The 288,358-nt window shown below is 36.8% G+C and overlaps 2 protein-coding genes and 1 long non-coding RNA gene across 5 annotated transcripts; 1 reads left to right on the top strand and 2 right to left on the bottom strand.

Moving 5' to 3' along the window:
* The first annotated feature begins 42,992 nt into the window (after positions 1-42,992).
* Positions 42,993-167,848, top strand: IL1RAP (interleukin 1 receptor accessory protein). 3 transcript variants are annotated; one of them, XM_004278753.4, is made up of 11 exons: positions 42,993-43,148; positions 87,002-87,066; positions 120,310-120,595; positions 124,391-124,577; positions 135,711-135,876; positions 138,252-138,323; positions 140,302-140,428; positions 142,827-142,975; positions 155,101-155,244; positions 156,559-156,702; positions 166,543-167,848. In XM_004278753.4, the coding sequence occupies exons 2-11, from the start codon at positions 87,003-87,005 to the stop codon at positions 167,259-167,261; spliced, it is 2,058 nt and encodes a 685-aa protein (XP_004278801.1). In that variant the 5' UTR covers positions 42,993-43,148; position 87,002; the 3' UTR covers positions 167,262-167,848. The 3 variants fall into 3 exon arrangements, with proteins under 3 accessions (XP_004278801.1, XP_033259602.1, XP_033259600.1); XM_033403709.2 differs by lacking the exon at positions 166,543-167,848 and adding an exon at positions 159,229-162,512 and having other exon boundaries at positions 42,998-43,148; XM_033403711.2 differs by lacking the exons at positions 155,101-155,244; positions 156,559-156,702; positions 166,543-167,848 and adding an exon at positions 145,910-145,999 and having other exon boundaries at positions 42,996-43,148.
* LOC125964426 (uncharacterized) lies at positions 129,846-132,824 on the bottom strand. Its single transcript, XR_007477405.1, has 3 exons — positions 132,327-132,824; positions 131,818-132,019; positions 129,846-130,229 (listed from the first exon to the last, which is right to left on the bottom strand). It is a non-coding gene; the product is annotated as an uncharacterized LOC125964426 (long non-coding RNA).
* Positions 167,849-265,789: 97,941 nt separating the features above from the next.
* Positions 265,790-268,910, bottom strand: LOC101283686 (probable E3 ubiquitin-protein ligase HECTD2). Its single transcript, XM_033403712.2, is given in 1 exon segment — positions 265,790-268,910. A coding segment is annotated over 1 exon segment (1,098 nt). The 5' UTR covers positions 268,209-268,910; the 3' UTR covers positions 265,790-267,110.
* Positions 268,911-288,358: the final 19,448 nt, after the last annotated feature.

The raw sequence follows: 288,358 nt of genomic DNA on the forward strand, positions 1-288,358 counted from the left end.
TCAAAACAAACTAGAGCCTATTTGGTCTATAACAATACTAGACAGTTGTGTGGACTATTTTGGTTAGGTAAACTAGAATTAGAAAACAAAAGGCAAGATTTAAAAATGTAACATTGGGGCTTCCCTGGTGGCGCAGTGGTTGGGAGTCCGCCTGCCGATACAAGGAACGCGGGTTCGTGCCCCGGGCCGGGAGGATCCCACGTGCCATGGAGCGGCTGGGTGCGTGGGCCCGTGGGCCCGTGGGCCGTGGCCGCTGAACCTGCGCTTCCGGAGCCTGTGCTACGCGGCGGGAGAGGCCACAGCAGTGAGAGGCCCGCGTACCACAATAAATAAATAAATAAATAAATAACATTAACAAGATTCTTTTCTACCAAAATAGAGAATTTTATTAGGTTTGCATAAAAGTGAGAGATTTCCTTGAACTCATCTTTCAGCATTTCTTTTGAATTGTTTACCTGAGTAACTATTCTAAATTCCAAGAACTATTCCTTGTATTCACTTTTACTTTTTCCATGGCATTCTATTTTTGCTTTATTTATGAAATATTTTCTATAATCTCTCTGAAGCCTGATTGGAGTGTTGTTTTTGTTGGAAGATGGAGGGAATGAAAGTTGCCCACCAAACACATAAGACATCTTTTTTTTAAAAAAATAAATTTATTTATTTTGGCTGCGTTGGGTCTTTGTTGCTGTGCGCGGGCTTTTCTCTAGTTGTGGAGAGCAGGGGCTCCTCTTTGTTACGGCGCGCGGGCTTCTCATTGAGGTGGCTTCCCTTGTTGCGGAGCACGGGCTCTAGGCGCACGGGCTTCAGTGGTTGCAGCACGTGGGCTCAGTAGTTTTGGCTCACGGGCTCTAGAGCGCAGGTTCAGTAGTTGTGGCACACGGGCTTAGTTGCTCCGCGGCATGTGGGATCTTCCTGGACCAGGGCCCGAACCCGTGTCCCCTGTGTTGGCAGGCGGATTCTTAACCACTGTGCCACCAGGAAGCCCCAGAGAAGACATCTTGAGACCGAAAAACGAGGTGGACAGCTCCATATAATCAATGGATCAGTTTATAATTAATGGATCAGTTTATTACTGGGTAACTTACTCAAAGGGTGAGATCATGATTGGGCAGACAACAGTCTGGAAGCATTTGCAGCCACACTTCTCGCCACCAAGGGGTCACTGGGACAATTTTACAGTTAACCTAGGGTCTGAGGGTAGAGGCTTGGAAATGGAACCTGCATTCCTAAGTCAAAATTCATTAATGGGTAAATGGTCTCCTGGGCACCTGGAATAAGTCAGGGAAGGTTTTCATCATTGTCTGGGGACTAACAGCATAGACTCCACCTGATCCTAATGATTATTAAACAATATGTATTAACTACAAAGCCCTTGATGACAAAGAAGTGATTCGCTGCACAGTACAGTCCTGGGTAGGGTCAGCAAAAGGACAGCAGAACCTGTAAAGGTCCAAAATGGAGTCAGTTATGCTAACTGTTATACATTTTTATATGCAGCTTAGTTTTTTTGAATTATCTGTATTAGCCCCAGTGGTATGTTTTCTCTGCTTATTTATTTTGTTCTACTCTTTCATTTTGAAAGATTTATTTTAGGTCTGATCACTATTTGTGTATTCATATTAAGATTGTGACACTAGAATTCTGTAAGATTCCTTTGTATAAAATTATATATAAAAATAAATATTTCCTATATTCAAACAAGTTCCATGTGAATACAAGTTTAAAACTATCCAACAACTCAAAGAAGACGTGAAAGAGTGACAAAGAATGTCAGTTTTTCAAGGGAACTATTATAAAAAATTGTATCTATATAAATTACAATAATATAGAAATTAATTAATAATATGAATGGAATTTTGGTTTTATAATTATATTAACTGTTTCTAATATTCACATGGAAAACTAGACAAGCAAAATACCCAGGATAATTTTTTTTTTTTTTTGCGGTATGCAGGCCTCTCGCTGTTGTGGCCTCTCCCATTGTGGAGCACAGGCTCCGGACGCACAGGCTCAGCAGCCATGGCTCACGGGTCTAGCCGCTCTGCAGCATGTGGGATCTTCCCGGACCGGGGCACGAACCCGTGTCCCCTGCATCGGCAGGTGGACACCCACCACTGCACCACCAGGGAAACCCCCCAGGATATTTTTGAAAGAGTAGAGGAATGAGAGGTAACACTACCATACATGAAGTGTATTATGACAATATAATCATTCAAAATGTATTAAAATGTAAAAATAAAGGTGACATCCTACCTCACCTTCTACACTAAAATAAATGACATAAATGTAATTCATGGGGTAAAATGTGAAAATTAAGCCATAAAAGAACCAAGAATAGATTCTGAGAGTTAAACACACATGTACAAAAACACACCCATAAATGACATGAAGCTGGCCTTTCTTAGTATGAAAGAAAATTCAAAAGCCATGAAAAAAATAAAAGATTATTGAATTAATTTTAAAGTAGGTTTTAATCTGCATGGCAAAGTAGTGTAAACATAGTGAAAAGAAGAGGGAAGTTATTTGGAACATATATGATGGATAATTGATCCAATTTCCTTAATACAGGGCTCCCATAAATCAGTAAGCAAAAATCGAACAGTGCAACTGAAAAGGAGCAACAATTATAAAGAGAAGTGCAAGTACATATGCATTAGTCAAGGTTCCCCAGAGAAACAGAATCAGTTGGAGATAGATGATAGGTAGACGATAGATAGATAGATAGATAAGTGATAAAGATTAGAGGAGACTTATAGGAAATGGCTCACATAGTTTTGGGGGCCAAAAAGGCCCACCGTTGGCTGTCTGCAAACAGGGGACCAAGAAAGCTGATGGTGTAATTCAGTCTGAGTGCGAAGCCCTGAGAATCATTGGGCCAGTGGTGTAAGTTCTGGCCTGAATTTGAAAGCCTGAGAATCAGGAACACTGTTATCTGAGGGCAGAAGATGAATGTGTCAGCTTAAGCAGAGAGTGAATTCACCCTTCCTCCTCCTTTTGTCCTATTCAGGCCCTCTGTGGATTGGATGGTGATCTCTGCTGACTCAAATGGTAATCACTTCAAGAGATACTCTCACAGACACACCCAAGAATAATGTTTTACCAACTATCTGGGCATCCCTCAGCCCAGTCAATTCGACACATAAAGTTAACTATCACTACATACGACTCAAACACCTGAAAATACGCTTAACTACCATCAGAAGAGGAGCAATAGAAATACGTTGAAATACAATCTTCACCTATCAGAATGGCAATTATTTCCTTGAAAAAGATTGAGAGTATTCAGCATGGGTAAGAATATAGGGGAATAGATAATCTGATGCATTTTCGGTTAGAGACTATTGGTTCAACTGTATAGATAGATATTTGGCAATATCTATCAACATAACAATTCACATACATTTTACTCGCAATTATAATTCTAGGAATTTATCCTTTAGTAATCTTCCACATCTCTCAAAGAGAGATGTTATAATGCAATGATTAAGAGCACAGATGCTGGAGCCACACTGTTTGGGTTTGAATCCTGATTTTGCATTTACTAATTGTGTGGCCTTGGGCAAATTATTTAATACCTCTTATGTCAGAGTTTTCTGATTTGTAGAATGGGGATAATAATAGCAAGTACCTCATAGTGTTGCCATGATTGTTAAACATGGTAATATATGTAAAATGCTCAGCACATAATAGGTGCAGTATAAGTGGAGTGATCATGCCTCTCAGTTTGCCTGGCATATAGTCCTGGTTTACACCTGTCCTGTCCTAGTATACACAGAAATACCCCTGCCCTTTTAGTCTCAAAGATGTCCTGATTTGGATGATATATAGGCACCTTATAGTTAAGTGTGAAAGTAATTATACATGAGGATATTAACTGTGGGTCTGTTTATAATAACAAAGATTGGAAATAATGTCCATCAATTGATTACTTGTTAAATATGTATGTATACATAATATTATATATTAAATATCTAGTCCATCTTTTCAGAGGAATACTCTGCATCTATAAAAAAGAAAATTAAACCCAGTAATTATTAAGAACAGTGGTTTTCAGACTTTATGGTCTCAGGGTTCTGTAAACAATTAAGATTCATTGAAGATCTCAACCTTTATTTTTTAATTTTTCTGGGTTATATCTAGTGATATTTACCATATTAGAATTTAGAATGGGAAAAATTTTAAATATGCATTTAAGGCTCATTTAAAAATAACAATGATAAACATATTCCATGTTATTCCATTTTTCATAAAAAAACTACACTAAAATTAACATGAAAGTACATTGCTTTACATTTTAGCTAATGTAAAACACTCCTATTTGCTTCAGCATCCAATGTGCTGTACTATCACATTACGGCTTCTGGAAACATCATTGCACACTCGAAAGAATACGAGAGAAAAAAAGCAAGTAAACTTTTAGTTTTATTATGAAAATAGTTTTGACCTCATGGCCTCCTTGAAAGGATCTCTAGTATTCCCAGAGGTTTATACTTTGAGAACCACTGGTTTAGAACTTGGACCAAAAATAATTTTTTCAAGGAGGATTATTTTATTATTGACATTTCTTAGAAGTGTCTGCATATGATGATAATAAAAATAAGACTGACTTTTTGTCGGTTTTATTATGGTTTATAAATTCTCTATCAACAATGCACCCTCTTATTGCCTATGCCTGGGGTAGACCCCTCTCACCACCCCATCATTTGTATACCACCGTGTGACTGAGACCAAATTAGAGCCAAATCCATCTGATGGACAAAAGCTGACATGTCACAGCATGTTAAAGAATTATGTTGGTACTAAGGTCTAAAACTTGATATACTCACTCATGGTTATTTAAATTGGAGAAAAACCAAAAAACAAAAAACTTGTTACACAAAGGAAATTCCCATCATAGACTATGAGACCAAGTGGGGAATGAGGTCAAAAATCCTAGGAAAAAAAGTAAACAACGGTTTTCAATCATTCTATGGAATCTAAACAGAAGATCCAAACACACTCATACTAAAACAGACACAGTTACAGCAAAGTAGAAGGCATTTAAATCTCCAAAAACTTGAAGATAGTTAATTATCATTCTGAGACAACTACTGCTGTAAATTCAGTCATTCAGCCTCTGTTTTTACAACCTGGCATTTTCCACCAAGAATAATCTGCCCTCCTCAAGAATTTTATTTTCTGGATCTTTCAAGGGTTCTGCCTGCTCAGCCCTGACTCACCAGCTGAGGCTCCCTAAGGAGGGGCAGGAGGGGAGAGAATTCCCAGCGCATGTGCTCCAACAAACTTCCTGGAAGTCCCTGCACATTTTGTTGTGACAGTTAGTCTGTGTACCCACACAAAATAGTCTCGTTATCTTAATTAAGTTAGTTTGAAGGAAACTAAACTAAAAAGGATCTGAGGTATGGAGCATTTCTTCCAATGTAGCTTGAAATGAGAGAGAAGAGGGACCACGTGAAAGACTCGTTATAAACCTAAGGAAGGTGGAGAGCAAGTAGCATTTGACTAATGAAAATGCAATGAATTTGGAAGCATAAATTATATCTTTAGTGATGAGGAAGAAGAAATGGCGCAAAAAAAAAATAATAAACCCACAATTTAATGGCTGAAGAAATAAAAGGAATGATGGGGAATGTGAGTGGTATTGGTAATGACACACGAAGTGCCTTAGATTATTGGATGTCAGAACTGGAAGGTATTTTACAGACCATCCAGACCACTCAAACCAATGACTTTATTTTTTATATGGAGGAAATAATGCCCAGAGTAGATAAAATAAAAGGACTTGATGTTTATAATGTTATTAATTTATTTATCATCAAACTAGAAGATACATAATACCTCTCAGAATCTCCACTTTTTTTAAAGGAGGACATATTATAGTTATTGTTTTGTTATACTTTCTTTTTCACATAACAATGTTTAAATATTTTAACATTTTATAAATGGATAGAACAATAGTAAGTGAATGCACCACCACCCTAAGTCAAAACAAAAGCCTAACATAATGATTCGAACTTATAATTTTGCATTAGCCACATAATTAAATAAAATTCAAAAACACTGTTTTGACGTTTAATGCTTACAGGTACTATTCTTCACTCTGCAGAGAAACCATAAATTAATTCAACAAGGTTCCTGACCTCCAGTGGTTTACAGTTATCCAAATGAGATTAATTACAGGCAAAAAATACAAAATTTATAGGCCAAAAAATTTTTTTAAAGGAGTTTTGAGAGAATAGGTCATGGAGAGTTTAATTCTATTTAGAATTTGGGAAGCCTTTGTGAAATTAAATTGAGAACAAACCTTGAAGGAATAATAAGACTTCAGTGGACATAGATTGAGAAAGGAGGTCATTTCAGATCAAAAGGAATATACCCACAAAAGCAGAGAGGTAAGAATGTCTACTGTGCTTTTTAGCAAAGACAAGTATACTGGCTGTGTGTATTTAGGGTAGGGGAAAGAGAGTACAGTTGGCTTACTGACTGCAATGCTTGCCCATACACAGCCTGTTCTTTGAGGCCACCCGTGTATCCAAACATCACTCAGGACTTTCTCTTAGGTGGCCATGAACTTTACCATGTGACCTTGTCTCCAAATGCCCCTCATTGGATTAGAGATAAGCTAGTCCATCCACAGGCTCATCAAAAATATATATGTTGACCTGACCAAAAAGATGAATGAGGCCAAGCATGTGCCATATTTGATTATTTGAATTTAAAAACACAAAGTTTCAATGGAAGATAAAGATATAGAAGATATTCTGGATATCTTCTGGAAGAAAAGACACAGAGAGAAAAACTGTAAGATACAATCAGGGCTATGACGAATTGTAATTGTGAGGGGTTAGAAGCTCCGTGAAGAGAACCCATGGGGTTCTTGAGAGTCAGAAAGCAGTTTGTCCCCAGAGTTCCCTCTTTTTGATAAGTCCTTCTTATAAACCCAAACCGGAAGGAGTCTGTTTCTCAAACCAAAAGAACCTGGCTAATCCAGAGACAAAGAAAACCAGTGAGGAACTGGGCCACATTTCAGAGTACTTCTTATGGGAAGCTGAGTATTTTAGACTGTACTTTGTATATTAATAGCTGCTGGTTGAAGAATTACCAAAAAGTTTCATTAGAAAGATACACAAGTTCTGACTCACTAGATTGAGGATGATACTAGGAATCTACCTTTTTTCCTAAATTCCCCTGGGGATTCTGAATCAGTGTTTATGGACCATACCTTGAAAAGCTCTGATGTAGATTTTTTTTTAAAGTAGGGAGCTCCCGTAATAATTTATATTTTATTTTGTGGGACACAGGCCAAGGAGTGAGACCAGGAAGTAAGCTACTGAATATTCTAGATGGGAGATAAGCAGTTGTGGAAAAAAGTGGCTGTTGATACAATAAATAATCTTTCATAAGTTTTCTCTATACTATCTCAGTCTCTCATACGCTCCTTTTATCTCACTCCATTATTTTCTATCTGTGACTTATCTATTCCAGGGGTATTGAGCAGAATCCTATAGATGGATGTGAGGATTAGTACATCTGATTCTCAGGATCTAGTGATCTAACCAAAACTAGCTCAGCCTCATAGTATAAAAGGCTAAATCTTAATGCTGAGAAAACATTTATACAATTAAGGGATTCAAGTCTTTTAAGGTAGGGAATGGAAAAAAAGAGGTGAAAATCTATGTGGTAAAAAAATATTTTTTAAAGTAGGAAACATAAAATCTAGGCACAGGTAATTGCATAGTACAGATTTACTTAGAGTAGAGAGAGATTCTTTCAGTTTTATGTAACAGTAAACTGAAGCATGATTTTGGTGATTGACCGATAAGAGGGAGTTGAAAATGGTCATCCACAAAATGCAAAGCTCAGACTCCAGTATTTATGCTATATCCCTACTTATTAAATGGACTTTCAAATTGGGGTCTTTAATACAAGAAATTGATTTTACTGATGAGTCACTGACAGAAAGTGATCTTTGAATTATCATTATGATTTACTTTGGGGATTTAATTTTTAAGAACTTGAGTAGTTCTTCTGTATCTCTGAATGTGCCCAAAGTCACGTAAACTACCAGGTTGTGAATCATTTCTAATCCAAAAGGGCAGAAAGGGAACTAGAGAAGTAGGAAGACCTGATAAATTTGAAAAGACTTTTAGTTCTGCAATTAGGACTTTAATGATAAAATAGTTGACAATGATAAAGTAGAAGACACAGAGGAATCCCCCAAAGCATTTTTGGCTCAAATTAGCAATATAATTTCCTGAGTTCCCCACTCTTCTTTACATCCTTCTACATTATCTGTGTTGCATATAAGAAGCTGAGTAACTAGGCTCAGATGTGCTTTTGAAAGTTCCATGTAATAGCCAATCTACACAGACTTCTAATTGCCTTAACTTAAAAAGGAAGTATACTTTTTTTTAAACATCTTTATTGGAGTGTAATTGCTTTACAATGGTGTGTGAGTTTCTGCTGTATAACAAAGTGAATCAGCTCTATGTATACATATATCTCCATATCTCCTCCCTCTTGTGTCTCCCTCCCACCCTCCCTATCCCACCCCTCTAGGTGGTCACAAAGCACTGAGCTGATCTCCCTGTGCTATGTTGCTGCTTCCCACTAGCTAGCTATTTTATATTCGGTAGTGTATATATGTCCATGCCACTCTTTCATTTTGTCCCAGTTTACTCTTCCCCCTCCCTGTGTCCTCAAGTCCATTCTCTACGTCTGCATCTTTATTCCCATCTTGCCCCTAGGTTCATCAGAACCACTTTTTTTTTTAGATTTCATATATATGTGTTAGCATACGGTATTTTTTTTTCTCTTTTAAAAAGACAGTATACATTTTTAAAGAACATAACTCCCTGCAAAACCAAATTGACAGCAATGCAGAATAATTACAGCTTCTTCTGGTTGCTATAACACCTCTTATACCTACGTCATCCTTTATCACAAGTGTTTTTGAGTGTTAGTAGAAGAGAGGATAGTGACATAAGATTAAAGGAATAAGAGAAAAAAGATCTACTCACTAAAGGTGACATTAAGAAATAATTTAATGTCAGTATTCTATCTAATGGAAACCTAATTATCTTCATAGCAAATAATAGCACATATGTCTTATGATGCGATGACTTTAAGAGCTGGTACTTGAGGGACTGATCATGAAAGAGTTTAAAAGTTTCTCACAAATGTAAAAAGTAAAATACAATAAATCTATCTATAATAAAACTGGGGAATGTTTGAGCTTTTCTTTATCCCCTAAGTGGTCTGGAACAACCTAATGATCATATAAAACAGCCGTGTTTTAGGAGAAAGACTCAATAGCAGAGTTCTTAGCAATGAAGATTTTTATCCTCTGGCAAACACCTTTGTGTGGTTGTGTGGCTTCACCCATTTGGTGGGAAAAGGCAGGATGACTATTGCGTAGGGAAAGAGAAAGGAAGAGATCCGGAAGAGGAAGGCAATAGACTGAATGAATTGTAATGAGTTCAGAGGAGCCCCTTAATCGTTTTTCTACCATGGGCTTCTATCTGGATAGGATCAAAAGGGCTTCATTTAATGAGAAGATTTATCTTTCGTGTCTATGAAGCGAGAGTTGATCTGACATTGTTTAAACAGACAACATCAGAATGGAAGGGTTTAAAGCTAGTGTATTACTAAAATGTTCAAATAGTCTTATAACAAATACATTCAAAATACACAATCTAAATCCTTTTCAAAGGGCAACTCACATTAATCCCTCAGCTGGGGTTCCTCATTTTTATAGCATCATTTATCACTTTAATGTAACATTAGTTTAGTGACTAAAAGCCATGGCAGAAAACCTGCACTGAATGTTGGAACATTAATGACTTAAGCAAAAAGGAAACACTTGAAAGACCAGCCAGTGCTCTAGTTCTTTCCCCTAAGGTTATAATCACAGATGCAGGAAGCAATTGCTGCTATATAAATAATACTGCAGTGTGGTTCATGTTGGCAAGACCAGACTTATTTGTGACGCTGAAGGGTAAATAACAAAAGGTTTGACAAACTGACTCAAGGGAGAAATGTGTGTTTATGTGTGTAGGGGAGGAGTGGTAAGGGGGAGAGGAATGAGCTCAAACAGTTCTTTGCTTCTGGTACAGATTTTCCTAAAGAAGAAATATAGGGTGGAGATGAGACCTAGGGGCGGGGCATGGAAATACCAGGGCATCCTAGCAGCGCAGATGGCATGGGGAATCACTGCCTCCTGCTACTCCTGAGGCTACGGGTGCTGCAGAAAAGCAGGTATGGATGTGGCTGGGGAGAGGGTTGGGAAGGCATTGCAAACTCCATTTAGGAGGGAAAATCCCACTCTTTGTGAAATTAAATTCCCCTCATTGCTTCAGCAACTTCCTTTCTTGCTTTCCCAAAACATGTATCTGACATATATCTGATTCTTTCCCTAACTTTTCCTAACATGATCTTAAGAAAGACAGTTACCTTTTCTTGAATTATTTTGTGCACATTTATGAAATGAATCTGAGATGGGGATGGTAAAGATGGGGCTGTCTAGATGAACTCTTTAAGCCCTTCTTGAACTTATCTTTTATAAATGTCCTTTGTTATTCAACACTATTAACATAGCTGGTAATTTTTTAAATGATTGCCTTAGTGCTGTGATTGCATCATATCAAAAGCCTGAATCCATGGGCATAGTTTTCAGCCTCCAGAATTTCCTAAAGGTGAAGCAACCTGGGAAATTCCAAGCACCTTCAATGTCACACTTCGTCACTGAGTGACAAAGACTTTCTTCTCTGTGCTTCTTCTGGACTAGACCTTACCCTTGGCCTATAAAGACTGAACAGAACACTGACTTTATTTCTAACAGCTTAAGGCTGCATCCCTAGGATGACTCTGAAAACACCTGCCTGAGAAAACTCAGGGCCGCCAAAAGAATTTTTTGTTTGTTCCAGTCCACACCTAAGGATAGGGCCCCTGTCTCCCAGCCTCTGTGGGAGACCAGGAGCCTGACTTTGATAAGTGCCAGTTAACAAACACAGATGGGACCCCCCTTTCCTGCTTTTTGTAATTTTTCACTTCCCTGACTCTACTGAGCCCTCGTTCTCTCCCTTCCTATTTCCCCATTCTCCCTTTAAATGCCCAGTCACCTCTGTACAAATCTAAATTGAATTCAGTTCATGCTGGACTCTTTTCCCTATTGCGATAATATACTACTGATTAAAATATGTCCTGACCACTTTAACTAGTGTCCAGTTTTATCTTTGACATTAGACAGCTGCCCTCCATACTTCCCTAACATCCTTTAGGTTCAAAAGAGTAAAATACAAGCAAGTTTCTCATCCTGTGTTTTATATAGCCCGTGGTGGGCATTTTCCAACTGCCCCACCTCTTCTGCTGTCTTTGGGGCCCATCTGGCTTTTGTTTTAATCTCAAACACAGCAGATGACATTCTCTGCCAATGAGTCCTATTTTCAGCTCCCTTGAGCAAGCTACGGAAGCTGAGCCATGCTCCCAATTTACTGCCAGTTTTAAAACAATAAAAATCTAGTACTGGGCTTCCCTGGTGGCGCAGTGGTTGAGAGTCCGCCTGGCGATTCAGGGGACGCGGGTTCGTGCCCCGGTCCGGGAAGATCCCACATGCCGCAGAGCGGCTGGGCCCGTGAGCCATGGCCGCTGAGCCTGCGCGTCCGGAGCCTGTGTTCTGCCACGGGAGAGGCCACAGCAGTGAGAGGCCCGCGTACCACAAACAAACAAAATCTAGTACTTATTGTTTCCCACTGACTGAAGGCAGAGCCTAAAAGCACTGACTCTGATTCTTCTGCAAAGATTTGAAAGCCCATTTTTTAAAAGTATTTATATATCATTTGATTACTTCACATGGCCCTCTATGGCTCGTGGGTCTTGGAGGAGTTCTTACTTGCTGAATTGAGAGTCTTCTCATCCCACCTGTCATCAGCCAGTGCCTGGGGAGGTAGGTCAAGCTTAGCTTGTATTGAGCTCTTTCAAGCTCTTTCACTCTCTCATTCTACACTGTAAATGTTGAGTGGTCCCCACCTGCTAGTTCAGACTTGTTGTCTTCAGGATGGCTCCTTACCTAAGGTAGCTCTGTGGCCCCTGGCAGCTAATTTGTCCTGACTCGTTGCTTTGCTGTAGAGCTTTGCTACTCAGGAGAGGACCACCAGCATCCACACACTTGAGAGCTTGTTAGAGATGTAGAATCTAAGGTCCTACCCCAGACCTACTCAATCAGAATCTGCATTTTTGAGAAGACCCCCAGGTGATTCAAATGCACCTGAAAGTTTGAGAAGCATTGCCATTTATAATGCTCTGGCTCTGGCTTTCTCCTGGAAGCCTCATTATAATTCCAGAATCCTGTCTTCCTAACAGGCCTAGGAGGCTGTGGCTGTAGACTTTTCCTTATCCTTTGCACACTCTTCCTACATAGACTGTAGTTCCGCTCCTTAACCTGGAACCCACCACAGAGTTACCTCTCTGCCTGCCTGCTGGCACTCAAGCATCTCATGTATGTTCCATTTTCCCCTCCTAAAATACAGGGTTTACACCTGCAGGCTGGTCACTCCTTAGCTTCGCTACCCTGCTCACCACCTGCTTCATCTTGGTTAACATACCTGGCTCTAGGTCAGCCTGTTCTCATCAGCCCCATACTGTAAAGTATACCCTTTTGTGCCCATAGGGTCCAGAGCACCAAGACCAAGGGAACTGCAGTGATAGTTGGGGGATATTGTACATAGCAGCGACCTGAGGGCACAAAACATGGGATTTAGCTTCATGTAGTAGAAAATATAATTTCATCTATCTCAGAGATTGTTGTAAGGTTTGAATAATGGTATGTACAGAAGCACTTGTTAAAGTCAAGCACTAAAATGCTATTTGACTGAGCAGTAATTATGGGACCAAATTACTTATCCACACTGCATCCCTCTTACAGATATATTTTAGAAAATATTCAGGGACTACGATAAATGATGGATAAGAATTTCAGGGGAAAATGGGGGAAAAAGAAGCCATTCTCATTGAATGGCATTATGGTTGAATATTTTCTCTCCAAAAAAAGAATAAGGAGGGGAAAAAAGTTTAATGGATACCCCTTAGTATGGCATTCATTCAAGAACTTCTATGATGGGACACAACATACCCACATTTCCACATCTCTCACTTTATTCCTCCCTTCACCATCACCTTAACCCACCCCACATAATTATTCCTTCTCCTATTTATTTCCCCTGAACACACTTGAGTTGCCTTTTCTCTCAACTTAGATGCCCCCTTCTAATTACACCTATCCTTGTGAAAAGATAAATTTTTGTTCATATGCCAAAAACCTCCCATTTATTTATTATCCTAAATCAAATATATCTGGATTTGCCTCTACGCAGAAGGATTGGCAGGAAATTTATCACAGTCATTATTTTTCGAAGGGTGGAAGGGTTTCTTCCCTCCCTCAGAATCATGTACGAATCCGGAAGACTTATGGAGTCCAGAAAACGTGGAAAATAGTTTTTGGACCTTAGGCATTCATGGCTGTTTCTACCAGGGATAAATATACAGAAAATCCCATTTTTATGCGAATTTTCTTGATTTTTAAAAGTTGACAGATAATTTTACATGTCTAAAAATCCCTCACGGACCAGTCAAAATGTATCTGCGGCCAAATTCAGCCCGCAGGCTACAAGTTGGTGACCTTTGTCTTAGACTGTAGAATACAAATTCTTAGCCATCTACTTAGAACAGTGAAAACAGAGGAATTTTAAATTGGGTTTTCATCTTTATACATTTCTTACAACTCTGAGCGTAACACAGAATTTGAAGTTGAATAGATTACTTTGTTACACATACTGAAACCCCATGAAGTCTTCTAAACTTAGGTCAGATACCTTCCATGACTTTCCTGAAGACAGCACGGACTACTTTATGCAATGAAATTGATTGGTATCTCCTCTATACCCTACAGAGTTTTGCATCCTCCATCCCTCCCATCTCCTCCCTTCCCTGCCTTCTCCTTTCTTCCTTCCTGCTTTCCTCTGACTAGTTTGATATCTATGATTCAAACTCAGAGGGCAGTATAATCCAATGACTGAGCTTTTAAACACTATGCCATGGAACTTACAATACAGTGAAGACACTAATAAATTATGCAAGCCAATAGTCTTCAAAAAAAGAAAACTGCTATGAACTTAAACAGGGCTGCTTTTTATTAGATTAGTTTATAGACACATACTTTGCTATACTATAATTCTTTTGAATGGAAGATCTATATCTGATTAATTTATTGCTCTCCTATAGCACCTGGCACACTGCCTGTCCCATAGTAAGCATCAAAAAATATGTATTGAACTGACTATCCATATCTGAACATTACCACTCCATACAGTCTGATTTAAATGCATTCAACTATTGCCTCACCCTCTCCCCACCCCGCCTTCACCATACTCTACCCTCTTTACAAAGACACTCAGAAACACACTCTACATCACCAGAGAGAATCTAATATCCTTTACAAACTTTGTGTGACGGAAAACATAACAGACAAGGAAGCAGGAGGCAAAGGTTTGAGTTCTGATTCTGTGAGTCCATACTGTGTACATTTTTCAGGCCTCTTTCTCTTATAAAACAGAGTGTGCACTAAATGATCTCCAGGCTCCTTTCATCTCTGGCAGTGCAAAAAACTGGCTTTGGAGTCATCACAGCAGGATTCAAATCTGACATCTCTAATTTTCCAGCATGAATTTATCAAGTTACTTAATATCTAACACAAATAAAGTGCTTACCACGGTACCCGGAAGATAGGATGCTCTCAATAATTATTAGATATTTTTATTATTATAGTATTGTTGGTTATTATAAATCCTTTAGGATGACTTTATCTAAGATATATATATATATGGCAGCTCATTTTTGGTTATGGGCTGATATTGTCTGCTTATAGCTACCATAAATCCACCTCACATTATCAGTGGTTATGTATACTGCATAAGATCCTCATAGGGACGTGGAAACTGAAAAACTGAGTCATGTAAGGAGCTGTTTTGCAGCTGACATCTCCTTGATTTATTTCTCACTCATTTGCCTCTCTTTTCTCTTCAACCTGAATTGACCAGATTTATGGTTTTGTGTAGGCATGGCCCGTGTCTTACCCTTAGCCACTGTTAAGAAGAAACAAGATCAAATAAGTGACTTCTTTATATTTATGAATCTTTCTGAAAATTCATCAGGGCTTCCACTTTTACCAAGAGAAATCAGCAGAGACAGGCAATGCACATAATTTCTGATTGAGGAAATAGTAAACTTTCTCTCCTTTGGGGAGAGCTGTAAAATTTTAGGAACTGCCTTAAAATATAAATCTACTGAAGACTCAGCTTTGTTAAATTATAGAGTGTTTAGCCTCAACTCTCTATGGATCTTTGTGGTTCTTTATCCTATACCTATATATTTGTTATTCCTCCTAGCATCTGTTATTTGAAAGTTTAATGAATCTCCCTACTTTGTTTATATCCAGTAGCAGAAGCATTGGAAGCAGAAGCATTAGACACAAGATGGATTCCTGTGTCACTCCATTAGAATGTTTCCTCCAAGTTGGGACGGATACCCTACAAGCTCCTGAAGGATAGAACTGTCCAGACAAAAACCTCCTACGTATTGTGAGAGGTCAATTTCACTCCCAATTATACTGCTGTTTCCTGCTGTTCAAAATGGTTTCACAATATTAAGAATAGGGGAGGAAAGGATAGATATTTGGAACCAAAATTGAATATGTAATTTTTTCAATGACCCAAATTTCTCCTCAGTCCTCCCTTAGGGTTGGTTGCTAGACCTCTCTTTGACAATCCTTCCTCCCTCCTTGCTCCATTAAGTCAATCAAGATGAACCTGAGATCAATGTCTGTTGAAAGTTATTTCTCCAAAATACAATATCCTCTAAAATGTTATTCTTTTTAATGATTGAGAGCTTCACCTTCCCTCTAATAAATATAATACTCTGTTGAAATATGTCACAAATTTAACTCTATTGATGTATCAGTCTGGGCCCAGTTAAAAGATAAATAGAAAACACTTAGATTAAACTGGGGAAGTTAAATATAAAGAACTATTAGTCATGATGAAAGAATAACTGTGAGATATAAGGAAACTCTATATGGTATCCTAGAGCTGATGGAGTGACCAAGAAAGCACAAACTTGGAAGTGGTTCAGACGTCACTGGAGAAGGTGTGGTTCAGCCACACTATAGCAGAGATGGCTGGAGCTGGTCTGGAGTTGCAGGACAAACAGTAGGTAGCCCTCTGATTGCAGATGAGCTGCAGGGGGTCAGCAAACTGTGGTGTAGGAGTGCAGTGGGAGACCTGGCATTGACAAGGCAGAAGGGTTTCTGCCCTTCTGGGGGTTGGGGGTGGAAGATGGGTGTTGGAGAGTCTTGCATATGAAGCCAACTGCAGATGTATGACCCTTTGAGCCACAGGGGGTTTGGGCTCACCCAAAAAGTCTAGGTGACTGCGGGAAGATTATCACCTGACAAGAGGCTGAAAGATCCTAGAGAGACTGCGTTCTGAGCCCATGGCTGAGGCAGGCTCCACCAGATGTTCTCACACCCACATTGTTGACACCTAGTCTTCAGAGGAAGCCTCTTCCTTCTGCAATGTCCCTCTAGTGCCCTCTCATGAGAAAGCTTGGTGCTTACTTTTAAGGAAAAATGATTGTAGGAATTCCATTGTTGATCACCGAGTATGTATTGAAGGATGCATTTGGAGCAGAAAGACAATATGTTGTTAATTTACTTGTGTAATTTTACCATAGCTTGGCTCTGATATATTGGGAAATTCTCTATACTTAAGAATCAGACAATCAGGATTAAAATATTAATGTTATTTACTAATATTACTTAGTTGCCTGTATGTGATTTGGGGCTATATATTTTGCTTTCCTGAGCTTTAGTTTTCTTGTCCGTAAAATATTCATATGACCTTCCTCAGAAGATTTTTGGGAGAATTAAATGAGATATATAAATGAGAATTCTTGGTACTGAAAATCTAAGTGTATTTTATTTAGTCTATGTCTCTTGAAATCATTACATTGTTTATAAATTGCATGCTAACAGTTGCATCTGGAAGCTAGATTGTTGACAAAAATAAGACAATCCCATCACTTACTTTTAGGTCTAAAAGAGCCTTTGGAGGTCACTGAATCACCTTCTTTGACAGTTGAGAAAATTGAGACTTGTATATACTAGCTGACAGTTTGGAGTTAAAAATCAAAACCAAAACTCCAAACTAACAAACAAAACCCAGTTTTTAATTTGGTTTTCACTTTATTTCCATGGTCAGTGAGTGTGGTAATAAGAGCAATGAATCCAGCTAAACAGGAGGGGTAGGGAAGATTTGTGGAGTCTATTGTGTGAGTCTATTCTGGTGTACGTGAAGAACCTTCTGTAATCTGACCAGAGAGTTCTCCCTAATTTAGGAGATGTGAAGGTTTCCTACGAAAAGGGGTCCTTTCATCATTAGCATGTCACATTCATGTTCTTTCTGGAGCAATTGTTTGGAGCCTTTTCTCAAAAGCATTTCTCACTGATTATTTAATATACTTACCAGTTCCTAATCCCCTCACTGTTTTAGCCCTAGCATCACTCTGCCTTCCTTGGAGGAGAGAGCTCAATACAAATCGTTGGTTGCTAAGCAGTGCCTATTTTTACTCCACTTGAACAGAATAGAGGCCCACTCAATGAGATCCTATCACTGAGACTAGCTACCAAGCTGCTTTTGTAGGTTAAGCATTTAGTGCTATTTTTCTATGAAACTATGAACTCCATAATTTGGCATCCAGGATAAGAGTGTAAAACTGAGGCCAAGGACCTGCTCCAGGATTGTATTAATAAAATAATTGGAAACCCCTCAAAATATCTCAATACTTCAAGAATTTATGGAGCTTCTAATACAGTTTATGGTTCTGGGGAAAAATTATGGAATTAAATAGATTTGGCCCCTGATTAGAGTTTATAGATTAAATGGAAAGAGAGGTAGACAAACAAAAGCACCAAATGACAAATTGTGATAAGAAATAAACATGCTGCTGAGACAGAATAACAAGGAGAAGGGGAGTTTGTTTAAACAGAGAACAAAGAAGAGGGCTTTCTGAGGCTGTGATGCAAAGATCAAGAAGGCACCAGTCATGTGAAATGTATTCCAGGCAGAAGGAACAGCTTGTGCAAATGTCCTGGGAGAGGCAGTGTCAGGGTGGGAGGTGGGATAAGAAGTGGAGAGTGGGGTAGGCAAGGAAAGAGCTAGCCATGAGGAACTGAGAAAAGACCAGGGCAACTAGACGTTAGTAAGTAAGGCAATGAGGTTGATATTACAGACAGGGATTTGGATTTTAACTTCACCAAGTGAATGGAAATCATTGGGAGGACTTTATGCAGTGAATGCTTTGATCCATTTACATTTTTACAGGATTATATTTATTTTCTGGAGAGGAACTGGTAGTAGGAGGAAGGGAATGAAACAGTCCATTTAGGAGGCTATGGCAGAGGTCCAGGAGAAAGAATGATAGATGATTGGTGAGAGGCAGTGGAGATAGCAAAAAGGCAAATCTGAAATACATTTGGGAAGTAGAAGAAAAGAAACTTAGTGATAAGCTTCTGGACTTCTACCATAAACCTGCTCCATTTACAATCTTCCCAAATTTAGTTGATGGCCACTCCATCCTTTTTGCTGCTCTTTGAAATTTATTCCTCACATCCTTCATGCAAATACTGAGCAATCTGTTGGCTCTACATTAAAAATGTATCCAGAATCAACTACCCGCACCAATTCTACCTCTAAATGTCTATCCAAAGCGACCATCATCTCTCACTTAGATTATTGCAATAACCTTGCCTGCTTTTCTGCCTTTCCTCCTGCAGTCTATGGTCCTACAACATTCAGAAATTCCATTAAAAATTAGATCAGATCATGTTAATCCTCTGCTCAAAATCTACCACAGCTTCACATCTCACTTTGAATAAGAGATAAATACCTTGAAATGGTTAAAAGGTCCTACATGATCTGGCCAAACATTATATCTCTTACTTTACCTTTCACTCCATTACAGCCACACTGGTATCTTTGCTATTCCTCAAACATGTCAAGTTTGCTCCCACCTCAGGGCCTTTGCACTTGCTATTCCATCTTCTTGGAATCTCTTCCTCCAGTTAGCTATGTGATTCACTATCTTACCTTTTAAGTCTTTGTTCAAATGCCACCTTCTCAAGTAAACCTTCTCTAACCACTCCAGATAAAATTATATTATAAACAACATTCTCTTTTTTTGTTTTATTGTTTTTCATAGGATTTATTTCATCTGACATACTATGCATTTTACAATTTATTTTACATAAATGATTAAGCTCCATTAAGTGGTGAAATTTTTAAAATAGACTTTAATTTTTAGAACAGCTTTATATTTTTAGAAAAAATTAAGAAGATAGTAGAGAGAGTTCCTGTATACCTGGTACCCAGTTTCTCTTGTTATCAACATCTTACTTTAGTATGGTACATTTGTCACAATTAATGAACTGATATTGAAACATTATTAACTAAAGTCCATAGTTTATTCAGATTTTCTTAGTTTTTCTTTAATGTCCTTTTTCTAATCCAGAATCCCATCCTGTATACTGTATTACAGTATTAAGTTGTCAAGTCTCCTTAGCCTCTTCTTGGCTAGGACAGGTATTCAGACTTTCCTTGTTTTTGATGTTTTTGACAGTTTTGAAGAGTAATGGTCTGATATACTGTAGGATGTCCCTATAGTGGAAAATTTCTGATGTTTTTCTCATGATTAGACTGAGGTTATGGGTTTTGGAAAGGAAGATCATAGAGGTAAACTGCCATTTTCATCACATCATATCAAGAGTGCATAATATCAACATGACTTATGACTGATGGCGTTGACCTTGATCACCTGGCTGACGTAGAGTTTGTCAGGTTTCTCTACCATACTGTGACTCTCCTTCACCCAATTTCCATATTGTAATCTTTGGAAGGAAGTCACTGGGCACAGTCCACACTTAGTGAGTCCACACAGTCCAACTCCTTGAGGGCAGAGCATCTATGTAAATTATTGGAATTTTTCTGGGTGGGAGATTTGTGTCTTCTCACCCATTTATTTATTTATTTATATTTATTTTTCTTGCGGTACGCGGGCCCCTCACTGTTGTGGCCTCTCCCGTTGCGGAGCACAGGCTCCGGACGCGCAGGCTCAGTGGCCATGGCTCACGGGCCCAGCAGCTCCGCGGCATGTGGGATCTTCCCGGACCGGGGCACGAACCCGTATCCCCTGCATCGGCAGGCGGACTCTCAACCACTGTGCCACCAGGGAAGCCCTCACCCATTTATTAATTTATTCCATCGTTTAGCTTTATTGGTGTAAACGTACACTGATTTTATTTTATGTTTTGCTTTACAGTCCAATACTACTTTATTTTGTCGCTCAAGTTGTTCCATCTCTGTCCATTCGGAGTGCTTTCTGTTGCTCCTGTACCCATTTGACATATTGCCATCAATCGTTTTCAGCACTTTCTTCATTTCTGGCATTACAAGATGGTCCAGGATTACCCCGTGTATTTTCCGTTCCTGTCTTAGAATTAGCCATTCTTCGAAGGAACCAAGGTGAACCTTTGTCAGTTCAGTTATTTCCATGTCCCCAGCACCCAGAACAGTACCTAGCACAGAGGAGTTGCTCCATATTTGTTGAGTGAATGAATTGAAAGCAGGATTAAGGGATAGGGCAGTTACGGTCAGAATCCCCTCCTCACATCAGACTCTTATCTCATCAAGGCCAGTGGGATCCAGCATTTTGGCATAAAACCTTCTACTGGCAGAATTGCAGAATCTAGATTTGCTCTCTTCTCAAACATTATTATTTTTTAAGGAAACAGTCATCCTAAGAAAAGTGTCTGGAAATGTACAATTCATTTACTTTAAATTATTAAACATTGCTTCCTTCAGTCAGAATTAAGTACTCTCCCCTCAGTACTCCCCACCTTCTCATGCCCTGATTAGAGAACTGATTTTATTCTTCCTCAGTTGTTTTGTCTCTCTTGCAGTCCCTCACTAGGCTGTGAACAGCTCGACGAAGGGGACTGTGTCTTATTCTGTGCAGTGTACATAGAACCAAGGCAGCTGACACGAAGGAACCTCTCAGCAAGTGGTTAGAATGGATGGGCTACACAAAGAGAGAATATGAGAATAAGATTAACTGTCATTGCTGGCGTCAATAATAATTCAAATTACAAAGCAAGCATAATCAAAGCTCTAAGTTTTTAGCTGTGGGACAATTGTCTGAAAAAGGATGCACTTCAGTTTTGAACACTTACGGGACAGAGGAAGTTCAAAAAAATGTAGCCATTCTTCAGTAGGCTAAATAACTGTCTTTTTCCCTTTCTACCTGTCATTTCCCATAAATTCCAATAAGCAAGAGTCTTTTTGCGCATGCAGAATCACAAAATTCTTAGTATAACCCTCAGATATGGTATAACTTCCTCACTTTAAAGCTGGAGAAACTAAGGTCCAGAGAACGGAGAAATGATTTTTCCATGGTCACATAGGCTTGACATATGCATCTCGGTCTCCAAAATGCCATGCCAGCCTTATGACTGCTCTACCAGGAGGTCTCCACCAAAACTGACATCATTGCGATATAAGCATATATTTTAGATACTTATTACACTGGAAAACACACATCTGCTGAATAAAACAACGGATAGTGTAACTGAACTAATTCAAAGGTCTAATATTTTTAAGCATTTAATAATCTTGAAAGAGGGAGAGAGAGTGCACATTTAAAATCCACAGAAGACAAAGTTATTATTTCCAAATATTAAACAGCTAAAATTTGGTCAGAATAGAAAAGGGGAAAGAAAGCAACATATACTGAGTACTTACCATGTACTAGTTGCCTGTACAGATTATGTGGCTTGATGTTTCAAACAACAAGGTAAGTACCGTTATGAGATGTTAAACAAATCACCCCCAGTCACACAGCTATTAATAACAGAGCTGAAATTCACACCTGGGTTCTGTGACTTCTACATCTGGATGTGCCCTTTGTCTATATCATAGTACTTAAAACGCCAGGACTTGAACTATTCTGATTATAGATTTAAACCAAGTCTCATTATGCCTATGTTATACATCATATCAAAGTTGTATTGATTTAGTTGATTATTTATAATATTCACCATTCAATCCGATTTAGTTCAAACAATATTTACTAAGTGCCTCCTGTGTTTTGGGCACTCTATACCATGTTCAGGGCAAATAAATAAAAGTACATGCTCACACTTAACTGGAATTGAAGGGAATATATGGAAACTTCTTAAACAGATGGACAAAGTGCTAAATAAAGTGTTGCACATGTGTGTTTTTGTGTACACGTACATATATAGCAAGGGTACTTCCTGCTGTGTGTGGGATGTGTGTGTGTGTGCACTCGCGTATATATGCATATGAAAAATCAATTCCGTAAATTTATACTTGCCCTATATACATATTGTATATGTGTAAGTAGATGCATATGAACGCTACTGTTTTGTTTCAGTAGGTTTTTTATTTTACCCCCCGGGGCTTAAAGCTTAAAGTGCAGCTTAAGGTGTTTATTTGCTAGTTTATACATAACACAGAAAAAATTTACACCCGCCTTTTATGAGTTTTTTTTCATGGTGATGATCTGATCGTGGCTCAAGATTTTGGAAACACAAAATTTTGGAAACACAAAATTCCTGGATAAAAGCAGGAATAATAACATAAAAGAAAAAAAATAGAAAAAAGCCTGACTGGCACAAAGTGTTAAGAAAAAGAACTTCTTCACAAGGACTTGGGATTTTCTAATAAGTTCATTTTTTTTATTTCAGACTTGGCACATTGTATAAGCATGCCTTATTTGTCAAATTCCAAATTTATAACTCTCCTTTTCTATTCTCCAGTCTCAAATTAATTTTCTGTCATAACTCAAAGAAATTCAGAAAAAAAATGTTCTTGTGATGCTCCATTTGTCCTGACATACATAAATGGTGAGTTTATAATAGTCATTATCCAGCTAATCTCTTCAGAACATTTGTTCTTTAGTCATTGTGAAATTCACATATAAGAGCAGGTCACTTGCAGTCTGACCTTTAAAACTCTCAGTAATGGGCTGCACGTTTTGCTTGTCAGATGTTGTCTCTTCTCCATTGTCATTTTCAAGAGATAGTCCTAAGTAAGAAGTCATGAGCTGGAATCCAGACAATTGGGCAAATCCCTTTTTCCTCTCCTTTGAAATTTTAACTCTATGAATGCCAAGACTTCCGTTAGCAGAAAATAAAACATAATATTTAAAACCAATTAATGAGCAGAACTAACCTTAAAGCCAGGAGTGGGAATAGGATAGGCAAAAAGAGATCTTTAAATTTTTAATGGTGGTTAATTCACGAAGAACCAACATAGGATATAAAGTAAGAGTGTGAGATGTTAGGTTGTAACAGAATTGTTTAAAACAAAGGAATATACACAAAGGAGACAATTTGCCAGATGGAAACAATTGGAGGGATTTATCTTTAATTTCTCTGAACTCCTTTGTACTTTATAACTGTCTATAACTCTCATCTCATCTTCCTGGTGTGATATCTATTTGTGTATCCTTACCTCCTCTGAGATGCCAAGGTTTTGTTGAGTGGAGAGAATGGATGTGATTCAGAACATCCTTCTCCAAAATGCCTTGCACAGTATTTTGTACATAGTAGGTGCACGGTAAACAATGATTGATCGGCTGCAGGCGTGAGAAGGAATGCAAGGATGATATTAAGGGCATGTGGATTACAGTGTGTGGTTTCTGTATCCCTGCATTGTGTCATCAATCAGTTCTACAGAATCACTTTTGCTCCCTACACCTTAGAGTAAAAGATGTCAGTGGGATGAGAAAGACAGCCACGTGATTTAACATTGGCTAATACATCAGGGCTTCTTAGATGGCAAGACATTGTCTTGTTATATCAGCCAGGCTGACTTGATGAAGCCAAACCACATGGCATTTGTGTTCATGGCAGGCAGCTGCCGTCAAACGCCTGGGAAAGATGCTGGCGATCTCCCTCTTGAGATGCCTATTTCATTTAAATAGTTTGCAGACTGTGCAATTTCACCTGGTCGTTTTACACTGAGGTTCTTTTCAAAACCTCAGCTCTGAGTTATGGGTTTTCAAAGGTAAAGAACTCCAAAGAGTGATGATTATTGTATGTGAATGGAGTAGGAAAAGCATTAAGTAGTCCATATGAAATAATAATGATGGTTACAATAATTTTAATAAAATTGTCTTCTTGTGTCTTTCTCATGGGGAAGTCAACTGTCTCATGAAACCACAATGCAATACTAGGTGGAGCCTCAGAATTCTAGTGATGAAGAGACTGACTCGCCCTGTGTTCCGTGGGCATAGGCAACTAATAAAGCCAGGACTGCAGGCTGAGTGGGGGCTTGTGACTGAACAAGACTACACCAAGCAGCATCATAAAGAGAACACGGTGGCAGACCTGGATTCAGGACCCTTTGCTGATATTTACTACGTATTTACAATCACATCAACCAATTTGAGCCTCATGTTAAAATGGGAGTAACAATTCCTGCTTCTTAGTTTTCTTACATAATTGTTTTGTGGATCACGTTATAGATGATAATGACTTGTAAGGTACATAAAGTACATAAACATAAAGAATTATAATTATTACAACAATTCCAGGGAAGGACCTCTCCCTCTTCTTAAATTATGTAGGAGCTGACTCTCCAGCTACTCCCCATTTGGTACCTCTGCTTCTCACAACAAATCAGGAAAGAATTTTAAAAACATAAAACATCCTTGCTGCAGTGTCAATCGAGAAAAAGTGTTTATTGAATGCTTCTATCAATCAATAAACGTGTATCAAATATCTATCACCCGTAAGGAATTGTGTTAGACTTTGGGGAGAATAAGAATTAGTATCAGCTATGGTTCCCTTAGGGTACCTGTGGTTTCTAGGTAACAGGAGACAAATTATTAATTCACTTTAAGTCAAGCCCTGGGGCAGGAACTTCCATTTTCTGTACACACATAATGCACTGGCCACTGTGGTAGGCACTTTAAAAGCATTACCCCATTTAATCCTTGTAGTAATTTACCTTTGGAGATAGAGGGATTTTTAATCCTCATTTTTCATGTGTAAACACTGAGGCTTTCTGACTTTATGTCAGACAACTTATTCAAGAACATGCCACCAATCAGTCAGAAAGTTGGAAATTCAACCCAAACTGGGACCGTGGCAAATAATAGGAAATCCTGGCCAAGTATGGTGGGGCCTGATGGGAGTGTCCTTACCTCTCTTGTTTTCTATCTCTCTCTTTCTCTCCAGGATTCGGCTTCACAATGAACTCTTCATTTAAGTGTTCATTGTTTCATATATGATGGTATCATATGATTTCACTTATCTCCACAAAATCCTTGATTATCACAAAGGAGATGAGGGCTTTACCTCATTTTTACAGGTAGAAATTGTGACATGTTAAATAACATCTGACATGTTTCGTGAATATATGATTTAAATATCAGTTATCACAAATTATTTAGTGAAGAAAAACAAATGTGCATTTATTGAACAAATAGACACATAAAGCTAGCATTGTTACCTCTAAAAATTATTTATTACAAAGAATATGTATCAAATCATACTTTTCTGTTGATGTCCATTATAAAATTGGAGACATATTCCAATAGAGAATTGTTTTTTGCAGCATTAGGTATGAACAAATACGAAAGAATATTACTAAACTCTTAAAACCATATGTCTAAAACAAAAAAACTTTTCAGTAAAACAATAAGAATATTAAAAATGAATCACAAATTAGATATGCTAAAACATAAAATATTAAATAATATTCTCAGTTTATTTGTATCTTTGGAATTTTCTATAGTTCATGATTTAAATTTCAGATTTCTTTCCTTGTTTTTGTTTTTTGGGTTTTTTTGTTTCTTTCTAAATTTTTTTTTTTTTTTTTTTAAATTTTTGGCTGCGTTGGGTCTTCTTTGCTGGGTGTGGGCTGTTTCTAGTTGTGGCAAGCGGGGGCTACTCTTTGTTGCGGTGCGCAGGCTTCTCACTGTGGTGGCTTCTCTTGTAGTGGAGCATGGGCTCTAGGGGCGTGGGCTTCAGTAGTTGCAGCACGTGGGCTCAGTAGTTGTGGCATGCAGGCTCTAGGACACACAGACTTCAGTAGTTGTGGTGCAGGGGCTCAGTAGTTGTGGCTCATGGGCTCTAGAGGGCAGGCTCAGTAGTTGTGGCACACGGGCTTAGTTGCTCAGCAGCATGTGGTTTCTTCAGGGATCAAACCCATATCCCCTACATTGGCAGGCAGATTCTTAACCACTGCACCACCAAGAAAGTTCCCCCACATTTTTTTTTTTTTTTTTTGCTTTTATCCCAAACTAAATATTTTGCTTTGATTTTTCTTTCAAAAGGGGTCTCTCTGTGTCCAAATTACTTATTTGTTCACTTCTCCATGGGGAGAAAGAACATTTATTTTTAGTTATTTGCCATAGAGGAAAATATATTGACACCCCCTTTTAGAGGAGTAGTACCAATTTTATTTCTTTCACAAATAACACTGTTGTAGAATAATTTAAATAAACCAACATGAAGTTTAAATACAGTCCTATCATCTTAACACTTCAATTGTTTTCATTTTCATATTAGGCTGCAAGCCTATAAATATGTTTTGAATTCTGTGTTTTAAAATTTAAATATCATAAAAAATTTATACTGTGTATAATTATAATGACTAAAGCTATATAATACTCTATCACATGACATTTCAAAATTGACAAAATCATTTTCCAATTTTTTTAACAAAACTAGGTTATCATTTTTTAAATTGTGGTAAAAATACATATAGCATAAAATTTATCATCTTAAGCATTTTTAACTTTACAGTTTGGAAATGTTAATTATACCTATTTTTTTTTTTTTTTTTTTGCGGTATGCGGGCCTCTCACTGTTGTGGCCTCTCCCGTTGCGCAGCACAGGCTCCGGACGCGCAGGCTCAGCGGCCATGGCTCACGGGCCCAGCCGCTCCGCGACATGTGGGATCCTCCTGGATCGGGGCACGAACCCATGTCCCCCGCATCGGCAGGCAGACTCTCAACCACTGCACCACCAGGGAAGCCCTATATTTGTATTCTTATGCAACCAATATCCAGAACTGTTCTACCTCTTGTAAAACTGAAATCCTGTACCCACTAAACAACAACTACTCTTTCCCACATGCCCCCAGCCCCTGGTAACCACCTTTCTACTTTCTGCCTCTATGAATTTGACTACCCTAAGTATGACACGTAAATGGAATTACAGTATTTAGCTTTTTGTGACTAGCTTATTTCACTTAGCATTCTGTCTGGAAGGTTCATCCACGTTGTAGCATGTTCCATAATGTGCTTAATGTTTAAGGCCGGAAACATTCCACTGTATGTCTATACCACATTTTGTTTATCCATTTGTCAGTCAATGAACACTTGGGTTGCTTCTACCTTTTGACTGCTGTGAATAATGCTGCTATGAATATGGTGTACAAATATCCGTTCAAGATCCTGCTTTCAATTCTTTTGGGTATATACCCCAAAGTGGAATTGATGCATCATATGGAATTCTACTTTCAATATTTTTGAGGAATCATCATACCACTTTCCACGGAGGCGGCACCATTTTACATTCTACCAGCAGTGCACAAGCATTCCAAATTCTCCATATCCTCGCCAACACCTGTTAATTTCTGGGGCTTGGGGGAGCTTTTTGTTTTGTTTGTTTTTAGAGTAGCCGTCCTAATGGATATGGGTGGTATATCATAACGGGTTTTTTTTTTTTTTTTAAGATAGGAAACATATTTATTGGAATAGAAGTTGGTACAGCTACATTTTTTTAATCTGTTGATCCTCAAACATTTACATTATACTTTTAGCCCTCCTTTGAAGGATTCTCAATGAACTGTTAGTACTCAGCCCTTTACCCACAGCATCCCAGGACTTGAATATATTTTGAGTCTTATCCAATAAAACCCTTCAATTATGCTATTTAAAAGGGAGGGTTAACATCAACTGTTTTGCAAAACACTAGACCTAATAATTGTCAGATTAGCCAGAGCATTTCACATCGTTTTATTTAAAATCTCCTGGTAAAAGCAAAATGTCTGTATTGTATCTGCTCCATCATCTTTTATTTATTTATTTATTTATTAACATCTTTATTGGAGTATAATTGCTTTACAATGGTGTGTTAGTTTCTGCTTTATAACAAAGTGAATCAGTTATACATATACATATGTTCCCATATCTCTTCCCTCTTGCGTCTCCCTCCCTCCCATCCTCCCTATCCCACCCCTCTAGGTGGTCACAAAGCACCGAGCTGATCTCCCTGTGCTATCTGGCTGCTTCCCTATCATAGTGGTTTTGATTGGCATTTCTCTGATGATTAGTGATGCTTACCATCTTTTCACGTGCTTATTGGCCATTTGTATACCTTCTTTGGACAAATGACTATTCAAGGTTTTTGCCTGTTTCCTAGTTGGGATATTTGCTTTTGTTCCTGATTCATAGGAGTTCTTTATATATTTCTGGATATTAACCTCAGGTTACCATTCAATCTTGCAACGAATACTTATGTGGATATATTTTTCTCTTTGCTTGAATTATTTCTTTAGGTAAATTTTCAGGATTGAAATTTTGTCTTGAAGAATATAACATTTTTAAGGTCTTGACTTTAATTGCCAAATTGCTTCTTGTAAGAGTTGTGCTTATTAAGCTTAGAATCATGGAAATTCAGCACTGTACAAGTAATGCCAAAATTTCACTAGCAAAATTAGGTTTAAGTTTTTTTCCAATAGTAAGCATAAAAATGTTCCTCATTTTCTACATCTGCATTTCTTTGATTACTAGTAAAGTTGAATACTGTTCCATATTTTACCATTCCCTTTTTTATTAATAGTTAGATCACGTATTTGCTTATTTGACTATTGTAATTTAGGTGTTTGTCTCATGACTTTCCAAATATTTTGCAATATTGTCCCTATACATATTTTTTATTTTAGTCATGCTTTAGTTTTCATTGTAAAAAAGTTATGTGCGTGTATGCATAATAGTTAACTAAATCTTTCTGACCTTTGAAATGTGATACTAGATTCTACTTCCTGCTATGTTTTTTATTGTATATTTTCTATGATTCTTTCTTTAAAGCAAGGTCAACCTGTAAAAATTTTTTCAAGGTACCTCACAGCTGATTTGCCGGAGCTGTGGAATTTACACAATCTGCTGGCTTTCCTGAGTGGTGACCAAAATGTCAGCCTATGCTATTATGTGGACAGCTGAACATATTTGTGGAAGGAAACGCATCTTTTGGAAACATAGCACCAATAAATAAAAGGGCCTTCAGGGCCAAAGAAAGTGTCTTGGTGTCAGTAGCAGCAATCAAAGCCATATTGGAAGCACTGTGGCCAAGAAAAGAAAGTAAAGAGTCCTGGTTTTGGGGGGAAAAGGCTGAGACATGCTGTCCCATGAATTTTACAGGAACAATAGAATTTAGGTCTCTGACCACAGAGGGTCTTTACAAGGATGTAGGATAAGTAGTGATATTAAATCTTGAGACCTTGGCTGAATTCCAACTTGGATAATTGCATTCGGTCAATTTTAAGTTCCCTCCACAGTTTCTAATGCAATGCCCTTCTGTGCTTCCTGATGCCAACCCACTGCATGTTGCTGCTCTGCATCAATATGTAACTGGTGACCTCTACCCTGGAGAAGGCCTTGAAGCCACCAGGGGAACAGTCATTATACATGTCATTGTGGTCTTTCACTTCTGAAGAATCTCACTTCCAAACGTTTAGGCTGTTATAGAAAATTCTGGCGGTCTTGAAGTGTAGTGTATTTGGCATGGTTATTTTCCCATGACCCTACCGACCCCATTTCAGTAGATTGGGGTCAGTCAAAAAGATCTTTAGACTTCAGATCTGGTAGTCTGAATTCCAGTCTAAGGCCTCTGACTCTTATTACATGTGTGACCTTAGGCAACTCACTCCCTTACCCTTCAACTTTCCCAAGGTTGCAGAAAACAATGCCTTAATTTGGCCAGGCCTGCCATGACTAGTCTCTCTAACTAACCTTTCCTACCTTATTCCTACATCCTCCTAAGGATAGAGATTATAGACAGGAAAACTGAACCATTTCTTTTCTTCTTGCTGTGCACGTTCAGACCACTATGCCTCTGTCCCTGCTGTTACCTAAATTTCTCTTGCCTGAATGCCTCCTGCCTCCCGCTCTTTTTGACAAATCCTATCCATCTTTCAAGATGAATCTCAAAAACCATCTCCATAAAACCTTGCCTGATTTCTCAGCCAGAAGTCATCTTGTTTTTCCATAGTATGAATGTGAGTGTACATAGCTGTACACTCATAGCTTTCATACTAGAAATTTATCTTCTTAAGTACATAGCTTTCATACTAGAAATTTATCTTCTTAAGTTTATTGTGTACTTCCTGTGGAACATAATACTGGATTTTACATTTACTAATTGTTTAAAATCTCTGTTTTAATCTTCATTTTCATGTGATAACTTTCTAAATAACAAAGCAGATCTCAAATAAGCAAATTATATTATAGTTCATTCGAGGTTAATAAGTATACACAACCAAATAATCTCTTCCTTCTTGTGGACTTTATGTGATTTCGATCACTAGCAATGTGTAAATTTTACCAAATGTATTTTAAATGTAATTACCTCATGATAAAAACTGTGTGGTCATACTCTCAGATGAATACAGTTTAAATATATAGTTTTTTAATACAGTTTCTTTTGGAGTCTGGTTAAGTGACCATTTAGGAACTTTTCCAAATTTATATTGGAACTAATATATAATCTTAGAAATTTAGCCCTAGAAGATAACCGAGAAATCAGCAAATCTAGTTGTTGTCTATATCAAATTTCAGTTTTTAGAATCACTTCTGGAGTGAGGTGATTCATCTCACACAAAGCCCATACCCCACAGGTTAGTAAAAGAACTGGGCATCTCTAATTATTTGCAAAATCATTCAGAAAATAATAAAACAAAATTTAAAAGCCATGGGTGATTTACCTGCTTAGTTATAAGGGCTAATGATGACTGTTACAGTATAATATTGCCAAGTCCATAACCATCTTAAAGGAAAGGAGCCAGAAGCTCAGAAAACAGAAGTGACTGTGTCCAGATCACACAGAAAAGGAGAAGCCAAACCTAGACTGGAGCTCAGGTCACCTGGCATCTGTCAAGTGCATTATTTTGCCTCTTTACTCTCCAACATCTTCACTCTTCCTTATCTTTTGCAAGATTTTTCTGTATCCAGGATAACTCTCTGACAATGTTAAATTTTACAGGTTACAACTGTAGAAATACAACATACCAGCATGTTAATCATTGATCATTTTCAAAATTAGATGCAGAAGTCTCACCATCGCTTCTCTTTCTGCTGCTTGGGATTCAGAGCCATCCAGGTCTATCCCAGGTGCGATAATGGCTCTGGTGCTATTGTTTAATGGAGATAACCTCTGATGTAACGGAACAAACATGCTGCCTAAAGGGAGCTATCATGTACCAACTAATTCATTCTTCAGGTAGGTTATAACTCTGTAGTGCTTCAGTTCTCATGAAGAGTGTGTGTGTGAATAAAACTACAAAGGGAGTATTTTACCCCAACAGAAATGAAGATGTTGACACCATAGTAAGTCAAACTCTGTCACCTGTGATAATGTGTTTTCCTTGGTTGTGTTTACTTTGTGAAAATTGATCATGCTCTACACATATGATTAGTGCAATTTTATGTATTCATGTTATGCTTCCATAAAATGTTTATTGTAAATAATAACAATACTAACAAAACAACACTGCCCTAGCCTTGCATTTAGAGCAAGGCAGAGAATGAGAAAAAACTACAAGTTCTAGAGTAAAACTTTAAAATGTAGCTTTATATCTTCCTAGCTCTGTGATGTTGGGCAACTCTTTACCTCCCTGAGCCTCGGAATTTTTCATATCTCTTAAATAAGAAAAATAAATATGTACCGACAATCCTGCAGCCTGTGGAATGAAATCCACATTCACAGAAAGATAGAAAAAATGAAAAGGCAGAGGACTATGTACCAGATGAAGCAACAAGATAAAACCCCAGAAAAACAACTAAATGGGTGGAGATAGGCAACCTTCCAGAAAAAAAAATTCAGAATAATGATAGTGAAGATGATCCAGGACCTCAGAAAAAGAATGGAGGGAAAAATCAAGAAGATGCAAGAAATGTTTAACAAAGACCTAGAAGAATTAAAGAACAAACAAGCAGAGATGAACAATACAATAACTGAAATGATAACTACACTAGAAGGAATCAATAGCAGAATAACTGAGGCAGAAGAACAGATAAGTGACCTGGAAGACAGAATGGTGGAATTCACTGCTGTGAAACAGAATGAAAAGAAATTAAAACAGCATAAGAGACCTCTGGGACAACATGAAACACAACAACATTCACATTATAGGGGTCCCAGAAGGAGAAGAGAGAGAGAGAGAACCCTAGAAAATATTTGAAGAGATTATAGTCGAAAATTTCCCTAACATGGGAAAGGAAATAGCCACCCAAGGCCAGGAAGCACAGAGAGTCCCATACAGCATAAACCCAAGGAGAAACACGCCAAGACACATAGTAATCAAATTGGCAAAAAATAAAGGCAAAGAAGAATTATTGAAAGCAGCAAGGGAAAAATGACAAATAACATACAAGGGAACTCCCATAAGGTCAACAGCTGATTTCTCAGCAGAAACTCTACAAGCCAGAAGGGAGTGGCATGACATACTTAAAGTGATGAAAGGGAAGAACCTACAACCAAGATTTCTCTACCTGGCAAGGATCGCATTCAGATTCAATGGAGAAATCAAAAGCTTTACAGACAAGCAAAAGCTAAGAGAATTCAGCAGCACCAAACCAGCTCTACCACAAATGCTAAAGGAACGTCTCTAAGTGGGAGACACAAAAGAAGAAAAGGACCTACAAAAACAAACCAAAAACAATTAAGAAAGTGGTAAAAGGACATACATATCGATAATTACCTTAAACGTGAATGGATTAAATGCTCCAACAAAAAGACACAGGCCTGCTGAATGGATATAAAAACAAGACCTATATATATGCTGTCTACAAGAGACCCACTTCAGACCTAGGGACACATACAGACTGAAAGTGAGGGGATGGAAAAAGATATTCCATGCTAATGGAAATCAAAAGAAAGCTGGAGTAGCAATACTCGTATCAGATAAAGTAGACTTTAAAATAAAGAATGTTACAAGAGACAGTGAAGGACACTACATAATGATCAAGGGATCAATCCAAGAAGAAGATATAACAATTATAAACATATATGCACCCAACATAGGAGTACCTCAATAAATAAGGCAACTGCTAGCAGCTATAAAAGAGGAAATCAACAGGAACACAATAGTGGGGGACTTTAACACCTCACTTACACCAATGGATAGATCATCCAGACAGAAAATTAATAAGGAAACACAAGCTTTAAATGACACAATAGACCAGATAGATTTAATTGATATTTATAGGACATTCCATCCAAAAACAGCAGATTACACTTTCTTGTTAAGTGCACATGGAACATTCTCCAGGATAGATCACATCTTGGGTCACAAATCACAAATCAAGCCTTGGTAAATTTAAGAAAATTGTAATCATATCAAGCATCTTTTCTGACCACAATGCTATGAGATTAGAAATCAATGACAGGGGAAAAATGTAAAAACCACAAACACACGGAGGCTAAACAATACACTACTAAAGAACCAAGAGATCACTGAAGAAATCAAAAAGGAAATAAAAAAATACCTAGAGACAAATTACAATGAAAACATGATGATCCGAAACCTATGGAATGCAGTAAAAGCAGGTTTTTTTGTGGCGTTTTTTGTAATTTTTTTCTGTTTCCCTATTTTTATTTTTTTTCACACACACACACACACACTGTATTTTATTTTTATAAGAGATAAATAAACTGACACCAAGCATTGTAAATGGATGACCACAAGAAAAGTAACAATGATTGCAATTACCATACATGAAACACACTCATACGATGTCATAATATTGACATTCAGTCCAGTAATCCTCCACTGTAACAACCCCTTTACTTTGCAGTGAAAATTATTTTGTATATTTTTGCCTCTGAGTCCTTGTGGACAGTTTTACTTCTTCTTTTCCAATTTGTATTCCTTTTATTTCTTTTTCTTCTCTGATTGCCGTGGCTAGAATTTGCAAAACTATGTTGATTAATAGTGGTGAGAGTGGACATCCTTGTCTCATTCCTGATCTTAGAGGAAATGATTTCAGTTTTTCACCATTGAGAATGATGTTTGCTGTGGGTTTGTCATATATGGCCTTTATTATGTTAAGGTAGGTTCCCTCTATGCCCACTTTCTGGAGAGTTTTTAATCATAAATGGGTGTTGAATTTTGTCAAAAGCTTTTCCCCCATATATTGAGAAGATCATATGGTTTTTATTCTTCAATTTGTTAATATGATGTATCATATTGATTGATTTACATATATTGAAGAATCATTGCATCCCTGAGATAAATCCCACTTGATCATGGTGTATGATACTCTTAATGTGTTGTTGGATTCTGTTTGCTAGTATTTTGTTGAGGATTTTTGCATCTATATTCATCAGAGATATTGGTCTGTAATTTTCTTTTTTTGTAGTATCTTTGCCTGGTTTTGGTATCAGGGTGATGGTGGCCTCATAGAATGAGTTTGGGAGTGTTCCTTCCTCTGCAATTTTTTGGAAGAGTTTGAGAAGGATGGGTGTTAGGTCTTCTCTAAATGTTTGATAGAATTCACCTGTGAAGCCATCTGGTCCTGGACTTTTGTTTTTTGGAAGATTTTTAATCACAGTTTCAATTTCATTACTTGTGATTGGTCTGTTTATATTTTCTGTTTCTTCCTGGTTCAATCTTGGAAGGTTATACCTTTCTAAGAATTGGTCCATTTCTTCCAGGTTGTCCATTTTATTGGCATAGATTTGCTTGTAGTAGTCTCTTAGGATGCTTTGTATTTCTGCGCTGTCTGTTGTAACTTCTCCTTTTTCATTTCTAATTTTATTGATTTGAGTCCTCTCCCTCATTTTCTTGATGAGTCTGGCTAATGGTTTATCAATTTTGTTTATCTTCTCAAAGAACCAGGTTTTAGTTTTATTGATCTTTGCTATTGTTTTCTTTGCTTCTATTTCATTTATTTCTGCTCTGATTTTTATGATTTCTTTCCTTCTGCTAACTTTGAGTTTTGTTCATTCTTCTTTCTCTAGTTCCTTTAAGTGTAAGGTTAGATTGTTTACTTGAGATTTTTCTTGTTTCTTGAGGTAGGCTTGTATAGCTATAAACTTCCCTCTTAGAACTGCTTTTGCTGCATCCAATAGGTCTTGGATCATCGTGTTAATAAAAGCAGTTTTAGATGACTGCTTCACAGGTGAATCCCATCAAACATTTAGAGAAGAGCCAACACCCATCCTTCTCAAACTCTTCCAAAAAATTTCAGAGGAAGGAACACTCCCAAATTCATTCTACGAGGCCACCATCACCCTGATACCAAAACCAGACAGAGATACTACAAAAAAAGAAAATTACAGACCAATATCTCTGATGAATATAGATGCAATATCCTCAACAAAATACTAGCAAACAGAATCCGACAGCACATTAAAATGATCATACACCATGATCAAGTGGGATTTATCACAGGGATCCAAGGATTCTTCAATATATGCAAATCAATCAATATGATACACCATATTAACAAATTGAAGAATAAAAACCATATGATCATCTCAATATATGGGGGAAAAGCTTTTGACAAAATTCAACACCCACTTATGATAAAAAAACTCTCCAGAAAGTGGGCATAGAGGGAACCTACCTCAACATAATAAAGGCCATATATGACAAACCCACAGCAAGCATCATTCTTAATGGCGAAAAACTGAAAACATTTCCTCTAAGATCAGGAACGAGACAAGGATGTCCACTCTTGCCACTATTATTCAACATAGTTTTGGAAGTCCTAGTCATGGCAATCAGAGATGAACGATAAATAAAAGGAATACAGATTGGAAAAGAAAAATTAAAATTGTCACTGTTTGAAGATGAGATGATATTGTACGTAGATAATCCTAGAGATGCCACCAGAAAACTACTAGAGCTAATCAATGAATTTGGTAAAGTTGCAGGAGACAAAATTAATGCACAGAAATCTCTTGCATTCTTTTACACTAACAACGAAAAGTCAGAAAGAGAAATTAAGGAAACTATCCCATTCACCATTGCAACAAAAAGAATAAAATACCTAGGAAAAACCTACCTTAGGAGGTAAAAGACCTGTACTTAGAAAACTATAAGACACTGATGAAGGAAATCAAAGATGACACAAACAGATGGAGAGATATACCATGTTCTTGGATTGGAAGAATCAATATTGTGAATATGAGTATACTACCAAAGCAATCTACAGATTCAATGCAATCCCTATCAAATGACCAATGACATCTTTTACAGAACTAGAACAAAAATTAAAATTTGTATGGAGACAGAAAAGGCATCAAATAGCCAAAGCAATCTTTAGGGGAAAAACGGAGCTGGAGGAATCAGACTCACTGACTTCAGACTATATTACAAAGCTACAGTAATCAAGACAATATGGTACTGGCACAGAAACAGAGGTATAGATCAACGGAACAAGATAGAAAGCCCAAAGATAAACCCAAGCCCGTATGGTCAACTGATCTATGACATAGGAGGCAAGGATATACAATGGAGAAAAGACAGTCTCTTCAATAAGTGGTGCTGGGGAAACTAGACAGCTACATATAAAATAATGACATTAGAGCACTCCATAACACCATACACAAAAATAAGCTCAAAATGGATTAAAGACCTAAATGTAAGACCAGACACTATAAAACTCTTAGAGGAAAACATAGGAAGAACACTCTTTGACATAAATCACAGCAAGATCTTTTTTGACCCACCTCTGAGAGTAATGGAAATAAAAAACAAAAATAAACAAATGGGACCTAATGAAACTTCAAAGCTTTTGCACAGCAAAGGAAACTATAAACAAGATGAAAAGACAACCTTCAGAATGGGAGAAAATATTTGCAAATGAATCAATGGAAAAAAGATTAATTTCCAAAATATATAAACAGCCCATGCTGCTCAATATTAAAAAAATGAACACCCAATCAAAAAAATGGGCAGACTTAAATAGACATTTCTCCAAAGAAGACATACAGATGGCCAAAAGGCAAATGAAAAGCTGGTCAACATCGTTAATTATTAGAGAAATGCAAATCAAAACTACAATGAGGCATCTCACACTGGTTAGAATAGGCATCATCAGAAAGTCTACAAACAACAAATGCTGGAGAGGGTGTGGAGAAAAGGGCACCCTCTTGCACTGTTGGTGGGAATGTAAATTGATACAGCCACTATGGAGAACAGTATGGAGGTTCCTTAAAAATCTAAAAATAGTATTACCATATGACTCAGCAATCTCACTACTGGGCATATATACCCTATGAAAACCATAATTCAAAAAGACACATGCACCTCAATGTTCATTGTAGCACTATTTACAATAGCCAGGTCATGGAAGCAACCTAAATGCCCATTGACAGACAAATGGATAAAGAAGATGTGGTACATATATACAGTGGAATATTACTCAGCCATAAAATGAATGAAATTGGGTGATTTGTAGAGACGTGGATGGACTTAGAGACTGTCATACAGAGTGAAGTAATTCAGAAAGAGAAAAACAAATATCGTATATTAACGCATATATGTGGAATCTAGAAAAATGGTACAGGTGAACTGGTTTGCAAGGCAGAAATAGAGACACAGATGTAGAGAACAAACACATGGACACCATGGCGGGAAAGAGGGTGGGATGAATTGGGAGACTAGGATTGACATGTATACACTAATATGTATAAAATAGATAACTAATAAGAACCTGCTGTATAAATAAATAAAATTAAATTAAAAAAATAAATACCTACCTCATGGAGATGCTGTGATGATAATATAATATTTGTAAGAAGCACCAGGCTTAGAGAGCACCTGGCCCTCAACAGATGTCAGTAACTGATTCATTTGTTCACTTTTTGTGTCAAGCACCATTCTGTGATATAAAAGCCAATAAGTCACAGTTCTTGCTCTGTAATGAGCAATTTCAATAATATTTTCCCCATTTTTATTCCAATATCCAATTAAAGTACATTTTTTCCACTTTTTTTTTCCCATTACCTCCCACGTGTTTTCTAGCTAGCGTCAGGGGAGTCTGACTCTTCCTCTTTCCCACCTCTTGGGACCACGTGCAAACACCTTCCTCTGGGTTCACACGGAGGACTGCACTCTGTTTCCAAAAGCACTTACCACGTCACGTTGAAGTTATTTTATCTATACATCAAGCAATAGTTGGGTGGACGAATGAATGCTTTTCCTTTGTCCTGTAGTGTCTTACTGCTTCCTCCTTTGTCACCATACATCTTTATTTCACCTCTCCTTCCAGTCCCTGCTATGACACCTTCTCTGTTTCTTTCCTTGATCCCCTCCAAACAGAAGAAATTTTTGTTCCTCAATACTCCAAGAATACTTTATTTGAACTTTTTGGGGGACCTCAGGGTAGTATGGGAAAATGCGACCTTGAGAATTTGTTAAACCTGGGGTTTGCTATTGGGTTCAACCTTAACTAGCTGTGTGTTCTTAGGTAAGTAAGCTTCTCTCACTCTCTTATCTCACCAGTAAAAGAAGGGAAAACTATGTCTATTTCTGAAGGCTATTGTAAAGTTTATAAATAATGCATGTTCAAAGGACATGCCACATAATAGTTGTTCTTTGGGGGGAGATATTATTTCAACCTTGTTTTGTATAATCTATGTAGACATTGTGTCTTTTTCTATTATGAAAGATCCACGACGACCCTATTTCAGCATTGCTCACAGTGCTCATGTAGAGCAAATATTCAACACATGTTTGAATAAATGAATGAAAAAAAGGTAAAACAAATTACCCAATGCTGGTGGCAGAGAAAGAATCCTATACACAGTCCCTGAATCTCAGATGACTAGTTGAAAATCCCTCTCTGGAGATGAGTAATATAACAAGTGCCTGCCTGTTAGGGGATCCTTCAAGTTTCCTATTGCTGCACAGAAAAAAAAAATAGGGCTGAATAGCACAGCCCTCTCATATTGCTGTAAGAACAAGCAAATATTAGCATGATTTTAACTGAAATGGACTGGTTGTTATTCACCAGATGGTGACCACTTTAGATTGAGTCTGCCCAAAAGAATATTGCAGGGTTTGGCTTATGGGGTAATACACGTTATGGTACCTATGTGAAGAGTATGCCTTCCATTTTGATTAGAGTTTTGGAGGCTGGAAGCTGGTAAATGTGTTGTTAACTACTTACAAGGCTCAGTTAGAAACAAAGATAAGTTTCTCCTGTTTACATGCAAAGTTCTTGTCTTGAAATTTCCTGCTGTAGTGAAGTGTCAACATTGCATAATAACCATCCTCCAAGACTTTATTAAAATCCTGACCTTTGCTTCAAAGCTTCTGTTTGGAAGGAGAAAAGTAAGGAGAGAAAATTAAGTCTTTTCTAACAGTCTCCAGGAGCTTTGGGCCATAGGCCAAGAAGACTCAGGCTGTCGTTTGGAAAACATGTCTTTGTCCCTCACCCTGTCACTCATCTAGATCCGGTCCCCTGGAGGGGCTGGAGGAGCATCATTGTGAAGACAAGCATTCTAAGGGAGGGGAAGCCAGTCTTAAAGGAGAAGCAACTGGGAGGTTGGGGTGCTTTATGTAAACATAAAGAGTTTGTTTTGAACAAGTGAAATTTGAAGTGTGTATGAAACATCTAAGAAGAGATAGTAAGGAGACAATAGTAGTGGTTTCCTACTGTAGATTTAAGTTTGCAAGTTTTTATCACATAGATGTTTGAGATGACATCCCCTAGGGAGGGACTAAGTACACCAAGGATTGAGCTCTGGGACATTCTAACTCTCAGAGGTCACCAAGAGGTAAAGGATCCAATGAAAGGAGAGCAGCAGAAAAAATTGATAGAAAACAAGGAGTCAAATAAAAAGGAGTTTGAAGGAGAAACTGAATAACTGTGTGTTGTTAAATAGGTCAAGTAAGATGAAGACCACAAATTGACCACTGAATTTGGCAAAGTGAAAGTCATTAGATACCTTAACTATGGAGTATTAGGGACAAAAGTCTGACTGGACTGGGTTCAAGGGAAAAGCAAAATTCTGAGGCCCCCTTACAACTACTGCAAAATGATTAGAGATAACCTGAAAAAAGAAGTAGAGGTTAGTAGCCGAGGCAAGAAGAGAGTAATGATGCTTTTCCAAATAGTCAATTTCAAAATATTTTTCTGAGCATTTCTTACGCACCCAATACTGTTAGGCACTGACACCAATGAGCTTGCAGCCTCATTCATTCATTCACTTAGGCCACAATTGTTCATTGAATGCCTAGTATGTGAGTTTTCAAACATTTATTAACTGTTACAATAAAATTTTGCCGTTAAGCAAATTTAAAAAAGAAAAATACTCCCATAATTCTGACACATTAACACTTTCCACATTTCTTTCAATTACTGTCCATGTTTTCATACCTTTTATACAACCTGACTAACTATATTGTAAGCCTTTTCCTTTGTAGACACAGTTTCATAATCTGTTAATTATGACAGCAAATACTTTATTGTGTGAATATACAGCATTGGTTATCTAACCATTTTCATTCCCAGTCACTTATGTTGTCTTAAAATTACAATATTTAATACTGTGATGATTTGTCTATATGACGTCATCCTCATTAAACTATGAGTAACTCCTCAAAGTGAAGGACTATATCTGGTTCAATTCTGAATCACCAACGTGTGCCTGGCACAGAGTAAGGACTTCTAGAAAGCACATGAGACTGTCTAGTTGGGTAGTTAAGAGCAAGGAGACTGCCTCAGTTCTCATTTTGCATTCTCTTCTTGTAGGCTTGTGCCCTTGGACAAGATACAACTTCTCTATATCTCATCTATAAATTGGAGATAATAACAGTACCTTATAAATTATCGTGAGAATTAGCTGATACATGCAAAGTGCCTGCTACTTTGTAAGCACATGTTATAAGAGTGTTCAATGAGTGTATTATATAAGAAAAAAAAAATGGATGCCCTGAAATATATTTAATGAGTGAATAATACAACAAAGAGCAGTTTTTGGTTTTTTTTTTTTTTTTGCGTTATGCAGGCCTCTCACTGTTGTGGCCTCTCCCATTATGGAGCACAGGCTCCGGATGCGCAGGCTCAGTGGCCATGGCTCACAGGCCCAGCCGCTCCGCGGCATGTGGGATCTTCCCGGACCGGGGCATGAACCCGTGTCCCCTGCATCGGCAGGCGGACTCTCAACCACTGTGCCACCAGGGAAGCCCTAAAGAGCAGTTTTACTTCTGCTTCATACAATAACCTTTTAAAATTTTATATTGTTTCCTTTTTGGCTTAATAACAATGTTGTGAGCATGTACTGTGTGCCAGATAACCAGAGACAAATAATTTCTCAGGATTAATTTCCATAAGCGATATCAATAAACGAAACAACATGAACATTGCTACAGCTTCAATTATACTGCGATTTTCCCTTGGGGAGTTAAACCCTTTGAGGGCAGGGGCAGTGTGTGAGTTTCGCACTGCTGTCCATCTTTAGCTGGTACCTAGAGACTGGCACCTCCTACTTCCACCTACTAGTTCATGAGGACCTTTTCTTCTTTCCTGTCTTTTTCCCCCGTCTCTTTAATTGCTTTCTTTGGATCTCAATTTCTTGGATAAATAAATAAATACGATTCAATTAGGTAACTCTAAGAGCAGAAGAAAAGTCATGGAGGTGGTGGAGTAAAGCATGTGTGAAGAGACAAGTCAACTTGGTAGATAGCTATTGTTAGGGAGTCCCAGAAATGGGGAGAAGTGATGAAGGGCCTTGCCAGTCAGGAAGAAATCGTGATGGACTAGCGATAGAGAACAAGAGAAGATTCTTGAGCAAAGGAGTTGACAGTCATTGTAAAGCTTCTCAGGATGACTATACAGACTACCATCTAGAGTGTTAGAGGGTGGCTGAGGGCTCTCTCAGAAATCTGGAGAAACGGGAGTGCATGAAAGGGAGTAATTCTTTTGAGATTGTTTGCTTCTATAATGATTATTTCATTCATTTACTCATTCAGTGCACATGTACTGAGTGCCTACTTTGTGCCAGGCACCTTCCTAGGCACATTGGGTATACACCAGTGGAAAATACAGGTTCCGTTTGGCTGTCCTGAGCAGTAGTTTGTTCCCATGACTGTCACTTTTGTAGCGGAGCGGAGCGCCAGACCACCGAGACTGAGTCTGTTTCTTCCCGTCGCGCTCTGGGCTTGGCACACGATGGGGGCTCAAATCCTGCGGCCTGAATTGATTTATGGCCTTGGTGCAGCACGAGAGCTAAATACACAGAGCAGGAAAGAAAAGGCGATCTCGATTGTGAGACCAGGATGTTGCAATGAGCGCAAGTGTGAGTCTATGTGTATAGCCGGGGACGCATCTCCCCAGAGCGCCTGGCATGGTGCCAAGCTGCAGGACCCACGCTGTCCCTTCCTGCGCGCTCCAGCCGGCACAGGCGGTGGCCGAAGGGCCTAGCGCAGCCTCTTGCCGTCCGCGGGCCTGGCGCCGCTCCTCCTCGCCGCGGGCGGGGCCGCTCTCGGTGCCGCCCCGCGGCCTCCGCTCTGGGAAGCGCTGGTGGCTGGCGAGGCGCCGGGTGGAGCGGGAGCCGCGCAGCGCCGGCCAATCGCGCAGCGGCAGGGGAGGTGCCCCAAAGGGGGAAAAAAGAAAGTGAGGCGGAAAGTAAGAGGCTCGTTGCTGGAAGACTGGCCGGATCCGGGTACCCGGGACTCTGCTTTGGCCAAGCGCACCGAAAGGCGCGGTGCTGGGCGATCCTGCACCCATCCCCGCCGCCTTCGCTGCTCCCGCTCTGCCTCCCAGGAAAGGTGAGTCTCGCGCGGTGATGAGAGCTCGGGGGATCACCGATCTAGAGAATCTCAAGGTGGAAGGATTCTTACGCATCGTCTCCTTCAACCCTATTTTACAGAAGGGCAAACTGAGGCACAGAGCAAGGCAGCGGCTGGGATAGATCACAGCTAAGTTAGTGCCGTGGGCAGGACTCGAACCCACTGTCCAGAGTCCCGTCTTCGCTTTGTAGGCATTTAAGTAACGCAGTTGTGTGAGTGCTGCGCGTCACTGCAGCCCTCTCCCAGCTCTTTAAGGGATGTACCCCGGTATACCCCCGGCCTTGGTCTCTCTGGAGTGCTGCTGTGAACGGTGAGGATAGAAGGGGGCAGTGTGTCCCAGCGTTGCCACTGGGTATCACGTTGTTTCCAGCTTGGACCTGTGACAGCCTGGGTAAAGACTGCTTGCAGCCTCTCTTTCTCTTCCGCTGACCTGTTTTCTCAGAAAGATGCCCCGCCGAGGGTGTCCGTCAGACTCCTGGTAGAGTCCGTGGAGAGGTGAGGGACGTCCGGGCGTCAGTCACCTCGTTTGGTACAGTGCTCTCTCCAGCCCCAGGCGAAGCAGGGCGGTCGTCCTGTGGGAAATAGGATGCTTCTCTTACAGGAATAGTTGACCTCACGGAGCCATAGCCCCTGTCACTTCTAAGTCCTGGGAGGGAACAAGGAAGCTGAGTTAAAGAGAAAAATCACAAACACAAAATCAAACTTCTGCCGTTCCCTTTAAGAACCAGTTCCCAGTCTGTCTTGCCTCCGCCCGCTGGTTGTGAAATTGTGAAACACCGCTAAGGTTAGCTACCAGCTGAGAAGAAGGATTTACCTGGCCTTTACTCCAGCTCTGCCACCTATTAGCCGTGTGAACTTGGGCAAGTTATCCATCTTTCTGATACTGTTTTGTTTTGGTTTTTGTTTTTTTTCCAGCCATAAAATGGAGATTTTCACGGTCACAATGAGCCCTTTGGGCACTTGGGAGGATGAAACGGGATAATTCAAATAACATGGTTAGCACAGTGCCTGGCTTGGCACCTGTTCAGTTTGACATTGATGGCAACAATTATAAATGTGACTGCATAGTAACCTTGGAGACAGTGGGTTTTTAGGAAGCTGAATTTTCAGATAGAGTGACTTTTTTTTTTTTAATCTAGATGTTGTGTTTTTTTCTTCTTTGGAGTTTGAACAGCTCTTTTATAGTGTTTTCTGAACGCCCTCTACATGTGACTTTGATCGTAGATGCTTGACTTGGTGTATAAAAGGTTTCCCAGTGATGCCAATGCCCTGCTAGTTTTCAGGCCAAGCCTCAGGTCTGTGAAACTTTGATCTGAGGCATCCTTTACCGGCAAAGAGGGTCTTGAATTTGATGAGAGGTAGAAAGACAAGAGGAGAAGTTGCAAGTTTCATCTATGTCACAGACTGTTCTAAGCCTTTTATTCCCCCTGTGTCAGGTCAGACAAGCAGCTTTATATTTCTCAGCTAATATAGGCAAACAACAAGATCCCCGTGTGTTTCTTTTGGATTATACAGTGATGCTGCTAAATTCAGTCCCTTTTGGACACAAACTTACCTCATATAAACACAAACATCCACATGTGCCCTCACCAGGCTTCCTTTATTATTGGCATTATTGGTATTTTAAAGTGAAATAGTGTCCTTTACATACCCCCCACCTGGCTCATAACAATTGATTTTATTCTGATTGACTTCATACAGTTTTTACTATCATCTGGCTATGCCATAAGTCCCTGAACTGAGCATCCAGTATTTATAGTTGGCTACCTGCTCCACAGTCCATCACATATGCCTGTGTTACTGATGTATGCAGAGCAGGGAGGTGATACACCTTGAGGAAAGGAAAGAGTTTGGTGGTACCCTCTTAGGTAGCTCCCGCACCAGATTTGCAGAGGATTGGATCGCTTGCTTCCGTCAGCCTGTTCCGTGTGCATGCATTGTGATGAGCTGGCCAGGATACATCTGAACGCGTGCCTGAGAGACTGGGGACTTGTAGGGAAAAGGAGAATGTTCAAAATAAGGTCAGAACAAGGGGATGGGAGATTGAAAGCTAATTCCTTTTAGTTCTGGTTTTTTAAAGAAAGGATACTCAGTTATACCCTTTCTCCTTATAGAGATTATTTGTTACCAAATATATATATATATATAAAACTTTAAAATTTCCACAGTGTATTCCATATATATTATCTTCCTTGTTACTTGCAGTAGCCTTGAGAGAAGGACATGGCAGACATATTAATAGTGGAAGGATAATATAATGATATGATAAAGTATGAAAAAAGCTAGTTTTGTCATCAAATTCAGATTTCAGCTCTAATTCCTATGTAGCTGGGTAATACTAAGCAATTTATTTCACCATTTAGAGTTTCTGTTTTATCCAATTCTAAAGTAAAAAAAAAAATGCTTACCCCAAGGATGCGTGTGAGGATTAAATTAAGTAGAATAATGTAACGTACATGTAGTGAGTAAGTGCTCATTAAATGATATTGCTTCTTAGTTGATCTCAGTTTATTGAGAAAATAATTGAATAAGAGTCAGAGAAATGAGAAGTTGCCCAGGGTCACATGGTTCATAAGTTTCAGCCTTGGGAATACAGATCACAGCTTTTGACTTCTAGTTAAGGGCTTTTCCATCACACCCTGTCGTCTCTCCAATGAGATCTTTAACAATTTACTTCAGTTGTTGGGTTGACCTTATTTGTTTGGTGATTTCAGGGTATCCTTTTTGTCCCAAAGAGGATATTTCCTTGCTAAGAGAACTATAGCGGGACCAGCTCTCAGGAGAGGAAGTTTCAGGGTGATGCTCTCTAAGGCAGCCTGCCTACTCACATGTGTTTGAAGTAATGTACCTTCAATTTCTAGGAGTAAGCGTACTATGAAGACATAAAGCTTAGAATTGTGTCATGTTTTTCTTCCTGTTCTGAGTGGTTTCTTGTTTCTGCCATCCTCGTGCTAATACACAGGCTGTTAAGATTGAGGAATGAATACCATGAGTGACCATACCATTTTTCTCTTCTTTTGCCAATTCCGAAGTCGGAAAGGATGGAATATAGTGAACAGTGTACAGAGGCAGCATTCGCAGGAAAGGCCACTGCTGGCTGGTGATGCTGATCATTGGTCTGGAGTTTCAATCCTCCCTGTGGAAACTGACGGCTGCAGGCTTATGTAGGAAAATGAACAGATCTGTTTCCGGCCCAGGCAATGGGGCCATTTATCAGTTGAGACTTCCCACAGGCCTTTAGGTTTCTTTGCTTTGCAGCAAGCAGACAGGCTTGCAAAGGCAGTTTGGGGAGAAACGCTGTGCTCCTTGAGTTTGGCCTTTGGAAGCATATGTTTGCTTTTGCCAAAAGGTAGGCAGTCAGCGGCATCTTACCTGGCACAGTTAGAAAAGCAGAATGTAGCTGGAGAAAATCAGAGGAAGAAGCAGAAGAAAAAAGTAAAGGTTATCTCCAATATACACACAGTTTCATTTGTTGCTCAACTTGGTCAGGCTTTTGCTGGTGACACAGATGTAGGATCTGTTGAGTCACTATTGTCTTGTCCGTGAAATATTAAAGAGAGCCACCTACTGTGCTCTTTGCTCATTTTGGAAATTGATCTGTGGGAGAAATAAAAACCCCAAAGAACAGGAAGGTTACAGAACATTTGGTATCTTATATTTTGGGGATTAAACCAGGTTAGCTACTGATTTGCTCTTTTTTTTTTTTTTCTCCTTTTTGAAGGTGAGAATGCATGGTTTGCACTGACGAGGTTGTTAGGAGACCTCCTTCTAGCCTGACCACGTTCTGCCTAGCTCTAGCAGCTGTGGCAGTGTGGAGTCTTAGCGTCTGGAGGGTACCTCAGGCAAGTTATTATGTTGAGATGTGCCTCGGTCTCCTCAGCTGGGAAACAGGAACACTGATGCCTACCTAGAAGCTTGAGTCTCTTTCTCAGTGCCTTTCCCATAGGAGGCGTTTAATGAACATGAATTCTTTCTTCTGCCATGAGTTCTTTCAGTTTATTAGTCTGTTCAGTTGTGAAAATCAAAATTTAATAGCTGCCCTTTAGTGAACTCCATCATGGCTTGTACTGAGTGTTTTACGTCTGTCATCTCATTCAGTCCCGGCAGTAATCCTGTGTATTTTTTGAGGCACCTGAGACTCAGAGAGGTTAAGTAGCAGGACCTTATCGCATAGCACAAAGCAAGCTCCAATGCTGAGACTCATCTCTGCATTTCATTTCAGAGCTAGGAAAGACCTGAAATTGTGCAGCCCCTGGACTAGAACTGAGGACCTGAATTAGGACCCATGACCCACCCCTCCCCATCCTGTCTTTCTGATCCTGGTATTATCTTGCCTGTGCCTGGGAAGTCGCTTTACCTTTGGGCCTAAAGTATGAGACAGCTGGTCTAGTTCATCTCTAAGGCTCTTCGGCTGCAATACGTTGTTATATTTTTTTTAAGATTCCTTTCAACTCTGAAATTCCATTGCCACATCTCTTTGTAAAAGTCAAGGCTAAAGATTGAAAGGGGAATAAAGAGAAAATACCCTGCTTGTATTATGCCAAGAAATCTATTTTCTGGTTAAACAGAGGAGGGCGAGGGAAATCAGTATTCATTGGTGCATGTATTTCTGTCATTTCATTTAAGCATAAAAATAACTCTCAGGTCCATATTATTGTCTACCTTTTACAGATGAAAGAACTGAGGTTCTGAGAGACTTAGAGAATTGCCCACAGTTATCCAATTAGTGAGAATTAGAATGTGCGTGCCTGAGCACAAAGCTCTTCGGTCTACTATCCCATGTTTACTAGACAGCACAGCATAAGAGCTGAGGACTCGTATAACTAGATCCATAAATGTCCCCTCCCTGTGTGCTCACGCCGCCTCAGGTGCCATCTCCTTTCCCCTGCTTTCCTTCCCAAACCTACTACTCCAACCCCATCTTGATTCTTCCCAGTTTTGGAGAACCCTTTATATGCTTGTAACATATTCTTTCTCTCTCTATTATAGTTTAAAAAAAATTTTTTTAAGTTTCTTTTTTAACTGTGGGCCAGTAATTTGTCCCTTTGTCTTCTTGTCCAAGTCCCTGATTAGCACCCAAGCAGCTGAGGGCATGGTTTATCCTGCCCCATGCCTAGCACAGTGCCCTGTACCCAAAAGGTTGAGTTAAATAGATGATGGATTCATGCTGTGTCAGGTACGCCCAGCATTGGCTTTCTAGTTTTCTCATACTTTATCATATCATTAATTATTTCAAAGGCCGTCTCTACAGACTAATAAGGTGACTTTATTTTATTTTTTTGTAATTTTGTGGTCACAAAATCAGACAAATTATAAGGAGTCACAGACTCTAATAAGATTGAACATCACTGGCTCAATCATGGAAAAAGACATTTTTATCCCAATAGTACAAGACATTTTGCAGCAAGCACAATGAAGGATGACACTGAAGTTCATGCTTGCATATACTGACAGCAAGGCCAGTGTCAAGTGTCCTAAATAAATTACCTGAAAGAAAGTAGGAAGTTTCCAGGGAAGTGGGCAGCTGCAGTGAGCTTTGATCTCACTTTCTAAAAGCAGTGAAGAATTCATACCAGTCCAGCTATTATTTGATATAATTGGACATGAGGGCAGGTGACCTTTTATGTCTAGTTTATATGTAGGAGATGCCTGTAGTTTCTTCCTGTCTGACACGTAAGTCCTTATGATGACACTGGCTTCCTCTTTTCCCAATCAGTGCTAAAGGCAACAGAAAAGAGAACCCGTCATTTCTGAAAATGTTCTTTTCATAGATAACATAGTTCCTTACGCCAGTTATGGTTAGATGCTATGGTGACCTAAAATTGTGGTTGTGTAACATCATGGGCTTTAGCATCAGACCACCTTCCCTGGATTTGACCTTAGACAAGTTATTTCGTCTATCCCTACTTTATTCTCATCATCTGTAAAAAGGGGATAATAGAACTCATTTCATCCAGCTTTTGGTAGGTGTCAGTCAGGTGCCAAAACATTTGTTAAGAGCCTGGTACGTGGGGATTTTAACCTTCATTATGATTAACAACTACAGAGATATTCAACTGCATGCCCAAATCAATATTGGATTAGAAAGTAGAAGACCTAGATTCAAATTAACAGTTTTTTTTTAATAGAATTTTAAGCCCTGAAAATGCTTGTTATTATATACGCACATGCACACAAGTATTTTTTTCTTACAATAATCTGAGGTAATCAAAGTAATTGTTCTCAACACCATTCTACATCCCGAGTCTGAGAGGCTAAATATTTTCTAAGGTCACACAGCCAGCAAATAGTGGAGTTGGGACTTGCACCCTAGATTTCTAACTCCAAGGTTATGCTTTTTCCCCCTCAAGCATTCAGTGCAACAGCCCTGATACTGGTTAGTGGCTTTTCCTTCTCTAAGAGTCCTTTTTCTAACCTCCAGAGTGAGGAACTTGGACAAGGTCCTCTCTAAGGCATGTTGTTCTATGAATCTGTGCCTGGAAGGTAATGACTTAGGAGACACTATGAAAAGCTAAGAGTAGATCCGTACTCTTAGTTCCACAGAGGCATCCACATGTCAGGCATGTGGAGCATCATCAGATCCAGATACCCGGCAGCCTCCTTGGCCTCAATGAGAATCACAAGTGACCACTGCGTTAGGAGTCACATCCATAAAGACACTTTCTATGTCCTTAAGGATGTGATTCTGCTACATTCCCACAACCTGCAAACTGTTTTCTCCCTCTGGATCCAGGTTTGGGTGTGGGAGGAGTACACAGACACCTGGGTTAGGCACAGTGACATTTTTTGTTTGGGAAATAAAAAGAGAGCTTTTTAAAAAAAATATAAAGCAAGCTCTCTATCACCATTAATTACCATAATCTTCTACAAAGCAGTAAAGGGATAAAATATTTAGCTTTAATTTGGACTGTAACATTATGAGTGCATATTTTCTACTTTCTTCTTTTGAGCTAATTTAGTGCCCATGGAAGAAGCTAGACTCTCATTGAAATAGATATAGGTGGTTTTTCCACTTAAAGAAATGATGGACACTTGAGAACGATAATACACACTCAATAGCTCTTTTCTGGAAGATTAGACTTCAGTTTTCCAATTACAGTGTGAGACAGTAGCAGGGTTTGGGGGTTGAATGGATAAAGTGGGTGGTGAAAAGTTGGCTGGCTTTGAAGTCAGAGTTGGGTTTGAATCCTAGGTACTGCTTGCTTAGCCTGTCCAGACTTAGTTTCCTTTTCTGTAAAATGGTAATAAGCCTGCTCTTGCTATCTCCTGGTTAGATAGACCTCAGTATCTATATCTATTCCCATCTCCACTCCTGCCATTCCTGATCTCACTTACCCTGCTCAACTTTTTCTCTTGTCCATAGCGGTTGTCACCTTATCAGCTTCCACGTACTACTTAATTAATTTGTTTAGCCTGTCCACTGTTTAGTTTAGCCCCACTAGAGTGTCAAATCTACAAGGGCAGGGACCTTTGTTTTCCTCACTGCTGTATCCTGGGTGCCTAAAATAGTGTCTTAGCAAATAGTATCTGCCTAAATGATGCAAATAGCATCATGAGTAAATGATGAATAAATAAAAGTATAGATGTTAGTATTATTTATCCTCAATGAGTAGAAAAAAATAGATAAGGAAATGAATTATATAGATATATAATAATGAAATAAAAAATTTGTTATATATACACACACATATATATATATATATACACTTATACACATATACATATATATGTGGGCATATATATTTAGAATATTGACCATATATTTAGAATATTGAAGTATAAATTTATGTGTATGCATATGTATGTGTGTAGATGTAAGTGTGTACATACATTTAGAAGTTATCCAAAATTGCCTTGGGAGGCAGAGGTGTTAAGGTAATTCCTTACTGTTAGCATTACTAAGAATAGTTTGGGAGAGATACAAAAAAAAAAAAAAAAAATATATATATATATATATATATATATATGTGAACGGACAACAAACAAATAAACAGAAGACATACAAGTGATTTCAGGGTAAGAAATAAGGGGCTGAGATTAAAACAGTGACAACAGCAACAGTGTTGGAGGGCTGTGGAGGAGAGGCAATTTTAAATAGGGTAGTCAGGGATGACACCTCTGAGAAAGTGATGTCTGAGCTAAGAAAAAAAAAAGCCTGAGAAGGAGCCAGGGTCGATCTGTTCATGGTTGAGGTGGCAGGGCCTGGTAAGAGGGAGAGAAGGGCTGGAACTGAGGTTCTAAGATAAGCAGGGGCTAGATCAGGCTGACCTTACAAGCCAAGGTAAGGAGTTTGGATTTTATGCAAAATGCAGCAGGAAGTCACTGAAAGGACTAAAGTAGAATGATGACCAGGTCTGACATATTTGGAACCTCAAACAGAGAGTGAAGGAGAATGGAAGAATTCATTTCTAAGATGAAGAGGTAAACTGTGCTGACCTCATGTAGGTTCCTAAGGACAAATGAGAAGACAGTTCAGTCTCATTGATCTGTCATTCATGGCCTTTCTTTCCCATTAGAATGTCCAACAAAACAACAGAAAAAAGCAGGCTAAATAGGCAAAATCAGATTCCTTTTCCTTTTCTCAAATGGTATCATGATTTTTTCCGAATGCACTAAGTAATAGATGGATATGTTAAGTGCTGTTGATCAATTCAATTCAGCTGGAAATTTTACAGTTCTTGTGTAGGTGTTTTATGTAATCAGTCCCTCAAAACACTGGACCTAGAGCTATTTCTTTATGAGATTTTAGGTACCAGTTTCTGAAATCCGCCATCCTGAAGAGTGAGTGTGTGAAAGGCAAGTTTAATTCCATGTTAGATCAATTTCTTCTTTCTGGCTCTAAAAGTCTAAAAGGCGCCTAAGTCTTCTCTCAAGAGGTAGGACTCCTCCATGAAGTCTTTACTGACACACATGCATATGCAGGCTCGTACATGCCTTGTAATAATATAAGCTTTACAAATATTAGCTTATCAAAATCTCAGAATAAGTTTAAGAGAGGCAGGTACTATTATAATCACCATTTTACAGGAGAGAAAACTGAGCCCAAGCTCACAGACTTAGTTGACAGTAGAGTCAGTATTTGAACTTGGGCAAGCTTAACCACTATACCATACTGCCCTGTGATTGTAAGAAGTGACCCTGAATATTTTATTTACCTCTACTAGTCCCACTTCACGGTGCCTCCTGTGAAGGAATAGCTCAATAAATGTATTGAATCAGTGAATGAATGCGTGACCTTTTAAATTGCATTATTTCATTAGCATATAGTAGTAAACGTGTGGGTTTTAGACTGAGAAAACCTGGGCAGGGTAATGCTACTTACTACCCCTGGGCTATAGTAAAATTACTTCACATCTCTAAACCTGTTTCCTCATTTGTGTTATTGGCATAAGGATATAGAACTGTTTTAGGATTAAATATGTTTATAGAGTACTTAGCAGAGTGCCTGCAATTTAATTAGTGCTCAGTCCACTTAAGCTATTTTTATTTTTTGAACTAAAACAACCTCCCCAAACATGCTTACACTTACATACTCCTTAGTTTTTCAGTTGTGCTAGTTTTATTCACTTCCTTTAAAAATCAAAGCCAAAAATCCAATCATATAATCAGTGATGTTAATTTTGTTCCAGGATCCATCCTGGTACCTTGCCCTCAGCATGGCACTCCTGGGGAACTGCATGGGGGCAAAGGTGCTGTAGGACCGCCCTGTTCCTCTACTCCAAACATCCCTGCAGGCAGCACTGCCCATCCTTCTCCCCAGCCAAAGCTGGCTTGCTGAAAAATTATTTTATATTCTGGTGGTGGCCCCAGAGCATTCTGGGTGACAAAGAAAAAACAGCCGAAGACTCAAATTTTGTCCCAGATAACACCTAAGGCTAATTTACACAGCTTGCCAGACGTTTAGGACCCCTTCTAATCATAATCACTGATATTGATCCAGTGCTTCTTGTGTGCTAGGAGCTGTGCTGAGTGCTTTATTTTCATTATCTCATTCAATCCTATTTCCAACCTATGTGAATTAAACCAGGGGGAAAATTTAGAAAGTGCCACAGTTGCCTCCTTGTGTGTATTGGGGGCTGTGATGATGAAAGCAAGTATTTCTTATGTGTGTTTTTCTCCAGATTTTTCTTCCAAAGCAAACTGTACAGGGTTGTAACACCTGTAGAGTCTCCAGGGACCTTCCCTGCCGGCAGAGAAATGAGGCAAAGACTGTGTGGGGAAGGCAAGCAGCTTCATTCTAGTTGACAGTTTATTTTGCCCTGGAAGAAGCTGGCAACTATGAACTCAGTCCTATTTTGTTGGCTGCATTTACTTGCTTTTTTGTAAGAAACCAATGTGGTGCTGATTTACAATGACTGCTATTTATTTATTTAGTTTTTTGCTTTATGAGATATTCAAAAGGTGTAATTTTTATTGTCCCACTTCTCCCAAGTTTGATGATTTCCTTGGAGGAAAAGTACACACACACACACACACACACACACACACACACACACACACACGAGAACAGTGCCTTAATCATAGTTGACTCTCACTATTTGTTGAATAAATGCATAATAAAAAATAAAAATCCTCTTTTTTTCTGAGAATGGGAGCTACTATGGGATTTTTTAATGGTGACATTTCAATATGTAACTTTCTTTTAAATGTTTTGTTTAAAAAATTAGTTTCAGAGGGAGATTATTCTCAAATATGTAGCATTACTAAATGTTGGTGACTCAGGACAGTTTATTGGAATGGGCTGTAATTCCTTTAGAATTTATTAAGATGAGATCATTTACCTATATACTAAATGGCCCCAAACTGGTATACTTTAAATTTGTGTAATCGGATTTTCATAAATTTTCTGTCTGCTTTCTCTTTCATTGTCTGCTATTACATCTTGCTTTCAGCATGTCTTGCTCTAGCAGTTATCTATTCTCCATACAATTAGCTGTTTCTGCTCTATTGTGGACTATGGGGCCAGCTAACGAGTTTTATTAGAACCGCATGGATAATTCATTTACTCTTTTGGACACTAAGCATTTTTTGAGATCCTTCTGTAGTTAAGACACTGGTGAGATTTGGAGATTAAAATGCAATCACACTAACACAACTCCAGAAGAATAAGAATTTATAGATCATTGTGAAAGATAAGATGCACCAGAGGTTGTAATACAACTTATATAATATTTGGATTAGTCTAAGAGTATGTGACAGAACTTTTAAAAGATATGTGGTAAAATATTTTGACGTTTCAAAGGAAGAGGCAACTGTGTCACTCAGGAAGTGGTTTATGAGGAAGTGGTATTTGAAGTAAATCTTGAAATGATGGACAGGCAGGTTTTGGACATAGATTGGTGGGGAGGAGTGACGTATGAGCTAGGGTCCGACCAGGGAAGCAGAAATGATATGGATGAATGAAATGGAATGTGGAATTTATCATAGGGATTAGTCTTACAATTGTGGGAGAAGGTGGGCAAAGAAAACCCCAAAAGGGGCAGTTGGGAGTCACTAAGGACCCTGAGAAGGAGCCAGTGAGGAAGTCTGTTGCCCCTGCCTGTGTTAGGCGGGCAGTCAGGAAGAAATGCTGGAAGTGGTGGGGCTTCCCTGGTGGCGCAGTGGCTGAGAGTCCTCCTGTCAATGCAGGGGACACGGGTTCGTGCCCCGGTCTGGGAAGATCCCACATGCCGTGGAGCGGCTGGGCCCATGAGCCATGGCTGCTGAGCCTGTGCGTCCGGAGCCTGTGCTCCGCAACGGGAGAGGCCGCAACAGTGAGAGGCCCACCTACCGCAAAAAAAAAAAAAAAAAAGAAATGCTGGAAGTGAAATGCAAGAGATCAACCTGGGGCCAAACTGCAGCCCTTAACTATCTCTGTCTGGATCTAACCATACTGTATTGGTGGCCTGAAGAAGGAGCCGGTGCTCTTAGCCATGGAGCTTCATACTTACCTGGCTTTGGGCATGAAGAAGTTGAAGCAGGGGATCTAGCAGGAGCTGAAGGAGCCGTGGGCCTGGCTGCTGCCCCCACCTAGGAGGTGAGCCATCAGATCAGCAATAAGGTACATGAGCTGCAATAGCACCCAGGTGCCTAGACAGACCCTCCCAAAGCAATTGCTACTGCTTCACTTCTTCCCTCCAGATCTCATGCACATTTCCCTGTGGTCAACCCTAACTTAGAACAATGCAGAGAAGGGGGTTCTGGAAAACATAATTCCAGCTGAACTAAATTGACACAGTTAAAAACCACAAGTGATACGACAGATAAAGGGAACAGGGTGAAAACATAAAGGGAAGGAGGGAATCGGGTGTCTTGCTGGGGCAGCCCAGTTTGACCAGGAGCTGGTATATGAGCACTGGGGTCATTGAAGAAGAGACTTTAAAAAGGTGAGTAGAGGCTGTATTTTAAGGACTTTACATACTCTGTTGAGCAATTTGTGTTTAGTCGTGTAAGACAGGGAGAAGCACTGAATATTCTTGAGCAAGGGAAGGGTGTAATCAGACCTGTGTTTTAGACAGGTCTGGCAATGCAAAGCATTGGAGCTTCGAAAGGGAATAGGTGGGGCAATTAATGAGCATTAGAATAATCCAAGGAAGAAAATTTGCATTCCCAGAGCTCTTTTCTATTCTCACGAGGGAGGTGACTCAGAGTCATCATAAGAGGTTGTTCAGGACCATCCTGGGAATAAAAAATATTTGTGTACATTGCAAGCCAAGCTGATTTGACCTAGGGCTAATATTGTCAGCTATAATATCCTCATGGCATACCTAGATCACTGTTCTTTAAAATCCCCTGATGCTTCTGCCTGTGGTATGTGAAGAGGAAGAGAAAGTGTATATGAAATGAAATTGGCTTATGAACCACGTCAGTATCATTTTGAGAGGAAGAGCCTATAAAATAAATATTACTTAGTAAATTTCACTTAGTAATAAATAAATTTCACTTAGTAAAATAATGCTTTTTGGTTTTACTGAGTGGTAATAGGAGTGTCCCCATATGTCGGTCCAGTGCCTAACAATCTGCAAATTACTCGCATGTCCGTTATTGCATTTGATTTGACAACAACTCTGCAAGGTCAGTTTGGTCTGAATTCGTATAAGTGAGAAAACTGAAGTTAAGATGTGATAGCCATCAAGCGACCACTTAGCCCCTGATGACTCAAGAGCGCTTACTGCAGTTCCATAGATTCATTCAGTGGACACCTTTCTATCACTCATCCCTTCATTTCACTCAATGCACCATTGCCTGATAATTTTCTTGGGACACATCTCTGGTTCTGCTGTGTCCCTATTCTAAATCTGTCCTTAGTTTTTGGACTTCATTACCTTTAAGGTCTGTTCCCACCCAGAGAGCAGGCCCCTTGTAACCCAGGTGTTACAGTTCCAGCTGTCTGATTCCTCACCCTCCTGCAGGATTTTTCCTGCCTTCCCTCAAAGTGCAGAACACCAAACACAGGGCAAAGAGGAAAGCCTTCTTTACAAGAGCATACCTGAGCAGGTACATTAGCATCCCCAGGAGATCCACACGATCTTTGAATTAGACCATTCCATAAGTCTTCCCTGACAGTGCTTCCAAGCACATACTCCTGAATGTTTGAAAATCATACCTCCTGGCTTTCTACTTGTCAAAAGGCAAGTAGCTCAAAAAGCAAGCAGCTCACTCACTTGTCTTACCTATTCAAAACACACTTATACCCAGTGCTGTATCGCTGAGATTTCAACAGTGAACAGCAAGTGAATAAGAAAGCTATAACCTCCAGTCAATGCACCCCTGCAGTGTTTTGTCCACTTAGGGGGTCCCTATGGCTTAGCAAGTTAGGGTGACAGCTTCAGGTGCTATACTTTGGGACATCTAGAACTGTTGCTGTTATTAATGTAGAGACACGGCTCAGGAGAGCAGGAAGGGGCATACAGGAATCAAGCTTTCTAGTTGCCATTAAAAGGAGTACTTTTTCTTTTCTTTTAACATCTTTATTGGAGTATAATTGCTTTACAGTGGTGTGTTAGTTTCTGCTGTATAACAAAGTGAATCAGCTACATGTATACATATATCCCCATATCCCCTCCTTCTTGCGTCTCCCTCCCACCCTCCCTATTCCACCACTCTAGGTGGTCACAAAGCACCGAGCTGTTCTCCCTGTGCTATGCGGCTGCTTCCCACTAGCTATCTGTTTTACATTTGGTAGTGTATATATGTCCATGCCACTCCTCTCTCACTTCGTCCCAACTTACCCTTCCCCCTCCCCATATCCTCAAGTCCATTCTCTAGTAGGTCTGTATTCATTGCAGCTCTATTTACAATAGAGCTGCTCAAATACAGCTCTATTTACAATAGCCAGGAGATGGAAGCAACCTAAGTGTCCATCATCGGATGAGTGGATAAAGAAGATGTGGCACATATATACAATGGAATATTACTCAGCCATAAAAAGAAACGAAATTGAGTTATTTGTAGTGAGGTGGATGGACCTAGAGTCTGTCCTACAGAGTGAAGTAAGTCAGAAAGAGAAAAACAAATATCGTATGCTAACACATATATATGGAAACTAAGGTAAAAAAAAAAAAAAGGTCATAAAGAACCTAGGGGTAAGATGGAAAAAAGGAGTACTTTTAATGGTTCTCTGAGAATACTGAATCGTAGGGTTGAAAAGACTAAATTGCTGGCTTTGCAAATAGGCTAGAAGAGGATGTCCCTGGTTTAGTCAGTCAAACCTGTCTATACCTGGCCTTCCAAGTTCTAGTACAGTGTACTTTCTACTATAATATGCTGCTTCTCCTGCTTTGGTTCTCCCCCATGAGAACTGCCCTCATTTCTCTCTGCCAAACAGGTGGGTTTTCTGTTTCCTGAATTTGCTACAGTGTGTAGGGGAAAGTTGAGGAGAATTGAAGGCTAGACTTCTAGTAATAAAAAATAATAATATCCAAGAAACTGGAGTGCTTTCTATGTGCCAGGTGCCTTATAAAGTTATCTCACATGATCCTCATACCTCTGATTCCGTAAGATGTCTTACTGACCCCATCCATGAATAAGGAAACTGAGACTCAGCATGGTGAAGAAGCTTGCACAGCTATAGAGGATTTGAGGCTAGGTCTGTGTGACTCCAAAGCATATGCTGAAGCCATGTGTTTTGATTCACTGTGTTGCGGTGTCCCCTCTATGTCAGGGACCCATCCCATAGCTTACACGCACATGAGAATCTTGTAAACAATCTTTAGTTACTACACTGATCTGTCCGACAGTTCCCCAGAAACCCAGCTTGGGTGAGCTAGCCCATGGTCATTGGAGTTTCTGGCCTCTTATTGCTTTCCATTCTCCTTTTTCAATTTCCTCTTAAGCCTAGCTAGCATAGGAGCTGCAGTAACCAACAGATGCCAGTTCTTCCCATTTTAATGGCATTTTCATTTTCTTAGTATGCTTTTCTCACTATGAGGTTTGGAGAGACAAGTAGAGAGCTCTGTGGAGACATGGAAATGATGTCTCAAATATCGGAACCACTGGGTTCAATGTCCAAAGGTGTCCATAGAAGAGAGAGGCACGTTCCTGACATGGTTCCAGAGACCTCAACCAGGACAAGTAGGTAGAAATTCCAGGGGGTCAGAGTCCTGCTCAACATAACGAGATACTTACACAGTTCGGGTCATATAAAAGTAAACTGGTAATGATTTCACCATCGCTAGAGATATTTAAAGAGGCCCCGTACATCCACTTGGCAAGGATCTTACAGGGAGAATTGAATATCGCAAAAAGAAGTTTGAATCAAAGTGACACTTGAGGGCCTTTCCGGCCTTGAGATTCTGTCTTGAATTCACTTAGAAACTTTATCTTAGGAATAAAGGTTTGCCCTTGTTACAATTAACACCAACTAGTGATATCGCCTCCTCCCTCCCCACTGTGCTTCCCCCGTCTGAACAACCACTCGATTTAGGACGGGGACTCAGGATGAGGAAGGATGTGGCTTCTTCCCGCTTGGCAGCAACTCCGTGTCAGAATGGAAGACTTGTGTCTGCGCCTGGCACGGATCCGTCGGGCCCTCTTACCAGCCCAGTCGTGTCTGTGACCAGAGCACGTGGGAGGTGCACATCCGTGTAGAAAAATCTCCCACTGGCTGCCAGCTCTGGATTTTTGTTTTGTAATTACTAATGAATGCAGTCTTGCCCAGGGCAGACCTCTTGGAGGAATGAAGACACACCCTGAAACAAGTCCGAGTCAGACCAGTTAAGCATCCCCCGCAAAATAATCCCTCTGCAGTTGGCAGCCTATGAGAAAGTGCCTTTGAGACCAGTTTCTTCTTGCCATTTCAAAGGAGAGCCGCTTACGGGCCAGGATGTCAGCAGTGCAAAGCTCCTGTTTTTTTTTTTTTTTTCCTATTTTCTTTTTTTTTTTTTAATTTTGAATTGGCTTACTACTAATCTGAAAGCTGTGCTGTTCAAAAATGATAATCCTTTGACTTAATGTCAGAAGTGAGACAATACTTCTGTTCTTGAAGGAAGGCGTGTTAGAATGATAGAAAGTGTCCAGGAGTTGATTAACATCCTGGATTTGAAAGAATAAAAAGTTACCCAAACTGGCAGTGGTCATTCAGACCAGTACTGCGTGTCAGAATGGACAGTGCTTTTCAATTAAACGTGGTTCTCTTTCCCTTCAGGACTTATAAAGACTTAACCAATCTCCAAGCCAGTTCAACTTTTTTTTTTTTTTTTTTAAATGAAATGCTATAGCTAAGTATACTTTGCTCAAATCTGTCACGTTTGGATATCTCAAACTGTGAAGTCCCTTACAGGGATGCTTCAGGAACTCACAGCTATCTGGTCAGGTCAACCCCACTGTCCTTAGGAAATAAACACGTGAGAAACTTCATAGGTGCAGGAGTTTCTTTAGGGATCTGGTTCCACACTGCCTGAAGGTAGTTTGACCAAGATTTCATGCATACACCATACATCTTCACAATATCTTGGGAAGAGAACAACAGCTTCAGCTCCTCTGGCAGCTGGCTCATTGTTCCTGGGCCCAAGTAGCCGTCCTCCTGTGACACAGGACCATTGCCTGTTTAGACATGACTCTTTCCTGGGATATAAATGGTGTGTTATTTTTATGGGACAGTTATATTTCTTAGTAGTTTTTCAGAGTTGGGAGGCAGCATGGCTTCACGAGAGAAAAGCTTGAATTGGGAATCAAAAGCCATCTTTTCACATTTCACAAGCAAGCTATTGACCTCATGAAAGTCACCTCTCCTTCCTGGGCTTCTGCTTTGTGAATAGTGTCCCAAATAACATTGTTTGACTTCTGAGGCCCTTTCTGATTTTCTAGAGGTCATCTTGATAAGAAGATAGATAAAGGGGGCGGGGAGACAATTAAAAAAACAACTAATTGTAGGATAAGGCTTAGGAAAATATGTTCTCTATTTTAAATAGAGGAAGCCTTTGTTGCAGCAAGCTTATATTGCAAATATATGAAACTTCATCTGTATTGTATAATACAGGGTGTTTGGATTTCCCCTGTCATTTCTATTTGCTAAGACCTGACTAGAGATATGAATCATAGCCATGAGGAATCTTAGAAATCATCATGTTTAATTCACTCATTTTACACATAAATAAACCCAAGGCCCTTACCCAGAGTTACACAGAGCCTTGAACTCATCGCCTGCCTTCTTGGGCAGTTCTCTTTCTAATGCATCGCCTGTTCAGTTTATTTAACAGTAATGAGCCTTTAGAGAAAGAATCAGGCCAGATTCTCAAAGTTGATGGCTTCTAAACCATATTTTAGTGACTATAAGAACATGCTAGCAAGAAGATTTGATTTATGTATGTGACTTATTTTCCCCATGGTAAATGTTTTGGACATAAGTTCCCTTTTGTGCAGCTCTCTTTCTGGCCAACATATAACACCTTTCTTTCTCTTAGGTTTAGGAGGTCTCTTCTCCATGGAAAACTTATAACTCATTCTCAGTTCCCTACCAATTGTCACTCTGACAATTCTGATTACAGTATTTCTTACGGTAAAACCTCAGCTCTCTGAAATGACTCAGTTCTTTCTGGGATATAGAGCATTATGAAAAGTTAAGATTTCAGTTCCTAATTACCAATTTTGTAATCATGGGGTAGCCACAAACACGGGATAAGATTCAACCTATCCTGGATTATAGGTCTGATTATTTCTAACAACCAGCTGACCTTGGATCAGTCATGTCATCTTTGTACTTTTGTTTTTCTCTCTGTTTAGTGAGGTAGTTGACCCAAGGCCTTCCACAGGTCTTCTAGGATCAAGGATCTTGTTGTAACTGTTTTAATAGTATGTCTTTCTAAAGTGTATTCCATACCACACAGCTGTCTTATAGTGAGTATCCTGAGAAATTATACCTTTAATTAATAATTCAAGGCCATTAGTTTGAGCATCAGTTACTTTTTACTGTGCATAATGATGTCCCCAGGACCTAGTGAAATATGTAAGACTCCAACACTATGGGGCCCCAGACCTGCATCTCGCTGTTTTTTTATTTTTCTTCTTGCTTTTTAGTTTTCTTGTTTGGCTTTTTTTTTTTTTTTAAATCCTTTGGTAATTTAATGGTAACACTTTGAGGGGAAACTTTTTTATTGATTGATTTTTTTGGCCACGCCATGTGGATTGCAGGATCTTAGTAACCTGATCAGGGATTGAACCCACGTGCCCTTAGCAGTGAAAGCACCGAGTCTTAACCACTGGACTGCCAGGGAATTCCTCTTGTTTGCTTTTAATAGCTCAACTTTCCCAGTGCCATCAACATGCCTACTTATAAAAGATTTGCCTTCCGTCCAAATTTGCTACTCTTCTGTGCTTTGGCATAAAAACTCAGAAAACCAAGTTGTTAGAATGGAGGTATGAGGAATGCAGTGTAAGCAAAGTTGATTAATGTTTTTAGGTTGATGTAGAACTCATTCTGGCTGCTGTTAAGAGCACTGTTATTGGCTACTGAGTATTGATTTGGTGATTGACACTATCTAGTAATTGAGTTACCAACTGTTGAGGTATAACCATATGCCTTTGATTCTGTGTGTTTTGCTTTCCTCCTCTTTTATTGATAGATGTTATGCTTCTTAGCCACTAGGATCACTTCAGGGTTTTACTGTGGTTTTCTGGGTAGATGCTAGGGACCTTACGGACTTTTTAATTAATACTAAATTCATAATTTCCTCCTCAACATTGTTTTATGAAACTGTAAAGGCATAGAGTACCGTTGGAAATGTGTTACAGTAAACACCCATATAACCACCGCCTAGATTCTACCATTAATATCATATGATACCTGCTTTATTACTTATGTATCCATTTATGTATTTATGGGTGATATTTATGTTTTTCAGTATTTTCAGACTTATTTAAGGAATTGACCTGGAGCCACTTGCTAAATGAGATTCATAGCCTATCCCAAAGAACCATAATGCCATATTCACAGATTTCACTGATTTGGACAGACCCAGAAACAAATACTGACAGAGGCTTTTTAGACATCCTTACCTTAGATACCTTTTATCTTCTTTTTCACTAGTAACGATGTTGGCAGAGGAGTCAAGGAACTTGTCCATTAGGGCTGGCAACTTGCTTGAATTTCCTAGGCATCCTGTGAGTTCCCTTGACCTCTGCTACCATGCATTGACTCTGTGCCGTGCCTTTTCTTGCAGGCAGCTGTGCAAACCCTACAAGCCTCATTAGCTTCCTTTTCCAGTATATTACATTATGAAATGTTTCTGGAAATTATCAGTTTTGGAGAAACAAATACAAATTATTAGTGATTCCACTGAACCGCTGCTTGATTTTAGGGTTCTGAATGCCTGAACTGTAAGAAGCCTGGGACAGACCATATTTTGTTTTGGTCCTACGCAAACTCATTTGAAGAAAGGGTATTCAGCTGAGGATGGGCTATGATTTGCAGAAGGCTGTTACATTAAAGAACAATAATGATTTAGGTACTTAGTTATAAATATAAAATTGGGGAATATGGGGCTTCCCTGGTGGCGCAGTGGTTGGAAGTCCGCCTGCTGATGCAGGGGACGCGGGTTCGTGCCCCGGTACGGGAGGATCCCACATGCTGTGGAGCCGCTGGGCCCGTGAGCCATGCCCGCTGAGCCTGCGCGTCCGGAGCCTGTGCTCCGCAACGGGAGAGGCCACAGCAGTGAGAGGCCCGCGTACCGCAAAAAAAAAAAAAAAAAAAAAAAAAAAAAAAATTGTGGAATATGAATAACTTTAGATCAGACCTAATTTCTAGAATGTATCATTCTGAATAATTTATTTTAACAGGTAGAATTTGCCTATCTTGTTGGGGATCAAATGTACACCCCAAACCCCCCCCCAAAAGGGATCAAATCCATATATCTCCATCATTTTTCCCTGGCTTGTCGTTCTAGGCCCATTTCCCATAATCCCTTGTCTGCTCCTTGCAGACTACACTCTAGTCTTACCAGATATCTTGCATTGGTCTAAATAGCTCATGCACTTTTTTGCTTTCAGAACTTGGCTCAACTTATTTTCCCCTTTTGCAGTTCCTCCTCCTCGTTCCTTCTCCCCCTTCCTTTTCACTCCCCCATTCTCCTCTGTGCGATCTCTCTGAAACCCACCACCTACACAGACATACACATCTATTACCTCTGCATCTCCACCTGTTTCAGTACAGGGTCTTCTCTAGGAAACCTCTCTAAACCTATGGGCTAGAAGCAATCACATCTAACTTTACATTCCCATAGTCCTTTATTTACAAATACACTTTATCCCTTAGGCTGTTGTTTGTCAATCTATGGTCTGTGAAACAGAAGCAAAAGCAGCCTCTGGGGGTGGACTAGAAAGATAGAATCTTGAGTCCTAACCTAAACTTGCTGACTAAGAATCTCCATTTTACCAAAATCTTTACATCGTCTTTATACACATTTGCGAAATAGCATCTTAGAACAGATATCCAGCTTTGCCTTTCACTTGATTGCTTTCGTGTAATGGATTCTGATAGACCGTGTCTTGTGATCAGGGACTGTGTCTTCTTCCTCTTTTACCTGCAGGGCCCCGAGAATGGCTTTGCATGCAGTACTGGCCCTTTAGTGTGTGTTGCTGAATGAAAGCCTGTGCTTTCAATGAGGAGGGTATGTGAGGGAAATATATATGTGAATGCAGGGTATTTTCATGATTCTTTCAGTGAGATATCTTTTAAACTGCCTCATTCTTGTCATTGCCATGGTTGGGTTTTACAGCTCCTGGTCAAAGGGGCTTACCCCATTATCAAATCTGTTTCCTCCACTCACTTCTTTGAGAAGTGCTACAATTGACATGGGGTATTGGAGCTTTCAGAAGCTCATCTGAATTCACTGTTCAAGGAATTACATTTAAGGCACAGAGAAACACTTTGTATCTGTATTTTATTAATAGAGTTGTATCTGTACAACTGACATAATTGTGTATTTGTTTCAAAAATTCGAAGCCTGATCACAAGTCAGAGTACGGTTCAGAATCAGATTTTGGTGCGTCTGATCTCAGGAAAATAATGTTAGCTGGTTAGATTTGCTTTTTGAAAATTCAAAAAGGGAGAAGCTTCATAACTTCAAAAGGGCTTTTTTCTATCTCCTGTTATAGATTATCTTCAGATTCTTTCTCCCATCATCTCCATCCTTCCCACTTTGCCTGGAGTTATTATTTTTCTTGTCTGTCCCTTCTGTCTTCTCTTCTAGTCACAATGTATTTGTTGTGTAGTTTTCTTATTCATTCTACTCATTAGTCCCATACTCAGAACTTCTGAATTGTATAACTCTGATGATGTCTCTGATCCTTCACAAAAATGCTGAGTGTAAAATTACAATAAATATAAATAAATAAATTAACATATACAACAAAATAAGTAAGTCAAATAAAAATAATAAATCTCTAATAGCGGGGCTTCCCTGGTGGCTCAGTGGTTGAGAATCCACCTGCTAATGCAGGGGACACGGGTTCGAGCCCTGGTCTGGGAAGATCCCACATGCCGCGGAGCAACCAGGCCCGTGAGCCACAACTACTGAGCCTGTGCGTCTGGAGCTTGTGCTCTGCAACAAGAGAGGCCACGATAGTGAGAGGCCCGCGCACCGCAATGAGGAGTGGCCCCCGCTTGCCACAACTAGAGAAAGCCCTCGCACAGAAACAAAGACCCAACACAGCCCAAAATAAATAAATTAAATAAATAAATTTAAAAATAAATAAATAAATACTCCTGTTCTCTGTTTAAAAAATATATGTAATAGCAATAAGTAAAATAAGTATAATAAAATAGATACAAATAATGTAGTTATAAATAAAATAAATATAAATAATATGACTGTAAATTAAATAAAATAAAGTAAAAATAAAATAAAAAACCAAACAGTAGACTTTTTGACTTAAGTAAGTACAAGCCCAGTGGAGACTTGCTTATTTTTCCTGTTATTAAAAACTCATCTTGACTATGTCATGCCTGTTAAATCCATTTCTTTTAGATTATTAAGGTGAAATTGTTTGAATACTTCTTTCTACTTATAGTCATTAATTTATTTAGGGGATATTTTCTAGGTCTGTGCTCTCCATGTGGCATTGTAATGAATGAAAAAATGAATTATAAAAGACAAAACAAAATTTGCTTTTCCTTCAAGTCTTTAAAGTGCTCACGATAAATAGAAGAGATGAGAAATGTTGAGGAATAACCATAATACAATGTACAATAGGATAGATACTAACAAATGTTTAACAAAATTGTCATAGAAGTTTTATTTAGAGAAATACAGGAGGTATTCAGTTTGCAGAAATGACAGGAAATTTTTTAGACTAATGAGGGACTAGTTTCTATGAATTATGATTACTGTTATTCACAGTAACATTCTCATTCTCCTTCTCTCTCTCTCTCTCGTTCTCTCTCTCTCTCTTTCTCTCTTTTCTATCTCCCTTTCTCCTTCCAACACTCCATTTCTTCCTCCTTCTCAAGGTCTCTTTTTACCTTTCTTCCTTTCTGTTCTTACAATTTTTTGTCTTTGGTGGACCAGTGTTTGCATGATGTCTGAAAGCCTCCGAAGTCACAGAATTCTCTTTTTAGAAGTCATTCTACAGCCCCTTTTCATGAGCCTGTCCTCAGGCTGTCTTGGCTGTACAATTAACCATTGATTTGTTTTCATAGATACCAATACTCGCTTGTCATTTTAAAATTTGTTTTGCCTTTTCTTCCAGAAGTTAATTTGGCCCTTTCTTCTGGTTTTCCTGCCAGTTTGTAATAATAAAAATTAGCCTTTCTCTTGTGCATCTGTGTTTTAGGGGTTTTTCCTTCTTATTTTGGTGAAAATTGTATGTTACTGGTTTAGGAGATGTTGGGGAAATATAATTAAAAACAAAACCTCTCAACTCAGAAATCCTCTTCACAAAGGTAAGAGAGAAATAAAACACTTATATTATTGAATAAGCATTAAAATAGAATGTGATGCCAATCACAGGCTGTCCACTAAGAAACTGTAAAAACAGAAAGAAATCTCAAACCTTTATATAACCAAGCGGCCCACTGCATACATGTTTTCAAGATAAACAATAACTTGTTCTCAAGTAAGAGGACTTCATAGTATCATTTGTCATACATAGTTTATCCTGACATTATTTGGTAATGGAGGTGACCATCTGTGTTAGTTAATTGGCTTTATCCAAAGGAAAAACTTCTCATATCTTTAATTTTTTTAATTATAATTTATTGTGGTAAGAAGACTTAAAACAAGATCTACACTCTCAGCAAAATTTTAAGTCTACAGTACACTGTCCGTTCACTATAAGTACAATATTGTACGGCAGACCTCTAGAGCTGATGCATCTCTCTTAACTAAAAGTCTAGGCCATTGATTACAAACTCCCATTTTCCCATCCCCCAAGGCCATGGCAACCACCATTCCACATTCCACATAAGTGCAATCATGCAGTATTTGTCACTTGGCATAATGTCCTCAAAGTTCATCCAAGTTGTCGCCTTGCAGAATTCTCTTCTTTTTTAAGAAAGAATAGGATTACATTGTTTATGTTTATACAACAATTTTCTTTATCCATTCATCTGTAGATGGACATTTAGTTTTTTTCCACATCTTGGCTATTGTGAATAGTGCTGCAGTGAATATGGGAGTGAAGATATCCTGATTTCAATTTTTTTGGATCAAAACCCAGAAGTGGAATTGCTGGGTCTGACAGGGAGTGGTTTTGCAACCACAATGCAAGCGACAAAGGATTAATCTCTAAAATCTACGAACAGCTCACGCAGCTCAATATCAGAAAAACAAATAACCCAATCAAAAAATGGGCAGCAGACCTAAATAGACATTTCTCCAAAGAAGACATACAGATGGCCAAGAGGCACATGAAAAATGCTCAACATCGCTAATTATTAGAGAAATGCAAATCAAAACTACGAGATATCATCTTACGGGAGTCAGAATGGCCATCATCAAAAACTCTACATACAAGAAATGCTGGAGAGGGTGTGGAGAAAAGGGAACCCTCCTACATTGTCGGTGGGAATGTAAATTGATACAGCCACTATGGAGAACAGTATGGAGGTTCCTTGAAAAACAAAAAGTAGAGCTACCATATGATCCAACAATCCCATTACTGGGCATATATCCTGAGAAAACCATGGTTTGAAAGGTCACATGCACCTTAATGTTCATTATGGCACTGTTTACAATAGCCAAGACATGGAAGCAACCTAAATGTCCATCAACATATAAATGGATAAAGAAGACGTGGGAGTTTGGGGGAGGAGAATGGGTACATGTATATGTATGCCTGAGTCTCTTTGCTGTGCACCTGAAATTATCACAACATTGTTAATCAACTATACCCTGATAGAAAATAAAAATTAAAAAAAGAAAGGAAGGAAATCTCTTCCCTTATTTTCAACAAGGAGAATAAAGCCTCTTATTTTTAACTTATATTTGGTCTTACAGAGGCTAGTACATATTTTAATATGTTTAGCTAATTCAGTTTAGAATTAAAGTCTTATTTTCTTCGGAGTTTGTGATCAACTAGAGATTCAGCTGAAGTTTGTCTTTAACCTTGTGTAACAAATTATATCCCTTCCTAATGGAATTTGATTTGAAAATTCATTCGCATTTTTAAAATTTTTATATTGTGGTAAAATACACATAAAATTTACCATTTTAACCATTTTGAAAGTGTACAGTTCTGTAGTATTAAGTACATTCATATTGTTGTGCAGCTGTCACCATTATTCATCTCCAGAACTTTTTCATCTTCCTCAACAGAGATCGTACCCTTTAAACACTGACCCCCTATTCCCTCCTCCTCCAGCCCCTGGCAACCATCATCATTAGCATTTTAACCTACCTATTAAAAACTGCCCATGAAATTTCAATATCCTGCCTATGGGCAATAAGTGGAGCTCTGTTTGCCCAGGATTTGAAACACAAAGATGTTTCCTTGGGAAACTGACTGGCAGAAACAAGTTTAAAACCTTTGAATGTGATGCCCTCATTTATACAAGTGATGCTACACTAATTACAAATAATCTGAGTCTGTGCAGTTCCCAGAAACGTCTCATTTGTGCCACTCCATTACTTTCAAAGTAATAAAAATCATTTTCCCAGTGAGAATATTTTTTGCTTATAATTCAAGGATTTTACTAATGTAGATTGGCATTTTTCACAACCTTTGCTTCAGTGAATCTTTATCTTTTTAAATTGATCTTTTGGGTTATTTTGTGAAGCACACCAAACTAAATATTGAACAGTTCCTTCATGTGTTTTGTTTATAGCCTGCCATGGGCATTGGGTGGAGGATAATGTAAAAGAATCGGGAGAGACGCTCTGCTGTAATCAGAGGATCTTATTTAAAACCAAACTCTGCTCTTTGATTGCTGTGGTATCTTGAGTAAGACACTTCACTTTTTTTTTTTCTTTTTTTTTTGTGGTACGCGGGCCTCTCACTGTTGTGGCCTCTCCCGTTGCGGAGCACAGGCTTCGGACGCGCAGGCTCAGCGGCCATGGCTCACGGGCCCAGCCGCTCTGCGGCATGTGGGATCTTCCCGGACCGGGGCAGGAACCCGTGTCCCCTGCATCGGCAGGCGGACTCTCAACCACTACGCCACCAGGGGAGCCCGACACTTCACTTTTTTGCACCTAATTTGTTCATCTGTAAAACAGAAAAATTATATTCCTTTCTCAATAGAGCTTGTGAATGTCAAATAAAGTAAGACATGGAAAGAAGCACTGTGTATACTGTCAAAGCATGAATTATTTCAGTGGAATAAGGTACCTACATATAGAGGGATTTGGAAAATATTTCTTGAATGAATGAAAACTTACTGTTCTCAAAGTCAAATTTCCTAGGGCTCCCTTATCTCCACATGTACTCCTGGCTCGGCTTATAACCTCTCTACTCCCTGCTTTCCTCTGGTTTCTGATCACACCCCTCTCTCCTGACCAAAATCATGCTTCAAGGTTTAAAAATTCCAGAGTGCAGGATTTGGGGAGCGATAGGAAGAGGTCAAGGAAAGTCTGTTACATCCTCGCATCAGCTCTTCCTTTCTAAGTCTAGATGCTGCCTCAAAGCTTTTGAGGTGTTAGAAATGGCAGGTAGAAACACGGTCATCTGCTGGAACTATACAGTTAGGAAGAAGGGGATTTTCTTCTTTCTCAGCACCAGCACGATCAGGGGATTTCACCCAGGCCAAAAAATAATAAGCTGCAGTAATGTTCAATCAGATACTGTGAATCTAAATTAAACAATATTCCAAGGTTAGTCCCAGGAGTTCCCTCTGCAGACAGGTGGGCAGGAGCTCACTCTGGGTCTCTCTTTCTCAGTGTAATCATGCCCAGAATAAATGCAAATATATGTATTAAAAGGCAGAACCAGGTCTTATACTGATGAGACAGATGACAGTCCCAGGGTATTCTTGTAAACTGTCGGACAGATTTTAGTGAGGAAACACCTCCCTAAAGATGATCTGGAGAAAGAAATGACTGTTGAGAGGCCAGAGGTGTGAAAAACAAATGAAAGAGTTACAGCAGATTCCTGGACTGAGAAACAGCTTGTAGAATCACTGTGTGTAGAAGACCATAATCATTCAGTCCACAGTGTGGGGCACTTTCATGTGCCAGGCTTCCTGCGAGGCCCCGCAAGACAGATATTCAGAGGTAGACCCTGTTCTCAAGGGTCTCGAGAGAGAAGACATACACACCTAACTGTAGTACAAGGCAAAGGATTTCATTACTGCAACTAGACGGGAAAGTTGTAGGGGAGAAGGAATAAATGACATCTGGCTAAAGGAAGCAGGGGGGTTTCATGAGGAAATGTTTTTGGAAATAGATCTTGAAGGATGGGCAGTGTTTGTACATGTGAAGAGGGGAATGCAGGACATTCCAGGCAGAAGGAATGATTAAAAGGGAAGGGAGGAGCGGGGGTGACTTATAACCCCATCTGTGTGTGTACCTGTGGCCAAAGGCTGGGGTATATGAAGAGTGATGTGGAAAAACATTGTCTAGAGGAGTTTGCCGCCAGATCTTGGAGGAACCAGAATGTCCTATGAAGGACATCAGGGAAACAGAATTAAGATGTGCTGTGTGGGAAAATTGGTTTGGTCCTTGTCATTAGTCAGCCTTTACAGGTGTCCTCATGGCACCCAAAACTTAACTAAGGCTTTTACAGTCTTCTTGTTTGTGATGTGGTAAACATCTCTTCTTTTGACTTTGGAGAACAAGATTTCAGTCTGTTTTCCAAGCATCAGTGGATAAAAAGAATATTTACATGCAAAAAGCCACTGGTTTTTAGGTCAGCCTAATGAATACACATTTTCACATCTTTCTCTTTTTCAGAGTAAGGCAGACCAATTAAAAATAATAGCACTTTTAATGTATCTAGCATGTATTCAGGTCACAGAGGTTATTTTCCGGGTCTCCTCATGTATGCTGACTCCTTTTATAATTGGAGAAATAAGAGCTCTCCTCTGTTTTCTGACTCTTTCTCTATGGTGTCTTATGTTCTGATTTGTCAACAGCCTCAAAAATGCTAGAAGAAGTGAGATCATAATCAATGCCAATTAGCAGTACTGGTCGAGCATAGCACTATCATGCTTCCCTCCCCCACCCCCCGGCATGTCCTATGTCTCACGTTAGCTATAGTCATTATGCTTCTGTTTCTCCATCAGCTTTTGCCACAGGGATGGCTTCACAGATTAGAAAATTGATTTGAATTTCCAACTTTTTTCTCCAGTTAAGAATTCATGACCCTTACCTCACTTAAGAGTTTTCTCTAACACACCTCCTGAGAGAATTGCCAGGAATTTCTCAAAGCTTAGTCTATTGCTGGGATGCCTTATACAGATGAACCCCCTTTTTTTTTTTCCTGAAATAACTTCAGTCAGCATTTCTAAACTGTGCCGAGAATCCTAATGTTTAGAGATATTTTAAACAAGGATTCCTAAAGTCAATTGAGTTGGAGGGGCACTGTTAATGATTCCTAAGTAATTTAGTTTCACAGTATGCATTCTAAAGACCCTGAGAAGTCATGTAGAAAAAGATAACTTTTTAACCTGATACTTCACCTAATACTAACAACTTAACGTTTCTCCAAAATGAGGGCACAATACCCTCAAGAAAGTGTAATTTCTTGAAATCACTTTGTAGAAGGCTAAGCTGGACAACATGGATCAATATGTGGTCTTTGGAGGGTCTAAGTTAATCCAAGAATAAAAGGTATCAAGAACCTTGAGTTTAGTAGGTGTATTAGAACTATGTGTCGAATTCATCCTGTCTACCCACCAGGATTTATGTGAGGGGTTTTCTTTTTATAACTTGGTGATCCTTTAAAACCCTGTCTGTGTCAACAGAGCTGCTGCATCTATTATTATTTTCCTGAATCCAAGGAAACACCAAAGGGGACTAAAATAATAAGGCATTAATTTCGGCTGCAGAATGCCAGTGTTGCTGACCCTGCAGGGTTATTGCAGGGCAAGATTAATTATGCAGATGTACCATCCTAGGCTTTGGAGTTGAAGTGCCCTGTTGTAATTCACTGCAGGATCAGTCATGTAGCCAGCATATTGATATGATTATTATTCCACCAAGGTTTTATCCACTCCTAGACAATTACAGAACCACTTACCAGCATCTCTCATTGACTTCGTATTTAAAATTCCCAGGGCCACAGCAGGTATTCAGGTCCTTTTGTCGGAGACAGCTACAGATCGATGGCATGAGCAACATGGGATTTTCTTTAGGACACGATGAATGCTGTGATAGTTTGCTAAGCAGAAGGTAGACATTCAGACTCCAATAAAAAATCATGTTTCTGTGGCCCCATGTCTCTAACACAAACTTTTAAAGTAATGACAAGAGCAGAGAGGGAGCATGTAGTGGAAAGACCATGAGATTTGGTATCATGGTATCTCAGTTTAAAGACTGGCTTCACCATTTATTATCTGTGGAACTTTGGAGAAATCACTACTCCTTCTGTAAAATGGGATTGATATTAAATACCAAACTCTAGGTAGTCTTCAGAGGTTTAAATGAATATATATATGTGTGAACAAAACTTTGTGAATGGAAAACTGTTTTAAAAATATTTTCTGTGCTGATGAGAAAGACTTCCATTCTTGAACTGGCAGTGTCGGTGTAATCGGACATGCTTTTTGTGGCCCCAGTGCTTGGGTAATGTCCAACTAACTCCTATAATCATTAGTATTGCTACCTAGGGCAGAATGTGGTAACCACGTGTTGATATGATTAGTGGCTCCAAGGAGTGTATGCCGTTGAAATGATGTGCAGAATAAAATTCTTATTCTGAATCACTGTTCCTAGTACGTGGTTTCAGGGACTTCATAACTGCAAGATAATATTCATCTAATTAGAATCTTTCAACAAGTTTTCCTTCCTGTTCTATGCTCAGTGGTAAAATGTAAGGCTTGTTTTATTTTAATTTTGCCCTAAATGCCTTTCTCTGTATGCATGGCTGCATTTCAGAGTGTTACCTGTCTTCAGCATCCAGCTGTAAGACTGTCCAGTCCAGCCGCCGACCCCCCTGCCTCCACTCAACCCATCCCCCCACCCCCATTAAAGCACAAGTAATTCCTTCCGTAGAGCGTGTTCCTTGGACTTACATGATTCATAATAGTATGAGTATACACAGCTAAACTTCTGTATAGTTAAAGAAATAATTGATACTGTTATTCTCCCCACTTTACTGTTGAGAAAACTAAGTCACAGATAGATTAAATAACTTGACCAATATTCCACAGGTACTAAGTGGCAGAGCCAAGGATTGGAACATTTAACTAAAATAATAGGCTTTTAACTACAAGGTTACATTAGCAAAGTGCATGCTGGAGGTCCCTGCTTGGTTGTGAGGTCCTAGATGCCTGCGGCATGTTAAAATCTGTTTCATCCTTTAGCATTTAACACAGAGGGTCCACATAGTGGGTACTCAGTTACTATTTATTAGCTTTGTATTGGAAAAGAATGCCCCTAAAAAGTGTAAGGTGTGGCCACAAAATGCCCCCCCTTGTACTCTGTCCATATTGCTTTTAGTATATGTTCTGCCGTCCTGCTCCATTTTCTTGTCAAAGCATTTTAAAGCCTCATATTAAGCACTGCTTGAGCACCTCTCTGTGAGGGCACAGGCTTTTTGGTTTTTTTTCCTAAGTTGCTGTATAGTGAAGATAAGGCATACTTGTTGAAATTAGGGTCATTGAGTTTTTAGTGGCTTATGGGTCAGTAGATAACAGCACTATAAAATTCCAGCTTATTCTCATTCTGATTAAAGGGGGATTTCGTGGTCTTACTTCACTTGCCACAAAGTCACCGAATGTCAGATGCATATATAAAGAATTGCTGCCAGAACCCCCGCCTCTTCCCTCCATCCAGAGTGATCTGGTTGACTGAGGTCACATCCCAGACTATGGGACTGGTGGGTACACATTGCCATCTGTCAGGATGATCCCGGTGCCCAAAAATCAGTGAAAGAGGCCATAGAATTTTCTCAACAGGGACACAGACTCACACAGACCTCCTCAGTGTTAGTTCATAAGGGGATTTTCTTTAACACTTTAGAGACAGAGAGATAATATTTTCCTTAACGCTCTCTAGTTTTGGCTTACGTGGGTTCCCAGGAAGACTTGGGATGTTATCTTTGTGTTTCAGGGACAAGGTTGGGGATGGGAAGGAAGTCCTACTGTGTTCTCCAGTAGACTGAATGCCTCAAGGTAGAGGCTGTCCTGAAGCCCCTGTGCTTTCTCACGATCGGCACAGTGTCGGTCTGGTACATGGGAAGTCTTTTGTGAAAGTTCTGCTTTAACTTGTGATTTGAACTCTTCTTAACAAAGCCAGTTGTGGGAACTGTGGCACCAGGACAGTAAAGTGCATAGGCAAAGTCACACAACTAATTCATGCAAGAAGCAGGACTAGGACCTGGGACTCATCCCTCCTGTTTCTCTGTGTAAGTGAGAATGAGGAGCCCCTGAGTGCTGCAGGGTCTGGTTTTTGTTTTTGGTTTTGTTTTGTTTTTTTTGCGGTACGCGGGCCTCTCACTGTTGTGGCCTCTCCCGTTGCGGAGCACAGGCTCCCGGACGCGCAGGCTCAGCGGCCATGGCTCACGGGCCCAGCCGCTCCACAGCATGTGTGATCCTCCCGGACCGGGGCACGAACCCGTGTCCCCTGCATTGGCAGAAGGACTCTCAATCACTGCGCCACCAGGGAAGCCCCTGCAGGGTCTGTTTGAATAGCTGAAGCTACTGAAACTTCCAGGTCCCTAAATAGGGGAGCAGGTGAAGTTCCATTCTGATAGATGATCTCTAGCAAACCAATCTCTTTCTCTCTGATGGAAGCAGGGGGATGGCATAGGAAAATGCTCTTGTGAAAGGACAACTGACTTGGTGTTGTGAGACCGACCGAGGATGACTTAGACCCATTCAAGTCTAATTTCTGAAAACAGGTCCACTTTTTAGGCAGTGGATTTTGATGGGAGGCATAGAACTCACAGTGACATCTGTTTAGACCCACTCCTGGAGGAGACTGCATCCTCTGCATGGCCTTCAGCTTTGCTAAAGAATCTAGGGTTCATGTGAATACGTGTGCAAAATAAAAACATCAGTGCTTCATATTTGCATCATACTTCACCATTTATAAAGTTTTTTCATAAATATCATCTAATTGGATCCTTATAACAGCCTATGAAGTAAGTATTTGTTAGTCTATTTTATTGATGAGGATACCAGGCTCCACGGAATTCAGTAAATTATCCAAGGGAGCAAAGTTACAAAGTGACCAACACCAAATTAGAACAGAGGTTGACTGTATCCTGGGGAGATGTTCTTTCTACCACCCAGTAGTTGCCCTATAATTATATATGTTTATTATGTAACGGCATTGGACTATATAACGTGGGCACAAACTTGGAGTCCTAGCCCAAAAAGGGAGGTAAAAAGAGAAAAACCTAAATAAAACAGATTAGGACAAAAATTTCTCAGGGCTCTAAGGGAGTTACAGATAACTGAACTGAGTTTTCAGAGAAAGCATAGTATATTTCCAGCCAGTGGCCAGACAACAGAGAACCAGGAAAGGCTGCAGAGGGGAGGTGAAGCTGTGGGAAAGCTAGGACTCATTTCTTTCCCTGGTTTAGTCTCAAGTGGACTTGGATGATTTTGAAAAGCATCAGCATCTTATGGACTGAAGATTGATCTGGGAATTAGGGCTGGGGCTCTTTCTTCCCTAATTAGGGCTTTCACTGTTTACTTCAGTATTTCCAATGGAACCCTAAGAGCCTTAATGCATCAAAAAGGGGTTCATGGCCAGATAACCTGGTTTAATGCTGGGTTAAAACAAGTCAACCACAATATTTGCTTGGTAGATGACCTGAGCCTTTAAAATACTAATGTACATTGTGAATCTCCAAGAAAGAGCTATGTGACATATTACTTTTCAGAATCATTTGGTCACATGGTCCTTTGGCAGAATGCTCACCATGGGAGGTGATAGTTTTCATCATGCATTTTGGTGTGATTGTATTGTCCTCGACCATTTACTTGTTCTTTTCTCTCTACTTTCTTTCTGTCTGTTTATTTCGTGTTTATGTCTGACTTTGCTCCCAAACTATGAGATCCATGATTAGAAGAGCTGTGTGTTTATTTCTGTATACCGCACAGTTTCTATTAAAGTGTATGAAATAGGAGTTCAATAAATACTTCTTGATTTGAACAAAACTCGATTCTGTATACTCAAAAGCTAGAGCATACAGTCTTTATGGAGAAATCTATGAAAACTTGGCTGCAGTTTTGTTCCTGTGGCCTCTCTAACTGTGTAGATGGTGTCTCTCTCTAGACAGCCTCCCAGACAGGATCGTGATCTTCAGACTATCCATTTGAATTAAAGAGGTTATTGGTGGCAATGTCGTTGTATTAAATTTAAGGGGAGAAAACCTCAGATGGTTAGGAAGCTTTCCTATGCTGAGAAAAGTAATGAATTTCCTAACCTGGAGGTGACTAGATCTTAGTCTTTCAGGTGACAGGACTGTTTTGTGTCCGTGGTGGTTTACATTTCTCCTAATTCTCTACTTTAACTTCAAATAACATCACATTTCCCCAGCGAGCCACTCCCTCCTCTATACTCACATGTTGTGAAATGCTTCTGCTGCAGCCCCGTTCTTTAGACTCTAGACGTTTATACGCCTCAGGACTGCAAGCTCTCCATGAAAACGGGGGAAGTTTCCACCTTTCTTCCTCCTTCAGACTGCGTCCACAGCTTAATAAATATTTGCTGAATGAATTAGAAGGAATGTGAGGTTCATCCTAAAAATTCCCCCCACAGCTATGAAGAGCTCTGAGATATCTCTCTCACTCTGTGTTGGATTTTAAGCTGCTTTCTTGATTTAAAAAACTATACTGTTATCCTATACCTTTCTCTAACCTCTCCTTGTTGTTTTAAACCACCTTTTAACTTCAATCAAGCAAAAGTTTTTCCATATTTTTTACAGAAGCATAGAATATTAACACTAAAGTACATAAATATTGCAAGTAAAAATTGCTGAATTTTTACAAATGCATCATCATGTAACCATCACCTGACTAAGGAAGAGAACATTACCAGACCTTAGAAGCCTCATTCTTGCTTCTCCCTGGCAATGTCACCAAAGGTAATCCATGTTGTGAGCTGAATTAAGCAATTTGTAACATTATTTTCTTTTTGACTTTAAGATCTCCACTTCTTCAAATTCTTTAAAATCTAAACAAAACAAAACAGCCCATCTCATTTCGTAATAAAAACCAGTGTCATGACACTTTATGTCAGTGTAACACTTTATAATTAAATTCTTCCATGTGTCACGTCACTTGATCCTCTGCAGCTGCCCTATGCGATATCAGGGCAGAGGTTTTCACTTCATTTTGTAAATGAGGGATTTGAGGACTAGAGAAGTGAGACCATCTGGACCATGATTTTTCCAAGTTCAAGTTTTTTGTAGAGTGTATCATAACCATCTTGGCTTTTCTGTAAGGTACAGAGGCCCGACTTAAAACCACGACTGTCTTTTCTGAAATATTTTGGGAACAGAGTACTGAACTTGGACCTAGTACCTGCAAAGTGTAGGACATGGCACATTTTGCCCAATGGTCAATGGTCAATGGTCAACTTGAACCAAGTAACTTAGTCTATTCTTTGTACATGATATTAATGGTAGCTCATATCTGCCTACAGCTCCACAGTTTCTGAAGTGTTTCTCATATATGACCTCATTTAATAAGAGTTAATTACAACCAGAATTTGCTGGGAGCTATTTATGTTCCTGGACAGTGCTAAGTACTCTACAGGAATTATCAAGTACACTCCTCCTAACAAACTGATAAGGTAGGTATTAGTTTCTTTCACCCCATGCAAACTCCAGCCTCAGTATCCATAAGTACAGAGCATTTAGTCATCAAATTGTCCACCTACTAGGGAGAAGGTACATTGGAACACTCTTCCTGCCCTAACTAAGAAGTGTCCACAAATGCTTAGCACATCAGTTTTAAATTAGTCATCAAGACAGTAACCAGGTTATAACTGTAAGTGGTTGCTGTGAATAGTTCTCTCCTCTTCTGCCAGGCTGTCCAAGATCATACAGTGAAACTTAGAACTCCAAGTTCATTGCACTTTCCACTGAAAACCTAGTTCTAGTTCCCTCTTGTGAAGGGTGAGACTTAATGATGACATTTCTTCCCTCACCCCACTGAGCATGTTGCTATTCAAAATATTAAAGGACAAAAGGAAATCAACCTGCTCACATTCTATTCCAAGCTTCTAAAGGTGGCAGGTGGTATATTATGTTACATATGTCCTCTCAGAGTTCCAAACACTTTGAAGCTATTTAATAAGAAAGGGGAAGGCAGTATCTAAGAGGAGTGTGCTCATGTTTTCTAAACTTTGAGTCCTCTGTTGTATCGAGGTTAGCAACACTGGCTTGATGTGCTGAAAGTTAGAACAGTTTCATTGATCTCTCCATGTTCCTCTACTGCTAGACTTTTTTGGAACATTTCGTACTTAACAATAGGACTGTGTTATTTTCAAAGTGACCTTTGAAAATAGAAGCCAAATTTGGGTTAAAACAGCTTTCATTTATTTAAACTGTCTAAAGGGGTTCACAAATCATTTGTGGAGTTTTTAAAAAGAAAAATCATGACACTTAAACATATTTTTTTAATTAACATGAAATAAAATTGACTTTTCTGGAAGTACGATTCTATGAATTTTAACTTATGGATAGACTCATTTATTTAATCACTGCCCCAATCAGGACAGAGAACTGTTCTGTCTCCCAAACGATGCCCTTGTGCTGTCCCTTTGCAGTCACCCTTGTACTACCTCTAGCCCCTGATCTGTTCTTTGTCACTTTAGCTTTGTCTTTTTGGAAATGTCATTTAAATGGACCTGGATGGTGGTAACCTACTGAAACTGACTTTTTTTTCACTCAGCATAGTATCTTTGAGGTTCATCCCAGTTGGTGTCAGCAGCTCATCGCTATGTACTGCTGGCAAGCATCTATTTTTTGGATGTACCAGGGTTTGTTTATCCGTTTCCCTCTTGAAGGCCATTTGAGTTGTTTCTAGTTTTTGACAATTAATAATGGAGCTACTATAAACATTCACGTACAGGTTTTTGTGTGAACATAAGTTTCCCTTTCTCTTGAGTAAATAGCTAGGAATGGGATTGCTAGATCCTATGGTATGTGTGTGCTTAACTTAATAAGAAACTGACAAATTGTTTTCCAGAGAGGCTGTACCATTTTGTAGTCTCAGCAGTAGGAGAGTTCCAGTTGTTCTGTATTCCCTTCAGCACTTGGTATTGTCAATATTTCTTACTTTAGTTATGCTGAAAGGCGTTTAGTGGTATCTCACTTTGTGGCTTTAATTTTCACTGCCCTATGGTTAATAATGTTGAACATCCTTTCTTGTATTAATTTGCCTTCTAAATATCCTTTTTTGGTAAAGTGTCTCTTTAAGACTTGTGACATTTTAAAATTGGGTTGTTTGTAGTATGATTCCTACAACTTTATTCTTTCTCTTTGTCAAAATGGTTTTCAATATTTAAGGCATTTCTCTTTCCATACAAATTTTAGAATCAACTTGTCTGTATCTATAAACAGATCTTGCTAGGATTTTTGACTGGAATTTCATTAAGTCTGTCAAGTAATTTGGGGGAGAGTTGACATGTTTTCTATGTGGAGTCTTACAATCCATGAGGCTGGTATGTCTCTTGTATTATTTTCTATTACCAATGTAATAAATACCAGACACTTAGTAGCTTAAAGCAACATCCATTTATTACATCAGAGTTTCTGTGAATCACATGTCCAGGTACAGTGTAGTTTAGCTGGTTCTCTGCTTAGGGCCTTACAAGGCTAAAGTCAAAGTGATCAAATTGTCAGCAAGGTTGTGTTCCTTTCTGGAGGCTCTGGGGAAGAACACACTTCCAAAGCTGTTGACAGAATTTATGCCCTGTGGCTATAGGCCTGAGGTTCCTGTTTCCTTACTGGTTGTTCGTTGGAGAATTCTCTCAGTTCTCTAAGGCCACCGGCATTCCATGATATGTTGTACATTTATCTTTTAACATCAAAATATGTTGCTACATTTATCTTTTAACATCAAAAGCCTATAGCTTCCCATTTCTTCTGCTGCATCTCTCTGACTTTAGCCAGAGAAAGTTCTCTGCCCATGTGAATAATCCAGTATAATCTCCCTATTTTAAGGTCCATAACCTTAATTAAAGTTATTTTGCCAAGTAAGGTAACATAACAGGTTCCAGGGATTAGGACATGGTTAGCATTGGGAGCCATCCTGCCAACCACGTATTTCCATTTATTTAGGTTCTTTCATTTCTTTATCAACGTTTTGTAAATTTCAACCGATTTTGCACATGTTTGGTTAGGCTTTTTAGCTAAGCATTTTATATTTTCTTTGAGTTATTGTAACCAGTATTTTTTTTTTTTTTTTTTTTTTTTTTTTTTTTTTTTTTGCTGTACGCGGGCCTCTCACTGCTGCAGCCTCTCCCATTGCGGAGCACAGGCTCCGGACGCGCAGGCTCAGCAGCCATGGCTCACGGGCCTAGCCGCTCCGCGGCATGTGGGATCCTGCCGGACCGGGGCACGAACCCGTGTCCCCTGCATCGGCAGGCGGACTCTCAACCACTGGACCACCAGGGAAGCCCTGTAACCAGTATTTTTAAAAGAAGATTCTTTCCAATTGCTCATTGCTAGTCTATAGTAATATGTTTAATTTTTGTGTGTTGACTACACATGATGTGATTTTGCTAAACATACTTATTTAGTTCCATTTTTTAATAGATTTCTTAGGATTTTCTATGTTGAAAATCATGTCATCTGTGAATAGCCTTATTGCACTGGGTAAGACTTCTAGAATCATGTTGAATAGTCCTGAGAATGGACTTCCTTGCCTTGCTCCTCATGTTAGTGGAACAACATTCAGTCTTTCAATATTAGATGTAATGTTAGCTGTAGGTTTTTTTTTTGTTTTTTTTTTTGTTTTTGCGGTACGCGGGCCTCTCACTGTCGTGGCCTCTCCCGTTGCCGCAGGCTCCGGACGCGCAGGCTCAGCGGCCATGGCTCATGGGCCCAGCTGCTTCGCGGCATGTGGGATCCTTCCAGACCGGGGCACGAACCCATGTCCCCTGCATCGGCAGGCGGACTCTCAACCACTGCGCCACCAGGGAAGACCAGCTGTAGGTTTTTTGTAGATGTTTTTTATCTATTTGAGGAAGTTCCCTTCTATTCTTAGTTTTCTGAGAGTTTTTATCGTGAATGGATATTGAATTTTGTCAGATATTGTTTCTGCATCAATTGATACGATCATGGGGTTTTTCTTCTTCAGACTTTAAAAATACTGAAACCAACCTTGAATTCCTGGGAGAAACTCTGCTTGGTTGTGGGATATCTGTCAATTTGTTTTCTTGTGCTGTCTGTGGTAGGTTTTGTAATCAGAGCAATATTGATCTCATTACGTAAATTGAGAACCGTTATGTCCTCTTTTATTTTCTGGAAGAAATTATGTAGAAGTGACATTATTAATCCTTAAAATGTTTGGTAGAATTCACCAGTGAAACCATCTGGAGCTTAGATATTTACTTTTTAGAAGGTTTCTACCTGCAAATACAATTTCTTCTAATAATATAGGGCCATTTAGATTGTCCATTTAATTTTGGGTGAATTTTGGTAATTTGTGGTTTTTAAGATGTTGGTCCATTTCATCTAAATTGTGGAATTTATGTGCCTAGAATTTTTAGTATTGCCTTATGACAGTTATAATGCCTGTGTAGTGAGGTACCCTCTTTCATTACTGATATTAGTGATATGTGTTATTCTTTCCTTGTTCGTTCTCCTGGTTAAAGGTTTAGCAATTTTATTGTTCTTTTCAAAGAACCAACTTTTGGTTTTATTATTTTTTTCTATGCTTATGTTATTTCTGATTTTAAAATCTTTGATCTCTACTCTTCATTATTTCCCTCATTTTGCTTGCTTGATTTAATTTTCTCTTCCTTTTGTAGGTTCTTAAGGTGAAAGATTAGATGATTTTCTTGAGATCTTTCTTCTTTTTATTGTGAGCTTTTAATACAGCAAATTTTTCTCTAAGCACTGCTTTAATTGCATCCCATGCATTTTGGTATGTTGGATTTTCAATTTTGTTCAATACAAAATGTTATCTAATCTCCCTTGAGATTATGTCTTTGTCTCATGGATTATTTAGAAGTATATCCCTTAATTTCTAAGTGTTTGGAGAATTTTCCTGTTATTTATGTATATTTATAGTTTAATTCTATGTTCAGAGAATGTACTTTGAATTCTTTAACATTTGTTAAGGTTTTATTTATGGTGCATAATATTGTGGTGAATGCTTATGTATACTTGAAAAGAATGTGCTAATTTTTCCTTTTTAGAATCCTCAAAAAGTTGCTCCATGCACTCTGTCCAGGTTTATAGTTACATTCATTAAGAAAGACAATGTGCCGTACGCTTACTTCATCTTACCCAGATTCAGAGCATTCTGTGTCACTTTGCTGAAACTTTGGTTTATTAATAAATATTAGATTCGGAAATATTCTGCACAAGAATTCTTTTTTGGTTCAAAAGCTATAAATTAGTTAAAAGATTGATGAAGAAAATAACTCCGATTTATTCTCTTTTTCTGTAAAATGGAGTAATTAATAACTTCTCCTGTGTCCTTCAAAAGCTTGTTTGTCATATCTTAGGTCGACATAGAAGCGAGACCCACTCAAACTTTATCAGAAAGTTAGAGAAAGGTAAAGGAAAGACCTAGATGGAATTAGGACGCAAGGAAGTGATTTGGCTGCAGGGCCAATTTGGGGATGACCATTTAGGGTTTGTGCCTTGATGTTTATGTCCAGGTATTCAGTGAGCAGGTAAAAGCAAAGGGTATCTGTCAACCAGGAATGAAGCAGATAAAGCTTCATGGTTGTAGGAGGTTAATCCAGCTTGGAGTAGGACCTTATAGGGAAAAAAATGCAGGCTCTTGGAACAGCGTACTGATAAGCACCAGGTTGAAGGGCCAAGCTCCAACCAGGTTGCTGGGATTCAAAGAGTGCCTATGATCTGATTGTGGAGCTGCATGTGGAATTAGGAAACTGATGGATGAATCCAGTCTTGTGGCCTTGTGAATGCGGTTGTACAGAAGGAAGGCTGAGCAAATGGTGATCCAGAGGTAATACTAGCCTTGGGGTAGCAAACCTAGTTTCAGCCTGTTATCTCCTGGCTCAGTGAGAAAATCTAGTGGTCAGGGCTGACCCAGGGGTAAGGAAATCTTGAAGCTTAATAACCCTAGAGAATGCAGACACTAGAAATATTGATTTGCTAGGATAGATGTTAAAGTATATGATAACAATCATTATTAACATCATGGGTTTTTTTTTAAAGGTTTTTTTCATGTGGACCATTTTTAAAGTCTTTATTGAATTTATTAAATGATTGCTTCTCTTTTATGTTTTTTGGCTGCAAGGCATGTGGGATCTTAGATCCCTGACCAGGGATCGAACCCGCACCCCCTGCGTTGGAAGGCAAAGTCTTAACCACTGGACCGCCTGGGAAGTCCCAACATTATGTTGATTGCATAGAACTAATTATGTATTTGAAACTTCTTGCTAGATGGTACAGACATTATACTAGGAAACAATGGCATTAAATATGAGAGAAGTACTAATATCTAAGGGGAAGTGCAAAAATGATCATATCGTAAATAAAATGGATAATGCAGGGAAGGCTGACTTGGGAATTTATTATATGTAGGTTCCAATCATCTGAAGCAAGGGCAGGGGCTGTTAAACCCCATCACAATAATCTAAAACTAGGTAGTACTTCAGAACATGAGAAACCATGCATTATTAGACAGATTCCCTTGCTTTTCTGACAGTTTCTTCATGTCTGAAAATACCCAGTGCCCCCTCCCCACAAGAAATAAGAATCAAAAGTGTATTACCGGACTTCCCTGGTGGTCCAGTGGTTAAGATTCCGTGCTTCCACTGCAGGGAATACGATGGGTTCTATCCCTGGTCGGGGAAGTTCTGTGTGCTTTGCCGTGCAGCCAAAAAAGAAAAAAAAAAGGTTAAATGAATCAGTCTTCCCAGAGAGGTTTCAGACCAGACACTAACATTGATACCTTCAGTCTGTCAAAACCAGCCTGCACAATCACATTTTCTTTTCAGTCTGCTTTATTCTAATTCATCACAGGGCAGGACTGACCCTGGATTTGTGTTTGCACACAAGTTAGATCAGCTTTATCTTGGTGACCTGACTCCTTGCTTCCTCAAGTATAATCCAGTTACTCATGGAATTATCAATTAAGACTCTCAATCACATTAATTAGAATGTCTTCTAAGTGTTGCCGTAGGAGCTCAGAAGCTTATAAACAGGCAAATTGGGAAAATCTAGAGGTGTGAGTCTTTTTTTTTTAATAGCCAAAAGCAATTTGGAAGGCTGGAGTGCCTTAGCATAGCTGAGTACTGGAACTGAGATTACCCTGCCCTGAATCGGCAGTTAAATGTCCGGTTGCTCTCTGTTGACAAGGATTATACAGAATGATTAATTACTTTTATTAATGACTTGGATGAGGACATAGGTAGAATGTCGATCAAGTTCTTAGATGACACAGAACTATGAGGATAACAATTATTGTGATGACTCAGGAGCCACAGTGATTATAAGACAGAATTTAGTGGCGATCCATCCAATATGTGCCTGGAAGAATGCTCTCCATATGGCATAATTTGATGATCATATCATTCCTCTAATCAGAAAATTTCAGTGATTCCCTATTTTCTGTTTAAATGAAATCGTAAGTTCTTAGCCTACTGTTCAAGACCTTGCAATATTCTGATCCTAAAACCCCCTGCTTTCCAACAAAATCTTCTATAGTTCTTTTTCTAATACCCTGTGCTTGAGTCAAGCTGAATTATTTATAGACTATTTCCTATTTATGTTCCATGCTTTCCTCTTTGAGCATTGTTCTCCACTGAGTTTCTTTTCCCCACATTTTTCTTCTGCCTCAATTCTAAATTTCCCAACCAGTTCTTGCTCAGTTCAAAGCTACCTCTTGGGTTTAGTCTTCTTTGACTGCCTTAGCTGGAGTAATCTCTTTCTTTGGCTAATCTTCAATAGCGGTTATTGGCCCCTCTCTGACTATTTTTACCACATTACTTTGTGTTGCAGTTATTTCTTGTACACATTTTAAGTCCCTGCTAGAGTCTGCTTAGCGCTAGAACTTCCGATAAATCTTTGAATATCCTAGAGTGCCTCTGCATGTATATTATTCAAAGTTGCTTTTGCTGCAGTGGTTTGCATGTGGTTTATCTCCTCTACTGGGGGTAACAGCCCTGCATCTTGCTTGCCAGTGACCCCTGTGATTATATCATAGCAACTTGTGAACAGAAAGTGTTCAATACATGTTTTATTGAATTAATGAATGACTAATGGAGAGAACTCCCTAAGTTAATGGTATAAGAACTGGAAGGGAATGGTAGCGTTAAGAAAGAGACATTTAATTTCTGAGATAAAATAGTTGTTTAAGATATAATATACTCTCCTGTGATTTGTGTGCAATCATGCTAAAGAAGAAGAACAGTAGAGATTTTGGTGATGTGTGGTCAAGAGAGGTGACCGATGTTGGAAACTTGCATTGTCCTTTAAAGTGACCACACACTCTGGATTGCTTGGACAGTACCGTTTTGGACTGTACCTTTTGGTACTGTCCAAAAGGTACCTTTTGTTTCAGTGTAGTGCTCTTCAAAATGTCCCATTTCAAATGCTGTTAATATTACCCTGCTTATTAAATATCCCTTTGACCTTTTTAGACTACTGGGTTCCTGTGGTTGTGAAACTTGTGACATAGGCTAACGTTTAGGATAACAGACTTGTAGTTTTCCAGGTGTGGATATAAATCTCATCTCTGTCACCTACTAGAAATATGGCCTGGACAAGTTACCAAGACCAATGTAAGCACCCAGTATGGCTGTTGTGTTCAAAACAGAGAGTGGAAGTCTTAAGTATGGAATTTATCAGTAATATTCAGGTTTCAGTATTTATAACCCCACAGCAGTTTTATCGGGGGCCAGATATGTCTAGAGTAGTAGGGAAAGAAATATTTCACAGAGTTGTTAAATCTCCAGCCCTTCTGCATTAAAGATCACACAACCAAATATAAGGGCATCGTTCTTTCTAGTTGGCTGTTTCAGCTGGTTATCAACAGAAAGGCTAAAGATCACAGAAATTGGAATTCAGCCTCATCATTCGTCTCTTCGAATGAGAAGATAAGAGCAGGCACAGCAGGGCATGAGGATTATACATTTCCCCTTACTATAAATTCAGAGTATGGTCGACTGCAAACCAAGTCTGAATCCAGTCTTTGTAGACTTTCTATTCATCACTAAGAAGGAAAACTGTCTGGATTATAAAATATTTCCAATTGGGAATAAACAAGAGAATATGATGAAGGGTAATAAGAACAAACTCATCTACCAGAAATTCAACTCTGATGAAAAAAATCCAAAAAAATATTTTTTTAGTAGGCAGTTAGAGTTCAGTGATTAAGAGGCCGTTCTAGAGCCAGGCTACTGGAATTTGATCATTACTCTACCACTTTCTAGCCACAGGTTCTTGGGTATGTTATTTACACGTGTCTCAGTTTTCTTATCTGCAATATGGGGATGAAAAAAGCCTATCTTACTGGTTGGTTCTGACAATTAAGTGTGTTAATATTGTAAAATTCTTAGAACAGTTCCTAGTCAATAGTCAGCATGCATATGTACGAATATTATTTAAGCACTTGAGAGTAATAAGTACTCTCCTTACCTCTGTATTTATATTGACAGGATGGGACTTCTGTGGTGTGTAATGAGTCTCTACTTCTATGGGATCCTGCAAAGTGATGCCTCAGGTAAGTGAATGTCTTTTGACAATCTATTAAAATGCAACTCACACATAGGGTAATGTCTCAAGTCTTTCTGAAAATGAGTTAAGAGAACATAACGTTGTTTATTTCCACTGACTTCTTTGGTAACATGGAATCTTATATTTGACAGAATTATAGAATTTTGGTGCCGGGAGGAACTACTGATATCTTTCGTCTTCATGGAACAAAGTGCACTGGGGGGAGTGCACTTTCTAATTATAGGAATTTTCCATCACCTTCACATCCAAGCCAACTAGAATCCTATTTCTTCCCCTTACCTCAGGTCCTATGGGAAAAGAAATGACAGTGATGGTAGTATGACCCTGTTTTCCAAACTTGAGCCAGTGGTGGAGAAAGCCTCAGTGGTACCAGTCCACTGATACCTTATAGAAACAAGTAGATAAAGATGGGGTTTTGTCTACTGCTTCCATATAGGAAAGAAAGAACCGGTCATTAGGCTCATTCTTTCTTTGGATGTTGCTTCATAAGCATAAGAAGAGTCAGCCAAAATCTTTACTGAGTTTAAATAACCAAACTCAGTTATCATGGACTTGGATCATATGACCTCAGAGTTACAGGGGACTTGAAAGTCTGTCCTTGCAGGTCTCGTCTCATCTTCAGAGGTACTGCTCAGAACCATTCTATGGTACCTCTAACTAGTGATCATCGAATTTTAGCCCATTATGTCTTTGGACTGATCAAATTCTTAGAAATTTTTTAGTACATATAACTGAAATTTGTCTCATCATATCCATATATTTCTTTGGTTCAACTACTGGATTTAAATAGAAAATACCTAATCCCATGATTCTCTAATTTTAATTCAGGGAACTAAGGTATCTTCATTTAAAAAAAAGCTTGCCATGTATAATTTCCCTGAAGACCATGGACCATACTTTGAATATCATTGCTTTATTTCCTCTTCTATGTGACAGGCTGTCAGAGATGTTAAAACAGTGGTCATAAAACCATGACCATGTTGTCCAATACATGCCTTCAACTGTTCTTCACATGGCATGGATTTGAGCCCTCCTACCATCCTGAAGATCTTTTCTGGGTGTGTTTCAGTTTTGCTACACCACTTAAGGCATTTTATTGGAAACCAATGATAGCACTAAAGGAGGGGTATAATTAGGACAGAGTACAGCTCAAAGCCAAGAGAAGGAGCGATAACTTCTAACCTTGTTGGCCCTTGGAGGCTTCACAGAGGAAAAGATATATTATAAGCAGAGCTGATATTCAGCTGGGATGCACTAGTGTACAACTCTACTGGCTGTTTAGACCAGCATCTGTCCTGCTTGAGTGAGTGTCCCATTTGACTGGCCGGTGTCCTGATGTCCTGGTTTTTAAATATGCTGAATATAACGCCTGATTGTTGTTTGTTCTTATTTGATTTAGTTCTATCCTTGACTGATATCTTCTTACAGAGGCCTTCCTTAACCATCTTAACTAAAATAGCCCTGTCAATCACTCTCTATTCCTCTATCCTGCTTTAGTTTTCTTCATAACACTCATTATTTCTTGACACTATATTAACTCTTTCTTTTTTCTCCTCCTCCTTTTCTTCTCCTTCCCTTCCACCTTCTTCCTTTTCTTTTTCCTCCCCAACCCCCATCCTCCTCTCCTTTCTTTCCTTCTCTTTCCCTCCTTTTCATCCATCCCTCCCTATTTCTCTGTTTTTAAGCTCCCTAAGGACAGGGACTTGTCCATTTTGTTTGTTACCCAAACACTTGGAGTAAAGATTGACATATAGACAGAATAGGAACTCAACTTTTATATTTATACATATATATGCATATATCTACAAATACATATATGTAAAATGGATGAAAAAGTGTTTCACATCCTTTTTTGCCCAGATTGGTTAATTTTATAATGGAACTTGTTTGGATTCATGCCGGCAATTCATCAATGTGGTTTTATGTTCCCACCTTGAAGGAAAAGGGGGAGATGACCTTGTTCCTCTTGTTAGAGATCAATGAAGTTTCAGAAGTTAGTGGTTGGTTAGTGCTGGTGCCTCCCTACTGGTCCTGGCCGCGTTGTTTTCTGAATGACTTTTACTGTAATCCATCCAACGGGCCCCCACCCCACCCCCTCAAATGTTGTTGGAAAATGAGATTTCTACCCAGGAACTGACTCATAATTCTGCTAGGGAAGCTGATTTCTTGAATAAGATTAGTTCTCATACCAGCCCCATTGAGTCACCATGGGAGCAGGAAACATGTTGTAATGCCCTCAGCCCATCTGGCCCATGTTTATTTGCCTTCCTTATGAAAAGGTATATTGTGTCTGTGTCAGTGATGTACTTCCTAGTTGGAGGGAGAGGAACAAAAAGGAAGTGTTGTTGACAAAAATAAAAGGGGCAACTGGCTCTGGGCTATGAGAGGAAAAAGGGATCAATGCACATACTGGGGGATCAACCAACCTCTCGTGCATATGCCTCTTACAACGAGGTAGATGACAGTAGACTGGTTGGTCTTTCATGAGGCTCTTTTTGTGCTTTAGGTACCCATGTTAATGGAACCACAAGATTGATGTGAGGAACAAAGGAGAAATAGCTTTAAAACCCTAAAGCTCTGTACACACATATGATATTAGTAAGAGTTTTGTCTTGTTGCTCTGGACCCCTCCATGTGGACCCTTCTCTTAAGGAAAGCCCACAATTTTAAAAAAGAATCATAACAACATAAGAGCTTTATTTCTATGGGGTGCATTCCAGTGCAGTGAACTGGTCTTCAAGGCACACAATTCTGACTAGAGAACATAGTCTTTCTATAGCAGTACAGTGGTGTCCATCTTCACTCAGGAACCTGGCAGCAACATTTCATCTCCAGTGGTGATAAAAGCAAATAATCAAAAAACAACATTTACTTTCTTTTAAGGAATTAAAGCTTGGATAATTATAATAGTGATAATATAATTAATGTGGTATAGTGGTGATAATAAAGCTTCCTTTGCTGAAATAAAATTCTCTTTGAATTTTACATGTTCTGTGTCATTTAGTTCTCACACCCAAAACAGAGCAGTCAGGGTATTTCTTATTTGGATAAGAAAATTAGGATCAAAGTGGCTAAGTGAGCTGCCCAAAGTTAAACAGCTAATACTTAACACATCTGTGACTTCAACTAGTTCCTCAGTTCCCAAGATGCATGTTACTTTTACTAAATGCATTCCCTTTGCACTCTACTGGCAGATAAATAATTCAGAAAAAAATATTAAGATCCAAGGGGTCACGGGTTTCGCTAACTGTTAAAGAACCACTCAGTAATATATTTCTGTGTTTTCTAGATAAGAAGTATCTTTACTCCCCCTGCCCCCTCACTTAAGGTGCACCCCCCGCACCACCATTGCAGTGATTTTCCCCCAGGAAGCAAATCACTGTAGTGTAAGCTCAAAAGTCAATATTCCTGTTTTTGCTTATTATAGAATTAAACATTTCTAATACTAAACTCAAAGAAGTGCTCCTCTGCAAGAATCCCAAAAGCAAACTTTGACTTGTCACACATTTCTCTTTTGGTGTGTTTCATTGGCAACATGTTAAAAAGTTGAATTGTTTAAGCTGCCTTTAGAGTAGAAATAAACATTTGGAACTTGTGATTCCAAGTTGGGGAGGTAGTTAGAATGGCACCATGTATAATATGGTGAATTTAAAAACTACTGCCATACCAAAATTATTTGCTACACAGTCCACATAAAAAATGATAGCAATGAATTTTCTTTCCCAAAGGCATGCGCGCGCGCGCGCGCGCGCACACACACACACACACACAGAGCTCTTTGAATACAGCTTTTTATTTCAAAGTCAACAAACAGTTGACTGTGTGCCAGGTGCAGGGCTAGATTTCACTCACATTATCATTAACTTCACAGAAAACACTGTGATGCGGATGGGGTGTAGGTATTCTTATCCCCGTCTTATAGTTTAGGAAATGTAAAGCCAGGGAGTGGTCTCAGTTAACAGTACTCATGATAAGGTTTCGAAGGCTGCCTTCCCTCCAAAAGCAGAGCTCTTTCTTTTATACAGCATTACCTACCCTTAGGGCTTTCTTCTACTAACGGAGGTAAGATCCCCTTATTTCTTTATCATTATTTTTAAGAAATTTGCAGAGGGTGGAAATAATCGCGTGGCTTATTGAGAGTGAATTACGCTATGTAAAATAAATAAAAACATTGTGGCTTACCAGGAATCAAGAGACACTGGTTCAAGTTCTGACTGTTTCACTTCGTGAGCTGGTTAATGACATTAAAGTCATTTAATCATTCTGTTTCACTGTGTCCCTGCATATAAACCAAAACAACCAACCAACTAACAACAGCAAAATAACCATCCAACCAGCTAAAGCAACAACAGCAAAACCTCAACCAATTCTTCCTTCTTGCTTTTTTATTAAAGAGCATTATGGGTTGTCTTGTACACCATGGACATACTCAGGGTACACTCTTCCTATTATTTAATTATTTCTAATGACAAGTGTTTATCTTACAATGATTTCAGTTTATTCTAAAGGTCATGTGTTTGACCATTTCATACTGTAGAAACCAGGGTGAATAAAGGAAGATTCTTATTGTAAGTATCTTACAGTAAAATTTGAAAGAAAGAAGAGAAAATAAATACCAAACAAAATTGCATAAGACGGCAGAGAAAGTTATTAGTCCTGTAGGGTGGTACTGAGGACAACTTCTTAATCAAACAACGACTGCTCTTTTCTAGGAGAAAATATATCTCTTATTTGGGAACAGAATAGTTCAGTTCAGCTGAATTCAGGGTTAGTGTGAAGGTGTTTAGAAGCCAAGCTGGAAAGGTAAGTTAGGAACAGATTGTGGAGGACAGGAATCCTTGCAGGTGAAGGGAATATTTGTGTTTAATGTATTTTAGACATAGTTGGCTAGCTCTTTTTTTTTTTTTTTTTTTGGTCTTTCTTCTACAAGGATCTATAATATTTTAATGCTGTGAAATGGTTCTTTCAGCTTTTGCTAAAGATTCAATTTGTTGCCAGCACCAGTGGCCTCATGTTATTTGAATATGCTCTTTGAAAAACTCCATACTTGGATCTACTTGTGACATTCAGTCCTGTCTCTGTTGCTCATGGCTGGTCATCCTGAACACACTTCCTTTCTATGCAATTTAGTCCAAACATTTGAAGAATGTGTGAAGAATATAGTTTCATTTTATTCTTAGACCTAAAGGTCATTGGAATTATAACATTCACCCTGATGTCCTATAAATGTTTCTATGTTTCTTCTTCGGAGCAGGTATCTTCACTTTTTTTTTTTTTTTTTTTTTTGAGCTGCATTGAAAGACACTGATGTTTATTTTTGAGTTACTTGTACTTCCCAAGGGTGGGTATTGAAAAGAGATTTGAGTACCACAATTTATTGGCCTGATGCTAGCTTTGCAGTTATAAATTCTCTAGAAAGGCTTCTTGTATCACAGCGATAATTCTATGTTTAGAAAAATGACCTGATTCTTCCATAACATGTGTGAGTTAAGAGAAGCCGCTATCTTTGCAGGGAATACATGGGTGTATATGGTTATAAGTGACAATATCTGGCTTATAAGACAGTCTTCTGCACTTTGAATCGCCTTTGTTTCTGTGTTCCCCCCTCCCCAATATTTGTTTCTGCCATATTGAGATGAGCTTTATAGAACCAGATGACCATCTGATTATCAGTGACTCACTCCTGGGCTAGTTCTCACTCCTTTTATTTCACTACTTTAAAAATTCCTTTTCTATTTAGTTGATGAACTTCTTTAAAAAATAAAATATATATCTACCCTTGAGATAACAACACAATAATGACTTTATTCTAAAATCCACTAGGTGCTGCAATCACTCATTTATTTTTGAGGGACAGAGAGAAAATGGATACATTTTATAAATAATATGAGAACCTCAGTCAATAACTTCAAGTACCTGCCATCCAAACCTATAAAAGCAATATACAGAATTGCCTTCCTTTGTCTTTCTCAGTTTTAGAGGCAGTAGGAATAATGAAAATACAAGGTGGCTGAGAAAATAAGAGAAAAGAGACACAGTAATCACACACTTGGTAATCTAGACTTGACTGAGTTCTGTTGTTTTCATGAATTTCATTTCTCCTTCTGCCACCAGAATCAAAACTCTTGGTAAAGCTGTACATTATTGGGAAATAAATACCACTTTCCTACGGTGTTTGTCAGTAGTGTCTGGAATAATAGTTTAAGGCTCTTTGCCCATCATCTCATTGTTTTGTTTTACTTCCGAGATACTTTCACATTTTTTGAAGTACTCCTTGAGGTATGCAGAAGTGTCCATTTTGGTATATAAACCAAGGTACTGATGTTTGCATTTTTCCCATAACTTATATAACAGAACATTGTGGTCCTTTTAAAGTCTGGGCTTTCCATGCCAGCGAGAAGGACCAACCGAAGAGTATTTGCCAACTATGCTTCCTCCGTGGAACCTGTGTAGATATTCAAGGGGAAGGAAACGGAGAGGCCATCCATCAGTTACTCGTAGCTTTTCTATATAAACGTAACTCTTTATTAATATAATACCGTGGATTTTATTTGATTCTTAATTGCTTGCATACAACTATAGTTGAAATATAGGACTCTATTATTGTTAAAGCAAACACAGATATACAAATTGTTTTTCCCAAGCAGATCTCAACCATTATCAGCCATTATTTAGCATAGCTTTGTTTGCTCTTTTTTACTTTGGGAAGAAACCTTTAATCCTTCACCATGGACTTGTTTGCTGTTTAAACACATTACACCTAATAGCTTAAATTGATGCACCTGAGTTAATTCTGTCCTTCCCTAGATCCTCTGGGACTTCAGACTGCCCCAAAGGTCTCTTAATGAACTAATTTTTGCTTTTCAGATAGAAAGCATTACTTTTATCTTCATAGTTTTCTAATTTGCTTTGGACTCTTTGATCTATTTGGTCCCCTGAGGAGAACAGAATTTCTCTTATGCAAGAATTTTTCACATCCATGGCTTGCTTCTAAATGTCTTTTCAGCACTTTTAAATTGTCCACTCAAGGTAAAGGAAAATAAAGAGAAGGAGTGGGGGTGAGGAGAGAAGAAGAAAGAAAAAGGAGAGAGGAAGAAAGAGAAGAGATAGTGATAGAGATAGAGACAGGGTGAGAGAGAGGGAGATACAAAGAGAAAGATAGAGGAGATACAGAGTCTTTCCACAGAGGGACTTTGCTGCATTTGATGCAAACCCAGGAATATACTTTTTCAGATCATTAAAAAAAAAACTTTTTTAAGTACCACCGTTAAATACTCTCTTTTTTTAACTGAACTTTGCATTGGATGGTATCCTTTTAGAACAGTTCGGTTTTGTTTTGTTTACCTTCCAACTCTTTCCTTTCTTCCTAGTATGTTAAAATGATGAGCTGAAATAGAAGCCTTAAGTATTATAGAAGTTTCCTTGTATCTAGTGTACCTCTAGCCAAGAGAGCCATCAGCATCTTCAGGATACTTGTATTATGAAGGAAGTATACAGCAGAGATGGTGGAGGCGTAGAGCTGTGCATGGCCTTCATGATTCTGAAGGGAGAGGAGATGGCAGGCAAGAGTGCGCCCTTATGCACTCTGCATACGTAAGATGTAGGGCAGAAGCAATCTGCTGGTTGCAACTGACACTGAGCTGTAAACTGTCTTTCCTTTTAGCAATGTATTGCTGGAGGCTCAGTAGAAACCCAGCTTGTATTTAGGTCTAAGAGGAGGGTGTAGCTTTGTTTGGAGGATAATTGAAATAATGGAAAGTGTGAATATAGCAATTAATAAATGGAAGTGTTGGAGGAGTCCCTCCCACTACATACAATATTCTTCATGAGATGCTAAGCAGGATTTCAGGAAGAAAGTGAAGACAGGGTCTTTGTTCCTGGGTTGCTTTATTAAAGCAAGCTCTTAGTTATCTCACCTTTATTACTCTAAATATCCTGTTATTAAAAAATGTTCTTCCTCTTATCTACAATGCAGTGATAGTTGATGACTGCAAAATAGCCATGAAGCATTATACAATACTGAATTTTTTTAATGACTAAAGGAAGATCATGTTAAGCTAAGCATGACTTTAAATATCTTTTATTCTAATTCTCTTTAAATTGGTAATAACTATATAGTGGAATGTGCATGTGTGTGTGTGTATAATAAAAAAAGAAGGAGGTGAATGAAATAACATTAATTGAATCAGGGAGTAGTGTTTGTGTGCGTGTGTGTGTCTGTGTGTGTGTATTAATATAAAATATTGCATAAATTTCTGAAGAGCCTCATAAGATAGAAATAGATGTTTTCATCTGTCTTTACCAGTGAGGAACTCCACATTCAGAAAGGTGAATTAAAAAGCTAAATTAACAGCTTACTATAGCTATTATAAGTAGTAAAACTTGTCTACCTGATTGACTTTAAAATACATGCTATTCGCTCAATACCACACTGCCACTGAATTCTTTATGATTAAAACTCTTCTCTTTCTAAATATGCCAACCAAAGCTATCAATAATTGATGATACAGAGCACACACATTTGAAAGGAAACATTCAACCAATTAAAAAAACAGAGAACATAGGATGTAATTTTTCATGTTGCGAATACTATTTCAAATTGACTTGTTCCAAGCTTCCTGAAACATATACAGTGTACTACAATTGTGTACATTAGATAACATACATTTTTCCAAGGTTATAAAAAATTTCTTAAGGGAAAGCAGTTCTTAACAAGATTGCAGATGGATGAAGGAACAGTGGTTCAGTGCAGATGCAGCGGGTTTGAGTGGAATGGGAAGCTGTTGACTTCAGTATGTGGCAAGGTTGCTTTGGCGTTATTCATTTGGCTTCCCCTGTGGCTAACTCAGAGATATTGACTGTAACTCCCTGTCTTCTCCTTCTTCTCCAACTACAGAGGTTCCGTCCCTCTTGCTAGGTGTCTAGGGACTTTGTAAATGATGTTTACCTGTGGCTCAGAATTTTTTTGGTTCCCAACAGTGTATAGCTTTAGAAAATAATTTTCAGTCAAAAAATGCCAGGTTTTTGGGTTTTTTTGCTAGCCTTTGGCGGTGACTGGGTGTGAATTTTGAAATTTGATGGTGGATTTACTGCACGTTCCATTTTATTTCTGGTGGGGCTGGAATGTTTCATCTTTTTCAGAAACTATCGTGTGTGCGTGTGTGTGTGTGTGTGTGTGTGTGTGTGTGTGTGTGTGTGTGTGTTGGAGGACAGAGGGAACAAACATACCCACTGAACTGAGAAGGCATCTTGAGGCTGAAAAATGGGGCAGGCAGCTCCATATAATCAGTGGATCCGTTTCTTATAAGTAACTTACAAGGTGGGATCAGGTTTGGGTGGACAAGTATTCAGAAGCATTCACAGCTGCTCTCTGCACCACCGAGGGGTTATAGTTAACCTAGGGTATGGAGTTAGGTCATTGGAAACAGGACATGCATTCCTAAGTCAAAATTCATGAATGGGTAACTAGTCTTGTGGGTTCCATGAATACGTCAGCAAAGGTTTTCATCATTGTGTGGGGACTAACAGAGCATAGAGGCCACCTGGTCCTAATAATTATGAAGCAATATCTATTAACTACAAAGCCTTTGACTACAGAGAAGTGACTCACTGTACAGTACAGTCCTGGGTAGGGTCAGCGAAGGACAGGAGAACCTGTAAGGGCCAGAATGGCGTCAGTTATGCCAACAGCCAAACACTGTGGCAATAAAACTGCTAGAATAACTGTTATCTGGATTCAGCAAGTGCGCAAAAGTTTGGACAGGGGGCATTATCCCCGATCCATACCCAGTGCAAACTCTCCAGAATCACAAACCTGAAAAAGTGTTCAGGTTTAATGCACAAGTCCTCTTTAATCCCAGGGAAATCTGTGTTTTCATAGGCTAGTTATCCATTTTAAAGCATGCAATACTTTTATCACAGAAGGATAAGTATTTCCCTCCTGTTTTGAAAATGTACCTTTGTGACGTAATAGAAACAGGTCAAACATCTACATGACGTCCATATCTAGGGTAGGTGGTCCTTCATGACTAGATGTGGAACCCAGCTCAGCAGATGTTTCCTGGGCATCTGTACCACAGGGGATGTAAAGAAGATTAAGACACTTTGCATTCATTCATAGTCTATCAGTATGTGATATACACTGTGCTTGCCTGTATTTATTGGTAAACAAGACAGAAATGGTGTCTGCCATCATGGAGCTTAGTCTTGGGGAGGCTGTAGGACAGAAGAAAATAAATAAATAAACACATTTTTAAAAAGTGAAGATTATCTATAGGGCATTATACTGATGGAAAATAATAGGACAATACTCCCATTGTTGGGTGGTTGAGAAAATCTATTTGAGAAGATGACATATTCTATTGAGAAGTGAAGGAAAGAAGGACCACCATGCAAAGCAGAGAGAAGGCAGTGGATGGCATGTGTGAAGGTCCTGAGCCATAAGGATCATGACACCAGTATCGCTGGAGCTTCAAGGACTGGGGGAAGCTTTCAAATATACAATTCAGTGTTGTTAATTATAGTCCCCATGCTATACATTATATCCCCATGACTTACTTATTTTGTAACTGGAAGTTTGTACCTTTTGACTCCCTTCCCCATTTCACCCACCCCTCCATCTCCCACCTCTGGCAACCACCAATCTGTTCTCTGTATCTATAGACTCAGGTTTTTGTTTATTTTATTTTTCCACATATAAGTGAGATCGTGTGATGTTTTTCTTTGTCTGACTTATTTCACTTAGCATAATGCCCTCAAGGTCCATCCATGTTGTCACAAATGGCAAGACTTCATTCTTTTTTCATGGGTGAATAATGCAATAATAATATTATATCTTTTTTATCCATTCATCCATTGAAATTGCTAAGTGAGTAAATTTTTTTTTAACATCTTTATTGGAGTATAATTGCTTTACAATGGTGTGTTAGTTTCTGCTTTATTTTTATCTTTTATTATTTTTTTAACATCTTTATTGGCGTATAATTGCTTTACAATGATGTGTTAGTTTCTGCTGTATAACAAAATGAATCAGCTATACATATACATATATCCCCATATCCCCTCCCTCTTGCGTCTCCCTCCCATCCTCCCTATCCCACCCCTCTAGGTGATCACAAAGCACCGAGCTGATCTCCCTGTGCTATGCGGCTCCTTCCCACTAGCTATCTGTTTTACATTTGGTAGTGCATATATGTCCATGTATAAATCTTAAAAGTCCTCATCATAAGAAAAAAAATTGTAACTATGTATGGTGACAGATGTTAACTAGACTTACAGTGGCAATCATTTCACAGTATACACAAATATCAAATCATTATGCTGTATGCCTGAAACTAACATAATGTTATATGTCAATTATACCTTGATAAAAATATTTTTAAAATTCGCACACACACAAAAAAAAAAGAAAAAAGAAAACTCTGGGGGAAGGGGCCTGAGATGAGGAGGAAGAGGTAGTCAGAGTCCAGGGCCTATTACGGTTGTTATTTCATTTACCTTCATGCCACAAAAGGTCACTGAAAGGACTTGAGCAGGTCCCTGACACTATCTAGTTATTGAATGTTCATGCTACCCACCATGTCGGAAATAGCTTGGAGAAGATTTCAGTTTCTCTCAGTATGGTGGACAAGGTCCCCTAAACAACCCTTTTCCTGTAAAGCAGCTAGAAATGCTACATTTAAAAATAAATGTCTTGCTGAGTTGGTAAGAAATTCTCGGAGGACAAAATTGAAGTGAAAACAGGAATCCAGAAAGAAAGGAAGCCAGCTCTGCAGCTGGCGGTTACCCAAGGTAGCATCCAGAGTCAGTGGAAAAAGATGTATTTAAATGCTAGGACATTTGCATAATTTCTATAAAGATAAAGTTAAATTCTTACCTTATTCCTTACCCCCAAACAAATCTCACTTGAATTAAATATTTAAATGTAAAAAATAAATTAAAGCCTAAAAGTACTTGAAGAAAATATATGCAAGTGTTTTTATAATGTGGAGGTAGAGAAAGCCTTTCTAGATATATCATCAAGGGTAGGGGCCATTAAAGAAAATTAGATATATTTGACTACATAAAGATTGACAGAATTAGTGGAGCATCAAAATATTATAATTTAAAGGATGAATGAAAACTTGGGAAGATACAGGTATATGGCAAATGGTTAAGTCAGTACAACACAAGGAGCTCTTGCACACAAAAGAAATCCTTCCAATGTAAAGTATACTCTTTGAAAAAAATGAGAAAAGATTTTTAACTAGAAGTTCAGGCAGTTCAAGAAGAGAAAAACAAATGGATCATACTAAAAAGAAGTCAAGTTCATGAGTAAGAAGATAGATGCAAATTAAACCAACAATGAGATGTCATTTTTCACCCATTATATTAGCAACAGTTAAGGAGAACAGTCCTACCTAGCATTAGACAGGATGTGGTGATCTAATGACCAAGTGTGGTGTTCTCATACCATGTGGGTAAGAGTGTCCCTTCAATAGGCTTGGGCACTTTGACTGTTCATTTCAAAGACACCAAAGTGCCTCCCATTGACCTTGTAATGAACGTTGCACACATATATCCTAAAGAAATAATCAGAGAAGTGCGTCAAGCTGTATTCACAACTTTATTTGTCATACAGTTGTTCAAATAGGTAACATTGGACAAAGCAACGTAAATATCCATTGATAGAGGATACCAAAAAAAAAAAGGAGAATATTATTGAGTCTTAAAAAATATATATTTATATTTGTTGATAAAGAAATGAGTTTATGATAGATATTTCTGTTTAAAAACAGGTACCATACAGCAGTTTTTAAAGTCTGAAACCTTTAAAAACAGTGACAGTTGTTTGCTGAAGCTAGATTGCAGTGGTTTATGAGAGCCATTTGTTCAATTTTCAGGAATTATGTGAACCAGCTATTAAATCATTGCTAGTTTGAAACTGGCCTTGGTGAGAGTATTTACCCTATGGAAATTAATAAACAGATGCTGCAAATCAACCCCCGCCCTGCCCCAACCCTGGTTTACCACACACCACCGTGTGCATGTGTGTGTAATTACATACGTGCGCACATATAGAAAACCTTCCGTAGAATACACCCAAATCTTAACAGTGATTATCTTTAGAAAGTGGAATTATGTTTGAGTTTATTTCCGCCATTTAAAAATAATTTTGTATCATCTGAATATATTACGATCTAATTATATGTATAACTAGAAATATAGAGTAACAATTTTTGGAAGTAAGAAGGAATGAAGACCTGAACCTTTGGAGTGCTTGGGATGGTAAGCAAGGGGCAATTGTGAGATACTCTTGTTTAAACATTGGTTCTTTGTTTCTATATTTAAAATGATATGTTAATAACTTGCATAGAACAGAGATAACTTCAATATTCAGGAAATGCCCTTGGTAAACTATCAAGTTAGGTGATCTGAGAGGGAAAAGTGATATTACTCTTGAATTTCCTGCATTATAAGTGTGGCTACTATTTGTGTATTAGTTAGATATGTAATGTCAAGCAGAGGAAAATTAGCCACCCCAATTTTTGGAAGTTGAAATCAGTGAGTTCTCGCTTCTCCACTTCAAAGTTTTCCAATACTGGATACTCAGCCCAAAAAGTAGTTATGTACCCTAATTCTTGCCTGTTGTATCTGCTCATTTAAACATTTCAATTGATTATAGGCAGTTTTCTTTTCCTTCTTTTTTTTTGTTTTAAAGACAATCAGTGCTACAAAGTATATTCAGCCAATTGCCAATATTTCAGTATCTGTAGACATGGTTATACATATGTTAAACAAATGAGTACTTCTTCCTTCACCTGTCAGCATTCCTTCATTTCTCTAGGCAATAAACACACATACTATTGGGCTTATAGTATGTGCCAAATATAGTTCATATTATCATTATATCAACTAATCATTATAGTGATGAACAACATCATATAGTGTTTTATAGTTTAAAAATGCTTGCATTCTATGATCATCGGAAAAACGATAAATCATATCATTATTCTTGTTTTGCAGATAAGGAAACAGAGACTTGGAGAGACTAGGCGACTTAGCCATAGCCATAAAACAGTAAACAGAAGAACCAGAGAACCAGGACACAAACCCTTGTCTTGCACTCCCAACCTATTATTCTTTTTCCTGGTATACGCAGGGGATTCCAACCCTTTCACTACTAAGGACATTATTTATTTTATATTTTTTCTAAAGATTCCATGTGTTGAAAACAGTAGCAACCAGTCATGTTAGCAGTCATCACTACATCTGTGTTAAGAACATATTCATCACTCAAAATAGAAACTTTGTATCCATTAGCTGCCATTCCACATGACTTCTTTCCCCCTTCCCTCAATCCTAAACAACCACTAATCTACTTTCTTTCTCCATAGATTTGTCTATTCTGGACATTTCCTAGAAATGGAATCATATGTAGCTTTTTGTGACTGGCTTAGAATAATGTTTTCACTTAATGTTTTAAAGGCGCCTCCGTGTGTAGCATGTATCAGTACTTCACTGTCTTCTAGTGATGAATAATTCTGTTGTTTATCCATTCATCACTGATGGGCATTTGGATTGTTTTTACTTTTTATCTATCAAGAATAATGCTACTGTGAACATTTGTGTACAAGTTTTGTGTGGACATATGTTTTCATTTCTCTTGGGCATATACCTAGAAGTGGAATTGCTGGGTCACATGGGAACTCTTTGTGTAACATTTTGAAGGACTACCAAAGTATTTTCCAAAGTGACTGTGCCATTGTAAATGTCTTTTGAAGTAAGAAATAGCAGATGAGTCTCAGGCTGTGTATGATAGATACCACAGCCGCATTCCAGGATGGTTCCTTAAGGTTAACTACATTGCATCAAAAAAGAAGAGATCATGGTGAATTCAGAGGTCTTCCCAGGACTCACCCCCCTAATCTGGGATCTATGAGGGGAACATTTGAGCAGTTCCTTTATTGTTAGTGTAGCAAATTTAAATCTCAGTGCTATGGGAGCTCAGAAAATGCCCTGGATAATTCACAATATGTAATGTAGAGAAAAAGAAATCCTGGACTAGAGTCAAATTTGGCTCCATGTGACTCTCTGTCTTTATAAAATGAAGATGATACTATAGGCCGTACCTACCTCGCAGAGTTGTTCTGGAGAATCAGTGAGATGTACACTTCAAAGTTTCCCTGTAACCAGCAAAAGCAAGTAGGTAATCAGGTACTCAGTTGAATAAACTTGAAAACTGACACCATGTACTGGCACATGGGTAAGCACCAACTGGTTTCCTTTATTGAGATTAAGATTGAGATTTTTGTACTTGAAGGTGGGTGTTTGCCCATAAGAATCTACATTTCCAAACACAATTAATCTCTTGTCAAAGTCCCTAGCCAATCACTGATCTGTTTTCTGTTTCTATAATTCTGCCTTTTCCAGAATTTTATACAGACGGAATCATATGAGACTGGGCTTCTTTCACTTAGTATGATGCATTTGAGATATATCCACATTGTTGAGCATATCAGAAATTCATTCTTTATTGCTGAGTAGTATTCCATTGTAAAGATAATACCACAGTTTGTTTATTCATCAGCAAGTTGAAGTTCATTTGGGTGCTTCAAGGTTCTGGTGATAATGATTAAGTCTGCTATAAACATCTGTGTATAGGCTTTTGTTTGAACATGAGTTTTCATTTATCTTTGGTAAATACCTATAACTAATATTGCTAGGTTGCATTGTAAGTATATATTTAGCTTAATAGGAAAATATCAAACTGTTTTCTAAAGCGACTGTACTTCATTTTGCATTTCCATCAGCAACAAATGAGAGTTCCAGCTGTTGCATATCCTTGTGAACACTTGGTATTTTCCACTTTAAAAATTTTAGCCATTCTAGTGGGTGTGTAGTAGTATCCTCTGTGATTTTTAGTTGGCATTTATCTAATGACTAATGATTTGGGGCATCTTTTCATATGCTTATTCACTCTTTGTATATCTTCTTTAATAAAATGTCTGTTCAAATCTTTTATCCCTTTTTAAATTATTTGTTTTCATATTGAATTTTGAGAGTTCTTTATATATCCTGGATATGTCCTTTATCAGATGTGTAATTTTTTTTAAAGAGGCAGCTTTATTTTATTTTATTTATTATTTTTATTAGCTTCTTTTTCTTTCTTTCTTTCTTTCTTTTTTTTTTTTTTGGCCGTATTGGGTCTTCATTGCTGCACTCAGGCTTTCTCTAGTTGTGGCGAGTGGGGGCTACTCTTCGCTGCGGGGCACAGGCTTCTCACTGCAGTGCCTTCTCTTGTTGCAGAGCATGGGCTCTAGGCATGCGGGCTTCAGTAGTTGCAGCACGTGGGCTGTAGAGTACTAGGGCTTCAGTAGTTCAGTACTAGAGCTTCAGTAATTAGTTGCTCTGTTGCATGTGGGATCTTCCCAGACCAGGGGTGGAACCCATGTCCCCTGCATTGGCAGGCAGATTCTCAACCACTGCGCCACCAGGGAAGTCCCATCAGATGTGTAAATTTTTAATTTTTTTTCTCATCTGTGGCTTGTATTTTGCTAAACTTTAATTTTTCCAGTTATTTTCAAGTCCTATTCTTCGGCCTGTCACTGGATCTACCACTATTCTCTTTTTCACTCTGCATGTTTACAGAGATTCTTGGCTTTTGCAGGCACGGCGGGGGTGGGGTGGGGGTGGAGTGGGATATGAAGATGAAAAGGACAATTGTCCTATTAACGAGGAAACTTTGGGTAGTTGGAAAGAGAGTCCAGATATCTAATCGTCTATAACTCACGGGCTGATGTTCTGAGTACCATAAGGGATGTATAGACAGTGTGCTATACTACAGAGCATTGCCATTCACTGAGGTTTCTGGTTATTAAAATATTTTGAGCACAGACTCCACAAGAGAGAAGCAATGAAAGTTCTGGATAATTAAATTCCAGAAACTGACATAAAGTGGCTGCCCCCCCTACAACCCCATGTATGATCAGTGACGATAGGGGGGCTGGGGGATGGAAAAGGAACAGGCGCTAGGCAATGTCTTTCTCATCTTGGTCAATCACAGTCGTCTAATCCAACAGTTGTGGAGCTAGAGGACCACCTCAGAAGTGATTAGCTTCACTGCCTCCACAATCCTGGAGCCCAGGTTACTGTAATTGTCTCTTTTGTCATCATTTGTGGTTTGTATAAGTAAAAGCAGAGAGAACAAGTGGATAAAGAAATTTCATTCTTGACACTTGTGGAGGTGCATGTGTGTGTGAACCATCAGACAGCCTCAGGGAGCACAAACGTATTTCCCAATCCAGTCTTCATCTGTGCCATAATTATCATTAATATGTGTCACTCATAAGTCAGAGTGTCTTACCCTGTATAATCCTAGTCTCCCACTTTCATGCTTAACTAAACCATCCCACACTCTGTAATCCGACCCCAGGTGATTTACAGACCAGTTATGGCTCCCTTGCCCTCCCTGCCTTTACTTACAATGTTCCATCAGCCTGGATTCCTCCCTCTGTATCTGTCAGCACACATTTTATTCGTTTTTCAGGCTTAAATCAGATGCTATCTCTTCTGTGAAGGCTTCATTGAACTCCCCACCCTCCCCTGCAGTCAGAATTAAGAGCTCCTTCTGCCTTCTTATGTCACATTGTATCTTTTTCTTTTTCGCATTTACTTTATTTTGCTTTGCATTGAGATGAATTATTTGGCTGTCTACCCTCTCTAGATAGTGAGACCTTTGAGGGAAACCATGTCTTCCCTGTGTCTTTAGCCCCCCATTGGAGCTGATTATAAACTGTTGCATGTAGTAGGTTCTCACTGAGGGTTTATTGGTTGAAAGACATGGCATAACCCACAGTTCCCCCTTGCTTTGTGAACCAGACAGAAGAGGTGTCTGAGTGGCTGATAGCTGTAACTGGAGGTGACAGGGTGATCTGATGTGTCCTAAGCAAGTGCAGTCTTGTTTCCCTCGTGGCTGTGATTATGCTCTCCTGTCTAGAATAAGAAAAGGGTGATTTGATTTTGAGTAATACGCAACCCAGTTCTAACTGTGTACCGTAAGTGCCTTCCATTGTTCTGCTTAAGGTGATTTTCTACCAGCATGAAATGTTCTCCTTCCCAGACAGTTGATAGACGAGCTGAGTCATGCCTGACCACATTTAATAAGACAGAGGCAGCTAATACCTGAGGGAGCTGCCTTTGAGGACAAGCTGACTTTTCTGACTCCTCTGCTTTTTAAAAGTGGGTGTTGTGAGAGAAACTTGAGCATGAAGATAGCTTCAGAGTCTCCACTGGAAACAAGACTACATGATGACACTCTTTAATTCAGACAGATGTGATCTGCCCCACTGCCTCTTGGCTGTGACATGTGTCTTCTGATGCTGGAAACTGCTAATCATGGATTTTATGCTCCTTATTAAAGAGACTCACTCAGTTTGTTCCACTTTCTATTAACAAGTGCCCACCCACTCCCACTCTTGTCCTTGAAAAACTGGCTTGATTTTATATTTTTAAGTTTCAGGCTAGAAAACCCTGTTGAAGTTAGCACTGATTATAAACCCATCATATTATAGAGATGGAAAGGGTTAGAGATCATCTGGTTTTACGTCCTTGTATTATACATGAAAAAATAAAATCCAAGAAAAGGGAAGTTACTTGGCCACATTCATGGTTAAATTTTAGATCCTGGAATGAGGCTGATCTGTGTTAGAATCCTTCTCTCTCACTTACTTGCTGTTGTTAAACGATAAACTGGGGCATATTAAAATTTTTAAATTTTAAGAGGGTATTTGAGCAAAAATCGATGCAAATTGGGCAGCATCAAACTGGACATAGTTAGGAGCACTCCACAGAGGGGAGCCAGGGCCAAGACTTCTATGGAGAAGAGGTGGAAGCAAGACAAGGAAGGTATTTGATTGGCTACAGCTTAAGTGGTTGCATTAGTTGAGAAAGTCCAGTTGGCTGTTTGTGAGTGATTGTCCTTAGGTTTCAATTTTCTTGACCTTGAAGCATTCCAGCTTAGGTTTTGCCTTGCTTAAGTAGGCTTCCAGGACATTACAGCCACCTCAGTCTAATAGCCTCTTTGTTTAGTTAATTTAACACTGTGTAATCCTGCAGATACTCTTTCACTTATCTAAGGCCCCTGTTCCTCACTTGTTAAATGCGGACAATAATAAAACCATCTGAAAGAGTTGTTATGAGAATTAAAAGAGACAATAAATGTAAAGCACTTGATACCTGCATATGGAAAGTATTCAGTATTAGGCGGTAATTATTATAATAATGGTGGTCTCACTGGCAGAGTTAGTGCAAGACATCAGGTCTCCTGATCCTATGTTGTTATTCTCCATAAAGAATACTACTAGATGTACCTTAGGAACTCTGTTTAATGGCAAGGAAGTTTAAAGATATGTCTGACGATGAATTTTATGGTCAAAGAAAAGTCTCAGCAGTTAGCTGTAAGACAGAAAGAACATGGCTTAAGAGGCTCAAGAATCAATGTGGGGCTTCCCTGGTGGCGCAGTGGTTGAGAGTCCGCCTGCCGGTGCAGGGGACACCGGTTCGTGCCCCGGTCCGGGAAGATCCTACGTGCCGCGGAGCAGCTGGGCCTGTGAGCCATGGCCGCTGAGCCTGCGCGTCCGGAGCCTGTGCTCCGCAACGGGAGAGGCTGCAGCGGTGAGAGGCCCACGTACCACAAAAAAAAAAAAAAAAAAAAAATCAATGTGAATGGAGTATTTGAGGGAAGATTGTATATAGTCTCCAAACAAGAAGCCAAAGGACTGAGTATGATACCAGAGTCTTAGAGGATCAGTAGAGAGAGGACTGGTTCTGGAATCAGAAACTTCTACTGCCCAATAGCACTGTGGGCTTCCCATGTCATTCTCTGAGCCTCTCCAAACCCCCAAACGAGGCAACAACCCCTACCTCTGTGATCTAAGAACACAGTGTGTCTGAAACTGCAGTGTCAAGTATAAATTACTGTGTACTCTGTTAACAATTACAGATTTATAATCTTTGGCGGGATGTGGTGAGGGCGGGGAAGTAGGCACTGATTCCTGAGTAATAAGTTTGGGACATTTTACTGACTTAAAGAGTACGAAAATAAAAAGCCATTTCTAATCAACCACCTCCATTATCACTTTCTCCACGAGGCAGGGAGCCACAGCATTGGGAGGCTAAAAGTACCCAGAGAAGAGTGTCCTGACTTGACAGTTTTGCCTTGGGATGTATACCTTGGGTAGACACATACACACACAAAACAGAGATATATACACGGACAGTTAAAGTTATATGTTGAAGCTCCTAAAAGCCTTCTTGGTATGACTGCAGACCCTTTTCCTGATCTAGTACCTATTTCTCTTATTTTCATGTTTTCTACTTTATGGTAATTATTTGCTGTTTTTCAGCGTCAGAACACTGGCATGTATCCCCTCGTGAGTGTCAGTGGAGAATGTGTGTATCACATGAAAGAGGGCTGATAATAGTAGGGTTATTAGCTAAAATCTTCTACGTTTGGTTTCTTTGGAGTGTTTGCTTTTGCTTCCTATATTGAAAATTTATTCTCCCATTTTGCTTCCTACATTTCAAGAGCTCTGGAGTTCAGGAAAGTTGGTTTGTGTTTTCTGCTTTCTCTTCAGCAATAAATATGTAAGAGGCAAATGTTCTCAATCCTATAGTGACTCAAGAAGCTGACCGTAAATATAAGCATCAAAATTCAACCTTTGATATGCCAGGAGAAAAGAAAAACAGAAACTGATGTAAGTGTGGTATAAACTCTCTTCTGTAATTGGTTTTATAGGCAGAAGTCATGTGTGATATGGGAAAAGTAACCAGGAATCTGGAAGGTTTCATCCTGCCTCTGGTACTAACCCAGCGTTTCACTCAGGCATTCCTTCACCGCTCTGGTCTCAAAGCCTAATCAGTATAATGTGTCCTGGAACTGGATGATTTGTAAGGCCCCCTTCCAGCTCCAACCCATAGTGGTTTATTTCAGATGCATGGTGGATTACAGGTGGCTTAAACATTCAGAAACTTGGACCGTGATTTAATCTTGGCATTTATCTTCCCAAGACCTTGCTTCTCCCCTTGGGAGCTGACGCTGTTCTCTTCCTGAGGGACCACTGAAAGCCCAGCCACTTGGAACCCCTACCTTGTGAATTCTTCCTACTGCCCCACTGTCATTCACAGCCGGATGTTTCCCAGACCCCGTTTCGAACGCTCAGCTTTTGTGGCTTGCTTCATCTGATTTTCTCTCAGAATCTTTTGTTTTCTGCTTGTCACTACCAGCCTTCAAGAAAAATCTACATGCTTGACACATTATTAAAATTGAATGAGACTGCACTGGCATTTCACAGGTGATGCCTCTCTTAAATGCAGTGGCAGGATTGTAGCCCCTGTCTCTTCCCCTGGCAGGTGATGAAGATCTCAAACGCCCTTTTACTCCAGGCAATTTCCTGAGAATTTCTGAGGAGGTTGCTGGCAAGGCTCACAAAATGCTCTTTTTTTTGACTTTGTAGTTGCTTATAGAATATGATTGCAAATCTTGAGGCATGGGAATCATGTAGCTTTTAATTGAAAGTTGAAGGCCCCTGATGTACTTTCACTGAACAAGCCCCCTTCACCCTCCATCTGGGACGTGAGATGTGGGGATGGAGGGTTATAGAGACATTTTGAGTATGTGGAGGGCTTTAAATTTTCATCATGGAGAAAAGTGATGGCTTGGCTGTCTTTACTAATTAAGAAGTTGGTTTATGCTTAGCCTGCTTTCTACATTTTAGGACTCAAATTTAATTTTGGATTTTCTGTCCTGGATCTGGTAAAGTGCAATAAAAACTCAAAAACAAATGCACATAATAATTTTTCCTGCTATCTTTCCAGGTCTTAATTCCCTCATCTGTGAAAATCAAAATAATAATTGTAGCTAAAATTTATTAAGTTCTTATTATGCACCCAAGCATATAATACCACATATACGATCTTCTTCACCCCTATCAACAGGTCTGCTAGGTAGGTACTTACATTAGCTTCATATTTTGCTTCATGTATTATTACACGTGAGGAAGCTGGGGTATGGGATCCTTCTTTCCAAGTGCCATACTTATGGGCAGCATTGCCACCTACTTTACTTGAGTATCAGCCTCAAGGATAAGACCCATATCCCATATATCAGCTTCTTCACCTGTAAAAAGAAAAGGAGGAGAATTGGGTGGCTTGATTATGTAGAACGCATGTAGAGTTACCTCCTATGCTCCAGTATTACTGTTACCGGTTTCAATCTTCCTGGATTTGCTTTTTTTTTGCCTATTTCAACCTCTGTTTTGAAGGAGAATATACTATTATGCTATTTACATTCCCAATACCAACTGGGAATGTTTGTGTAGATATGCATTTTGCTGGAATGTTAGAGTAGACAGAACGTGACATTTGGACCGAAAAGAAGTGATTCTATGCTTGCCATTCATGAGCTCTATGCCATTCATCAAGTTAGCTCTCTGAGCTGAGTTACCCCATTTGTAAAATGAGAAGATTGTTCTAAATATTTTAAAAACTCCCCTCTAGTCTAACACCCTCAAACACTGTGTTAGAGGTGAGTCCTCATAAGGTTAAATGATAACATTTGTTGGGCCACATTTAGTTTGAAATTGTCCTTTCTCAGTTTGGAATCAAGAAAGAGAAGAATATAATATTAAGAATAGTGAGGATTACTGAATAGCTCTCTGTTAAACACATTAAAGAACATTGTCTCTTAAGTCTTCAAACCAGCTTTCTTTGACAGAGGAATATTTACTATACTTGCCCATACTCACATGGTTAGCAAGTAGCAGAATGATTTGAACTGGGGTTGTCAGACTCCAGAGACTCCATAGAGAAAGTAGTTTCAGGAGAGGAGTTTCAGGTTTGGTCACTCCCCACCTCTATCATATATTGTTAGCCCATCTCTCAGACCTGTCTTTTATCCTCTCTTGGCTTCATTCACCTCATCTGTAAAATGGGGGTATTACCAGCTATCGTACTGGAACAGAAGGCTACCACCAGATCTAAGACCCTTGTGTTCTGGGATTCTATGATGCTGCCCTGGGATTCTATGATGCTGCTCTGGGATTCTATGATGCTGCCATGAGCCACAACTACCGTGGAAAAAAAGATGACTAAAACTTAGATTTTTTTTTATTCAGAGGAGAGCTATTTTACCTAAATAGCTAAATTTAGGTAAAGAGCTAAAGGTATTTTACCTTTACTAAATTTTTTTTTTACCTTATTTATTTTTTTACCTTTACTTATTTTACCTTTACTAAAGAGCTAAAGGTATTTTACCTTTACTTCCAATGCTGAGGATCTGTTCCTTGCGTGGAAATTTGAAGGCAGAGACCTTGTTTTTTGCTACATTTTGTTTATAGCCCTAGCACTCATAGGACCCTGAGTAAATATTGTGTAATAATGAAAATGAAGAGAGTGAAAGTTGCTTGATTATTATATGAGAATAGTAATTGGATATTTACATCTTAATCATGGATTAGAAAAAAATTGCTTGGGGAAAATAACATAAAAACCAGCTAACGACTGCTTAGAGTTTCCCTAGCGCACTGTGCCACACTTGACATAAGCCCGTTTACTTACTGTCACAACAGCTCTGCAAAGAAAATCATTCACTTCAGCCATATGAGGATGCTCATTACAGTGATTTTTTTAAGGAAAGGAGGCAGCCTACCCATAATCCATTCTTTAGCCTGCTAACCCCTACTGCCACTTTGGTGAGAGAAGCGAAGCCTTTTCTAGGTAGCTATTAGATGATTCTCTTCCACGTTCCTCCTTATTATGCACAGCAACAGGAAGGGTGGTTGTTGGACCTTTCTTGGACCTTAACTCATGATGATGAAGGGTCTCTTTGTTGGTGCTGCAGGAAGCAGTTGGGAAATGACTTGATGGAGATGAAGAGTGAGCGTGAAGACCTTCAGCAGCTCCTGTAGACCTGAGAACTGTAAACATTTCTAGAGCACACCTGGTTTTTTCTCAAGTCCTCTGCCACAGGGAAAACTTTGTAGAAAGTGGCACTCATGTTCACAGACTAAGAAAGGAACAGCTACATGGCAGGACTGAATGAAAACCAAACTGTTCATAGACCCTAGAGTGCTGGTCCTGTAACAATAATTAGACTTTGAAAGATCTCAACTCTACATCATCCTTCAGATGATTTGATTTTGTAACTTTAAATATCACCTACTTTGGTATATGTTTTGGATTTAAACTTCATAAGTTTGGTTGTTTTCATCTATGAGGTTTCATTGTCCCTTTTCACCTCTTCTCGTCTTTATTTTCATGTTTGCCTGGGAATGACTTTCTCTACCTTTTTTTTTTTTTTCCATTGTGGGGACTACCACTTCTAATTGATATAAAATAATGGTCTTTAGGTCAGTGTAAAGATAAGTGCCCAGTGTCACAGGGGGGCTTTGTACACTATCTGGAGTAAAACTTGTTGTAGCAACAAGACCCTGACAACCTCTGCAAAGTTGACGCTGTAACTTGTGGGTCTTCACCCTCCCCCAACCCACTTTCTGAGTTTGGCATTCTTTCCTTATCTGGCAAATCTTATCATCTGCTCAGAGCTAGTTCTTATTTTTTTTCAAATTACCCAATCAAGAAAACTCCCTTCTTTGGTGGGAGTAAGGTATGTCTAATTATCTGCTCCAGGAAAGCCATCTGCCAGTTATTAGCTCAGTATTGTTGAACAGTACAAGCAGCCTGAGGATGTCTGATGGGTGCTCATAGCCACTCCAGCTTTCCTCCCCCACCAGGAACTTCTCTCTCTCCTCTTGATGGCTTAGTTGACAACTATTAAATTTCAGCAACATTTTCTAGACCTTTGAGTAGCTCTCCTCTGAATAAAAAAATATCTAAGTTTTAGTCATCTTTTTTTCCACGGAAATCATACTCTAGGAAATGTAGTTCGTAGATTTTTTCTTTTGTTTTTAAAAACTGGTGATTAGGGCTTCCCTGGTGGCGCAGCGGTTGAGAATCTGCCTGCTAATGCAGGGGATACGGGTTCGAGCCCTGGTCTGGGAGGATCCCACATGCCACGGAACAACTAGGCCCGTGAGCCACAACTACTGAGCCTGTGCGTCTGGAGCCTGTGCTCTGCAACAAGAGAGGCCGCGATAGTGAGAGGCCTGCACACCGCGATGAAGAGTGGCCCCCACTTGCCACAGCTAGAGGAAGCCCTTGCACAGAAACGAAGACCCAACACAGCAAAAATAAATAAAATTAATTAATATATATTTTTTTCAAAAAACAAAAAAAACTGGTGATTAATTAATAGGACATTGCTAGGAAAATATCTGGATAGTTTTAGTATTTTTTCCACTGAGGAACAAAAAGGAATATATTTTTCAATGTAAACATTAATCAAAAACCTGGAATCATGGGGTGGATAAAACCTCACAAATAGTTCAACAACCCACTTGTTATAAGAGATGAAATAAGACATTTTTATCAATTAGAATGATGATCAGCTTTGAATAAGGAGAAGACAATACATTAATACTTCCCCAATGTTGATGTGCATAGGAATCACCTGGGGATCTTGTTAAACTGTAGATTCTGATTTGGTAGGTCTGGGTGGGGCCTGGAAGTCTGCAGTTCTGACAAGCTCCCAAGGGATGCTGCTGATGGTACGTTCAGTAGCCAGGATATTAAAAAAAAATACATATTTCCTATGTAAAATCTAGAGGTAGAAAATTCAGGGCTGATAAGCCAGCTCCATACTTATTCAAGGTCCCTTCTCCATTCACTTTCACGTTCCTCCATCTTTAGGGTGTGGCCTTCATTCTTATAGTGCATAAGGTAGCTCCAGCTGTCACATCCATGTTCCCAGCAGCAAGATGGAAGAAGTGGGATGGTAGCAAGAGCACAGGAGACATAGGATATGTCAGTGTTTCTCAAGGAAAGTTTCTGGAACCTACCACATGACAATTTCAAACATATCCCATTGCCCAGAACTGTCACCTGACTATATCCAGGTGAGAGGAAAGCTGCAGAATTATAGCCTTTATTCTGAATGGCTGTGTGCCCAACTGAAAATTCCCATACACTAGAAAAAGAAGGGTTTGGGGACATGGTATATGGGACATGTTTAACAGTCTTTGCCATAGACCTGGAGAGATGAAATCACCCTCAGACTTAGTCTCTGCCCTTCCATTAGACTTAGTCTCTGCCCTCAGCCTTAGATAGAATGTGCTGATGGGTGTTAAGATGACGTCATCCACATGGGGTTCCAAGATGGGATATTAAAAGGGCCTGGTTCTCATCTCAACCCAATCTCAGGACTACCCTCTCTACCCACACCTGTATATACTATACTATACTATACTATACTATACTATACTATCTATACTACACTAATGTATTGACTATAATCCTGCCTAGAATCCTGTTTTAACACTTGATTCATTCATTCTACAGCTATTTTCATTTAGTTAATTTTGCATCTATGTCTTTGTTTTTCCAAGATTGTTAACCTCTTGATGGACAGGGACCCATGCAGATCCAGCTAATACGTACTGAGCTCCTTTCATATGTCTGGCCCTTTGCTTTCGAAACATACAGCCCTGTAAGATAGGCATATGACACATGGAGAATTTGAGTCTGAGAAGGGAAGCATTTTCTCCAAAGTCATAGGGCAAGTAAGTGGCACAGGGAAAATAATAACATACAGAAATTAATTCCACCTAGGTCTTCCAATATTTAAAAATTTCCTCTTCTTTTTTTTTTTCCTATACCTGAGCTTCTTGAGTTCTTATATCTGCATGTCTCTACCATAGCATACAACACAGCAGGTTTTCAGTAGATATTTAATAAATACAAAAATATGAGTAGCTTTCCTGTGGGAAATATCTTGCTTTGAATGTGTGAACATAGATTTGGGACAAGCCTCCCAGATCTACGTTCAGGCAGCTTTTATTTGTGCTACCACTCAGGCAAGAGTAAGTCAATTAATCTCTCTGTCTTCATTTCCTGGCATGTAATGTGGGAATGGGCATGAAAGCCCAAGAGGGTGCTGTGAGATTAATTAGTTAAAATGTATACCCTGCTATATAAATGCTAATTGCTGTCAGGAGCGTGGGTTGGATTTTCCAGTGACTTGGCTTTGCGACGGCTTTGCACATTTCCATTAGTCCTCTGTGGCACTAAGCCCTGGCCTTAAGAAATCCTTTGGCTGAGGGAAATGATGACTTTGTAGTTCTCCCGTGATGAGGGGCCAATTTAGAGAGGAGTTCCACTATGGAGTAAACTGGTTAAGAAGGGACATTTTAAACAAAAAAGTAATTCATTGTGCCAGTAATTCACTAAATTCCCTTTGCTGTTATTAGAGACAAATCTATTTGCATAACAGCCTTTTCCCCAGTCTTTTCTTCGGCTAGTGCCTGCAGTGAATCATATAATTAATTTGGTATTACGTGACACTCCAGCCCGTTGCCATAGATTTTATTTTTATTTGTTCATTGAATAATTTGAAAAGCTCTGACAAAATGCCCTCAGGTGGCTGGCTAGAGAAAGTTAAAAAACCCACAGAACTAATTTCAAATGGGCAAAGAAAAAACTCAATAAAAATCATAACGTTTTTGTTAATGTTCATGAATACTAATATGTGTGGTTTTGGTCCCTATTATAGAGGAGTCTGATTCACTTTATAGATATATGCATTTGGCCCATGAAACATTCTGTAAAGGAGATACGTAGCGGGTATAATGATGTATTTTCCCTTGACCCTGTATTGCATTTAATTTGGTTGAAAAAATATTAAGTCTATGGAGTTAGCCAAAAATATTGATTGACCTGTATTTAAATTTTAGTGTGTAAGGGCCTTTAACATATGCTATTTTAAAAATAACTCTTGTCTGCTCTTGATTTATTGTGATGCTATGAAAGGAAAATTCTGGCTTCCTTTATGAGTCAATACTAGTCGCTATAACAGATTATATCCACCAAATCTCAATGGCTTAAACGATAGAGACTTGACTTAACACAGTCACAGCTCTTTGAAAGTGAGACGGCTTTCCTGAGAAGCTCTGCTTTGACTGATGGCAGGAATCCGGGCTCCTTCCATCTTGTGATGCTGCACATTTCAAACATTTCTGGTCTTCAAGGACTCCATGGAAGGGAAAGAGAAAGCACCAAAGATCATGCTGGGAGTTTCAAGTTGTACAGCATCTCTGGCCATACTCATTGGCCAGAACCAAATCACATGGCCCCAACCCAACTGCTAAGGATATGTAGGTTTCATATGGGCCGAGGAAAAGAAAACAGGACTAATGAACATTTGGCCAGTCTCTGCCACAGTCTACCCCAGTGATCACCAAAATTCCATTTCATACTTCTTCCTAAATGGGTCTGCTTGAGTACATGCTTGTGGTTGTTATGTTACACTAGCTCTCTTTTTCCATCTCCCTTTTCACAATTAGCATTCTCCTACTTTACAAAAGAAAAATACAACTGTCACTTATCATCTGTCTTGGTGTTAATTATTGTTCAGGGCCATAAAGACTTCCCAGGGCCAAAGTAACAATTTATATCATTGGTATCCGAAAGTCTCCTTTAATCAAGGTAACATTAACCCCCAGAATGGCTTCCTCCTTCTCTCCAATTTACCAGTGTTCCTGTTAAAAGCGAGCCATGATATCAGAACTGTGTTCTACTGACCCAAGTTGGGGTGATCTGAATTGAGATATGTTGTTGAGTGGGGTTGCAAGGAGAATGATACTTTTCATTTTATAGCCTTGTCTCTAAAATCATTCAAATTTGAGCAAATAGTTTAAAGTTCTTGACAGAGAGGCCTTTAGGAACAGCATAAAGAATATTTTTATGAAATACAGAAGGCAGTAGCATCTTACTTCATCCAGACAACAAACTTAATATAGTGCAGTTCCAGACTCCGTCAGCTGCCAACTGTCTCTCTCTGTCTCTTTCAACTATATCTTATAATTTAAAAGTGAATGAATGTCCTGCCAATGCATATTAATACAGATTTTGGAATTAAAAAATGAAATCAATACTTCTTTCTCACAGAAAGTAGGTACGATTAGGATGGTTTGACACTGAGAGGGACTTTGCCAATTGTATTGCACAGTGGATATTTCCTTCCTTCCTTCCTTTGTTTTTCTCTAATTAATATTTTAATTATTTTCAAAGCAAGTCATGCATGGAGGTATTTTAAGGCCAATATATTAACAGGGATACCAAAATAATTATATTCTTTCTGTCATAATTTTCCTCTGCTCCTACTAGTTCTCTTCTTCAGAGACAATGACTTTTGAGGATTTTATTTATTTTTTCTGGCATTTCCTATCTACAGTTTGCTAACCAATTTGTGTATATTATTATTTTTCATTTGGTCAACCCTATGTGTTACCTCTTCACTTTTTAAAATTATAGTAAATAAGGACTCTCTAAAGTGCTATCCCCTTTGCTTTCCTTACTCATACCTCTCTATATAATATTATTGCAATATTTGGTTGAATCAATAATCATTCAATTAATATATCTTCAAATATTAACGAACAATGATTATGTTACCTTTCTTATTTTTCGAAGTTATGAATTGCCTTGCTTTCATATGCTTACTCTAATTAGTATCCTTTGGTAACAATTTTCATACTTTTCAATTACCCTTCAGCATCATTTTTCACAGTGCAAATCTAATCAGATAATCCATCAGTTACAATTAATTTTTCTTTATTGGGGGTTTCCATTTTTTTTTTCTATCTACACTGATTTACCACCAAGCCCTATTGCATAGCTGCTTTCCTGGGATATCCTGCATTGTTATTCTGGGAATCCCTTCCCCTCTCTCTTTAATTGCATCCCCTATTCCTTGATCTCCTGTTTTCCTTCGTCTTGTTTTTTCTCTCATTTTGTTGGCACAAATCTCCCAGAACCTTCTTGAAAAAATAGCACATAGGATATAAAATAACTGAGTCTTTATGTGTCTGAAAATGTCACTCACACATGATTATTTTGGTGGGTTTAAGGTTCAAGATTGCAAATAAATTTCCTTTAGATGCATTGCTTCATTATCTTCTAGTTTCCAGTCTTATTTTTGAGAGTTGCAAAGCCATTCTGATTCCTAGTCTTTTGTACGTGACTATTCTTTTCCTCTTTCTTACTCGCTGGTAGTTTATATGATCTTTTCTTTTTCCACAGTTTTAAAAAATATTTTTGTGGTGTAAGTCTGTTTTCATCCACTGTGTTGGGGCAATTGACAGATCTTTTTAATTTAGAAGGTTATGACTTCAGTTCTGAGATTTGTTTTTGCTTTGAATTATTTAATGGAGAGTTTTCTTTTTATTTTCTTTCTTTTGGGACCCCTACTGTTGAGATGTTGAGACTCGTGGACTGGTCTAACTTTCTTCTCTATTTTCTGTTTTTCTTTCTACTCTACTTTTTAGAAAATTCTCAAATTTAACTTCCAAATAAACCATTTATTAAATTTTACCTTTCTTCAATCATGTTTTTAATTTTGATAAGCTTTTTTTCTCTGAATATTCCTATATCATTCTGTTCTTGCTTCATGAATATAAAAGTTTCCTTATCTCTCTGAGTATGTTAATGATAGTTTTTTTGTTTTTCTTTTAAAAGATTTATTTTTCTTGAATAATCTTGGTTTTATCAAATTTTCTTTTACAATGTTTCTTTGGATGTTACCTTCTATAGTAGAGATTTTTCTCAGATGTCTCCTGGGGCTGTTTGTTCATATTTAAGAAGAAGTGATTAAGAAGCTGATTAAAAATTCTAAATATGAATGTGGGACTTGTTAACCTTGAGCTTTTCTATTGGATGATATGATGATATGGCTGTACAAGTTGTTTAAAAAAAAAAAAACTCTGATACTAAGATTGTTAGATCTTTCTTCTGAAAGTAGTCAGATTTTCTGGAGAAGATTCATTCATTCTCCTGCCTGGAGAGTAAAGATCTGGCTGCTCCTATCCTTGGAGCACAGTGGGAAAGGTTCCTGAGCACTAGGAGGGTGGGGTTGGAACCAAAGATGTCACTTTTTGACATAGCGTTCATCCAGTTCTCCTTATTTTACTGTCCCACCTATGTGCTTATTTTTAAGGTATCTGGTTGCATTTGCCAGGATAGGATAGATTATTCATATTGGTACTAAGCAAATCCCAATTCTCTATGACTTAAAATAGCAAAGCTTTGCTGTGTGTCATCCATACCAAGGGAACCAAGCTAAAGGAGTCTCGACGTCTGTGCTTTCATATTTGCTAAGGCAGAAGAAAAGGAAGCATGGTGAAATATACTCTGGCCCTTAAAACACTCAACACAGGTGACGCTCAGTACATCATTTTGGCCAAAGTGAGTCACATGACATCCCCTTATTTCAGAGGGGCATAAAAGTACAATCTTACAATATGCCTAGTAAGAGAACTCAGAAATATGGAGTGTATGGTACTAGTGATTACTTATCTTGATACTGACAGTTTCTCCTCCTGGGTTTTCTCTGCATTCTGCATTGCAGATTGGTTTGTTCTCCAGCTCTCCCCTCTTCATTTAGGATTTTTCGTTTTAAATGTGCTAAGCTGGTCACCACTTGTCCATTTGATGTTGCTATTATCTTTCCTCTTGTTATTGCTATTACTTGGGTTTACGTCTTGAAAATTATTTTAGTTTTAGTGGCGTTTCATAAAGGAGTGAAACTGGGTGCATGTATTCAATCTGACATGTTTAACTGAAAAAACTATGGTTATAACTTGCTGTTAACTGAAGGAGCTAATTCTGCAACTATGCAGTTTTAATGAAAATATATTTAAAGAACGTTATATAGATGTTTAATAAAAATATTTTATTATCAGTTTGTATTAATGTGAACAACACTTTGATCTTTCCAGTTCTTTCTTGTGTATTGGATTTTAAAACATGTTTCTGAATGAAGCACAGAAATTGTAAACAATGGAAATTTGTTGATTCTTGGAAAAGTCAGTTTGTTAGCTTTCCCGGAGGTCTATTATTTACTTAGAAATGTATTACTTACTTACAAAACATTTTGTAAGTCATAAAGCTTCAAATGCTTTGCTTTTATCAAAATTAGTCACTAATTTAGTTGTTCTGTTAGCTGTCTGCTTATGCCCAAAATGTTGCCTAGCAAACGATCATAAACTTCATTTAATTTATTACACATGTATTATTGCTCATGAGTCTATAGGTTTTCTGGGTGGTTCTGGTGATATAGGCTGAGCTTGCTCTTACATCTTTGGTCAGCTGTAGAGAGGTCTGACAGCTGTGCTTCTGGAGGGTGCAGCTGTCAGCAAGGGTGCCTCAGCTCTACTACATGTGGTCTCTTATTTACTAGGAAGCTTTCTTGTGTATTGTAGTCAGTTTGGCTGTCTAATCTAATACCAGTAGACACACATGACTAATCCAAATTGATATGTGCAGTAAGTGTAAAATACACTGAATTTTGAAGAGTTATTACAAAAAAAGAATATAGGGGCTTCCCTGGTGGCGCAGTGGTTGAGAGTCCGCCTGCCGATGCAGGGGACGCGGGTTCGTGCCCCGGTCCGGGAAGATCCCACATGCCGCGGGGCGGCTGGGCCCATGAGCCATGGCCGCTGAGCCTGCATGTCCGGATCCTGTGCTCCGCAAAGGGAGAGGCCACAACAGTGAGAGGCCCGTGTACGGCAAAAAAAAAAAAAAAAGAAAAAAAAAGAATATAAGTATAAAATAGCTTATCAATATTTGGGATGTTTGGGATATATCGAGTTTAACAAAATACATTATAAAAATTAATTTTACCTGCTTTTTATTTCTTTAATGTGGCAACTAGGACACCTAAAATTAACTATGTGGCTTGCATTTTATTGCTATTGGACAGTGAAGACCAGGGGAGAACTGGGAATCTTAGAGGGTTGCCATTTCAGCTACAATCTTCTCCTTAGACCCTCTTTTGTCCCCAGAGGAGTGAAAGAGTACATGATTTCTTTTCCAGGTGAGATTCTCCCCCATACCTTGTAGGGTTCAACAGGATCAAGCTATCAGATCACACTGTTATCCAATGGATAGTCAAAAGATAATAAATGAATGAGGGTAATGCTCCTCACACCACAGCTGTCTATTACATGCATTTATTAGAAAGAGGCTAATGAATACGACCCGAGAGGAGGGTCCGGAAAATACTGCGGTATCCTAGAGAGAAGGTGTGTTCTCTGGAGATGAGATGACTCCTCTGCCTTTTCTTTCTTTTTGACTGTTCCAGAACGCTGTGATGACTGGGGACTAGATACCATGAGGCAGATCCAAGTGTACGAAGATGAGCCAGCTCGTATCAAGTGCCCACTCTTTGAACACTTCTTGAAATATAACTACAGTACAGCCCATTCAGCAGGCCTTACTCTGATCTGGTATTGGACAAGGCAGGACCGGGACCTTGAGGAGCCGATTAACTTCCGCCTCCCTGAGAACCGCATTAGTAAGGAGAAAGATGTGCTCTGGTTCCGGCCCACACTCCTCAATGACACAGGCAACTATACCTGCATGTTAAGGTAGCCTGACCCTTATGGTGACTTTCTCTTTTCCCTTTCGTTCCTGAACCGTTTTCCAAACGATGCATGGGCTGTGAAGGCGGGAAGGGGAAGAAGGAAGCATGTAGAGAGATTTACACTTCACCTCATTGACTTAGCTGAGGTTAGCTGAAAGAGATGTGCAGAGAAAATGGTTGAGCTTCTGAGAACATTCTCAATAGGTGGTTCCTTTTCAAACCTGACATACATCGGGGTTGTCTAGAGGTGGAGGCTTGTTCATTTGTTCCCTTTCCCTGACATGAATCTGCCTCCACGTCTGCCTCACCTGAAGGCATATCCGTTTCCCTGGACAATGAACAGGGTAGGCAGTAGAGCCCATTCATATCTGTTAATCTTCGCAACTTTTTAAGTACCTAGCACAAATAAAGCCTCAGGATGCCATATAAAGGAAAGAATATCTGAGAGGCATTAAATATACTTAGAACAGTGCTTTCCAAACTTTTCCACCAAAATTTCCCTAAAAAGCAAATGAATACCAGATCTCTGGGAATCTAAGAGTATAATCAAAAGCACCCTACCATTACTGCAAAATTTCTTTCAAATCCACTTTTTCTCTGAAAGTTCATGTACATTTTGCATTTTGCTTCACAATATACCAATTTTCCTTTTACAACAGATTAATTTTGTTTTTCCTCTGGGGAAAAAAAAAAAAAAAACCTTGAAAAAATTGAGGGTCCTTCTGAAAAATAACCATTTTAAGGCTTAGTACTTTGGCTACTTTTTTTCCTGAGGTCCCTTTTTAGCTTCCAGGCTTTATTTTAGTTTTTAAACTCCCATCTGAGTTGTGAATTTTTTTTTTAAAGATAGTTTCCTACTATTTAAGAGTACATTGGCTTTCCTAGGTCTTCCATAACAAAATACCACAGACTGGGTGGCTTAAACAATGGAAATATGTTTTCTCATAATTCTGGAGGCTAGAATTCCAAGATTAAGGTGTCAACAGGGTTGGTTTCATTCCTCTCTCCTTGGCTTGTAGATAGACATCTTCTCTCCATATCTTCACATCATTTCACCTCTGTGTCTTCTGTGTCCTAATCTCCTATTCTTATAAGAGCATCAGTTATATTGGATTAAGGCCCACCCATATTACCTCATTTTACCTTAATTACCTCTTTCAAGACCTATCTCCAAATACAGTCGCATTCTAAGGTATTCAACTTCAACATATGAATTTGGGGTGGGGGACACAATTCGGCCCATAGTGATAGAGCTGGATGACATAACAATAACAGAAGAGCATAACAGAATAATAATGTAAGCCCAGACCTTCTTCTGAATGCTCCTTGTCTCTCATGGATGTTGTAACTGTTCTCTGATGGAGAATTATGACTATGTTTTGATAAATTTAAACAATGTTCTGATTTAGTGAGAAAGGACTTCTCTATCACAGAAAAAAGCATATTGATCACTGTGGCTTTGGGAGTCCCTTGTAACCTTTTAAGTCCCTTCTGAGGCTTTTACCCCTTCTATTTAATTTTGTTGGAGTGAACTCTAGACTGGGATGTGAGCTTCCAAGGAGCCTGCAATACGCATGTGTCCATTGTTTATGCCCTAATACAGCTTTGGTATCTATACCCACACAATGAGAAAACTGGCCTAAATGTTCTTTGAGCTCCTTTTCATCTTTGGCAATTGTTAATCTAGTAACATTTCACACATACGCCTTGGCAGATACCTGGGGAAGGGTCATCAGTAGCTTTCTGGTTGACCTTGGTCTCTTCTATGCATTCTAGTGCTTCAGTATCTCTCTTTTTTATTTTCCTTAGCAACCCACTACTTCTTTAGAACTCTCCTCCAAACTTTTCCAGCCTTCTTTTATATTATAGGAACAGGGCTCATGACTGTCTAGGCCTGAGTATACCTTTAGTGTTATTTATCAATTTCCAGATTGCCATCTCTTCAGTTTACCTGTCTGCCTATCTTCTAAAGAAAATTTGAATTAAACTTATCTGGTGGGGGTACCAGAAGCTTCCCATTGTCCTGTGGTGATTCCTAAACTGAGAATGACCTTAAACTGAACCATGTGAAATCATAGGCCTGATGTCATTAAGAAAATAAAGTTAAGATTCATCCTCTAGGATTTTACTGCTTGTATTCTTGCTTCAGTACCTCTATTAAGATAACATCCAGATTTGACTTACGGAGCTGGAAAAGTCAGTCCATTCATTGTTCATCACTTGATTTTATAGTCAGGAAATGTATCTTATTAAGCTGAAATTTACCTTCTATAACTTCCACCTATAGGATACTTCTACTTGGAAGACCTTTTGTTATCTGTAGGTAAAGATTGTGCCTGCCACTCTCCCTTTCCACCTTATTACCATTGTCATAAGTCATCCTTAAACACTCTCTCCTCCCATCCTGGGGAGGGTAATGAATTCTCCCACACTTTCCATTGGATTTAGTCTTAATTCATGAGTTATTGAGTATATAATATGTCTTAAATAGAAATCACAAAAAGGGGTGGACAATGAATGACCCATTTACATACCACCCTAAAAAATCAGTTATTTTATTATCTATACTCCCTTTATTGTTTTCATATATGTAATACAGTTTTATGTATATTCCATGTATCCAACAAATATTTATTCAGGGCCTACTGAAAGTTTAGGCACTGCACTAGATGAAAGAAATAAAAGAAAACACATATGGTCGTGACTTTGTGTGAACCATGATAAATTCAATCAAGGAATTGTCCAAGGTGCTGAGAGGATGAGAGTCCTAATTTAGATATGGGGTGTGTAGAGAATGACATAGACCTCAGTGTGAAAGGTAGGATGATGGGAAAAGAAGAAGCCCCCAGGCAAATGAAATGACTTACACAAACATTAAAGGTATAAATACAGTTCCCCGCCATCTTTTTTTTTCTTTTTTTAAAGATTTTTTTTTTGATGTGGACCATTTTTAAAGTCTTTATTGACTATGTCTTCTGTTTTATATTTTGGTTTTTTGGCCACAAGACACGTGGGGTCTTAGCTCCCCGATCAGGGATCAAACCCACAACCCCTGCACTGGAAGGCAAAGTCTTAACCACTGGACCGCCAGGGAAGTCCCTCCCCAGCCATCTTAACATGTTTTATGTGTTTGTTAGTTTTTTCCTTCATGCTTGATTTTTTTATATATGTGTACAATAACTTTGGATGGTTGTACCATGATTTTTTTTTTTTACAGTCTTCCTTTTCATACGTTTTTCTACTGATTCCAATATCTTCCTTGCTGATATAGCACAGGATGGGCAGTTTTGATCATGTGCTCTCTCTATTCTCACTTTTCCTATGTCTATCATGTGAAAAAATCTCCAGAAATAAGCTTACAAGGGAAAAGGCTCAGGCTTTTAAAAATGTTTTTGGAAACAAATTTAATTTTCCAGAACTCGTTTATACCATTATCAACCATGAGTTAATATGCTGTTCTTACCTGTGCCTTACCAGTACTGAGTGTTATTAAGAATGTTTTAAGGGTAAAATTAAACATTATATACATGAATATATACACACACATACATATGTATGTTTAGGAACATATCTAAAAATCTAAATAGTTTATCAATAGTAGCTAATTGTGTCTGTTTTTATTCTGTTGTGTCAGTTGTTATAGAAAATACCTCCATAACACATTTAATGTTACATGAACTTAATATATACATAAAGTCTCAATACACAGCAGTACTTCACTTAGCTCATTTTAATGTGTTTGCTGCATCAAAACAAATGCAAATGAGACTGCCCATTCATTGCATATTTTTCTTTTCAGGAACACTACATATTGCAGCAAAGTTGCATTTCCTCTGGAAGTGGTTCAAAAAGATAGCTGCTTCAATTCTCCCATGAAACTTCCTGTGCATAGATTATATTTAGAATATGGTGTTCAGAAGATCACTTGTCCAAACATCGATGGATTTTTTCCTTCTAGTGTCAAGCCAACCATCACTTGGTATATGGTAAGCAAACTAGAAGGCATTTACCCTCTCTAAAATGACAATGATTATTTGTTGAGTTAATATAGAAACTGAGATTTTTCTCATCATCATTTCCTCCTTAATAACTTTATACAAATCTTTTACTGCTTCCTCACTTTGTACCATTTTAAAGGAACTGGTGGAGATGCTTTGCCTCAACCCACCATGTCTTAAATTACATTCACTGGACTACCAGAACTACCTTATTTCTATTAACTTCCTGTGAAATACAATTTGAGAAATATTGCCCACTTCTACTCACTGCTGAGTGAAGTCAGAAGCTGCTAATTCATCTGGTGAATTTCAGCTCTTTGGTTAATAAGTACTGTATTTGATTATTTGTATGTGTTTTCACGTTTGCCTTCCTTTGTGGGCACGGTCGATCTGTGGTCTATCACACATCTGAGAGCTTTGGAAAGTATTTAATCAAAATATGAAAGTGTTGGAAGGTGACACTTGGGGCAGCAGCATAGTTTTCTAATCTCTTCAAATATCCACCTGAGCCAAAGCCAAAAACTCCTGAAAAACATTTAAAACAAAACTCAGTGACAAGTTATCCATAAGAATCACTTTCAGTAAAATAAGTGAGATAAATCACCAGTACAACCCATATAGAATCAGAGTCTATAGAGAAGGAAGCTGATGGAAATAATATGGCATCTGGCAGACTCAGGAAGAGGAGAAACCCCAAAAAGCCAGTGGGTGAAGCAATTTGAGAATAGCAGCCGAAATTTTGCTCTCTAATAGAGAGTGAGTCCAAGCAGCCTATAGCAAGATATTTTGAAGGAATTGGAATAGTTCTAGTGCCTCGGAACTCTGAAAAACAACCACCCACACTGAGGAAAAACTGCTAGGAGTGGAATCAAAATAAACAGGATCAGGGTCATGTAGAAGAAGGAAGGAGAACCTGCTGAGAATGGAGGAGCCGAACAGAATCAGGAAATCTCAAGACTGTAGTTTTGAAGAAGGATCTCTGTGAAATTGGAAAATCCTGCCAAATCGTAAAGGTCAGGAAAACTAGTTTTACATAATAATGAGCAACAAAAAGAATCAAGATAAAATCCCATTCGAAGCTATAAGAAAAAAAGGAGATTGAGAGTCTGCCTGCCGATGCAGGGGACACGGGTTCATGCCCCAGTCCGGGAAGATCCCACATGCCGCGGAGTGGCTAGGCCCGTGAGCCATGGCCGCTGAGCCTGCGCGTCTGGAGCCTGTGCTCCGCAACGGGAGAGGCCACAACAGTGAGAGGCCCGCGTACTGCAAAAAAAAAAAAAAAGGAGAAGAAGAAGCAGAATAACATTTCTATAGAAAAAAAATAAAAGCATTCCAGAACAACCTATTGCAACCTACTGTTTCAAAAATTGGCACAAAGACATTAAGAAGTGATGCAAGATGAGAGAGGATAACAAATAAAAATTAGAAAATTCCAGAAATTATACAACTCAGTAAAAACTTAGAAGAAAATTAATTATTTCAGAAATAAATCTAAACTAAGAGGAGCAAATAGAAAATAAACACAACAAGTAATACCTTAAGATTAAAAGAAAGTGGAATGGAGAAAAAAATGTTGATCAAAAATAAATGATGAATAAAAATAAAAAGGTTAGAATGGATATACCAATATCATATAAAGTAGACTGTAAGATGATTAATATTATCAGAGATAGAAAGAACTTTTCAGAATAATAAAAGGGTCAACTCATCAGGAAGGCATGAAAATAATAAAAAAGTATATATGCTTAATAACAGTGCTTCAAAATACATGAAGGAAAAGTTGACAAAATTAAAAGAAGAAATAGACAATTCTATAGTCCTAGTTGAAAACTTTAGTATCTGTCTCTGTTTAAGCCATTAATGAAGTGACTTAAGAGTTTTTCATTGGCCAAAGATGGAACAATTTAAACTTTAGTAAGGATATTAATTGCAATAGGTCGAATCTCATGAATTAAATTTAAATCCGTAAGTTCATAATGATATTTCAAAATATGGCCACATTTGGATGAGAATAAGAAATAAAAACGTTACCTTGAAAACCGGTAAATAAAGGCGAAAAAAAGCCAAGATTTTATTTTGCCTTTTCTATAAGAAATGTATTGATATATTGAGTAATGACATAGTGCAGGGAAGTGTATTTTTATAAAAGTATATAATCACTTTGCAAACCCCAATGAATTACTAAATCTAAGCATTATGCATCATTGAGTGTTAATATCATAAGGAGAGAAACAGCCACTTTTCTTCTGATGAAAGAACACAATATTACCTATAATTGTGCCAAATGGATTCAATCTGAGTCTGATAAAACCTTTGGATCCTGCTGCCATTTTTCAGGAAATATAGAGAACAGAGGAATGTATTGATCTGCACCATGAGTTTGCAATCAGCAAAATCTAAATTGTGAGACACACTACAGACCAAATGTCTTGTGTTAGTCAACAGATAAATTGCAAAAAAAAAAAGGCATAGAGTGGGGATGTATAGATTAAAAGAAACGTAAAACAGTTAAAACACTAGAGTGGATGAGAATATAGTATCTAAGGACATATATGAGTGATAAAATCGTACATGAAAACAAGGAAGTGACTTCTCTATGAAGGTATAGATAGTTGCTACTTTGGGGGATAGTAAAGAAGGTGTGATTGACATGGGGCATGTGGAAGGCTTTCAAGGGTGACTGGTAATGTTCTATTCCTGGACCTGAGTGGTGGTTTTAAAAGTATTTGCTTTATACTAATTCATTAACTCACACATATGTTTTCAGTGTTTTTCATATATGCTTCATTCTATAGTAAAATGATTAAGAGGAAGGGAGATGATAGGAAAGGAAGGGGAGGTAGAGGAGACTGATTTAAGATATATAACAACCAATTGCAATGCATGGACCTTAAGTGGATCATGTTTTATTCAAACAAACTATAAAACATGTTATGAGAAAGGGAAATATGAACACAGACAGAATATTGATGATATCAATAAGTTATTATTACTTTTCAAATTATGATAATGGTTATGTAGTTATGTTTTCGGGAGGGGTCTTGTCATTTAGAAGTACACACAGAAATATTTACAAATTAAATTGTATAATGTCTGTGATTTGCTTTGAAATAATACTGGGATGCAGTGAGTGGGTATAGATGAAATAAGACATAGCCTGAATTGGTACTTTTGACTAGAGATATGGGTACAGGGATCACTATTCTATGATTGTACTTTTCCATAGTGAAAAGGATTAAAAGAATTATATTAACAATTTGACATCAATAAGTGTAGTATGTCTTCCGGTTAAAAAATTATGTTCATCTATTTATCTGCAACAAGGTCTCTCGTTTCTAATGAGATCCTATTCACTTTTTCTATATTTTGAATGCGTTATGGTCTGAAAAAAGAATTTTACTTTTATACATATTCTATTATTTTCTCCTCTTTTTCCTCATGTATTCCCTCTGCCTGGAACATCCTCTTTTTCTCCTTTAGAACAAATAAATTCTACACCTTTGTAAAATGTTCCCTGTACTCTCCAGCTGAAATAAATTTTCCCTCATATACCCTCAATTAGCTATTTATTTGTAACTGTTTCAATGTCACTTTTCACTTCCTTTATTGTTTTATAACCATTTATTCATGCATATATTCAATACATACTTGTTGAAGATCAACTGTGTTCAATGCAATATATCTGGGGTCTGGTGGGTACACGGTAATGAATGTGATATGTGCCCTCCCCAACATAGTCCCAAAGGATCTCAGTTTAATTCAAACAAATTTATAAATAAGAATTCCTGTTCTTATCAAAAAGTAGAATTCTAAGTTCTACAAGAGTGTCAAAGAGAATTTATTGTTGGTTTTAATAGGAGGGACAGATTTACATGCAGGTATTCTATGAGATTGACTGTATCTTGAGGGCAAAGTTATGCCATATCCATCTCTGTATCTCCAATGATTCCCAGACTTCTGGTTTTCCTGATTGGACCGATGTCAGTGCTATTAACCAAGGTATGAAATAGCAGAGGAGGAAGAGGTTTGGGGATCAAGTAATGAATTTAGATCATGTCATATTGAGTTAGATTTAGCTGTGTGACATCTAGGTGGCAGTGACCAATAGGTAGTGGCTACATGTGTATGGGTCTGGAGCTTATAAAAAAAAAAAAATCAAAGCTGGAGACAGAGAATTGGATACATCTATGTGATAGTTGAAGCCCTTAAGAAGACAAACTAAAGTGAGAAGAGAAAAGGGCTAAGATAAAAATCTGGAGAGAATGTTTATGGGGTGAATGAAAGCACAAAGCCTGGAAAGAAGACCAAGAAAAAAAAGCCATGGTGGTAAAACCATCACGATGGCAGATAACCAACAGTGTGCAGATGACTAAAGAGGATAACCAGTAACCAGCCAGCCTTTCTATTCTCTGATTATGAAAAGGTTGCTGTGGATGTGTGTTATACTGCTTTTCATTTCTTTACGTTTTGGTAATTGACACCTTTACTCCTAAGAGTGCTTCCATGTTGGGAACAAAATAAGGGTTCTTGGTAGCTGCCTTTTCCTATCACTGTGTAGCAATGATGCTATTGTTTTTTGCTTTCCACCTCTACAGTCACTCCCTGCATCCACCAAGGTATTTGACCCTCCTACAGTAGTCCTCTTTCAGTTGTTATCAGCTGAATTCCCTACCTTGACATTGTAGAAATGGTCTCTTTTAGTAATACAAATAACTCTATGAGAGTTAAAAGACACATTAATCAGTTCCAGCAAATTTGCTTCCCTGTTAGCGGAAGGATGAAAACATATGAATTGAAAGAAGGAAAAGGAAACTAACATTTCTTGCATTTTACTAGTGCAATACATTGTGCTACGTACTTTATATGTTATCGTATGTAATACTCATCACAATCCTTCAAGGTAGATATCATCCTTGTATAGATTAGGAAACAGATGTTTGGAGACATAAACAATGATAGTTCACATTTATCGAACACAGTAATTCTTCTAAATGCTTTAATAATTTCACTCATTATCGATATCTCAACGTGAGGTGGACTCTCTTGTTTTCTCCATTTTGTAGTCAAGAAAACTGTGGTGTAGAGTGGTTGAGTGATTTGTCCAAGATTCAGCACTATGCAATCTGTATCAAGAGCCCAGACTTTTACATTATCTTATATAATTTGCTCAAAATAATCCAGCTGATAATAGGAGAATCTGGAATTTCAGGCCAGTTCTGTGTGGTTCCAAGACCTATGCTCTCCAGAAATGGCACAGAGAGGGTGGTCTAGTCTTTACTTCTGGGGGGTAGGGCACTTTGAAGGGCAGAGCAATCTTTGAACACAGATTGGGTTGTAGGCTGGACTGTGGAACATAAGGAAACCTTTGAAAAGAGAGCCCTGGAAAATCATAAGGCGCGCAGAAAAGCTGAGATTGGAGGGAACAGAAAATCTAAAGTTTGTATTTTACAATCTTAGGTTAATGGGGCAGGATTGAACTTTTCTTCCTCTGCATGTCTTCTCTTCTCTCATCCTGTCTTCTGCATGGCATGGTTTTCTTCATTCAGCGCCCAGAATTCACAGTTCTCTAGTTCAACAATCCTGTGAGTCAAATTGATGTTCAGTAAATGTTTGTTGAGTAAGCCAGGGTTTGTAACCAGCCTGGAAAGCAAAACATGGTTAGTAAGTGATTTACTGAATTTCAAATTGCCAGCTTCTAAAAGAACTTCTGGAACACAGCATGTATATACATTGGGGGCTGCCTGTTTATTCACAGGGTCTTCCAAATATATAGTAGTAAGGACACAGGTAAGCGTGATCTTGTTGTTGTTTTTACTATTATTATGAAATGTATTCAAAGAACTGAGCTTTAAAATATGGCGAGCCATCTTAACATTCATATTACTGGATTATTTCTCTTTCTCATTGTTATAATTAGGTATTGGAATTATTTTTCCTAAAGACACTTATAAAAACAAAGTCAGTTTTCTCCTTCTTACTAAGGATCAGAGGGACCACTTTATTGGGTGCTTTGGATGTTACGTTTATAGCAGCTGCTGAAATGCTCTCAATTGCTATTTAGCAGAGTAGATACCATTCTGGATATCAATTTTCAAAAAGCTGGTTGTCCTTGTCCTCAGTGTGATCATTAAAATTGGTATTTTACATCCACCTTTAATTTTCAGTGTGAAATTAAGCAGAATTGTTCAGGTATTGTTTATAAATCTCTCTCAGAAAATAGGAAAATCTTTGCTTTTTCTGACAAAGTGCCATTAGGAAAGCACATTTCTGAAACAGTGCCAGGCTTGGCCTTCTTGTTGGCATAGCGCATATGGTTGGAAAGTTAGTCCAAGGTCTATCTAATAGACTTTATTTTTAAAGTGCTTGTTTCAATTTGATCTGACAGCTTAGTTTGGTTCTTTATCTCCTCCCTTTTCCTAAAGTCCCTATATAGTGATTTTTAACCTTTGGTATGAAGGAAGTGAGTATCATATTTTCTTTCCAAACTATACATATTTAATTATGTATATATGCATATATACACATAGCATTCTACATGTAATTTCAGGGCTTCTGAGGACCTAAGATTCATCTTTTAAACTGAAACTCAGTTCAGATATCTGTGAAACCTTGAGGTTCAGTTAGGCTGAGTGAATCACCCACTCTACATTTTGACAGCACTTAATTTATATCTCATTTTTGTTACTATAATGATTGCATAGCATCTTTGTTACTATAATGATTGCATTTCTCTCTTCTGTACTAAGTAGTGACTTCTCTCCTTTGCTTTCCCTTGACTATCAAGTGCATATCACAAAACTGAGCCAATATACTTTGTATTTAGGAATTGATTAAATAATTGAATGAATTAGACTGGACTAGAAAATTCCATGGAAATAAGGGCCATTTCTGTTTTTACCGGCTACTTACTGTATGCCCAGCTTCTAACACAGTGCCTGGCACATAGGGGAGATTTTGTAAGTATCTATTGCATAGATACAGTTCAGCTGTGTCTATGCATGACATAGTTCTGCTCATTGAAAGTGACTGATGTATAAAACTCTTATGAGTCTTTGTGAACAAGTGTGGTGTATTTTATAACAACTTAATCTTGGAAGCAAAAATGTCAATAGATATTTCTAACTGTTTTAACCTCATATCTCAGTTTAACTCTTTATATCCTTACTTCCACTTTCCCCACCCATCCTACAACTCACCCATCCCATGTCTTATAAGTCTATATACTCACCTTTTTATTATCATTTGCATACCACATGAGCTTGCAGCTCCATGTCTATGTCTTTGCTTCTCTGGTTCAGTTCATATTTTTAATCATGCAACACCAGAGTATTGAGCATTTACCATGTGTCCAGTATTGGGCAAGTAGCTGGCTATGCAGATACAGTACTCATCCACCCGCCCGACCACTTTACCCCATAGCAGTAAATGTTCTGGAGAAAGAGATAAGTGAAAAGAGGTCATTATAATAAAGTTAGTTAAGTACTAACATGGAGGGCAAAATGCTATGAGAGTGAAGGGAAGTTGTTTACACTTTTTCCTGTCCCTGGAGCGTCCTTCTCCGTGTCTGCCCTCCTCCTGAATAACTGTTAATAATCTACACATCCTTTAAGATCCAGTTCAGATCTTCTTTCTCCATGAAGAGTTTCTAAATGTTTTCTGTTTGGTCTTCTTCCTCCACTTCCCCACCCCAATATGCCTTTCACAGCATTTGTTGCAATCCTCTACTAGACTGCTTACTTACAGGTTAAGAACTGTGTCTTTTCCATCCTTGTGCCTTAACATAGTTCTTTAAAAGTTGTAGGTTTACTGAATGGGCATATTTGTTCTTATTTAGTCATGCCATCCCCTCACCCACACCCCGTACCTCACCACATGATTTATTTCCTCTCAAGGATCTCAAAATCATTTCTTATGCTGTGCTTTACCTATATACTGCGGTAGGTTGCCATGGCTACCATTATGTGGTTGAAAAGTTGCTCTCCTATTTAACTTCTCTCTTTTAAATTCAGAATGAGGAACTGATGGCTCAACTAAATGAATGACTTGTCTTCTGGTCAGACAAGTGTTTGCTTCATAGTGGAATCCACTTACTGTTAACCCATTTCTTATATTTGGAAACATGTTTTTATTATTCTTTGGGTATTGAGATCTTTGTTCATATCTTTTTTTTTTTCCTGGATTCCAAATAAATGATTTTCAAATCATCAAAAAGTTTGCAGGATTTATTTTCAGGAATAGTTTATTATGTTTAAAAATGCCCTTTGTGTCTTAGGCCCATGAAGGGCCTAGAGAAGCAGCTGCTTATAAGAAGTAGAGAGAGCTCATCAGATACTACAGACTAAGGTTAATGGGTATTTATAGTTCAACAATGCCCTGAAGCTACCCTTACCACATACATAAACACTTATAATGTAAAATATTTTCTTCGTTTCCTTTTCTAACATAAGTCTAATAGCTTTTAATTATTTTTCTTTTTTTATTTCTTTTTTTTTTTTAGTTAATTTAATTTTTTATGGTCAGAGTTTTCTGAATAGTAGATTAGACCCCAAAGTTTTCCATTACTTTTTATGGAATATTCCTCAATTTGAAATAATTTTCTAGACAAATCAGCTCCAAGAAAAACCTGTCCTTGGCCTACATTTTTATCTTACCTTATGGAAAGAAGAGAAAATCCCAGAGAACCTGACTTACAGCACGGACGCATAGGCCCAACGATAGTCTTAGGCACATCCAGCCCAAATTTCAAGTTCATCCTCAAGAGTCTGGAATAAGGTGAAGAGAAAGGGGGAGCTGGCAAGAGATCAACACACACCTGTTTTATAACATTTTCCTTGCTATTTAGATGTGTCAGATTCCATTTTTCTGTTAATGATAAGCCCATGAGGGTGGATTCTTTGTTCTATTCAGTGCTGTACTCTCAGAACCTCAAAAAGTGCCTGGCATGTGGTTTATTGATTAATACTCAAGGGTGAATGAATGAATGAATGAATGAGAAGACTTTGAGTCAGAAATATTTCTTTATATTTGTAGCACATACTATGACTCCTAAAATGATGTGTTTGAAATAGTTTTTACATAAATGATATTTGGTGAGTAAAAAAAAAAAGTTTTTTTTAACATTTTATTAAGAAGTACTGTTGACAAGTTTAGTATTAATAGCTAACTTCTCATACTGAAAAGTATGCTTTTCCAGTGTACCACTAATTGTAAGAATCAGCCTCACATAAGAGTCACATCACACTATTAACACTGGGGCTGGCCCCAGATAGGTCAGGACCACAGTGTAGTGTGAGACAGTGTCAGTTGGGATTAAGAGCAAGGGCTACAAAACACGTAGATCTAGGTTTAAATTCCAGCTCTGACACTGCTTGGCTCTATGATAACGGCAATCGCTTAACCTTTATAGTCCTTTGTATTTTCATCTATAAAATGGGCATAAGAGCATTCCAAATTTGCTAAGTTTGGAATAAGGATTGGATGTAATAATGGAGTATACCTAAGCACAGGTCTCAGTATAATTTTTTCAGCCTCAAGTAATGGATGAAAACTGATGTTCATTCTTGGTTAAGAAGCTAGTGAAAGACCTTTACTCAGCTGTGTAAAAAACTGAGTTTTAGCTCTGCACTGTGTTACCTAGAATATCTCTTTATCTATCTCATTTTTTTCCACCTGAAAACTAGGGCATATTTAGTCTGATCTGTCTACTTCACAAGGACTTAAGAACAGCTAAGCTAACACATGAAAGAGGCAAATAGCTTTGAACTGTTTAAATGAAAGGTGCCAGAAAAATCAAATAGAGTTCTATAGATAGTCTAAACTCAAGTTAAACCAAATCTGGCATAAATTTATTATAGGAGTACAGGGCTTTATGGCCTTATACTTTGTAATAACCTTAGAGTATTAAAATATTGTGCTGATGTGACAATTTTCTAGAGTCACTGCTTATCAAAACAGGATAAATTGTATTCAGAAAAATAACTGAGTATATGTCATTGTCCTCTTGATGATCATCTCCATGAATCAAAAGTTGAGCACTATTCCTAAAAGGTGTTATTTCCTGTGACAAGGAATTACAAAATGTGCCATTTAGTGTAACTGTCATATTTCAAAACACATGCTCCAGGAATTGAAGTAAGAAAACCTTGAGGATACAAGAATTAAAGTTAAATATGTGAACACAGGAAATTGAAAGTACAACCTGGTAGTAGAGTCCCAGAATATTAAAGATCAAGAGGACCCAATTCTTTTTGTCATAGATGAAGTATTGATTTTTAAAAGACAAACACAAGTTTTTCTAAAAGTAAATGTTCAATGCATATTTTTGTCAAATATGATGTATTGATTTTTTTCTTGAAAAGAAAAAAGTAAAATGATATAGCCAATTAGTGGGGCTGAGAGATTCAAAACAGGATTCTAGTTATGTTGAATGAGATATTTTAACCTCAAAATTTTAGAAAAACAACATAGTTATATGAAAATATGAGTTGGAGCACAAATAAACTCTTAACTCTTGGTAAGACTCATAAAATATATTTTATTTTTAAATTCTGGAGTCTGTACTATTCAACTAAAAAAATGGGATAAGTAGAAGAAAAACAAAGAAGTTTGGAAATAACTGATACAGTGATTCACAGAATGATCAAGAATGCCAAAAACAGACATCTAAAACAGTGCCTAGTTTGTCAGAGTGATTGTATTTCTGAATTAACATAATCAGTGAAAAAACATAGAAAAATGAAAAAAAACATTTTTTAAGTAGCAGGGTATACATTTACTTAAGTTGCCTTAATCACTTTTTGAAACTTTAATCTTGCTTTACTATTAACTTGGAATTCCCAGAATTTGAATACTAGATCTTGAGACAGGAAGCTTGTGCTTTTGAATTCATAATTCAGTTAAGAATGTTAATTTTCCTCTTGCAGAAATGATAATAAAAATTACTGCATTCATTCTTTGCAGAAACATCATCAAATACATGACCAAAATAGTTTTGTAAAAAGTATAGCCAGCATAGATATTTCTACATTCTGTGCAAAGTTAGATGTGTATGCATATATTTGTTTGTATACTTTCTATGCATGTATCTAAATAGTAAACATCTTTTCCTTTACTTCTTCTTAGGGCTGTTATAAAGTACACAACTTTAATAATGTAATACCCGAAGGCATGAACTTGAGTTTTATCATAGCCATGGTTTCAAATAATGGAGATTACACATGTGTTGTTACATATCCAGAAAATGGACGTACCTTCCATCTCACCAGGACTCAGACTGTAAAGGTGGTAGGTAAGCATGATTTGTATTAAGTGCGCACAACAAAATGCAATACTTTTGTTTCGGCTCTTAAGAGTTTATTACAAACAAGTGTGTAAATTCTGAAAGAAAATAGGGTTATCTTTTACCTTCACCGCACTATTCCCAAGGCCTCAGCAATTCCACCTAGATACTAGGCATTTAACAACTATTGTTCTACTGAATGAATATGTGGATGAATGAAGTAAAGGCAGCTTGGAGAGTGAAAAGAGTGCGGACATATCTGTGTTCAAATTATACCATTGCCATTTATTAGCACTATGACTTGCCTGTACTCTAGGACTACAACAACCTAACATTTAGTATAATTCAGAATATTAGAAATAATATACGTATTATGCTAATGCAGTTCCAGGCAAGCAGTAGAAACTCAATGAATATTAGTTAATACTGTTGTCAAAAAAAAGTATTTTACTTGAATTAGGTAAAATATGTCTTTTATGTACTGGAACTTCTGTAGCGATTGCTGAAGCTATTTGCTGGTAGTGCTCAACCATTGCTTTCTTTGGGGGTGAGAAACTAGATAAGTGGAAAGGACAGTGTCTAGGCAGAGTCAACAGACTCCCATCAGACCTAGAAATCAAGAGAACCAGTGTCAGGATAGGTGGCATTTAGAGGAGAGCCCTAAATACTACTGCACCCACTGTATTAAAAATGACAGGGCTTCCCTGGTGGCGCAGTGGTTGAGAGCCCGCCTGCCAATGCAGGGGACGTGGGTTTGAGCCCTGGTCCGGGAACATCCCACATGCCACGGAGCAGCTGGGCCCATGAGCCACAGCTGCTGAGCCTGCACTGTGGAGCCCGCAAGCCACAACTACTGAGCCCGCGTGCCTAAAGCCCGTGCTCCGCAGCAAGAGAAGCCACCGCAATGAGAAGCCTGCGCACCGCAACGAAAAGTAGCCCCCGCTCGCTGCAACTAGAGGAAGCCCGCGAACAGCAATGAGGACCCAGTGCAGCCAAAAGTAAATAAATAAAAATAAATAAATTTATAAAAAAGAAAAAAAAATGACAGAATATCAGAGTGAGATTTTTTCATACCCCATCTTTTAATAGATGGAAACATTGAGTCCCAACAACAGAAACTAACCTGCTTAGAGAAGCTCCCTGAGTTAGTGGAAAAAGTAATTCTAAATCCCAGGCTTCTGACTCTGTGTTTAGGGCTTTTTCTACTAGTCTGACACCAAGTTCAGCACAATATTTTTAAAGGGCTTTAACATAGTGCAAATAAAATTCGTATCAAACAATTTTGTAATCACTTCTCTTTCTCTGCTTACCTTTGGAATCATGCTGAATTGGGGACGGATTCAGAAGAAAAATCAGACTAAATTTAGAACCTAACATGAATGGACATTGAAAGTCACATGAATAATGTAACCGTATATCCATCTTGGTAATTGTTTCCAATGTATATATACTTCAATGTATTCATTTTTGGAGAGTTGGGAACAGTCATGCATGTTCACTTTGACTTATAGAAATAGAAGTTGACAGACACATATGTGAGGGGTGTGTTTCTAATCCAACTCCCAAGTTTGTTTTTTAAAACTGAAGTATTGAGTACTTATTATACACCAGTAGGATGCTTTAATATGCATTACTTAATTTAATCCACATAATAAACCTGTGAGGTAAGTTTAATTACCCTCATCTTAGAGTTGATTAAATTAGATTTTTAAAGTTTAAGTAAAAAAAAAAAATTGTATGCTTTGTATATGGTCAGGTCAAGGTTAGAACCCTGGTCATTAAATCTTTGAAACTTCTACACTTAAATACTACATTATTAAACCCTTTCAGGGCATCTTTCTTTCAGTTTAGGAATATATAATGTTATAAGAAGCAGCAATCCTATGAATGAACATTCAACTGATAACTAGATAACAGGTAGACTTACGTACTGACCTCACATTGTGATTTTGAATTTTCCATTTGCTTGTTCATTAATTAATACTTACTTATTTAATCATTTCCCAAACTAGACACTCTGGGCATGTTGAAGAGAAATATGTAGAAAAGAAACAATTGAGAAAGAGTTGAAATCGATTAATTATTAAGTAGTATGAGAAAGAAGTTTATCTCATATAGGCTTTGGGAAGCAAAAACACTGGATAAACATTCTATCCGAAGCATGAAGGATCCTCAGTATATTTTTTCCCTTTGTTTGTTTCTTTTAAATGAAAGAAGTGTTGTAATTGACTATCCATTGAACTGTGGGCCCTCTCAAGAATTGACAAACTATGCCAGGAAGTTGGGCAACGCTTTACTGAAGAGCAGAATTTTGAAATGGGTTATGCGGAATAAAGGCTACATATTTGACGTCATATCCCTTTGTCCCTTCCTCTCTATCACAGGCTCTCCAAACGATGCATTGCCTCCCCAGTTCTATTCACCCACTGATCTTGTGGTCTACGAGAAAGAACCAGGTAATTATAGCTGTGCCTCGGAATATCAGTTAGAGTCTCTTAATTACGAGGAATAAAATGTCACTTAAGTTAACGCAAGAGAATAGAGGGCTATTGTAAAGAAACACATGAATTGAAACTGAAGTGCTCTCAGAAACCTAGTCATCTTTGGGTCTTATCTGCTTCATTGATCTCGTGGGCAGCTCAGGGATTCTCTGCTTCTCTCACAGCAGATGCTCCCTTCTCCCTCTGTGAGCAGTTTTCTTCTGATTAGCGATTTCTGTTTGATGCAAACTTTAGCCTGTGCAGGGCTTTGGTTTACCGAGACTTCAACATGAGCACCAGATGTCCTTTAAACTTCTACCCCACTACAAAGGAGCAGGGAGTAGACCTGGAGTCAGAACTGTGAATTCAACAGGTAACAACTAATAGGACTAGTACACCTTGATTCAGAACACCATCGAATGCGTACACTGGCTACTGGGTTTCCTTTTAGTTTTCATAATTTTTCATTCTAGACAAAAATCATTTGGAACTGACCAAATAAGGCATAATCTGTTATTCTTCTGACTCAAAGCCTTTCACAGTTAACTTGAAAAACCATAGAAAATTTTAACATTCTCTATATTTCATCCTTACCAATAAATTCACTTCAAACCCAATGAAAAGTATAAAAGAAAATTTGTTTAAAATGTACTAAAGATAATAGAAGCAGTGTTCGACATAGGTGGAGAACAATGATACGCCCCCCCCCCCCAAATTAAGAAAAGGTTTCAAATAGTGATCTGCCTTGTGAAAAAATAATACCAAGGGGAGTCTGCCAACCCCAAATGGACCAGATTTCCTAGAATCAGTAGTGGTTTTATGTATTAATATGAACATTCTTCCTGCTATCAGGGTAAACCCTTATTAATCTTCTAAATATCTTTCCTCTATCTATCATATTATGGTTATAAAAACATGCCTGAATCCATATTCACTTTATAACTGGAGAGGAAGGCATAAAAACCATGCATTGGAAAAGAGGATAGAGTATGACCACTCAGTGAGACAAACCTGAGTTCAAATTGGGATGACAATATAATTTATCATCTCAACCTGGACACCTTTTGAGAGTGAAAGCAGTCGATATTAATAAATAACTAGGAAAGCAAGCGTAAAACAGAACTGTTCTGGGCAAACTGAAATGTAAAGTCAGTCTAGGTCAAATCCTGGTCTGCCACTATTAACAATTTGACCTTGGAATGACATGTAACATCTTTAAGCTTTAGTTTTTATATCTATAAAACATGAATTTAAAAACTATTTCATAATATTTTGTTAAAATTAAATAAGCTTAATAATAAGTAGCCAAATATAATAAATATTTAGCACAGTGAATTATTCAAAGTTCTCAGTGAGTGTGCTGCTGTTGTTGTTGTTATGATTATTATTACCAGTTTTGCCTAGAGATCCCCCCATCCTCATGTTCCCTCTCAGAAGGATAGCATAGCATTTCTATTTAAAAGTTGTCTTTAAACTCATTGACTGCATCCTGATAGCTTGAGCATTTCCAGATGCATCCTGCCTGGCCAGTCCTCTCAGTGATGGCGTTGCCCCATCTTTTCTGGGCCAAGGTTCAAAGATCTGGAGAACCTTACCTCAATCACCCATTGTTTGTGAGGGAAATAACAAAGGAGAAGAGTAGTCCATGGAGGTTTAGGGCTAAAAAAAGGAATGTTGTCAGAGACTTTTTGAATAAATAACTGTCATTTTAGAACATATATAGGTTGTATTAAAAGATGGGCATTCTAATAGTTTTATATAAAGCTGCTGTCCTTTTCTTGGTTTGTTTCTTATGCAGTGAAGGAAAGAGGTTACCTTATGGTAGCCCACTTGAAAATCAGTCAGAAGTAGGGTTGAAGGCACACATAAATTTTATGGCTTTTGATTAATCACAGAATAGAACCAGTATAACCATGTGAAGGTTACAAACTGATGAGTTAACTTGTTTTTTTAGGAGAGGAGCTACTCATCCCCTGTAAAGTCTTTTTTACTTTCCTGAAGGACTCTCGCAATGAGGTTTGGTGGACCATTGATGGAAAAAAGCCAGAGGACACCACTATTGACGTAGCTGTTAATGAAAGGTATCATTGACACAGGCAAGGGGGTGACTAACCCTTGTCCCTCAACCTAATGCCTTCCAGTGTATGCTGATCAATGAAAATTAAAATTCTAATTTTTGCTTATCATTAACAAAAATCAGCAAGATTTTCAAGTCTTTAGTGGCTACACCCCAAAGCAGGATTATTGGACTTGCAATCCAAGCCCCAGATGCCACCTGATGGTTACATCTTTATGATACCCACTTGAAGGTAGATGGAATGCATATCCTATATGAATGAAAAGGCCAGGATATAGGGTTGTGGATGGATGAAAGCCTCTCAGTGTGGCCCTATTCTCTTTCTCAAGTCTGGAGTCTGGGCCTATGTTTTTGTGCCTCAGATAACTGTGTTAGTTTCTTGTCTTATAGTCAACATATATTTCCTATTTTCCTCCTCTTTCTTAATTTTCATAGCATACAAGTCACATTTTTAATTAATAATAATTTTTAATATTAACTAAATACATTAATGTTCTTTAAATTTTATTTTTTAAATGGATGGTGTGGAAATATAGCTCATTCTTAAAGTAACAAGCTGGGTCATTTTATTCATAAATAAACATGACTTTTTTTGAAGTGGCTTGAGTTGGCAAGGAGAACGGCAACAATTAATTAAAATGAGCAGCTGACTAATTACATGACAAAGTAGTTCTGAGAACTTATGCCTTATCTATCATCTGTGTGTGGATATATCTTAGGCTATTTGAACTTCTAGAATTTAAAAGATATTTATCCCCTACTAGTAAACTTAGACTTTATGCAGAAATTATGAAATGTCATCAGGTACTATGCAAGATACTTAGTCCCTAACTGAGCAGATTTTATAGGAGTAACAATGATAGAACATAAATGCCAGTGTAATGTGATAAATGCAGTGAATGGGAAGTATGGAATGTTAAAGAAAGATTTAGTTGGGGATTCCAGTCAGCTTTAGGGGATTCGGTAATGCTTCTCAGATGATACAGAGAGTAAATAAAGATTTGAAGGATGAGTAGAAATAAACTAGATAAAGAAATCAAAAGTATGTTCCTGGTAAAAAGAACATCATATGCGAAGGTGTGGAAGTTTCGAGAAGCAGAACATATTTAAAGATACAGAAGGGGGCTTCCCTGGTGGCGCAGTGGTTGAGAGTCTGCCTGCCGATGCAGGGGACACGGGTACGTGCCCTGGTCCGGGAAGATCCCACATGCCGCGGAGCGGCTGGGCCCGTGAGCCATGGCCACTGAGCCTGCGCGTCCGGAGCCTGTGCTCCGCGACGGGAGAGGCCACAACAGTGAGAGGCCGCATACCGCAAAAAAAAAAAAAAAAAAAGATACAGAGGAGTTTCCTGAAATTGGAGCAGTTTTTGCTGAAGGAATTGATAAAAGATGTGGCTGGAGGCACAGAAGGAGAGTTATTATTTCAGGAATTCTGAATATTGTGCTTCCAATCCTCACAATAATAATGAATGAATAGTAATGAAAGTCATGTTGTTCTTCCTTGTTGCTCTTGAAACACAAGTCATTGTTCATTGTTCAGCAGTGCAGTTAAGCTTAGGTTAAATCCATCACAGTCCTTAACCAAATTCTCATGACCTACAGTAAACTGCATCAGAAGAACCCAGATGTCAGTCAACTGTAGGAGAGAGAATTTTTTTTTTCTCCTTTTGAGCAAAGTAGTTCAAAGGGATCTTAAATCTTGATCTTAGACCCAAAGCACTTGATCTCTAACTTGCTGAGAATTGGATATATTTATTTTCACGAAGTTTACTTGCTCTGAGAAGTTTATTCTTTTTAGGATATAACCATGAGGTTTGACCAAAATGTTCTATCTGTGTTCAAAATCCAAGTTTTGGGAATCTCTGAAATGTATTAACTATCACTGTGGGATAATAATAATAATAGTCTAATTAAACATTGTTCTAACACTTATGCATTAACATACTCAATCCTCAGAATTCTAGAGTAAGTTAATACATGCAGTGCAATATGTAGACATTGCCACTTTCCTCCTTTTCAAAGGAGGAACTAAGATGTGGAAAGATTAGTTACCATGCCCAAAGTATATAAGCAATAAGTGGCAAAGCCTGGATCAAACTCCAAAGGGGTCGGGCCTCAGAAGCTTCTCTCTAAAATGATGCTGCATCCTACCTCAGATGTCTGAGGATAGGAGACGTTTCCCTTTGAAGACAGATCCGTAGTATGATGCTAACTCTGGGAGTTGATCTACATATTGGGATTGTGTATAGTATAGATGGTAAAGAATGGTATTGGAATCTAGAAGCTAGTCTCCTTTTGTAACTCCTTTTGGATCACAGGCAACTCAGCTTATCGACATCCTCACCTAGGAGCTCTGGCCCCTGAGTCTCGCTAATGGTTTGATTTTCTTTCCCCTACTTCTAGTGTAACTCTGAGTATAACAGAAGACGAGACAAGGACTCAGCTTCTGAGCATCAAGAAAGTTACTGCTGAGGATCTCAAGCGCAACTATGTCTGTCATGCCAGAAATGCCAAAGGGGAGGTTGACAAACCAGCCAAGGTGAAACAGAAAGGTAATGGATGCACTCAGCAGATGAATCTGTGAACTCCAAATGCAACACTGAAGTGAATAAGAAAAAAGGAGAAACAGAACGAGAGAGCTCCAGCACTTAGCATATCTGACACATAGTAATGAATTAAAGTTGAATGAAAAAATCTTGAGAGAAAGTTTCCATTTATATAAAGATACTCAAAATATTATAATATTTCTTATAGTTTTAGTATCTTAATGCCCAAATGTGACTTTAAAATTCCATAGGATTATGATAATAAAGCATAGTTTTATATCTGTACCGTAATGAAAAATAAAGAAAATATTTAAAGCTACCAAAGATTTAATAAAACTGGTAGAGTCACTTATTGTTGGTGAATTGTAAAGACCCTTTTAGAAATCATTGACGGCAGAGTTTAGGCGTTACAAAAAATGGTCGTACCATGTGACTTAATACTTTTGGAATTTTTCCTGGACAACTAACTTAACAGAAAGAGAATTATGTCCCCATCTATATTCTTAGAAGCATTATCTATAATAATGAAACATTATAAATAGCAACCATCTAATTGTATTCAAGTAGTTAAGATATAAAATATTCTCAAAAAATATAATTTTAAAATGATAATTTTAAACACTATGTGCCAATATTCAAGCAGGTTTATAATATACCACTAGCCACAATTGCTAAAATGAAAATTAATTAAACTATGACTTAAAAGGCTGTAAAATGATTTCTATGTCGATATTACTATATTTTCCTACAATAAATAAAAATGATAAAGCTTTCTTGTGTGAGCTGTTGCTCCTGAAACATTTTGTGTCTAAGATTCTCTATGGGTCTCTCACCTAACAAAGAACCCCAGATAATTAATTCTCTCATGAATGTTCTTCAGTGATCTGGATAATAATGATGATGATTCATCACACATGAAGTTAAGCCATTCAGGATTATTCTGGATCCCAGTGTCAGAGCCTATAATGTTTATATAAAAAGTAAAAAATGTTCATTTATAACTGCTGCATTTTTCAGTGGGAGTTAAACCTTTTTTAAAGCTGATGAGAAAACAGACTTCACTTTAACATTTGATTACAATTTAGAAAGTTAAGAGCAAAGGACTGAAGTGTATATGCCCCTTAAGAAGACTTAGTGGATTTGTTCTGAATAGTTAATTGCTTCTGCTCCTCAGAAGCTAGTGTAAAGAGAAAAGACTGAACCCCTTGACGTAAGGCAGTGTTTCCCAAAGTTAGTTCCTAAGAACACGACTAAGACTCTTTATAGTGCTGCAATTCATTATTTTTACTCCAGGCACGGATAGCCTATGTTGGAATACTAGTTTCTGTGTAATCTAATTCTGTGACCTTGGAAAAGTCACTTTAACCTCTCTGAGCTTCAATTTCTTTCTATTTAAAGTAGGCAAAAGAATACCACTCCCTCATAAGGTTGTTTTAAAGTACTCAGCACAGTTACTGGCATATATATGTATAAACATATTAAATGCTCAATGCATGTTAGCTCATTATTATTACTTCCACACGATTTTCACAGGTATTATTTGACAAAGTCTTTTATACTCAAGTATCATTAAAGTCTGGGGTAAGCAAAATCAATCAAGTTAGTTTAGTTCAGGGCCCCTTAGGTTCTTTAATATGTTAGTATTTGATGTGAATATCTGCAAGGGGTTGGAATATAGTAGGCAGGATTTTTTCAAATATATTTGATTCCAGATTCTTTAAGTATGGAGCATTTTGTGGGATTCATCTTCTGAGGCATGTGTTTTGGGAAACATTATGGAGGAAAACATAATAACATTGTCAGATGGATAGAATCAAAACAATCAATTAAAATAATGTTTAAGCTAGGAGTGATGTGGAAGTCTGTCCACCAGAGTTGCTTGAGTAACTCTCCTTTCACAGAAGGCTGTGTTCTCAGTGGTTTAATATGAATGGCATCAGGAATATGGAGTGACAAATGCAGATACGGGACCAGATGATCTGTGCTGAAATTGCATTAATATTACATATAACCCAGTTGGATCTGTGTACATCCAGTAGTAACAGAGGTGTTGTTTACTTGGATTCTATTCTGGGCCAGCTAATGCTGAAATTCATAGGTGATATCTATGTTCACATTCATACACTATATGTAGGGGTCTTTCTCTGAATTCTGAATTCATTGACAAAGCATTCTATGTATGTCGCCAAGATGACAGGAAGAGGCTAGAGCCTAGAATGAGAAGAGTTAACAGGGGTAGGTCTTTTGACAGCTGCACAAATTCATCTAGTCAGTTAAAGCAAAGTATTAAAGGAAAGGCAGCTAATGTCAAAACGATAAACATAAGTTTTGTAATAGCAGAGTTGTAGGGACTCAGGCGCGGTGTAAGCTGAACTTTATGAGAACCTGCCAAACCTGTTGCCAAAGAGGTTGTACCATTTTACATTTCCATTAGCAGTGTATATAAATTCCAGGTGCTCTACTTCCTCACCTACTTTTGGAGTTGTCAAACTTCTAAATTTTGGCCATACTAGTAGATAGGTACAGGTATCACATTGTTTTTAATTTTCATTTCTCAGATACTAATGATATATGTATTACATTACCATGAACACTTTTTCATGGACTTATTTACCATTATATAATAGTTCTTCTTTTTGTGAGGTGTCCATTTGTTATTGGGTTGTTAGTGATTATATCTATATATCTTTTCTATATATAGATATATGTAATATATATTTATATAATAAGTATTTAATATGTAAATATTTTTATGCAGTTTGTGAATTTTTTCTTTTGATGAGCAGAATTTTTTAAAATTTCATGAAGTCCATTTAATAAATTTCTTCTATTATAGTTAGTACTTTCTAAATCCCATATTAACAATGTTTGATTTATAAAGACTTTTCTTCTATATTTAGGCTTATGATCAATTTCTTTTTTTTTTTTTTCCCCACACAGAAACCAGTTGTTCTAGCCTCATATTGAAAGATCCCTCCTTTTTGTATTGAATTGTTTTGACAACTTGGCCAAAAATAAATAAATAAATAAATGGCTCTATGAGTGTGGGTCTATTCCTGTATTCCCTATTGTGTCCTATTAATCTGTTTATGTATCTTTAGTCCAATACTACTTTGTCTTGATTAACAGCTTTAAAGTAAGTCAAGAAATCATATACTTTATGTCCTTCCCTCCATTTTTTTCTTTTCCAAGATTGATTTGACTATTTTAGGGACCAAATATTTTTTCATATGGATTTTAATATCAGCTTGTCAATTTCTACATAAAGCCTCCTGCAATTTGATTGGGATTTCATTAACTTATAAATTGATTTGGGGAGAACTGAAATTTTACCAATATTGAGTTTTTTAACCCATTAACATGATATAGCTCTCAATTTATTTAGGACTAATTGAATATTCTCAGCAATGCTTTTTTTTTTTTAGTTTTGAGTGTACAGGTCTTGTACACATATGGCTAAATTTATCACTAACTATTTTGTTGTTGATGCTATTATAATGATATTTAAAATTTTTCATTTTCAGATTGCTCATTGATAAAAAATAAACATGAAATTAATTTTTTTATGGCCCTTTGACTTTTCTAAATTCACCAAAAAATAGGGTTTCTGTTTGTTTTGTTTTTTTGGCATCTTAGCATTTTCTACACACTTGATCATGTCACCCACAAATAAACAGACTTTTACTCCTTCTTTTCTACACTTCATACTTCTGATTTCTTTTTCCTGACTATTTCACTCTTTTGGACCTCCAGTAGCATAATAGCAGAAATTGAGAACAGCCATCTTTGCATTGTTCCCTATCTTAGAAGGCAAATATTCAGTTTTCATGATACGTATGATGTCATTTGTAGGTTTTTGTAGATAACCTTTATGTACATGAGGGATTAATCTTCTGTCTTTGGTTTGCTGAGAGTTTTGTTTCATTTTGTATTGTTTTTATAATGAATGTCTATTGAAATTTGTCAAATTCTTTTCTTAAACATTGAGAAGGTCATATAATCTTTCTCTTTAATTCCGCTGTTATACTTTACATTGATTGATTTCAAAATGTTGATCCAACCTTTCATTTATGAGATAAACCCCAACATCATCATGATTTATTATCCTTTTTTATATATACCTGTATTTATTTGCTAATATTTTTAGAAGATTTTTGTTTATGTTAGGGATTTTGCTCATATATTTGTTCATGAGGGATATTGGTCTGTGATTTTCTTTTCTTGTAATGCCATTGACTAGTAAAAATGTCATGTTGGCCTCATGATATGAGTCAGTTGATGACCCCTCCTTTGCTATTATCTGAAAACTTACGTGTAAAATTGATACTACTTCTTACTCGAATATTTGAAGGGCATACCCATGAAACTATCTGGGCCTGTGTTTTCTTTATGGGAAAGCTATAAATTATGAATTCAGTTTCTTTAATAATTATCTGGATATTGTTTCTTCATGTGACAATTTGGGGAATTTGTCTTTCAGAGAAATTTTTCTGTTTCATCTAAGTTGTCACATTTTTGGCCTAATTTTTTTACGTCATTTTTTATCTTTTTAATGTCTGCAGGATTTGTAGTGATTCTCCCTCTGTCATTCCTGATACTAACAATTTATGTTTTCTCTCAATTTGCTCATGACTCAAGAAAGAGGTTTTCCAATTTTACTGATTTTTTTCAATGAACAAAGGTGTTTTCATTTATTTTTCTCTATTTTGTATTTTATTCATTTTACTCTGATTTTTCTTTTTGCTTACTTTGCATTTAATATGCCCTTCTTTTCTCTCAACTGAAGATGAAAGCACATCATTGATTTTAAATAATCCTTTTTTCCAATATAAACATTCAGAGCTATAAATTTCCCTCATAAGACCACTTTAGCTGAAACAAACAAATGATGAAATCTTGAAGTTTCCTTATCATTCAGTTCAAAATATTTTAATTATCCTTTTAATTATTTTTGACCCATGGTTTATTTAGAAATACTTAATTTACATATTTACTTAATTTACATATTTGGGAAGTTTCCAGATAACATTTTTTATTACATTATGTATTAAAATGTATTTGAATTTTAGAACTGACTATTTTCTCTCAGTCTTGATAATTTTTGATATTTCATATTGTCATTTAAGTCTAGGTAATTTTAAAAAAATCAGCAATGGATATTAAAAGGCAGGGAAAGGGTACCTCTGACTTAGAACTACCTGGGAAGACTGTACAGTGAAGTGGAAGGAACATGGGATTTGGTGCTAGACAGACCTCAGTTCAAGTTCAGGCTCTGGTGCAGACTGTGTATATGAACTGGTTCAAGGCTTCCATTTTTCTTTCTTTTGATCCCAACTCTCAGTGTGTCTGTGAGACTGGAGGGAGCAAGTAACACGTACTTAGCACAGTGTGGCACATTTGATTCTAATTTCTAACTTAATTCCTTCATGGCCAAAAAAATATAGTCTGCATCATTTCATTTCTTTTAAGTTTATAGGTGCTTCTTTTATTTTTTTAATTCCCAGCAGATTGTCTATTTTGGTGAATGTTTCACATGCACTTAAAAAGGATGTATATTCTGCAGCTTTGGTGTTCTATAAATGTCAATTAAGTCAATTGGTGTCAGTGATGTTCAAGTCTTATATATGTTTATTGACTTTTTAAAATCTGCTAATATTTCATCTTTTGAGAGAAAGCGGTGTTTAAATTTTTACATAGAATTATGTTTTTTTCTAATTCTCCGTTCAGTTCTGCCATTTGCTTCACATTATTTTGGAATTGTGTTTTTAGATACATACACATTCAGGATTGTTATGTCTTTTCGATGAATGGACTCTTTTAAATTATGACATGTCTTTTTTGGTTAATATTCTTTGTCTGATATTAATTTAGCCACTCTAGATTTCTTATAGTTAGTATTTGTATTGTATATCTTTTTTCATTCTTTTGTTTTATCTATCAATGTCTTCATAGTTAATGTACATTTCTTATAGACAGCATATCATTGGGTTTTGATTTTAATACTATATGATAATTTCTGCCTTTTAATTTATATGTTTAATCCATTTGTCTTTAATGTAATTATTAGTATTATTGGCTTCAAGTCTACCATCTTACTATTTGTTGTCTACATTTACATCTATTGTTTGCTTTTTTCTCCTTCCCTGCCTTGTGGATTAATTGATAATTTCTTAGTATTCTATTTTATCACCTCTTTGGCCTACTGGCTTTACCTCCATGTTTTTTTGTTTTGTTTTGTTTTTTCTATAGTGTTTACAATATTTATCTTGAACTTATCACAATCTGCCTTGAATTAATCACTTTACATATTTTATAAGAACCTTAAAGTGGCATACTTCCATTACTTCTCTCCTGTCTTTTGTTTTATTGTTATAATACATTTCAGTTCTGCATTTATTATAAATGCCACAATACATTGCTATTATTTTTTGCTTTAAATAAGTATCCTTTAAATACATTAAGAACTGAGAAAAAAGATTTTTATATTTATTTACATATTTTCCATTTCTGGCACTATTCATTCTTGGTAACATTTTAGTCTGAAAAACTGTTTAGTATTTCTGGTGGTGCACATCTGCTGGTGACAAATTCTCTCAGCTTTGTTTTAATCTGAAAGTATCTTATTTCATCTTAATTTTTATATTTCAACACTTTATTAAGGAAGTTTTCAAATACATGGAAGATTTGAAAGAATTATACAATGAACAATCATATATCCTACCTAGATTCTATCATTTTGCTGTCTTTGCTTTATCACATATCTATCCATCTCTCCATTCCTGTATGCATACAGCAATGCATCTTATTTTTGATGCCTTTAAAGTAGTTACAGACATGAGTAAAAGTTATCACCTAAACCTTTAAGCATCTTATATTATCCAAATTTTAATATTTATTTACAGTTCTCTTGATTTTTTTTTTGAGGTAAAGCTTGTATAGAGTGACAAATTGCAAAACACAAGTGTATAATTTGACGATTTTTAAGAAATGCGTATATATGTATGTGTGTAACCTAAAATCAAGATATAGAATGTTATCACCATAGATAATAACCTTTCATTCCTTCTCCTTATCAGTCAATCCCTGCTACTCCTACCTCCCCCACCACTGGCAAGGCAATGTTCTGATTTTCCTTATCAGAATAGATTATTTTTTCCTCTTCTAGAACTTAGTGTACCTAGACCTATACAGAATGCACTCTTGTATAAAGCTTCTTTCATTCAGAAAATATTCTTAATATTCATGCCGTTGTATCAGTCATTAGCTCCTTCTGTTTTCCAAGGAGTGTTTTTTTAAAAGAATATATCACAGCTTATTTATTCATTCTCTGGGTGGAGGACATTTGGGTTGTTCACAGTTTTGAATAGAGCTTCTGTTAATATTCTTATCCAGGTCTCTTTATGGACTTTTATTTTTACTTCTCTGATCTGAATATCTACTGTGGAATTACTGGCTTAGTTTTATCAGAAACTGTCAGACCTTTCTTCCCAAGTGGTAGTATCATTCTGCACTCTCACCAACAGTGTATTCACATCTTTGCCATTTGGTGTTGTTAATCTTAGTTTTAGCCATTTTGGTGAGTTCGTGGTGGTAGCTCACTGTAGTTTGTATTTTTCATGTCACTGATGACTAAGATACTGCGTACATTTTCATGTGCTTATTAGTCATTGGTATCTTCTTTTGTGATATGACTATTCAAATATTTTGTACATTTTATAAGTGAGTTGTTTGTGTTTTCATTATTGAATCTTAGCAGTTCTTTTTTCTATCCTGGATACCAGTTCTTTGTCAGATAGATGCTTTGCAAATACCTTCTCCCAGTCTGTGTCTTGCCAATTCCTTTCTTCAGTGGTATATTTTAGTGAACAAAGGTTATTACTCTTGATGAGGTGTAATTTATTAATGTTTTCTTTAATGGTATTGTGTTCCGTGTTCTAAGAAACACCCCCAAGTCATCAAGCTTCATCTTTTTTTTGGGGGGGGGGTCTATGATCCATCTCCAATTATTATTATTTTTAATGTATTTTGTGAGGTAGGAATTGAAGTTTAATCTTGTGTTATATGGATATCCAGTTCCAGCACAACTTGTTGGAAAGATTTTTATTTCCTCATTATGTTGCTCTGGTGCCTTTCACTGCATACATAACTTTAGGTTGGAAGTGTTCTTTTTCTTTTTATTCTTTCAGCCCTTTGAAAGTGCAATTCCATTGTCTTATGGCTAATATTATTTCTAATATGAATCAGGCAGGGTTTTCTTGTTATTTTTTAATCATGTTTCCCTTTATGTACACCCCCTCTCTTTTTCTTTGGCAGGTTTTAAGATTTTATCTTCTTCATTGTTTTGCAAAACTTACATCATGATACACTTTGCTGTAGTTTTATTTGTATATATCTTCTTTAAGGTTCTTTATACTTCTTAGTTCTGTGAGTATATTTTTTATTTAATTTGAAAAAACCAGCCATTATTTCTTCAAGTATGTTTTGCTCATTTTTTCATTTATTCATCCTTTCCTTTTCTTCTAGTACTTGTTATATTTAGGATAGACCCCTCAGCGTTGTCCCACACGTCACTGAGGTTCTCGTTATTTTTTTTTTCATCCTTTTTTCACTCTGTATTTCACTTAGGATGGTTTCTGCTGACTATTTCTTTCTTGATATCTAATCTGCAGTGTTTTTAATTTCAGGATTTTCTTTTTCAGTTTTTGAATTTATATTTCTCCATCAAAATGTCTGTACTGATATTTCCTATTTGCTCTTATAATGTTCATGGTCTTTTTTTAAATTCAACAGATATATTTATAATACTCATTTTAAAGTATTTATCTCCTAATTCCACATGATAGCCATTTTTATTGGCTATCTTTCTTCTGATTACGGGTCCTTTTTTTGGCTTTCTTTCGTCTAGTTGTGTTTTTTTAATTTAATCCTATACTGGACATTATAGATGGTACACTATTGACTGTCTGAATTTTACAAATGCCTGTTAATTTTTGTTCTAGCAGGTAGTTAATTTACTTGCATAACATCTTGCTTATTTGAAGCATCTTGCTTATCTTTCTAGAGTAGGTCCAAACTAGACTTCTCTCTAAGGCTAGATTGGACCTATTTCTAAGGCATATACTATCTGGGGTCTCTACTTAATACTTGGGGAGCTAAATAAAGTTTCTTCAGTCTGGGTGGTCTTAACTCAAATGTCTCTCAGCCCTGTATGTGCTCCTAAGTTGTTCAGTTCCCAACTCTTTAGCAGTCATTTCTTCCCTGGTGGTTTTTCTTTCACTGGTAGCTCTTCCTTGCCTGACTCTGAGAAGTGTCACCTTTTGTATTTTTCTAAAGATTTGTGGATTTCTAGAGCTCTTTGTCTACATAGTTTTGTTCTCTCCAGTACCCAGGTTTACAAATGCAGTAGTCATGAACTCTACTTTTGGTTTCCTCGCTCAGTGTAAATACTGTGTGTCTGTGTCACAGTCCCCAAGGTGCCATTAGGCAAAAAGCCAGGGAGATCATGAGCTTACCTTTTTGTATCCTATCTCTCACAGATCACACTCGTACACAACCAGTTGTCCAAATTTGAAAAGTTGTTATTTTAGATATTATGGAGAGAAGGCTACCCCAATCACTTCTCTAAGATCAGAAGCTGAAGTCGAAAATGCACAAATTTTAACACACTATGATAGCCAAACAAATCAGATGGTTAGCTGGAAATCTGGGCTCTGGAGCCTGCCATTACTATAGAATTGCAAAAGGGATGGAGGGAATTCTGATTCAGAGAGTAACAGCAGAGCAAATCGCAAAATTTTACTCCCTCCTGAATCAGATTATCAGTGAGATCAAAGATAGAAGCAGTTTAGGAGTCCAATTTGGTCAAATTACATCACCCCTTTTGATTGGAAACCCTTTGGTCTGGGATTGCTCAGAGGATCAATGTGGGGCAGACAGAAAATGTGGGCTAAGGGTCATACTTTCCCTACAAGCCGGCAAAGCTGTATATGAAAGCTTTTTAGAGCACTTTCTGAATGTGATTCAAACCATTTAGGAATTCAGACTTGTGAATTATTTATCTTAAGAGTTCCATTAGTTAAATAACATTAGGAACTTCTTGATATCATCAAGATGGTCCAACAAAATACAATCTGTAAATATGACACATATAATTGTATGACACAAAATTAAAAAGCTCTACTAGAAATAAAATAGGCAGTAGTAAAATGAATGTGGCAGAGGGAAAGCCATGAGTATAATTTATCTCTTGACCACTAAGCAAGGTAACTATTGATATTTAAAACAAAATCCATTTCAGGTTAGTGCATCCACTGACCTCTTTTATTTTTCCTTATTGTGAAATGTCCACCCAGAGGGAGCCAAAATAACTGAGCAAATAATGAAGATGACAGTGGGAATTAACCCAGTATGTTGTTAACATGTACTCAGAAATACCAAGGACACAGCAATTTTCATGCCAGCTACTCAGATTGATCTTAGTAAATTCTCATCCACTGCACTGACACAGCTTTTGGCATTTTATCATGGGAATTTTCTTATTTTAAAGCACCATTGTTCATGGGATGAGTACAAGAGTACCTAATAATTCTGCACTGCTGAGTCCTAGGCTGTATCTGCATCAGAATTAGTAGCCAGAATGTAGGATAATGAACTCGAAACTTAATGATTATTCCCTTTAATAAGAGAACTTCAGACTCCACTCCAGGCTGCTCAACATTTTCCCCTTAGAATAGCTACCTGTTTGAAAAGGGATTTTTCCACTAGTGTATGATCAATAATTGAACTTCATTGTAGTGTTGTGTAAAGATCTCTGAACTTTGGAGTCAGGAAGGCTTGATAACAATCCCAGCTTTGAAGAAAATTTTTCTATGCCTAGTCCTGGCAAACACTTAACACCTATGATGTTCAGGTGCTCAAAGGGGCCTTTTCTCACCACCATACCAGATATACCTCTCCTGCCCCAACCCCTCCCCTAGGTCACTCCATCACATTATCCTGGTTTATTTCCTTTATAACACTGATCACTGTCTAAAAGTAACTATCTTATTTATTTATTTCCACATTTACTTCCCTGCATTAGACTATTAGCCCTAAGAGGGCAGAGACCCTTCCTGTCTTATCTACCATTATAACCTCGACAGCTTCTAGCAAATAGTAGATATCAGTAAGTAATTGTCAAATCAACTAATACATAATTTAAGCCATTTCTGCTTCAGATACAGTAAATATTTTATTCCATCTCAAACTCTTTAGTTTCATTTTCACAAGCTAATAAAACAGCCAAATGAAGTTACTAATACATAGTATATATAGTACTAGATTTATTTTAAATATCCCAGAAGTGTGTAGTGTTATATCAAGAGATGCTTATTCAGATCCTAGAAATTCTCGGGATAAGATGGATGAAGAAGACATAGTCTCTACCTAGAGGACTGTAAATGTATAGTTTAATGGGGAGTGAGAAACGGTGGAGAAGCAGGCTTGTGGAATGTGTATCCTAGTAATGTAGACCTGATAGATACTTTCAGGGCCAAGCATACTCAGCATTTGGTGGATACCCTCATTTTCTGCTCAATGATAATAAGATTTTTGTGGCCTATTGTCAAATATAAAGAAAAAGGAATTAAATTTCTTCCATATGGCACTGGACAAGAGGAGGAAATTAAGACTGTTATAAACACATTAAAATGTTTTCTCAGTTCAACTGCTCCAGCAATTAAAATTCTACCAATATCATGGGCTGGTCCAGGTAAGAGATGCACAAACAGAGGATGGAGTTACTTTTCAAAAATGTTTTTGAGGAGATTCAGTTTATGAGTTTAATTGGATGACCTTTTAAATTCTTCTCAATAATAAGATGCTGTTTTAATTTGTATATCATCAAATTCTATTCAAATCATCTAATAGTTAAAAAACACCTTCTATGCCAGTTTCTGGAAACAAAAAGATACATATGCCACAGTCTAGTATTAAAGCATAGTGCTTAACCTCTACCATGTTATCTTGTTCACACATGTAAGTCAGGTTCATGGCTCAGCTGCTTGGCGTAAACAGTTATTTACAGGATGATGGGTCACCGCAATCACCACGTACAAATCAGTTTGTTTCTTTGTTGTTCATTCCAATGCTAGCTCCAAGATACACAGTGGAACTGGCGTGTGGTTTTGGAGCCACAGTCCTACTGGTGGTGATTCTCATTGTTGTCTACCATGTTTACTGGCTAGAGATGGTCCTATTTTACCGGGCTCATTTTGGAACGGATGAAACCATTTTAGGTGAGTAATGAAAGTTTGTTGTAAATCTCCCTACTGTCATCTTTAGAAAACATGTTGGCTTGATAAAACCTAGGTTAATTGGAAGATGTAATTAGACTACCTTTTGTTTCAGCCCTTACTATTGAAAATCTTCCTAATGCATATTATTCTGCTTTCTTGGGTCAATATGTGATTTAGTTTAGATCAGCACTATTCAAATAGAAATATAATGCAAGTCACATACGTAATTTAATATTTTTCTAGTGGTCACATAAGGAAAAGTAAAAGTGAAAATAATTTTAATAATATATCTTATCTAATTTAATATATTCCAAATACTATCATTTTAGCTTGTAATTAATATTAAGTTAATAGAGATACTTTAGTCTTATTTTTGGTACTAAAAATCTTCAAAATTCAGTATGTATTGTATTTTACACATACAGCATATCTCAATTCAGACCAACTGCATTTCAAGGGCTCAATAACCACTTGTGGCTTGTGGCTACTGTACTGGACCCTGCATGTCCACACTCTTTGTAACCACAGGTGATCCATGTACCAGAAACATCACATGGGAGCTTACTAAAAGGAGAATCTAAAGCCTACTCTGAATCAGAAGCTATATTTCAACAGTATCCCGAAATGATTCATATATACACATTAAAGTTTAAGGAACACTGTTCTAGTGCATATGTGCCTGGTGACAAGAATGAAACATTTAACCTATAGATTCTTAGACCCATCCCATAAAGATTCTCATTGAGTGGGTTTGTGGAAGAGACACAGAACCTGTATTTTTAATGAGAGGTGATTTTTATAATTAGGCAATTTTGAGAAAGATTGATTCATTGAATCTAGGTATATTTTTAATTGTAGATATTTTCAGGTGTACATAATTTAGACAGTTTCTCAAGGTTTTGCTCAATTTATAATTCTAACATATTAGTGAGTGACATACTAGGACAGGAACTAGAAATTTTCTGCATGCTGTTATTGCCAGCACATATGACTGAGTATTTGCTTCCTGATTCTGTTAATTCATAGTTGAATGAGCCAAACCTCACTCATTCTCCACTACAAAATCTGAACTCAGTGACATGAGAGGAGAAGACACATCAGATGAAATTTTCAATTACACCTTAAAATAGTCATTTTGCCCGGAGACCTGTCACAGGTGGGAAATCATACTGAAATCTGTCAGCTAATTTATATAAGTAAAAAATGAAAATGTCAAATATTCAAAAGTTCGATTTCAGAAAAAAATGCAATACTATTGAGGAACATTCCTAATATATATTGGATCTGTGTTTTCTGTTTTTTAATTTTTGCTAGATGGGAAGGAATATGATATTTATGTATCCTATGCAAGGAATGCTGAAGAAGAAGAATTTGTATTACTGACCCTCCGTGGAGTCTTGGAGAATGAATTTGGATACAAGCTGTGCATCTTTGACCGAGACAGTCTGCCTGGGGGAAGTAGGTATTTCAGATAAATATAGGTGATGCTACACTTAAAGGCAGAGAAGATCCTTAGCTTTGGGTCATGTACAAGAGTCATGGTACAGCTCTATGTTGGCATCTTTGGACATTTAAATGTCCAATGCTTTGATGTAATAGACAGACTCTAGGAATAAATCTACCTTGTAAGGTGTAGACTATAAGTACAGTTTATGGTATTAAAATATTTTCCCAGGTAAGCTTTAAAAACTTAGTGTCAAAAAAGTGTAGATGCATGGTGGATTAGCGCTCTAAGTACCACAGCTTTAAACATTTTGTTTAGTCACATTTAGATTTTTAGAAGGTTTAGCTAATATGCATTAATCTGCCTCTAATTTTTTTGTAAAGACTGAGTTTAAACAAAACACTTTTATAAAGACTGAGGTTTACTCAATTTTACTAAAAATGAGGTGCAGAAGAGAGTGCATGGAATCCTTCTTTATATTACTTACTGATAGTAAGTAGAATGTTTCCCTGTGGCATTTGCTAATATCCTTTTCTTCACCCTTGTTTTCTGGCAAACCAGTGCTACTCAAATCCCCCCTTTCCTTGTGTCTGTTTCTTCGTTTCTATCAGATTACACATTTGAGATAAGCTTAACATTTTACAAAGGCCAGTATATTCTAATAGGTTTTTAAAAAGTTAGAAATGCTGAATGATTTTAAATAAAAGTATACCTCTAATTTTCAGATCCAAACAGTAACACATAAAGTGATTGATAGTACATTTGAGTCTGTTTTATAAATGCACTCCTAAGTAACACTCCTAAACCCATTGTTAAACTCCATACTGGTAAAAATGCATGTAATGTCTCTAATCTTTACAACAAACTAATTTATTTTCTCCCCCTAAAATCCTGTTTAATCACTTAACATGTTTTTTAAGGTTACATTGGTAATTAAGATAAAGAATAGACATTAATGTTTATTCTTATTTTGAATTAGCTGGATCACTTACTGTATCTCCCCATTCATCACCCAAAAGTCTATCAATGCTTCTGTTCTACAGCAGATGTCTCTTTCAGTATAATTTTGCCAGGAAATGGTGACTTGACTATATAGTTAAAGGATAAATTCCACTCATTTTAAGGCATAAAATCCTAAATAATTTATTTATCTATTTATTCATTCATACAGCCATTCAACAGATATTTACTACTGTGTGAAAAGTTATATAAAGATACATAGTAGAACAACAATGTAAGACCCTCCGGTAGGGATTGATAGTTCTTTGAAGAATTCAGGTTCTACATAATTACTCTTGCATCTTGCTTTTGACGGTTGATCCTTGTGGTCTTTTGCAGTCTCCCTGCTGTTCTCACTCAGTCCCCTTTGCCTCTGGGTTTCTCCCCCTGCTTACACACAGTCAGCCTCCAGGAATACTGCTTGGAGTAGGCAATTACTTATTCCTGGATTCTCCTCTAGGCTGCACATGCTATTTTAATTGCAAATCTTTCCCCACTGCCTCTGTACCTGCGAAGATTAAGGTGCAAAATGACGGCTTAGGGGAGTATTGTAAGCCATGAAATAGCTTTCCGTAACACTGGTGCATTCCCTGGAGTTGGCTTCTATCTGAACCCCAGGTAAAGGATTATTCAGTCCTTGATAAGCAACCTCAAGGAGATAGATTATTCCCAAGAATTTAGTGATAGGAACTAATCAGAGCCCTTGACAACAGAATAAAATTACACTGCACTTCCATTTTCCCTGCGTTTTCTTCTTCTTTTTGGACATGAAGAAAGCATTTGCCTGTTAGCGAAGGCACACACATCAGCTGGCAGCTGCCAAAACACATGGCTTCACAGTAATGATAGGAGTTTAAAGAGAAAGATTCAGGGACTAATTTAGACTCCAGAACAGAGCAGAATAGAAAGCTGAGCTGAGAATGTGTTACCAGCCAAAATGCCATTCAGTTGACTAGATTTTCTTAATTTCCTATTCCAATGACATAGTGATACTAGTCTGAGTCGGGGAGGTGTCTGGCAATAGAGAGAGAGTTTCAAAAAATGAAGAGTTCTACTCTTGCTGTCCTGTGTTAGTGAAAAATGAACTTCTATGACTTTGACTCTATAATGTATATTTTTTGAATGCTCACTGGCACTAGAGAGTTAATACATGGGTGTCTTTGGGGAGAAAGGGCTCAGGAGCTGATTTTGCTGGGCCACGACATGTAACACGGTTTGAAGAAATTGATTTCAGTACAACCCACTCATCCTTCACGTCCCGAATAATGCTCTTGAAGACCAAGGTCATAGAAATACATTTTGGCTTTAGGCTTGTTTAGAACTCTTTTGGGGTTGGAATATGTACATATAGATTCTGTTCCCCGGAGGAGAGTGACATTTTGTGAACAGAGTGATTGGGACTAAGGACTAAGTGTTCTTCGTAAAAAGTTTCACCTCAGTTCTCAGTCTGTTACCCTAATTTCTTTTCACTTGCTCCTCAAGCCCTGTACCTTGGGGGAGTTCTTGGCCAACACTAATCCCCATGGTGTTTTCTTTCCCAGTTGTCACAGACGAGACCTTGAGCTTCATTCAGAAAAGCAGACGCCTCCTGGTTGTCCTAAGCCCCAACTACGTGCTCCAGGGAACCCAAGCCCTCCTGGAGCTCAAGGCTGGCCTAGAAAACATGGCCTCTCGGGGCAACATCAACGTCATTTTAGTACAGTACAAAGCTGTGAAGGAAACGAAGGTGAAAGAGCTGAAGAGGGCTAAGACGGTGCTCACGGTCATTAAATGGAAAGGGGAGAAATCCAAATATCCGCAGGGCAGATTTTGGAAGCAGCTGCAGGTGGCCATGCCAGTGAAGAAAATTTCCAGGTGGTCTAGAAGTGGCGAGCAGGGTCTCTCCTATTCATCCTTGAAAAATGTATGAAAGGGCCAGTGAAAGGGGTAAAAATATCCAAGGGTACTCCAGGAAGGAAGAATTCCCCCTTCTTTATTCCCAATTGATTGCTTCATGGACAGAAAAAAATTCTATGGAAGCCTCCCCATAGAGATAAATTCAGGGTGACTGTAGGAAGAGCTGTTCTGCTTCCTCAGGCAATAGTAAGGCTTAGAATGCTAGTGCCACCTCCTGTCACCAGCGTCTGATGTCACTATGTTCTTTGCAAAGACCTGGTTGATGCGAATTTCCCCTTCTGCATCCTGCATTCCTGCCCCTACTCATCTCTATCCTCTCTCTCTCTCTTTTGAAATAATCTTAACATTATGGGGCAGCCTTTGCTGTGTATTTAAAGACCCCTTAAAGATGAGTCATCTGTTAACAGGGTCATTATGAGTTTCCAAGTGTAGTTTTCTTTTTCTTTTATTTTTACTCATCCATTAAAAAGGTAATCAGGGCCTAAATTTATTTTAGCTAAGGATAAAAACTCTTTTGCTCATTCAGCTGTATCAGACACCCTCATAGCAAGACTGACACCACTTAGGACGATACAAAGCAGAGTAACTGAAAATGTTCCTTAGACAGCAATTGGTTTAAAGGGCTTGCCTGAATTGTCTCCTACTATGCAACCCATGTCCTCTATCTCAGGTAATTGATACCATATTTGTCAACTTGAAAAATGTATAGTAATTTTTATTAAACTCCCGATTATCTGTAGGTTGACCCATACTTATCATTCCATCTCCCTACCTACTGCATCTTGTGTCAGTCATTGGGAGTTTGCAGGTGGTTCCTCACTTGGTTCAGTCAGATAGGAAGCTTCTCTTAATGGTGCTAATACCAAGTAAAATAACAGCAAAAAGCTTTTAGGGCCTTTTCTGTCTTATGAGAAAAGCACAGAACAGGGTGTTTGTCAATTTGTCTTTTAATCTCAACCTTGCTAATGTGAATATTAGGAAAGTCATTTCTCATTTGTTTCTGTCTCCCCATTGTAAAGTGTGAAAGTTAGACTTAGTGACCTTGAGAGTGCTTTTAGCATGAATATTCTAAGAGCATTAACTGGACCCCAAGCATTTTTCACATTTTATTCACTGGTACAGTTAATACACTCACTCCAAACAAGTCAGTCTGAATAGTCACTGTTAATGAAACATGTTTTAGTTTGTTTTAAGTAAAGTTTTACTGTTTTTAAGACTTGGAAAAGTGAAAACTAAGTCCAGAGTTTACAGAGTGGTGAATATCTATGTTACATATAGAGTTTTAAAAACATATGTATGTATATACACACAAGAATTATATATGTATATATATTGCATATATATATACACATGAATTACATATATATACATATATACATACATGAATTGTATATATTATATATATAAATATATATATATACATACTCACACTATATATACACATACAGACATATGACTTTAAATAGTCATTGGCACAATATTAAGAATTACTGGAACTCTTATCCAGTTTTTAAATTACCTTCTTTACTGTAATATTTTTGTGTCAGTGTTTTCTGTACATTAATATTTGTGAATTTACAGCTCACAGAGTGGTAGTTGTTGTTAGCTTTTGCTCTCCCTAAATTAGTATAAATAACTTACTACTGCCACAGTTGATCTGGGTGCAACGGAATCTCTTGTGCACAGAGCTTCCACGGTCACTGCTAAGCAGTAGTCAGCCCTCTGGCATTAACTGATCATTTACTATGTTCTGAGCACACACACTTAGAAGGTAAGCTATATTAATCTTAGTGCTCAACTACTGGAGAGATAAATCTCTATTTGGACTGTTAAGTAATACAGGAAAAGAAAATAAAAATACCTATAAATAAGACTGGGTATCCTATGAAAAATGAGAATTCATAATTTAAGGAGATCCTTATCTTAGTAGTATGAATGTTGATAAGCAATTCTAAAACTATCTACTACATTTGTGTCCTCCTGAGGTATTAAAGTCTATTTAATAAATCATTTTTCTACAGAGGAGTTAACGATTATTTTAAATTAAAAAAAACCTTCATGAATCATTGACCATAAGCCTATGGTATGGGGTCACTCTTGGATCTAACTTTTTTAGCCTTATTAATGCTTTACTTTATTAGAAACCACAATTACTCCTCTTATTAACCCTTCACTCACAAGACCAGAGGAGAGCTGACTTCAGATAAGATTTGAATATCAATTCTAGGATGAATTTTAGGTAAATGAAGGACAGCCCCATTACCAAGGGGCTGTTCTCTTTGCCAATGCTGCATTCTTTTTGCACTTTTGGATTTTATATTTACCCCAAATGCTGTTTGGTACCCCTAGAAACTTCTTGTCCTATTTATATTCCTGTATTTGGTACTGAAATTTTCCAAATGCTAAAATCTAAAGCAACTCAAATCTAAATGATATGTCTCATATTAAGATAATTTTGTTTCAAGATTTTTTTGTTTTATGTCCCAGAAGATGCCCAATACAGATTATCTGAGTGAGATGGAGAAACATAGTTTAGAGAACAAGAAGAAATCGCTCTCTAATGTTAAAAATAAAAGTATCTAATGTTAAAAAGAAAAACCTTAATGGTTTTAGATATATGATATAAAGACCTTCTGCACCCGTTAACAAAAAACCATGATATATAGAGTGTCTAATTACACAGTCATATAAAATTATTTAATATTTTTCTGCGTTGTAATTTAGATGATTCCCTAGGAGTCTAATAAACTAGGACTTCATTGTATTGGGGAACAAGAGCATTACTCCACTTGTTAATTATCTATTTTCTTTCCATAGGTTTTCATATATTATCTTTTTTATTTTATTCATAAACTTTTGTATTTTCCATTTTCCAATGATTTGTAAATTTGTTTATTTTAAAAATAAACCATTTATTTTAAGCTTTGAATTTTATTTTGTGCATGTGTTTTATGTCTTTATTTTCATGTTTGGGCATAAGAAATGAGAATACAAAAATTAATTATACACTTAGAAAAAGAAATGTTATGAGACATTAATTTTCTCTTTCTGAGAAAAATCTGAGAAAACCGGGAACTTCAACTCAAGAACATTTTTTTTACATGTGAGTAAATGAGTTACTTAATTAAAATGGGTTGATCTAGTATACCAGACATGTGTGTGTATGTGTGTGTGTGTGTATGTGTGTATGTATCTGTGTGTGTGTGTGTGTGGATTGAGAAAGAGAGAGAGAATCAGAGGGAGAGAGAGAGAGAGAAGGAGAGAGAGAGAGATGGGGAATAGAGACAGAGAATAACAGAGAGGCAGAGAGAGAGAGGAGAGAGTTTTAAAATAAAGACACAAGCCTATTCCTTTTTTGTTCAACTTGAAACTTGGGCAGTTTACAGTAATCTCTTACCTTTTATAGGTTTTAATACAACCCTAAGGCAGTTGCTTTGAAAGGAGATCAATTAACTAATGCTTTGCCGTTAGTTAATAGGTGATAATTGGAATCAAATATGCATTTCTATCACAAATTTCAAACAAATCAGTGATAAATATTTGGAAAGACATTTTCTTTTGAGTTAATATTAAGTCTGTAGTGACAGGAAAGATTTCTTGCTCTTTTAAAAAATATCTTATTCATTTATTCCAAGATTATTTATTGGATCTCTATAACTGAGCTGGTTAGCTTAGTAAAAATTTTCCTACTGAAGAATTTCCCAGCTTCAAACCAGTCTCCAAAGAGTAGACTTAAGATCAATGGATTCAAGTTACAAGAAAACAATTTCTACTCATTTAAGAAGCAACTGTAAAGCAAAGCTAAACAATAATGTATTTCACAGTCTTTGGAGATATTAGCCCCACCGCCATTACTAGAGATGTACAAGCAGAGATTTGATGGATATTATTGAGATTTTGTAAAGGGTTTTTTTGCACTGTATAAGTAATGATGATCCTGAAGTTGCTTCCAACTTTGAAAATGACTTACTGGAACACAGTGGTGACTATTTTCAGTATCAGCAGTTTCAATATCAATAGTTTGGATATGATGGCTACCTGGCTATTACTGACCCTATTAAAACTTTTAAGATGTATTTTTCAGTCACTCACTGAAGTTACTAAGTCTTTGACACAAGTAAACTTGCAGTATAACAGAAGAGACATGTTCAGCAACTTGTCTATTTCTCTGTTTCTACTCAAGGGATATGAGGTATTTTTAGCATGGGCTAACAGATTAAGTATTCCAGTAGTATTTTTTAAACTGAATAGACAGAATTTTAAAAATTAAAATACACATTTTAAGATGGTTCTGTAAAGTTACCATTAGAATCAATCATTAGTCTATACATTATTTTTATATGTTCTTTATGTATTATTTTTATTGTTATAAATAATATATAATATTGTTATTAACTATAATAATGTTGTTATTCAATTTTGTATTATTATTATTGAATAATAATTGAATCAAGGTGATTAATTCAAAAGTGCACCATGCACTAGATATTTACCTATAGGTATCAATGAATTGTCTAACAGTCCTACAATTCTGCTCTCATTATGTGCATTTTATAGATGGATGAACTCAAACTTTTATAGATATTACAATAAATGATTATACTATTAAGATAAAATATTAAGATAAATGGAGAAACCAATATTTGAATTCAGATTCATCTTCCAAATTAGGTGCCCCCATTTTTTTATCTGTACTTCAAGTTTTAAGAGAGAGAGAAAGAGGTTTGCTACTCTTTCATACACCAGTAAACTAGACAAAGAACAAATTTACAGCCCTAGTTTTCTTTTGGTTTTCTTTCTACTTTCAAGTTAATACCAAGGAGATTACAACTTTTACACGCCGGAGTGTTCTGGAACAGTGAAGAGCTCTAGATCAGAAACTGTGACTTCAAAACCAATTTAGTTACGACACCAGAAAACTGATCTTATCCATCTACAGCCACACCTCAGTTTTGTTTTGTTTTTTGAGCCAAACAGAATAAACGACCTAATTTAAGATGCCCTCGCCAAATAATACTCAGCATTAAAAAATAGTAATAATTAACATCCTCAAATATGAAGTTTGACAATATGGAAGATAATAAAATAGGCCATAAAGGAGGCAGTTTCCTTCAAAGTACTATGTGAATACCCCTAGGTATAGCCCAACCCTTATCTGAGAAGCATATCCTATATCCATTCCTCAATGTCTGGAATTCCACAATTCATATTTGGGGTTTTTTTTGGTTTTTTTTTAGCATTACCCTCTCTCAAATGCAAATCCTCCATTTTTAGGGTGAGGTACCAAAATTAAAAACAAACAAAAAAAGCCATAGGCTTTAAAGACAATTTTCTTGAGAGGATCTAAGACAATGTTTTATTTTCAACAGTGGTACCATCATTGGACAGAGCAAACATTTTTCTAAAGTGACTATTTTGAAGTGAAACACCCACACCCACACTCACTCACACTCCCCCCACACACAATTTGAGTGCACATGTTCCTTTTGTTGAAAAACTATCCATGTTATCTAAGGGTTATATCATATTTATCATGATACAGGAGAAACAGTAGAGTTCCTACCCTTACATTCTCAGATTTGTGAAAGGCAGCAACATAAAACTCTGAGTAGCACCAGAGAGGACAAAGGAGTTACCAAGACACACACACACACACACACACACACACACACACACACACACACACGCGAGCTTTGAAGATAAGTGAAAATTTAGATTTATCTTTTAAGAGTGCAACAAAAATTGTCTAAAACACTTAATGCTCTTGATAAAACCAGTCAAAAGTTCTTAAACATTGAGCATGTTTCATTTGATTTTCCTTCAAATTCATGTTAAGTTCATCAACTGGAAATAATAATCTTGTAAAGAGCACAGTTCCTTCATTCCCTGTCAAATTCATGATCCAATTCACTGAAAACTTCCAGCTTGTCTTCACAGGCTGAAAAGTTTCTCTGTCAGTGTTTTACCCCTGGCCTCAAAAGCATAGGTACTCAACCTCATGGTCTGTCCACAGTACCTGTTTTCAGAGTTGTCAATGGCTGCCATTTATAAATTTGGAATGCCTTTCCTTTAGAAAATCACATTGTTTAAGCTCCTAAGTCTCACAGTGAGTTAAGCACTCCATTTATCTCAAGAACTTTCCAGTGAGTTCTGTCCAAATTCACCTCAATAACTATTAGAATTGAATGCTTCATGCAAGGTCTCAACTTATTGCCTGATTTTTAACAGTCATTTTTGTCATCACTGTTGACCCTTTAATTGATTTCCAGGCCAATCCTTCACATATACACACAAGAAAAAAAGAAAGAGTATTTTGGTTGACAACATGGTCGATACTATGAACTGTCTGCTATATCCAAACATTTTAAGTAGCAAGAACTATAACTCTGTGGATCTTAGGAGGTAATAATGCCCTATTGACCTTTGCTGATAAGACTGTGTCTGGAGCATTATGTTCAGTCCTGTTCAGGGTACTATTTTTAGGAGACACTTATATATACTGAATATTATTAAGAGAAAAATTATAAAAGTGGGGAAGAGACTTGATACTGCATCATATGGAGAATAATATAAAATTCATGAAGTCATTTAATCTAGAGAAGAGAAGAAAATACAATGAGATCACAAGAATTATGAAATATTTCAGATATTTTAAAATGTCAGATCCAAGACCACTGGACAAAAGTGGAAGGAATTTCAAAACAATAAATTATTTACCAACGGAGCTGAAATTAGCTGCTTTTAGAGGTGGTTAATTCCTCATCCTTAAAGGTAGCAGATACTTTGCAACCATTGATAACAGTAGTGTAGATGAGATTCCTTACCTGGGTAGATTATTTAACACTTAGATCTTATATTCTCAAGTGTTCATTGCCTGTCCTTTGCAGGATTGTCAACAATGAACTGAAACCTATATAAGTTTTCACTAGGCATTGTCCTATCTTTCCATTTTCCTATAGATACAGTGGAAGCAGTTTTTGACTTCATTCAAAGGAGCCGGAGGATGATTGTTGTCCTGAGCCCAGATTATGTGACAGAAAAGAGCATCAGCATGCTGGAGTTCAAACTGGGTGTCATGTGTCAGAACTCCATTGCCACCAAGCTCATTGTGGTTGAGTATCGTCCCCTTGAGCATCCACACCCAAGCATCCTGCAGCTGAAAGAGTCTGTGTCTTTTGTGAGCTGGAAGGGAGAAAAGTCTAAACATTCTGGTTCTAAATTCTGGAAGGCCTTGCGATTGGCTCTTCCCCTGAGAAGTCTGAGTGCCAGCTCTGGCTGGAATGAGAGCTGCTCTTCCCAGTCTGACATCAGTCTGGACCACGTTCAAAGGAGGAGAAGTCGTTTGAAAGAGCCCCCAGAACTCCAGAGCTCAGAGAGGGCTGCAGATGCCTCTCCAGCTCCAGACACGATGTCCAAGCACAGAGGGAAGCCCTCTGCAGCCTGTCGCTGCTGTGTCACCTACTGTGAAGGAGAGAGTCAGCTTAGGAGCAAAAGCCGGGCAGAGATTCATACCCAGCCCCAGTGGGAGACACACCTCTGTAAGCCTGTTCCCCAAGAGTCAGAAACTCAATGGATACAAAATGGCACCAGATTGGAACCCCCTGCTCCCCAGATCTCTGCCCTTGCTCTTCACCATTTCACGGATTTATCCAACAACAATGACTTTTATATCCTATAATTACTGTGTGGTGGGGGGTGGCTGCTATTTCTACCAGCCCATTTTGTTTCATGAACCTATGGGAATAATTGACATTTTTATCATCTAATGGACTATCAGATTGTGTCCCCTTTATTGATTTTTAAAAACTATTTATTTCTAGGAGACAAAAGATCCGAAGGACCCGAATCCAGACTTATTGCCTCTAACGGCCTCAGAAGAGCACACTCTTCTTGGGCCCTAGAAGGTCAGTATGTGCAAGTTGCCTAAAGTCTGATCCTCTCTCTTGCCCAATGGTTTTCAATGGAGCAAAGAATTTTATTGTGTTTCCTCTGAGTTTGTTGACCAACCTCATGTTATAAGTCAGTCAGGTGTACTTGGGCTATGACACTTACAGGGTATGTGTATCTTGAGTGAGCATTATGGAAAGAAATTGGTTTTGATGGAAGCTGTAGAACTAAGCTCAACAGAAAACCTACAGCACATTTTCCCAGGAAGAACCAAATACTCCCACGCAGGGATACATGGTGTCCTCTGTCTCACTGTAAACTAGTGTTCTCTAAACTGCCTAAAGTTGTTAGCATCAATAAAGTTATATTTTTATGTGATTTCATTTGTACTAACAAATTTTTACCTCTCTCTCTCCCTTTTACCTTTTATGGCTTTTAAATTCATATCTGAAGAGAATTCCCTTTAAGGAAATTGAAATTTGGTTTGGGTACTAGGAAAACTGAGATGTCTCTTTAGTTTCTTTCTAATATGTATAAAAGTGATCCGAGAAAGACCAAAAGAGAGTAAGAAAATGTCTCAAAGGAAAAGGAGGTTTATACAAAAATATCATTATATTTTTAGAAATGACACCTGAAAAATTCAGTACCGTTAAGGGTTTAGGGTAGACTTTGGTATACCAATCCCTTCTTCTCATTCAGAATTCTGAGAATAGTCAATTCAAGTGCCTACAAGGATCAAAAGTAAGAAAAAAGAGAAAAGGGGGCCAGATATAAGTATAATACAATGCTCTCCATCTAGTACCCATGTGTATAGGGAAATAGGTATAGATAAGTATTTCTTTAAACATTTTAACACAATCATAAAAGGCACATGGCATTTGATTTCCAAGTCAGGGAGATAATAGAGATGATTAAGCCTGGAGGCAATTGAAGAGTATATATTTCTTTAAAAGGGAGCATCCTCTACTCAGCTCCACTAGATTGCTGTCACTGATTTAGCCCCAGTATTGGAAGATTGTCCAGTTTTTCAAAAGAATCTAAAAATCAAGATTTTTATGTAATCTGTCAATTATGGAATGACCTTTACTTAAAAAAAAAAGAAAAGAAAAGAAAAGAAAAAAGTAAAGAACCAACCAAAACACATGAACGTACATTTACCCAGAGAGCCACTAGTTTGTAATTTCAAAACGAAGGTATTCACCCAAAAAACATATGTCAAATGAAGATCCAAATAACCCTGGTGATTCTGAGACTGGAGAACACAGACTGGCCCTAAGGAAATAATGGAAGACATTTATTTCCTCCCCAAATTGAAGACATCTGGACACTCAGAATAGGGCTGATCTGATCCAACACTCCATTAAGGAGAAAAAGCTGGAAAATAGTGTGCCTTCCATCTACTCTGTAAAGGGCCTCTGCCTGGTGGGTTTACTGTAAAAAAAATTAGAAGCTCAATCTGCTGCTCCTGACCAGGAGCAGAGTAAAAGGAGCCAAAGGTCATACCAGACATGAGCGCTCACCTTCAGTATATGAGCCCTGGCTGCTAGTGAGCTATGGCCCAATGGGTGTCATCCATTCTCAGTTATTAATAGTGAATGAGAGGTGGAGAAAGAAGCCAGAGTTTTCATCCCACTACTCCTCTTGGAGAGAAATACAGAATTCAAAAATGAAAACAGAAACAATTAGATCCTTCTCCTGCTGAAATAAGATGAGGAAGTAGGGCCCTCCAGAGTAAATGGGACTCAACATGGAACTTGCAATTAGGAAATGACAGGCCTGAATATCTACCTGAATATCCAGCAGAAAATGATTGAGAACAACCTGTGTTCTACACTGCATTCCTTCTTGAAGGGATTAATCCATTCTTGATTTATGTTCAAGAATCTTCACTTGGAAGACAGAGAGTAGTTTCTCTCTAAATCTGTTAAATAGTGGGTAATGTAAGTTGCTCCAAATCCCAAAAAGGGATAGAATGCAGTTACCTATAATCAGTCTTATTCCTTATTAGCACAGTATCTCAAACCATAAAATATCTTTGGGGAAATTAAGACATTACTTTTATGATTTATAAATTATTTTCTAAGTGAAGAAAATAAGTGAAAGGACTAGTGGCAGAGGCATGGAAAATTACACCTGAGCTTTTATTATGAATGAATAGCTGGATAATCATGGTGTTCTCAAAAGCTAAATGTTGGTCAGTATCAATTTCCATTGACAATATAAGTACAGTGTAAGCAATATAAAGTCATAATTTTTGGCATTAGCTATACAAGGGTCAGAAAGATGATAGACCATACTTGTACTGTATGGAGAAAAGCGATGAGGTTATGTCATTATTCCCTGACCCAACATGCTACAATTGAATGCAGTATTCAGTACCATATATTTCAGTGGGTGAATAAGAAGAATGAAATTTCCTCTTGGGTCATGCATATTCATAACTGAATTAATATGATTGTAAGTTAAATGGACATCATTTACATAGGAAAATTGCCTATTTAGGAGTAAGTTTCAAGTCAAGTAGAGATGAATGTGAGTCCTGCTTCTCTCCTAACTGTCTGTTTGACTATGGGCTCTCTGGGCCTCCATCTCCTGCTAGCTAAAATGGAGATAATATTATTAACCTCATTGGACTTTGCGAGCATTAAATGATATAATGCATGTAAGTTCATAGCACAGTGTCTGGCACACTGTAAGTGCTCAATATTTGTTGACAAATTTTATACACATAGTGAAATCACTCTTGTGGTGGCATAAATTTCCATTTGCATAATTACTTATGGCTTACAAATCAATTTTATTACATCATTTTTTTTAGCACAAAAGCAGTTCAGAGCAGGAACATATTATCCAGATTAAGTGACTTTCCTAATGACCCTCAGCCAATTAGTGATAGGGTTGGGCCTCTAATCTAAGCTTCGGACACCTGATCCAGTGTCAACTGTAGAACTACTCTTGTAAGATTCAGTTGGAAGTACGTCTATTACAAAGCCACCTAACTGGAACTATTTAATTTGAACCATTATACATTCAAATCAAAAAGGCAGTTAATGTAAACCCACACACAGTTAATTAAATGTCATATCAACTGTCTGATGTGTCATCTGGCCTTGTCATCTTATGATTTTATATAATTTCATTTAAAAATATTATAACATCTAAGCATTTAAAAAGTAGAATCTTTTTCTTTCTTCTAGGTCCTATGATCATATTATAATTTCCCCTCGAATAAATAATTTGTATTTTTATTAATGCAAAATAAAAATATGTTCACCATTTATCTTAAAAATTAAATATAATCTTTCAGGAGCTATGATTTATACTGTGGGTTCCAATTACTTACTCTTATAACTAGTAAAAACTCTAGTAATAATATATTCACTTACAGTGTGAAGATTTGAGGTGGTCGGTAAAACTAATGTTACTGAACTAATGTTCATGAAGAAGTCATGAATAATAAATTGAACTAATCATAAAAATGTGTGCAGAAGGACAAACAATCCCTATGGCACTGGTTTCAAACTTTTTGTGTCTAAAAATTGTTTGGGGTGCATCTTACAAGTGAGGATCTCAGGTGAAGCTCCTAATCCAGAGGGACTGATTTATTAGGTAGTGGACATTGTCCAGGAGTCTGCATTTTAACATTGTACCCTTGATAATTCAGATAAGGTATTCCATGGGTCAAACAAACAACTACCTATGAGAATTCTTTCAAACTAGTCTTACATTTTTATACTATTCAAGCTATAAGAAGAGAGAGCCTTTATTAGAATCCAGACTAAGCCTTCTCAAAGCGTATTCTTGATGCACCCACATCAGAACCAGTTTGGTTTCACATTAAAATACATATTTCTTGACCCCATGCAATATTAACTAAATGAAGGTCTACAAATCTGCCCCACTCAAGAGAGTGGGGCAGATTTGCACTTGGAATAAACTTCCCAGGTGATTCTGATGTACAAAATGTTTAAGAACCATTAATTTTTATCTTTCTTTAACTACTCTTTTACCCTTGTAGGCTCTGATTTTCTCCAGCTAAGGAGGACTACGAATCATCCTTTTAACAAGGTGTTTACAGGAAGTACATGAAAATGTAGGACAAATTTAACCCTTGGAGTTGCCTCAGCACGAGGAGATATTTGCATAGATGAGCAGTTAATAGAATATATTTTTAATATTTGAAACATCAAACACTGACATTTGGAATCTGAAGGGATTGCTGTAGTTTATCATATACATTAATCAAAATCTCATAAGCTATGCTGTGCTAACACATAACTCCAACATTTCAGTGGCTTCATACAACAAGACTTATTTCTTGTATATGCTAAATGTCCAGTATAGGAGCTTACTTTTTTGTAGCATTCCCATCTGAAATGTGTAGCTTCCTGCTGTTCTATACTCCAGACTAATTATGACATTTAATACTCTTACTCTTGGCCAGAACTAGCTACAAGTACTGATCTGTTCATAGAGAAGGCTGGAAAGTGTAGTTTTCCCGTGTGCCTTGGAGAGGAGAATGAAATAGAACTGGAAGAACACATAGCATTGTCTGTGTCTAAAAATGAGATATTGAGATTGCCTAAAGAGTCAAGGGACCTTCAAATTGAGATATGTCACATATTTTGATAATGAAGGAATGAAGGACTTTGCTACCAACACCCCACCTCAGGTTGCCAAAGTGTCAAATCAGACAGTTGTGAAAAAAAGCAGTGTACAGAAAAGTGTAGACCTTGTATTTAAATGTTCCCCAATGAAAAATTGTTGAAGGAATGCATAATACATATAGCTTCTGGTTAAGAGGAAGCATTCTTAAAAATTGGAAAGTTTCTGTATTTGGTTAATTTCCATTCAGTGGCTTTAGTTAGCTCTCTAAGAATGTGATGCTCAAACTATCTGCCAATGAGCCATTTCATTTTTGAATATTCAGGGAGCCTCAGAAGAATTGAAGACATTTAGAACACAGCAGAGCATGTAACATGGTCATTAGAAAGCATCACTTATCCATTTATCTGAAGAGCTAAATAGGGAATTCAAACTGAAAATGTTAAAGCTTAGATGAAGGAAGAGACAAATGCTAGAGTGGGCATTATGAAGTCTGCTGCTATCTGTGCATCTGCTCTATGGTTTGGATTCTCTGTATTAAAATCTGAATTATTGTATGACTCCTTTAATACTGTGAAATAACATTTGATCATGAGGAAAAGCTCTCTTTGGGGTGGTGAAGATCAGTGCTCAAGGAGCTTTTTTTTTTTTGAAGTATAGTTGATTTCTAATGTTGTGTTAATTTTTGCTGTATAGCAAAGTGATTCAGTTATACATATACGTATATAATTGTTTTTAATATTATTTGGTTATAAGTTATAATGTTGAACAAAGAAGAGGTTTTATGTTCTAGTGTAGTGAGGAGATTGTTGACACACTCCAAATTCTTCAGAGAATAATTTACAAAGTTTTCATTTTGGACAATTCAAAACACTTAAAAATATTTAAAAGGGAAGAATTCTCTTTGAAATAAGCTCATGGAAAGAAAGCAGGAAGATTCAAAATAAACTCTGAATTCAGATCATGAGCTATTTTTATCCTGCTCCAGGTGATGCGACCATTAATACTCTATTGCCATATTGAAAAAAACTTAACATACAATCTGATATGCATTTATTTATTTTTCACTTAAGACACAAAGGCATACATAACAACTTACTACTTTTCCATTGTCAAAAACTGTGTCATATGCTTGCAATTAATTTGTAATTTCGTACCATGTTTTGAAACACACCCTGGACAGTGGTTCTTAACCAGAATTAGACATCATCTTTTTAAAAACTGAGGTTACTCCAGACTGCTAAATCTACCAAAATGATTTATATGCATAATCTTGTAAAGGATAATTGCCTCAAGTTATCCTTATAATATCTGCAAATGTTTCAGTGAAAAATCAATAGTGATATATTACAAATTTGGAGTAAAGAGGTTAAAAAATCCTAATATTCTAGATAATATCTTTTCCTTAAAGTGCAAAACTTAAAACTGATTCCCAAATCCTGAAATTTGAGTCTTTTATTTTCATATCTTATTATGAAATTACATAAAATATGAGAAAACCAAATACAGATGATAAAATTATAGAAATCGCCAATGAAATTACTTAACTGAATAGCCAAAGAGAGCCAGAAGACATGTAATCAGTCATCTAGAATAGGAGAGTGTTTAAAGTATAACACCTGGCTATAGGCAAAACAATTAGATGACTTTTAAGAAGTACCAGGAGAAAAAAAGGGAGAATAAATGAACCCGCTCAGTTATTCAGAAACCTCAGCAATAAAAAAGAGAAGTGTTATATGTAAAAATTCCCAAATATCAGACTTGAAAGCTCAAATGTGGAGTGGATGTCAGGTACGAGGAAATAAAGTTGAATGATCACTTCTATTATAAGGGCTCTTGATACAGTGCAAAAAATATTAGATTGGAGTCAGAAGACCTGAATTGGAGTAACAGTTCTTCTATAAACTATGTGACTTTCAACCAGTTACTTTTGCTCTCAAGTACTCAATTTCCTCATATATAAAATGGGAATAAAATATAATATCTACCTCATTGTATTGTTGTAAAAGGTAAAATTATATAATAAATGTGAACCTGTAAAATATGTAAACTACATGCTTGGTAGTGGGACGATGACGATGATGATGATGATGATATTATTAAAGAAAGCTAGGGGAAAAGAAGAGGTCCAAAAAAAGCTCCTTAACCTGCTGAATCCTAAGGGTACTTCCTTAGGTACATGGTCTTAGGTACATGGTCTAACTGTAATCATTCATACCTAAAAATTAGGGAATAGATAATACAATTTCATATGACTGTAAACACTGAAGACTACAAAAAAAAAATCGTAGTCTCTGAAAAAATAAGAAGTTGAAAAATGACGGTATTTGTTTTGCATTGCCATACAACAAATTACCCCATAGCAGCTTAAAACAACAAATATTGACGGCATCACATTTTCTGTGGGTCAGGAATTTGGGAGAGGCTTAACTGGGTGGTTCTTGCTCAGAGTTACACATGAAGTTACTGTCAGAGTGTTGGCCAGGGCTGCAGCCATCTGAAGGCTTGACTGGGGATAGAGGATCCACTTCCAAGTGTAGGCACATGAGTGTTGGTAGGAAGCCTCAGTCCTTTGCCATATGGACCTCCCTGTAGGGTCATAGTGTTCCTTGAGTATCGTCATGATGCATCAGCTGGTTTACCCCAGAGGAAGAGATGAGAGAGAGAGAGAAAGCCTCAGTGTCATCTATGATCCAGTCTCCAAAGTGTTATATCATTACTTCTGCAATAGTCTATTGGTTAGAAATGAGTCCCTAAGTCCACCCCAAACTCAAGAAGAGAGGAATTCAGCTCTTGAAGGGAGGACTATCAAAGAATCTGTGAACATATTTTAAAGCCAGTACTGTAACATAGAAAGCCCTTTATTTTTCAGTTAAATTGAAGTCCAGAAAAGGAAAGTGACTGGTTCTTGGCCTTCCTAGGGAGGTTAGCCTCCCTAACCTGGTAAGCTAACTAGCTGTAGTTGATGCCACAACTCAAATGAGAGCTAACTGTCTTGTTCTGGCTAGGGCATTTCTTCTGTCTGGTGAGAGATTATAGAATGGGGAAGAATTATATCATCTGCAGTCCTGGTATCTCTGTCTCTGTCTCTCTTTCTGTCTCTTGTCTATCTCTCTCTTCTTTCTCTCTTTCTTTTCCTCCCCTCCCCTCTTTCTGTTCTACTCGACAAAGAGACAGGCAGGCTCTGAAAACTGCAGATGGATGAGATAAACGGAGCTGGTTAGCCATATTCTTGGTCCAGGGTTGAGTCCTGAAATAGAACTTTTATTCTGGGCTTGCCTCTAAAGAGATTGGCAGTGACTGTTTATTCCAAAAAGCAGCTGCTGCAGGAGGAAGGATGAGCAGGTAATTGCTCTCTTTGAAGTAACCCAGGTTCTTGTCTTAGCTCTGAAATGAAATGATTATATATTAATAATCAAGTCGTTTCTCCCCTGTATCTCAGACTTCTAAGACCCCTACCCCAAATGGATGGAGTTAGACTAGACACTCTGTAGGATGTTATAATTTTGTGTTTCTTTGGTTTACTTAGTAATGCATAAATAACCCCCTCCCCTATCATATACATACACACCAGCATCCAAGGTCTAGTGATAGTTGGAAGAATATTTAAGAGATGCAAGTCTTCTTCTCAATAAGACTTAATAATAATAAATAGTAAACAGTACTTCTGTCTGTTTAGACCTAGTTCCTGTAACATGCATTTCTCACATGTAAAGCTAAACAGCTTACTTCTGTTCTCCTCCGTTATCTGTTTTCTGTCACTGCTTGGTGCCAGTAGCTTTGAGAAGACACATTGTTTACATGGAGCCTCTTCACAGGTCAACTCTGTTGCCTCCAATTTCTCCAAACCAATTTTAATCTCAAGTTCTAAGGTCACTACTTTGTAAATTAGACTGAAGAAAATGTTACCTTCTGACTTCTTAACAGCTTTATGCCCTTATCTTTTACCCAAACAAAAATCCAAGTGACCTTTCTATTGTGATATATGTCCATATATTTCACCATGCCAAAAAATAAATGGAAACTGCTTTTGAAATTATATAGTGTATAAACATCAACATCTATGGAGTTAGGAGATCTGAGCTCTAATTCAAACTATAATTCTTTTACTGTGAGATGCTGAGCAAATCACTAACTGTGCCATAGTTCCCCCATCAATACAATTCAAGGATCACTATGTGCCTTTCTATCTCTGATATTCTAGGAGTTGATATAATAATAATGAAGCAAGACTTTCCTGTGTGTTTCCAGGTACAATCTATGATTCATTCCGAGTAATCCAAAGTCAGATGTCTAAGGAATTGATTCTTCATAAGTATATAAAATGCTAGTTGAGTTGCCCAAAGTGAATAAAGATCTCAGAGTTCTCTCCTCCCCATTCATCCTGAGTCATTTGTTCATCAACTCTTGTTCATCTATTTCCCAAAATTCTTTCAAAATTTTTCCCCTCTCCCCAGGAATTCTAAGAATATGAGCTGCATACATGCTAGCACTCTATTTTCTGAACATGACATGCACTTTTATGCTCTATTTGCCTTTGCTAATGTTACTTCTGCTTGGAATGCCCACTCTTTCCCTCCTTCATGTTAGAGCTCTGCCAATGCCTCAAGTTCAGTTCAAATGTTTTCAGACCTATAAAATTTCCCTGGTAGAGTTGGATACTCCTTCCTCTGTTGTTGTATTGTTCATAAGACTTCTGTTATTGAATTATGCATTTCTGCATTTCTCTTTCACCTACTGTCCTGTAAGTGTCTCTGGACAGATACTATATACTGAATCTCTAATTTAAGCACTTAGCAAGAAGATGAGAACATAACATTTTTCCACCGACGTTTTGTTAAATAAATAAATTAATTATGACCAATATCATTGGAAAGAAAGTAATAGAGCCTTGCCTCTTTCTTTCTTCCATCTCCACTCCATTATAGATGCAGTGTTCTATAAAAGGTACCATTTTAGGATTTTGTTCATCACTGTGTAAAATGAATTTCAATATTGGAATCCTGGGACTTCCAGCACCACATCCAACACCACTAAATTTTACCCTTGGCATTGCTTGGGGACAGATGATCCATGATCAAGTAGGGGTAGAAAGAGTCCCAGCTGTACCATGCCTGTCCTGGTTGTCACCTCCAAATAAAGGACTCTCATCCCTGCTCCACACTATTTGCAATTACAGCTGATGCTGGAATCAGCGTCATGCTCATTGGCAGATGTTCTATTTGTGATCTTGTTATTAAATAGGCTCAAAATGACAGGACATTAAGCTGTGATAAACACCTTCTACCTACAGTGTACCATAGAGTATTTCTCGCTAATGTATTTAAGAAGAAGAAAATTAAACCTGTTTATTATTTTAAAATTCAGATGATACGGGAAAAATGAATAAAGTACTGTGTTGATTCAGGGTTAATTGGTAATTAAGAGATCAGTTCTTCCAAACACCCTGCATAATATATTGGTTTACTCTAGGGGTCAAGAAACTCTTACAAGACAATATATCTTACAGCCCTCCTTTCCATGTTCGTCACCACTACTGTGGTTCAGGACTCATCACCTCTTGTAATAGCTTTTCTAGTTTCTCTCAATGACTCTACTCTCCCTTCTCTAAACTCTTGTGTATACCACCAACAAATTAGTCTTTCTAGGATACATCTTGGACCATGACACTTCACTAAGTCCCAAAGAGTCTGCACCTCTTTTCCCACAAAATAAAACTTGTTTTGGTTTGCTTTACCCTGCACTTGGGATACTCTGTTCTCTAGCCTGAGCCTGTCTTCAACAACTTACTTCTTTCCTGCTTCTGCAGTCAACACTCCAATCCAACTGAAAGACAATGTTTCTTGAGTACTTTTCCATCAATGTGACTTTGTTCCAATTGTTACTTCCTGGGAAAACCCTTCTACTCATCAGCCACGTCCACTCTCAAAGTGCAGTTCAAATATCATTTTTCTGATACTATTAGCTGAAAATATTTTCTTTCCTATTAAATCTCTCATTGCATTTTTCCTGTTTTTTCATTCATTCACTCATTCAACAATATTAACTGAGCATCTACTCTGTGCCCAGCACTTTTGTAAAAACTCAAAACACATCAGTAAACAAAACAGATCAAATTTCTTTCTCTCCTTAGGCTTACATTCTAGTGGAAACAGGGAAAAAGTAAAGTAAGTAAGATACAGAGTATGTTATATAGTGATAAGTTCTAAGGATTTAGATAAAGAAGAGACATTGGATAAGGAGTATTGGGAGGGGACTTTCCATTTTAAATAGTGTTCATAGAAAGCCACAAGGAGAAGGTGGTTTTTTTTTTTTTTTTTTTTTTTTTTGCGGTACGCGGGCCTCTCACTGTTGTGGCCTCTCCCATTGCAGAGCATCCGGACGCGCAGGTCCAGCGGCCATGGCTCACGGGCGCAGCCGCTCCGCGGCATGGGGGATCTTCCCGGACCAGGGCACGAACCCATGTCCCCTGCATCAGCAGGCGGACTCTCAACCACTTTGCCACCAGGGAAGCCCCTCTCCTGACCCATATTAATGGAAGTGTGAGGGATAAGGGTTAGGCTGTTTTCTTCCTGTCCCGTATATAATGATTTGTTTACATGTTTTATAGGGCCCTAGTAAGAGTTTCTTGAAAGCATGATTATTGTCGTTTGCATAGTTTCTCCATGCTCCCTAAGGTCTCAGCCATGGTAGACGCTTTATAAGCCATTGTCCAGCAATGATCAAGCCATCCTCGGTTACTACTGAACGTTAACTTTTGTATTTCAACCTAACTTTGCTGTTGTTTTTTTTAAATTTTTATTGGAGTATAGTTGATTTACAATGTTGTGTTACTTTCTGCTGTACAGCAAAGTGAATCAGTATACGTATACATATATCCACTCTATTTTAGATTCTTTTCCCATATAGGCCATTACACAGTATTGAGTAGAGTTCCCTGTGGCATACAATAGGTCCTTATTAGTTATCTATTTTCTAAACAGTAGTGTTTGTATATCAAACCCGATCTCCCAATTTATCCCTCCCCCCTCCCCCCAGTACCATAAGATTATTTTCTACATGTGTGACTCTAATTCTGTTTTGTAAATAAGATCATTCATACCATTATTTAAGATTCCACATATAAGCGATATCATATGATATTTGTCTTTCTCTGTCTGACTTCACTCAGTATGACATCACTAGGTCCACCCATGTTGCTGCAAATGGCATTATTTCATTCTTTTTTTGATGGCTGAGCTATATTCCATTATACATATCAACCTAAATTTGTACAGTATAATTTTTAAATTTTTTGTCCTTAGAATGCCTAGCGTCTCAAGTGCCCTGTCCCTGCCAGAAGTGAAACTGCACAGAGGTGGTTACTTTGAGATTTAGCCATAACAGCAACCTACTCTCGTTTCTCCAAACTATCACACTCTTTAACCATCCCTATGTCTTCCTGTCCCCTTTGCCTCAAATGCCCACTACTCTATCTCCTACAGCTACTTGTTCACCTTATGGAACTTTTGTTCATTCATTATTTCAGACTCAACACATATATCACATTCTTGACAAATGCACGATGACGGATTTTTTTTCTTTTTTACATCTTGGTATCCATTCCCCCATTTCACAGTAATAAAATTCTCATTTTTTAAGGGTATCCAATTCTTTCCTTCTTTCAATCCTTGTTTTACAGCTAGGATTAGATTCAGAAGAGGGTATATGATTTAAGCACACCCAATCAGTAGTATTTCCCTGACTTCTATAATTAGTTTATAAAAGTCACATGGCCCAAATCCATCCAAAGAAATTGAAATGGGATTACTATTAGAATTTTCAGAAAGAAATATAGTATTTTGATGGGGTTACTGAGAGAATAGGAGCTGCTACGACCTTCCTTGCTTTGTGGGAAGAGACTACCTGAATAAAACCAACAGAGGAGCCAAGAGATGAAGAGAGAATGACTCCTGAAGTACCATGAGTCCCTGGATCCAGCAATATCTAAAGTATTTTCTATCCCTGGACTTTTCAATCATGTAAAGTAATAAATTTCCCTTTTCCCCCCTTAAGACAGTTGGAGTGCGTGTCTTCCATTTATAAATAAAAGAACCATGACTGGGGGCTTCCCTGGTGGCGCAGTGTTTGAGAGTCCGCCTGCCAATGCAGGGGACACGGGTTCGTGCCCTGGTCCGGGAAGATCCCACATGCCGCAGAGCGGCTGGGCCCATGAGCCATGGCCGCTGAGCCTGCGCGTCCGGAGCCTGTGCTCCGTAACGGGAGAGGCCACAGCAGTGAGAGGCCCGCGTACCATAAAAAAAAAAAAAAAAAAAAAGAACCATGACTAATACAACTACTTTATATGATGGAGAGTCAGAAGTCCTGTGTCCCGTAATCAAAGCCCAAGCTCCTGTGAATTATTGGGTCTTCTAGGACCCAGAACAGAAACAGTGAGTCTCTTAGGCAGTGGGAAGAAAAGACCTCATGTAGGGCTGTTTTCCTCAGCTCTGAACCTTTTACTTATGATTCCCACAGGATGAATAATAGCAGTCAGGCCATTAATGCAGAGATAATTAGCAAAAGATATTTAATTAAGGGGAAATTCTTCTTCCTTGTGAAAGCCACCCAACGTCTACAATTAAAGGTTCATTCAATTATGACAGTGCTCATATTCAATACAAGTCACATAGTCTGAAGACAAAACCTGCCCTTGAGGGAAACAAAGAAAAGTTTAAAACCAAAATATTTCAAAGGAGTCTGCTTCCTATTACATTTTATCAACCTGCTTACCCTTAGGAAGAGTTTTCAACATATTTTATTCAGGAGTCTCAAATTTTTATTCAGAGCTATAAATAAATTAGCTAATCAATTATTGTTAATTCGCAACAACCCAGAACAGAACAGAGTAAGGTTACACATAAAGGGTACAGAGAGAACTTCTCCAAATACATTTTGGAGAATACAAAATTTCTTTCCAATTTTAAAGAGCAGATCAAAGACATATAGTGTAAGTTATTTTTGTGAAACACATTATCTTTTGAAAAGTTAAAAGAGAGAACATAAAGGCAACATCTTCCTCTGGAGTATAACAGAATCATAGTCAACATCATGTCCATAACACACTACAGTGTTTTGTTACACACACCCTCATTTGGAAAATCCTAGGCTGTATATCTGCATTCAAAATTATTCAGGGAATTACATTAACTGCATGAAACAGTCCATAGTAACTGGCCATAAAGCTCAGTTAACCACAGATAGTGACCATCTCTTGAAGCACATTTGTGATGGCTTACATTGATAAAACTGTACTAAATAAAGCCACAGCTGTACACTTTATAAATAGTTATGCTTATGGACAGTGTTTTCCTTTAGAAGAGTAAAATGTCTTCTTCCAACTAAGTAGACGTTTTCAATCTCTCTGACTAAAATTTGCTGTACAGGATTGTATTGGGAAGCAGCAGGATACTTGCCGGACAGAAGGAGACGAAGGACAGTAGGGTCTACCTACCCTCACTGACGGACATCATGCCATTCCTACGACAATCAGAGGCCGGTATAATTATTCCCGTTTCAAAAGTTATATAACCAAAATTCAGAGAAAGTAACTTGTTCAAGATCCAACAACTATCAAATGGAAGAACTTGTATTTGAAAACCAAAGAAATCTAGTTCCAAAGACTAAGTTTTCTTCACAAATCAGGCTGTCTCCTAACATTTCAATCAGCACGATTTTTAAATGGTTGTTTACATTTTTGGCACCAATAACGTATTATGATAATGAAATACGATCAAGAATGGCTTAATGATTAATCAGCTTTATTATTTTATCATTACAAATCACAGATTATAATAAGACTACATAGATGGTCTTGTGAATCCAAATGTAACTTTCTGTTATGTTATGACAACAGCAATAGCAATAAATCACATTTATATAGCATTTTACAGTTTCAAAATATTTCCACATACTCTGCCTCCTTGTGATTCTGTTCTTGTAACAACCTGTGAAGTAGGCAGAACCAATTTTATTCTCACTATTTTAAAGTTGAGGAAATTGAGGAACAGAGAAGTTTTTGCTCAAATCAAATAACTGCAGAGCCTATATGAAAACATAGACCATTCATTCATTGATGTACTCACTCTTTCAAAAAATAATTTAGCATATCTATTATGTGACACTATTATTTCTTAAGCAATATCCAATCTATTACTCATTTCATAAGTTAGAACTTTACATTACAGACTATACAAAATATGTTAATAATAGTGCCTACCAGGCCTAATATCTTTCCAAGTCCCAACCTATCACCTCTACTAAAAGAAGCTGACTAGGGTTGTTCTTTGAGTCAGCTCAGTAACATAGACTGGCCCAAAAGCAGCAAATCCATAAACTGGCTGCTAACATATGATGTGGTCTAGCATAAAATATCTGTTCACAGGGGCAAAGGCTATTAAATAGGTAGAAACTCAAAAAGAAGCAGACTGAGGGAACAGAAGAGTCAGACTTCTGGTCTAAAGGACAGACTTAATAGAGCAGAAGTTCTTGCTCTTTCTTTGAACACATACTAATGCTGGCTAATGTATTTTAAATAAATTTAAAACAGTTAGATAGCCTATAACGCAATAAAGGGAAATATCCAGATGCCAGAAATAAAAAAAAATAATCCCAGAGCCATAGCTATGAGCAAGAGTTGCAACATGTTGCCTCTGTGAGAATAAGGTTATATGCTTTAGTGACTTGAATTTTTAATGCTATATGCAAAAATTGGTCAAGACTTTAATCCCCACATACAGTTAGGACTGTATCTGAGCTCTTAGTATAAACCAGAAGCCAAATAAGTGCTGCTCTGTATATGTGTAACGTCTTAAAATCTCTGAAATCTCTTCTCACTGAGCAATGGCTTCTGAAGTCATAGGCATGAACCAAGTGACCTGTAAGAGACTGAGATCTTAGTCCTATACCTGTGTGCAACCCAAATTTATACCACCTGAGCTATTTGGAAGAACCTCAAGTAGGAAACCTGATTAAAAAATAGTTGGAACCAGCCTACCCATAGGACCTAAGCAGAGGCAACCAGAAAACTGTCCCATAGAGGAACTTCCAGTACTCAGAATTTGCACAAGATTGCCTAGGAAACTGACCACTGAAAATGTTCTTATCAGCAAAAATTGAGGCTGGCTGACTTTTGGAATAATATTATCAAAGTGCTGAGGGAAAAATAAAACTGTCAACCCTCAAATTATATACCCAGCTAAACTATAATTCAAATCTGGGGATGAAATAAAAACACTACCAAAAAAATGCTAACTGAAAGCATTGTCCATGGAATTTATGAATAAGAAATATACTTAAGCAGGAAAAAAAATAAACCCAGAAGGAAGCAGTAACATGTAATAAACAAATATGAGCAAAATTTAAATAAATAAATAAGCACAAGTATTAAATGTAAATTTTAAAATAATATTTTTTTGCATGTGTAAAAAAATGAGGTGGAATTAAAATACTAAATAGTAATGTTGAAGATTGGAGAGGAGTAATTAAAATGGTTGTTAACATACAGGAAATATATATGGATTATGAATATATATTTATATATATGTAAGTAAAAATAAAGAAAATGGTATACTCTAAATTCATATTAGTGGCTGCCTCTGGAGAAGAGGAAGAAAAGTGGGCCTGAGACTGCTTGAAAATGTGTTCAACCTTGTAGTGTTTTGTCTCTTTTAGGAAAAAAAGAGACTTGAAGCAAATATGACAATGTTATCAGTTGTCAAGTCTGAGTGGTGAGTACATACATGAGTATTTTTAACCATGTTAGTGCTTTAATTTTTTTAGTGTCTCCATTTTAAATTCATATTAATGACTAAGTGAAGGTCGTGAACTCCTGCTTCTGCTAGATGTCAGTAAATAACTCCAACCTAGAGTTTCCAAAAAACTGAGCAACAAATAGTCCAGGTTCATCTGAGCTCTTTCATCATTTACTGACACATAGGTCCTTAAAATAAACTCACTTGACTTAAAGTAGCTAAAGAGAGTGTCTATTTCTTTTAATTTGAAAAACTTAACTTTATGCATACACATATAGGTCCAAGATACACTAACAGATTTGAAAAAAGATCAACGTTGTCACAAATATATAAATTTTATTGGATTAGATTTCATCGGATTTGATTCAATTTATTTCAACATTCACTCAGATAAGCACTAAACCAGACATGATGAATATGAAGACATGTAAAGCATGAAACTTATTTTCAAGAAGCATATCCATTGGTTGAGTTGATAAATGAAGGACCAAAAAAAAAAAAAGAATTAAATACAGAGTAACGATACAAGGAAGGATAGAAGAAGAGACGCAGGTGCCTGAAGAAAGAGTTTTTCCCGACTGGACATGGTGAGGGAGGTTTACTCAGAGGCAAGGATATCAGAGTGGTCATTTAAAGAATAAACTGGGGTTTAATAAAGTATCTCTGTTTGACTCAACATACATCTGAGACTGGCTTATCTACAATTAAAATATTCCAAAGGAAAAATCTAAAATATCATCTTTGAAGATCATAAAATTGACATTCTTCCCAGTGGATTTACATGACCCTGAGGGTTCTAGAAAAATCTTTAATGCTTCCTCAATATTAGCTTTGTTGCAGTAGGTGATTCAGACACTCCTAGATTCCTCGGAATCTGCTAATGAGAACTAAGTTTCTAATTTATTTGCAGGATTATTTTTATCTCACTTATTTAATTTAGCAATTATATGTTTATTTTTCACTGTGTTGAGTAGGATGCTTTGGACTACAAATATTAATTTACTTAAAACAGGAAGTTTAGAGGTAAGACAGGACCCAGGGAGGTAAGACAAATGGTTGAACAGTATAAGCAAGTGGGTAGATGCATAGATTCCTACTATACCTTCACTCTGCTACCCTAAGTCTTTGCTCTTCTGCCTGAGACAAGAGTTCTACATCACTGACATGTAGCTACAGAATTTCCAGCATTTGCTTCCAGTCACATTAACATCCAGATAAAGTGAAAGGTTCTGTCTCTTTCTTATTAGGTGAATATGTGTTTGGGATTATAGTCTTCCTGATGGATGTTTTACACAGTAAAATGTCCCTCTTTATCTCCAATAATACTTTATATTTTAAAGTCTACTTTGTCTGATATTAATATAGCCACACCAGCTTTCTTATGTTTAAGGCTGCATGATGTATCTTTTTTTACCCTATTATTTCCAACCGTCTGTGCTCTACATTTAAAGTGTGTTTCTTGTGAACAGCCTACGGTTTGGTCTTTTTTAAATTCAGTTTTTTATTCTTCGCCTTTTAATTGATGTGGTTAGCTCATTTTCATTTCATGTAATTATAGATATGATTTACGTTTTCCATTTAGCTTATTTATTCTTTGTTCCTCTAGTCTTTCTTTCCTATCTTTTTTAGGGGGTGGGCGTGGGGAGTGAATCACTATTTTCAGTGTTCTTTTTCATCCTCTGGATTGTTTTTTTAGCTATATTATTTTGTGTTATTTTTTTAGCTAGTGCTGTAGAGATTACAATAAATATCTTTAAGTATTTACAGTTTATCTTCAAATAATATAGGATATTACTTTATGAAATCTTAATTAATTACATTTTGCCTTTTCCCACCCTTTATACTCCAATTGTTATACATTTTACTTCCACATACAGTATACATCATAATATATTGTTATTATTTTAAGTAGTTAATAGTACAGTTGACCCTTGAACAACACAGTTTGAAATGTGTATATACATTTATATACAGGTCTGCTTAGAGGCAGATTTTCTTCAATAAATATTACAATACTACATGATCTCCAGCTTGTTGAATCCACAGATGTGGAGCATCATGTATAGGGAGGAGGGCAGACTATGGGATTTGAGTATCCTGGATTTGGGAAACTGAGGCGGGTCCTGGAACCAATCCCCCACTGGTGATGAGGGACAAATGTATTTTAAATTTAAAACTACATATAAAAATAAGACACTTTTTGGAAAGTATTTTTATATTTACCCACATATGTATCTATTCTGATGTTCTTTATTTCTTCCTGCTCATCCAGAGTTCCATCTGGTATCTTTTTTTTTTAGTCTGAAGAAATTCAGTTAGCATTTTGAAAAGTTTTTAATAGTGTAGGTCAGCTGGAAACAAATTCTCTGATTTTTGTTTCTCTGAAAAAGTATCTTGAGGGATATTTTTACTGAAGTTGGAATTCAAGATAGTTTTGTTTTGTCATCTTTAACACCATAAAGACTTCTGGTGAGAAGTCAACAGTCATTTGTATTGCTGTTATTCTCTATGAAATATGTATTGTATGTATAAAAATTTATTTTAAAATATTTTATGTATGTATTAAAAACAAATTTATTTTGATATAATTTGCATAAATTAAAATGTACACATATGTATGTATTAATAACATTTTACGTATGTGGGTGTGTATATATATATATATATATATATATATATATATATATGTATCTCCATATAATCACCATCCTAATCAAGATATAGAATATTTCCATCATTCCAGAAAGTTCCCTCGTGCCCCTTTTCAGTCAATTCTCATTTCCTTCTCTGCCTCCTCTGCCAGAGGTAACTTTTTTTTTGCGGTACGCGGGCCTCTCACTGTTGTGGCCCCTCCTGTTGCGGAGCACAGGCTCCGGACACGCAGGCCCAGCGGCCGTGGCTCACGGGCCCAGCCGCTCCGCGGCATGTGGGATCTTCCCAGACCAGGACATGAACCCGTGTTCCCTGCATTGGCAGGCACCACCAGGGAAGCCCGAGGTAACCTTTTTTTAAATTATTATTATAAGACAAGTTTTCCCTTCTCTAAAAGTTCATATAAATAATCATAAAGTATATGATTTTGTATCTATATTCTTTCACTCAGTATAATATCTGTGAGATTTATCCATACTGTGGCATAATCCGTGGTTTGTTCCTTTTTAGTTATTGAATAATATTCTATTGTGATAATAAATATACCATAATTAAAAAAAAATTCATGTACTCTTCATGAACTTTTGAATTGTTTCCAGTTTGGAGTTTTTAAGAGTAAATCTTCTATGAATATTCTGTACAAGCCTCTCTGAGAAAATATGTCCTCATTTCTATTGCATAAAACCTAAGAGTGTAATTACTTGGTTATAGGGTAGGTGTATGTTTGAAATTATATAAGAAACTGCTAAACCTTTTCCAAAAGTGATTGTGGTATTTTGTATTCCCACAAGCAATGTATGAAAGTTCTTATTGCTTCACATACAATATTCGGTGTTGTCAGGCTTGTTAATTTTAGCCATTCAAGCAGGTGAGCAGTGGTATTACATTATGAATTTAATTTGTGTTTCCTTGATGGGTAATGATAATAAAAACTCTTTTGTATGCTTATCAGCTTTGGCGTTTGCATATGTCTGTTCAAGATTTTTGCCTCCCTTGTTCCACTGTATTCTGTTAAATCTTTTTATTATTGAGTTATAGGAGTTCTTGATGTAGTCTGGATACAAATTCTTCATCTCATATATATATATATATACACACACATATATGCATATATACATTTATATACAACATATACATATATACACATGCATATAGATTTCCTGCCAGTATGAGTATTGCCTATTAATTTTTAATGTAATCTTCTTATAAGCAGAAATTTTAATTTAAATGAAGTCTAATTTATATTTTTTTCTTTTATGCCTACAAATTTCTGTGTTTTACCTATGAAAATTTGCCTGTCCCCAGGTCAGAAAATTATTATCCTGTCTTATTATAGAAGCATGTATTTTTAGCTTGCTTTTAGGTTTAGTTTTATTGTTCATTTGAAACAATGTTTGCCTATCACTTTAGGCAGAGGTTGAGGTTCATTTCTCTTTGAATATCTAGTAGTTCCAACATCATTTGTTGTAAAGATTACTGTCTCACAATTGAATTATTTTGGTGCTTTTTAAAATTGAATTTCTTTTCTTTTTTTAAAGTTAATTAATTAATTTTATTTTTGTCTGTGTTGGGTCTTCATTGCTGCTCTCAGGCTTTCTCTAGTTGTGGCAAGCCGGGGCTACTCTTCATTGAGGTGCATGGGTTTCTCATTGCGGTGGCTTCTTTTTTTTGTTGGGCGCAAGCTCTAGGAATGCGGGCTTCAGTAGTTGCAGCATGCAGGCCCAGTAGTTGTGGCTTGCAGGCTTTAGAGTGCAGGCTCAGTAGTTGTGACTCATGGGCTTAGTTCCATGGCATGTGAGATCTTCCCAGACCAGGGCTCCAACCCGTGTCCCTGCACTGGCAGGCGGATTCTTAACCACTGCACCACCAGGGAAATCTTAATTGAATTTCAATTGTATAATTGTGGATCTATTTCTATGTTTAGCATTCTGTTCCATTGACCTATTTGTCTATTTTTGTGTTAATGCCACACTGTCTCAATTACTGTAGGCTCACAATAAATCTTGATATCAGGTTGTGTAAATTCTTCAATTTTTTTTAAAGAGTTAGATTTGCTATTCTAAGCCCTTTATATTTTCATATAAATTTTAGAATCACCTAGTCAATGTCAATTTAAAAAGTCTGTTGCTATGATAACTGAGACTGTATGTATATGAGAATTAACATCTGAACAAAATCCTGTCTTCCCATCCATGTTTGTAGGATATCTTTTATTTAGGTATTTTAAAATCTGCTCAGTTTTGCATCTCTTATGTTAAATTTATTGCTAATTATTTTTGTTATTTGATATTCTTTTATATGTAACTGCTTTTTAAAACTATGTATTTACCAATTTTTGTTACTATTATATAGAAATATAGTTGTTTATGGTAAGTTGATTTTGTATCTGTCAACATTGTTAAACTTTTTAATCTATATTAATAGTTGCTTTGTACAATCTTTGTCATTCATCTTTTTATATAGCAACAATGCTACCTATGAATACAGTTTTACTTCTTCCTTTCCCATCTTTCTGCCTTTTATTTATTTTTCTTGTCTTATTACACTGGCTAGGACCTTCAGTACAATAATGAATCAAATTGGTGAGGGTAGACATCTTTGCTTTGTTTTTGATTTTGGAGGGGAGAGGATTATCTTTTGATATTTTGCCAATAAATATGATGTGTTTGATAGATGGTGATATACACACAAATCATAATGTATGATTCTTCCTCTGTATTATTGGGCTTAATTTAACAATATTAAGAATTTTTGCTTTTATGTTAATGGGAGGATATTTGTCTGTAATATCTTATTTCAATGCATATCTTTATCAGGTTTTGTTATCAGGATGTTGCTTGCTTCATAAAGTGATTTGGAGATGGTCTCCCATTTTTTTTATTACTTGAAAGAGTTTATGTAATCCTGATGTTGTTTCTTCCATAAATATTTATTAGAATAAACCCTTAGAAACCATATGGCTTAAATTTTCTTTGTGTAAATGCTTTTGGTAATGAATTCAACATATTCAATAAATTTTATGCTTTGCAGATTTTCTATTTTATTTTGTTCCACTTCTGGTGAATTAGGTTGACCAGGGAATTTGTCCATTTAATCTAAGTTATTAAATTTGTTGGTATAAAGTTATTTATAATATTCCATTTTTAGTTTATAGTGTCTTAGGATTGGTGTTGATGTCTCTTTTTTATTTCTGATGTTGGCAATTTGTGTGCTTTCTGTTTTATTGTTTATTTCTTTTAGGAGTTTATTATATTATTCTTTGCAAACAACCAAATATTCCTATGTTAATTGCTTGTAGTGCTTTTTTCCTACATGATTATTGCTGTTCTCATCTTTATTACTTCTTTTTACATTCTCTAGATTTATTTATTTTTACTATCTTCAAAAGATGAAAGCTTAAGCCATTAATCTGTTACCTTTATTTTTTTCTAATATAAGCATTTAAAATTAAAAATGACCCTATATATATTGTAGAGCTTCTCACAAATTATAATGTGCTGTATTTAATTATAAGTCAGTTCGAAACATTTTAAAATTTCCCATATGATTTATTCTTTGATGTTTGGGTCATTTAGAAGTGAGTTGTCAAGTTTTCCAATACTTGGAGATTTTCTAGATAACTTGTTATTGCTTTCTAATATTGTAGTCAAAGAACATGCTCTAAAATATTTCAATTTTTAATTATATTGAGTACACTGTTTTATGATCCACGATGTGGTGTTTATTCTGTACTCATTGGGTGAATTGTTCCATAAATGTCATTTGAGCCAATATAGTTGATAAAGTTGTTTTAAAACTTCTATGTATTTACTGATTTTTTTGTTTAAGTTTTCTATCAGTTACTGAAAAGGTGTTCTTAAACTCTCCAGCAATGGTTACAGACTTCTCCATATTTCCTTAGTTCTGTCAGGTTTTTAATCCCTGTATTTTGAAGCTCTATTATTAGATGCTTAGTCATTCAGGATTATTATATCTTCCTGATAAATTGCCCTTTTTTATAATGAGGAAATGTCCCCCTTTATCTGTGGAAATACTTCCTTTTTGTTTTTGAAATTGATTTTGTCTGATATTAAAACAGCCATTCCAGGGTTTTAATGATTACTATTTGAATGTTGTATATTCTTTGCTATCCTTTTACTTTTAACTAAATGTGTCTTTATATTTAAATATATCTCTTATAGACAACTAGTAGCTTGGTCTTGCCTTTATATCTTGCCTGACTTTTAAATGGAGTGGTTTATCCATTTATTTTTAATGTAATTATTTTTGTGGTTGGACTTAGATCTAACAATTTTCTATTTGTTTGTTATCTATGTCATCTTTTCTTTCATGTTTCATTTGTTTTGAGTTAGATAAATTTTATCATCCTATTTTAATCCTCCTTTTTTTGATTTGGACGGCCTTTTTTGCATTTTTTTTAGTGGTTACTCTGAGAAATACAATATATATTTCTAAATTATCACCATGTACTTAGAGCTAATATCATATACTTTAAATTCATGATACTAACTTTGAAATGGTATAGTTTTATTACCATTTTCCATTCTTTGAGCTATTTGCCTTACTTAATACAACTACCTACTGTATAAACCCCAGGAAAGTGTTATAATATTTTGCTTTATGCAGTCATGTCTATTTAAAGAAATTATATAAGAAAAATATAGTCTTTTATATTTATTCACATATTTACCATTTATATGCTCTCCATTCCTTGCTTTAAATCCACATTTCAATTTCATGTCTGTTATCCGTAGCCAGAAAAAAAAAATCCTTCTACATTTATTGTAGTGTGTGTTTAATAGAAGCAGATTCTCTTAGTCTTGTTTATCGAAAACTTGTTTTTTTACTTTTTTTTTTTTTGTGGTACACGGGCCTCTCACTGTTGTGGCCTCTCCCACTGTGGAGAACAGGCTCCAGATGCACAGGCTCAGTGGCCATGGCTCACGGGCCCAGCCGCTCCGTGGCATGTGGGATCCTCCCGGACCGGGGCACAAACCCATGTCCCATGCATTGGCAGGCAGACTCTCAACCACTGCGCCACCAGGGAAGCCCTTACTTTATTTTTGAAATATATTTTTCTATATAAAACTTTTTGGATATAAAATTTTGTTAATAGATTTTTTAGAGATGCTATTTCCATCATTTTCCACTGTTCCATGTTTCTGACGAGAATTAATAAGAGAGAAGGTTGAAACCACTGAATATAACATGAAGCTCCCATAAGGAAAATGCTATGAATTTCAAAACACATTTTCAGTTTTAATTCTTATAGCCAGAGTCTTGCTCCTCCTTTGGGCACCTGGAACAGTGCAGTGGCACTTTGGGGAAAACTGACTAGTTAGAACACTAACAGGGCTGTGTTAATAGTAGGTCAGGTCTAGAAGGAATGCTCCCAAGGGGTTTTAAATATTGTAAGTGTAGACTACCCTTATATTTAAGTAAATATTTCCTCACTGTAAATGAATATTACACCTTGATGAACTAAAAAATACGACACACAAAAAGTCCTCAACATGTGATGTGTATTGTAATGAAAATACTTTTTTCTTTACACAGTCTCACACCAGTATTGTGAAGCCATAATTATTTTAGTGATATTAGCCAAAGAGTGGCAATATTTATATTGTTCTGCTGTATGTAGTGGGTTGTTTTTCTCTGCCGACATTTGGGGTTGTGTCTTTATCTTCGGTACACAGTTGTTTGACTATGAGGTATCAATGATATTTTCCTTGTCATCTATCATTACTGAGGTTTGTGGACGTCTTTTGAGTTTTTTTTTTTTTATCTTGGACTTATAAGTTATATTTTTTAGCAAATTTATAAAAATTTCAGCCATCATCATTTAAAAATAGTTTTGTATCCAATTCTCCTTTACCTTTTTTTAGGAGATTTCAATTATTTTTATGTTAGAATTGTTGATGTTTTTATACAGATAGCTGAGATTCTGTTCCTTCTTTTCTATCATTTTTTCTCACACTTCTTCAGACTTGGAATTTCCTATTGATCTATCTTCAAGTTCACTTACACATTATTTTGCCACCTCTAATTTGCTGTTAAGTTCATATAGCAACTATTTCATTTCAGATGTTGTAAATGTTAGGTGTAGAATTTCCATTTGGTTCTTTCTTTTAAGTTTCCATACCTCTGTCAATATTCATCATCCCTCCATTGTTTATAACTGTGTTTTCCTTTAAGTATTTGAACATATTTATAATATGATACTTGCTCTAAAGTTCCCATCTGTTAGTCTCAACTTCTGGATCATCTTAGAGTTTATTTACATTGATATTTTTTAAATATTAATTATATTTTCTTATTTTTAAATGTGTTTCATCATTTTTATATTATGTTAGACATTTTCCTAATATATCATGGAGACACTGAATGTTCTTACCTTTCAATGAAACGTGATGAATTTTGTTCTAGCAGTTAACTAACTTGACTGGAGTCAAAGTTCAAACTCTTTTCCCCTGTGTTTGACAGCAGGAGAAATCTATGCTTAGTTCTTTCATCCTTTCATCTATTGCTTTCTTTCTTTTTGGGGGGCGGTGGGAATTTTTTTTTTTTATTCAAACAGAAAGTCACAAAAATTATAATCATCCTCATCATATTGCTTTCTTTGAGCTATCTGGATTATATCCTGCATATATGTAGTTCAGAGTTCAGTCAAGGACTTGGGTGGTGTAATTTGTAGATTTTTGTAATTCTCCTGCTCTGGATCCCTCTATCTCAGGATTTCCCACTTAATTTTCAGCCACTACAGTGGCCTCAAACTCTGTTCTTTTCTCTTCAAATAGTATCTTTGTGCCTGACTTCTAACCACACTATGGTGAGCAAACTGGGGCATTCCCTCAGGCAGAAAGCTGCATTAATGCAAAGTTCACCCAGCATATTTTCCTTCTTTTAAGGATAGATTCACCTCCATTTTGTCTATGTTTTGTGACTCTTCAATGTTTCCTATTGTTTCTTCTTAATTTTGTCCAATGTTTATAATTGTCAACTATGTGAGAATTGGATTAATATAATCTATTTTATCATTACTGAAAGCAGATTTCCCTTCATCCTTATTTTGATTTGTTATGATATAATATGATTATAATTGTCTCAAGTACTCATAAGAGGAAGTGCATAGTCCTATATAAAATTAAGTATCACTAGTGTAGGAACTCATTTCTGAGTTCCACTTCTCTAACTGTGCAATAATTAACTTCAGTTATGAATTATGATAAGTTACCTTGTCGAAGATGGGGAGGAATGGAGTTGACCTGCATTTCCAACATGAGGAAGAGCATGTTTGAAAGCTTTGGTGGGAGAGATTTTTGTGTTCTCAAGGACACATGAAAAAAGGTCAGTGGGCAAGAGTGGAAAGAGTTAAGAAAAGCAAAATAAGAAACTTAGGCTGGAGATATTAATAGTGGCCAAATTATGTGGAACCTTACAGGCTGTGTGAAATATTTTGGTCTTAAGCTTGAGAGTAATGGAGAACTATTGAATAATTTTTGAACAAGAAGAGGACATGATGAGATTAGTATTTTGTAAAGATCATTCTGGCCACAGGAAAAAGAATTGAAAGGGACAAGAATAGAGAAGAAAGACCAGTCAGAAGGCTAATTTAGTAATGGTACAAATGAGAATTAATGGTAGTTAGACTAGCTCATGCTCATGCTGAAACTAAGTGCACAAAGTTAAGAGACTGTTAGGTGGCAAAAATTTAGAATTTGATAGATATGGGTGTAGATGAGATTAAATTGTTTCCCCAGGTGGGCAGGAATCTGTGTCTGTTTTATTTAATGATATTATTCTAAACATACAAAATAATGTCTGGCACACAATAAATCAAATTAATGAATGAAAAGATAAATCCTATTTAGGAGGGACAATTGAATGAGTGATGTTACCTTTCGTCAAGATAAGGAACACTGTTAAACTGATAAAACAGGGTTTGGGGCTTCTGGGTTTTCTTTGAGTCATCGTAGTTTTGTTTTAATTTGGTTGGAGGGGTCATCAGTTCAGTGTTATGCATGTTGAGCTTGGAATAGCTTTGACATATTCAAGTAGAAATGTCAAGATGACAGCTACTTTTAAGATTCTAGAATACAGGCAAAATCTCTGGGTTAAGGTAATGTGAATCATTTTACTTGGTGGTATCTGAATCCATGGATAAAATGGATTCACTTAAAAAGAAATTTTAGAGTTGGAAGATAAGAAAGAGTACTTCAAACTAAGGCATAAATTAATCTACCTTTTACATGTTGAACAAAGAAAGAAAGAATCAGGAAGATTAAGAAGAAAGCAGAACAGAAGCAGGAAAACAAATGACAGAATGTGGTATTCCAAAGGCCAAAGAAAGATATTTCTTCAGGAAGGATTGCTGCTTAAAGACAAGTAGATTAAAGACTGAAAAACATCTACTGAGTTTAGTTGTATGAACTTACTGTCAATATAACTAACACCTATGTGCACCTCTTTCTCCAGTTCTTATGTACCTCAGAGTATTTTATTTTCCAAAAAGGAAATGTGGTTAAAAATAAAATAAACATGTATAATAACTTTTTGAAAACTTTATTTTATAAGCAGTCTTACATTTACTATGAAATTGAGAAAATGTACAGAGATTTCCCTTAAACAGCCTGCCCCCACACATGCATAGCCTCTCCCATTACCAACAACACTCAACAGATGGGTACTTTTTTTTTTTTAATCAAGGATGAACCTACATTGACACATCATAATCACCCAAAGTCCATAGTTTATCTTAGGATTCTCTCTTGAATTTTTACATTCTAAGTATTTGGGCAAATGAGTAATGACAGGTAACTATCATTATAATAACATACAGAGTATTTAGTGCCTTAAAAATCTTCTGTGCTCTGCCTACTCATCTCTTCACACCCATAATCCCAGTAACCATTGATCATTTTATTGTCTCCCAGTTTTGCCTTTTCCAGAATATCATATAGGTGATCTTTTCAGATTGGCTTCTGTCACTTAGTAATATGCACTTAAGTTTCCTCCAAATCTTTTCATTCTTTGATAGTGCATTTCATTTTAGACTGAATAATATTCCATTGTCTGGATGTACTACAGTTTATGTATCCATTCACCTGCTAAAGGACATTTTTATTGCTTCTAAGTTTTGGCAGTTATGAACAAATCTGCTATAAACATTAGTGTGAAGGTTTTTTGTGTAGACAATGTTTTTAACTCTTCTGGAAAGATACCAAGTAGTACAATTGCTGTATTATATGGTAAGAGTGTATTTCATTTTGTAAGAAACTGCCAAACTTTCTCTCAAATTAATTGTACAATTTTGCATTCCCATAAGCAATAAATGAAAGTTTCTTGCTCCACATCCTCCTCAGCACTTTGGTGTTGTCAATGTTCGAGATTTTGACCATTTTAACAGGTATATCTCATTGTTTTAATTTGCATGTCTCTAGTGACATGACATGGACCACACTTTTGTATACTAATTTGCCATTTCTGTATCTCTTTTGATGAGGTTAAAGTCTTTGGTCCTCTTTTTAATCAGGTTGTTTGCTCTATTATTGTTGAATTTTAAGAGTTCTTTGTATATTTTGGATAACCCTCCTTTATTAGATATGTCTTTTGCAAATACTTTTTCCCAGTCTGTGGCTTGTCTTCTCATTTTCTTGATATTGTCTTTCACAGAGCAGAAGTTTTAATTTTAATGAAATCCAGCTTCTCAATTATTTATTTCATGGATCATGCCTTTGGTGTTGTATCTAAAAAGACCATTGCCATCCCCAGAGTCATCTAGATTTTCTTGTATGTTATCTTCTAAAAGTTTTACACTTTTGTGTTTTACGTTTAGGTCTGTGATCCATTTGGAGTTAATTTTTGTGAAAGGTGTAAGGTCTTTTTCTAAATTCAGGCTCTTTCTTTCTTTCTTTTCTTCTGCATGTGGATATCCAGTTATTCTAGCACCATTTGTTGAAGAGACTATCTTTGCTCCACTGTATTGCCTTTGCTCCTTTGTCAAAGATCAGTTGACTATATTTATGTGGGTCTATTTCTGGGCTGTTTATTCTGCTCCATTGATTTATTTGTCTAATCTTTCACTGATACCACACCCTTTTAATTTCTATCTGTAGTAAATAATATATTTGGGTAACATCTTTTATCCAACTTTGTTCCTCTCCTTCAATATCCTGTTGCCTATTCTGTGTCTTTTTCCTCTCCATATAAACTTTAGAATCAGTTTGTCAAAAATCCATAAGAAAAACTTGCTTGTATTTTTATTGGGATTGCACTGAATCTATAAATCAAATTGGGAAGAACTGATATCTTGATAATATAGAGTCATCCTATTTATGTACTGGGAATATCTCTCCATTTATTTAGTCATTTTTCATTTTATTTATCAGGGTTTTGTAACTTTTCTCAAATATATTTAGTATATATTTTGTTAGATTTATATCTAAGTATTTCATTTTTTTAGTGCTAATGTAAATAGTATTGAGTTTTTAATTTTAACTTCCGCTTGTTTATTGCTGGTATATGGTAAACAATTGATTTTGTGCATTAACCTTGTATTCTGTGAACTTGTTATAAGTCGTTTATTAATTTCAGGAGTTTTTTTGTCAATTCTCTCAGATTTTCTACATAGACAATAATGTCATCTGCAAACAAAGAAAGTTTTATGTTTTTCTTCTCAATGTGTATACCTGTTATTTCCTTTTCTTGCCTTTTTGCTAGGCTTATTCTAGGTGGCTGATTTTGTCCTTTTGACACATTAAATATTTCACTTCACTCACTTCTTGCTTACATGATTTCTGAGGAGAAGTCAAAGTAATTCTTATTTTGTTTCTCTATAGGCTCTCTGGCTCTTTTCAGGTTTTTTCTTTATTTTTGATCATTTGAATATGCTGATATGTGATATTTTGACATTTAACATGCTTAGTATTCTGCAATCTTCTTGGTTTCATGATTGTTTGACATTAATGGGGAAATTCTCAGTCATTATTGTTTCAAATATTTCTCTGTTTCTTTCTTCCTTCTCCTTATATTCCTGTTATGCACATGTTACACCTTTTATATTTTTCCCACAGTCCTTGAACACTCTGCTCTGTTTCCTTCAATCTCCCTAACTCAGAGGTTCTTTCCTCAGCTGTGTCCAATATACTAATAGGCTCATCAAAGGCATTCTTCATTTTTTGTTACAGTGTTTTGGGTTTTTTTTTAGACTATAGCATTATTTTTGGTTATTTCTCTGGATTTCCATCTCTCTGCTTACATTTTTAGATGTGCTCTTACATGCTGTCTATTTTGTTCATAGAGATCTTAGCATATTAATCATACTTGTTTTAAATTTCCAGTCTGATAATTCTAACACCCCTGCCATGCCTGGTTCTGATTCTGGTTTGTATCTTCAAATTGTGTCTTTTTGCCTTTTGGTAATTTTTCTTAATGGTTTGACATGATGTACCGTGTAAAGACAGGAATAAAGACGCAGACACAGAGAATGGACTTGAGGACACGGGGTGGGGGAAGGGTAAGCTGGGACGAAGTGAGAGAGTGGCATGGACATATATACACTACCAAATGTAAAATAGATAGCTAGTGGGAAGCAGCCGCATAGCACAGGGAGATCAGCTCAGTGCTTTGTGACCACCTAGAGGGGTGGGATAGGGAGGGTGGGAGAGAGATGCAAAAGGGAGGAGATATGAGGATATATGTATATGTATAGCTGATTCACTTTGTTATACAGCAGCCACTAACAAAACAACGTAAAGCAATTATACTCCAATAAAGATGTTTAAAAAAAAAGAAAAATGCAAAAAAAAAGAACTGCTGTAAATAGGCTTTTAGTAATGTGGTGTAGACGTTGTGTTGCTGGGGATGGAGGAAGTGTGTGGGAGTGTTGTATAATTTTAAGATTAACTTTCAGTCTTTTAGTTAGCCTATGCTTCTGGATTTTGAACTTCACAAGTGTTTATCAGTTTTTGCCTCCCTCTTAGGTGGGACAGTATGGCTGGAGTGGGCTCAGTTAGGCATTTTCCTTGCCCAGGTCAGTTAGACTCGATAATACCCCATCAGGTTACTCTAGTTTACTAATTCTCCCTGAGAGCAGACCTTGTTGAGAACAGACTGCACTGGCATATTTCAAAATGGTTTCTTTCTCCTCCCTTGCCAAAAGCCCCAAGGGATTTTTCTCCTGTATTTACTATGAGAACCTGGTCGAGATCCTGGAGATAAATCTCACAATGTTATGCTGTCCCTCTCACCTCCACCACCAGGACTGTGTCCTCTGGGAGTTTTTGACTCCCAGAGCTCCCTGCACTGAAACAACTCAGAGGTGTCAGAGTTCCAACAATTCATCAATTACAGCCACATTTTCCCACGCTGAAATTTGTTCTTAGCGTGGTTTCCATTGTTGAGTCTCTGCTCTGGTAAGCCACAACTCCCTGTGTACACCTATTGATCTCTACAGTCTTTGGGGGCAGGGTTTGCCTGGTGTCTTCTCCTCTCTTATGGATCTAAGAAGAGTTCTTGATTTTTCAGTCTGTTCAGATTTTCATTTGTTGTTAGGATGGAGTGGTGACTTCCAAGCTCCTTACAGGTAGAACTGGAAACTGGAAGTTGTGTGTTGTTTCTGTGAAGATATTTAAGTACACATTTTAGATAAATTTATATTTTGTTTTAAATTCCTTTGGAAGGGTAAATACTTTGGTTTTACAAAAACATTTACTTTCTGAGGTGTTTAGGGAAAATGTCACTGGGAGGTTCACTGTTTCCACTCCATTTTTTAAATCGCCAGTCTTTCTTCTCTCCTCTCAGCCTCTACAGATAAGTCTCTTCACCCATATTTTTAAGCTAATCAAGACTGAAACACAGAGAGGCTAAAATTATTTGCTCAAAAGTTAATTTTACATTTTTCTCAGCTCAAAATCAGCTATACTCCATCTCTGAATTAAAGGACATTTAAATTATTATTAAATAATTTAGTACTTGAAGAAATAGCTTATAACTATCTGTGTGTGTCTGTTCTCAATGGACTAGAGATGTCCCACAAGTTTTGGTGATCTTAAGTTCCCATGGTGGTAATGTAGAGAGATTTCTCAGTCTGACAACCTGAAGAAGATGAACTTTCCACTTCAACTTAATATTGATAATTCAAGGGGGCAATTATATATTTGTAATTTGCTTAGCCAAGTATAATGTGGAATAATCATCTCTTCAACCAGGAAAATGCCTTAATAGGATGATGGGGGAGAATATTAATAGTAACTAATATTTATCTTGCTCTTGATAGTTAATAAAGTGCTTTCACAAATATTATCTTACTGATTTTCACAACATCTCTGTCAGGAGTATGTACTGTAGTCTTTATTATTATTCTCATTCTACTCATGAAGAATCTGAGGCTCTGAGCAATGTAGGGACATGGATATAGACCAAGCAGGAAGTGATGGAGACAGGACATGACACGAGTCTTCTCAAAATTCACACCTCCCCTATAATCACATATTGCCACTCTGGAGATCCCACAGAGAGAGGCCAAGAATCTCTAGGCTGAGAATAGTTATAATAGCAGTAACTTAATCTGCACAGAGATTTACATTTCATGAAGTCCTTCTTACCAAATACCTTTTGTTACCTACATTAACCTAATGAGGTTTTATCATTGTGATGATGATGATGATGGTCTAGTCTGAGACATGACTAAATTAGTTTGGTTACTCACCTAACCAGGTAACTCAGACAGGAAGGGATGACCCTGCTTCATACACCTATTCCTGTACAGTTTCTTTGGACTGTTCAGTTAACAATGGCCTCCTTGTCATCTTTCTCCTTTTTCTGAATCTGCCTCTGTTCTTCTGTCTTATTTTCTCTTTAATATAAGGGTGGGAGCAGCCTTAAAACTAAAATAAATGACAGAACCAGGTTAGGAACTTGTTTTGGGGTGCTGTATCAGATGTAATTTCAGTGCAGATTTTCCTAAAATGACTTGAAGAAAAACAAAATTTTATTGGTTAATGTCATGAAGGACTTCAATTTACCAAAAGTGAAAAACTTTAAAATAAGGGCTGACTTTTGAAGGGCTCCAAGGTTCTCCATCTCCAGGTGAGACGGAAACATCTTCCAACTACTTTTTGTGGAAATTGACTAACAGCACTGTCCGGGTGTCTTAGCCTGGGTTCCTCAGGAAAGTGAGACAGATATAAAAAGGCTTGTACACTATTCCTTTATTAGGGAGAACGATCTTATGGAATAAGAATGAGGGACAAGGGGAGAGTAAAAAGGAAAGAGGGAGAACTGATACAAGGATATATTATTGAGTGGTTTACCACTAAGTGTGACTAATGGGTTGATCCCTAGGTACTATCCTCTGAGAAGCCATATAAAATACACATCAGAACAGCCTCTGCATGGAAAAAATGAGGGAATCATTTATACTCCAACTCTCTTTTCCTATTTGGCAAATATTTGCCCCATAAGTTGTCAAATTCCCCACACCACTGGTGTGCACATATGTGGGCTTAAGTGGAGTCCCACAGCTTCTCATTTCCAAATGATAGAAAAGTTCCAAGGTGGGAGGCAAGAAGTGTACAGTGTGGTTATGAGACAAGGTACTGTTGAATTTCAGATGTGTGAAGTTATAAAGCTATGCAGCTATGACCATAGCAAGAGAGAAGTGAGGCTGAGAGGATCCATAAATGAAATCTGATAGAGACCACCCTCTATATCACTCAGGTCTCCACACCCCAATATGGAGTCCCCCTTTTTGTGAGAACAGGTTGCCTTCACTTTTTTCCAATCTGTCACCAAGTCTCATTCTAGATGTTGGCCACATAATGCCACTTAGATATTAAGATTTAAGGCAAGTTAGTTATTGAAATATACTTCAGTCCTTGCTACAGTAGTGAGGCTGTGATTGATGTTTGTCATCATTTTCTTTCTCTCCAATTGTTCATTGTAGTGTTTCTTCATCTTGGGCCAGAATGTTGGCTGGTCTGAGTTGCTAGCTCCATGAAGTCTAGTCCCTTAGTTGCCTTCCTAGGCTGTGGTTGCTGCTATTGTCCAATAATTGTTATTACTGGATATGAAAGCAACAAGGCAGTTCCAAACGTACTCCTCCCTGCCAACATTAGCTAACAGAAAACATCACTTCTGATAATCTGGGTTGATCGCACCCTTATTACATCAATTAGTTACTTTGCCTATTGATCTACTGACATGAGGAGCCAGAAGAAAGCAGGTGGTAGGTTCAGTTTCAAGTTCATGAGAAACCTTACTGTGGTTCCTGGACAAGTGTTTACCTTTTGGGGAACCAGGAACTCTAATTTGGTGATGCTTAAGAGTGCAGTGACAAGCAAGACCAATTATGCAATTGGGACATAGGGAGGAATGGTGAGAGCTGAGAATCTTATTTCCTTCCCTTGGTTCCTAGATACATATATATCTTGATTCCCAGATGGAGCACTTTCAAATATTCCTTTGAAAGAAAAAAAAAGACAACATTGTTTTAATTTCCAATTGTATGTACTTTTGTGGTTTATTACCTTTTTTTTTTTTGCATTGGAAATCCAAATAAACTCAGCTTGTTTTTTTACAACAGGGAAAGGAGCATGATATAATACAGGTATAGGGTGTGTGTGTGTGTGTGTGTGTGTGTGTGTGTGTGTGTGTGTGTGTGCACTTACCTATCATTCTATTTATCTAAGTGTTTTGTCAAGAGAAGTATGATATTCTCTAAATGTTGGGTATCCAGTTCTTCCTACAGTCATATTCCAACCTAAAATGTCCTGCACTTATGTTTTAGTTTTCTTTCCATATCCACACCCCCATAGCACACAGTTGAGATATCACAGTCTAAACTTACAACCCACCCATGCTATTTAAGGAATTCCCCCACACACATCTGTGCATTTAGCTTAAGACTGGCTGCAGGGTTTTTTGTTGGTGTGTGCTGTGTGGGTTTCCCAACTGGAATCCTATTTGTAACACCTACAGCTTGCTCAGCTCATTCTAATGTTAGTGTGGTTTCCTTCTGTGAATAAATGTCAGTGAGGTGCTCTAGGCAAAGCTATTGCCCTCAAGGAGCCAGCTTTAGGAGATTAAAAGAAATGACTCTTACTGCTGAAGGCAGAAGGACATGCATTTTTGTACACTATAATACTTCATCCAAACCAATTATATACAAACATTTTTTCAGTGCCTATGCCAGGCACTGGATATTTCATATTCTATAAATATTCATGAGATTTACCATAAGCCAAGAACTGTGTTAAGAATAAGCAGAAAATACACAAATAAAAGTGAACAAATAAACTAGTAAGGATGATAAAACAAGTCCAATAATCACAATAACTAAAGACAGAGTAAGGAGTGGTGATTTTAGCAAAATGGTGGAGTGGATGATACCAACCTTCATCTCTTCACACACCAAAACAAAACAAAACAAAACAAAAAAGACAGATAGCTATTCACATGAAAATAGCTTTGGGAAGATTCAAGAGTCTAAATAAGAACATACAACAACACAGTAGAGCAAAAAATAGAATAATCACACAGAAAAGATCACTGGGGAGATCAGCTTAGCTAAGCCATCTGAATATGACTAGGAACAAAGAAGAGTGGAAGCTATCAGTATCAGCTCTACAGAGGGTGCCACTGTGGTCCCCTGCCCTATAGAGGACCCCAGCAGTCTTTGCCATAGAGGACCTCAACAGCCCTTCTGATAGTCAAGCACCCCTTGCAACCTTCTCAATGGAGGACTCAGTAGAGTTTGTCAGCATAGACCCCAGTGACCTCCTCCACTGAGGAAGACTGGCAGCTTTCACCACTGAAAGAACCAACAGCTGTCACTGCTAGAGACCTCCCTGAGAAAGAGACATTACTGAAACCCCCAAGAAGGAGCCACTGTTGCCCACCATGGTAATGAGTTGCCCTCAACCCCAAACCCAACACATCCTGGACTCCATGCACACTCACATTCTAGATCCTGGCTCCAGAAACATGTTCACTCTCACACACACACTTGTGCTCCAGACCTTGATTTCATAGCTTCTCCACAAGTGCCCACACCAAGGACACTGGAGCCACCACCACAGCAGTAGTTCCCATGTCTCAACCCTTGGAACTGTGGTAGCTCCATGCATACCCACTCTCCATGCCCTGGCTCCAAAAGTGCCTGCACCTAGGGACTGGAGCCATTGCTGAAGAAGGTGTGCCTGTATCCCAGAACCTAGAGCTGCTGTAGATCTGTGCACACTCATGCTCCATACCTCAGCTTCATTTGGTCACTCCATAAGTGCCTGCACCACTCACACCATTACCAATGCTAAGGTGAGGGCACCTTGCCTGGGCACTAGTGCCTCTAAACCCTAAAGGCACAGTCTCTCCATGCATGCCCATACTACAGACTCCAATTCCATGACCATTTCACAGATACCTACACATCAGACACTGGTGCCATTGCAAATGTGAGAGCACCCACAAACCAGCCCAGTGCAAAGAGGAATCCACTCAGTCATGACTTCCCCTGTGTGAAAAAAAGAGATCAGGAAGACCCCAGGAGCCTTCATTACCAAAGACCCTAACAGCCCTCACCATGACTACAGACACTCACAGCCTTGGCTACTGAGGACCCCCTCAATCTTTGGTGATGCTGAACTCAGCTGATGGAGCTACATAGAGGATACACAACTGCACCCTCCCCAAAGCCATAATTACCACACTCTACCCTGCCAGCACACTCGTACCCACCTATAGGTAAAGATCTTTCTCCAAAACCAGTTCATTAAATTTGGAAGAAGTGGCTGGTTCATAAAATGTGCAGATATCCATACAAGACTATAAGAAACACACAAAAATGAAGGAAACATGATTCACCAATGGGACACAATGATTTCCCAGTAACTGACTTCAAAGAAATGGAGATATACAAATAATTCAAAATAATTGCTTTAAGGAATCTTAGTGAGCTACAAGAAAACAAATAGATGATTCAATAAGATCAGAAAAACAACAAATGAACAAAATAGGAAGTTCAGTAAGAAAGAAATCATAAAAAAAAGAATCAAACACAAACACTGGAGCTGAAGACTGCAATGCATGAATTGAAAAATGCAATAGAGAGTGTCAATGTCAAACTTGATCAAGTAGAAGAAGAATCTACAAACTTGAATATAAGTCATTTGATATTACCCAATTACAGGAATGAAAAAATAATAAAGAGTAAAGAAAGGCTATAAAATGTATGGGACTCCATCAAGAAGTGAATATACACACCATAGGAATACCAGGAGAAGAGGGGCAGAAAACTTATTTAAAGAAATAATGGTGAAAAACTTTCTAAATCTAAGGAGAGATATGTATATCCAATACAAGAAGTTCAAAGGCCCATAATTAGATTCAACCCAATGAAGACATCATCAAGTCACATTATAATAAAGCTGTCAAAAATCAAAGGCAAACAGAAATTTTTGAAAGAAGTAAAAGAAAAGAAAATCATCATATACAAGGGACCCCCTACAGAGCTAACAGCGAATTTACCAGCAACAATCATGCAGACTAAGAAAAAGTGGATAATATATTCAAAGTGCTAAAACAAAATAAAACATTGTCTTATAAGAAATGTTGAAGGGAGTTCCTCACGCTGAAACAAAAAGACATTAATTATGAAAGTAGAAAACTCACTGGTAAAAGTTTATATATAATGAAATTCAGAATACTCTAATACTACTCTAATGGTGGTGTGTAATTCTGATATAAAGCATAGAAGACAAAGTATTAAAAATAATATAGCTACAATAATTTGTTAATGGTTACATAATATAAAAAGATGTAAATTGTGACACCAAAAAACAGAAAATGGGATGGAGTAAAAGAGATGACTTTTTGCATGCATTCAATGTTAAGCTGTTATCACCTTAAAATAGAAAGTTAAAAGATATTTTATGTATGCCTAATGGTAACCACAAAGCAAAAACTTATAGTAGATGCATAAAGATAAAGGAAATAAAATATACCACTAAAGAAATAAATTATAAAAAGAAGACAGCAAGAGAGGAGGAAAGCATCAAAAGAACCACAAAACATCCAGAAAATAATGAATAAAATAGCAATAGGTAAGTCCTTACCTATCAATAACTTTTTCAAATGTAAATGGATTAAATTCTCCAGTTGAAAGACGGAGAGTGGATGAATGGATACCTCATGAAACTAGAAAAAGAGGACCAAAGTAAGGCTAAAGTTAGCAAAAGGAAGAAAATAACAAAGATCAGATCCAAAATAAATGAAATATATATTAGAATAACAATAGAAAAGATTAATGAAACTAAGAGTTGGTTTTTTGAAATGAACAAAATTGGCAAACCATTAACTAGACTAACCAAGAAAAATGAGAGAATAATCAAATAAATTAAATAAGAAATAAAAGGCAAGACATGACAACTGATACCACAGAAATACAAAGGATCATAAGAGACTACTATGAACCGTTATATACCAACAAATTGGAAAACCTAGAAGAAATGGATAAATTCCTAAGGACATACACCTACCGAGGCTGAATCATGAAAAAATAGAAAGTATAAACAGACCAATTACAAGTAAAAAGATGGAATCAGTAATCAAAAAAACCTCCCAACAGAGGAAAGACCAATTCATTGGTGAATTAACAAACATTTAAAGAAGAATTAATACCAATCCTTCTCAACTCTTCAAAAAAATAAAGAGTACAGAACACTTCCAAACACATTTTGTGAGGCCTCCATTACCCTAATACCAAAGCCAGACAAGGATACTACAAGAAAGGAAAATTACAGACCGATATTTATGGTTAACATAGGTGAAAAAATTCTCAACAAAATGCTAGCAAACTGAACTCAAGAGTACATTGAAAGGGTCATAAACTATGACTAATTGGAATTTACCCCTGGGATGCAAGGATGGTTCACCATCTGCAAATCAATAAATGTGACATAGTACATTAACAAAATGAAGGATAAAAATAATTTTATCATTTCAAAAGAGACAGAAAAAGCATTTGACAAAATCCAATATCCTTTCATGGTAAAAACTCTCAACAAATCAGGTATAGAAGGAATGTACTCAACATAATAAAGGTTGCATATGACAAGCACATAGCTAACATTATACTCAAGAGTGAAAAGCTTAAAACTTTTTCTTTAAGCTCAGGAATAAGACCAGGGTCCCACTTGCACAACTTCTATTCAATATAACATTGAGATTTCTAGCCAAAACAATGAAGCAAAAAAAAAGAAATGAAAGGTTTTCAAGTCAGAAATGGAGACCTAAAATTGTCTGTTTACAGATGACATGACATTAGGTGTAGAAAATTTTAAAGACACAATCAATAAACTGTTAAAATTAATAAATAAATTCAGTAAAATTGTAAGATATAAAATGAACATACAAAAATCACTTGCATTTCTATATAGTAACAATAAACTATCCAAAAAGGAAATTCTAAAAATCCCATTTAAAATAGCATCAAAAAGAGGAAAATACTTAGGAATAAATTTAACCAAAGAGATGAAAAATCTGTACATTGAAATCTATAAGAAAGATATTGATGAAAGGAATGGAAGAAAAGACAAATAAATGGAAATATATTTCCTGTACATGGATCGGAAGAGTTAATATTGTTAAAATGTCCATACTACCCAAAGCAACTTAAGATTCAGTGAAATCCCTATCAGAATTCCAAAGCCATTTTTCAACAGAAATAAATTTTAAAAATCTAAAAAAACTGTATGGAACCACAAAAGAGTTCTAATAAGGAAAGCAGTCTTCAACAAGAAAAATAAAGCTGGAGATATCACACTTTCTGATTTCAAATTATATACAAAGCTATAGTAATCAAAATAATATGGTACTGGCATAAAAAAACAGACCAGTGGAAGAGAATAGAGAGCCTAAAAATAAATCCATGCATATATGATCAATTAATATTTGACAAGGGAGGCAATAATATGCAATGGGAAAAAGGTGGTCTTTTTAATACATGATTTTGTGAAAACTGGATATCCACATGGAAAAGAATGAAATTGGACCCTTATCTGGCACCATATGCCAACTTGATTCAAAATGGATTAAACACTTATTAAATGTAAAACCTGAAACCATAAAACTACTGGTATAAAACATATGGAGAAATTTTGATATTGATCTTGGCAATGATTTATTTCTTTTTTTTTTTGGATATGCCACTAAAAGCACAAGGAAATCTTTCATGAAAACATAGTAAATTAAACAAACAGAAGAAAATTCACCTTAATTGAATTAGAGAAATTTACCAAAGCCCCAGTCACTCAACCCTCTCTCCACTATCCTCACTTCTCTGTGTCGACTAAAAAAATATTCACAACCTAAAAGTTGAGAGTTATGTTTTACTTACTGAAATTTTTTAGGACTTCAAGCCTGGGAGGCAGCATCTCAAGTTACCCTGAGAGAACTGCTTAGAGCAGGTGAGGGTGGAGGCAGGATATATAGGAGTTTTGCAACAAAAGGCAGATAGTCTGAAAGTCAAAAGATTATTGTTAATTACAGAAAACCAGAAAACTCAAGCTAAGGAATTCAGTGCTGTTCTGTGTATAAGAAGATGCAAGAGTCTGGGCTCACTGAAATCATTCCTTTGATATGCACTTCAGCCATCTGGGGCCAATATCCTGTGTTTTCTTATCCTGGGTTTCCTCAGGGCTCACCATGGGGAGTGGCTGCAGTCTGATGGCTGCTAGATGGCAGGTATTCTTTTCTTTCCTGAGTTCCCTCGGGGCTCACCATGGGCGGTGGCTGAAAATTGTTGATGACTGTGACATCCTTTCTTTACTGATATGGCTGGCAATATTCAATTGCTCATCTGAGTAAGCTCTTTGAAGTCATAACCTTATAATCTGTTTTGAAATCACTACATAATATGATTTCTAAATCACTTCAATTTTTGGTACTCGTGAGTCTAAGATTAACGTCTATCTGGTCAGGCTTATGGTGTATATTAACCTATCTAGTGCCCAATTTCCCAGTCTCCTGGGATCCTCTTTGTGTAATGGCCTACCTATTCTACCTATTCTCGTTTCCCCTACTGAAGTCCTGCACATGGCCTGCTTCAGTTTCCTTAAGTAGAAATTATAGGAGGAATAATGAATTTCAAGTCCTAGATTTCTCCCAGGACTTGGGCTTAGACTTTTCCTCTGGTCCTGGATACCAGGCTGGGCTAAAAAAAAAAAACAAAAAACAAAAAAAAAACCTGTTGGCTTTTTCCCTGGGGACCCAGTCTCAACCACTAACTAGAATGACCAGTTAATGGGCTGGGCTGGCCCTAGCTCTCTGACAGAGAAAATTTAGACTAAAATATTTGACAAAGAAGTTACCTCTCTTAAGCATGTTTTCTGTCTGTTTGTTTGTTTTATCATAACAAGGAAGAAAGCCTTAGCTTAATTTCTGAAATACACAGTATGTATGTGTATGTCAAATTGTAGCATTCCTGTGTTGTAGGAGGATTTGGGGGAAATTGAGAAAATTGAGGAATCCCCTAAATCTGGCAGTCTGCCACATTTACTGAGATGAATCTACTAAAATTATCAAAAAACAGCCAAAATGAAGAATTCAGAGGAGGAAAATCACATCATATGTGTTACCCTGTTTCTTTTTGATAAATGTTGTGTGGAAACAGCTTGGAAAAAGTTTTATCTAGCGCCACCTGGTGGTGGATCCTGAAACGTAAGACCACCAAGTAGTTCTTAAGCAACTTTTCACAACGCTGTGAACCTCCTTGCCCCTCCTAAACAAAAACCAACTTTGACATTGAATCGCAATTCTTTTGCGACAGGATACTCCTAGCAAAGTATCAGACATTGCAGGTGCTCAGTGTAACAGCAAAATATATTACAACAAACATTTTCAAGAATAATTTTCAGGACATTCTTGCTGTAAAAACCAAAAACAATTTTGATGCATGAAAAGCAGTCGCCACTACAGAAATAATTTGAAACAATAAATCTTATTCATTAATTAGTATTCTTTTTGCATGAGACAAATTTTGAAATACCTTATATGGATTTTTTTTTCTGTAAGCAAAGATAATAACGTAAAAATTTTGAAAAGGGAATGACTTGATAATATTTGTTTATAATTGGTCAATCTGGCTGCAGTGTGGACAATGACATGGGATGGGAAGTAAGGAGGTGTAGGGGATTGGATGACAGAAGGAATCTGTGACCAACATCTTATAGGTAAAAGATTAAAAGAAAAGAACTTGAACTAGGGCTGTAGCAGTAAAGGTGGTGAGAACAAAAGATTCTAGTGACATTATTGAAATATAATTGACAGGGTTTGATCATTGAATTAACATAACTGCCAAAGAGTAGGAAGAGTTGAGGATGCAAGATTTCAGGTCCTTAGACCCATGGAATTTTCCACTAAATTTCAAACCAACCACTACCTTCCTGCAGTTGTACATTTCTTCCTTGAAATCATCATGAAATTCATGTCTTATCTCTCTCAGAAGGAAAGAAGGTGAGGTTTATGGATGAGTCTGCCTGATCATTTAACCTGAGAAACCAGGACATTTAGAGTGACTTAAACTAAAATTTTGGACAGGCTATAAAACCAGGTCTGGTACCTAGTGTGAGAAAAGATGAGTGGCCAAGTCTACTCTACTTCACTTACTTAATATAGCATCTTTATCTATTCCTAGCATTATAGTTTATATAGCATCTTCTGTACCAGACACTATGCGACACACTTAAGATTTAAGTAAAAATAAGAGGAAAGTTTTGCTGTCAATAATTTTACTATTTGGTGTTGAAACAGGCAAATTGTCCCTCCAACCTCAGCAATTTGTCCCTTATAGAAGAGGATATTTTGTGACAACAGATTTATGTTATCCTTCAGCCATACATAAGGCCCCTCTATGCATGTGGTCTTACAGAAGTCATTACAGGTCCAGCCAGAAAAGAGAATCAGAGGATGGGATTTTGGTTTTGAGGTATGACTAATCCACAACTTTCTCAATTCCAACTGATATTTTTTCTGTAAATTAGTTTTAAATATTTTTCCAAACCAGGGATTACCTCTCAAAATGTAGCCTTCTACCTTAAGCTTGCCTGGGAAGTTTCTGCAGAAACTTCTATCAGACTTAAATGAAGAGAAGGATTATAGAATCATCTCTGGGTTGGGGTTCAAGCAACAGAGAAAGTGTGGAATAGATCACCAGCATCACAAGAAATAATGATCCTATACAATGGGATTGGGAGGCTGAGATTATTTATATCATTCTAGGAAATGATATTCCTAGAATATCATTCTAGGAAAAGATCATCTAGGAAAATAATGTATCTATAGCTCCTATCTCTTTTGAGATACTTTCCCTGAGGAATTAGAAGCATGAAAAAGTTGCAGAGATCCACTTCTTAGGCCAAGAAAAGGTTTGCTAACCATGATGGACATTTAGCAGGAATAACATCAAGTGGTGTGAGTCTGTAAGTATGTGTACAGGGGAGATAGGTACTTGAAATAGACCTTCCTGACCATGCTAAGAAGTCTAAAGTAGGCTAACACATTCAGAATTTATTCAGATGGCACTGAGGAAACATCACAGTGTTTTAAGTGGAGAAATATCATGATTATATTTATATTGTATCAGTCAAGCTTCCATGTGTAGAATAATCTGGAAAAAGCATACTGAAGGGAGGAAGATCTATTAGAAATGTGTGCAACCATTGAGGCAAGAGATGGTGATTGATCTAGCCTGGTAGTGCTGTGGATATTGAGATGTGGCTGGATTCAAGAGATTTTAGGGACGTAGAAAAAACAAAACTTGGAAATAGATCAGAGATATCTGTGGTGATGAACCGCAGTTTACAGAAGATTATCTTACCTTAAAACTTATTGGGAATTATGGTTTTCTCAGGGTATATGCCCAGTAGTGGGATTGCTGGGTCATATGGTAGTTCTATTTTTAGTCTTTTAAAGAATCTCCATACTGTTCTCCATAGTGGCTGTATCAATTTACATTCTCATCAACAGTGCAAGAGGGTTCCCTTTTCTCCACACCCTCTCCAGCATTTATTGTTTGTAGATTAATTCAAAAAGAGTCATGTACCACAATGTTCATTGCAGCTCTATTTACAATAGCCAGGACATGGAAGTGACCTAAGTGTCCATAGACAGATGAATGGATAAAGAAGATGTGGCACATATATACAATGGAATATTACTCAGCCATAAAAAGAAACGAAATTGAGGTATTTGTAGTGAGGTGGATGGACCTAGAGTCTGTCATACAGAGTGAAGTAAGTCAGAAAGAGAAAAACAAATACCGTATGCTAACACATATATATGGAATTTAAGAAAAAAAAAAAAAGGTCATGAAGAACCTAGGGGTAAGATGGGAATAAAGATACAGACCTACTAGAGAATGGACTTGAGGATATGGGGAGGGGGAAGGGTAAGCTGTGACAAAGTGAGAGAGTGGCATGGACATATATACACTACCAAACGTAAAATAGATAGCTAGTGGGAAGCAGCCGCATAGCACAGGGAGATCAGCTTGGTGCTTTGTGACCATCTAGAGCAGTGGGATAGGGAGGGTGGGAGGGAGGGAGACGCAAGTGGGAAGAGATATGGGAACATATGTATATGTATAACTGATTCACTTTGTTATAAAGCAGAAACTAACACACCATTGTAAAGCAATTATACTCCAATAAAGATGTTAAAAAAAAAGAAGGGAAATTTAAAATATGGTGCAAATGAACCTATCTACAAAACAGAAACTCACAGACATAGAGATCAGACTTGTAGCTGCCAAGGGGGAGGGAGGGAGGGAGAGGGATGGACTGGGAATTTGGGGTTGGTAGCTGCAAACTCTTACATTTAGAATGGATAAAAAAGGTCCTGCTGTATAGCACAGGGAACTATATCCAATATCCTGGCATAAACCATAATGGAAAAGAATATTAAAAAAAGAATGTATAAATGTATAAAACTGAGTCATTTTGCTGTTCAGCAGAGATTGGCACAGCATTGTAAATCAACTATACGTCAATAAAAAAATGTAAAAAGAAGGGAAATTAAAAAAAAAAAAAACTTATTGGGAACAAATGCTACTGCTGGCTTGAGGATTTTTTTTTCCTGACTGTGGGAACATACTGGCTCTACACTCAAGAAGAACCTGGATGTGTTACAGTTATTGCCCCAGAAATAATGAGAATTGCCCCCAACCCATGATATATAGGGAGCTGACATATCAATACTCCAGCTTCCTCTCCCTCAGAAATATACCCATGAACTCTGTTGTACTAGAGTTCTAGAGTTTCTGGGTGGGTTTAGCTCCAGTTAACCGTAATGGTAAGTGGCTTTATAATGCACCTTTCTTTGGCATTCTTCCATTTCAGGTTTTACTTCCCCACATCTCTGTGTTTCCTAGGATCAGTTGAATGTTTGCCTCCCTCTGTGTTTTTGGGAAAACACAAAGGACACCTTTACTGGAAAGTGATTTATGTTGGAATGGAAATGAAGAGTTCAATTTTTGGGAAAGATGAGTCTAAGATACTCTACTCAAATTATATTCTACTTTAATCCAGCTCTGAGGGCCTTCCTGGGGTCATGCCACATGGCTTTATATAGAATTTCAGTTTCTGAGGCTTTGATTTAAGACCTGATCATCTTTTCTTCACTAATTGCTCCTTTTAGAAATCTAATCTGTTCTCTCATTGAATGCTAAACTAGCTCTGGATTATGCCACCTATGCTGTATGAAATTTAATTGTACTGCACAAACAGAATTGAAGAATATTTTCTTTAGTGAATGGAAGTTAACTAGATGTATTGTGGTGATCATTTTGTAACATATACATATGTCAAATCGTTATGTTGTACACCTGAAAGTAATATAATGTTATGTGTCAATTATGTCTCAATAAAAAGCAACTGGAACATATATAGGATTATTTTGTTACTGTTTTAATATAAAAATATGATCATGTTATATACACATCTCTTTTTCTTGCTTATGTAACTTAAATTTTTACCTCAACTAGCTCTAATTCACACTTTTTAATGGTTGCATAATATTCTACATCATGGATGTAACCATGATTTATTCACCTATTGCCCTATTAAAGAACATTCTCTTTGTTTTTCAGTTTTGTCTTGTTTTGTTTAACCACTATGTCTTATGCTACAATAAATATTCTTGTACATATCCCCTGAACTTTTTGATCTCTCTTTTAGGTTTTTGTTTTATTTATATAGGATAAAATATGTTGCAGTGGACTGAATTGTGTCCCCCATAATTCATATATTGAAGCCTTAACCTCCAATGTGGCTGTATTTGGAGAAGACACTTTTAGGGAGGTACCTGAAGCTAAATGAGGTCAGAGGGTGGGGCTCTAATCCCAGAAGACCGGTGCTCTTACAAGAAGAGGAAGAGTCGAACTGTATATTTCTGTCTTTCTCTCTACGTGCTCATAGAAGAAAGGCCACGTGAGCACACAGTGAGAAAGTGGAGTCTACGAGCCAGGAAGAGAGCTCTCACGGGAAACCGCATCAGTTGGCACCTTGATCTGATACTTCTAGCCTCCAAAACTGTGAGAAAATACGTTTCTGTTGTTTAAGCCACCCAGGCTATGGTATTTCGTTGTGGCAGCCTGAGCTAATATATGTAGGTACATTAGACTTCTTAAAATGTCCTTACTGTTTTATTTCCAAACTTCTATATTCTCTTTCCTGTTTTTTAAAAAATATTTTTTCATAATGTTCTTTCTTAAGGAAATGGATTCTGAACCCAGACTATCTTCTACTTTGGTTAAATTCCTTAACTTTCTTTGATTCAATTTTCTCAAATATAAAAGGAGAATGATATTAATACACGTTTCCTCATATGACTGTTGTAGAGATTAAACATGTAAATATATATAAAGCCCGGCAATGTACATGCATTCTTTAATTATTGTTATACATTTTCTATCTTATTCCTTCTTATCTTTTAAATAAAAATTAATCATTTTTTCAACAAATTAAATTGGACCTTTTTTTTTTGCTCTCATTTCTTTCTATTCTTTCCTGTCCTTAGTTCTACTCCCCCTCTCTAATTCCTTCTTGCCACAGATTCCTTTCCCCTGGGTAGATAGAGCTTCACAATCTCATCCTTATTCTTCCTCATAAAGGGTAGTCAAACAGACCATCCATTGAGATTCCCACCAGATCAATTGACAATTGATTCAATTTGGTCACTAGGCAACATATTTTAGGAAAAGAATGCAGTGAATACTGTGTTTGCATTTATTCTCCAGGAATAAAAATTTCTTCAAATAATCTTCCTCTTTGTTCTAGGATCCATCCAAGCTTAAAATAGCATTTGCACCATCTGCCTTTGCTTGCCTGATACCCATAAATTCTTTCTAAGCATATAAATCTGTATCAAGATCACATTGATATTAGATACAGATTTATATGTTTAGAAATAATGTCAAGAAAGAAAGAATGTTTGGAAAGAGTATCAGGAAAAATAGCTTGCCAGAAGAACCAAATAAAGAAGAATGAAAGAAAAAATAACTGGTGCAAGCTAAAATACTCTAGCAATAGTTTCTCAGTATCAATTAGCTCTTATTCTCACAGTCCATTGGCAAGTTGGGACATTATTTTCAGGGCTCTTTTTCCACAATGACCACTGGAGGGCATTGCCAGTCAGCAGTGAGGGAGGTAATCAGCACCCCTTACCTTGGGGGAAAGTTAAGGAACAAAGGTGAGATGTGGCAATAGGGTCAGACAGCACCAGGGCAAACTAAGCTATAACTAAGTATCTCAAGGCAAGATTTTGCTGGAACTGAGACTGAAGTTTAAAAAAAGAGCTGTCAACATGGGGTGGGTGCTTCCCCAAATTTTATTCTCAGCCCACACACTGTTAACATAGATGTTGTAATTGACTACGGCATTATGACTGTATGTGATACATGTCATGTCATCGGTATGTTACCTAAAAGTTTACTATAAATTGAGTTTATGAAAATCAAAACCTGTTTTCATGATGATAGGTGATTTCACCATTAAAAGATGGCTTCCCTGGTGGCGCAGTGGTTGAGAGTCCGCCTGGTGATGCAGGGGACACGGGTTCGTGCCCCGGTCCGGGAAGATCCCACATGCCGCGGAGCGGCTGGGCCCGTGAGCCATGGCCGCTGAGCCTGCGCATCCGGAGCCTGTGCTCCGCAACGGGAAAGGCCACAACAGTGAGAGGCCCGCGTACCGCAAAAAAAACAAAAAAAACAAAAAAACAAAAACAAAAAAAAAAGATGGCATAAGCAGGTCTTTCCAAAATCGGAAGTGTTCCTTTAGGAAAGTAAAATATCATTTTAATACTTGAACACACCTTCGAATTCCTTATTACATTGATTTAAAGAGTAACACATTGCTAAGTTACTTGAGACTTGATTCAGTAGAATAGCATACTACCCAATTAGACCAGTGACAAAGCACAAATTAGATTTCCAAATCCCCAAGCAGTCATTTAGCATATCCACAGATTCTGCTCGTGGGCCACTGATGCTTCCTTGAGCACCTTGAAGCTGTGTCCCTGTGAAAGCCTGTGCCCTGTTAATCTTCAATTCTGCCTGCTCATTATATGCACTGAAGGGCATCAAGAAGATATTCTAACCTCATGTTTCTGGAAAACTTTTCACTTGGCTTTCAGCACCGTGCTCTCCTGGACTGTCTGTAACATCAAAGACTGCTCTTCCTCAGTGCCATTTACTTTCCTCTCCTCTCTGATCTCAGAACAGCAGAATGCCCAGGGGATAGACATTGGACCGATTTTCTTCTGTGTCTGCCTCATTTCCTTGGTGATCTCCTCTAGCTTCATGACTTTTAAAAACACCTGTAGCCTAACAATTAATTGCTAAATTTAGAGCTCCAGGTTGTGTCTCTCCCATACACTCCAAATTCCTATATCCAAATGCTTACTTGACATATCTACTTGAGTGTCTAATAGATACCTCAGACTTAACATGTTCAAAACTAAATTCCCGATCTTTCCTCCAAAATATAGTTTTCCTGTCTCAGTTTAAAGCAATTTCCACTTCCTCAGGTGAAAAAGACAAGAGTCACCCCACCCCCTCACTCATACCTTATATCAAATCCATAATTTATATTTATAAAGAGATTTATAGCTTATAAAATATCTGCAAGGATGATTATTTCCTTTGGTTCTCAACCTTCTTCACCTGGATAGATAAAAAGAAGATAAAGAAACTGGATCTCTAGAAGATTAAGTGATTTATTCTAACCCTGAAACTCACATCTTCAGATTTTAAGTCCCAGGAATTTTTTAATACTCTTAGAACTAGTGCTGAACACTAATAAGTTTTCCACTGGCCCACTGGAAAATGAGAAAAATAAGAACAATGGAGTAAAATTTTCACAAACCTGAAAGTTTTTCATTTAAAGAAGTGTTCTTTATTCTTAGATATATTCTTTGCAATATTTGATGTTATAGTGTCCTTTATTTTATAACAATGATGATAGTATTCATAAATGCCTGAAGTGGGTAAAATAAAAAGTTAACTTCTATTTGAAAAATACTATGATCTACAATATGAAAAATCTGGGAATCACTGATCTATTACATCTCAGGTAAGAAAACTTGGGGTTGAGTTCTCACTAATATATTTTTCTTCTAGTCTATACTTAGACTTCAGAGACTGCTTCTTTTATATTTATTTAAATCAAATTAACAAGTCTAAGGTAGGAAGAACTAAATGGGCACCTTCTGTATGTGTCTCATGTTTGGTGCTCCTTTCTGGCTCTCTGTTTATCTTCAGGCATTGAAATTATAGTAATTCGGGAAGTGTAAGAAAATTCATATTACTTTGCTAAAATCAACTTGGTGTTCACATCACCAAAATGTTCAAGGGCAATGATGATTTCATTCAGAAAATTTATCTCTGATTCCTATAAAAATGCTACTGAATATATGATTTTATTTATGTTTCCTTCCCAAATCCTACTGAAATGATGTAACAGATATGAAAATAGATCCATAGCAGTATGAGTAATTGGAGAAAAGTACCACCAGCTGATCAGAGAAGTGAAGAATTTCTGGAAGGCAAAGAGTAGATTCATTCACTTTTTCAACAAGTATTTGTTGAGGACTTATTATTATATGCCAGACACTCTTCTAGGTGATGGGAATACTGCAAGGAACAAGATGTTAAATGTCTTTGTTCTCATGGAGCTTATATTATTGAAAGGGATATCAGGCATTTAATATATATAAAAATACATATATATCAGATTGTGATAAATGCAATGCATATAATTAAAAGAAGTAATGTGATAGAAAAATTATTGACTGGTCGCTTTAATTTGGATAGTTATGGAAGAGCTCTTTAAGAAGCTGATGTTTTGTTGAGAGCTGACTGAGAAGGAACCAACTGCTTAAAGATCTGGGGAAAAATTCCTGGGAAACAGAAGAGCTAGTGCAAAGGCCCTAAGGTATGAATGATCTTAGAATGTTTGAGGACCTGAAAGAAGGCAAGTGGGGTGATGGTAAAAAAGTAGGTCACAGAGGGAAGCAGAGGTCAGATCATGTAAGAGAGGAGTTTGTATTTTATTTTAAATAGGACAAAAAGCTAACTGGAGAATTGTAGGTAGACAAGTAGCATAATGTATTGTATGCTGTTAAGACTGCTCTGATTAATTTTTGGGAAATGGATTGTAGGAAGTGATATTTTGATTTGTATGGTTGTGGCTCTAATTATAGAAAACCTAACTCATAGTGGATATAAAAGTTAAAAAATATATTAACTCAAAATAAAAATATCCATAGATAGGACATTTCCAGGATTGTTTATTCAGTTACAGCAATAACATTAAGGGCAAGAGCCTTTTAAACTTTTCACTCAGGCATCATTCACTACCATGGTCGCAAGGTAGTTGCAGTGGTCCCAGGCTTTAAGTGAAGATGTGTCTGTGCTCAGAGGAATAAGCCTCCCAGTAAACCTTCTCTCAGATCTGCCTTTACATTCATGGCAATAAAGATTTCTGGTGGAGTGAAAAAATCTTCATCTCCTCCCAATGGCTGTTAATCAGGATTTCAAATATGCATATCAAAAAATCAAATAACTAAACTCTAAGGTCTTAATTTAGGAACCAGAAGAAAGCTAGGTATAATGAATGTCCTTAAAGAAAATTTTGAGGATTCTCATTCATGAAAATGTACAGGCTGTTTTGAAAAGAAAAATTAGACTTCAAAAATAAAAACAGGATTACAGAAACAAAAAATAGGTAGGCGAAAATAGAACAAATACAGCTGAAGACTCTATATCTAAGCTAGAAGCTAGAGTCAATGAAAAGAGCTCATATTTATAAGATTTATAAGAGTATTTATAAGAGTATTTAAGAGTATTTATAAGATTTCAATAATTCAAAAAATTGAAAAATGATGTAGATCAGATTTGTTGACCACAATTTAATAATAGTAAAAATTAAACATAAAAAAAGACAACCAGAAAACAAAAGTTTGGTTAAACAAGAATTGAAAACTAAAATTACAAGTAACTAATTGTATAACAGCTATGCGGGTCATCTCTCCGAGACCTGCTGCCTACTTACTGAATGTATGATAGCACTGTATGGAAATACGCAGGATGAGGTCAAAATAGTATTTAGAGGAAATTATTTTTGCTATAAATACATTAATTAGAAAATAAAAATGATTAAAAGCAAATTAACTATGCTTTCAACTTAAGAAGAGAAAAAAATCACACTTAAAGAGAGTCAAAGACATTGATTTCATTTAGAACTTGATTTTGGGGAAATATCAAAAGTTGACTAAATAGGACACAGATTTTTATGCAACAATACTTAATTATCAATTTAACTAAAGTGACAATAAAATATTTTAAAGACAAATACAGAAGCTTACATAGTTGTGAACAAAACAGCTCTTTTTTTTTTTTTTTTTGCGGTACGCGGGCCTCTCACTGTTGAGGCCTCTCCCGTTGTGGAGCACAGGCTCCAGACGCGCAGGCTCAGCGGCCATGGCTCACGGGCCTAGCCCCTAAGCAGCATGTGGGATCTTCCAAGACCGGGGCACGAACCCGTGACCCCTGCATCGACAGGCGGACTCTCAACCACTGAGCCACCAGGGAAGCCCCAGAACAGCTCTTTTAATGTTGAGATGATTCAGTTTTCTAAAGTAATCAAAGACAACATGAAGCACAGGAAATTATTTTGATTAAATAAAAAATCTTTGCTTTCTAGGAAGATTAATTAAAAAGTAAAGAAAATCCTTTTGTAATCTCTTATCAGGAGCTGACCGATAGTTCAAGAAAGCTTGCTTTTCAGCAGATGAAGGAAAATTAAGTTTTAGTATTACATACATACACAATTGATATTAAAACTTATTTAAAATAACTATAACAAATTCATTCAGTTTTAGTCAGCTAAAATTACACAAGGTTAAATTATACAAGGTAAGATTCTCTATCTCTCTTCCCAGCTCTCTATAACCATTTACATCTTTTTAATTTGCTTGTTCTTAACAATTTTGTTTAGATTACTCATGAAAATTTCATGAGACTTTAAATAGCTAGCCATCAGATTAAATTGTTTTTCTTGCCAACAAATTTTGTAATAGAGACAATATGAATTTATTTGACTAGTAAACCCAGGTAGAATAAAAGTTGTATGCTTGAATTAAATTTAATGCTGCTAACTCTGAAGACATATTTATTTTAATTAAGCCAACAAACTTAAACTAGCTTTTATTTACTGAAGATTAACCCAGATCACATGAACTTGAAAAGTATTTGTGTTAATTTCTATCTTTCTGAGAGTTTTAGGAATACTTAATTTACACATGCACTTATTTTCAGTCAATTAAATGAGCTCTTTTACAAATTAATTTTGGCTATACCATCTAACGGTATAAACATATCACATATACGTAGCATACATCCATAGACATACAGAAACATACAAACAGGCATAGAGACCCTATAGTTTTCATTCCAAAATTTTAGCCATTAATCATGTACAACAATACAAAACTCACTAGTTATAAACAATAGTTGAATACGAATTGTGTCAAGTTAAGTTTAGCTACTCACATGGCTAAAGTTTTTCACTAATTTTTATGGAGAAGACTTTTAAGATGTGTATTTGCTCTTGATGGATAATCTTATGGAGGCTGTGAGATAGATTTTGGGCAAGGGAGCTTCTATAGAATAGTGTATATTTTAAAAATTGCCCCCCCCTTTTTTCAGCGACATGATAAAATTTAAACCTTCAAGGAACAGAGAAAGAATGCAAGTTTTTCTTTTAGGGTTTTTATAGTATATTTCTTTATTATCAGAAGTCTAGGGTAAGTACTATTTAAAACTTCCCTCTGAATTAGGTTTTGGACAGCATGAGATGCTCTGTCCTCTTCACTGTTAATCACCACAATATCTTCGTCTTTGCTCTCATCACTTTTCCAGAGTTCCACTTCGTAGTATCTCAATCAGGCTTTGTCACAAGCACTTAGACTCTAAATCTGCAGCAGTTTGCACCCTCCTAGCTTTGCAAAATGACACACTATGTGCTGCATCTCATTATCCTGAACTCCCACCTTGTCTGCTCACCAAGAAGCTAGTAGAGTAGTGGACAACTACACATCCTTCTCTAACCTAAGCACTTCTTCCAACTTTCTAACTCAGGTTCAGCTTCTAGTTGGGCATTGGTGGTCAGCTGAATTGCCAAAGTAGAGGCCAGCCCATCAAGCCAACCATTTATTTCCATTATTTGCTACAGTGTGTTATGTACAGTTTCTCAAAAAAAAAAAACAAAACCATCACACCAGCTGGCACTTTTGGGGCATCCTGACACTCACAAAGCAATCCATAGGATCTAATCTATAGGGCACCCCTCCACATATAGAAGTCAATGGTCAACCCAGGATTTTCCCAACAAGTGCCTCTTTCCCAAGACCCATTTCTTCAGTCTCCTGGTTGGCTCTCCATTTGTTTGCTTTCAATCTTAGAAGTTCCCCAGGTGAAATTTGAAACTGGCCCCCATACATGGAGGTGAAGGAGAGACCGAAGAAAGAAGCAGACCACTCCAGATTGGTAGGTGGCAGTTTTAATTAGCAAGGGAACTTACATATGAGGTTTGTCTTGGTCTGTCACAAGACAAGTAAATCTTCACACCCACCTACCAGAATTCTTGAAAGTCTTAACAGGGTTGAGTCACATATACCATCCTTATAGTCTCAAGACACATAACTCTCCCAAGGTTGTATCCTTGAAATAGCTCTGGCTATGGGAACAGTGAGCAGAGAGAACATTGCAAGGGCAAGAGAGTGGGTGAGGAGCTTTCGATTGCCCAGGTCCAGCTTGCTGGTCAACCAGTGGTCATGTCCTCTAGATGACCTCCTCCAATAGTAATGAAAATGTAGGTCAGAATGGGGTAAAATAGAAACAAATATGTCATCAGCAAATGAATTTGAGCAGAAGGAAATAAATGTCTACATAAGGTAAACTGGATTCATTTATGAAAAGTGTAAATTGGGCACATGGTGTAGGCATGGGTTATATCTAGTGTGAAAAGTAAAAGATAATGACTAGAAGCTTCAGATGTCTATTTTCAGGACCATAATGGTCAGGACCATCTCAAGATACTCAAATACTGATTATTTTATAATGGTTACTAATAGCAACAACTTAAGTTTTATAGTACCTTTACACAGTTCTTATTATTTATAAAATATTATTATTCTCTTTGGACCAGGAATTAGTTCTTGTTAATGGAAGTTGCTATGAAAAAAATTTGCATTCAAAGTAAAAAAAAACCTTTCTGAAAATCTATTACTGTAAGGTAAGAGAACTTTATTAGGAGGCGAGAATTTTTTAGTGACTGAAAGATTGCTTATAAATGATGCTGAAGAGGAAAGTTAATTATTGAATGGTATGGGGATTGATGTGACCAGATGTGCTGTAAATTCCCTTTCCACCTTAACATTCTAAGATTTGTGCTTCTCGAGTACAACATTTACTATAGATATATTGAATCAAATGATTCTTCTATTAATTACACTTCTAAATAAACTTAAGTATCAAAAACAGTCCATCTTGAACATTTTCTAGTCATTGCTAACCCTTTCAAGGACCCTACAGTTTTACTGAAAAGGGATAAAATAAGTAATGCACGTCCTTGTTTAAATATGGTTGTTCCATGAGCTCTGAACTTTCTAGCAATGGATGGTTTTGTTCATTTTGAATCTGGAGCTTCTCCTTAGAAGCTCTGCTCAGGCTTTGGTGATGAAGTCAGCATTACATGTCCTCCTCACTTCATGCCTAATGCTCTTAAGGATACCAGTCCTTTTGCTATTGATGACAAGTTCAGTATAATATCAGGTATGATAGATCTCATTAACATAATGACCCTGTTTGATTCTTTACATAAAATTTGCTAATATTATATAATGCTTCTTTTATATCAGGACTATTCTCAGAGCTTTACAATATACTGACTCATACAATCTTCAAAATTGCCCTATGATGTTGATGATAATTATATCCTGATTTTAAGGATAGTGAAATTGAGGCACAGAAAAATTAATTAATGTGCTCAGTCACAAAGCTAGTGAGGAAGATAGCTCAGATTTAAACTCAGAATGTTTGGATTCTAATCTCCTGCTCTTAATCCTTCATCTCTAAGATACGTTGATTCTTTGGAAATTTCTACACAAAATGATGTGGTTCATACTAAAAACTAGTTTTTGTTTTTAAACAAAATTAATGAATGAGAGGCAGTAAGATGGGGTTGAAAGAATATTGTACTCAGAGTCAAGACATTGGATTTCTGGTCCTGATACGCCTCTATTTAATTTTGGGTGAATCATTTAATGGCTGTTCCTCATCTGTAAATCGCAAATCGATTTTAACGCCCTTTATTTGTCTCATTCCAGGCCTTTCACAAATCACCTTCACATACATGATCTCATCTAAATTTTACAGAAATTCTATTAGAGTCCTGAGGCTCAGAATAGCGGTGATCCCCTACCTCAGCCCCACTCACTCTGTTGCACAGGTGGTAAGGATCTTTGGATTGCAAAGCCAGTATCTTTTTCTACTATACCTTGCTGATCTATTTCATGTACATAAAAGCATTTTTCTAAGCTATAAAATAATATGCCAATGTTAACTTTTATAACTAATGTGGCAGGCAAAGATGAATCGGTAATGTTTTCAGCCAAAGAAGGTAGCAAAAAAGGGATAATTTTGGAATCGGTTTGAAGAAGCCAAACTAGTTTATGTGAAAACCACGTGCATTCTTAATTTACTTTGTTTAATCCCGAAACAAATGCTAAACTGATGGAAGAATATGCTGCTTCTCTGTGCTTCGGTGAATTCCTTATTTTGTAACATGAAATGATAAATGTTTGAACAGCTGCAATTATAAAGTTAAGCAACCATACAACACACACACACACACACACACACACACACACACACACACATTTTTTCTCCAGGGCTGTTGATTGAAACTGTGCCACAGAAAAGTAATCCATGAGTGATATGAATATATTTTCATTCATTTTGTTGAATCTTTTCATAGTATAACTTTCTCTGTGGGAGGTTTACCTCAAGAATGGAAAGAAAAGAAAAAAATGTGAACAAACCAGCTTTCTTGATTTATTGTCTTGGAATAGTTTCTGAGATATTGTTCTCCTTTAGGTACAAGTGAAATACTTTTGCAACAATTGAGGACTAATGGGAAGGAGTTGGGGGTGAGGGCTCAGCTGTGGCCTTGGCCACTGAACAAATCTTTAGATTCCATTTTATCTTTGTATACTTAAGAAGCATGAATAGAAGTATTTGTTATTTCTTATTTAATTTCTTATTTAAGCACTTGTGCTCTAAATATATACTATTATGCAGGTGAGCCTGTGTGTCTACTTAATCCATATGCAGTCACTGTAAATCCTTTTATTGGTTATATATCTGAAATTGGAGAACTCAGTACTCTGTTGGTGTTCTGGGAAGTCACATGAAAACTCACAATGTGGCCTAACTTCCCTGTTGTCTGCTAGAAATAGATGAATGGACTTGAACCTGCTCCTGCTCTTTGCTGAGATATGCACAGATCATACATATCATACAGAATGGACTCTGAAAATCCTAGCATATTAGATTTGGACGGGGCTTTAGAGCTCCTCATCACATGTTGTAAGTAGGAGAAAGAGAGCCACTATAGGTATTATGTGAATAAAGGATTTATTATAGGAATTAGAACTTACCCAAATATGGGAGGAACTGAAGAAGTGACAGTCTAGAGGGGAGTTGGAAGATCTGAGAAAATGTCACTGACCAGTCCACCTGAATCACTAATGAGAGTGAACAAACAGAAGCTTTCACGGGAATCCAGGATAATGACATTTTCAGTCTGTGAATGAGGACCACAGAGTGGGAAGCTGGAGGGGAGCTGAATGGAAATCGCCACCTCTCAGGAAGCTATGCTTCTGTGTAGCTGTTATCTTTGCAATTCTGCAGCCAAGTCCCTGCTGGTGGGCCTGGCAGTGGGAAAGGTAAGCTATAAGCAAAGTAGAAGAAAATGAACATAAGCTGAGGTCTACTAGACACCCTGCATCTGCTCAACATCAGACCAGACTGAGACAGTCTCCCAAAAGTAATGGTACCTGCTTTACCTTCCAAATCTCAGGCAAGTTCCTCTTTTGGCAACTCTAGCCTAAAACCATATAGAGAAATGGATTCTGGGAAATTTAGTCCCCAGATTTAATCAGGATGACAAGGCACAATCCAGCACAATGTCCAGTGTTCTAATTTTGCAAACAAGAAATCTACTGCCTTGCGGGAAGTGACCCTACCAAACTAGATTTCAAGTTCTCTTGATTGTTGAGGTAGTTTTCTTTTTTTTTCCCTACTACATTTTTTCTAGTTTATATCTGCATATGTGCTACATGAACAAAATTATTTGAATGTGAACTAAAATCTTTATATAGGTCATTCATCAAATATTTTTATTAAAATTAATACATAACTTATTTATGGATAATAATATAATTGAGGGTTTTTATTGTTGTTAACATTTCAAGGACGTTTGAATTTGTATTTATCAGTGTTAGGGAAAGGGCATTTGGGGCACATGTATCATATGACTATTTGAAAGATTTTTTTCACCCAAACTGTGTTTCAGAAAAATAATTAATACCAAGGAATGGAAGGACTACATAAAATTATAACAACTGTATTTGTGATTTATTGAGAGTTTTCTATAACACCATATATATTCACGATGCTAAACACTTCATATATTTTTCTAAATGATTTTTCCTTATTTTAAAATTAGTTTTGAATAAATATGAAGACATACATATAGAAATTGGTTAGGAAGCATGAACAACTCTGTAAGAAAAGCCATATTGTCATAAGAACAAGAATCATAGCAGAAGACAACTTAGTTGGAGTTTGGATCATCGTTTGGTTTTCAGATTCCTTTTGAGGTTATTATAAAAATTTGTTTTGGAGAATTTGGTGGTAAAGGCAGTGAATGAGCCTTGGGAAATATAAAAAGTTTCACAGTTTGGCATTTGTCAGATCTGTAAAATGGGCTGGATACTGGATATGGTTGGGGGGAATGGGATAGTTTGAATTTTTTTCCTGGAATCCTGAGCTCACCATAGCCAACTCCAGTTCTCGGGAAATTTCAGTACAATGGGGTGAACGTCCTTAGTTGACAATAGTGACTGGAAGTGAGAGTGGGAACTTCATCAGCACATGAGCCTGAACCAGGCTCACCAGAGCAGAAGGTATTTTAGTGATGATAGCCATTAGCGTGTCTGTTTCATTGGCTTAAATCTGGGCTGGTTGCTCTTTATGTCTCTTGTACATTTGTTATCCTGGGATTGCCCTTACTGGTCTCCTGTGTTGGATCACCTGAATAGTGTATTAAAGTGAAGGAAAAAATCAGAAGCTTTATGAGAATGGCTCATGAAAATGTTTTGTGAATTAAAATATTTTTATCTTATTTTCAGATTTAATTTTCAATTTGGTTGGATTAAAATTTTAGTTTTTTTATTACATAACTAAGAATTTGGAAGGCATTGTTCAGTTTTCTTCTTGCTGCAAGTGTTGTTTGTTGAGAAGTCCCATCATTCTGAATCCCAGTCATATGTACAATATCTAGCTGTGTCTTTCTCCTCTCTAGAAGCTTGTAAGATGTTCTTTTTGTATCCTGAGTTCTCATATTTTTTTCAGTTTGGATTTATTTTCTTCCACCACTGGCAGTTGTCTGTTCATGTTTAAAAGTGGGGACACTAGAGTCGATTGGATTCTCTGAGTACTTGGGTAGAGCTTGTTACTTGTAAGGTGAGTCTGCCTGGACTCTCAGCATGGTTTTAGTCTTTCTCCCTAGGCCAGCCAGATTGGAAGAAAAGACACTTTCAATATTGTTATTCTGTGTTTAATGCCTTAAAACATATTTTTGGTGTATTTTTTGTTTTTTTTTTAAACTGGGATGCCTCCATTACCTTACTAAATCTTAGAGCAAACTAAGATGGAGTTAGGTGAGTGTAGAGTGTTAATCTTATCCTCGTGGACGTGAGGTTTAAGGGGTTTTATGAGTTGTCCATGTTCTCATAACTGTTGAGTGGATAAGTCAAGATTTGAACACAGAGGAGGCTTATTTCATAGACACGGTACTAAAGACTTGTGGCTCAGAAAACAGCTTCTCTGATACTTTATGAGAATCTGACAGTTCCTATATATATGGATGAAGAAAGAATCAATATAAAAAGCATTTCAGTGTTAGAAACAATATTACTTGAATACGTAATTAATTGGACATTTCCAATCCTTTCAACAAGAGAAGTATATTCTAAATCTATTCTTCCTCCAAACTAAGATTCAAGTTTGTGTCCTCTTATGCCCTCCAGACACTCATGTTCTCCTAGGTTAGCACAGTAGCTTTCTACCTGATGACTTCCCATCCTTCTTGTCCACTTTTTAAATATAATGCATATAGAAACTAGAAGAATATTTTCAAATGTATCATGTCCTTTCCTGCTTAAATGTTGTAAAGGTTTTTCATAATAACAAAAAAGGTAGAATATGAATCCTTAACATGGTCCACTAGACCTGCATAAGATGATTTCCACCTGTTTTTCCAAACCTTGCTTTTATTTTACTCATTATGCTCCAGCCATAATGGTTTTATTTCAAATCCTTGAAAGTCCCAAGATATTTCCTACTTTAGGTATTTTATTTATGTTACTCTGTATACCTAGAATGCTCTTCCCATTACCAATTATGGCTACCTCAGAATCATCCCTCAGACCTCATCTTAAATCACTTCCTCGAGAGGTCTGGTAAAATCTATACTCCCCATGTCAATTAATTTCTTTATGCTTCTTGTAATGTTTCAGATTTTCTACATGTAATATTTAGGTAACTAGAAAAATAATCTAGAGAATCTGAAAATTCATACCTTTCATTGTGTGCATTTGCATCTAATTCTAACCACAAAATTTAGAAGCATATTATCAGATGACAATGTGCTGTTATGAATTCACAAAATGAGGCTTTCAGAACTCAGTTGATATGAGACAGTAAAGTGAATTTAGACAGTATCAGGATGCCTGGGCTCTGCTACCAAGTTGATGAGTCACCTTAGTCATATCAAATAGAAAAAGAATGGACTTTAGCTATTTCTGAGGTACACAGACTGGACTGGAACAATTTCTATAGGTTCTTCTGGCTTAATATTATATGGCCCTGCATTCTAAAATGTGGGTTTCAAATGATTTTCAAACATTGCCAAAAGCTCTGCACATTTTTTCAAAAATTTAGAGTAAGCCTTAAACCATGTATTTTTAAATTTTTATTTATTTTTTAATAAATTTATTTATTTATTTTTGGCTGTGTTGGGTCTTCATTGCTGTGTGTGGGCTTCCTCTAGTTGCGGTGAGTGGGGGCTACTCTTTGTTGCGGTGGGCGGACTTCTCACTGCAGTGGCTTCTCTTGCTGCGGAGCACGGGCTCTAGGCACTCGGGCTTCAGTAGTTGTGACATGCGGGCTTCAGTAGTTGTGGCTCGCAGGCTCAGTAGTTGTGGTGCATGGGCTTAGTTGCTCCGCTGCATGTGGGATCTTCCCAGACCAGGGCTCGAACCCGTGTACCCTGCATTGGCAGGCGGATTCTTAACCACTGAGCCACCAGGGAAGTGTTAATTTTTATTTTTGATAAGATGAACTTCCTTGAGTAGGCTCAGATTTTCTTTCATAAGATTTTTTTTTGTTTTGATTTCAATCCAACATTGAAATTAAAAACTATGTTTCCTGAGTAAATATCAGTTGCTGTGAGAGAAGCAGTGGTCCGAAAGTACCATAGGAAGCAAAGAACAGAAAATTAAAATATGGTAATTAAATGTCCATTGTATAACCTGTTTAGTAGTTATCATGAAAGGACTTGAAAATGAAACATTCCTAAAACTGAGAAGAATATGTGCTTTCTAAACATGAAATTGCCAGTAACTGTGTGTAGGGGAAGATGCCAAGACGGCTACAAACTAATATTAAATTAATGACTGGAAAGGAAACTACTGATTAACCTATTGCCTTACCTGTAATACGGACACTTAAATCTGAAGGAAGACACTAGTGAAGAAAGTTTAGGGTTTTTTTTTTTCTTTTTTCTTTTTTTTTTTTTGCGGTACGCGGGCCTCTCGCTGTTGTGGCCTCTCCCGTTGTGGATCACAGGCTCCGGACGCGCAGGCTCAGCAGCCATGGCTCACAGGCCCAGCTGCTCTGCGGCATGTGGGATCTTCCCAGACCGGGGCACGAACCCGCGCACCCTGCATCGGCAGGCGGACGCTCAACCACTGCGCCACCAGGGAAGCCCTAAAGTTTAGGTTTTAATTTACAGTGATTGACAGTACTATGGGTAGTCAGATGACAGTGTTTGCTCATTATAATCTGTTAAATACTTCTTTCTTCTCCCCATACCACCATAGGAAGCTGTCTTCAAAGGAAATTATGAGTGGATCCAGATCCATCACATTTGAACTATGACTCCAGAGAGCTCTTTGGGAAACTATAAAAAACAATAATACTGATTTTAGTATTTCACAAAACCAAAAATGCCTAGATATTGACTACTAGTGATAGTTACTAACTATAGCTTTTGTAGAAATCTCACTATTGAAACTAGGACTAAGCAAATTTATAAGAACTTAAGAAAGTCATGTCACATTTATATCAATAAGCAATGGGTCTTGTTCTGCAGACTTTTTTTTTTACAAAGGCTGTCTAAAGGACAAGTATGTAGAAAACATAGGGAGTTGTTATGACATTAACCTCAGAAGTTAATGTATGTAGTAAAAGTATTCCTTATACACCTTTATTTATGATAATTCCTTACACATGATAATACCTTACAAGCATCTTAGCATTTTCAAAATGCTTTTACATCCATTGTTAACTATATTATGAGAGATTAAATAATGTACAAAATGTCTCAATCATATTTTTTTCATAGCATAATGCTTGACATATGTAAATATGCTGTAAAGGCATTTTGGATAAATTAAACAATTTGATTCACACAAAAAACTATGTGAGGCACATAGGGAAGTATTATTATACAATTTAAAATATGTAGAAACAGTTGCAGTGAGTTGTCAGGGTGCCTTACCTAGTTGATGCAAGGAAAAAGACAAGATCTAAATTCTTTTATGTTTTGGCCTTTAGTGAACTATAGATGAACTCCTGAGGAGGAGAAAGGAAGAGAAATAGTCAATAAAAGTCTGTAGAAACGGAACTTTTCAAAGAACTCATACCTTTATTTGAGCACAATTATGATACATGTGAGAATGGATAGATGACACATATTTTTCACATGGATAGAGAACAGCCTCAAAAACCTCAAATTAGGACTTATTTGTTCATTTCTTAGCTCTTCCTGTCTGTACACCATGATATAATTTAGTTGTTTTTTTTTTTCCTTTTGTTTTGTTTTATATTCTGTCTACAGCAACTACCTCCACTGACTTTACAGCATCAACCTCATGGTTTTATCTTTGTCTTTTAATGCTTAAGAAAGAGGTATTATATTTGCATCTTTCCTCAGTCCTTTTAGTCTTAAATGAAGGGAAACTTGAATTGTATTAAAAGATAAGTGAGTGTGTATGCTAGTTGTAGAATTGGATGAAGAATATTTCAAATTGAGAAACCATGAGATCAAAGTCCTGAGGTAAGAATCTGCTGAAGATATATTGGGGGAATGGGTTTTGGTGAGACATAAAAGGCATAGAATGGAAAGGTTCTGGGTTGAGACACAATTATGAGGCACCTTAAAGGCTAACAGAGCACTTTCTTTCATGAGCAATAGGAAGCTATTGAAGGTTATTCAGCAAGGGAGTGACAGTAGGTCACTAAACAGGTTTGGTTTTGTTTTTTAACACTAATAAGGGCATAGCTAAATCTTTGCTTTAGTATGAAAGTTCTGGTGATAATGAAAGAAGAGTGGTATTTGTGTTGGAAGAGAAAACTAGAGTAAGAATTGGAGAGGATCGCCATCTAAGAGAGACTGTTTCAATAGCTCAGTTACAATGGAAAGCATATCACCACTGACTAAATATATAATATAGGACAAATTACTTCTCCTTTCTAAGCCTTGCTTTCTTTACCTGTATCCTATAAGATTATTGCTAGGATTAAGAGGGAGATTGTATATACAATTAAAAGCACCATGCCAAGTACATAATAGGTAAGTAAGGATTTATTATGTATTAGGCCAATTAAGGTACATCATTATACATATACATATGTATTAAGGTACATCATTTTCATGAATACGTCTCAGTGAAATATTTTAATCTTTTCTCAATGAAACCCTTTTTATAACTGAGACATCCTATTGGACTAAAGTAAAAATGCTCACCAACAAGGTCTTTCCCAAGACTGTCCTCTTGACCTCCCTCAGCAAAAAGAGCTTTGCTAGAGGGGCCTAAAGCAAGGAGGTCATGTTGTCACCTGGAGTTTCTGCTCTTTTACACTATACAACCAGAAAGACAACAAACCCATGAAAGAACACCCCATCATGCTTGAGAAGCCAAGCATGAGCTCTGGTATTTGCTCTCCTCCCAGAGTGAGTCAAGCGTGCTATTTCACTTATCTTAGGGTGTTTGTAGACACTTGGTCCTCATTTATTGTCTTGCATTTCTTTAACCCAACCTGTGTATAAGATGGAATGGTAGAACTACTCTCCATTATTTACTGCTTTTTCCCCGCTTAAATGGCTGAGGCTTTCTTCTGATGGAGTTCTCTCATATTTCAACGATTGGAAAGGGTAAGACTGGAACAGCTATGGTATCAGGAACAAAGCATGCAGCAGGCTTCGACAGTCAAGGAGGTTCTATCCTATCTTTGGGATTGGTTTTATCTTACTCGTACCCAAGGATGTTGATAATGCTTGGGGGAGAATGTGCAGTAGATGCACATGGAATTGAAAGGCAGTAGTTATTTATGTTGTCATCATTTGTTCACTAAAAAATAACCCTAAGCAATTAAGCACCTATTATAGTCAGATACTGTATTAAAGAATAGAACACAGAGATAGATAACATTATTTAATCCAAGGCATTTACTCAACATTAACCGTGTACCAGGTCTGTTGTGAGAATTCATACACGACTATGTAATCATTCCTTCCCTCAAAATGTTCCTTATAGAAAGATCCCATAAGGAAAAGGCAATAACTAAATAATCCTTTAGATCTTTATGATATTTTATAGTTAAAACAAATTTCATATCAATTTCATTCCATTTTATCTAAGAAGATTCAATCATCTGAAATTTGCCTTTTCATGTTTTTGGTTTTTTTCTCTTTTGCCATGCTCTTATCTCATACTTCTGGAAAAACAGAACATCTGAGTTTTCCTCTCTGAATATATTCAATATGGTAGTTTCTCCTCAGCCCTACACAGATGGATACTGTGACTGTGGTCTTTATCAGTGTGGCGTTGTTGATCCCTGAGATTCCTGAAATGGGGAAAATAAGGAGGCAAGAGAACATTCACACTAAAGAATCTCAGCATGCTATAGATTTATGACTTCTTGACTGAATATTAAGGAGTTACAAAAATAATTTCTTTGATCTCAGGTTTATTTATCTCCCTGTCATGAGATACAACTCTGACTATGTTTGCATACATCTTTGTGGTTGCATGAATGTTATTTGGGAAAGCTAATGCATTTCTTTTAATAGTGTTTGGTCATCTGAGTCCCTTTGTTATGAGATACAGTAAGCATTCCCGTGTTATTTATGTCAAATTTTCATCACGGATGTGAAAAGTTATAGGTTAAGAGGGAGGGAGAAAAACTGACATCTTTATAGTCAATTTGCAAGATTATGTTGAAATAATCATTTGAACCATTTAGTACTAGCCATGTTACCAAGAGATGCCAATAAAGTGCAAACAGTTCCTCTTTTAATCTGACATCTTGGGATACATGGAGGACCTCTGACTGTGGTTAGTAATTGCAGTTTGAAATTAGTGTTTTGGTGCCTTGTTACCTCAGGAAAAGAAGGTAAGTTTCCATTCTCCTTGTGATATTTATTACAATTCTGGTGTTGAATCACCTCAGTTCTTCCACCTGAGGGTTTGATGTTGGAATGTGTTCAACTTCCTAAAAAAGCCTTCTAAATATTTCTGCAGGGATATCACAGTTTGATTCCTTCATTTAAGAAACCTGCCTCCTGACTTATCCCATGAAGTGGAAGGGAAATTGGATCTACGTATGCTTTAGTCACTAACTGAATTCATAGTCCCTGTTAAATTAATCCAAAATAATATTTGTTTCTTTTCAACCCAACAGAGTATGTTAAATGAAACTCAACATTTTGGCCAAACTCAATCTGTTTTTAACATTATGTAAACAAATTTTCCATCTGTTAAGCTACTACTAGTCAGTGAACTGGTATAAATTTATTACCTGGAAAAACCACATTTGATATTTGCACGCGTATAAGCTTCTAGTTAACTAAGGCCCAGATGGTTCACTGCAAATGTCATCATATTTTTATTAAGTTGGAGAAAACAGGTATTCTCTAGATCAAGAGTCCACTTGTTAATTGTCAATGGAACTCATATGAGGAGGAGTTTCTATAAAAAGTCAGTGTCTAATCTATATTCCTAATAGGATATTTTACTGACTTTTTCAGTCAGTAAATCACAGTAGAGTAATTAATCCATTTACATGACTTAAAAAGTAGAGGATCTCTGATTATTTATTATTGTTTTAAGAATCTCTGAATGAATTAGACACACATTTAACCATATAAAAAGAAAATCCATTAGGACATTTTAAATACATGGCTTATGTTTCTTTGTCTGACCTCATCTGTCAGAAAGCCATGGTGACTATCTGGCTTCAAGTGTATCCACTCCAGTGAAGTGGCAAAAATCCTTTCAGAACAAATACATTTCTTCCTTCTTGTTCTGCTACTTGTATGCACAAGGGTCATCTCTTTAGATGTGATGACCAAATTTGTAATACCTGGTTCTTTCTTTCTATTAAGCTAAATTTTAGTGTTTTTGATCTAAGGCAGGCGGTACCTAGAATAGCCTTCAGCCTTCACACCAGAAAGTAGCCCCTGAGACTGTACTTTGTCTTTGCCTCCTGTCCCATTTTGTTTCTATACATATCAAGTCTACTGCTAAAGGCTGATGAGGAAAAATTAAGTCATCAAATGACTACTCCTAGGGAATGTATTTACTAGTGTCAAAAGATCCTTTGAAGGGGAAATTGAGTATTTGCTGTGGATTTATCCAAACAGCATTTCCTATGAAACATGTTGTTACATTTTTCTCCCTGCTGGATTACTTCCTTACCTATTTCCACTAAAAAGTAAAGGTTTCAATGAACTTTCCTTGATGAATTTGTCACCCAGGAGAGTCATTTTTTTTTTTTTTTCAAAAATGAGGCAACATGTGTGAAGACAATCTTTTGAGACTAAAGTAAACTTATTTTTTCTTGCCCAGGTGTACCATTAAAGAACACTTCATCACCTAAATGACACTCCAGGCTCCTTTGCTACTCAGAAGAGAGAATTACCAGAAGGAATTCTGATGACCACAAATCAGATTTACTTATAGAAAGAGGCTGATGGCCTTTAGAGAACTATGAGGTTATTGGCATGCATGTTATTTAATGGGACACTCAAATATATCAGGCAACTAGTCACATTTTAAATTGTCATATTTTGATAAAATCAATGTTCCATATAACAATAATAATAATAATAGATAAAATATGTGAACCCACTATGTGCTGTCACTGTATTATGTGCTCTACCTACATGATTTCCTTTAATTACAAATCAATATTATGAGGTAAATGTATTATCTATCTTTCCCTTTTACAGATGAGGAAGGTGGGAGTCAAATAAATTGGTAACGATAATAATAAATGCTTATCCAATGCTTATTATTTGCCAAACCCTGGTTTTAAGAACACAATCATATTAATTCATTTAATCTACAATAAAATCCACTCAGTAGATATTATTGTTAGTCTCAGTTTTTAGACGAGGAAATAGAGACATGGAGAGGTTAAGATACTCCTCAGTCTCCGTTAATAAGAGGTGGATTATTAACGAAATAATACTGGGACTGAAATACTGTTGTCGTCTTCCCCCAGCCATGCTCTTACCACTGCTTTGCACTGACTCTGCTTCTCTGCACAATTACTCAGTGATTTATAGCAGCGATGGGCCTTGATTTCTGTGCTCTTAATCACTATATTTTGCTCTACTGCCTTTCATTCACTAAGTAGGCAATCAGTGTGCTATGCACAAAACCTTGTGGCTTGTGTGGTACATGCAGGTGTTAGCAGAGTGTATGGAGATAATCTCTGCCCTTAAAATTTTACCTTTTGGTAGTAAAGCTGCTTACTCTCTAATTGAGGGGCCTACCAACACCATTAACACCATAATAACCTCTCCAAGGGTCGTTCTGGAATCATTAGCGATCTCTTCATTATGACTCCTTTAACTTCAACTACTGAGTGAACCAAGGGGTCTCCCATTCAATACGTTCCTGGAGTTTCTTTCCTAAAAGAACTACTCTAATTAGTAAAAGGTAAGCTGTTGCTAAAGGTGTTCCTCCCTCACTAAGAAGAGGCAAATGGCCAAACTGATGGCTGCACAATGAAAAGAACAAACCTCCTCTGGGAAGTAATACTGGCTTTAAAGTGCTCAGCTTCTTGCTTTTCTAGGTGAGAAAATGATGATGTGACATGAGGGTATGAATGACAATGAGTCCAAACTTTAATTCAAATATTTTATTATCTCCAAATATTCTCTGTAAAACAGATGTAGTATACTGAAGGAAACATAATTTCTTTCTGGAAACACAAAATAATATTGAGAAAAAAGCAGAGAGGAAAATAGATTTTTGAGAGAATAAGATCCTAAAGGTTTTGCTAAATTTATGACTAATAAGACCTTAAGTGTCATGGGAAATGTGACTAAATTAGGAGTAAGATGCCCGAGTTCAAATCCACACTTAAATTCTAATATTCTTTCTTACAGATAAAATATTGCTATAAGTAATGGACTTTATTTTTACTAAAGAAAGTGACATGTTCTCATAGTCTTTCTCCCCTTAGTTAACAGCAATCTCTTCCCTTTCTGAGCTCCTACAGTTTATACCATTCACCTGGACGATCATATTTTATTATATCTTATATTATTATATACCGGGCTCTATATTATTATGTCACTTTATTCAACTTTACTGTAAGCTGTTTAAGGGTGAGGTCTATGAATTCTCCCTCTTTACCATCCCTTTTTCTTGCCAAAAGTGGGTGTTCAGTAATTGTTGTTGGATTGAGATTAGGGCTGCATTTGAAAGGTATTCTTTTAAAATTAATGCTTTCCAAACACATCAGTAGAATTCAAGCTTATTATTTACTAACTGATAATAATGACTGCATTAAACTAGAGACCTAAATCGTTGCAACCAATTATAGAAATGTAAATATAATGATGGATACAATTACTGGAACTATAGCCAGCTAGCACAAGCTTATTATTTGCAAAATCACAAGTAGTCCTTTCTCTTAAAGACCGTGTTTTGAGCGCTGGCATTTTCAGTAAGTGATGTATTTGTACTAGTGTCATATGGTGAATAACTGGTATTTTTTGGATGCCTTCTCACAAAAGTGAAGGTGGAAACTAACTTCATATGGCCAAAAAGAATTGCAATCCCAATACTGTTTCTGCTGGTAGGGTTCACTTTCTCATTTCAGCTTGAAGTTAACAGGAGTGTTTTCAGTCGAACTCTTCGAGTTCAGGGGGCTATGGACCAGTATAATATGGAGATCTCAGTTGTATACTAGGGCAGTGGGAAAGAGGACAATGCTGTAGAGCAGGACGGTAGAAAAAGCACTATACTGCATCTGGAGAGCTGAATTTGATTAGAAGTCCTGACACTGTTGACAGTTTTCTGTGTAACCCTAGTAAATAATAGCTGTATATGGTCTCTTCCGACCATAGCATATTGTGATTCTTCAAGAAACAAGTTTTGCATTCCTATTTCTACCTTCAGTCCTAAGTCTGTGATTTCTCTTTCATCCTGGGACATTACATTGCTATCTAAGAGTTCCTCGACCTGGAATGAAAATATCCAGTTCATAAAAAAGACAGTCTAAGGTTGAAATAGCCTTTTGTGTTGTAAAGAGCTGTGGAGTCTCAGGAGACATATAGTGACCGTACGATAAATGGTCTTGAAGCTTGGGTGTCAGACAGTTAACTAGGTCAAAGTGGGTGATTTTATTTGATGCTATTTACCTATCTTCCCATTGTACAATTTTATTTGCTTTGGATAAGTTCTTCTTAATAAATGCACTCAAGTCAGAAATCTAATGTCTTAGTTCTGCCTCCACTGCTTAATACTCTGTTGTATGGGGCAAATCACATGCCATCTTTGGCCTTCGTTCCCCATGTGTAAAATAAGAATAGTAATATCTACCTAACAGAGTTTTCATGAATGTTAAATGAACATTGATCTAAAATATACATTACTAAAATTTTCACATTCAAGGAATGATGATGATAATGACACTTTTCAGGGAATAAACTAATGATTTGAGGGAGATACAGTAACTCCTTCAGGTGTTTGTTCTTAAAAAGATGATGGTACAGTGTTCTAAGTAAAACAGCAGCAGTTCTGAAATAAAGTATCTTCAAAATTTTATGGACTTTCTCTTAAACTTGAACCTTCAACCCAGTTTTCCCTTACCAAGAAGGAATCATTCACCTGAATGCAAGCTATTCACCTCGAGAAAAAATTAATAATACTATTACAACTGCTACCATGAGCATTACAATAATAGTAATTTTGATAATGTTGTTATGATATTTCAAGAATGGTCACCCTGCAAAATTTTTTAAACCTTATAAAATCATTTTTTTTCTGAGTATTGCTTATTACCTAGTAAGAAATATTTTTTACCTATATATTTTCTTGGGGATGTTATAAAGTAGGATGGAGCAGTTATTCTTTTCATGAAAAAGAAATCAAGAGTGACTCAGAACGAATGTATACCTATTGGGTTGGAAGAAGTCAGGATGAAATGTATGTATATTCAGGGAGAGAGTTTCCTTTCTTATTTGAACGGAAACTGCTTTAGATTCAAAAGGAGACTCTAGCCCAGTGAAAACATGGCCCCTAACAGAAACTTATCTCAGAAGTCTAAAGTGTTTTACCTATGTATTACCACCTGCTCAGAAATCCCGTTATTTCAAGAATTACAGTTGAGCCTTAGAACTCTAGGGCTAGTATTTTTACAGCGCTACTTGTTCAAAACTGAATGCTTCTGAATTGTGTGCAGACAAAGGGAGCGTGAGTCAGTTGCTTGACTGGACATCCCAACAATCACATCTTCACAATTCAGGGATTAGCAGCCTGGCTTCATGAGCAACAATCACAACTGAAATGCGTGACTTCATTTAAGACTCTTGAGGAGTACATAATGTGAAAATGACTAGAGATATTGAAGATATTAATTAAGGAAAGAATTCCAACTTTCTTCTGAAGGATAGCCTGGGAGGCAGCAGGTGATATTTGGGTGCTCCAGGGTTTGTGGTTAGAGAAGTGCTTTAACAGGATTAAGCATTGCTGACAGTCACACACACTGGGGTCCATGCTGTGTGTTTAGGATCTACGATTCAGCTCAAAAATATGGGGGCAGAGAAAACTTTACAGACAGCTTAAAGATATAGATGAAGAAAAGTCCAGCTAATAACTGGTAGGCAAAAGTATCAGAGGGTATCTCACTTTGAAAAATGAATTGCTCTGGTTTCATCAAGTTCTTTGGAGTATTTTTCCTATGAGCTAATTCAATCTTATAAAAATTGCAGGTGTCATGATGAGGTAGGGAGTTTACCTTTACAAGAAAAACTCTAAGTATATGTTTGCTTATTTAAAGTTAATGAGAGACAGAATCATCAAAACTTGAGACATACCCTAAGGAAGAGATGGCCAGGTAGCTAGAGACAGTGAATCTTATCGTTGTGTTTTGTTTGTTTGTATAAATGAGAATGTGATTCTGTCTTACCCACCAACGTATTACATTGGACCCTTGTTTTCAACTAGGTAAGGTATATGAGGATTACCTGTGAAACAAAATAATAAAGGGTGGGAGGCAAGTCCCTGCCCCTAAAAACTCTGACTGAAAAGTTTGAGGTAAGGTCCCAGAGACGTGCCCAGTTAAACCAGCTCTTCATTTCACAGAAGATTTATCCATACAAAAATACATATCTTCTGAATTAGTTTTGCCCAGCTTCTTTCAAAACTGAATTTGTTTTCACTTAACTTTTTCTCTATTGGACTATAAGAAACTGAGAGATTAACAAGTACTCTTTACTGAAGTTTTGTGTACAAAAAACTTCTCTGTTAATATATTTACAACCAATTCCAATCAATAAACATTTTCTGGATGTCAACTAGGGGTCAAGACACTGTGCTAGGTTCACAAATCCAAAGATGAATAATACCCAGCTCCTGACCTCAAGGAGCTTGCAATTTAACTGCAGAGACACAGACCCAGTGCATGAACAGTCAGAATCAGTGTCTTTCTCCTTTGGCACCTAGTACTGTGATCTCATAATTCTTATCGCATTCTTTCTTATGTCACTGGATCCATGTCCAACTCCCTAAGTAGACTGAAAGTTTCAAAGGGTAGAGAAATATCTGCAGCCATACAGGTACCTGTTGGCATAAAACAGGGATAAATAAAACCAATAAAAGTAAACAGATAATGTAACTGTGCAAATTTGATTGTTCAGAATCATAAGTCAAGTTGTCTCAATCTTGAATAATGGTGTCTAATCCACTTGTTTTCCAAACTAGAAAATTCAAGGTCATTTGCTTGCTCTTCTCAGGCTCTATATCCAAATCCAAAGAGATTTGTTGCAAAGGGCACAGAATCAGACTTATTATATTTTTAGGAATTCTGTTCTTCTCTATTCTTACTTTCATTGATTCACTTGAAAAAAATCATTTCTCACCTGTACTTCTGCCAAAGAATATTATATTGAATTTCAGATACTTTTTTTCCTTACTATCTGTTTTTTCTCCAGAACTACCTTCCTAAAAAGCAGATTTGATGTCTATTTACCATGCTTAAAAACCTCTTTTGACATTCTGTTTCTTGCAAGATAAAATCCAAACACCTCAGCAAATGAACCTCTTTCTTCATTTTGCCTCAACTTACACCTCCAGGTCCATCTGCAACCACTCTCCCCACTCTTTTTTCAAATACATCAGGCTCTTTAAACAAGTTGTATCTTCCCACATGCTACTCTTTTCTCTGGGGAGGTCCTTCTTCATTTTTATGCCTAGTCAAGTCATAATCAGAATGCAAACCAATTCTCAGTATCATGTCTGTGAAACTTCCCTGAATTATCCCTCTAAAATTTCAGAGTATGACTCAAAGTCCAGTTCTTGCCACTGAGCCCAATATTTCTGTAACATATTTTGAAGACATTTCCAATATTTCTGAATCTATCAGTCCTTTAAAGTAAGGTCATTACAACTGCAGGAATTTCCTTCTAAAACACAGATAACTTTAGAAGAGCCAATATATTAACAACATCCCTGGAATTTACCTAACACTTCACAGTTTACAATAAATTTACATTTGCTCAATTTAAAACCAAGAAGACAAATATTTCTACTCAATAATATTCAAATCAGAGAGCTAGTCTCTGATATTTTCTGCTGTTAAATGTTTTTCTAGACCTTTTAAATTTGTCAGATCTACATATCTGAGTACAAGGTGTCTCTCTCTCTTCCCCCCTCCCCTCTCTCTATATATGTATATATAACCAACCCAAACTTGGGTCTGCTTGTCCTTGAGCAGTAAAGCCAATCTACTGACACCAGGTTGTGATGAAGGAAAGTATAGCATTTACTGCAGGGTGTCCAACATAGGGCCAAGCAAGGAGAATGGGCAGCTCATGATCAAAAGACCCAAATGCCCTAAAGGCTTTCAGGGAAGGGTTTTTAAAGGCAAGGTGACGGAGAGGGTCAAAGGGTGTGTGATCAGCTCATGGGCATCTCTCTAATTGGTTGGTAGTAAGGTAACAGGGTGATGTTTCAGGAGTTAAAATCAGCTTTGAAAGAAGCTGGGCAAAACTAATTCAGAAGATATGTATTTTTGTATGGATAAATCTTCTGTGAAATGAAGAGCTGGTTTAACTGGGCACGTCTCTGGGACCTTACCTCAAACTTTTCAGTCAATCTTCTCGTTCCAACCAGTCTGGAGTGTGGAGTCTACCTGCTCGTAGTCAGAATACAGTTAACTTTTTCCACTGGTGGGGTGTGGGTTTTAGTAGCTGCAAAACAACTCAAGGATATGGCTCAGAATATTATCTATAGCCCTTGAGGAGGAACTAAATGTCCTTGACTTTGTTTTATGGCTAAACATTTATTATTTTGTCTTGCTTGAATTTTTCCTTTGTTTCCACACTTTCTCACTTCTCTGATTAAATCTGCTCTTTGGAACTTGGGGAAGACCTAGGAGGCTAAAGGTTTTCTACAAACAAGAAGCAGGGGACATTTGGAGGGTGGAGCTCTCCCCAGGAAGTCCCCACAGGGTCTTGCATGGATATATATATGTAAAATATTTAATATATATGTATATACATTAGTCAATTGTGCTTTATTTTCCATTTTTTCTTTGCTCTCTTTCTCTTAGACAAATCTCTCTGATACCTCAGTTTCTCCATCTATAAAATGAGTGTGTCAGCCTGAAAAGCCTTATCCAATCCTGAGATTTCCAGTTTCCGAACTGGTTTTCTAGGCTGCCATTTAAATATAATCAACCTATTTTTTTATCATTAGAATCAGAAAATTAGTCACTCAATTTTTTTTGGCTGTGTGGTGCGACTTGTGGGATCTTAGTTCCCCGACCAGGGATCGAACCCGGGCCCTCGGCAGTGAAAGCACAGTGTCTTAACCACTGAACTGACAGGGTTCACTCTATCCTTTTGTTCAATTAATTTCCTAGTAGTCACTGGTGGGCCTAAGATTTTGCAAACACTTGCTATTTTAAGACTTTCAAACTGAGCCTCAAATGTAATGCAAAGCCTCAAATGTAATGCAAAACCTCAAACTATTACTTATTAATATATTCTGTTTCTTTTAACACCAGATTCTTAGACACTGGTTTATGGCTAAGTGATGTATTCCTAAACTTCTCAGCTTCATTTCTAATGTAGGTCTAGGTGTGATTTGACTTTGTACAATTCACTACTAGAATAGTTTCCAAATTTTCAAGCCTGTAAACTCAAACCAGGCCTCCATCTTAATTCTCACTCTTAAAAGTATGAAAGGATCAAACACATGATAAGATAAGATAACACTGTCAGAACTAGAAATGACCTTAAAGTTGATCTTCTCCAACTCTTTCATCAGACAGGTACAGGAGGAAGTTGGAGCCCCAGGAGGAGAAGTATATGATTAGAGTTGCACAAGAAATTTGTATCAAAATCAGAACTGATTCCAGGTCTCCCAATTCCTACCCCAGTCCTCTTTCAACAATATCACGCTGCCTTTCTGATGTCAGTTTATAAAAGCATCTCTCCTGATAAGTACTCAGAAATTTTCCTTATTTAACATTAAAGTAAATGGTGTTTGGCAATCATGTTTCTACTTTCCATCCTCCTGACCTTTAGTTTTATGCTAAGTGATTTCCTGGAAGTGAATCCTACCACATCGAATACATTTTTTTTTTCAAAAGTCATTAACTTGTTCCAACTTCTGAATTCATCATAACTCACAGGTGTAATAGCCCCTTGAGGGACTGCTAAACATCTCAGACATTTCAGAGATGTTCTGGGTCAAATTACTGTTTAGAAAGAGGACACTTAAATTAGAGGTGAATAAAAGAGTTGAAAATCAACTGATTTACTCCCTGAAGGAAGCAGGAATGTCTCAATTACATGCAGTATCAGGTCAGGCTTCTCTGGAGGTTTTATAGTGATGTATGCTTCCAATGTCCCTGAAAAATCAAGCCTTTCTGGATGTCCTAATTTGGTTATAAAAATAATTGCCGTAAAGGGCAATATTCACCTTACCGTAGACTAAAGCATATGCCTTTTAAAATACTTTAGTGAATTATTTGGTTCACTTAGAAAGCAGATTACTTACCTATTATTGGGCCTCAATTCCTCTTCTTTTTTGTTTTCCTTGTTCAAATTCTGTTCACCTTTGAGCTCACAAAATCTTTCCCAATGGAAGGTGCTTATTCTTGTGCAGGAAACCTTATGGCACTTAATCCCTTTCTCGTGCCTCTTAGGTTTTGTTTTGAGTGATAATGAATTATGCTTCTTTCTTTCCTCCCCTATTACTTCATAAGCAACTCTATGCAAGAAACTGGGTTCATTCTCTTTCCTTAGAAGCCCCCATAGGTCCTAGAGTACAGTAGGATTCAACAGATGCCTCAATCTCACTGAACAAAGCTGATAAGTACTTTGTTTCGCTCACTGTGCCACTCAGAAATGCTTGAAAATGTATAGGTTAATGGTAATAAAAATAAATGTTTTCTTAAAATCTATTCCCAGAGATTCAAAACTGTTCTATTTGTGTTCAAAGGAGCAGAAGTTGTCAGTTTCGAGTTGGGGGCTAAGAAAATCAGCTGATTTTGTATGTGAGGAACACAAAATTCACAAACCATTTAACCAAAACACAAACAGGGGTGGGCTGTTAGGTATTTACACTAGACTTAACAATCTTGTGTTTTTTTTTTTTTTAAATGAAGAATTATTGTTAGCTCAGTTTCCAAAAGTGATAATTTACCAGTAAACGGTCATGTTTGCCCACATGGCAACAGGCTTGGCAATACTTAGAAGGGGGACCAAACAAAGAGAATTGTACAAATTACCCAAGTGTCAAACCCAACCTATTTATTTGATTTAATCAATCTCATGGCACTTTTGACTTCCTTAACAAATAAAGGCACAAAAGCTGAGTTAGGTCAATCATCCTTCTTGGTTTTTGTCTTAGAGGTTTATTCTACTCACAAGCAAAAGAATGTAAAGTTGGCTTTTCCAACTTGTATTAAAGCATTTAACAATGTGAATCAAATCCAACACATCAGCTGAAACCATTAACTTTAAAATGAACCATGAAGGAATTTAAATAAGAGCTATGTCCTTAAACGATATCCTACATTACAGGTGCCATTTTACATCTGCCAAAAAATGCCTACTGAACTAAGAACTGAAACAATAGTCATGGGAATGATGATCTACCATATTTTTTTTAAGATCATAAATTTTGTGCGTGGGATTAGAAGACCATCGGAATGAAGAATAAACTATACCGTAAGTTCCATGCTATCAAAGACTTACCATTTGAAACAAATTCAAAATATCACTGTTTAATATCTTATCTGTTTCACAGGTACCCTTCCAAGTGGTATCAGATTTTGCAAGGGCAGGGAACTACCTCATTCCCATCTAGGGTAGACTAAGTTATCTATAACTGAATTTATTAAAATACTTTGTCAAAATCTGTTGCCTTGAGATTTCTATCCATGGTATAATTATATTTCTTTTAACTACAAATGTATCTATTCTGTCCACATGAAAAACTTTCCAATAGAATTAACTTATAACTTCTCATCTATATAGGTTAAATACTGTTACTTTTCAGTTAATTCTCCATGTGATGCCACGGACTCTTCACTATTATTGTTTCCTTTTCCACACACCAAAGTATATCTACATTTATAAGGCTTAGATTTACACAGAAACTAAACACATTTTTTTCAGGGTTTATTTCCTGGTTTGCTTTATTCATTGATATTTCTTAATAAAATATTTATTAATGTAGATTGTGTTTACAAAGGGAATAATACAAAATTTCCTTTTAGTGACTAACCCAATGAAAATATGCATATTTTATATAAAACAGTAACAATGTATTGAATATATAAGTGCAGAAACTTTTATTATGGATAAGAAGTCTAATAATTGTAAAGATTTCAATTTTCCCAAATTAATTAGTAGAGTTAACATAATTTCACTACTAAACCTATCAAGTTTTTTCTTGGACCTCTATAATGAGACAATAGACATTATCTGGAAGCATAAACAGGTAAGAATATCAAAGAATATTTTAAAGGTAAAAATGGACATAGTTTAAGTATTTCTATAAATTAAAAAATATTGTACTTGATAAAATAGGTGTGCAAAATAGAAAATAGGCAATAGAATAGACTGCCAATGAATGTAACATATTTTGAAGACATTTGCAAATCAATAATGAGCTTGGGTCTTATTTAATAAGAAAAATAAATGTTTAGAAAATTAGAAAAAATAATTAACTTCTCAAGATAGACCAAAGTTATATAAGGTTAGATTAAAGAGTTAGATACATTAAAAAAATGCAATTAGTTTTCTGAAGCCATAATATTTTATAATTTTTGAAGTCATAGAAAAATTACACAAAGTACTTGAAATTTCCTCCTTACCAAGTCCAATTAGCATGGTGGAGCAATGTAGTGGACTAGTATAATATTATGTAGAATTTTAAGATAATCAGAGTACCTGCCAACTATTGTGATAAAGATCAAGAGAATTAACATAGCTCAGGGTCAAAACGGTAAATGCGTACTGCTGTCTATCTCATATAAAACAAACTCATTTTTCCTTTACTGATGAGAATTGATAAAAATACATTCTCCAGCTCAATAGCTGCATACCAAGGGTCAGAGACTGTCTTGACCTATTCCGTTAAGGATCCACAGCTGGTAGAGCTGCAATGAATACTGTCATTTGGTGAGAGTTACCGTATTTCTGGTAGTTGTCATTATCCATCAGAGTTTTCAGGCATGGTATTGCTGAATTGAATGAGGGGTCACCACCCCAGCATATTTTATATTTTTGATGATTACATTTACCTCTGCAATTCCTTCTGGTATGTGGTAATGCAGATGACTTACTATTCTGGCAGTGTGAGGGGAAGTTTCAGTTTTCACTTGGAATTTCTTACCATAATATCAATTCACTCTGCAGTCAGGATGAAGGTTCTACTATCATCTGAATATATGCATTTCAATTATGTACTGGGGATCAGGGAATGACCTGAGGATGTGTCCAAGGACCTGTTTCACATATAGTAAGATATATTTGAACCATAATTCCATTTATCACCTGGTTTCCATAAGTCCTCATCCTATTAAGTGGTATACAATGCATTTGTGAACCCATGTTTTAGATCCAATGTCAGTTCAGATTCCATAATTGCCCTACAAACATAAGCTGATTCTCACATGGTTATGTAACTCAGGTTATGTACCTAATTGATCCAACAAAACTTAAGCTCAGAATTTTATTTAAAAAGATCCCAAGTTGATAGCATACCCAGTCATGTAGTAGAAGAAAACACAAATTCTCTTTGGAAGAATACAACATCAATGTAGGCCTCAAAATTTTCCATGGATATTTCTCAGAACAAGAGTTTACAATCCTAAGGTGTTCCTTCCTCTCTAATTTTTTGGAAGAGTTTGAGAAAGATTGGTGTTAATTCTTTTTAAAATGTTTAGTAAAATTCACAAGTAGGATGTTTATGATGAACAAGTGGGAGGTTTATGATTATTGCTTCAACATCATTACTTGCTATTAGTCTGTTCAGATTGTCTGTTTCTTTATGATTCAGTCTTGGTAAGTTTATGTTTCTAAGAATTCATCCATTTTGTCTATGTTATCCAAATTTTTTGGTGTATAATTTTTCATATTAGTATGATTCTTTGAATTCCTATAGTATCAGTTGTAATGCCTCCTCTTTCATTCACAATCTTGTTTATTTGAGTCTTTTCTCTCTTTTTTTGGGCTAAGCTAGCTAAAGGGTTGTCAATGCACTTCATCTTTTCAAAAAACCAACATTTAGTTTTGTTCATATTTTCTATTGTTTTTCTAGTCTCTATTTTACCTTGAAATACTAAAATTCCATTTTTAAAAGCAAAAACAATATATGTTGAAGACTTAAGCTAAAGTCGAGCATCAACCACCCAAAAAGTTACAACCAGTTTGAACTCTGCAGACCCAGTTAGATTTCACATGGGAACAATCCTGTTCCACATTAAAATTAATATATAGACAATCATTCAAGTATCGTCGTCAACACAAGGAGTCTGAACATTCTCCTTGTGTTCAGGCTGAAGTCATCAGTAGGGTAAATCCAGAGTAAACAAAAACAGTTTTCTAGGTGTGATGCATATAATGTTAGACTGAAACAGGTTGCCTGGATGCTAATTCCAGCTCATCTTTGGACAAGTTACCTCCCCTGTCTAGGCCACAATTTATTTTGATGTAAAGTAAGTGGGTTAAAATAAAATTTAGTTATTGAAAGTATGACCTGTAGGACAAATATAGTTTGCCTATCCCAGAGTAGAGAATCACCTGATATTTTTAGCACAACTTAGAAGTCTTAATTTACTGTTATAGCTCACCAAATATGGGAGCTTGAACTGATTAAGCAGTTAAGCCCTAAACTGCTGCTTCTGGAAAGTGAGAGAAAGGAGAAAGAACTGTTAAGACTTTCCCTAGGAATTATTATCTCTGCAATGAGAGACATGTTTTCATCTCTGCATGCCAAGCCTTATGAGACTTATCTCACAAAAAGAGGTTTTAAATGTCTCTTTTGTTTCACAATATAAGTAGAATGCCAATTTTGCAGTGAAGAGGCAGACAAGCAGTGGTTAGATTAGAGAAATAAAGAATCACTCATCCTAAATATTTCCAATACAATGACATTACATATTAGTTGAAGCATTTTACCATTCGTAAGTTAGACATTAAATTATAGAAGTGCATGAAAATATTTCATCATATGGAATAATAAAACAATCTCAGACTGATTTTTTAAAATTATTTTCCCTATCATATAATATAAACTCAAAAAATGCAAGATATTTTTCTAATAGTTTTTAGCTAAAGTTAGGAAGGTATTCATTTTGGACATTTACATTGCATCTTACATTTTAAGGTCTTAGGAAATTCAATTTCATGGATATTATTTTGTCCCTTAAAATTCAGGTATTTCTTAGGGTCAAAGAAATCAAATATTTAAGGAACAACTCGCTCCTTGAGCTTACTTTTTGATCTTCCTTGTTTGGAATGCAAGCAAGGACTCGGATTACTTTTGAACCAACTCATACCAATTTCACAATCTCCTGCTCTGGCATGTCTAAGGAAAGTGGTTTTATTAGATATAAAAAGCTACTCATCCAATTAATCATGTAAGACTTATTCCTGAAATGTGTTTGGGGATATTGCGTGTGAATTTTAAAAGATTTTAGCCCCCTTTAATATCTTAAAGTCAAAGAATATTTGTCTAACTTTTGCTCTCCTTAGAGTTGTGGCATTTAGGAATCTCTTGAGGAAAAACCTTATTTTTTCTCATTTCTTTAAAGCGCAGTTTGGAAGATACACACTTTTAAAACTTTTATTTGGAAATAATTTCAACTTACAAAGAGTTGCAAAAATAAAAGGAGAACAAAGAACATCCATAAAAATTTAACCCCAATTCATCTATTGTTAGCATTTTATCCCATTTGCTTGGTGATCCTCCCTCTCCCTCTCTCTCTCCGTCTACTTCCTCCTGAAATAAGGACTTTATTTTCCTGTTCAAACCAACTGTATTTATTATTGTGGAGACAATAAAGGGAAGCAAGGGCATTTTTGATGAAATCAAATATGATGTTGCAAAGCAAAAATATCAGATGTCTTTACAGAAACTCCAGGGAACGAGAGGCATCTTTTTTGTTACAAGGGAAAGGAAACTGCCTCTGCTGGGTCAGACTACTCAGGAGAATCCAGAAGTTAGAAGTTCTAAGCTCGTTCAATCAAATGGTCCAACTACAGGCCTCGAGTCTCATTGTTTTTCTATTAGCACCTGTCTTTGACATAAGAGACCTATTAAGGTTATAGAATTAGTTGTAACTGTGCTATCTTTATAATTAAAAATTGTGCCCCTGCCTTAGCTGCAGGAGATGAGGGTCTTTATACACGTTGCCATGGAGGCTTTCTTTTTATTTTCAAAGTATAACTACCTGAGTCTACCACTTTATATTTTAAAGGTTTTGAAGCTGTAAATAAAAGCCAGCCAAATGACAATCTTTAGAATTACTATTGCCCCTATGTGATATTTAAATATCAACCCTTTAAAACTGCCTCAGAAGCTGAAGTTTATTCTTCTGTCTATACGTTTGTGTGTGTGTGTGTGGTACGCGGGCCTCTCACTGCTGCGGCCTCTCCCGCCGCGGAGCACAGGCTCCGGAGGCGCAGGCTCAGCGGCCATGGCTCACGGGCCCAGCCGCTCCACAGCATGTGGGATCTTCCCGGACCGGGGCACGAACCCGCGTCCCCCGCATCGGCAGGTGGACCCCCAACCACTGCGCCACCAGGGAAGCCCTGTCTATACCTTACTTTAATCTATCATTGGTAAGATTCTTAGTAAATATAAGGCTATGGCATGCAAGAGTTATCATCATCCTACTTACCACCAGCAATGTAGTCATCACTGCTATCTGACTGGTGAGTGTTCTAGTTTAAAATCCTAATCTGATGGTGTGCTTTCCAGTGTCTTTTCTGTTACCAACCAACTTAGACTGGTTTCTCCAAAAGGCAGGCATGAAATATGGGCCTCCATGCAAATAGTTTATTTTTGAACGTGATCCCAAGAAGTAGGAGTGGTAGTGGGAAGGAAGTAAATTTTCATGTTAATCACCACGGTGAGTAGCTAGAGATAGAGAGATCTGGTTCCCTGGAGGAATCAGGTGGAGAGTACTTATTTATTTCCGCTGAATTGCAGAAGAAGGAAGTTATTTTTCCGTTGGTTTCCATCCCTCATTGGTTAAAAGCAGCTATGCAAGGTTTAACTCCCTCAAAATTTGAGACTTTTTCCGTGTCAGAATGGCTGATGATTTGTTGGCCATTATACCTCAGACAGTGGAAGAAAAGCTCAGGAAAATAAATGGAGTTATTCCATACAGCTGAGGTGAAGTGACTTACAATTGGATTACACTTGCACACAGTAGGTTGACACAACAAAAACTGAAATAAAAAGGGAAGCTGAAATAACGTAAAGGGAGACACATGTTGAGTCAGTTATACTTGTCATTTAGATAAGAGGAGAAGTATTGTTATCTAAAAGAACATACATTAGAACAGGAATAATTTACTAATTAAGTGAGGATAAGGTCCTGCCTTAGTTTCCTAGGGCTGCTGTAAAAATTACCACAAACTTGGTGGCTAATAATAACACAAGTGTATTCTTTCACAATTCTGGTAACCAGAAGTCCAAAGTTAGATTCACTGGGCTAAATTCAATGTGCCAGCACAGCTGGTTCCTTCTGGAGGCTCCAGAGGAGAATATGTTTCCTTGTTTTTGCCAGCTTCTAGAGGCCACTTGTGATTTTTTAATATATGTCCCTGTATTAGAGTTCTCCAGAGAAAGAGATCCAGTAGGCTCAAGAGAGAGGGAGGGAGGAAGAAAGAAAGGTGGTGGGGGAGAGGGAGAGAGAGATGTATTTTAAATAATTTACCTGATACTTCACAGTTTACAAAAAATTTGCATTTGTTCAATCTGAAACCAAATTTTTACCCTGCAAAACTATACTTTAGAAGTGAAGGAGAAATAAAGATTTTCTCAGACAAATAAAAATTGAGGGAATTTCTTGCTTTTCAAGAAATGTTAAAAGAAGTTCTTTAGAGATAAGGAAAATAATATAGGTCAGAAACTCGGATCTACATAAAGAAAAGAGTGAAAGTAATGTACAAACTTTTATTTGTCTTATTTTTAATTGATCAAAGAAAAGAGTCTGTTGAAAATAATAAAAGCAACAATGTATTCAATGATTATAGCTTGTGTGTAACCGAAATGAATGACAGCAATATTACAGGGGATGGCAGGGAGGAATTAGAATTATTTGTTATAATAATGTACTTGCACTACATATGAAGTGATATAATATTATTTGAAAGTGGACTTAGATTTGCTGTAAATGTATATTGCAAACTCAAGGGCAGTCACTAAAGAAAGTAAACAAAGTATTGATATAACTGATATGTTAAGAAAGGAAAGAAAGTGGAATCCTATTAAATGCTCAGTCAATAGAATCAATGAAATCAAAAGCTGATTCTTTGAAAAGATTGATAAAATGAATAAGCCTATAACTAAGCTAAGAAAAAAAGGAGATAGATACAGTTACTAATGTTAGGAAGAAAAGAGGAACATCACTACAAATTCCATGGAAATTAAAAAGGAATAAAGGAATTCTATGTTTTTGAAGATTCTGTTGTTACATTCTCTAGCTCAGAGATTCCTTCCTCAGCCATGTCCAGTCTACTGTCATGTCCAGAGCCCATCAAATACCTTCTTTATTTCTAAATAAAGAACATTTTTGATCTCTGAAATTTCTTTTTGATGCTTTCTTGAAAATTCTCTCTGGTTACATTATCCATGTGCTCTTTCATGTTGTCTACTTTTTCCATTAGAGCCCTTAGATAGAAATTAAATTAGAAGGCTGACCTAAAGGCATTTGGAGATAACTACAGCAAGTCCTCTTGAGCCTGTTAAGAACTCTTTCTTCATTTGCTGTAATCTTGTGAATCTTGTGGACTGAAACCCCATTGGTGTTTTGGGGTTCTATCTTTCAGGTGGAATTCTTAAAACTTGGGGCACTTGATGTTGGGTCCAAACCAATTGCCCCTCAGAGAGAAACTGAGTTGTGAATTCCCTCCCAATTACATGTTGCTGTGGTAAGACTGAGGTTGATGGCCAGAATGTGTCTCAGCCTTTCCTTCCATTTCATTTTGAGTATTTTCTTGTTGCTCAATGTATAGAAGTCACTCAGCTAGCTTCTGGATTTTTTTCAGAGGGAACTGCCCCTTGTGTAGCTGTAGATTTGGTGTGTCCATGGGAGTAGGTGAGCTCAGAAGCCTCCTATGTTGAAATTTTGGACTAGAATCATCAATAACGTTTAATACAAGTAATCAATTGTCTGCTCATTTTCCATTTTGTAATGTTTTACTTAGGTTTTGCTGTTCATTTTTTTGCATTGAATCCTTTTAAAAAATTATACACTTTTTTTTTCTGTTATAGTTGTTTTTTAATTTTTTTTATTCAGTCACAAAAATTATAATCTTCCTCATCAGTTCACTCAAAAATTACACATTTTAAAAACAGAATCCTTATTTATAGAAGCCCACATCATGATTATATATGAATAAATTTAAAATAAAAAATATGACACATTTACTTTTAATTAAATAATCTTTTATTTTTCGAAGTAAATATACAGCATTCTTTTCAAAATTAAGAAAAGATTAAATACATTTTGTATTTTAACAATATATAATAATTGAATTAAAACCTGACACAGAAATATATAGAGAGTCTTGTTTCAGTCTGAGTTCCACAGAAAGAAGAACCTGAGCTAAAGGGCTTATCTGAAACCATGTTACTGGGAAGTATAATACCAGGTGGCAGGAGTGAGGGAAAAGGTGAGTGAAGCAGACAAAAACAAAAAGCCAATTACTATGACATGCTATTGATTTGGCTGCTACAAAATGCAATTGATTGCTGATATCCCAGCCACCAGTAAGATGCATAAACTTCATCCCAGGAGAGCCAATCTTGGGGGTGGTGGGGAAGGAGAATTACTCACTAGTTTCTGTTTCGCATTTATCAATGTTTCACCCAAGGATGGACAATTCTCAGTTGTGCTTCATGGGTGCTTAGCTACTCAAGCCTTCCAATTAACAGAGGAGTCTTGGGAGCAGAAAATGAGATATGTGGCATAGGTGCCAGGGACAGTGCTATCATAACCCATGCAAAGCTGGTACTCAGAGCAGAGAGTAAAACAGGAAACAAATGAGGCCAAGAAGCTTTGAAGTAGCACATTAAGAGGTATCTTTTATAGGTCTCAAAAGTACAGATATTGTTTGTGGGGTTTGTTTCTAATTATACAATAAAAATGTATAAAAAGTATTTTGGTGAAATTTCACATGCAGCACACTCAAAATACGTCTACTTAAATATTTACATCTCTTCATTATTGCCAAAAAGAAAAAAAAATCAAGGAGACATTTAGTTTGTCCAAAAAAAAATCATTAATCTTTTTACTACCACTTTTCAGCTGAAAAGAGATAATTAATGTTCATGATGAATTATACAAAAGTACTAGCTGAGGGATTCCTGGAATTCATATCTTTTCCATTTAGATGTCTAGTACCAAACTGTCTTGACAGCTGCAAGGTGTCAAGATTTGAGGAAAAGTGGTCTGAAAATTTGCTTAACTGGAAGTATGATGGGATTTAATCCCAGTAGTTGAGTGGGTGGGAGGTTCTGCAAATGCTTTGCCATGCAGCAAAGATATCCATACATCCACCTGAAAAAGCTGTTGAATTTAAATTAATGTCCATATTCTTTTCAATCTTTCCCTTACAAGACATCACATACATTTTGCTGAATATTCAAAACTGAAAATACCTCATCTTTGGAAACAAGATTTCTACTTAAAGCCTTTACTTTGTAAATCTGTCAAAGAAGCTTGTTTTCAAAAATATTTAAACAGATCTGCAGATGGCAGAGATTTAACATTTTCATAGATGACACATGGTATTTTCAGTAGGAAATTCTTATGATGATATACCTCATTTTACATGTAGCATTATGCATTTATTCTATAAAACCTGTGTGTGAGAAACACCACATTTGCATTTTTTCCCAGATTGACTTAAACGTAGCTCTGAGACCCTATCACCCATGCTAGCAGAGTATCTTGTGTTACTCATGATGGTGTTCATCAAGCTTACTTGGTGTCAGGATAGTGGGAACATGCAGGGTCCTTTTGCTACTGTGGTCACATGGTTAGCTCTGCTCCCTCTGCTATAAGATGTAGCTTTTGAATGTTAGCCTTTTGCCCTTTTTTGCTCAAAGACTATGCCCAGTGGCACAACTACTGTTACTCACAAGGAGTGGTACTGAAAAGCCATCCTGCACATACATTGGCCTGACCCTCTCACAGGTATCCAGCCCATTCTCTATGTGGGGTAGACTGCAAGTTGCCATCACCCCTGAGTCCTTTGACACTTCCACACTCTACCCATAGAGAATCCAACTTTTCCTTCCAGGTCCAGCTGTATCTCTCTCACTGACCAAATAATTGTCTCTTCCCTTTCTTCCCCTTTTGTGAAACTTTGGCATAATTTCTTCCTCAGAGACCCCGATAGGGCTGCTCTTCCACAATTAAAATCCAGAGAAGTTATTAATTTTCCCTAAATGGTAGAAGAATCAGACATTATAATTTCAATGGAAGACTTGACACAAAAGTTTCTATATCTTCCCCATAAAATGTTTGTGAGCTATACTTAATGTTCAGTTACAGTAACTATTGTTAATTTAGTCTTTCTATAACTTTATTTTTTCCCCTAGCCCAAGTCCCTTCCCCCAAATTATTTTAATATATAGCTTTACAGCATAATGTGGCTTTTATTGTAAGATGCTTCTAATCTTTTCTGTAAAAGTATGGAGTGCAGGGGAGGAAAGATTGCTTAAATAGGTTTTAAAAACAGTGGTACGCGTTTTACATATTTTGAAAAATGTCTCTTAAAGGTAGCCTTTGGTGACTTCTCTTAAAATATGACTAATAAACTCTTCCATTTTATACTTGGTAATTTTTGTTTTCCACACTCAGTAGTCATTCACACATGATCTCTAACATAAAGTAATTACATGGAACTGCATTAAAACTAGAAGACATCCTGCACTTTGGGGTGGAGCCCCATGAGATAGAGGGGGGATTTTAAATTCATTTTATGTTATATATTCAAATTTCTGTTCAACAGAGGTGCATTTTTCATTTGATAAAATTTAAACTGCAAAGTGAGACATTTTTGAGCTAAAGGAGATCATTCAGTATCAGAAAAAGTGGGCAATCACCAAAGAGAATATAGACCATAGACACAGACACAGAAAACTCATGGTAGAAAACGAAGACCTTCATATAGTCATCGCAGACACAACACATCACATACACACAGCCATTAATGTCAGGGCTTATAGAAGAACAACAAAACCTCCCACAGAAATTATATTTCTACTGCAGAATAAAATCTGAGATATTGCCTTTATAATTTATAAGCTGACTTCTATCCACCAAACCATCTTCACCTTTAGTTCCCTTACTCACTGATACTGAAAGTCAGAGAGATTACATAAATTGTCCAAGCTTACACAGCTTGATGACTGATGGAATAAAGATTTAGCCTAGGGCTTCCCTGGTGGCGCAGTGGTTGAGAGTCTGCCTGCTGATGCAGGGGACACGGGTTCGTGCTCCTGTCCGAGAGGATCCCACATGCCGCGGAGCGGCTGGGCCTGTGAGCCATGGCCGCTGAGCCTGCGCGTCTGGAGCCTGTGCTCCGCAACGGGAGAGACCACAACAATGAGAGGTCAGCGTACCGCAAAACAAAAAAAAGATTTAGCCTAGAACATATTTATGGTAAAAAGTATGTCCTTTGAATTTATGGAAGAGGGAACATTTTCTAAGTGCTGATATTAATACCTTATCCTAGAAATGTTTGAGCAGCAGAGCAGGATGAGGGAGAATCTAAGCTTTACAACTAAGGTTAAACTATAAATAATCTTATTTCCAATGGCATCTGGGTTTACCCCATTATTATTATTATTATTTTGGCTTTCCCCTGCAGCTTGTGGGATCTCAGTTCCCTGGCAAGGGATCAAACCTGGGTCCCTGGCAGTGAAAACGCCGAGTTCTAACCACTGGATCACCAGAAAATTCCCTACCCCACTATTGAGAGGAAAGAAACCTTTTGCCTTCTTATCAGATGATGAGTACTTGATCTATCAAATATGGTTAAGTGAAAGCAGGATAAAAAACATGAGGAAAACACAAAGACCTAAGGGAAAAACCATGAAAGTTGCTTATCAAAAGGGTAAAATGTATTGAAGAAAGGTATTATCTTTCCAATTCCTCACTATGATTAAGAGGGCTACATTTTATAGTCAAAAGACAACATTAAAAAAATTCTAATTAAACAGTTATCCATCCCATGATTTTAACTTTAAAAAAATTTAACTTAAAATAAAAGACCTTGAGTTGAATCAATCCTGCATATTTGAGCTGTACAGTTTGGTTTTGTTCACTTGCAGTTTCCATCTGGTTGTCAAAGTAAGCTTAGGAAAGTGGCTTATATGGCTTTCCCATCTGGGATCTCTGATACCAGGCCAGCAATCTCCTGGGAGACCTTGCATTGGGTCACAGCCAGATTTAAGGCTGTTATTTTGAGTGCTTAATGTTAAGCTTGAAACCAATAGGAAATTAAGTGAGGTGTGGAACATCCATAGAACAGGGCCTTCTCCAGTGGGTGAGCAATAGTGCTTAAGAACCCAGCTTTCAGAATCAAGCTTTTGATGCTGGATTTAGCTAGTTGTCATGTGTTTGACCATTGGCAAATCACTGAATTCCTCTAAACCTCAAGCTCATCACATGCAGTTATTGTAAGAATTAGAGGAAGAAATATAAGTGAAACATTTATCACAATACCTATTACCTAGTAGAGCTCAATAAATATTTACCAATTAACTCTAATTTTTAATGCCAATGGATTGAATATTCAAGTTCATCATTTATCATCTCTAAATGTATTGTCTAAACAATATTGTAGAAATAACACAAATAAAAGGTAAAAAAAAAACACCCAAAATTTTATTCATCATCTTAAAAGTCAGGCACAAACTCTTATTTTTTAAATTATTAGTATATATATGCTAAGAATATTTATATGGGGAAGTCACACTATACATACAGTTTCATAAGCCAATAAAATTTCAGTTCCATAAGGACAAGGAACATGTTCACTGCTATATACTCATTGTGTAATACATATTTATTGAGTTGAATTGAACATGAATTTTAAGCATAGTCTCCATAACCATTATTTTAAATGAGTGGACTGTAATTTACTTAACTAAATTCCTTATTGATGTAACCATAGTTTCCGGTCTTCAAAAGGTAGTCCTAATTTATGACTGTTATAGATCAATGACTGCCTGTTCATTTTTAGTGCTATCTTTCTCTCTAAATAGTGGCCCAATTTGAATAAATTATATAATTTTGCTTAATGTTATTATTTTATAAATAATACTGTGATGGCCATCTTTTCACAGACAGCTTTTACTTCTCTGGCATTATTCCTGTAGGAAGAATTGACAAGATTAGGATTTAGTCAAGTAGGGATACTTCAAAATAAATTGTAAATTCTTCCATTTTTGTGTGATTCTTTTAAGAAAGAAAAATGATAGTCTATTCATTTTCTTATAATTTCTTATTTAATTATGTAATTTCATAAAAGTTTAGGTGGAATTAACCATATTGTCACTGTTATTTCTCTACCAATGGATTTTATGATCTATCAAAATCAAGCAAAGCAAAAATATTGTCTATTCTCAATAAACCTTTATTTTACAAGTGGCTTCCAAACTGTGGTTTGATTGATCAATTCACTCAAGAACTCTAATAGATATTAATTGTTCCACAACATTTCCTTATTTTTATAAATTAAATTAAAATTTCCTATATACTCCCAGCTCAGTAGGATTGTCAAGAAGTTGATTATCAATGTTTAAAGGACAGCTTTCCTTCTTTGGCACTTCCATGGTCCTAACAAACAGGTACATTTAGAGAAGTCTTAAGAGTCTGGTTATTTTCATCAGTATCATTGTTTCCTTTGGTTTTTCAGGCAGTGTGTTGTGAACTACGAGTTTCATGGTTTTAGTGTTCCTGGAACACAGAGATCCTCAACATTCCCCTAGAGCTGAAATTGTTTGAGCATAGCTTCTAAAGGAACCTGAATGGCTGTTTTCTATCCAGTTTTTAGGGAGATCACGCCTAGCCAGTTTCCAGGGTTACTCTCTGTTTTAGTCAGCTCTGGCAGCTATAACATATTACAACAAACTTGGTAGTTTAAACAACAAACACTTATTTCTTATGGTTCTGGAGCCTGGGAAGTCCAAGATCAAGGTGCTGGCAGATCCAGTGTCTGGTAAAATCCTGCTTTCTCATTTGCAGATGGCGGTATCCTCATATGGTAGAAAGCAGAGAGAGAGGGAGCAAAACCTTCTATCTCTTCTTATAAGAGCACTAATCCCATTCATGTGGTCTCCATCCTAATGACCAATTACATCCCAAAGACACCACCTCTTAATACCATCACAATGAAGGTTAGGATTTCAACAGATGAATTTTGGTGGGATCACAAACCTTCAATCCATAGCACTCTCCTCTTGTCTAGTCCATAGGGCTTCCTTGTGAATAATTCGACCCAATTCCCTCAAGGGCCTTAAGCCTTCCAGAACCTGTGCATGTTGCAAATGTCTTCAGAGCAGCTCCAATTCCAGTTGGAGTACATAAAACACAAAATACTATTAATTACTCCTAGTGGGGAAGATAGCCTAGAACTAAGTAACTCCAGAGCCTACTTAGTCTCTATTCTTGGAGGGTAAAGGGTAGAATAAATGAGAGATGCTTTAATTTTTCTTTGTTGAGATAATAATAGTTTAATAATAATAATAGTGATAATAACGTCTTTAATTGATACCAGTTGAATCATTTTTTTCTTTTTCCTTTCCATAGCATAATTATTTGCCAGCTATAAGAAGCTCTGTTAGGTGCTGTGAGGAATTGGATATTTATGTGGGATGGGGGATGGGATCAAGGTAGAACTTGATGAAGTGGTGTTAAGAGAATCATATGCTCTCAAGTAGCTCAGAATCTAGTAGCAAGACAGGTAGCTCAACACGAGTCTAGCGGTTGAGAGCAGGCACTCTGGGTTCAAATCTCAGCTCTGTCACTTACTATCTCTGCTCAAATTAGTTGATGGCTCTATACCTTAATTCTCTCATCTGTAAAATGGTTAATAATGCTCTTCTAGGATTGTTGTGAAGATTGTGTGTTAATATATAATATTATTACTATAATAATAAAAGAACTTAGAAGAATATATGATGCATAATAAGGTTTTAATAAATTTTAGCTATAATTATTAAGAAAAAGCAGACTATAATATGGTATGAAGATCACAAACAATATATTAAAGGAAGATGAAAGAGAGAATTTAGATTCTCATGGGATGAACAGTGATGTTCTCACACAAGAGATGACTTTAAGTTGACCTTTGAAGAACAGGTAGAAATCAAACAGGTAGAGATAAGAAGATCATTCCATATGAGAAAAGTGTGAGTACTTAGAAATACATGAGGGTTCTTTTTTGGTATCTTTTGAAAAATATTCATTAGCCTCATATGTGAGGCAAATAGAATGCAAGAGAAGATTTTCAAGTGACGTAGCATGATATTATGTTGGAAACATGAGTTGAGGAAATTAAAAAGTCTTATATACCAAGTTAAAATATTATGATTTTATCCTCTTAGGTAACAGAACATGATCAGAGGTTTTCTGAGCTAGTAATATAGACTTGCATTTTTTATGGAAACAATGACAGCAATGCTATGTCTGGTTTAGAAGAGAAGGAGACTGAAGACAGGAAGATTTCTAAAAGGGTTTGTGAGTGATGGTGAAGCAGGGAGAGTTAAAGATAAAGGTGACTTTTTGCCTGAGTGACTGAAAGAATATTTATCCTATTAACTGAGCTAAGAAAAGTGCTGTACACATTGGGAATAATCAGTAAAGGAAGTCTGGCCTGTATGTTTCTACCACTCTAAATTTGGCATCCAGATGGTACCTATTATTATTATTGTTGCTTAACATTTACTGAGGGTCGACAGCAAGCTAAGCCTGGTGTGGAACATTGAAGAGACATGCATATCTCCACATTTACACTCCCATTTCCATCTGGTCCCTTCACTTTGTTGTTGTCATATTTTCTGGGCACTTGTAAGTTGGTCACTGGTTTGTTATTCACTAATAATTACCAATTACTTGATGGTGAAAAGATTGAAAGATTTTTTTTTAACATCTCTATTGGAGTATAATTGCTTTACAATGGTGTGTCAGTTTCTGCTGTATCACAAAGTGAATCAACTATACATATACATATATCCCTATATTCCCTCCCTCTTGCATCTCCCTACCAGCCTCCCTATCCCACCCCTCTAGGTGGTCACAAAGCACAGAGCTGATCTCCCTGTACTATGCAGTTGCTTTCCACTAGCTATCTATTTTACATTTGGTAGTATATATAAGTACATGCCACTCTCTCACTTCTTCCCAGCTTACCCTTCCCCCTCCCTGTATCCTCAAGTCCATTCTCTACGTCTGGGTCTTTATTCCTATCCTGCCCCTAGGTTCTTCAGAACCAGTTTTTTTTTTTTTTTTTTTTAGATTCCATATATATATGTTAGCATATGGTATCTGTTTTCCTATTTCTGACTTACTTCACTCTACATTACAAACTCTAGGTCCATCCACCTCACTACAGATAACTCAATTTTGTTCCTTTCTATGGCTGAGTAATATTCCATTGTATATATGTGCCACATCTTCTTTATCCATTCATCTGTCGATGGACACTTAGGTTGCTTCCATGTCCTGGCTATTGTAAATAGAACTGCAATGAACATTATGGTACATGACACTTTTTGAATTATGGTTTTCTCAGGGTATATGCCCAGTAGTGGGATTGCTGGGTAGTATTGTAGTTCTATTGTTAGTTTTTTAAGGAATCTCCCTACTGTTCTGCATAGTGGCTGTATCAGTTTACATTCCCACCAACAGTGCAAGAGGGTTCTCTTTTTTCCACACCCTCTCCAGCATTTATTGTTTATAGATTTTTTGATGATGGCCATTCTGACTGGTGTGAGGTGATAACTCATTGCAGTTTTGACTTGCCTTTCTCTAATGATTAGTGATGTTAAGCATCCTTTCATGTGTTTGTTGGCAGTCTGTATATCTTCTTTGGAGAAATGTCTATTTAGATCTTCTGCCCATTTTTTGGAATGGGTTGTTTGTTTTTCTGATATTGAGCAGCATGATCTGCTTATAAATTTTGGAGATTAATCATTTGTCAGTTGCTTCGTTTGCAATTTTTTTCTCCCATTCTGAGAGTTGTCTTTTGGTCTTGTTCATGGTTTCCTTTGCTGTGCAAAAGTTTTGAAGTTTCATTCTGTCCCATTTATTTATTTATTTATTTATTTCCATTTCTCTAGGAGGTGGGTAAAAAATGATCTTGCTGTGATTTATGCCATAGAGTGTTCAGCCTATGTTTTCCTCTAAGAGTTTTACATTGTCTGGCCTTACAGGTAGGTCTTTATTCCATTTTGAGTTTATTTTTGTGTATGGTGTTAGGGAGTGTTCTAATTTCATTCTTTTATAGGTAGCTGTCCAGTTTTCCCAGCACTAATTATTGAAGAGGTTGTCTTTTCTTCATTGTATATTCTTGCATCATTTATCAAAAGTAAGGTAACAATATGTGCATCGTTAACTCTGGGCTTTCTATCCTGTCCCATTGATCTATATTTCTGTTTTTGTGCCCATACCAGACTGTCTTGATTACTGTAGCTTTGTAATATAGTCTGAAGTCCTGGAGTCTGATTCCTCCAGCTCTGTTTTTCTTTCTCAAGATTGCTTTGGCTGTTCAGGGTCTTTTGTGTTTCCATACAAATTGTGAAATTTTTTGTTCTAGTTCTGTGAAAAATGCCATTGGTAGTTTGATAGGGATTGCACTGAATCTGTAGATTGCTTTGGGTAGTATAGTAATTTTCACAATGTTGATTCTTCCAATCCAAGAACATGCTATACCCCTCCATCGGTTTGTATCATCTTTAATTTCTTTCATCAGTGTCTTATAATTTTCTGCATACAGGTCTTTTGTCTCCTTAGGTAAGTTTATTCCTAGGTATTTTATTCTTTTTGTTGCAATGGTAAATGGGTGTGTTTCCTTAATTTCTCTTTCAGATTTTTCATCATTAGTGTATAGGAATGCCAGGGATTTCTGTGCATTAATTTTGTATCCTGCTACTTTACCAAATTAATTGATTAGCTCTAGTAGTTTTCTGGAAGCACCTTTATGATTCTTTATGTATGGAATCATGTCATCTGCAAACAGTCACATCTTTACTTCTTCTTTTCTGTTTTGCAATACTTTAATTTCTTTATCTTCTCTGATTGTTGTGGCTAAAACTTCCAAAACTATGTTGAATAAAGTCATGAACCATAATGTTTTAAAATAATTGATAAATTGGACTTCCTCAAAATTAAAAATTTTGCATTTCAAAAGGCACTCTTTAGAAAATGACAGGATAACTTAAGACTAGGAGACAATATATACAAAAGAATTCTCTGATGAGGGACTTGTATTCAGAATATATAAAGACCTGTTATAACTTAACAAGAAAATAACTAAATTAAAAATGTGCAGAAGATTTGAGCAGAAACGTCATCAAAGATGATGCATAGGTAGTAAGCAAAAACATGAAAAGATGCTCACTACCATTAGTCATTAAGGAAATGCAAATTAAAATCACAATGAAATATTATTACACATGTATTAGAATGACTAAAATAGAACAGACAGTACCAGGTACTGTCAAGAATGTGGAGCAGCTGGAATATTCATACATTGTTGGTGGGAATGCAAACTAGTATAGACATATTAGAAATCAGTTTTGTCACAAAGTTAGATACTTATCATTTGACTCAGAAATCTCGCTCCTGTGTATTTACTCAAGAGAAAGAAAATACGTGTTCACAAAAAATCCTGTATGGGAAATTTTATTGCATGTTGATAATTGCCAAAAACTAGAAACAACGCAAATGTCAATCAACTGTTAAATGGATAAACAAACTGTGGAACACCATGGAAAGGAATTTTATGCAGCAATAAAATGGAAGGATTTACTGATGTATGCAACACATGGATGACTAACAAATACATGACTCTAAGTGAGAGAAGCCAGATTCAAAAAGCCACAAATTGTATTATTCCATTAACATGATGTTCTGGAAAAGTCAAAACTATAAGTTTTTTTTTAAATTGCTAACAGCAAATATTTATTCATGATTGAAGCCAAGAAGAATTTATAAATGCATTTTAATACCTTGCTTATAAAATAACATTTCACCTTTTCAAGCTTGTAAGGAATACAGGAAGGCTTTGATGTGTATATCTATCTATCTAACAAAAAAAGAACAGTGGTAACCATGGGCTGGATGTGGGAAAAGTAGGTTGACAAAGGAACATTTGAGAAATTTGGGGAGGTGATGCAAATGTTCACTATCTTTAGTGTGCTAGTGGTTACACATCTGTGTGCATTGTTAAAAATCATAGAACTGTACTGGGAAAAAAGAAAAATTTATTGCATGTAAATTATAGCCTAATAAACCTGACTTAATTTTTTTAATTTCTTTTTTTATGGAGGTCTCATACATATTTGTGGGGCATTTTTCTTGAATGCTTTATATTTTTGTTAGCATTTTAGATAGTATATTTTTTAATTTCAGTGTTGAACCATTTATTAAAGCATAAAGTTAGGGTTTATTTTTATGATATCTGTTAAGTTCCAACAAACTTGCTGAACTGTTACATTATTTTATTTTTCAAATGCTTTTGAATTTTTCTCTGTGCACAATTATCTCATTAGTGGATTATAAACATTTTGTTTATTCCTCAAAAATTAAAAAAACAAGGAAAGTAAAGCTCACAGGCTATTTATCATTTACTTAAGTCCACAGGGCTTGAAAGTGCCAGAACCATAATTCCAACATTGTTCTTTCAAATGTAAATCTCAGAGCATTCTTTAATTCGTGTTTTACTTTTATTATTTAATTGCTTTAATTATTTTATTTCAGGCATTTGTATTGGATGTGTATTGTTTGGATATCTCATTTATGCCAGTTCAGCACCTATTTTCTATTTTCTAATAATAAATTCTCAATTTCCATCAAGAAAACACCCAGTGCTGCACTCCATCTGTGACTTTTGGTGGGGTTGATGCATGCATATCTGATCAAAGCAGCACATGTGCTGTCCACAATAAATGGTTTAGGGATCAACACATGACTTACTCCAGGCTTATCATTCAATCTTCAAATTTTAACTGGACATATAAAAGGGAGGAGCACTCTTTCCACTAGGTTTACAGTGCTATAGAATATCAGTGTGAAGCTTTCACACTGCTCTGTGGGGAGAATCTCCCTGAGGATGAAGCCAGACCACAGGAAAGCAGAATCAAGGGGCAGAGACAGAATTATGATGGCATCTTTGATTCAATTTTCCTGAAAGCCAAATTTGTCCCTGGACTTTTCATTATGTGAAATAATAAAATTTTTGCTTGAACTGGTTTGAGTATGAAAGTATCCTCTGATATATTGAAGCATAAAATAAAACACTGATCTGGAAACTGAGAGGTCTCACATGTAATGCATGGTATCAAGGACCTCACAGACTTATAAAGAAGAGAAAGAATGCACATAAATTTGTAAATTTATTATGATAATAACTCTTTTCCATTGCCTCAATGTCGGATTACCTCACTTTTGAGACCATTTGTAAGAATAAATTGTATTAGATAAATGTAAGTCATTCCCTCATTCAAGCCAAGAAGCAATAATACTTTCAATTCTACCAAATACAGGGAGAAAAAAAAATGAAGTAAATCCTTATCTGAGTAAGGAGATGTCGTCCTAAAAAACTCAGTTTCAGATTTTATTTAATGCCATTGACATATTTTTGGACGTACTTTATTTCAAAATCTAGATTCCCTAATCATTGTGAGTTTTAAAGATCAGAAGAAGACGTGATTCTAAACATTTAAAAATAAACAGCTTTAGGATCTGTGGAATAAAAGCACATGAAGATGACTGCAAGATTTGCTATCTGAAGCTGGGAATAAAACTAAGGACCTTCTCAGTGCTCACAACTCTCTCCCATTTTTGTAAATCATACTATTGTTAAATTAAAAAACTGAAGAAATAAGTGTACAAATCTATGCATTGAAAATATTATATAACAGTTTTTTAAATGCTGTAAATTGGAAATCAGTCAAAATCTATAGGCTTCTTAATCCCAAATGACATTTAACACTTTCTACCCAGCAAAAGGTTAATTAAAAGTAATTTTTAGACCATATCAATGTGAAATGGGAGAAGAAATTTAATGATATTAAGAGAGTTAAATTGTGAAAATTTATGCCTGTAAATACTGATAAAATGTCAGTCTCTGTATATATGGACAATGTATAAATTGGCTAAGATCAAGTATGTCTTTGACACATTTTTTTTTTACAGAATTGTGTTAAACCTATAGAACAATTTAAAGAGAATTGACATCTTTATAATGTCCAGTGTTACAATCCATGAACGTGAATTGTAAATCATGAATCCATTAGGGTCTTCTTTGATTTCTTTCATCAACATTTTGTGATTTTTAGGATAAAAGTCATTTACATGTATTATTACAGTTATACCTGAGTATTTTATTTTGGGGGAACAATTGTAATTTTTTTTAAGAAAAATTTGATTTCTACATGTTTCTTTTGATTTTTAATTTTTTTTTAAATAGGGATATAGTTGTTTTACAATGTTGCATTAGTTTCTACTGTACAACGAAGTGGAGCCCCCTGTGCTATACAGTGGATTCTCATTAGTTATCTATTTTATACATATTAGTGTGTATTTGTCATCAATCTTCCAATTCATTCCATACCCCTTTTCCCCCTTGGTGCCCATATGTTTGTTCTCTACGTCTGTGTCTCTATTTCTGCCTTGCAAACAGGTTCATCTGTACCATTTTTCTAGATTCCACATATATGCATTAATATATGATATTTGTTTTTCTCTTTCTGACTTACTTCACTCTGTATGACAGTCTCTATGTCTATCCATGTCTCTATAAATGATTCCATTTCATTCCTTTGTATGGCTGAGTAATATTCCACTGTATATATGTACCACATCTTCTTTATCCATTCATCTGTCGATGGGCATTTAGGTTGCTTCCATGACCTGACTATTGTAAATAGTGCTGCAATGAACATTGGGGTGCATGTATCTTTCTGAGTTATGGTTTTCTCTGGGTATATACCCAGTAGTGGGATTGCTTCTTAGTATATACAAATATAATTGATTTTTATGTGTCACTCATAAATCTTGCAACTGTGTTGAAATCTCTTAATAGTTCTAAGAATTTTTTTGTATATTCCTTGAGATTTTCGATGTAAACAATCATATCATATGGAAATAGAGCCAATTTATTTCTTTAATGTTTTTCTCACCCTATTGCACTGACTAGAACTTCTAGTTTAATAAAATAGTGAGTACAGACATCCTTACCTTATCCCAATTTTAGAGGGAAAATATTCAGTTTTTCACTGTTTCTTTTTACACCCTTATACAATCATCTTTATTGATTTGTAAAAGCTGTATACACATCTAAAACCCTGAATTTACTTTGTAAAAATAAATCTTTAGCAATAAATGGCACTATCAAAATCCCATTATTCTCAGGCTATTATGTCGTTATTTACATGCTTTTCAGCAATGGTTGAAAAGAATCTTAGAGAACGAAAGCCAGTATATCAAAAAACCCTGTAAATTGCATTTGCAATTATACTGTTGTTTAACCGCTATATGAAAATATGGCTACATGCCTTACATTAATGAAAATGTAGCTATCTGTGTTGCTACAGTGTGCTAGCAGCACACAAGCTGCCACTGGTCTCCACTTTGTCATCAGTGCATTCTTTACTGCACAATGCTTTCCCAGTGGAACACCTGTGACAAACTACTTATGGAGAATGATAAAGTGTTATAAAAAAGAGGGACTGGACCCACACCTGTCTCTGCCATCTGGTCTTTTTCTCACTCAAGCAGTGTTGTATTTTTAGAAAACCATGCCTCTACTGAACATACTTCATATTTGATTTTTAAAAAATCAGTATTTTAAAGTTGGTGTGTTTTGTCAAGGTGTTTTGAGACAGAAACATGAAAAGCTTAAAGGCACAATGAGAGGGAAGTGAATGCTACATATAAAATATATTTTAAGTCTTCTAGGTTACTCAAGTCCAAAACCTTCTGAATTTGAAATTCCAATAATCAATTTCTGTTTCAGGTCCTTTTTGTTCTTGTAGGGGGGAAGGCAAAGTTGATTGAAGCAGGTGTGGGCCACAGGCAACCAGTTAGTTGAAGTTTCATTCTTTGAGATTTTAAAGTTCAAGTCAGCCATTCCTTCTACAGGTACTCTGTCACTTCCTGTGGTAAAATGTAGCAACTTCTTTTGAAGGTCAAGAGGAAATCCAAGCACAATATCTCAAAAGTATTGTATAGTCAAGTCGGTTTTTGCATAGCCATCATACTGAGTACTTCTCTGCAGGGCGTGCATATCCAGTTCAGGACTTCCACAGACCAGAATTTCAACCTCTTCTGGATGAAGAAGCATTAGGAAATTTGAAGCACACACACTGTGAAATCCATAATAAAATGCAGCAAACTGCTTATAGATGGATTTGTTGAGAAGAAAGTCAATATAAAGCTGTACATATTCTTTCCTATTTTGATTGGTAACTGGAATTTTATCACCACCTGGCTTTAAATTATAGGACTTAATTATTCTGAATTCTTCTTGAAACACCTGAAATATTGAATAGAAATCTTCTTCAACATTGCCTTCATATGACAGGAGTTCACTTAATCCATGGGCCAACTCAGGCATAATTTGACTCAGGTCATCAGTGGTAACACTGCAGATGCCTACTGGCGTATTTTGGTCATTAGGAATGATGCGAGGGCTCAATAATTTCTTGTAGCAGCAGCGGGGGAAACGAATATCCAAAGCAATGCTGTTATAAACAGCTAGTCCCATAAGAATTCCAACCAATCGGAATCCAGAATAGTTGTCACATTTAAAGCTGCTAAACCAATGGCAGTATGAATCCTTATGATACGTAAACATGCCATAATCTGGATGAAAAATTTGTCGAATTAGAAGAAGGAACCATTCTTTAGTCAAGCCGCCTGTACCCAAACCAACTTCCCCTACAAAGGTAACTTTCAACTTCTTTTGCAAGTCTGCTCTTTTCCGGGTTAACTCATCAAGAGAATCGCTGACCAGATATGTCCACCTTACTTTCATATTTAGAAATAACATATTCATATCAGGTCTCTCTCTTCTAGATACTTTATCCACCAAACTTTGCTGTGAGAATTTCCAAAGCTCTGCCAGGTGTGGTATTCTTCCATGAGATCAATATGATCCAATGTAGAATTATAGAAATCAGTATAAGGAATAAGGGGAGGAAGAACCAAATTGTTTGCAGTATTAAGTAAAGCCAACACTTTAGATGATGATGGGATCCACCAGGAACACTTTGATATAGGTGGAAATTCTTCAGGCTTTGCAGGAAACAGGTGTAAAGAAATAAACTGCAGCAATCTCTCTACCAATTGTTTGAACCTCTTCTGGGATAATTTTTTAAACCAGTGAACTAGGAAATGATGGTCAACTTCCACTAACATAGCTATCTGTCGTAGCAAGTGAGCATAGATGACATATGTAGATGTGTTATTAAATTGAGGATTCTGTAAAAGTATAAAATATGCTCTAAGATAATCTTTTGTTCATGGACTTTTCCATTCTTGTAACAGGCTGTTAATGATTCCCTTTAATATTGTCTTCTGAATGTCTTGAGGCTGCTAGTATTGGAGGGTCTCCTGCAGAGGTGGTGGGTGGCTCTGTCTCACCATGAGGACAAGGACACTGGCAGCAGAAGTTCTGGGAAGTACTCCTTAGCGTGAGCCCTCCCAGAGTCAGCCATTAGCCCCACTGAAGAACCCAGGTAGCCCACTCTGTTTTTAATTAATTTATTTCTATTGAAGTATATTTGATTTACAATATTGTGTTACTTTCAGGTGTCCAGCAAAGTGATTCAGTTATATATATATATATATATATATATATATATGTGTATATATATATATATATATATATATATAAAATCCTGGACTTTTGCTTGTTGGGAGTTTTTAAATTACTGATTCAATTTCCGTCCTGGTAATTAGTCTGTTCATACTTTCTATTTCTTTCTGATTCAGTCTTAGGAGATTGTACCTTTCTAAGAATTTGTCCATTTCTTTTAGGTTTCCCGTTCTATCAGTGTATAGTTGATCATAATAGTCTCTTATGATTCTCTGTATTTCTGTGGTGCTGGTTGTAGTAACTATTTTTCAATTCTGATTTTATTGATTTGGGCCCTCTCCCTTTTTTTGATGATTCTGGATAAAGGTTTATCAATTTTATTTATCTTTTCAAACAATCAGTTTTGGGGTTCATTGATTTTTCTTAGTCTGTCTTTCATTTATTTCTGCTCTGATCTTTATGATTTCTTTCCTTCTACTAACGGGGTTTTGTTTGTTCTTCTTTCTCTACTTGCTTTAAGTGTAAGTTTAGGTTGTTCATTTGAGATTTTTCTTGTTCCCAAGGTAAGTTTGTATCACTATAAACTTCCCTCTTAGAACTGCTTTTAGTGTGCCCCATAGGTTTTAGATCATCTTGTTTTCATTTTCACTTGTCTCTAGGTTTTTTTTTTTAACTTCCTCTTTGATTTCTTCAGTGATCCATTGGCTGTTTAGTAACATTATTCAGCCTCCATGTGGTTGTGTTTTTTCTGGGTTTTTTTTTTTCTTGTAGTTGATTTTTAATCTCATAGTGTTGTGGTCATAAAAGATGCTTCATATTATTTCAATTTTCTTAAATCTACCAAGGTTTGCTTTGTGGCCCAGCATGTGATTTATGTTGGAGGCAGTCTTTCACTCTTGATGCATGGTGATAGCTGGAAATTTTGGTAGATGCTCTTCATCAGGTTGAGGTAATTCCACTTTATTACTAATATGCTTAGAGTTTTTATCATTAATTAATGTTGGATTTTCTAAAATGCTTTTTCTTTGTCAATTGATATGTCACTTGATTTTTCTTTTTCAGCTTACAGATATGGTGAATTAAATTGATTGATTTTCAAATGTTGAAGCAGTCTTCCATACCCGTTATAGATTTCACTTGGTAATGATGCTTTTTTTATACCTTTCTGGATTCAATTTTCTAATATTTTGTTGACAGTTTTTATGTGTAAGCTCATGGAGATATTGGTCTGTAGATGTTTTTCCTCTTTCTTTCCTTTTTATTTTGTACTGTCCTTGTCTGGTTTTGATATCATGTTGATAACAGCCTTATAGAATGTGTTGGAAAATGTTTTGCATACTTTTATATTCTGGAAGAGATTATATAAAATTGTTGTATTCTTTAACTGTTTGGTAGAAATCTTCAGTGAAACATCTGGGTCTGGTTTCTTTTTGGAGAGCTTTTAAATTACAAATTCAATTTCTTTAAAGGTAATAAGATTATTTCATTTGACTATTTCATCTTTACTGAGCCTTAGTAGTTTGTGGGTTTTGAGGAATTTGTCCATTTCTTCTAAATTGAATTTATGACTGCAGAATTGTTTGTAGTAGTCTCCTCTTATGCTTTTAATGACTACAAGATCTGTAGTGATGTTTCTTGTTTCATTCTTAATATTAGTAATTTACGTCTTTGCTAGTTGCTTTCTTTGTCAGCCTTAGTAAAGCATTATCAATTTTATATTTTTCCCAAAGAAACAACTTTTTTTTCATTGATTTTCTCTATTGTTTTCCTGTTTTCAATTGCATTGATTTCTACTTGTGTCTTTATGATTTCTTCCTTATTCTTGCTTTGGGTATATTTTGTTATTCTTTTCCTATTTTTTTGTCATTCTTTAAAAATTTTTTTTTACATTATTGATTAGAGGCTTTAGGTGAATCTCACATATTTTAATATGTTGTATTTTCATTTTTATTTAGTTCTATGAATTTTTAATTTACTTTGAGATTTCTTCCTTGACCCAAGGATTATTTAGGCTATTTCCAAGTATAGAGACGTTTTTAGAGACTAGACTAATTTCTAGTTTGATTCTATTATTTTCATAGAACATACTATAAAAATTACAAGTATCTTACATTTGTTGAGGTTTGTTTTATGACCCAGGATATGGCTTATCTTAGTGAATATTCCATAGTGGTTTAAAAAAAGTGTATTCTGGGCTTCCCTGGTGGCGCAGTGGTTGAGAGTCTGCCTGCCGATTCAGGGGACGCGGGTTCGTGCCCCAGTCTAGGAAGATCCCACATGCCACGGAGCGGCTGCGCCTGTGAGCCGTGGCCACTGAGCTTGCATGTCCGGAGCCTGTGTTCTGCAACGGGAGAGGCCACAACAGTGAGAGGCCCACGTACCACAAAAAAAAGTGTATTCTGCTATTGTTGTATCAACCCATATATTTGAGTAACCACTAAATTTAAATTATATGAGGTAAGTGTATACATAAGGCCTAGTCTCTACCTTTGAGTATCTAATAAAATGGTCCAAGAAAATCTATTTATAAAAATAATTATACATATATCCCCATTAAAAATAATAATAATTATAAAATGGTGATAATCAGAAATTTCCAAATGATTGAGATGAGAACGTTTTTATAGAAAGAGTGGTATTTTTGTCAGACATTAAAGGATGGGTAAAGCTCCAATATACGAGATTTGAAGGAAATATATTAGTTTTGTTTATGTAGGGCATGGAGGCAGAGAGAGGAAAAGGGAAGGAGGTGACTACCTACTCTTCTAGGATACAAGATTCTACCAATCAAATGTTAAACAGAACCAGATCTAAACACTGGGTGTTGATATAAAAAGATTTCAGATCTCATGCCTCTGATGTTTTATGTTTTCCTTCCTGAGGAAGCTCTCTTCTAAGGCTCAGTGATTTACAGATTGTTAGTACACAAGTGGACTTTGAGAAACTAAGAAATCTAGGTCTGTAAATGTTTCACAACAATAGTTGATTTCCATTTGAAACAAAAGAGAAAGACCTGTTACAAACTATACAAATTATAATATGCCAGAACAGGTAAGAACTGAAAATGTAAGGCTTTGGGTAAAGAACCAAAACACTTTTTTCTGTTAAATAAGAGAAAGCACAGTTTCCCTAGAAGTTAAACATGTATTATGAAATTATAAAACATATTAGTCATATAATTTTTCTTATGACAACAAGCAAGTCAAAATATGAAGAAACATTGGAATTATTCATAACATGTAGGGGAAATGAAAGATATAGGATATTTTATGTCAACTTGATAAAAGTAAAGTTTCTTATATGCACACATTTTACATATCCATTATTTATATTCTGCAGATGAAAAATGGAGGGTTAAAGACATATACAGCACTTGACCAGCATCACATAGTTGGTTAGAGGTAAATTTTTCAATTTTATTCAGGATCTTGGCCTTCATAGTTCATGTTCTTTCTTGTAAAACAAAAACCATAGCTCTCTGCTCATAATAAAAATCTTTACAAAATGGCAAAAGAAAAAAAAGCATGCCAATGTTCCCAAAGAGAATATTAACTACATATTCCTTAATAATGCTCACATTTCTATTTCTTGGTTTTCCTTGTAACTCATAGGTTACTCTTGCTCAGTGTCATTAGCTGGGCTTCCTCTTTTCCAGACTGATAACATGGAAGAACCCAGGGCTCAGTCCTTGATCTTCTCTTCTCTGTCTTCACTCACTCCCTTAATGATCTCATCTAGTCTCATAGGTTTAAATACCAACTTTTTGCTGATGGTTACCAAATTTGTTTCCCAAGCTCTGACTCTGTATACCCGACTGTGTCCTCAGCATCTCCATTTGGATAATTTATAGCATCTCACCCTTCACCTGTTCAAATGAACTGCTACCTCTATGCCCCAAACTTGCTCCAACTTCAATGTCCTCCCTCTCAATTGATAGCAATTCTATCTCTCCATTTAGTCAGGCAAAAAAAAACCCAAAAACCTTGGAGACATTACCGATTGTTTTATTCATTTAATACCTTATATTCATTTTGTGAGGAAATTCCATTACCTCTACCTTCAAAATATATCTTGCAGAGACCATCAAAATGGCAGAGGAGTAAAAACTGGAGATCACCTTCCTCCCCACAAATACATCAGAAATACATCTACATGTGGAACAACACCTACAGAATGCCTACTGAATGCTGGCAGAAGATCTCAGACTTCCCAAAAGGCAAGAAACTCCCCACGTACCTGGGTAGGGCAAAAGAAAAAAGAAAAAACAGAGACAAAAGAATAGGGATGAGACCTGCACCTCTGGGAGGGAGCTGTGAAGGAGAAAGTTTTCCACGCCCCAGGAAACCCCTTCACTGGCAGAGATGGGGGGTGCTGGGGGAAGCTTCAGAGCCATGGAGGAGAGTGCAGCAATAGGGGTGCAGAGGGCAAAGAGGAGAAATACCCGCACAGAGGATCAGTGCCGACCAGCACTCACCAGCCTGAGAAACTTGTCTGCTCACCCGCTGGATGGGTAGTGGCTCAGAGCTGAGGCTCCAGCTTCAGAGGTCAGATCCCAGAGAGAGGACTGGGGTTGGCTGCGTGAACACAGCTGGAAGGGGGCTAGTGTGCCACAGCTAGCCGGGAGGGAGACTGGGAAGAAGTCTGGACCTGCCTAAGAGGCAAGAGACAACTGTTTCAGGGTGCACAAGGAGAGGGGATTCAGAGCACCACCTAAACGAGCTCCAGAGACAGGTGCAAGTCACGGTTATCAGCAGGGACACCAGAAACGGGCATGAAACGCTAAGGCTCTTGCTGCAGCCACCAAGAAGCCTGTGTGTAAGCACAGGTCACTATCCACACCTCTCCTCCTGGGAGCTGTGCAGACTGCCACTGCCAGGGTCCTGTGATCAAGGGACAACTTCCCTGGGAGAACACATGACGTGCCTCAGGCTGTTGCAATATCACGCCAGCCTCAGCCACCACAGGTTTGCCCTGCGTTCTGTAACCCTCCCTCCCCCTGGCTGGAGTGAGCCAGAGCTCCCTAATCAGCTGCTACTTTAACCTCGTCCTGTCTGAACAAAGAACAGATGCCCTCAGGCGAGCTACATGCAGAGACGAGGCCAAATCCAAAGCTGAACCCCAGGAGCTGTGCAAACAAAGAAGAGAAAGGGAAATTTCTCCCAGCAGCCTCAGGAGCAGCGGGTTAAAACTCCACAATCAACATGATGTACCCTGCATCTGTGGAATACCTGAAAAGAAAACACTTCATCTGAAAATTGAGGTCTTGAACTTTGGGAGCAACTGTAGATTTGGGGTTTGCTTTCTGCATCTAATTTGTTTCTGGTTTTATGTTTATCTTAGTTTAGTATTTAGAGTTTATTATCATTGGTAGATTTGTTTATTGATTTGGTTTCTCTCTTCCATTTTTTTTAATGTAGACATATATATATATTTTTTCCTTTTTCCCTTTTTCTGAGTGTGATGTGTATGCTTCTTTGTGTGATTTATCCAAGGGTTCTCTCTGTCCGTTTTTTTAAATATGGTTTTTAGCACTTGTTATCATTGGTGGATTTCTTTTTTGGTTTGGTTGCTCTCTTCTTTCTTTCTTTCTTCTTTTTTTTCTTTTCTTAAATTACATTTTAATTTTTTTATTTTTTATTTTAATATTTAATTTTATTATTTTCTTTCTTTCTTTTTTTCTCCATTTTCTTCTGAGTCGTGTGAATGACAGGGTTTTGGTGCTCTGGCCGGGTGTCAAGCCAGTGCGTCTGAGGTGGGAGAGCTGAGTTCAGGACACTGGTGCACCAGAGACCTCCTGGCTCCACATAATATCAAACAGCGACATCTCTCCCAGAGATCGCCACCTCAGTGCTAAGACCCAGCTCCACTCAATGACCAGCAAGCTGCAGTGCTGGACAACCTATGCCATACAACTAGCAAGACAGAAATGCCACCACACTCATTAGCAGAGAGGATGCCTAAAATCATAATAAGGTTACAGACACCCCAAAACAACCACCGGATGTGGTCCTCCCCACCAGAAAGACAAGATCCAGCCTCATCCACCAGAACACAGGCACTAATCCCCTCCACCATGAAACCTACACAACCCACTGAACCAACCTTACCCACTGGGGGCAGACACCAAAAACAATGGGAACTACGAACTTGCAGCCTGCAAAAAGGAGACACGAAACACAGTAAGTTAAGCAAAATGAGAAGAGAGAGAAACACACAGCAGATGAAGGAGCAAGGTAAAAACACACCAGACCAAAAAAATGAAGAGGTAAAAGGCAGTCTCCCTGAAAAAGAATTCAGAGTAATGATAGTAAAGATGATATAAAATCTTGGAAATAGAATGGAGAAAATTCAAGAAACATTTAACAAGGACCTACAAGAACTAAGGAGCAAACAAGCAATGATGAACAACACAATAAATGGAATGAAAGATTCTCTGGAAGAAATCAATAGCAGAATAACTGAGGCAGAAGAACGGATTTGTGACCGGGAAGAAAAGATAGTGGAAATAACTACTGCAGAGCAGAAAAAAGAATGAAAATAATTAAGAAAAGTCTCAGAAACATCTGGGACAACATTAAATGAACCAACATTCAAATTATAGGGGTCCCAGAATAAGAAAAAGAAAGGGACTGAGAAAATATTTGAAGAGATTATAGTTGAAATTTCCCTATTATGGGAAATGAAATAGTCAATCAAATCAAGGAAGTGCAGAGAGTACCATACAGGATAAATCCAAGGAGAAACACACCAAGACACATATTAATCAAACTATCAATAATTAAATACAAAGAAAAAAAATTAAAAGCAGCAAGGGAAAAACAAAAAATAACATACAAGGGAATCCCCATAAGGTTAACAGCTGATCTTTCAGCAGAAACTTGGCAAGCCAGAAGGGACTGGCAGGACATATTTAAAGCGATGAAGGAGAAAAACCTATGATCAGGATTACTCTACCCAGCAAGGATCTCCTTCAGATTTGTTGGAGAAATTAAAACCTTTACAGACAAGCAAAAGCTAAGAGAGTTCAGCACCACCAAACCAGTTTTACAACAAATGCTAAAGGAACTTCTCTAGGCAGGAAACACAAGAGAAGGAAAAGACCTACAATAACAAACCCAAAACAATTAAGAAAATGGTATAGGAACATACATATTGATAATTACCTTAAATGTAAGTGGACTAGATGCTCCAACCAAAAGACATAGACTGGCTGAATGGATACAAAAACAAGCCCCATATATATGCTGTCTACAAGAGACCCACTTCAGACCTAGGGACACATACAGACTGAAAGTGAGAGCATGGGAAAAGATATTCCATGCAATTGGAAATCAAAAGAAAGCTGGAGTAGCAATTCTCATATCAGATCAAATAGACTATAAAATAAAGACTATTACAAGAGACAAAGAAGGAGACTATATAATGATGAAGGGATGAATCCAAGAAGACATAACAATTGTAAATATTTATGCACCCAACATGGGAGCACCTCAGTATATAATAAGGCAAATGCTAACAGCCATAACAGGGGAAATCAACAATAACACAATCATAGTAGGGGACTTTAACACCTCACTTTCACCAATGGACAAATCATCCAAAATAAAAATAAATAAGGAAACAAAAGCTTTAAATGATACATTAACAAGATGGACTTAATTGCTATTTGTAGGACATTCAATCCAAAAACAACAGAGTACCCTTTCTTCTCAAGTGCTCATGGAACATTCTCCAGGATAGATTATATCTTGGGTGACAAACCAAGCCTTGCTAAACTTAAGAAAATTGAAATTGTATCAAGTAACTTTTCTGACCACAATGCTATAAGACTAGATATCAATTACAGGAAAATATCTGTAAAAAATACAAACACATGGAGGCTAAACAATACACTACTTAATAACCAAGAGATCACTTAAGAAATCAAAGAGGAAATCAAAAAATACTTAGAAACAAATGACAATGAAAACACGATGACTCAAAACCTATGGGATGCAGCAAACAGTTCTAAGAGGGAAGTTTATAGCAATACAATCCTACTTCTAGAAACAAGAAACATCTCAAATGAACAATCTAAACTTACACCTGAAGCAATTAGAGAAAGAAGAACCAAAAAAACCCCAAAGTTAGCAGAAGGAAAGAAATTATAAAGATCAGATCACAAATAAATGAAAAACAAATGAAGGAATAGCAAATATCAATAAAACTAAAAGCTGGTCTTTGAGAAGATAAAAAAAAATTGACAAACCATTAGCCAGACTTATCAAGAAAAAAAGGGAGAAGACTCAAATCAATAAAATTAGAAATGAAAAAGAAGTAACAACTGACACTGCAGAAATACAAAGAATCATGAGAGGTTACTACAGGCAACTATTTGCCAATAAAATGGACAACCTGGAAGAAATGGAAAAATTCTTAGAAGAGCACAACCTTCTGAGATTGAACCAGGAAGAAATAGAATATATAAACAGACCAATCACAAATACTGAAATTGAGATTGTGATTAAATCTTCCAAAAAAGCCCAGGACCAGATGGCTTCACAGGAGAATTCTATTAAACATTCAGAGAAGAGCTAACACCTATCCTTCTCAAACTCTTCCAAAATATAGTAGAGTAAGGAACACTCCCAAACTCATTCTATGAGGCCACCATCACCCTCATACCAAAACCAGACAAAGATGTCACAGAGAAAACTACATGCCAACTTCACTGATGAATATAGATGCAAAAATCCTCAACAAAATACTAGCAAACAGAATCCAACAGCACATTAAAAGGATCATAAACCATGATCAAGTGGTGTTTATCCCAGGAATACAAGGATTCTTCAATATATGCAAATCACTCAATGTGATACACCATATTAACAAATTGAAGGAGAAAAACTATATGATCCTTTCAATAGATGAAGAAAAAGCTTTCAACAAAATTCAACACCAATTTATGATAAAAACACTCCAGAAAGTGGGCATAGAGGGAACCTACCTCAACATAATAAAGGCCATATATGACAAACCCACAGCCAACATTGTTCTCAATGGTCAAAAATTGAAACCATTTACCCTAAGATCAGGAACAGGACAAGACTGTCCACTCTCACCCCTATTATTCAACATACTTTTGGAAGTTTTAGCCACGTCAAACAGAGAAGAAAAGGAAATAAAAGGAATCTAAATTGGAAAAGAAGAAGTTGTCACTGTTTGCATATGACATGATACCATACATAGAGAATCCTAAAGATGCTACCAGAAAACTACTAGAGTTAATCCATGAATATGGTAAAGTAGCAGGATACAAAATTAATGCACAGAAATCTCTTGCATTCCTATACACGAATGATGAAATATCTGAAAGAGAAATTAAGGAAACACTCCCATTTACCACCGCAACAAAAGGAATAAAATACCTAGGAGTAAACCTACATAAGGAGGTAAAAGAACTATACTTAGAAAACTAGAAGACACTGATGAAGGAAATCAAAGATGACACAAACAGATGGAGAGGTATACCATGTTCTTGGATTGGAAGAATCAGTACTGTGAAAATGACTATACTACCCAAAGCAATCTACAGATTCAATGCAATCCCTATCAAACTACCAATGGCATTTTTCACAGAACTAGAATCAAAAAATTTCACAATTTGTATGGAAACATAAAAGACCCAGAATAGCCAAAGCAATCTTGAGAACGAAAAATGGAGCTGGATGAATCAGGCTCCTGGACTTCAGACTATACTACAAAGCTACAGTATTCAAGATAGTATGGTACTGGCACAAAAACAGAAATATAGATCAGTGCAACAGGATAGAAAGCCCAGAGTTAAACCCATGCACATATGGTTACCTTACTTTTGATAAAGGATGCAAGAATATACAATAGAGAAAAGACAGCCTCTTCAATAAGTAGTGCTGGGAAAACTGGACAGCTATATGTAAAAGAATGAAATTAGAACACTCCCTAACACCATACCCAAAAATAAACTCAAAATGATTAAAAACCTAAATATAAGTCCAGACACTATAAAACTCTTAGAGGAAAACATAGGCAGAACACTCTATGACATAAATCACAGCAAGATCCTTTTTTACCCACCTCCTAGAGAAATGGAAATTAAAAAAAAACTGGACTTAATGAAACTTAAAAGTTTTGCATAGCAAAGGAAACCATAAACAAGATGAAAAGACAACACTCAGAATGGGAGAAAATATTTACAAATGAAGCAACTGACAAAGGATTAATCTCCAAAATGTACAGGCAGCTCATGCAGCTCAATATGAAAAAAACAAACAACCCAATCCAAAAATGGGCAGAAGATCTAAACAGACATTTCTCCAAAGAAGATATACAGATTTCCAACAAACCCATGAAAGAATGCTCAACATCACTTATCATTAGAGAAATGCAAATCAAAACTACAATGAGGTATCATCTCACACCGGTCAGAATGGCCATCATCAAAAAATCTACAAACAATAAATGCTGGAGAGGGTGTGGAGAAAAGGGAACCCTCTTGCACTCTTGGTGGGAATGTAAATTGATACAACCATTATGGAGAACAGTATGGAGGTTCCTTAAAAAACTAACAATAGAACTACCATACGACCCAGCAATCCCACTACTGGGCATATACCCTGAGACAACCATAATTCAAAAAGAGCTATGTACCACAATGTTCATTACAGTTCTATTTACAATAGCCAGGACATGGAAGCAACCTAAGTGTCCATTGACAGATAAATGGATAAAGAAGATGTGGCACATTTATACAATGGAATATTAGCCATAAAAAGAAATGAAATTGAGTTATTTGTAGTGAGGTGGATGGACCTAGAGTCTGTCATACAGAGTGAATAAGTCAGAAAGTTGAAAACAAATACCATATGTTAACACATATATATATACAATCTAAAAAAAAAAAAGGTTCTGAAGAACCTAGAGGCAGGAAAAGAATCAACATGCAGACGTAGAGAATGGACCTGAGGACACGGGAAGTGGGAAGGGTAAGCTGGGGCAAAGTGAGAGAGTGGCATGGACATGTATACACTACTAAATGTAAAATAGCTAGTGAGAAGCAGCCTCATAGCACAGGGAGATCACCTCTGTTCTTTGTGACCACCTAGAGTGGTGGGATAGGGAGGGTGGGAGGCAAAGGCAAGAGGGAGGAGATATGGTGATATATGTATATGTATAGCTGATTCAGTTTTTTATAAAGCAGAAACTAACACACCATTGTAAAAAATTATAGTCCAATAAAGATGTTTATATATATATATATATATATATATATAGCAACTGACCAGTTCTTTCCAGTCCACTTGTGAATATTATGTCTTGCCTAGATTACTGTGATAGCCGTTAACTATTCTCCCTATATCTATCTTTGTTCACATCCAGTCCATTTTCATCATAATAGCAAGAGTGATCATTATAAAATATTGTTGGGACTTACAACTTGTCTGCTTCCTGCAATAGTCTCCTATTTAAATTTCACTTAAAATAGGGATAGTCCTATATAGGGGGAGTACAGGTTATCCCAAAACTGAAAAGCAACTTCATAAGAAAAAACTAGAAATTTTGTATCTACTATGTCTATATTAACAAATTCCATTCCCTTTTACTCCCTCAAAAAAAGTGTTTACAGTTGAAAGAGTAGTTTCTTACATCTTTTAATACCATTCATGAAATGGCAAATTTCCACCAAGAAAACAGAAGTATTCAAACTAACTTTTAGGTTTGATTTTTAAAATTTGGGTCTCAAATCTGTTGGTTTCACTTAATAGGAAAGATACTGTGGAACATATTATGCACTGTTATTGCCAAAGAAGGAAATTCCTGAATGACCTGTAAGATTTTCTTTTGGTTTAAATAAGCTATTACTCATATTCTCTCCTCTAGTGAAATCTACTGTACTTCTCGCTTACACCAGTATCTCTCAGTAGTAGTTTATAATTACATTTATTGAACATTTACTATAGGTCCTGAGCTGCCTTACATACATAATTTAATGTAATTCTTACATCACTGTAAAGCAGATTTTATTATTAACTGTTTTACAGGTGATAAACTAATGATATGAGCAGTTAAGTAAATTGTATTGGCACAAGGTCAGATATCTGCTAAATAGCAGAACTGGGATTTGAACTCAGGCTTGAGGCCATATTCTTTCCATTAGCCATATTGCATTTAATTCATTGATTGAAATTATTTACCGTTAAATTTCTTCTTCACATTAAGTTGCCTTCCTGTAACTAACATTGGTTAATCCTGGGTGTCTTTTCCAGAGAGATGGATCTTCTTGTAAATTTTATAACAGTTCTTGTTATATCGTACTGATGAATTAATTTATTTATCATTATGAAATAACCCTCTTTAACCATTGTAATTTTCCATGATCTGAAGTTCACTTTATTTGATGATGATGTAGCCACTCTAGCTTTCTTCTTGTTTCTTTACTTTTGTTTTATTGAGGCTAAATTCACATTGTATAAAGTTAACCATTTTAAAGTGTACAACTCAGTGTCCTTTAGTACATTTCCAGTAGTGTACAACTCTCACCTCTATGTGGTTCCAAATCATTTTAATCACCCTGAAATAAAACTCCAAGCCCCATAAGCCATCTCCCCAGTTTCCTCCAGCCCCTGGAAACCACCAATCTGCTTTCTGTCTCTAAGGATGTATCTATTATGGATATTTCATATAAACAGAATAACACAAAAAATATAATGTACCTTTTGTATTTGACTTCTTTCACATGGCATAATGTTTTTGATGTTCATCTATGTTGTAGTAACTTTCAGTACTTTGTTCCTTTTAATGAATAAATAATATTCCTCTTGCATATATAACACATTGTCTTTATCCATTCAACGATTGATGGACATTTGGGTTGTCTCCACTTTTTGACTATTGTGAATAATGCTACTGTAAACATTATGTACAATTATTTGAGGACCTGTTATTTATAGTATATACCTTAGAAAAGAATTGGTGCATCATGTGGTAATTCTATGTTTAATTTTTGAGATACCACTGGACTATCTACCATAGTGGCTGTCTTCTTATTTCTTCACATAGTCTATCTTCTTCAGTCTTTTTTCTTTAAATCTACATCTATGGATTTAAAATGCCTTTTTGCTCTTAATTCAAATGTTTATACCATCTACAGTAATTCAAATGTTTTTCTGCTCTTTTTCTGCTCTTAATTCAAATGTTTATACCATCTACAGTAATTCAATTATCAATACATTCGCTGAAAATCTATTCATTTTCATCAGTCTCTATTATTTCTGTGCTTTATTTTTGTTTCTATTGCACTTGCCTTCAAGTTCATTATATTTATTTGGTAGATTCTAATTTACTTTTAATTTACTCCAGTGAATTTTGGTTTCAGATATTATATTTATTTTTCAGATCTGGAATTTTGTTTTCTTCTTGTATATCTTTTCTTTCTTTCCTTATTATGTTCATGCTTTTATTTTAATGCATGAATGTAATTGTAATAACTGATTAAGTCCTTGCCTGCTAATTCCATCATTTCTACTATATTGGGGCTGTTTCAGTTGAGTCATTTTTTCTGACCAAGAGTCACATTTTCCTGTTTTTGGCATACTTAGTAATTTTTTATTAGATACTGGACATTGTGTATTTCATGTTGTTGAGTGTCAGGATTTTGTTGTTTTCTTTAAAATGGTTCTAATAGGGAGTTAAATTACTTGAGATTAAGTTTGATACTTTTGAGGCTTGGTCTTAAATTTTATCATGACAGTTATAGAGTAGCCTTTGCCAAGATAATAATTTAGCTACTCTACACTAATAATTCAGAAGTACTTACCCAACTGGGGTCTCTACTGGATGCCTCTAGTGATCAACAAAGATGCTTCATTCAGGAAGGTGGAAATTTGAATAATTTCCACCCCTTTGAAAACTCTTGGAACAATTTACTCACAGCTTCCCTGTCCTCTATTTTCCAACATTGTAGAGACTCACTCAAGCAAGGCATGTACATCTTAATAAGAATAGAGAACCTGATTAGATTTCTAAAACCCTTTGGAATATATCCCTCCTTTCCATAACTCTGCCCTGCAAATTTCAGTTATTTCAAACTTACTGATTTCTGATCTGTGCATTCTCAAGTCAGTGGTACTACTGCACTTTTCATGGAATTTCCCTTTGTGATGGTTAAATTTACATGTCAACTTAGTTGGGTTAGTGCCCAGGTATGTAGTCAAACATTATTGTGGATGTTTCTGTAAGGGTGTTTTTAGATGAGATTAACTTGTTTTATGGACTACTATTATTTTTAATAAACCTTATTTTTATAATAGATTTAGGTTCACAGCAAAATTTAATAGAAGCTACAGAGAATTTCCATATACATTCTGCCCCCAGAAATGCATAGCCTCCTCCATTATCATCCCTTACCAGAGTGGTACATATGTTACAACGGATGAACCTACATTGGCATATCATAGTCCATAGTTTATCTTAGGGCTCACTATTTGTGTAATACATTCCATGGGTCTGGAAAAATGTATATTGACATGTATTCACCATTTAGGATTATACAGAGTAATATCAATGCCCTAAAATTTATCCATGCTCTGCTTACTTATCCCTCCCTCACCCAGCCCCTGACAACTACTGATTTTTTTTTTTTTTTTTTTTTTTTTTTGCTTTATGCGGGCCTCTCACTGTTGTGGCCTCTCCCATTGCGGAGCACAGGCTCCGGACACGCAGGCTCAGCAGCCATGGCTCACGGGCCTAGCCGCTCCACGGCATGTGGGATCTTCCCGGACCGGGGCACGAACCCGTGTCCCCTGCATTGGCAGGCGGACTCTCAACCACTGCGCCACCAGGGAAGCCCCAACTACTAATCTTTTTAATGCATCCATAGTTTTGCCTTTTCCAGAATATCATATAATTGTTAATCACACAGTACATAGCTTTTTCAAAATTTTTTTTTCATTTAGCAATATGCATTTCAGGTTCCTCCATGTTTTTACATGGTTTAGTAGATTATTCTTTTATAGTGCTGAAAAATATTCCATTGTCTGGATGTACCACAGTTTATTTATCCATTCACCTATTGAAGAACCTCTTGGTTACTTCCAGTTTTGGCAATTATGTATAAGCTTCTATAAACATTCCTGTACAGGTTTTTGTATGGACAAGTTATTAACTTCTTTGGGGAGATACCAATGAGGGCAATTGTTGGGCTGTATGGTAAGAAAATGTTTAGTTTTGTAGGAATCTGCCAAACTGTCTTCCAAAGTAGCTGTACTAATCTGTATTCCCACCATCAATGAATGAAAGTACCTGTTGCTCCATATCCTTACCCACATTTGGTGTTGTCAGTGACTTGCATTTTGGTCACTCTAATAAGCATGTAGTGGTATCTCGTTGTTTAAATTTGCATTTCATTGATGACATGAGATACGGAGCATCTTTTCATATGCTTATTTGTCCTCTGCATACCTTCTTTGGTGAGATGTTTGTTAAGGTCTTCGGCCCATTTTTTAATCAGGTTGTTTGTTTTCTTACTGTTGAGTTTTAAGAGTTCTTTGCATATTTTGGAAAACAGTACTTTATCACATATGTCTTTTGCAGATATTTTCTTCCGGTCTATGTCTTGCCTTTTCATTCTCTTTGCACTTTCACAGTACAGAAATATTTAATTTTAATGAAGTCAAGCTCACCAGTTCTTTTACTGATCATGCCTTGGATGTGGTATCTAAGAAGACATTGCCAAAAGCAAAGTCATCTAGATTTTCTCCTATTTATCTTCTAGTTTATAGATTTATGTTGAAATTAACTTTTAAATGGTGGACTCATAGTAAAGAAGATAGTGATTTATAATGTTAGTAGGCCTCATCTAATCAGTTGAAAGCCTGGGTTAAACAAGACTGGAGCAGATGGCCTTCAGAATTGAACTGCAACATTGGCTGTGCCCTGATTCTCCAGCCTACAGATATTGACAAATCTCTTTCTCTATGCATATAAACATGCTATTGCTTCTATTTCTCTGAAGAATCCTAACTAATACACTGTTCCTACTTTATGACCTGGAATATGTCTCCAGGAAGAAAGTTTGTGTGACACAGCACTCACCTTTGTTTGTTTTCTTTCTCTCAGAGAAAATAGTTCTGTGTTTGTTGTCCAATATTTAAAAACTGAATTTTAAATATTTTGCTCAATTTTTAATTTTTTTAAGGTGTGAAGGTTAAATTCAGTCCCTGTTCCTTCATTGAGGCAGAACTTAAAGTCCAATGAAGGTATTTAAATAGGAAACTTGATTTCCATGCTCCTTATAAACACTTATTTCCCTCTTCTCTCAATATTTAAATATTAATCCTTTTCTCAATTTGTCTGTTAATAAGATGTGACTGTTTTTTATTTAACTTGAGGTAATACATAAACATTTGTTTAAAGTCAAATCAACATGAGTTCAAATGATGTTTCCACCACACACTAAGTGCTATGAACACTTCATGTACTTTGTCAGAGCTTTTATTTCCTCACCTGACAACTGTGGATAATAACTGCTTCACAGACTTATTGGACATAAAGCACGTGGACACTATGTACACTCAGTAATTGTTAGTATATTAGCACATATTTATGAGAAGTTCCCCACTCTTCTCCTCCATCCAAATGGACATAGAAAGTTAAGCCATTCGTATTCCAAGTTTATGTTTTCAAGCCATATTCATTCTAGGGGTAGATACCTGGTGGTTATAAAATTTAAAGCTCAGAAATTTCATGTAGAAACCATGTTTCCTACCATAAATACCAGAGACAAGAAGAAAGAGAGACAGACAGAGAGAATTCCCAAGATGGGAAAATATTTCTAATAAATACTCAATTCCTTGGATTCACTTGTTTCTAAGGCTCAGACATCAACTGCATTCTACCCCATGATTTCTGAGACAACTTACTACACTTACAGTAAATGTTTATGGCTAAAGTTAGATTAAATTTGGTTTTTGGACTTTGAAACCCAAAGAGTCCTTAATAATAGTATTTATCACTTCTTCAACCTTGATTTTCTTTGTTACCTTGGGAATTTTGACTCATGTATTTCCCCTTTGTAATAACCCAGGTTATGATTCACTTGTTTACTCTGTAATATTGTGTAACATATGATGGGAGATAGATTTTCTACAAAATATATTGAGTTTTTAAAATGGTTTGCAATGTAAATGTCAGCATAATTATAAAGTGATCAGAAAAACTGTGCCTCAGTTAAATATATTTTATAAGTCTTCCAATGTCCCCGCTTGTACTGTTTCTTGTAATTCTAACTCTTTAATTATAAATGACTTTATAATCCAGCTTTTTGCAGGGAGAAAATAATGAAATATGAATCTTGTTCACAAAACGTAAATGAATTCAGAACTTAACAATCAGCATAAAATATGTAAATACCGAACAGGTTTCCAATGTAACAAAAAATGTAACGGAGCTATGCCTCAATTATACCTAAATAAATATTGCACAGAGTACTACTCAACATTAATTCATGTCATGATATCTTATCATAATAATAGAAAGGCCCAGGGAACATTTTTGGTATATGATGAAGTATCTTCAGGAAAGACCCAAACTGGATTACACAGACTCAAACATCTAGAAAGAACATAAAGAGAATATCTGATCCAGAATCCTGCTTTCAAGTGTTATCATCAGCCTTTATTTTACACATGGGTAACTTTGACCTAAAAATATAAAAGGTTGTGGTCAAGGTCACACTGTTTTTTCAAAATGAAGTCATGACAAGAATCTATTTTTCTCTATTCATTCATTTATTCATTCAGTTATCTATATGGCAAATAACAATGCAGTGAGTCCTTGTGTGCTAGTCACTCTGGTATTTGCCAAAGATAAATGGTAAATTAACCAGACAGATTAATTTAACCAATGGGCCTAATAATTTTTATTTTTTAAAAAACACAATTCTTCCACATATATTATTTTCAAAGAATGTATTTATTTATTTATAATGGACATAGATTCTTATTTTAATCAATAGATTATAACTCATTATTATTACTCCTTAATTTAATGCACAAAGTTTCACAGATTTGCTCAATGAGAGCCTTTTAATACTGAATTTTGTGTCCTTTTGTCTTACAATCATGATTATTAAGGAATTTCTGGCATAGCATATTGTTCCAGGATTATTCTGAATATTTCTAGACTCAGCTCTAGAATTAGGCATTTCTCCAAGGAGCCTTGGTTCTTTTTAGTGGAAAATAATTTTTAGGAACCAAGATCTGGGTGATACTAGGTGTACTCATTTTTAGGTGTCTCCTGATATGATGCATTGACACAGATCCAACATCAAATCTGTGGTATTTTTGTCAAAATGCACTTGATTCCAATGATGAAAAAACATCTGAAAAGCCCAAACTGAGAGACATTTAACAAAATAAATTACTCACATTCTTCAAAAAATGTTAAGTCAATGAAAGATAAAGAAAGACTGAGGAAATATAGTATGTAAAGGAAAACTAAAAAAAACAAAAGCAAAAAAAATGATAACTAAATGTAACTTGTGGTCATGAATTAGATCCTGTTACAGAAAAATATATAAATAAATAAGTACACAACTATTTAAGTGTAGTTGTGATTTCTGCTAACAAGAAAGAGTATGAGATGCAACACTCTAATTATATTAATAAGGAAGTGAAAATGTATGATAAAGGAAATGTAGTTTACTAAATGGAATTTCCTAGCAGTTTGGTATCGTATACTAAATAACAGTATATATAGACACAAGGAAATGGACAGGATTTCAATTCCTAGCCTTATCAAATTATCAAGTCACAGCCTCCTCATTTTTGAGTGAGTCACTTACAGTCACTTTCATTAATTATGTGATAATTGTGTGAAAATGTTTTAAAAACTTTAATGCATTTTACAAATAATAATCATTGTTAAACCTAGAATAATTTAGACCTTTTCTTTTTCTTTCTTTGACTTAATCCTGGTATCCTAGGGCCGCAGCTCACAATATTACCCAATTTTTTCCCCCAAAAGCAACTGAAAAATACCTCTTCATTACTTTTTTGCTCTACAAAGCTTACATTATTTTCTGTATTTCATGACATAAACGACAAGCAAATTGATGGCAAGAAGTATGTTTTCATTATCTTCATCTCTTCCCCCTAAAAACCTCAATATCTGGAACAAAGGGTGGGCTCAGTAGTATTTGCTGAGTGAATGAATGGTTATGGATAGGTGGAAACATCACTGTATTAGGTGTCCAAATATCTCACTATATTATCTTAGAAAGTCAACATATCACTCTGATTTCTACATTCTCATCTATAAAATCAAAACAATATCTGCCTTAAATGGTTCTTTGTTGTTGTTGTTGTTGAGGT

The sequence above is a fragment of the Orcinus orca genome, chromosome 5, assembly GCF_937001465.1.
Source record: "Orcinus orca chromosome 5, mOrcOrc1.1, whole genome shotgun sequence".
Classification (NCBI taxonomy): Eukaryota; Metazoa; Chordata; class Mammalia; order Artiodactyla; family Delphinidae; genus Orcinus; species Orcinus orca.

Bases quoted from the DNA above. Each gene is read 5' to 3' on its own strand.
- IL1RAP (XM_004278753.4), top strand. From the start codon at position 87,003: ATGGGACTTCTGTGGTGTGTAATGAGTCTCTACTTCTATGGGATCCTG. The intron at 120,596-124,390 runs GTAGCCTGACCC...TTTTCTTTTCAG, and splicing joins AACTATACCTGCATGTTAAG to GAACACTACATATTGCAGCA. The intron at 138,324-140,301 runs GTAATTATAGCT...TTGTTTTTTTAG, and splicing joins GGTCTACGAGAAAGAACCAG to GAGAGGAGCTACTCATCCCC.